General features: G+C 43.2%; 1 protein-coding gene and 2 long non-coding RNA genes across 3 annotated transcripts; all 3 read left to right on the forward strand.

The window, feature by feature from the left end:
* The first annotated feature begins 6,776 nt into the window (after nucleotides 1–6,776).
* On the forward strand, nucleotides 6,777–8,630 carry LOC127059157 (uncharacterized). Its single transcript, XR_007776643.1, has 3 exons — nucleotides 6,777–6,844; nucleotides 7,564–7,646; nucleotides 8,540–8,630. It is a non-coding gene; the product is annotated as an uncharacterized LOC127059157 (long non-coding RNA).
* Nucleotides 8,631–29,918: 21,288 nt separating this feature from the next.
* PDE3A (phosphodiesterase 3A) lies at nucleotides 29,919–240,659 on the forward strand. The gene is made up of 16 exons (XM_050969929.1): nucleotides 29,919–30,038; nucleotides 173,156–173,206; nucleotides 212,318–212,578; nucleotides 215,348–215,502; nucleotides 218,680–218,795; nucleotides 221,765–221,984; nucleotides 224,327–224,412; nucleotides 224,866–225,035; nucleotides 225,957–226,094; nucleotides 229,166–229,277; nucleotides 230,487–230,600; nucleotides 232,039–232,238; nucleotides 234,366–234,569; nucleotides 234,901–235,056; nucleotides 236,912–237,159; nucleotides 240,439–240,659. Exons 1-16 carry the CDS (start codon nucleotides 29,952–29,954, stop codon nucleotides 240,524–240,526), a joined length of 2,406 nt encoding a protein of 801 aa, XP_050825886.1. The 5' UTR covers nucleotides 29,919–29,951; the 3' UTR covers nucleotides 240,527–240,659.
* LOC127059091 (uncharacterized) lies at nucleotides 125,810–126,690 on the forward strand. Its single transcript, XR_007776535.1, has 4 exons — nucleotides 125,810–125,838; nucleotides 125,997–126,028; nucleotides 126,348–126,379; nucleotides 126,635–126,690. It is a non-coding gene; the product is annotated as an uncharacterized LOC127059091 (long non-coding RNA).
* Nucleotides 240,660–253,085: the final 12,426 nt, after the last annotated feature.

The raw sequence follows: 253,085 nt of genomic DNA on the forward strand, positions 1-253,085 counted from the left end.
TTCTCCTTTTCTCCATAAGAGTCAGCCAAGTGACCACTCTAATAATTCAGGCTGAAAGGGAAACAATAAAAACTGATGGACCAGACAGAGATGAGAAGAGACAAGGAATTTTCTTTCACACCACAACCAAGAAAGAGAAGATTTTCTTTCACAGGAAAGAAAATTTTCTTTCACACCACAACCAGGAAAGAGAAGATTGGCTCTTTCCTTCAAATCATTTAAATTCAGCAGGTCGCCTTTAAAGCAATTTCAGGAAAAACACTCTCTGGGCAAAAATCTTGTGTTAATTTTGCACCCAGGTTCTACCAGGTTCAACACAAAGGCTTGGCCTGCTCAGAAGGTGCAGCTCAGACATGATCTGCAGCAGAACAGCAGGAGCTGAACGTTCTCCTGGGCAGGAGGGGAAGGAGAACCCAAGGGAGGACCACGAGGTGAGGGGGTGTGAAGGAGGAAAGTGGATGTGCTCAGCTGGAAGGAATGACAAAAGGCATGTCTTGGCCCAGCTGGAGGGTCATTCAGGGCCATTTTTTTGGGGCATTTTGGAAGAAAAGACCATGGCTGAGAGACATTAAAATCTGTTTGGAGGGTGTGTTTAAAAACAAGGTTGTTTTTGGAACCAAAGCTGAACTTTAGGAATCTAGAATTAAAGGAATAGAGGTGGAGTGCAGGGAGAAGTTAGAGAAATGTTCAGCCCTTGTCCTGTGGTCAGGCTGACTTTGTCAACACCTTGTTTTCAACACAACTACTAGTAATTTGAGTCATTTATACAATTTGCTCTTGATGTGTGCATACTTTGGAAGAGAAAAGCATTTTTGGTGGTTCAACTATTTGGTTAACTTCTATTAATTATTATTAACTATTCTATCAACTATTAACTATTCTATTAGCTAATAATTTTTCCTAGGTATGGCCTGATTCTTTTTTTTTTTTCCTGCATTAGTTACAAATCTCCCCTTAAAATTTAAGTACAAAACCCAATAGAGATCATTGTAGGCATTGCACTGCAATCATCTCCTGTAGCACCAAAACCCTCAATGAAATAGAGGCAGTAAAGGAAGGGAACAGCATAATTATTTTGATCTGTGGTTCCTGTTTCTATGACTGACCAGCAGGACCACAAGAAAATCCTTTAACTTTTCTTGCTGCAGTGACAAGACAATTTTAATACTTTTACTGAATTTCATTTGGCTTAATAAGTTTCTGTAAAGTGCTTTGATCAGTTTGTTTAAATACAAGGCATGACTGAAGCAAGGCCTTCTTTTGATTCTGTATTTTTAGTGCTGAGATAAATGCTGATAGAACACAAAAAAAAAAAGAGAGATATAGGAGAAACCTGGAAAAATGTTTTACACATTCCCTGTATGCTTTATCTTCCTTATTTTTCCCCAAGGGAAGAAAAGTATAATGGCAAAAAGTAGGATATTTAGTCAGTTTTTTTACAGAGGAGAAAAGCAAAATTGCTGACTGAAAAGTAGGACAATTCTACCAAAAGTAGGGCAGCTTACTGCACGTTAAGTACCTTTGGATTATGTGCATTGTATCAGGCTTGCTTTGCACACACAATCAGTTCAAAGTGGGGCTCCCCACATGAGTTCACAGAGGAAGATTTATCTCAGCAGATAAAGCTGCAGCAGCACATCCAACGGGGTCACAGCACACCCGCCAAGAAAAGGATCTGGAGAGCAGCTAGAACTGCCTGAGCTCATGTGGAAAAGGAAAATGTCACTGCTGCTTAGGCTTGAGATCAAATCAGATGGGAAAAGTGGTGCTGGAGCAGGTCACAGAGATTAAAATGCTAAAATTCGTGCTTGGAATGACTGCACAGCCTGTGAAGCTTTAGTGCCTTTAAGGGTGAGATCATTGCAATGTCAGCAAAGGGTGGAAAAGGCAATGGAGAGGTTTTTAAATGGATTTTTCTCATAAAGGGTTAATGGAGAAATGACTTTTGGGGGTTCAGGTGAAATGACTTTTGGGGGTTCAGGTGAAATGACTTTTGGGGGTTCAGGTGGCACTTGGAGGGCAGCACTACCCTTGTCCAGAGGCAATGGCTCTGCAGTGTATGATGTGTGGGCTGGTTTTTACATTCCACCAGGCAGGGAGTGGCAGCCCTTGGGCTGTGTCCTCTCAAAGTACAGGTCCAGGTAAAACATTCCTGGCTGGACCTTTAAAGGAGCCCTGCTCCACAGGACAACCTAGAGCTGAGGTTGGCTTCTTACACTTGGAGGGTTAGCAGGGCACCCTGAGGCTCGAGGCAGAAACCCAGCATGATCTGAAGACTGATTTCCTGACACAACTCCTCAGACATTTTATCCTGTTCCAATTGAAAACTGGCTTACACAGACATATCTGTGATTTTATTCATCTGAAACATGATTTGACAGTCAAAAGGTACGTGGGAGAGTGGAGGTGAGGGCATGCTAGGATGGTGTAACTTGGTGTAACTGCAGTGCACTACTCCTTTCTGTCAAAATAAATGGGTGTATTTGCAAGCAGGGCCTGCTTGGCCTGTCTGTCTGAACCAGTGGCCTTCCAGTTTTGTTTGTGTACAGTCAAAATGATGCTTCTGTTGGCAAGAAGGAGGGGCCAGTGCTCCTTTACAAGGTTAGCTACAGATATCATTTTAAAGGTGAAATTTCCCTCCATCTGTGTCAGAAACAAATGTCAGCACCCAAGGCACATTGTTCCCTTTTTTTCCCACAATGATTATCTGCATCCTTCTGCAAGTGAAAAATTATCACCATGCTATTTGGTTTGGGTTTTTTTAAATTAAGTTGTTCTAACCCTTATCCTGTTCCTTTAGAGTTGATTTCTATCCACAGTACCTCCCTTGTGCAGTAAGTAACTTCCACTTCTTGTGATTTTGCAAACATGAATGCATTCATTAGGTCTTGATTAGGTGCTAGAAGGCCCAGCCACAACTATTTAGTGAGGCAGAATAAACAACTCCATTTCTGTATCTGTGCAGCTTCATCAGTGCTAAGGACTTCTACAGATACATTGAAATCATCTCTGATTTGAGTCAAGGTTACATAAATTAAAGCTTATTTAAGAATAAGGAGTGTTCTTTCTGGCCAGCCCAGATTTCCCAATCCACAGTGATACAAACTGTCAATACATACAATATTTCTTCTGCTGAGTGTGATATAAATTATTGCTGGTCTCTGAGTGATTTTTGCCCAACTGAATTCACTGCAGTGAGCAGAGATTCAGCTTTAAGGGAAGTTGATGGTGTGAGGAAATTAAAGAGCCATGGACAACAGCTCTGGTGAAGATTTGGGATACAGTTATTAAAATAGTCAGAGAAGTAGGAGATTTCTGCAAGCTGAAGTGTCAGGTATATATAAATAAATAAATAAATATTTCAGACTAGACACCTCAGACTTCAAATCAGACAGCATCCTATAATGACTTTGTCTGTTTTGACTTTGGTATGATGAGGATTTTCAGGGAAAAGAGGGAAGCTCATCATGCATTTGCTGAGTAAAGAGCTCCCAACCATCCTTTCACAATCCCAGTATCAGACCCTTCTAACCAAAGAGTTGAGCCATCTTTTCACTGATTGTGATGACCATGGCTGGAGCTGTCTCCCCTGACTGAGGAGTCCCCGAGGCACTGAAGGGGCGCAATCATTTCTCTGGAGCCTCTGGGAATCTTTTCTTCAGCAGGTGCTCCCCACTCTGTCATGAGTGTCCATTAACCTTGTACTTCTCTCCTTCCATGTTTTTGTTCTTAAAGGGGTTCCTTTCTCCAGTTCATGGGAGAGGTGTGCATATTCCCATCCCGGAGGTGTCCAAGGCCAGGCTGGATGGGGCTCTGAGCAGCCTGGTCTGGTGGAAGGTGGCCCTGGCCATGAAAGGGGACTGGAACTCGATGAACCCCTTCAACCCAGACCATTCTATGGTTATGACCTTACTGGTTCTGGTTCTTATTGACCTTACTGGTTCTGGTTCTTATTGACCTTACTGGTTCTGGTTCTTATTGACCTTACTGGTTCTGGTTCCTATTGACCTTACTGGTTATGGTTCTTATTGACCTTACTGGTAATGGTTCTTATTGACCTTACTGGTTCTGGTTCTTATTGACCTTACTGGTTCTGGTTCTTATTGACCTTACTGGTTATGGTTCTTATTGACCTTACTGGTTCTGGTTCTTATTGACCTTACTGGTTCTGGTTCTTATTGACCTTACTGGTTATGGTTCTTATTGATCTTACTGGTTAGGGTTCCTATTGACCTTACGGGTTATGGTTCTTATTGATCTTACTGGTTATGGTTCTTATTGACCTTACTGGTTCTGGTTCTTATTGACCTTACTGGTTATGGTTCTTATTGACCTTACTGGTTATGGCTGATTATGGTTCTTATTTCTAAGAATAAAAACCACTGCCAAACATGAACATCTCAAACAGGTGCAAGGATGCTTTGCTTTTTCTCAGCACAAGGCAGAGGTTGCTAGTACAGTGAGGAAAGCTCATTATACAGAATAAAAGTGGGATCTGTTGACAGGAACTGCAGTTTGAGTGCTAGCAAATGTACCTTTATTCCATTTTCCTCCCAGTCTCTTTGCTTTCACATGACTGTTGTTCAGGATTTCACTTTCAAATAAATATTTGGCACTTATATCCAAAAAGACAAACAAATAGGCAGAGAAAAATTTGCCTGAGTAAGCGAACACTCCTATTCAAAATTCTGTGGCTAGATGAACGGATAAGTGACAACAGTGATGAATAAATAGTGCCTGGGCCTGCCAAAACCCAGCATTAGGAAGTATAAACAAAGCAGCACAGAAAACAGATGGATTCATTTTGAGTTTTATCCTTTTTCAGTCAAGAGATGCTAATGAGGCCACTTCACTTTGTGCCGTGACCCTGGCATGGTGTGTGCCAGCACCAGTGAGGGGATGGACTGGAGCAGCTGCCTTCCCCAGGGCCAAGCCATTACTGCCAAAACTGCAGAAAAACCCAGAGCTTCCTGCTGAATGATGGCTGAAGAGACCAAGCACCATCCCAGCCCCGTCACTCCAGGTATTTGTGAGAATCTGCACTGGGTTCATGGCAGAAACAGAAACCTGGGGATTTGCTTGCTGGAGCTGGGTGGGGGAGAGGAGGGGTTGGTGCTGAGATGAACTGAAATCTGGTGAGGTTTTACAGGCATGGGCTGTAAAACCTCATGGGCTGCTCCCTAAATCAGCCTCGTTTGCTTTGAGGGTGGCCAGGGCTCGGTGGGTACCCGAGGCAGGTGCAGCCTGCTTGGCCATTGGCACCGGTGCCATGTGGCAACTCCTTCCTGAGGAAATCAGCCTTTGTCTGTTCCTCCTGCAGCCCAAGGAACAAGGGCTGCCGTGGAAAATGTAACCTTCAGGGGTTTCAGTTCCAAATTGGTTAAAACAAATTCTGACTATAACAAGGTTATGCCTGAAATAAAACTCCGAATTTGAAAATTATGTCTGTTTGGCAAGCTCTGGTGCACATACCCAAAATATAAAATGTCTGGAGAAAAAGCCAAGAAAAAGCATGTCTTTGTCTGCACATGTGGATTTGGATACTGTTTCTAGAAGGAAATTATAAGAGAAATAACATCTCCCAATGACAATTGCCTATTCTTAAAGTTCTCAGGGGAAATTTCTAGCAGCGAGTGTCAATTTTCCTGTGGTTTCATCCTCCCTGAGCCCGCTGCTCCTCTGCAGATTCTCCTGCCTGTGCTGCACCTCCCTGTCTTTATCTCCTTCTTCCTTGAGCCTTTGACACTGTTTCCTTTTAGGAGAGTTGTTCCCCTCTTTTACCCCACAGCTTTCTCCTTGCTTCATTGGCAGCTCAAACATATTTATTTCTATTTTAAAAAGCCATTATACAACACTGATGTGTCTAACCCGTGCTGCTAACAGATGAAATGGCTTCTGCTAGAACTACTTAAAGTCACTTTTCACCCATATTTTCCTTCCAGGCATTGTGAAAACTGCTTCTGGTCTTTGGTCCTGTTTGGGGAGTTCACAAGTGACCCAGGTGTAATGACAGCACTGGTGGGATCTGTGCTGGGACACCTGGAGCTGGAATGTGTCTCACAGGTTGGAAAAAGTGCTCTATAGCTCCATGAAAGGTAAAGGGAATACAGAATTGTAAGATTATTTTAAAGGGAAGCCAGGAAAAAAAACACAGCTGTGACTTCTCAGCGAGCAGGGAATTTAATTCATAAAGCAAATGTGTTTGAAAACAAAAACTGTGATGCTCCCTGCTTTCTGATTCATTTTTCATGTCATACAACTCACCTTTGGTACACTCCAAAAGGGTTTTCATGAAGTGAGGTATTCATGTGTACACACACATATATATTTGAGGTGTAATTTCCCTGCAGTAACTTTGTATTTATATATATTTGAGGTATAATTTCCCTGCAGGAACTTTGTATTCCTGCATGAAGCTAAATGAAGAATCGACCCCAAATCTTTGCACAAGAGCAGGAAGCCTAATGGCCCTTCTGTGCTTAGATATATTTGCTGGAAGGAGTTTAATAACATAATAATGTTGCTGCCTTCCGCTGGCATTTCTTAGGTTATCTGTCATCTGCTTGATTGGAAAACATTCCCAAAAGAGTTCTGGCATTTTAGTCCATTTCCTAATCCAATAGTTTCATTACTTATGTAATTTTCCTCGTCCTGTGGGGGAAGGCCATGTATATTATTGTTCATTCCATGCAGGTTTGGAAATCAAAATCACATCACAGTCCCATTTCCCATCCTGGCCTGTCCTTGGTTCCCTTTTATCTGGAGATTTGGAGGATGCCAGCATGCCTGGGCTCTCTTACCAAGGAAGTTGTGTTATCAGCATGGAGGGGTGGATAGTTGGCTTGTAAGTAAAGTAAAACTGAGTTAATAGAAGAAATACCAATTGATGATTTTCCAGGGGATTCATAGCAAGGAAGAAGACCAGGCTGTTAGCATGGGAACAGACTGGAAAAGATATATGGACATTTCTGTAAGTTAGACTGTGTGTATAAGTAGGTGTGTTATTAAATTTTCATAAAACTTTCATCAATTATATTGTCATTAACTATTTTGTACTAATGACTATAATAAGTTATTGTGAGGTAGTTAATCACTTAAATACAAGATCACACAATCACTTTTGTTAATCACTTAACAAAAGATCACACTTTGTTAAGAGTATACAAGCTGGAGAACATGCAGAATAAAAACTTTTTTCTTCTTAGACCCTGATCACGTGTGTATGTCACATCCGACCTAACAGTGACATATCAAATAAATCAAATTTTTAATGACCAGTGGAGGCTTTAGGAGGTTGCAGAAGAGCCAAGCACCACGTTCACCACCCCAGCTGCTGAGTTCCCCTGACTGCTGGTATAATTTGGTTGCACTAATCAGCCACAAGATGATAACAGTCATGTAAGGCAAGCAATTCCTAACTTTCCTGGGATAGTCCAACCACAGGGACTATTCCTAATTTAAAGGAGCTGTAACTGCCAGTATATATATGTATTTTTCTTAAACATCCCTAACTACAGTCATGAAGTGAAATAATAAATTGTATTCCCTCTTGTTCTCCTGCAGGGACTGTGCCTAAGCCTGGAATTACTGACATCTGTGTAGCATTTCAGTGGTAAATTACAGCTGGGACATGCTAACCCCAAAGTGTGAGTAAGAGCTGCTCCTAAATGATTGGAAACTTCTTGGCAATTTTCTGTTGAGTTATAATAATTAGCTCAGTCTTCATTCTCTTTTGATAGCTGTGTAAAATTTGTGCTATTTCCTTAGCAGCAGAGTTGATTGTTTAATCAGCAAGAAGAATGGTTTTTCTGGTGAAGATTAGATCTCAGCTAAGCCTCATTTTGTGCTAATTGTCTCATTGACAACTTCCTCTCCTTCTCCCCTTCCCCCATATAAGCAGGGGAGTGGTGGAAACCTGGAATTAATATTTCCATGGAGATGATGTCATTTCCTGAGTTGCTCCAAAATAATCTGAGTTTCAAAACTCCCGTACCTACTAATTTGAGGAAAAGTATAATAAATAATACAAATATATTAATGGCTAAAACATATTATCTCATTTTAGATAGCTTGTGCCCAGTTCTCTAATAATGTATTTGTCCTTGCATAACAACAGGCTAAGCACAAAAATACAATGGTGAAACTCAAAATTTGTGCTATTTATCTCTGCTGCCAGTAAATAAGATTAGAGTAACTGTTTACACATCTGTTTAAAGCTACTGTCCTTGAAACCAATTGATATAAGAATGAATAATGAGTTTTCATTTGTGAGATGGTGGGCAAATTGTAAAGAGGTTAGAAATTAACTTTATTTCTCAAAATGAATGGGGGGTTCCATGTCATAACTATCCAAGGGAAAGTAAAATTAAAGCTTTTTTAGACAAGGGCTGAAAATTTAAGTAGCACTCTAAGACTGACATGCTGCAGTGAATTTGGCCTTTGACTGCCATATTTTGTACTGCTGGAGTAAAAGTAATTATGGGATAGCTCAGTTCACCATGGAAAACACAAGTTTGAATAATTCTGTGCTGCTTTCCAGGAGCAAGATGAAATAAATGGGCCATGGGGCAGATGAACGAGACTTTTATGGCTTTGTTAAGAGTGTCAATTGCTTAATTGAGAAACCATAGTGAAATTCAGAAAAATTCCTACAAATCATCATCCTCCATTGATGACTTCTGAATTCTGGAAGTCTGGAAAGCTTCTGAAACTTGTCAACAAATGCTATTTCGTAAGTGTGAACTAGAATTTGAGGTATAACAGTTAGAAGAAATTGAAAAGAGAAGCTGTTTGTAGGAGATGATCCTTGCTATATGTTTTATATATAAAAGATATATAATTCTATATGTGCAAGGACAGTGCTTAGGGGAGTGGTTGAGTGGTGGATTTGGTGGTTTAAGGTTTGTGGCTGGACTTGATGATCTTAAGGGACTTGTCCAATCTAAAACATTCTGATTCTCTAAAATAAGTCTTGCTGAAATTTAGATGTATTTCCAAAATGCTGGGAGTTTATACAGGCTCCAGTGGTTTAAGATTATGTTATATGCAGGTCAAAAACATTGTTTCTTCTTATTCTGCTTATTCCATTGAGCATTTATGTTCTGCTTTACTCACCTTTAACTCTTTCTAAGTGGTTTTCAATAAGTTGTATTGCAAGTGTCAGCTTCAAAAAGTCTTTGACTCCTAACTGACAAATCTGTGCCCTTTGGGGAATACAGAAGAAATAATATTCTAAAAATGGGAAATATCATTAGCTATGCAATTTTGTTTCATAGTTTTTCTTTACCTTTGTTCAGCTCTTTTCTTGAATTTTTTTTCGCCTATGCTTCCAAATATGTTAGAAGCTAATAATAATAATAATAATAATGTAACATTTCAGCATATGTGGCAGTTTAAGGACACTAATGATGTTGATTCTGTCCAGAAAAATCAACTTTACGTGTGCTTAATTCTCATATTAATTATTTTCTTATTCTGTAAATTTTCTTATTCTGCAAATGCTTAATTCTCATATTAATTAAGTATTTTCTTATTCTATAGATGCCTTTTTAGAAGAGAGAGAATTTAGAGTTAATTCAGTAGGTCTGAGAACACTGATGGAGTCTTGATTTTAGCACTGGTTTCCAGCTACATTATAATTGTAATTGTACATTTGTAGGTATTTTATCTTTCCAAAACACACCAGAAATAACTCCAGTACTTTTCTAGCAGTAGTAATTCTTCTGTGCTTACTTGCTTTTAATTTCAACACTTGCTCCCTCTCTGGGAATAATCACAAACACCAGAATTGTACAAGATTTCTACAATTAGGAGTCCCCTCCCTTCTAGATCATGAGTTTAAATATTAATGGAAGCAGTTTCAAAATCAGCTCCTGGTTGCCTGTTGGAAGATCCCCTATGGAGCTGGTATGAAGGGTGGGCAGAGGAGAAGAGTTGAGTTAAAAGTCTTTGAGGACTTCCCAGAAATTAAATTTACAGAGTCAGCATTGAACTTGGATTTCTCTTATAGAAAACATTGACATTAAAATGCATAGAAAGTGAAATGCAGTTTGATAGATCAGCACGAGAATTGTGTTCTCATTTAGAAGAAAGCAACAGTCCAATGTCTTGGTCTTCTTGAAGCAGCAATAAAGTTCTAAATCTATTATTATCCTCAAATACTCAGAAACTTTGATGGAAGTTTCCCCAGTCATGAAGTCAAATAGCACCAGTTGTGAACAGAAGCCTGAATAATGTGAAAGATTTGGAATAACCAAACCTGATCACAAATCATACAATTATCAGCTCATTCATCCTAAAAAACACCTGGGTTTAAGATCAAAAATATGGATGATGCAAGCCATCAGTGTGGTTTGTTTTGTTTTGTGGAAGTCTTGCAGTCCTTGCTGCTCCATCTCCAATGTGGGAAATGCTTTACTCTCCCTGAAATTGTGGCTGGAATGAGTTTCCATCCTTAATCTCTCAATGCAAATAGATCAACACACATTTCTGTATGTCTGTGTTTACACATCCATCTATCTATCCATCTACAGGTATGTAAATATTTTTATTTTAATCCCTCAAGCATGCAGTTCAGTCAGCCTGCCCATGCATTGAAGTGCTGTATTTGCAAGGCAGGGAACTAAATATGCAGAGAATATGTTCAAAATTGAATGGCCTATATAAGTTTTGTTTTATGCTGAGCTGGATATGAAAAAATATCTCTTTCATATAAAATATTAAGAGACAAAAGAGCAACAGTGGCCATGGAACTGAACAGCTTGTTTTATTTCAAATAGCCTGGAGCAACATCTTTCTCCCCCACTTCTACCCATCCTTTCATTCTCAAAACTGATTCTAAAATAGGCAGTGTCAGTGTTCAAAGTGTTGGACAGTTATTTTTACATAACTGTTGTGTGCAAGATCATTGTTATTATCTCACTAACATGAATTTGTGTGTGTATATTTTTATCAGTTCTCAAATGTGAAAAAAATAATGTTATGATATTCCACTTAAGTGGGAATATATTTCAATTGTTCATGATCAGTGAATGATAACAGCTGATACTATAAGCAAACAGACCATATATTATTTACTTTTTGTCAAAAATTTTCAGAATCACATGTCATATCTTAATTTGAGGGGAAAAAATTAGCCATTGGATGAAAGTTCCTTCACTTTTATTAATAAAGATTCATAAGTAGACTGATTTAAAGCTTGGTGGGCATGTGTGCTCCAAATATTGTGCTTAGAAACATTTTCTCCATGGAAAGTGCAGGACACACAGGTGGGTTTGATCAGCTACAAGTATCTATAATTAGAATATCTAATTATATGCTGCTTAAATGGGAATATATTTCAATTGTTCACGATCAGTGAATGATAACAGCTGATACTATAGGTAAAAGATCATGTATTATTTACTTCTTGTCAAAAATTTTCAGAATCATAACTCTTACCTTAATTTGAGGGAAAAAATTAGCCATTGGATGAAAAATCCTTGAGTTTTATTAATAAATTAAGACTCATACATAGACTGATTTAAAGCTTGGTGGGCATGTGTGCTCCAAATATTGTGCTTAGAAACATTTTCTCCATGCAAAGTGCAGGACACACAGGTGGGTTTGATCAGCTACAAGTATCTATAATTAGAATATCTAATTATATTCCACTTAAGTGGGAATATATTTCAATTGTTCATGATCGTGATACTATAAGTAAACAGATAATTTATTATTTATTCTGTGTCAAACACTTTCAGAATCATAACTCTTATCTTACTTTTAGGGGAAAATGTTAGCCATGGGATGAAAGTTCCTTCACTTTATTAAATTAAGACTCATACATAGACTGATTTAAAGCCTGGTGGGCATGTGTGCTTCAAGTATTGTGCTTAGAAACCTTTTCTGCATGGAAAGTGCAGGACACACAGGTGGGATTGACCAGCTCCAGTTACCTAAAGAGAGAATTTGACTTGAAATCTTCAGATGATTTCTCTTAGAATATTCCCTGCAGTCCCAGTCCAAGAGCAGAAATGTGTGAGCAAGCAGTAACTGTACCTGTGACCACAAATGCAGGATGCAGCTAAATCTCCTTTTCCCTCTGTGCCTCTGCAGTCTGGCATAATAAGGAAACTCAGAAATATTTCATGGAGTGCTGTGATGCAAGAACTATTTTTGTATCCTGAATGGATTTTAATGGCTTTGGAACAGAAGTGCTCCTTGTCTGTCTCCTGTGCACACAAAAATTCTGCATGTTACCAGAGTGAGATAAGAATCCTGAATATTTAATGAGGAGGTGCTACTGGCAACTCAAAAAAAAGCCAAAGAGGCTGCACAGGACTATTCTACACAGAATTTTTTGCCATCTTTCTCCATCCTGTTCAGTATTTCAGCCTTGCTCTCTAACCTCTTTAAAATAGCCTTTCTTATTTTAAAGTGGGCTGAGCATGACTCTGGTGATGTTGGCATTGAACTCATAGTTGGTTTTTCGTGGGATGTTTTATTATTTTGTTTTGGAGTTTTGTTTTTTGGGTTTTTTTTAATCTTGAAAGGCAGGTTTCACTCTGACAGTAAATTCCACCCTGGTGGTTAAAAGAGGGTGAGTTCTTTCACCTTTTAAGACAGAGTTTGCTGGGGCTTTTTCACTTTAGTTGGTGGTTGTTGTTTTTTTTTGGGTTTGTGTTTATTGGGGTTTTTAAATTGTTTTTTGGGAGAAGGGGGTTTGGATGTTTGGGCTTTGTTGTTTTTTTCTTTTTCTTTGCTAATGATATTTCCATATTTTCTGAAAACAGTGCTGCTTTGTAGCCTGGATCTCTATCTGTTCATTTTTATTTTCACAGAGTTTCCTTTTTTTCTTTTGCATTTTTATTAAAATTAAGATCCCAGATACCATCAGGTCTCCAGGAATATCTCCATTTCAGTCTCAGAGGTGATGACATCCAAGCACTGGCTGGGAACCTCTGCTCCCATCAGTATACACCATCAGGTGATTTTTTTTTTTCTTTTGGGGGAAATTTGTTTGTTTGTTTCCCTTCCTTTTTTCACTTCCTGGGTCTTGAACCGAAGTTGATGAAGCACTGTAAATCCCACTTTGTGTTATACAGCACTAAGCCAGACAAAAATTGCAACAATATGAACCAAACCTGTCCCAAAAAAATGAAAGAAAAAAAAAAATAAAGACATTTGAGAAGTTTTGCACTTTGTCTCCTGATCCTGACATCAGCAGCAGAGGTCCTGTTAGAGCACCATAAAGCATTCTCTAAGCCAGAAGTCATTCTCTTTTTTAATTAAAAATCTTTGACCCCATATTATTTTTCCTATAGCAATAATCTGCTATTCTATTGCCTTTATATATCCAAAGTTTGAGTTCTGAAAAACAGAGTGAAGCATAAATTCTATGCAAGCAAAGAAAGCCTGGCCAAAAAGCAGTCTTGGAATGTTTTTTGTAAATGTTTTCTGATGTTTAAGATGACAAACAAGGAAGGCAGCAGGATCTGTCTCGTGAAGGGCACTGAGGTTTAGATGGCATCCTGGGCATTTGTGCATCTTCTTGGCTGAATCCCCTTCTAAAAAGTGAATATTGAGGGGGTTGCTCCTGCCCTTAGAGCCCCTCTGGAGAGGACCATAACTTTGAGCCCTGATTTCAGAAGCTGCACTGCAAGAGCAGCCTGCCCCAGCTGCAGAGTGCTCTGCTCCTTTATGGGGGTGCCTGAGACCCTCTCCCAGCTGCAGGAGGGCAGGGAGAGGGAGCAGGGACTGACACACACAGTGCAGCCTGGCTTCTCACAACCAAGCTCAGCACTGCAGGATTCAAAGTGCTGCCTTAAGTTTTACCTTTTCTATTTTTCAGGTTCTGTGCTGCTTTAGTGTGTGGGTCTGAGCTTCATATCATGGGATGGTGAGCTCTGTGCACAGAGCAGGGAGACAAAACAATTCCTGCTCCAGCTGGGCACCAAGCACAAAGTGTTGTAAATCAAAGGTGACTCTGACAAAGGGGAGAGATGCATCTGATTCCATGGATATCAGAGAGCTAATTAATTACTTTATTATACTGTACTATATGCATTTCATCTAAACTGAATCTGCCAAGCACTCACTCTGCTCACACTGCCCAGAATCCCATGACTGTCAGTGACAGTCCTGACACACACACACCTGGAAATAAAACACAGGCCAAGGAAATAAAACATCCTCACTTTGGGTAAAAAACCTCCATGTTGCATTCTACTTTGGCACAACACAGGCACAGCAAGTGATAAGAATTGTGTTTTCCCTTTCTCTGAGGTTCAGAGAATGTGAATCTAAGAAATCCTTGGGAAGATTTGTGCCTGGCTTTTCTCTATGAAGAGAAATGTGGCAGCAACAAATGAGCCCAATCTCAGCCCAGGAGCACAAACCCCGTGGGCTGGAGAGAGAAAAACAAGCAGGGTGGGAGTGCCTGGGCTAAAGCTGGGCTGGGACAATGAACTGCAAGGTGGGAATGGAGCAGAGCTGATCCCAGGGAGAGACCCCGTGCCCGGCCGGGCATTTTGGGGCCATTTTGGGTCATCTTGGGGGCAGCCCTGGCTGGGCTCTGGTGCTGCCCAAGGTGGGTCCATGGAGGAGATCCTTGGAATCAATCCCTGCTTTATTCTGGACCTCTATTCCCTGTTCTAGGGCAGCCTTCCCAAGGCATCCAGAGGGCCTGAGCTGGTCCCTGCATTGCTGCCTGGAGGAACACTGTGTGCTCTCCCCCAGCTGGTCGAGGATTGACTGGAGATCAACCCCCAGGACCAAGGTACCCTTGGATTCTCTCTCCTGCCATGTCAGCAGTGGGATGCCCGCTGTCCTTCCATGCCTGGCATGTTCCAAGCTGCAGGAGCACCCCGTGGTGCCCAGCCCTGGGTGGGACTGTCTGTGACAGCAGCTGTGCACAGGGACATGCTGTGTCTGAGTTTGGTGACTGTTCCAAATCTGGGTCCAACAATATTTGCTCGGGCACGGAGAAAGTCTGGGAATTTGATCTTGGCATGTGCCTGCAGCCAAAAATACAGTGCAGCAAGTGGGCATGGCTGAAATTCACCCCTGTTATCCCAAATGTCACTCTGAAGGTTCTCAGAGACTTTCAGGCTCCCAGTAGACTCAGTTGTGCCAGTGGTGTCTGAATGTAAGGAGCTGGACCTGTCAGGAGCAAGTCCCAGCCAGCACATTAATTCACTGGCTGCACAGATGGGATTCTTTAAAAGATCTTTGTAATAGAGATTTTTGGGATTTAGACTTTGAGTTACCACCCTCTGCAGTACCTGTTTGTGTCCCATTAAACACATCTGTGAGCATGGCTAGGAATGCAATTAAATTGCTATTTAATTAAATAAATCAATTGTTACTGGAGGGGTGCTTTGTTGTCACTCAGGAAAACCTATTCACGAGTGGGAAACAGTCTCTGGTTTCTCAGTGCTTTAGCAAAAGTCCCCTCAGTTTTTCTGTGAGATAATGAAACAAAGGCATCCAGAGTGTGGGTGTAAACTGACATTTTGTTTGTTCAAGGAACAACTTGCACCCAGGCTGGCCCTCAATCCACAGTTATCTCTTCAAAGATTTCCTTTGTACATTGAAATGATATCAGATGCCAAATTCAGCTTTTTAAACCATACCTAGAGTGAATAGCTAGTAGCTTCCTGATTCACCACTGCTGCCTGCTTTGAGCTTTGCAGGTAACTTCATTTTTGAGACTGAAGTGCCTATTTTCATTTTATTTTATTTATTTTTTAATCAATGGTGTTTAGATCAGTATCTGCTGCCTATGAGACTTGTTTGGGTTAAGATTTCATTACGAATTTGAAATGCCCCAGATTCATTTCGGTGGTTGTCTTAAAATACCTCTGATAGACTTGAGCAATTTATGATTCTATTTCAGAGCCAGCTGCTGACTACAGAGTCAAATCAAAACCACCTCACAATTCACAGCTTTGTTTGGCTTAAGGGTTAAATCCAGTTCACAGAAAGGAAGGGCTGAACTCTCCACCCCAAGATTTGCTCATCTCTTTTGCAGCTGTAAAATACTGGAGTGCAATTATTATTATTAGCAATCTAAATGAAAATGTTGCTTTTCTCCTGTACAGGAACCTGTTTTAACTAGTAAGTCCTTCTGTAACTATTGTGGGGGTGCTGTATTGCTAAAATATTCAAATGTTGATGACATTACCAGGAGCTCTCTGGGAGGGATAAGGAATCATGCTACAATCATAAAAAGATCTCAGTTTAAAGCAACTAAATGCAGATACATGGGAAAAGGGGAACTAAAATGTTTGGGATTTGCCCAGATATTCTTTATTTCGTCAGTCTTTGTGGAGCAACTTCACAGTTGTTTCACATTCCCAAAGAGCAACTTAAATCTGATTCAATATACACCTGTGAAAAGCAGATTTCATTTAATAAAAATGTGCTAATTTATTCTTTTACTCAATCAAAATGCAGCCTTGGTTGTTATTGGCTTTTTTTTCTTATTAATTAAGAGATAAACTTAAAATAAAGAAAGATATCTACGTAATTTTCAGATTTTTAAGTAAGGCTAGACAATCCCCTAAGTTTATTTCAGAAATGATTATCCAGGCAGTGCCAGTTAACAAAGCCTGATCCTGAAAGGACTTCAATCCATGGTGGTTATTGGTTGTTCACTTACTTACAAATCTTCTCTTAATCAATCATTCAGGTTTTTCTGGTCCTTAATCCTTAATGGTCCTTAATGAAATGTTCTTCACTGGCTTTTGCCAACTTCCTGAAACTGAAGAAAACAGCAGAAAGATCCCTCAAATAAACCTTGGTAGTCACTAACAGCACTGGTAGATAGCCCTTGATTAATGAGGCTGTACTAAGCCTGTAAACCATGCAAATGGGGTGTTCAGGGGCTTGTCTCTCTCTCTCTGAGCTCTCCTCTGCCCTTCTGTGCATGGCAGCCTGGCTGAAGGAGCTGCATTTCAGCTCTTGGTGAGAGCAGCTGCCCTCGGGGAATGGTCCCTCCATTTCTCCTTCCTCAGTCAATGGTTCCTCCAAAAAACTCCTCCAGAGTGGCTCATCAGTGAAAGGATCTGGGGGAAGGCACAGGAGACAACAGCTTGTAAGGCCATCCCCAAAACCTTCCTTCCCATCTCTGGGATGAAGGGATGCCTGGACAGGGACGTGGTGCCCCTGAGAGCCCAGCTCTGGGAACCCTCCAGTCCAAACTCAGGGGGCTGCCCCAGTGGGATAGAAGGGATGGATGGTTCCATGGCACAGGCACTTCCACTGGCATTGCCTGGGGACCAGCAGAGACCAGAAAACTCCTTTTCCACATTAGAGTGAAAGGATTGAGCTCTGACAGAGCCCCAACCGCCCAGGCAGGAACAGTCCCTGTGCCTGTCACTGCTGTGTCACCCAGGCACTTTCTTTCATTCTGAGGATTCATTATTTAAATCTCAAAATGCCTCTCTGAAACTCAGCAGAGATATTGCTGCTTTCAATAATACATGTGCAACAATGCTGCCCTCCCTCCTTCAGACCTCTTTGAAATCAAGCACTGCAGCCAGTGACATGGTGACAGTTTTCTACGAATTAATGAAAAAGAAGTTGGAAGTGGTTGACCAAGATTTATTTATTATTCTTAAACTGATGGTGTATCCATGTTGCTCTTTTGAAAGGAAAATTAGGAGGAGGAACTGAAAAAAAAGCTCTTGAAATGTATGATTTAGAATTTATTCTGTACCTCAACCTACAGGGCACAATTGTAAGAATCAAGGTTTCTGGTTTGAGGTGAAAATTCTTGCTCTAAATTGTAAGATTGTTATTCTGGTATTGCTTAACATGCTGAGAGGAAGTGAAAATGGATGTTTCCAGTACTGGGAAAACATTAAGTCCAAAGTTGGTCACCTCGTAGATAAAGGCTAACTATTATTTAGTCCCCTTTGTTTAAAAAGAAAATTATTAATTGTCTTGGCACTGAAACCCTAAGACACAAAACATTAACATTCCTGCTGAATATTGCAACCCCCTTTATGATAAAAATCTGAAATGCAAAATCTTCATGCTCCAAGCACAGAAGTGACACCTAATCTTTCTGAAACACTCTGGAACGTGCTGAGTTGGAAATAGGAGTCCTCTGAGTCTCATACCCCATTTGCATGCACTCCTGTTTCACAACCCTGTTTCCTTCAGCACCTCAGCCTTCCCCAGGAATTCTGTGAGATTTGCCTGTCTGTGGCAACAGCCCCAGGCAAGGAGAGGGCACGGAGCTGCCAGCAGCAGAGGGCTGGCACTGGCCAGCCAAGGGTTGGCATGGCCATGCCAGCTCAAACCCAAGCACTTCCTCTCACTGCCTTCCTGCCCCCTGAGCCAGCCAACCAAAGATGGAATTTCTGCATTCCTGGAACACCTGGTGGAGGCTCTCAATGCTCACAATTATCCCCCCAGCCCTCTGCAGGTGCAGGGCAGGTTCTCTGAGAACACAGCTCTACAGTGGGTAGGTTCATCTATAAATCTCAGTGAAACACATGCCACAGGATTTCAAATGTGTTTATATTTTTATAATTTTTGCTGAGAAAGCAAGAGCAGTTGGAATAATGTTTCATTATAAGGTTGTGAAGCCTCAGGCAAAATCTCCAGCTCTTGGAAAATGCAGGGCTTTCTTTTGCAATAAAAACCTTCATGTCAGCATTCTAAGCTGCAGGATCACTTATGCCTTTTCAATCTACATCACTGTTTGTACCCCTTCTCTCAGCACAGGCTTTCACTTCTCAGGCATTTGTCTTCACCCACTAGTGCTGCTATAGGACACGAAATAAAATGGACACTGGAACTTCTAAGGTAAAAAGAAGAAAGTTTAATTTCTGACTTCAATATTTATAGATTGTGACAGTGGATTGGAGGATGGCAGTGCCACCTCTCCAATGACACTGGACAAACTAACAGCCTATCAAATTTTTCCTCCTCCAGAAAGGAATTCAAAACAACAACTATTTACATAAAACTGCTTGAGAAAGTTTGTTAAAGGATGTAAACATCAGAAGGCTCAGAAGAACAGGGTGACACAGCACCAGCCGACCCCTCGCTGTCCTCACCTGGCAGGGCAGCTCCAGCAGCACCTTGCCCTGTGTGCCCTGGCTGCCAGCTGCTGCTGTGGAGCAGGCTGGCTGTCAGAGAGGCTCTGAGCTGTGGGAGCCACGGGCTGCTCCTCCTTTGGCTCTGCTCGCCTTGCTGCACAGATGGTGAGAAACGGCACGCGCCGCCCACTTGTCTTGCTGTGCCTCCCTCCATATGGTTCTTGTGCTGGACCTGCAAACAAATTGGGGCACTTGGTGGGACTAGGAAATTAATTTCATTAAGCTCAGCAAAGATGCTGTTAAAGTTCCTGTGTTCTTGCCCTGGTGTGAATGGCTGGGTGAGTCAGGTCAGGCTGAGATGGGAATTGGCAGGTCCCTTGATTTTACTGGGCTCAAACCCACCTGTGCTGTGCCTAAAGCTTACTCTGTGGTGTGTCTGTCAGCCACTTCAGCATACAGGTGAGTTCCTCATTTCCCCAGGAAAATCATCTCGTGACAGGTGTGAGAACGTGCAGCATTAATATCTGTACACGTACACTGCAATATATCTGTACATGTACATTCCATAATATCTGTAAATATTCACTGCACAATATCTGTACATGTACATTCCATAATATCTGTAAATATTCACTGCACAATATCTGTACATGTACATTTCATAATATCTGTACATTTCATCACATCTGTACCTGTACACTGCACAATATCTGTACATGTACATTCCATAATATCTGTAAATATTCACTGCATATCTGTACATGTACATTCCATAATATCTGTACCTGTACACTGCACAATATCTGTACATGTACATTTCCTAGTATCTGTATATGTATATTCCATAATATCTGTACATGTGCATTTCATAATAACTGTAAATGTTCACTGCATAATATCTTTACGTGTACATTTCATAATAATTCTACCTGTACATTTCATAATATCTGTACATGTATATTTCATATTATCTGTACATTTCATATTATCTGTACATGTACACTGCGTAATATGTGTACATTTCATAATATCTGTATGTCTACATTCCATAATATCTGTACATTTCATCACATCTGTACCTGTACACTGCACAATATCTGTACATGTACATTCCATAATATCTGTAAATATTCACTGCATAATATCTGTACATGTACATTTCATAGTATCTGTAAATATTCACTGCATAATATCTGTACATGTACATTTCATAGTATCTGTAAATATTCACTGCATAATATCTGTACATGTACATTCCATAATATATGTAAATATTCACTGCACAATATCTGTACATGTACATTCCATAATATATGTAAATATTCACTGCACAATATCTGTACATGTACATTTCATAATATCTGTACATTTCATCACATCTGTACCTGTACACTGCACAATATCTGTACATGTACATTCCATAATATCTGTAAATATTCACTGCATAATATCTGTACATTTACATTTCATAATATCTGTACATGTATATTCCATAATATCTGTACCTGTACACTGCATAATATCTGTACATGTACATTTCATAGCATCTGTAAATATTCACTGCACAATATCTGTACATGTACATTTCATAGTATCTGTACATGTATATTCCATAATATCTGTACATGTACATTCCATATTATCTGTAAATGTTCACTGCATAATATCTGTACATGTATCTCCCATAATATCTGCACATTCCATAATATCTGTCAATGTTCTGATACTGCACAGGATCACACAGCCTTGGAAAAGGATAATGCCACTTGCTGCATTTGGTGGTGGCAGGGGAGGTAGTATTAAAGCAACCTGATATGAAAATGGATGAATGATTTATATTTTGGTGATAGATTTTGTTGTATCCTCTTTGTGCTTAAGAGGAGCTATTAAAAATGTCAAGATTTCAGGATCTAGGATGACATCTCAAAGGGAGCCTGTAAAGGTTCACCAGTCTAATTTTCATTTAAGGTTTAGCTCCCCCTGAGTCTCAGTGCCAAAGGCCAGAATTATTTCACAGATTTTTTTGATATATTTGTTTTTCAGTTAGCCACTTGGGAAATCCCCAAGAAGGAGCTGCAACACGAGGGAATTTCTGTGTGGTGGGGTGGAGCAGGGCTGTCCAGGCTGCTGAAGGTGCTAGAACACTGATTTAGGGCTCAGCTGCATGGCTAAAATGCAGCCCAGTATGGAAATGGGCTGGTGGAATTCCTGAAGAGGCACCACCAGTTCCTGCTGAGAGCTTCTGCTGCCCAGCACACGGGGCAAGAATGTGTATTGTGGCTTCTAGCCATGTGAAGGTCTGGCTGTACAGCTCACAGAGCTGTGGGATCTGGCAACCAGGAAAAGGAGGGATATTCATGATGGAGACACCTGTCCCTGCTCCAGTGGTTACTTTATGTATTTTAAATATTTTTTTAAAATCTTATTTTCAACATTTACACTATAAATCTTCTATGAACCAGCCTCTGGAACAGGGGCTGGGATCCAGGTGTGTCTGCCCCTCACTGAATGTTCCTACCACAAGGCTGTGGTGTCACACTCACTGCTTCTCCCTTTTCACCACAGATATTCTTTATTTATTTATACAAAGTGAAACAGATTCACCAGCAAGGCTGGCAAGATGAACAAAATATTCCATGGGCAGGAGCTGAAAGCCCAGTGGAAGAATGAGAGGAATTTGCCACCCAGCCCTCCATCCTTGGTGAGTGCTGAATTTGGGAAGCTGCTCCATGTGCTCACCACATGCCTCTGGGATTTTTTTTTCCTCAGGTGACACAGGTGGAGGAACTGTGCCTGAGAATCCTTCCAGGCATGACTTAGACACGGAAAATTCAGCTCTGCTGACACTGCATGACTCCTGGAGGAGCCCAGAAGTGAAACTTTAGCACCTGGTTTCTACTAGAAGCAGAGCACTGTAGAGGTGGCTGGAGAATTTTTGGATGCAGGCACATTAAGGTAAACAATCTTTGAAAATCCCACTTATTTCATCTTTGGATGCTTATCTAACTACAATAATTAGATTCCAAATCACATTTGTTTCTTGAATATTAAGGCTTTGTATTCCATTTTTTTTTCACTCTAAAAGAAACTTCCTAACATGGCTCAGAGAGGGATTGTCATTAATAAGTTATTAATGAGCCTGTACTTTTGATTGTGTGCATTGCATGTCAAGTGAGAATTGTTTCAATGAAATTAATTTTTTTTTTGGCTAATCAGTAGAACAAGTATTCATTCTTAGCTTCCCTCTACTCTCAGAGATTTGCCCATTTTCCTTAGAAGACACTAGCTAAAATTCACTTTCAGCCTACATTGCTGTTTCTCAGCTGTTTAAGCAGAACTCATTTTTCAGTCTTACTAGGAAAAGATGCTTTGAAAATATCTGTCCCACTTCCTAGGAAAAAAAGTTACACACTTATACCCATACTAATAAATCTCAAAATCAGAAAGCAGAAAACTGAGTGTGCTTACAGAACTGCTTAAAAATGAGAGTAATTTGCTGACATTTTTGGGTTGGCTCTAGAACACAAGATGAAATGGAACTGAAACCAAAGATATTCAGGTTAGTAAATATCTTCATTTTTGTGCAGTCCCCCAGAACTGTAACAAAGCAGATTATGTGAAAGAGCATTGAAATTCCTGTTGGAGGAACTTGTGACTTCCTTGTATTTCTACAGAATATTTCTAAGAATTAGGGGAAAAAACCCAAAACAACAAAACCACCAGATAAAAAAAAAGAGACTGAGAGAATATTTGGTGTTTAGGGACCAAGGAGCTGGATAGTCCAGTCAAATGGAGACTTATGAGAAACAGGGACCCATCCTGCAGCAATTTATGTATCCACTCAAATTTGTTGAGGGAGAAGTTTTTTAAGTGTATATTCAAAAAAAATAAAAAAGAAAAAAAGGAATAGTGGGAGAGTTAAACTTAACTCAGAGATCAGAAAACTAAATGCCATTTGAAGCACAAAATAACCAGAGGCTTCTGTGCAGATTTGAACCAGCCAGTGTACTTATAATTATTACTTTTACAAGAAGTTGAATATTTGCTTTCAAAGCCAGTACTTCAGGTGGCTTCAAAATTATAACATACAGAATTTCTAGAAGTTATTTTTTCCTGCACCTAAATTTATGAGATAAATTTATGGCATAATTATCGAATGCTAGCAAAAATAAACCAAATTTTGAGACAGTCATCGAAGTATTACAAAAGTTGGAATATTAAAAAAAAACCAAAATCCCAGAGTGCTTGTAATCATGTTGCTATAGGACACTTCTTTCAAAATAAGGTCTCTGCTAAAAGTGTGTTTTGCAACCCAGAGCACAGGTTTTCCCCAGACCAGGATTCACTACTGCAGCAAAAACCTCTGCATAATGTGAATTCTCAGTTGCAATGAAATGGAATCACTCTGCAAATGAGATCCCCTCCATGGGCATCCTCAAAATAATTTCCATTTCTTGTATTTTACAAGAGGCTGGAGAGACAGACCAAGGAGAAATGCCTTCAAACTGACAGAGAGTAGGTTTAGATTGGGAATTAGGAAAGAATCCTTCCCTGTGAGGGTGGGGAGGCCCTGGCACAGAGAAGCTGTGGCTGCCCCAGCCCTGGAAATTTTCCAGACCAGGCTGGATGAGGCTGTGAACAACCTGGAACAGTGGAAAGTGTCCCTGCCCATGGCAGGGGGTTGGAATGGAATGAACTTTAGGATCCCTTCCAACCCAAACTATTCCATGATTCTACTGAGAAAAGACACATAGACAAAAAAAATGTATATAAAAGTTACAAGAGATAAGCTATAAAAGGCTCCAGTCAGACTCTTTCCTCTCCAGAATCAGAATTTTACTCTTTAGCATGATCATTCATACAAGCTAAAAGTAATCAGTTCAGTTGTTAACAATTCTTACTTTGAAATAGAAAGTTTGGACTTTCTTAAATGCCTCTAGTGGAAGTATAACAGACTTACAGAGACTGAAAACTCATTTCTGTGCCTGGAAAAAATCTGAACCAGCCTATTCTTTACAGTGCAGGAGGCTTCTAATTGTTTTCCTAATAGAGTAATTGGAATTCTTTCTATGCACACCACAATGGAAATTTTCATAAATTAATACATTTGGTTTGTCATCAAGTGGATGTTCTCCACAATATAGGACTTAATTTTTATTCATTGCATACCTCAGTAATGTATTTTACATTCTCCTTATGAAGAAAGCCTTGGATTGGTGAGTTAAATGAGACACATGCAGTGTGGGTGTTGTGAGTGTGCCTGCACTCAACTCCAAAATGATATTATTTACTGCTTCTTTGCTGAAAATGGTATAAAAATAAGCTAATTCACATGGTAAGTATGTTTTAATGCCACATTTACTATTAAAATCATTGAATCAGCAAGATAACTCACTTTTTTTTTTACTACCCATTACTCTGGATGCTTAATGAGTTATATGAAAAATTTATAATTTTCAAAACTTTCGACTGACTTTTATGTGATAGTCTGTGAAATGCCACTGAAGTCAGTAAAATGCTCATATTTGTAAATAAGCATATTTTGAAGTGCTCCAGTAAACAGATCTATAAATGTACTGGTCATTACCTAAACTACTGAGGATTTTAATGACTTAGAAATGCTGTAAAATAATTTGAGATCCTAACACGGAAAACCAGCACTAAAGTCCAGAACATTACCACCATGTGTAGGTTTTAATCACAGTACATTTCACAAATTAGGAAATTTAACTTTACTCAGTCAATTAATATTCAGTAGCATTATAAAAATTCATATAGACTTATCCACATGCAAAGTCAGAAGAAGCTGAGGAAAGTTTAATGACAAGGAATGAGAGAAAAGAAATTAAGAAAACATGTAAGAATAAATACCATAAGTATAGACCAAGAGAGGTAAAGCTGAAAATGTATGAGCAGGAGACCTCATGCCACACCCCATGGCACTCTTCAGTAGGACATGGTGCAGAGTTTACTTCATTTTCACTATTGCTCCTTTACCCCCAGAAGAGCAGCTCACTTCAGCTCAGTCCCAGCACCTCTGCAGGATTTGGGACTTTTGTTGTGTTGTCACTGTTTTAGAGGGCACAGAGTGTGGAACCTGTGATGGGAAGTGGCCCCAGATGTTTCTGGTGGTTGCCCAGAGCAGCTGTGACCACAGAGCTGCAGTAGCATGAGAAGAGATTGCAGGGAGGTGTGGAGAAACCAAACACAAAACAAGAGCTGGTTGTGTGATCTGGATAGCTGTGACAGATCTCACATTTCCATTGAGAGATCCCTCCCCTCTCCTCAGTGGTCAGGGAAATCTTTGTTTCTCCCTTTGCATGGAGAATTGTGTTTGGTGTGGATGCCTCATGCAGAGTCCCCTGAGAGGATCAGGTAAAAGTGCTGTTACTAATGACAGGTAAAATTCACTTCATCTTCTTCACCAGGGACTAAGGATGAAGTGATTCTGAGACAGATGATTATGTCCAAAAATTCTTTACACCTTTTTTCCCTATCCATTTCCTGCTCTTTGTTGTCCAGAGCAAATTCCTTTTATTTTTTTTTTTTTTCAGTTAAAGCCAGCTCAGCTTTTTTAACTAGCTTGATGTTCACCTTTATTTTCTGACACTTTTCTGTGACATAACCCATGAAACTTCCTGGGTTTGTTTCCTTTGCAGTCTCCAAGAAGTCTCTACATCACTATGGAAGATTGTGCTGCAAATAGAAAGTAGAAGGGGTAATTTCTGGTTTCCACTGGAGCGTGACCTGCTGCAGTTTCTCTGGTGAATGACTGATACAGTGACCTCATCATATGGAGTGGTTCCTATTTTCTTTGGGTTGTTATAGACACCTATTCATCAAAAGGAGGCTGAGCCTGCAAGTGCCAAAAAAATGCAGCACCAGAACTTCAGGGAAGTCTTGAGCTGTTGACTATTTGCAGGGTAGAGAGTAAGAGAAATCCCCAGAATTTCTCTTCTCTAGAGAAGGAAGACAGAATTTTTAGGTGACTATATGCTCAACATACTGTTTAAGGAGTACCTGTCAGCTCTAGACAGCCTAATCCAGTGCAATCAAATCCTGCAGAATGAAATAACACAAACACCCTCCTGCCTTTCCCCTTCTTCTGTGTGTCCCTGCACAGGGAATCTCCTCCATGGTCATTATTCCTCATCCTTCTGTGTGTCCCTGCACAGGGAATCTCCTCAGTGGTCATTATTCCTCATCTTTCTGTGTGTCCCTGCACAGGGAATCTCCTCCATGGTCATTATTCCTCATCTTTCTGTGTGTCCCTGCACAGGGAATCTCCTCCAGGGTCATTATTCCTCATCTTTCTGTGTGTCCCTGCACAGGGAATCTCCTCCATGGTCATTATTCCTCATCTTTCTGTGTGTCCCTGCACAGGGAATCTCCTCAGTGGTCATTATTCCTCATCTTTCTGTGTGTCCCTGCACAGGGAATCTCCTCAGTGGTCATTATTTCTCATCTTCTGTGCAATTCCTGCTCTCTTTGGTTCATCACCCACCATGCTTTCCCACTTGGTAGTGATTTTGATGAACTGTAAAATTAAATTACTGCTTTTTATGAAAGATCTTTACAACTTAGGTGCCTGAAACACCCTTATGTAGCAGATGAATAACTGACAATTACATTGTTTCATTCAGAAACATGCAGAAGTAGTATTTTTATCAAATCCCACGTGGTAGAGGCCACAGCAAAGTTCATCTTTCCATGCACTGATCAATACATGAGAATAATTTGTGCCTTGACTTCCATCATGCTACCTAATGCAGGATGTGAGAATGGATATACCAAAAAAAGGACTCTTAATGTGACTTTCTTGTGTCAACTTCAGTGCAGAAAGTGACCTTGGGGAAGTCTGGTCTGTTTCATGTGAGACTGGAAAGAACCTAAAATGTGTCCAGCCAAAAAAAAAACCAAAAAAACCCAACCTGCTACTTTTAATCTAAACAGAATAATTAATGTTTTAGCTTAAGGAATTAAAAGAACATAGTCAATTATCTGCTCTGATTTATGTATTATAATTCTAAATGGGGTGGCAGCCAAAAAGTTAAGGTAGGGAGTGTTTATTCCTCTAGTCCTTCTTTTTTTCATTATTTTATTTGAAGTGTCAACATTTCTGGTATCAGGAGGTGTAAGTATAAAGTAACAAAGTGGAGATAAATTAAGTTGTAAGCAAATGCTACTTGGCAGGGAGTATTGGGTCAAAAGTCTGATCTATCTGATTTGCAACTGCTGCAGTGTTGCAATATCCATTTATTTGCATTTTGTTCTGATGCATCTAGACTTAGAAACACCTGAAAGATGCATATTTTTATTAAAAAAAAAAAGTGAAAAAGAGCAGTTATTAATATTTGGGTACTGGTTCTGTCTCTGGGAGGTTGATGTTTAGGGTAGATGGAACCAGCTATGTTTTTCTAGATGTGTATGGCAACCTGCTGATTGCTGTCTCACCAGAATAAACTCCAAACCTTTCCAGCTGTTCTTAATCTGGCCCCTTAACCTTTAAAAAAACCAGAGGCTTTCCATTCCTCGGAGCCAAACTTTGCTAACAATATCTAGGTTGTTTTTAAACCAAGCTTCAAACATAAAAATGACTAATAAATCCATATTCCATAATAGTTAGGCTGGAAAACTATTATTTTAAGACAGGCTCAGTTTTTATGACCCATTTCTAATAAAAATCCCAAGTATGCCTCACTAATGCTACCATTTCAGATACTCAGATCCCGGATGATAGGCATGATATCCAGATAGATGCAGCAATAAATATGTAAAGGCTATAAATCTGTCTCAAATTAGTGATTTGTAGATGTGCAAGGGGGAAGAGGGCTGGGAAATTCTGTTTTCTAATCTGTTCGTTTCCTGACTCTTAATGCCCTGTCACTTCACAGCTGGTGATTGTATTTTTCCGTGGTTTGTATTATTAAGTGCTAAATACATTACTCCGCGCTCCTCGGGGTTTTGCACAGACTTTGTCCGCAGCTGATTCCACTCGTGTGAAGACCGATTCTGGGCAGCCCAGGGGCAGGGTCAGAGTCTGCCCGGAGCAGAGAACGCGGCAGGTTTTGAGGAAGGAAACAGCGGCTTTTGGATGGAGCTACAGCCTGGAAACCCATAACGCATCGGAGCCCGCTGGCTTTGGGATTCCAGCTCGGGCTTCCTATTAAAACAACAACACAACCCGTAATAATCACTCATAAACATCCATCTTCCTGACTCTTTTACGGCCTCGTAATTGCCCCCACCCTGACAGGCGGATTTATGCCCTGGCTGCCAGCGGCCGCTGCCGGGGAGCTCCGCCGGGGCAGGGCCGGGCTGCCCTTCCCCGGGAGCCGCTCCGGCGGCTTCGGAAGCGGCAAAGCCCCCGTTTTTTCCCTCCGCCTCCTCGGGTATCGGCTCCAGCAGCCCGCTCCGCTGCTCGGCTTTGGCCGCTGGCTCGGTGCAGTTTGCTCCGGGGCTTGGGGCAGCCTCCTCTCCCGGCCGGGGGCAGCGCTTTGCCCGGGTAAAGCTCAAGCACTATCCCTGCAGCGCTCAGGAGGGAAATCCTCTCCTTGTCGCTCGTCCTCTTTTACTCTTCCCAAGCAGGCTTACGTTCAAGTTTCTCCCGCAGGTCTCTTTCTCGCCATCTCGGCAGGACTTCGCAACTTCTGCCGCGTTCCGCTGGCCTTTTATTTGCCCGTTTTTTTAAGCCTTGGGCTTTATTCTTTTTTTTTTTCCTCCCTGTCATTTCTCATTCCCCGCAATCCACAACGACCGGGAGGCTCCTTCCCTTTGCCCGCGGGGCACGGGCCGGACTCTGCGGCGGGCAGCGCCGTTCCGCCCCCGCCGGGAGCGCCTGCAAGGCAAAGGATGGCCTAGAAATTAAGCAGAATTTCCGAGGTGGTACATCTGCTTCTCCCCCCTGCCCATTTTCTTACACCGCTTAGGATTTCTCCGTATCTCTCCCAGTCCTGTACTTTCAAAAAGGAATTTTAATTTACCGCCCCAAGCCCGCGGTGTTGGCGGAGAGGCGCGGCGCTCCGCAGCCCCGCGGGGCTCTCGGGAGGGGGCGGCCGGGGGCGAGCGCGGCGCTCCGCAGGAAATGCCGGCGCTGCCGCGGCGGGGAGCGACCCCGGCCCGCCGCCCCCCGGCCAGCGGGCGCTGACCGCAGGGTCGCTCCCGGACTCTGCCCGGCTGCGAATAACCCCGGGGTGCGCAGGGGAGCCCACCGAGGCCATGGAGGAGCGGAGCCCAGCGGCAGCGGCGGAGCGAGGGGCGCCCGCCCCGCCCGCGCCGCTGCCGCCGCCGCGGGAGCCCTGGCGCCGCCGGAAACTTTGCTCGGCGCTGAGCGCCGGCTCCCTCTCGGTGCTGCCGGCCCTGGCGGTGAGGCTGGCGTGGGGGGAGCGGCGCTGGGGCTGGGTGCCGCCCGGCACGGTGCCCCTCTGCCTGGCCGGCGCCTCCTCGGGCGCGGGGCGCTGCCCGGTGCGGGGCGGCGTGCGGCCGCGGGCGGCGGCGCTGCTGCTGCTGCTGCTGCTGGCCGCCTGCTGCGGGGGGGAAGCGGTGGCGCAGACGGCGCTGGCGGCGGGGGAGGAGGAGGAGGAGGAGGAGGATCACTTGCTCTCCCTCGCCGCCACGGGGGTGGTGCTGAGCTGCCTGGCCGCCGTGACATGGCTGGTGCTGAAGCTGAGGCAGGGCGTCCTCATGCTCGCCGTGACTAGCGCGGCCAAGACCACGTCCCTCGTCGCCTTGGAGAGGGTCCCGGCGTCCTGGCGGCCCTACCTGGCCTACCTGCTGGGGCTGCTGGGCATCCTTCTGGCCGGCTACGCCGACCGGCTCTGGCCCCCGCGGCGGGCCGCCCCGCTGGCCGAGCCTCCCGCCGCCCCCCCGGCCGCGGACGAAGCCCCGGTGCTCAGGCGGCGGCGGCGGTCCAGCTCCATGATCTCCCCCGAGATGTCGGGCGGCGGAGGCAGCGCCAACAAGACCCACCGGAGGACCTCGCTGCCCTGCATTCCCCGGGAGCAGGTAGGGTAGGAGCTGCGGGGAGACGGGTCCCAAACTTTGCCGGGGGTCCCGGCGGCGGCGGAGGAGCCGCTCCGGGCCGGAGAGGCCGCGCACGGTGCGGGCTTTCCCCGGCGCTCCGCGGCGCGGACAGCCCCGGGACGCCTCGGGACGGGACCGGGGGGAGCCGGGCTGAAGCCGGGCTCTCTGGACCAGGCAGAGGGCTCGGAGTGTGCTTTTCCCTTACTGCTGTGGCCAGCGCTGGTTTTTCCTAAAGCTGGCAGAGGCAGGGCTGGGGTGGACGGTGCCCGCTCGGCTCTCGGAGCCGGTGGGAACCTGCCCTGAGCGCAGCCCTCGGGTTTCCCAGCATCACTTCGGAACCCCGCTGTTTCAAAGCTGTAGTTTCCTAGAAAGGTATCTCCGCCTTTTAAAACTTGCTTTAAGCTGCAAAGGGGTGTGTGTGCGTGAGCCCAGCGGCTCGTCCGCGGTGGGAGAAGTCCCTTATCGGGGCGGTAGCCGAGGCTCGTCTTTGCACTTTGCCTTCCCAAGGCTGTTCCCGTGCCTGTAATCAATCGCTCCGGCTGTGCCCTGGCTCTGGGAACCGGTGCGAGGCACACGCGATTTATCTCAACTTTGTTTCCTCTGCGAGGCTGTGATTGGAATGGCTGAGTGAGAACTTTATTACCAGAGATGCGTTCATTTCAATGCACACCTCAAAAAAACTGGAGAAAGAAGCGCTCAGGCACCGGTATCTCACTGCACAGCTGTGTAGAGCCCGGACACGGACACAAAGTGGGCTTGGTTCTGCGCTTGAAGTGTTTCTCAGTTGTTTTGAGATTTAAGATTGCCCCACAAAAATATCACTTGACACTTGGGTGTCTTGAAAGTCAGCGCAACCCCTGCTGAGCAGCGGAAAGGGAAACCTGGGGGGAAAATAAGTATCAAAGTGTGTTAAGTTTTCTTTTTCAACTAGTGTTGAAAAGGATTCTGTGCGCTGTGATCAAGTGAAGCGTGTTGTCAAACACCTAAGGTTTTCTTTCAGGCGGCTTTCTGGATAAGCAGCAAAGTATTTTCCAAGTAATGGCTGTATCTGACTATATGGTGTGGGTGGCTGGTTTGTTTCTGGAAATTGTTTGATTACATCCCTTTGTGGTTGGTATTGACATTTCTTAGAAGAGGGCCTGACAACCTTATATACTTGAGACTTGTTTTACAACAAACGTACTTATTTATTTAACAGTTTTGTTTAGGTAAAGTAAATATTTACCACAGACAAATACAGGGTGAAAAAGTACAAAACTGACCGAGTTCTGACTTGAACAGGAACTGAGAGGCAACGGTGTCAGAGTAATTTGTACAATAAGGCACGGAATTAAAGCTGTTTATGCTTACTTGGTTAAGCTAGGCATTTCTGGTGCTTTCTTACAATAATCATTTGTAAGGTCTTAAACGTATTTCCCACTTAGTTTCACACTTCCAATAAATGCAGCCTTTTAGTTAACATCTCTAAATGAAATCATTTGGAGACAGGACCCAGTGACCATGGTCCTTGTCTTCTCTCATGGAGGGACTTCAAATCTCCTGCATGTACCAGGGGGTTGAACTGGTGATGGATAACAGGGTAGACTCCTTTTCCCTCCCTGATGGTGCATTACCTGGGGACAGTGGCCAGCTTTGCCCCGAGTAATTCCCACTTCCAGGCTGTGGAGCTGGGCTGGAGTTATCTGGTGACTGTTCCGTTCACCCGCTGCAGGATTTTGGCAAATTTCTCTTTCTTTGTTTCTCACAGTTAATCAATAGTGAGATCTGGTATTGCTTGTGTCTCTGTGTGATTAGAAATGGGTGATTACTTTGGAGTTTGGGGAGACTTTCTGTATTTAGTTTTTTTTAGCACAATGTGGCTGTGTGTATGTGTACTTCTCTCACTAAAAGCTGTTCTCTTAAATGCTAGCATGAGAGAAAAATGAAAAAGCTGAAACTAAGCTCTGTAAGGACCTCGAAGAAGTGATGACCTCGAGAAGTGATTTTTTGCTATAAACATAAACTATGTTTTGCTACAAACACAGTTTATGCTTATAGCAAAAAATCAGCTCCCTGTAGACTTAAAGAAAGTATAGGTAAATGTTGTTCTTCTGGACAGTTTTAAAATATAACATGTTAAAAATAGACATGAGGGCTTTGAAAGAAAACCAGGCCTTCTCTTTCCCCCCTGTTTTTAAAAAACATGCCCTGAATGTTTCTGGTCTTGTTTGTACATCTGTGAGCTGCCAATAGTTTTCATCAGGAAATAGATCCACTTTATTGCTTTGAAACACGTACTTGAATTTAGTGAGTAACATTAGGCAAAGTTTTAGAGATCTTTCCCATCACCTCCCGTGTAACCCTTCCTATTGCTGAGCACTTAACTGAGCTTTTATTTTTCCAAAATTTGATTCCCTTCATATCTGACTGTTTCTGTTAATATGAGATTTCGTAAAAGTTGGAATTTCTGAATTTTTCTTTTTTAGTCACACACATCTCAATTTTAATCTGAATTCTTCCTTACTAGAATTTGAAGGTGAATCTATGTGGCACTGTAAAGGACAGGAATTGCAAACTGACAAAATGGATATGGTATTAACACACCTTGTGTTAGCATCTTATCGGTTCCAAAGAGAATTTGAAAAGAAAAACTTCCATTAAAAATGCCACCCTCCAGAATTCAAATGGTACCATGATGCAACCCTGTGTTCTTGCTAAAAGTGCTCTTTCCCCATCCTCAGTTGAATTCTGTGCTTTTTGTGGTTGCTTTTTGTATATGTTCTCTCTCTTTGCCAGCTTTGGCAAAGTCTTTGGATTAAAAGCTTCCAGCCTGGTGTGAGTGTGGATCTCACCGAGGAGCGTGTGCCTGATCTTGCTCCCAGCTGTGTTGTCTCCCTGTGATTTCATCAAGGCTGGCTGAGGATGCTCAGCTCCTCCAGGGCTCACTCAGTCAGATTTGAAAGAGGATGCAGAGCAAAATTGTGAATGGATGGATAAGACAGGGAATGAATGAATGAAGAAATGCCTTTTTTTTCCTTTTTTTTTTTCAGTAAATGCAAAAGCGCCACCAAGAAGATGGCTTTTGGAGTTTTTTCTCCAGGTTTTTGGAAACATTTTATCTCTTCCTAAAAGTGCAGAGAGGAGGTTGGTGGGGGTAGGGAGGGGAGCAGAAATGTGTTCTATGTGTTGTTTTTCCCCATTAAAATACTGTAATGCCCATGTGCTCTTGTGCCTCTGGTTGATGTGTTAATCTCGACATACAGCAGTGCAAGGGGATGATTGTGCCTTGGTGGGTAGATTGCTGCAAATTGTAGCTGGGCAAATCTAAACCATGCTGGAGACTCCTGATTTTGCTTTTGAGCTTTGCTTGTTTGTTTTGTTTAGGGCAGCTTTCAGCTACCTTGGATTTATTACAAGTGTGTGTTATTTGCAGCTGCTGCAAACAGTTTGATTTGCTTTTGCAGGATTGTTTTTTTTTTACCTTAGTCAGAAGACTGTAGGGGTTCAGCACACAGTCTGAAGGACTTCCTGGGCCCCTAACTAGAGGGTGACACAGCCCTGTGTGGGAGAAGGTGCTGAGTCCTGGTGGAGGAGCTTCTCCCCTGTCCCCAGCTGCCAGGCCAGCAGCTCCACGCACAAACTCCTGCCCGTGCTCTCTGCCTCCTAGGGCAGACAGCTTTTCTATCCATTTCCTTCTGTATTCCTCTTTTTCTTTGTATTCCTCTTTTCCTTATGTATTTCTGTTTTGCCCTCCTTCTGGGCAGTAGGAGAAGTAGAAAGCTCTTTCCCTTCCCGAGGGACATCTGAGGGTCTGTCACTTATTTTCTCTTGGTTTGAGACTTGTTTTATTCTGCTGCATCTTTCCCATCCCTTTTCTCCTTGTTAAAGAGTTATTTTTTCAGGCTGGTAGCCTTGGTGCCAGACTTGTCTATCCTCCCTCAGCAGCAGCATTGGGGTTTTTTTTGCTCAATTGACTGTTTTTCATGGGGTTCTGGGTGGTAACTCTGCCTGTTCCCAGCCCTGGCCTGGGAAAGTTGTGTGCAGGACTGTCGTTATCACTGCCTGTCTGTGGAGTTGAGAAGACAATCCTGTAACAGTTCACATGGCCAAAGATATCTCTGCAGTGATAAGATCTAAGAAACAGAGGAGAAAAAGAAATATATTTGTCAGTTTTTCCTTTTTTTTTTTTTTCCAAGGGAAAAATTAAGGCTTTATCCCTCCTCATTGTTTGATAGTGACAGCTTTGGTAGTGCCAGGAATATGTTGCTTCTTCCCCTTTGCTGGTTCTTCCTCATTTTACCTTAAAAATTCGAGAAACGTACCCTTATATTATAACAAATTTTTATTAATATGGTTCTTGTGCTCTGGCCTGAAAATGGGAGCGATCTGGGTGCAACATAAGAGAAATTTAAAATTTTAGAGGGGACTGGCAGATTGAATTTAGGTACTGAACTTTGTGTCCAACAGACATGTGAGGTTTTATACACCATATACCTCCTGCTAATAAGGTTTATTGAGCTGTAATTACTCCGATAAGATTTAATGGCATTGCCATTTAAGTCACTAAAAACTAAGGAATACTGAGGAGTTATGTCATCTGGTGACTTGCTGAAACACAACCATGTAAAATATTAAAGAAGGGCTTCAGGAAAAATCACCCAGGGATTCCAGACATAATGCTTTATTTTCTTTTGCATTACTTCATTTATGCAAACCTGCTCCACTTGGGTTTTCTTTGTTTCTCTTTCAGCCTGACAAAAAATGTTAAAACTGCTGCTGAAACTCTCACCAAGGCCTTAGAATCTATTTTTATCAATTGGTTAAATCAAGAAATGTTTATTATGGTATATTGGCAAAAAAAGTAAAGTACAGTAGTGACTTTCTGCTCTTTCTGCCTGAAGTGTGAAAATGCAAAGCTGGGGGACTGAAAGAAATCCTGTGTACTCTGGGTTGTCATGTTAATTAAATAAACAGCCAGAACAGTGACCCTGTGTATGAAATGTGTTTTGAGAAGCTTGTTGGGGGTTGGAGGGGAAAAACAGTGACACATGATGTTTTGGACGTTAACTGTGACATTTGTGTGAATTTCTCCTGATCTGCTGTTGGTATTCTCACATTCCAGCTGTTCTTTGTGGGAGACTGAGGCATGGCTGTGTGTTGCAAATAGAAGGAATGGTGCTTGGGCTTTTTTCTTTAAAAAGTAATAATCTCTTTTCTTTAAAAAGTAATGATAAAGAAATAATCTCAGCCTGGAAGTGAAAAGGTTTGTGGGGTTCTGGTGCCTGCAAACCGCAGGGCTTGGAATGGGGTGAGCTGGCTGCATCCTAAATGATCTGAGAATGAAAAGAACACTGCTGCAATTAAAGCTCTGAGCCAGTTCTGTGATTTACCTGGGCAGTCTGATGGGAGGTGTACACCTTGTAGCGTGTCCCTTGACAGATAAGGAAAGAACTGTACCTGTTCAGATAACAAAGTGGAAGCCTTGCTTTACTTTGTGCAGGCATTTTTAATTATTTTTTTCCTCTGCTTGGTTTTGAAGAAGTTTTTTTCTGAACTACCAAATGCTTTCCTCAAAGTCTCTTCTGTGTTAGTCAGGGTGTCACTCAAAGAAACACCTCTCACTTGGACTATGTAGTTTTTCAGGTTTCAGGAGGAAGGTGGTGGGGTTGGTTTTTCTTTTTTTTCTTTTTTTCCCTTTTTTTTTTTGGTTGGTTTGGTTTTTTTTGTTTGTGTGTGTCTGTGGGGGTTTTTTTGTGTTCAAGTTGTCTCGCTCTAAGTCCTGCTGCGAGTTTTGCTTTAAGCCCTGCTGCAAGTGGTGGCATCAGTTCTTTATATTGTGAGTACTGAAAAGAAATGAAATGCAATATCTGTCTGAGTTTTAAGTTGTGGGTGGAATGTCAGCTCTTTTCATTCCGAGCTGCTTTTGGAGATTCACTGGGGCTGTGAGGAGAGGATGTGCTCTACCCCTTTGTCAAGCTTTGGCTTCTTTTGTTTCTTTATTTATTTTATTTATTTTTAATGAAGGCTTTGAGCTGCTTTTGGAGATACTCTGGGGCTGCAGGGAGAGGATGTGCTCTACCCCTTTGGCAAGCTTTGGCTTCTTTTATCTATTTATCTATTTATCTACTCTATTTATCTATTTATCTATTTATTTATTTTTTTATTCTGAAGGGTTTGAGTCGCTTTGCCTTCTTTTATGTATGTATGTATGTATGTATTTATGTACTTATTTATTTATTTATAATGAAGGGTTTGAGCCGCTTTTCTCCTCCCTCTGTGTGGGTGCCTGTCATTGTCGCGAGTCCCTCGTGGCGGTGATGATGATGATGATGATGGTGATGATGGTGATGGTGATGAAGGCGGCTCCGGTCCCTCCGGCAGCGGGCGGGCGGTGCCGGCGCTGGCGGGCGCGGCCCCCTAGAGGGCACGAGAGCCAAACCGGGCACGGAACATCGTCCACAAAATCTGTCCGTGGTCCTTAACTCTGCCCGAGCCGGATTTGCCCCGCGGCTGCCGCCCCGGGGCTGGCACTGCCCGGGCTGCTCCCCGTGGGTCCCTCCCTGGTGCAGAACATCCTGGCTCTGTGTGAGAATTTATAAATGAAACGGGAAAAATCCTGAAAAGCAGGATGTCCCCCTGTGCTCTGCCCTGCCGAGGCCACAGCTGGAGCTGGCTGTCCCGTTCTGGGCTCCTCAGAGCAAGAAGGACAAGGAACTGCTGGGGAGGGTTCAGCACAGGGCTGTGAGGATGAGGAGGGACTGGAGCATCTCTCCTGGGGGGAAAGGCTGGGAGAGCTGGGCCTGTTTAGCCTGGAGAAAAGATGATGGAGAGGGATCCTATCAGTGCACCCAGTGTCTGAAGGGTGAGTGACAAGAGCACAGGGCCAGGGCAGGGGGCACAAACTGAAACACCCCCAGCTCCCCCTGAGCGTGGGCAACAAGCACTGAGCACTGAACAGGCTGCCCAGAGAGGCTGGGGAAACTCCTCTGGGGAGATTCCAAACCTGCCTGGCCACCAGCTGTGTGTCCTGCTCTAGGTGAGCCTGCTTCAACAGTGTTGGAATAGAACATCTCCAGAGGGGCCTTCCAAGCCCAGCCTTTCTGTGATTCTGTGGGATGTGCTGATGGGACAAATGGTCCTTCAGTGCTGGGATGGATGGAGGGATGGAGGGATGGATGGATGGATGGATGGATGGATGGATGGATGGATGGATGGATGGATGGATGGATGGATGGATGGATGGATGGATGGATGGATGGATGTTTTCATAGTGCCACCTCAAGGGCTGCTGAGCAAAAGAGAAAATATGTAGCACAGGGAAGATGCTGGTGGGTGTAAGAGTTTGGTCAGTGAAATGGCATTGTTCATTTTTGAACCTGTCAAGAACAGGATTTTGTGTCAGCTGGTGACTGGAAATGTGCTGGTCACTGCAAATATTTTGTGTGTGGGAGGTTTTAAAATGAAATTGGGTTAGTGAAGGCATGGTATGGGCTGGTGCATCAAGTTTGGGTCAGACTCACAGAACCATTAGGGTCCACAGGTAGCCCAAACTTCTCAGCCTCATCTAAGAAGGGTCTGAAATTGTACATAAAACCAGATCTGACTGAGGGGTATTGACAACATATTTGCCTAAAAATAAAAGAATAGAAAGGAATTTGGAAGAAACAAACCAAACCCATCCCCAAACCTCCAAACAAACTCCCCACAAACCTTTTATTTTTAAGGTGTTATGAAGAAGTCTGGTTGTGTAAGATAAAAATAGACACTGACCATGGGAAATACGTGCATGTCACAAGGTATGAATGAAGCTCTTCTAGCTCAGACATTTGTATTTATTAGTTATTGAAGTGTAAGTTTCTGATGCCAGACAGTTTGAGGATTGAAAAACTGTTTTGTTTTTTTTTAATCTGATACTAGTTAGGAAAAGTGTTCCTAGTTGCTCACTCTGTGTGCTTTAGTGACTGCACTGCTTTATCTGGACCTCTCACTGCACAACTCTCTGTATTTTTACTGCAATTCACTACTGAAAAAAAATTAGGGAGAAGATATTTATGAGCATCAATACAGTTCAAGGCTCTCCTCCTGCCCCTGCACAAGGCTGGAAAATTACAAAACCTCCACATATCAGAAATAGCTCAGAGCATAGCTGAGGCCTCCTTGGCTAACACCCCCAACCCACCAGTGAAATATGTGGGGTTCAAGTGGTTTATTTGACTTTTGTATTTTGTAGATTGCTGGAGCTGGCTTTGTTTTGTACTAAGATTTATGCTTTGGTTTGAATTTTAAAGTAAAATAAAATTATATTCTGCGTCATTTTGTTGGTTTGGTTTTTTTTTTAAACGGGATTTTTGTCTGCCTAACTCTGTAGGAGTGGTGCTTTTCAAATATTCTCATGATGCTTTTTCTGATGGCTGCTGAAGTCCTGAGGCACTCCCTGCTGACAGTTTAAAAAAAGCAACCCTTCCTCTCAGACTGGTTGGTCCTCTTAGAAAGATCTCAGCTTCATTAAAAGCTGTGTGAAATACAAATATGATGATGCCTGCTGGAAAGCTGTCACTGTGTTTTGAGGATCAAGACACTGAGGGTTGCTGGGTTGATTTTTTCTTTTAAAGAAGCTTCTTGTTCCTGGTTGTCTTAGAGTAAATTGTAATACTGTAGGGGATCAGTTATTACTGAACTTCAAAACTGAGCATTGCTTTATCTGAGCAGCATCCTTCTGACTGATTTCTGAGTAAATTTGTCCAGAAGCACAGCTGTGAAATGAATTCCAGACAGGGAAAGAATTGAGTATTTGAGTGGTGAAGGTTAATTGTTTTTTGAACTTTTGCACTCCCAGCAGGTTGATGATTCCTTGCTGGCATCTCTGTGTGCTGGAGCTGCTGCCAGGCTTCAGTAACTATTGCTTGACTTGTGACTCTTTAGAGTTTAAATATTTCTTCTTTCTTGATTTGCAAGTGTGTGGCAAGTTGTGCAAATTATTTGTTAGCTATTTGTAAACACTTGAGTAGTGATTTTGATCAACAAATAACCATTTATGTCTTACAAATTATACTTTCCAGTGTTAAATTACTCCTCAGCCCTGGACTACTTTGAGTCTCTTCCACTTTTGCTGTATGGTTTTTAATAAACCCATTCGTGTTTAATGCCATAAAGGAGAGGCAGAGCATTCATCTGTTTTGGTACTGATGGTCCATGAAAACACTGATTCTTGGCAAATACATACAGCCCAAATTTGCCTTGAAATGTGGCTGTGGGGCTGCAGAGGCTGGAGTGGGGCTGTGTGCTGCAGAAGCACCCTCAGGAGCCTTTCTGTTTGCTCCTGAGCAGCAGAGGCTCAGGGCTGTGAGAGCCACATCCAGGCAAGTTTTACTCCACTTTGTGGGCAGAAATCCAGCCATGCTCTCCCAAGCTTTCTGTGCCTGCAGAGTAAAACTTGTGACACCTTGTCTGTGCTCGACTACTGACTCTCAGGTGAGATGGCAGCAGTGGAAAGGTGCAGAGCTGTGTGGGAAAGTGCAGATTAAAAAGGGCTGCACAGCCTTAGGTACTGTCTACCCTCACCTCTGTGAAGGCAGTTTCAAGTGCTTTTGAGAGTATTTTTTCTTTTTTTCTTGTTTTTTTTCTTCTCTTTCCCTTCCTGGCTTCTCTTCCCCTTTTCTCCTTTTCTTTCTTTCCTACTGAAGCCTGTTTGAGCTCACCAGCTGACAGATCTAACTGGGAATTCCTTGCAGAGTAGACTCTGCTGCTTCATTTCCTCTACAAACCCACCCCTCAATGCAGCTACCACTATTTCTGTATTGGGAATGCTGAAGTCCTTCCCCCAAAACTCTCTTTTGAAAGGCAAGAACCTGTTGGATGCTGCACTGAATTCTCTGGTGCATTTCTCTTCAGCTGTACTGGGGGTGCTAACCATAGGTTACCCTTGGCAAAGTCTGATCACTGTATTTTGTGTTGATGAGGAGCTTCAATGTGTTTGGGTGCATCTATAATTGCAAGATAACTGGGAAAATATGCTTAATGTGGCTGGAGTTGGAATCTGTCACTGGGATTGTTCCAGGAATGCTTGTGCTGAAATGCAGTCTGCCTCTTGTGAGGCAATGGATACCCTCACCTTCTCACTCAGTGATAGTTGAAAATTCCTGTTGAACAAGTGAAGGTTTGTTAAAAACGCTATTTTTCTTAAATTCTCCTTGTAAAAGTTAGTGATCATCTCCTCCTGCCTCTGCTGTTTTCAGCCCTCCCAGGGTTACAGGGTACTCCTTCCAGTTCAGTCCTTAGTGCAGAAGGAGCTGTGTTCACATCCTAAAATCCAAAGAGAGCTTCTTACTTTATTTTTTTTTTAACAGCTAACGATTCTTTTTCTTATTTTAAAGAAAGAAATTCAAAGCTAACATTTTATTAGTTGTGCTGCTGAAAATGTCACCTGACACCTTGGAGCATGTTTTTATAGATGTGTGCACACACATATAGACATGTATGTATATGTTCATATATGTATGTATATACACAATTGGTATTGTGCAGGTGAGAGGGATGGAATTCTGTGCTTGACTGACAGCACAGTCAGCAAGCCTGAGTTACAAATGACAGGGTTCTTTCTGGAGATTAAATCATATTTCCTGATGTTTCCACAGGCAGGCTCGTTTATCAATATGCCAGCTTTACTAACTATTGCTTGACTTGTGACTCTTCATAGTTGAAATATTTCTTCTTCTTTCTTGATTTGCAAATGTTTGCCAAGTTGTGCAATTATCTGTAAACGCCTGAGTAGTGATTTTGATCAACAAATAACCACTTATGTCTTACAAGTGATACTTGGCAGTGTTAAACTTGGAGATTGGGGCCACAAGTCTGTTCTAGAGGTGAGAGCCATAAAGGTGCTTCCCAGGGTGTCCCTGGGCTGGCTTGCTGGGATGTGGAGCACAGGGCTGGCTGGGCAGGAGGAGCTGTGCAGGTCCCAGTGGAGCCACTCCTGGGGCACAAAGAAGGGTTTGTGTGTAGTCACAGAGTCAGTGGTGGTTGGGATGGGCTGTGCCCAATCATCCCCAATTGGCTCCAGGTGTGCAGGACAGGTGAGCAGCATTGAGGGGAACGAGCCCTGGAGTGCCCAGGGGCACTGACCAAGCCCAGAGGGCACAGAGGGCACACAGGGCACTGCAGCAGCAGCAGGGCATCAAAGGCTGGGCTGGGGGACAAGGAGGGCAGAAGCTGCAGCCTGCTGGAGTGGAGTGATGGTACTGTGTGTGGGATGGAGCCTTCTGATGAGGTAAGATGTTCCTTTGTTTGGTTGAAGCCTTCTGAAGCTCTGTGGTGACACTCTGTGTATTATGGCCATCTCAGCTGTGACATGTGCTGTGACAGTCGTTCAGTGTGGTGCTCTCACTGTATGATAAGAGCAGTTGAAATAAATAGGTGACTTGTATTTTTACAGGTAAGCATGATGAGCTTTACCTGGTAAAACTCTCTTAGGTGTAGTGGATATGTTGTTTTTGCTGTGTGCCTGTTCTGTGTGAAGCTGTGGACTAGTTTATGTTTGTTATTTATTAAAACAGTTCCCTGAAATTTGCTGCATTTCTGTTGATTCTGAATTTTGTACCAGCTGAAATGTTTCAAGATAATTCATATGCCATTACTGAGGGTTTGTTTTATTTTAAGACCAGCTTAATGTGTCTGCAAGTGCCATTCTTAAATGCAGTCCTAATTGTCTACTGATTACCCAAAACTGCGAATGAATAAACATTTTCTAATAAAGGATTTAATGCTGTACTTCATGTGAGGGATGGAACTGTGTGGCTGGTTTGGAAGCTAGGAGGGGGATAAGGGTGCAAAGGGAACCTGAACCTGCAGAGAGTTGCAGAGCATTCATCTTTGCTGTGACTTGTGGAGAAGCAAAACGCCTTTAGGAGCAGGCAGGTGTGTCTGTAGGTGTGAACATTCTCATCATTCTCGGCAGCATGGGCTCTGTTTGTGCCTCATTACAGAGACCTCAGTAAGAAATCTGCTCAGTGACAAAGAGAAATATTGCCTGTGCTTTATTGGGACTGCAAAGTGACTTCTGGGCCATGGAATCCAGATGGTGACCCCTGCCAAGCCTGCTGTGTTTGTGTCAAGCAGGGTCACAGAGGAGCACGGGGTAGCAGTGCCACAATGGGATGGGCTGGGGTGCCAGCACTCAGTCACATATTCCAGCTTCAGTTCCTCTCCAGGATCCAAGCCTGTCGTTTCCTCTTGGCCAGGCACCTTTGGAATCAGGGCCAGCTCCGAGGAAATGCGAGGAACTGGGGCTTAGCTGAAACTGCCCCAGTCTAAAGCTGCCTTTCTGCATCTGCTGTGGTGAGACAGAGATGGCAAACACAAACGCTTCTTGGAGAGCTCCTGAGCATTTTTAAGTGAAGCAGTAAAGACAGATTGTGTATCCCCTTCCTCTCAAAGCTATCCAATCTTTATTTCAGCTTTCTCTTCTGCTGTGTGTGGTGTATAAATCTAATCCTGAAATGTGTGATGTTCTTATTCAGGGCTGATGGATAGGATGAACTTCTGATAATAGTGACTGAGGCACAGTTTCAATGGTTTTTATTCCAACATTTTAGCTGCCATCATCCTCAGATCTAGAATTTTCTTTTCCTTTTGCATTATGCATAGATGAAAAAGAAGCTCCTTAAGATGAACCTTGAGACTTCCTGACTGTGATCTGCCACTTGAGAAGACTTTTTGAAAACCCCAAATTTTAAATTCTGGATATTTATCATATTGGCATGCCTGGACATGGTGTCATGGTTAGACCTTTGGATTTTATTTTTGTTTTGTAAACTGCAGTTTATCTGTGTTTAAAAAATGGTAAAGTTCTTCCAGCTGCAATAATATGTGCTTATTTCATGTTCTGATCTGCTTTATATATATTGTCTTGTCTCAAATGAAAGTGGTAACGTGATGCTGAGAAAAACATTGATTTTTAAGGTGAAGTCACTGTATTGCAAAATTTACTGATAGGCACTTAAAAAACCCCAGCCCAAAAAAATCCTCAGATGTGATGAAACAGCTTCCTTTGCTGTCATTCAGTGCACTCATGAGAACTTGGCCTGGGGGGCTCTGGCTCTTTTATTCAGTTAAGGTTTTTAGGACTGAGATGAAAGTAACAATCAGATTGTCTTAATCATTTATAATAGCAGGTTAAGGAGATGAGAACTTTAGGGAGAAACTTGATAGCCCAGGGAGTATCTTTGCTGTGATCTTAATGCATTGCTATCTAAACCAGTGAGTCAGTGCTTGTCAGCATAATTATGTCATACACTGTCCTTTGGATGCTTGGATCTGCAAGTGCAGATGGTTTTAATGAAATTTTAGCTATCTAACTTCTCAGCTGTATGCAGGTTTGTTTTCTTTTTCCATGTGTTTATTTAATAAAAAGCAAACTTAAAAGAAAGGTCATGGTATTGATGGCTGCATGCTTTGAGTTAACAGCTTCCTCAGTGCCACTCTTCTGAATGGTCAAAAGGGTTTTCTTCATCTAGGAATATTTACATCAATGAGCTGATTTTTCCTGCCTCATTTCCTATCTTCTAGTCCAGCAAATCTGATCCCCCTTTCCTCTCTTATGAAAGACAGGCCAAACAACACAAGGATGGGCTTTGGGCACTTGATTCTGCTTCTACCTGTTAGGAAAAAAGAATTACATTTGTTTGATGCTTGTCTGAGTGACCACCCGAGAATTAGTGCAGTTCTGTCTGGTGAGATTTATTTTTCTTTTCCTCTAGCTCATCTCATGCCTTCCCTTCAACCAGCATCATCTGGAGATTTTTATTCTGTTTCTTTGCTTTTGGTTTTGATTTTTTTTTAGGTGTGTGTATGTTTGAACCAGAGAGATGCACTCATGGGTGTCAGTCTGTGGAGGTGCTACCTCAGATTTTGAGGGATGACAGAGTTACCTGGCTCTAAATGCAGAAGCTTGAATGCAAAAACTCACTGATGCCTTGGGGGAAATTTCCATACATCAGAGGCAGGTTTGCTCTGGTCACAGGATGTGCAATGAGCATGGGAAGGCAGTTTCAGATGGGCACAGGTCAGATTTCCCACTGTGTCTGCCCTAAGAACATTTATGAACTGCAGAAAGATGCTCACTGCTTTTCCATTTAACACCAAATCAAGAAATGCATTTAGGTGATTACTGCTGTTATTTCACCTCCCCCCTCTTAACCCTAATGCTGGATCTATTAATTGTTTAATCCTTTGGCCCTCCACAGGGTTCTGGTGGCCTTTCACCTCCTGGGTCTGTTTGTTCCGAGCCATGGCTGGTGTGGCTCGGGTGACATCACAAACATTTGTGTTGGCAGTCCTTCCTCCTGGAGGGCTCTGAAGTCTGACAGTGGTGAGGATGACTAAGTAGAGACAGATTTATGTGGAAATCTTATTAATACCCATAAAAGAGGGAATGAAGGCATAAGAAATTTGGCTCCAAAAAACCAACCAAAAAATGCTCTGTTCTTAGAAATATTTGGCATAGCTCCATCATGCCTTTTGTGGGAACTGGTTCTTTGTCTGGCCTAATCTAGACTTCTTTGCTTTTTTTCTTTTTTTTTTTTTCAGAAGATTACTGAAGACTTCCACTTTTCCCAAACTTTCTCACAGTAGAAAAAAAAATTAATTTTCACTTTGGTAATGCACAAATCAGTGAATTATTTCAAAGATAATGAAACACAGATGTCTCCCCTTGTTTCTCAGCAAAGATTTAATGGTAGCCTTGCTGTGAGATCTTTCACTGCCTCCAAATGTCCATAGATGTTACACGGTGCTCATAATCAAACTGGTTCACTAAGAAGGGGAAATAATTTTCCTTTACAGTCTGTTAAGGCTGGAAAGGAGCTGTATCAGAGATGTGAAATCATAATTCAGTTTCTTTCATAACATGTTTGATACTAGCCTTGGGAGAGGAGTTTCTGATGCCCAGTGTGTGCCAAGGCTCTTGTCTGTGCAGTAAGATTTCCTGCCTAGAAAACCCATCTTCATTTATGGCATAATCCACAGTATACACAGAGGTGTTTCATAAATAAAATTACCTTTATGTGCTCATTGCATGTGAGTAGAGCTTTTTGTCCTGGGAATAATTTCCGATATATTCCTGTTGAATCTGTAATTGAAAAAAGTTCTGGTTTGCTTTTAGCTCTTACTGTGATGACCCAGGCATTTGGTTCATTGGGATGTTGTGTTTTAGATCTTTAACTGATCCATGCACGTGTCTTGTACTTTTTCCATGTGTGTGTTATTTTTCCCAGCAAGCATGATATTCCAAGCTCACTCCTGATGTGACCACACACTGCTTTGAAATAGGAAGCAATAAATTAGTTTTTAGGGCTGCCTTATGAGCCAGACCTTATTCTTTATTTGTTTACCTCTGCTTTTTGGATGTGTGCAGTTTTTAGGCCTGCTGTTAGCACTGCTACCAAAATTATTAGCATTTCAGAAGATCAAAGCAGCAACAAAGCCAAGAAGAAAATAGGAAAAAATTCTTAGAAAAAAGATGATTTATATCTCCTTATGTTTTCCAAGGTAAAAATCTTCACCAAGAGCTGTTGCTTACATCCTGGAGAGACAGCTCACCTCTACTGTTCTTAGGCTGTCCCTCATCTGGAGGCAGTGGAAAGAATTCTGCATAGAGGGAATTGATATCCTGCAAATGGCTTGTGGGCCAGGAAGGGAAATTGCTGTCTTGGATTTGAATCCCTGGCTGTGCCCCTGTGATGACAGCAGTGTGCTCCTCAGGTTCCTGAGATGGAATAGTTCTTTTTGTGAAGTCTTGGTAAGGTTTCAGAGCTTCCATCCTCACCAGTGCTCGACTTCTGCTCCTGAATTTTTTTGTTATTTGTGAGAGCAGTAGTGCTGCAAGAAGACATTTCCTCAGGCCAGCAGGTTTTATGTGGCTTTGTCAGATGCTTCCACACAGAGCTGCCAGCACTGAAGTCTTTTATTTCTTTGGGGGTTGAACATTAAGTGGCAATTCAGTATCCCCTCTGCTAATCTTGCTTAGCATTTGCATTGGTCTTCTTACTTTTAGGACACCCTGCAGACTGCTGCCTTGGCCTTCTGAGGTGTCATGTATTCAATTTGTGCTGAGCTGGATGGCCACTAAGGGCATTTGGCATCTCCCAGGAATGAAAATGCTGACAGATTAATCCTGTGTTGACTTATATATTAAATAGTGTTGTGGGAGAGCCACAGAAATCACTGTTATCCTTGCTTGGGTCAGAGACATGCACTGAAATTGTTAGCTCTGACCTGCTGCCTTCTGAGTTAGGCTTGTCCTGGATCTCTGTGGGATTCTTGGAAGCTGAGAGGGAGGGAAAGTGAGAGCTTTTTGTGTTTGGTTTAGTATATCTTGTTGACCTTTCTTGAGGTAAATGAAATAGTCAGGAGAGGTGAATTAGCTCCATGTTCTTCTGTCCCTTCTTCTTCTAACCTGAGACCAGCTGGCTTGGGCTGCTGCAAATGATATCCAAATGTGTTTGGATACAATTCTTTTTGAAGGGAAGTGTGGTTCTCAGTGTTCCCCTTTTGCCATCACATCCAGTCTTGGCTGGATGAAGCCTGGAAGTCCAGAGTTCCCCTGGAATTCTCCTCCTCCTTTACAGCTCCTCCCTGCTTTTTATAAGCAAACAACATTCTGTGAGAGGCCTGGAGGGTGGAAATGGCTATGAACAAAACCCATCTATTTTCTGATATGTCAGAAGATATGAGAAAAGAATAGGGTGCTCCATGTCTGCTGGTAGCTGATTTCTTTTCATCCTTTTTACTTTGTAGAGGAAAAAAGCTTGGTTGGGTACTGGGGAAAACTTTTTTATGAATAGTAGTAGTAAAGTTCTACAACAAACTATGTAGGGGGGAATTTGATCTGTGTACATGGAGGGTTCTTTCAGAATAGTGTTTTAGATATTTTTCCAAGTGGGTCTAGATGCTTCTTCTTGGACAAAACCATAGTTGTTGCTGAAAATTTTCCCTGTTTGTTTTGTAGAGGAAAAGAGCTTGGTTGGATATTGGGGTAAAACTTTTTTCTGAATAGTAGTAAGGTTCTGCAACAAGCTATGTAGGGTAATGTAATCTCTGTGCATGGAGGGTTCTTTCAGAATAGTGTTTTAGATATTTTTCCAAGTGGGTCCAGATGCTTCTTCTTAGAGAAAACCTTAGTTGTTGCTGCCAGTTTTTCCTGCACCTGCCTGTGCCCCCAGCTGCTGGCCACGCTCCCTGTGCAGTGCCAGTTGTTCTGTTTGGGGCAGACCCAACCAAAGCCCCGTTTATGTTCCAGTCAGTGCCCAAAGTGGAGTGTTAATCCCACTCCAGAGCCCAGGTGCCTGCCCTCAGAGGGGATTACTGCAGATCAGATCACATTTCTTGTGTCTCTTCTACTGTTGCCCTTCTCTGATTCAGGAGGTGCTGTGTTATTTAGTTTGTATTGCCAAGTCATGATTGGTGGCAGGCTCTTTTTATCCCCCCTCTTTTCTTCCCTGTAAATGATCATGTTCAAGTTCCAGGTAGGCTCCTAATTGCTCTTCATTTTGGCCTGGCTCCAAGCTGATTTATCAAGTCCACTTGTTAACTTAATGCTTTTATGGCTGCCAGGAGAGTGCTACATGGCCTAAGTGAGCTGGAGTGGCTGGGATTTGTTAGAGTTTGTGTGCAGGGAGGTTTCCTAGCAGCCAGATAAGGGACAGCAGCACCCTGTTGTCACCCTGGCTCACGGGAGGGAGCAGCAAAGGGCTCGGGAGAGAGCTCCTGTGGGAGGGAGAGCTTTGGGATGGGGGTGTAGGGTACAGCAAGTTCTGTGCCATGCCCTGTCAGAGCCCAGGACATTGCTCTGGCTGCCCTGGGTGATTCCAGACCCTGGCAGGGGCTCAGAGACCTTGGCACGGAGTCAGAGACACCTGTGCCTTTGATTTTAGCCCATGGAAACAATTCCCAACTTTGCCTGAGGAGTTACAAGCCACAAGGGTTTGAGTAGAATGACAGTGAATTTGTCACAGGGTGAAAAAGTCGAATTTTGGGGATTTAGAATGGGGGTTCAGGAGGCAAGATGGAGGATTCTGGGCATGTCCTGTCTTTCTCCTTCTTGTCCTCCATCTCCTGCTGTGATGGTGGCACTTCTGGATTGGTTTACAGCAGACACAGACTGTCTAACATAGGTGATAGATATTGGGAAATTATTGTGAATAAAGCACAGGTGGTTTTTAGTATAAAAAGCCAACAGCACCCCAAGGGCAGGGACTGTGCCACAGCCCGACCTGCTGGACAGACTCAGCAGGACAGAAATACAATGTATTGGATAAGGGAAAATAACCTTAAAATCCAGAGCTGAGGAATCCTGACTTCTTCTTCAAGCACAGGGCTGGGAAAAAAGACCTTCAATACCTTGGGAGCCATTCCAACAACTCAGAACCCGAGATATGCCCTGCTGCCCAGCTGAGTAGTTCTCATCTGCTTGGGTTTTAATGCTTCCTGTCACTCCATGTTGGTTTGTTGTTGGTTTATTTATTTATTTTTAATTGTCATTTCGCTCTGAACTAACTGGATTGCTGTTTAAAATCTCAGCATGGCAGCTGTAAAATTGCCTAATCAAGTGCAGGAGATAATCTTTGCTAGGGGAGACCTTTGAATGCACTGACTGTCAGCAGGAATAGGGCAGATGTCTCCAGGTGACTTTGTGGGAAGGGAGCCTTCTTTTCAAAACTCTTTCTACCCTGCTTTGTTAAGGACTGAGGAACTGGTTAGTGGGAGCTGTCATAAAAGTCCTCTTTTATGGTTGTGCTAAATCCTCTTAAAGAAAGCAAACAACTCTCTCATTAATGCTGCTCTGCTCAGCATAGAAATAAAGCAGCTGTTGTGACTGTCAGAGGCTTTAAGGAAGACTTGAAATTGGAAAGAATTTCCACTTGATCAGTTGATGAAACTCAGTGGGCTATGGCAGTGCATTCTTATCTCCATTTTTTTCCTTGGAGTCTGAGAAATATGTTGAATTTGGGCCTGAGAACTAGCTCAGAGTTGCATTTTAAGGGGGTAGGTGACACCTGGGGGAGATAATCTTAGTTCTTGTTGCAGCTTTTCATAGTTTTCCTGTAAGTCAAATGATTAAAAATATGTGAGGTTTGGTGTATCAAACTTGAAGAATAAATCCCTTCCTTCCTATGCTGGATTCCAACATTCAGCAGTGGAAATATTGAAAAATGTTAGTTGGAACTGATGCTGACCATATTGGTGGCCTAAAATACTTGGTTAAAACTACTTCCAGAGCCTTTTATAGCTTTGAAATTGCAGAACTGAATAGCTCTGAATTATACTAAAGCTTCTTCAGATGTCTTACCTTCTTTCTCTTGAACTGGGGAAGCAGAAAAGAAAAAAAAAAAACAACAGAATCAAATAAAAAATGCTTTTTTGTTCTGGCATTTCCACTTGTGAGCCTGCAGTGGGTGCAGGCATTGCTTGAGTTACCTCCTGATCATCTCTGTGTTTCTGCAAGCGTGGGGTTTGTGAAGTGCAGGACATCCCTGGGCTCACCTGGGGGAGAGCAGGATCACCCTCTGAGCTCAGCAGTGCCAGTGCAAATGCAAATTTCAGGAGCAGAACAATGTTACAAAGGGAACTTGATGGCAAACCACAAGGGTTTATGTATAGAATAAGTATATATGAGTGGTTTTAATTGATGTGTGGGTACATGCAGGCCTATTAATAGATGGAAATAAGGAGAGGGGAAAGAGGAAATAAAGCAGCACAGCTGTGATTTATCAAGATTGACGTGAAAGCAAATATTATTTTAGTAATCAGAGGAAATTCTTTGTAAAGCATGTACAAGAAAGGTATTTTAACCCACCTCAACGATTTCCTGCCCAGCTACATCCAAAGAAAATCAGACAGACTTCTTCCCCTGCCTCCCACAAAGGGTCACTTGAAAATTATTATTTCTCCCCTCCTCCATTTCTCTTCATGTTGGGCTTTTTGTTTGCTTCAGATGCTTTTCTTTTCCTCTTGTCAAATGGTTCTTTAAGGGATTTTTTACCTGGCATGTAAAACCATGTATAAAAAGTGCAGCTGTGGGGTGGGGAAAGGATTCAGTTTGGTGTTTAACTGTAAGAAGTGCTGAAGCTGAAGGCCATTGATGTTCCCTCAATGTAAGGCTGGGAAAATTTGGTGTTCCTGCTTGGTGTGCTCCATTGGGTAGAGAAGGAGGAGGAGGTGCCCTCAGTCTGGGTTGGCCACAGAATCATGGAATGGTTTGGATTGGAAGGGACCTAAAGATCACCCAGTTCCAATCCCATCACCATGGGCAGGGACACCTTCCACTATCCCAGCTTGGTCAGAGCCCCATCCAGGGGAATCTACAGCCTCTTTAGGGAACCTGTTCAGTGCCTCAGCACCAATTTTTGGGAGAAGTCACAGCTTTTGTGCAGCTGCTCGAAGGAGGCAGAAGGAATTGCCTTGCCCTGTGTGTATCACAACTGTTTCCAGCTCTCAAACATCTGAAATCCTAACAACATCTTGGGAGAAAAATGGTCAAGCACCAGGAGGAACCAGAGACATGGAGATAAGTGGTTTAGGTGAAAGAACCTGGAAATGCTTGGTGAACCCAGGGGTTGAGTTTGTCTCCTAAAATGTTGCAGGTTCATCTTGCCAGACTTCATCTGCCTGAGGGCAGCACTTCACTTAACACTGGGAGTCCTTAAACCTCTCTAGCATTCAATTATTTTTGTCTTTGTTTTTAGAAAGGATTTTTTTTTGAACTCTGTTCAATACCACTCCTGCTTCGGTTGCCTGTCAGAAATGCAGCCAGAAGCCTTTTTGAGGTGGAAATTAAAAGAAAAACAGAAGATTTAAAAAAAGGAAAATGCTACTTAATTGGATGCTGTGCTTTCTGCTACCCAGAGAAGTTTCCCATTTCTCACTGGCAAAAAGACTTTGAATGCCTTGTGCTCATAAGTCTTCCCTCTCGATGTGTATCTCAAACCACAAACACACCATTTGTCTGCAGGGAATTATATTAATAATTTGAAGAGTGACTAGAAATAAAAACAAATCTGGTTAACATCATCCATGACCTGACTTGATTAAAAATAATTTCTCCTTTGAAAAACTATTTCAAATGCTGTTTCTGAATGAAAGTTTAGGTAATAACAGTGGCTGATAATACAGGACAGAAAAGGATTTGCAAGAAGCATAACCTTGAGCTCCCTTCTAGCCTGTACTGAGCACATAGATTGGAAAAGAATGATAGATGAGGACTAAATAAAGGATTTCTGGCTGTGGCTTTTCATATTTTCCTTCTGTGATCTTAATACTTAATGATGAGATTTATGTTTTCAAACATGGCTTTAATATAAATATATTGTAGAAGGCTAAATTGTGGAGGGAAGGGGAAAAAGTGAGGGACTGTTTCTGCAGTGTTGAAATGCAGCTTTAGCATTTCAGGAGCCGGAGGTTTCTGCAGGAGTTTGTGCTTGAGGGGCATTTTCTGCTGTGCCACAGGTGATCTGGTCTGGTGGGGAGCCCAAGGCATTTCTTTGAGCAATTGAAAGCACATTTCAAAGGTGCTGCTGGGCCCCTGGTTTGAGATCCAGCTATCTGTGCATTTCCCTGCCCAGTACTGCTGCATCACTCTGTGCCCACCATCCCCCCTGGGGAGATGTGTGCTGACTGCCCTGCTTCAGGAAACAGCAGAGGGATTTCAGGCTGTATTTATCCCAGGAAGACTGAACAGGTTGTCTTGCTGTCTGTTAGCTCTGAAGCCCTGGAGTGCCCCCCTGCTTGTCTCAGGTTATCAGGTCAGGCAGAGCTGCTGTCTGTCCTGGCAGTGTTGTCCTGCTGGCACTCTCACCCTTCCCTGCAGGAAGGAAATGCCTGTGGGCTCGCTCAAGGTGCTGCACTTGTGCCTGGGGCTCTCACAGAGCACCTTCAGTTGCCTTTTCCTGAGCTGTGTGCCTGAGCTGGTGCTATTCCCACCATTCCCAGAGGATTTAGCAGCTTGGTGTGTGGGTGCTGTGCTCCTCTGGGGTGGCTGGGAGCAGGAATCTCTGCACAAGCAGTGACTGTGGCTGCAGAGGTAACACCTAGTTCACTCACCTCAGTTCACTTGGAAGCACGTGGTAAATAAATTTCGTGAAATTACTGGATTTTACCCAAAACATTGCATACAAAGAAGTGTTTTATATTCCAGGTGTTTTTAATTGCCTCTGTATTTATAAATGTGACATTTAATCAAAGTAATTCTGAATAGATTTTTTGACCAAAACTGAAATTTATTTGGAAGGTTTGCACTGGGGAAAGTACTAGTACAACTTTATACTTCTTGATAGAAATTATTTATTTCAAGAACATTTTATAAGCATATTACTAGATTTTTACAGAGTTGAAATGTAGGAAAAGGAAGAGGAATAAAGTAGCAATGCAAGGTGGTCAATAAAAGAATTGAAATTGATAAAGAAAGCTAGTCTATATCCTGAATTAATCTGTGTTGCTCAAAGAACAAGTGATTTGTAGTTCATGTTTATAAGAACTTCAACATGACTTATTTCATTCAGTTTCTTTGAGATGCAAAAATCAAGCAGCTTCTTTTTTTTTCCCTGCTGGGTTATTGCAAGAGATTCATTAACTCCCATCAGAGATTGATTACTGCTGGTCTTTCTGCCTTGTATTTAAAAGTTAAAAATAAGAGCTTAATTTACGAATTGAAAAAGGGATTTGTGTGATTTCAGTGTCTGCACCTTCTGAAAGACTGTCTTGACTATTCAGTAACGTGCCAAGTGTGTCAAACTCTGTAATCACAAACTGGAGATTGCTGCAACAAAATGGGAAAAGGTCTGTGAAATGAATACAGCTGCTGACGTTTGCTGACAGTGGGAGATCAGCTATATTTTTAAAATACCAAAAAAAAAGAGGTACTTTATCAAGACCAGGCATTGGGAGATGGTCCTGTAGAGTCTGGAAAATGGGCATTGGAGCAGGAGTAGGGATTGTGACTGCCAAAAAAATGAATTAGCAACTCCATCTGCATTCTTCTCAGGGTGGCAGGTTTCTGGGAGCTGGGGGGCCCTGCATGGTTTTATCACAAAGCTGTGATGGGCTCAGGCTCCTGGTTGTGCTTGTTTAATCTCTTTGTGCAGTTAAAGATGCTGGTACATGTATTGTGTCTTTGAACAAAGCTAACTCTTAACTTTTCTTCTTGATTTAATAACTTGGATGTTTTTGGGTATGTATGTGTGCTTGGGAGCTCTGTCTTAAAAATGAGCACTTTGTTAAAGACTGCCACTATGTGGATTCTGTTAGCAGGGGGTGTTGCTGTGTATTGGATGGGTTTTGGATGTGATTTGGATGGGTTTTACTATCAAGGAAAAATAATTGAGCTCGGTCAAACGGACAGTTTGGCCAAAATTTTTTTGAAATCAAGAAAATCCATCTCTGTGTCTCAAAACTTATTCTTGTAATGGTTGCATGTGTGATTTAATTAAAGATGATTCCTGTGCCAGTGCTGTTTGACAGTCCCAAATGGCAGAACCCATAAATCATTGTTTGAGTGGCCACCCCAAATGCCAGAACAGCTACAGGCATTCACTGCCCAGCTTTTGCTGGTCATTGATCCTGCAGCTTTGTGGTTTGCTGTACTTGGTTTCTCCTGGGCTGGCACACCTGGGATAGGACACGTGTTGCTTCTTGGACTGCTCTGTGATAAGGAGGAGTAAATCTGTGTGAGGGCAGTAAATCTGTACATTGTCTTTGAGCACGTGGCTGTTGGTTTTTTTGCTTGCTCTCGCTGCCATGGCAATAAATAAATAAATAAATAAATGCTGCTTTTAACACTGCCTAAACTTGAGGTTGGGGAAGAGCTGTTCACACCTAACTTGTTGTTAGAGTTTGCTGGTTTCTTCAGCACAGCTCTGCCTGACAGCTGTGCACTGCACTGTGCTTTTATTCTGTGTTTCTCTAGTGCAGACCAGCCCATGTCAGCAGCTCCAAAGGCAGAGGAGTCTGTCCAGATGGGTCCAGCAGCCTCGTTAAGCAAGGGGCAATTTGTTGGTAGAGAGCTCCAGGTGAAGTGGACTTAGACCTCATTCCCAGTCTGTACCAGTTTGTTCCAGTGCTGTCCAGCACTGCTTTTGTGTTCATCACCACGGCTTTGCCACTTTGCCCATCTTTGCTGGCACTCCCCAGTGGGGTTGGCAGGGCCCTTTGGGCAGCTTGGCTCCTCTGGCACTCAGACCCCAGGATGTGATAGGTGTGCCTGGGTGAGGCTGGCACATCACTCACTGACTGCTTTCAGCTGAGTGTTTTCATCGGTGTGACTTGTGGTACCTGTTCCTTATTTGTGGGTTTGCAGGACAAAAGAAAACCTGACTTGAGTGTTCAGGTCACAAGCCCAAGGATGCTCTGGCAGGGTTTTATGTTTGGAGCCTTGGGTGGCAGATACAGCCTCCCAAGAGTTCTCACTTTTCTTTCTTTCCTTCTCACTCCTCCTGTTTGGAAGAAGTTTTTCAATAGAAATACATAAAGCAGGGGCTTTTGGTTTTGGGCTTTTTTGTATGAAAACTGTGACTTTCCTTGGTTTGCCAGTGTTTGTCCCTTCCTTGCCACTCGCCGTCATCACCCTCTCTCCCAAAGACAAATGCAGAAGTTTCTTTGAAACAGATGAAACTGAAAAACAGATGAAATAAAAACCTTTCAGCGAGGATTTTCTGTGCACTTGAACTAAGCAGTAACTCTGGTTTTGTGCCTTCCAGAAGGCTTGTTGCTGTGTTGTTTCATGCCTGGGATGGCTGAGGGTGAGGTCTGTGGAGCTGCTGTGAAAGGGCTGTGCGTGATAAGAGTGGGAGGCACAGTGTCATAATTAATGCTGTCAGAAAGTGTTTTTTTTAAATGTGAGTAGTGCTGTATTTCCAGCATATTGTATTCATTTTCCTTTTATTGTGGTCTGACAGTACACCCTGAGCTCAAACCAATTTCTTACCCTGAAAAGGCTCTCAAGTCAAATCTGGCTGTGGGACTTTAGGCCTGAAGGAGTTTAAGGCTGCTTCACAGCTGGAAAAAGTTATTTTTTCCATTAAAACAGGAATTAACTGGCTTTAAGGGACTTATGATCTTTTTTATCTTAAGAAAACTCTTCAGTAATAAGAAGAGCTTAGATTGTGATGGTCTGCTAATCAAAATGAAGATGTTCTGGTTTATGGTGTTTCCATAGCATTTGGGTGTAATGAAATTCAGTGTTAACAGAAACAGGATCAATTTTCCTTAATGATTGTCACGGAAAAAATTCAGAATTAACTGCATATGTGAACACTTTGGAATCCTTTAGTGAGTTTTACTGATTAATGGCATGTTTTAAATTTGATTGCAATAGCAAATTGCTTGGAGGGATCATGAGTACAGGATTTCCTGTCTGCAGCTTTTTGGGAGCAATGTGTATGTTGGCAATCAAACAACCCTGTAACCTTTAGGTTTGTTCGTCCTTATAAAGTTTGTTGTGTGTAACTCCCTTATGTGACATCTCAGCATCTCTCCAGGTGACACCAAATTCAGGTAACAAACACATCCAGTTGGAAACACTTCTGATTTTATAAATACCTGTAAACATGATGTGTGGACATGCATTTTGTACTTTGCAGGTAATAATATTTAATTATTTTGGTGTGCATCCAGACACAGGGCCCTTTCACCTTGTGTGCTTTGATATTTGTGTGCTGTCTTTTCCTCTCTCTTGAGTTTCATTGCATGTTGCATGATAAACACAGCCTCCAGGGGAGCTGCAGGTTGGACATCAGGAGGAATTCTTGATGGAAAGGGTTGGCAAGCATTGAAATGGGCTGTCCAGGGAGGTGATGGAGTCACCAGCCCTGGAGGTGTTCAGGAAATGACAATGGTCATGGTCTCATTCACAGAATGTTTCGTTTTTGGACTCCATGAGCTTGGAGGTGCTGTCCAGCCTAAATGATTCTGTGATTGTTTGGTTAATTGTTTGTATGGGGACAAGGACATTAATATGCAGAACAGACTGAGGTTGGAACCTTTGCACGAGCTATTTTATCACGAGAGGGTGGATTTGTCTGGTGAGAAACATGCACTGGTGAGCCCAGAGCATCTACATGGGCATCCCCAAGTTGAACCACTAGCCTGTTATCCTGGGGAAATTTCCTCTGACTGTGAAGAACCCATGGGTGTTTGAAAGCCCTGACTGGGAACCAGATTTATCCATTTCTGTTACCTCCTCAAGGAAAGCTTTTAGATCCTTACCTTCAAGTGTTCAGTAGCATGGATTTTGAAGCAGCTTGGTGGTTTGTCTGTTTTTAAAGTTGGCAGATTTTCATTCTGTAACCCTAAGATTGTAGTATGTACATGTGCTTGGATGGAAGGATTATTGTTCTTTTTCGTCTTGCTAGCCACCTGTGTATAAATGCAGGCTTAATTTTGGGGGTTTGTGAACATTTTGATACCTGAACTCTGTTTTCAGCTAAAGGAAAATTAGGATCTTTTTAATACTTGATAATTGGGATGCATTCATGTGTTCCCAAACACAAGTACTACATGTTCTTTTTTTCTGATCTTCCTGCTGTTATTTTGATTCATGTGATACAGGTTTTCAGTAGAATGCTGCAGATGTTTATTTCTAGACCCAGTGTTGTAGTGTGAGGTTCTCATTCTCTACACCTGCAAGACCTTTCTTGGGACAGATAGAAATGCTGTTGAAAACAGAAATGTAATTTTTTGGTGCTGAAAGATAACTTGGTTGCAGCTGCTGGACTTGCACGTGTTGAACCATGCAAGTGCAGCACTTGGGAAGGCAGAGGCATGGTAAGGGTGAGTGTGTTCCCATCCCTGCCAGGTTAGCTTGCAGTCAGTTATGTTCAGGTTTGCAGTTCAGCAGGACTTTGTGCCCACTGATGCTTTTTTCAGGCAGTTTTAATGTACACTTTGGTGATGGAGGTATGAGTTTCTGAGGGTTAGTGTGGCTATTGACACCCTGATGGAAATTGTTGTTTGCTCCTTTTCTCCTGGAGGAGATGGGCAAAGGAGGCTTTTATGTGCCACCAAGCCTGTCCCTGAGGCCACAGGAGCTAAGGTCACTCCTGGAACTTTGCCTTGGGTGTTGCAGTTGGTATTTCAGCTGGGAATGGAACCTGTCCCTATTGCTGCTGTTCTCCTGAGGCAGGGACTGAGAGTGTGCAGGTGCACGAACAAATTTCCAAGCAACTCTGGAAGTATAGTTGGGTTGTTACAGGAACTCTGTGAGCCAGAGGAGGAAGAAAATATACACTAGCAGTAGAGGAGAGTTCTGAAAGAACCCAGATTGTACACCCAAACATGGTGGCTGTGATATTTATGAGTTCTCAGACTGAGCCCCTGTGCTGGTTTGGGCTGGCATGTAGAGTTTGAATTCTCTTCTGAGTAGCTGGTGTGATTTGTGTTTGGGATTTGTGCTGGAAGCACAGCTGATAACACAGGGATGCTTTCCTTCTTGCTAAGCAGGATTTACACAAGGCCTTTTCTTCTTCTCATCCCACCCCAGCAGCGAGGAGGCTGAGGGTGCACAAGGAGCTGGGAGGGGACAGAGCCAGGACAGACCTGACCCCAGGGAGGGGACAGAGCCAGGACAGACCTGACCCCAGGGAGGGGACAGAGCCGGGACAGACCTGACCCCAGGGAGGGGACAGAGCCAGGACAGACCTGACCCCAGGGAGGGGACAGAGCCAGGACAGACATGACCCCAGGGAGGGGACAGAGCCGGGACAGACCTGAGCCCAGGGAGGGGACAGAACCAGGACAGACCTGAGCCCAGGGAGGGGACAGAGCCAGGACAGACCTGAGCCCAGGGAGGGGACAGAGCCGGGACAGACCTGAGCCCAGGGAGGGGACATAGCCAGGACAGACCTGAGCCCAGGGAGGGGACAGAGCCGGGACAGACCTGAGCCCAGGGAGGGGACAGAGCCGGGACAGACCTGAGCCCAGGGAGGGGACAGAGCCGGGACAGACCTGAGCCCAGGGAGGGGACAGAGCCGGGACAGACCTGAGCCCAGGAGGGGACAGAGCCAGGACAGACCTGAGCCCAGGAGGGGACAGAGCCAGGACAGACCTGAGCCCAGCTGACCAAAGGGATGTCCCAGACCATATGGATCATGCTCAGCTAGGAGGAAGGAGGGGGATGTTTGCAGTGATGGTTTTTGTCTTCCCAAGACACTGTTACGTGTGATGGAGCCCTGCTGTCCTGGGGGTGTTGAACACCTGCCTGTCACTGATGTGGGGAGTGAGCTCCTTGTTTTGTTTTGTTTGCATGTGTAGTGTTTGCTTTACCTCTTCAAATGTCATTGTCTCAACCCAGGAGTTTTCTCACTTTTCTCATTCACTTGCCCATCTCAGCAGGGGACAGTGAGTGAATGGGGCTGACTGGGCTTAAACCAAACCAGTCCTTTTGAGCACCAAACCTATCCCAGCCAAAACCAGCACAGCCCCTGAGCTGGTTTTCCCAAGGAAAGAGTGGCAGAAGCTGCTTGGAGCCAACCTGCTTGGCTAACTTGCCTGGTGGATGCTTCTCTCCCACACTTTTTTCTCCCCTCCATGGTCTGCTGTCACAGGTTTTCCCACATGAAGAACAGCTCTTGGTTGGAGTCAGGCCTGCTGTAGTGCTGCTCCTTTGATGCCAACAGTGTTGCAGGACTCTGAGACTGGTTCTGGATTTCCCCTGTTGCTCAGCACTCTCCAGAATCCATCCTGTTGTTCACCCAAATCCGTGAACTTGGTGCTGTGAAAGGTCCTGCTCTCTCTGGCTGGTGAATGCACTTTGGTGCTCGGGCCAGATGGAAAGAATAGGGGAATAGAAATGGAGCTCTTTATACCTCTGCCATCATTTTCTTCTCTCCTCTGTAAAGGAAAGACAGAGAATGTGCTGTTTGGTTGTCTAAATTACTTGCTCGAGTTTTATGCTGCTTTGGAATACCAGCACTCCTGGCTTTATGTTAACCCCCTTTGTGGGGTTTACACAAATTTCTGCTCAGCAACTGTCCTGGCTGTGTGCTTTTGCTGCCTTTGCCAAATTACTGTTTTCAGAACAGTTTCCCACACACGTACAGTAGCTGACCAAATGTGAATAGCTGTGTTAGGCATAAAATAGGGTTTGTAAAATGCAAAGTTGTAGGTAAATGTCTTTCTGTTTTCACCCTTCTTTTACTGCCTGACCTGTAAATTCTGACTTGTCAGGTACTCAAAAAGCAAGATTCCACTCAGGTATTGAAATTATAGTGGTAGATAAAATGTAATTGCAAAGAAAACATGCAATTTTCCAGCTATGTTCCTGCTAAAGCAGGCTGCTTTATTTTTCACTGTATTATGTGTTTGACTACAAGACACTAATTTTATGTGCAGTACACTGTAGTGGAAGATTTCATTAGCTGTCATAATTCTTCCTAGCTTAAAAGCATTCTGATCTCAGCTGTTATTAACAGGGAGAGATGGTGTGGGTGTTTCTCAGGGTAGCTGATGCTCTCTGTGCTTGTGAGCTTGCACACAAGAATAATGCTGGACAACCACTGTCTCTTTGCTAAAATCTGTTCCCCTATGCAGATTTGCTCCGTTTTGTGTCTTCTATGAAATATGAGCATTTATATTTTGTTACTTTCTGGGCTCAGAAAGGACATTCCTCCTTTGCTCACTACACGTTCAGCTGTTCATTAATCTCTCCAGGATTCCCTAATGCCTGGTCAACTGTGTTAAGGAATTTCTGGGAAGGGAATTATCAAATATCTTTGTGAACCTATGGTTGCAGTGTTGGAGGTGCCAGCTCTGTAGCAGGCTGTGGTTGGGATAAAAAAGAGTTTAAATATTTCACGTGTTTGGTTTAAAAAAAGTTGACAGATGCAGGGATCTGTTGGTCTAACTCTTAATTCTTGCAAATGCATTAAATAAGAAATTCAAGTAGGAGTAGATCTGCTTAATACATGAGTGTGGCCAGAGTCAGCCACAGTGACATCGGTGCCAACTGATCAAAGGAAGGGGTTTGAGATTCAGTAGGACAGGAGTGTAAGACATAGTGACTCATAAAAATCCTGTAGAGTTTATTATTTTGGGTGTTGCTAAGCATTAAGTTCTAGAGAACGTATGTGTGACTAATATTTGATTTGGGGAAGATTTGCTAAGCCAACCAGAAAGAAGTAAAGCAAATTTATAATCTCACGTGTCTTTAAACAAGGCTTCAAGTGATGACAAAAATAGGATGGATGTTATTGCAAGGAGAATTGGTTACTGTCTTTTTAGATGCATAGTTTCCATAAAAGCTGGTGTTCTGATTGGCCAGACTTGCTCCAGGACCTGTCCTTGAAGTGAAATTTTAAATGAGCTTGCTTGCAGGAAGGAATCAATGAGTGCTCCTCCAGAAATGCTCCAGACTTGCAGTTTGTCTTCACACCTACCTCTCCAAGCAGCAGTGCACACTGGCTGACTTCCAAGTCAGCTGTGCTTTTTTTTATTTTCCTCCTTGGAGTAGCAGTTTCAGGTATCAAGGACTGCTATGGGCCTAAGAGAAAGCCCTGGCATTTCCCACACTTTTCCATCTGGTTTCCTTGCCATTGGCTGTCGCGTGAGAGGTTGATACTGCTACACCCAGCCCTGCACAGTTGTGCTGGTGCTGGATGTATTCCAGCTTGTTGAAGGAAATATTATTCTTTTTATCCCTTCCCTGAGGGCAAAAGTCCTTCCATGGTCCATTTAATTACTGCAGGTTATTGTGATTGAAATTTCCACTATAGCAGCGTGTGCCAGGGACTGTGGTTTGTTCTGAAGCCTGACCCTACACTTGCTGATTCTGCTGGTGTGTTTGGTTGGTCAGGAAGCCATTTCCCCCCATTTCCCCCCCATTTTCCCCCTTCCACTTTTACCAGCATAATTCTGTCAACAGAAGCCCAGGTGCAGCTGTGATTATTCCAAGCATGAAAGTCCTCTTGGTGCTGTTGCTAATCCTCCTGCAGAGCCTCGTGCCAAAGTAAGCTGTGTCTTGGCTAGGTGATGGCATTGACTGGTATGGCAAAAGCAAGGCATCAGATCCTGCCCAAGGCCCCCGAGCAGGCACCCAGCTCTTTCCCAGTGCGTGGATAAGATGACTGCAGAGTGTGCTGACTTTATTATTGGAGCCAGTCCTTGAACAGCCATTCCCAGCTGGCCAAAGTGACACAGGAGGGCTGCAGGACCCCCCCAGCTGATGTAGGAAAGATTGTGGTGGAGATGACTGCAGAGTGTGCTCCAGCCTGACTTTATTATTGGAGCCAGTCCTTGAGCAGCCATTCCCAGCTGGCCAAAGTGACACAGGAGGGCTGCAGGACCCCCCCAGCTGATGTAGGAAAGATTGTGGTGGGCACATCGCAGCTTGTACAAGTTCAGTCTGCGTCTGGCTGTCCCTGGGCAGGTTGGGAGCAGGAGGCCAGCCTGCTGAGGAGGCTGTGGAGGAGAGGTTTGTCCCCCAGAGCTGTGCCTGCTGCAGGGTTGGCAGGACGGGGTGGCTCTGCTGGGCTGGCACTGTCCTGGGCTCACGTTATCGGTTCCTGAGCGAGCGAGTCACGTCTAGACAGGGCTGGAACAATAGACCATAAATCACGCTGGGAGCTTGCCAGCCTTGCCCAGGAAACCTGGGGCTCTGTGCAAGGCAAATGTCCCCCAGCTTAATCACAACAAAGCTGTGTCCCCCAGGGCCTCCCGGTGCCCACGGAATCTCAGCTGGTCACTGCTTGGAAGGAAGTTGAATGTTTTTAATGTTTGCATCAAGTAAATGACTTCTTATTGAATGTTGGGAATTTGAATTTTGCAAGAGTGGATTGATAAAGGAGAGGGATGCATTGAGGGCTCCAGCACCTTCATTTGCTATTGCAATACTGGCATCCCTCCGTTTTTCAGTGCAGTGCCAATAATCTGCACACAGAGGTCAGGTCTGTGGCAGGTAGCTGGTGCATTTCCTTCCTTACTCTTACATGCAATACATGTCACAGGGCTCTTTTCCCCTCTCCTTAATCTAAAATCCAAACCCAAGCTGGTTGTTATTGCCAAGAGTCCTGAAAAATGTTTTGGAAAGAGAATTCACTTTTCTAGCACTTGTATGTAATAAAGCCTTGTTAGTAATGAATAAGAAACAATCTGAAGTTCTGTAAACTGTAATTTATATTTTTTTGTTTTGTTAGTTTGTTTTTAATTTAAAAACCTGTTTAATTTCAAACCTCATTATTGCAGGCCTTACAAATATCTTGTGGGTTAGAAAAGAAGAAAACTTTTAGCCGACTGTTTTTCTAGTTAATAAAAGAATCTTTGTTTTGGGTGATAGTCTAAATAATTTTATAATTATGTTTTTCTGTTGGAGTTGAAAATATGACTTGTGTAGTTCACCTCTGCTGGAAAAATGACAGAGCTCTTTAGGCTCTTCTGCTCTGATTCATCCTTCTTTCACACATCCCTAAAAGGTTTTGAAATCTGATAAGGATTCAGGCCCTCTTTGTACCAGTAAACAATTGCAAATAATAGAGCCATGTGTTTGTGTGGACTTTTTTTTTATTCTTCCCAGCTGTCTTTGATCTCATTGTGGCTTTTGGCAAGAGAAGCATCAGTGCAGTGTGCCCTGGACCCCATGCCATCCCTACAGATTTCTGGAGACCAGCACAGGAGAGGGGAGGAAGGCCATCCCAGCCATCTCTCTCCCAGCACAGCTCTTTGTTACCTCTTTGTGATGTATTCATTTTATCTGCTTTTCTGCTGGTCTCTTTGTAGAAATCTACAGCTTTGAGGAGGATGAGTTTCTTCCCAAGTGCAGAAGGTTTGGATGAGGTGTAGGACCCTGCTGTCCCTTTGATGGGGACTTTAGCTGGAACTTTCAGATTTCTTGTAATCTTGTTGTAAATCCTCCAAACAGAAGTCTCCTCTCCCCACAGACAATTTCTTTTCTTTCTGCTGTACCATTATTGAGTCCATTCAGCTGCTCCAGTGCTGCTGTAGGATTCCCTTATTCCCCCTTCCTTTTTGGGATCCCTGTGCCATACATAATGTTCCCGTGGAAGTGACCTCAAGAAAAAGATGATGTCTCACCTGTAGTCTGTTGTGTGGCAAGTGCTGATTAAGACCTCAAGCTCTAATTACTATTATGTTTGTACATCTGCTTGCTAAAGTGCAATTCTCTCTGTGTATTCAACTTTTTTCCCCCCCAGTTTTTCTGGAAATAAATTATAAATGACTTTCCAAGTTAAAATATCTACATTTTTATAATTTTTCCTCTCATCTCTGTGCCAAGTGTATCTTGGCTCTACCCAGAGACCTGATTAAAAATATTAAAACACACTTACCAGTGTGCAGTGGCTACATTTATAGCATCTGACTTGAATGTTTGTTTCATAGTCTGGGTTGTAACAATCTGATTCTCAGACTGCCATTGACGTCAATTTAATAGGAAAATTCAAATGAACCTCTATTAGATTTTCACTATTAAGTTAACAATAAAAACTTTCTGCAGATGCCTTACGCAGACAAGGCTGCTAACAGAAATATTACATTAATAAAAATCAGACTTCCAGAAACAGAGAATAACTAAAAAACCCAACCATTTTGTTTTCCATTTTCTAGCTCACAAAAATATTTGCTTTTTAATTGCACTAGTGGTTTAGATGTTAAGAATTGGGAGAAGACAGCTCATGACCATTTGTGGTCGTGTTGCAAATCCCTTGGCTTTTACAGAGCTGGGGAGCCCTTCCAAAATTGTGTGTTTGACCAATTTCATTGCTCTCAAATTCATCTTTCCCCCTGGGGTTCCGTGGCACACCACCTTTGCCAGCTCTTTCTTACCTGCCCAGTCCAGCTGCTCACAAGGTGCTGGTAGAACCAGGAAAACTCTGGAGGCACCAGCTTGGGTCAGGAGCACATCTGTCAGGGGTCACAACATCTGCCAAGGCTTGCCCCACCTGGAGCTGTTGGTAGTTCCTGCCTTGAGGGCTCTGCAGTGCCTGGCAGCAGATGATGGAGGGAGGAAATAACACTCTTGTACATCTACAGTGGGTGTTTTCTGGCAGTCCAGGCTGTGCTTAAATTTAAGCCTTGCCTGTGCTTAAATCAGGAAATCCAGGCATGGACTTCCCATGAAGAGCATTTTGCCTCCCCTGCAGCACCAGAAAGGGATAACAGCAGGGAGAACAACATCCCTACAGCCTTGAGCAGGGTTAACAAAGCCTTTGCATGCATGAGCAGTTCTGAGGTGGGGGAAGCAAGGGAGCCAGTCCTGGTCTCAGCAGGGACAGTAGAGGGGTCCCTTCCTGAGCTTTAGGAACATCTGAGCTGCTGTGGAGGGGATGGACCTGGCTGGCACCCCCAGGGTGGCTCCAGACCCTCTGAAGTGCCCCAGATGTGCTCATTCCAGGCTGTTGAGGAGCACATCCAGGGCAGGCAGCTTGGTGCAGCTGCAGGATGAGCTCCAGAGCCCGAGACAAGAGGCTGTGAACTACCAACCCCTTTGGTAATGAAGGGCATGGGGACCTGTGGCACATCCAGGTGGCTGGACACTCACAGCAGGAGCCAGGGACTCCAGAGGAAGATCCCAGAATTCAGCTGTGAGTGGATAAAAGCCCAGCAGTTCCTTTGTTTGGATTCCCTCTCCAAGACACCACCTTGAGCTGTTTCTCTGCTACTGTGCCATGAATAAACTGCTTGAAGGATCCAGAGGTCTGAGCCTCTGCTCTGGGAAACCTGTTCTGCCTGTGTGGAGGTGCAGAGGGGCTTTCATCCCAGCTCAGGGGGCGTGAGGGTGATTCCAGAGTGGCTCCTGGATTCCTGGTCAAGGAATTTTCCCTAACAACCGAGTAGTGCCATGCTGGCACCAGCTGTTTTCATGGTAGGCTTTGATTTTGAATCTTCTCCATCCTGCAACCAAACACGAGCCCAGCCTGTCCTGCCTGTGGAACTGAGGCTCTGTGTTCACCAGTGTATTTCCTTTTTAGTTTCATCTTGTCTCTGGCCAGCTGAAATAACAAGGCTTTTAAGACACAGCCACGTTGTGCTCCCATGGTTTAAGGGTTTGTGTTACTCTAGCAGTGTTTAGCAGGTATGCTGCACAAATGGGCACAAAGAGTTGCATGAAGGGTTTTGTCAGGAACTTTCAGTACATTCTATGGGCAAATGAAGGGTGCTTTCTATTTGCCCTCCCTCCACCCCCCTGGGATTTTGTGAGGTGTGTTTTGGATCAATGTAGACTCACTTAAACACAGTTATTTTACTTGTCTGCCACTGAGATGACAATGTTGCACTGAAATGTTTGACAGGCTGAAGTAGCTGACAATTATTTCCCATGTGCAGTGTTTATCTCCTGGTGCTCGCTGTGACAGCTCAGAAGTGACACCGACATTCAGTGTGTGAATCTCACTGTTCCTCCCATCAGCTGTCCTGCTAGCCTGCAACTTTTTAAAAACACTCTGTGGCTTTTCCACCCCAACAGAGGCCCTCTGTTCCAAGTCATGCTAGGTAACTCTGTGTTTCCTCACCCTCTTCCATCCCCTGGCAGGGCAGTGTCCAAAAGTGCAGAAAAGGGGTGGGGACCAGGGGGTTTTATATCAGTAAAAATTGAAAATACTGTTCTTGATTTCAGCCACATCAGGCTGCTGGTGGGAAAGGTCATACCTATTTCCCAGAGTAGCTGAAAGGACCAACAGCATCTGTTCATGTGACTTGGGGATGCTCTGGGGAGCCCTGCCAGAGAAGCTGTGTGCTCGTTTGTTTGTATTTTGTTTGCAGATTCCCACCAAGAGAATGGCAAGCCATGAAGAACAGTGTCCTAACCTAAAACACCTTGGGCCTTGAAAGAGTTTTAAAGCTTTACAAATGTATAATCATCAATACTTCATCTTCTGATGATTTCTTTAGGTAGTCACGTGGTCATACTCTAATTTGTCCTCTGTTCATGTAAGGATGACTTAGAAAAACTAGCTTTTTTCTAGGAAGCCAATATGTGTGTTGGAGAGGCACTTGGAATATAAACTGGGCACACAATTACTGGGGAGGCTCTGAATGCTTCCTAGGCAAGTGATAAGTCGTGTATTTAAAGATACAAATATCAAAAGGCAGATAGTTTGATGGCAGGTGGGCAGAGTTGCTTTTTGTTTGTTATATTATGCCTTGAAAAAATAAATCCCTAAGACTGAAAGCCTTTTCTCCTGTTTACTGCTTACAGTGAAGTGCAGACTGATCTGTTTCCAAGTGGGTTTGGCTTTCTGATTTCCATGGTTCAGCACAGTGCTTTGCATTACAAAGTCAAAGGCAGCTGTAAGACGTTCAGTATCTCTGTTTCCTCTTACAAAGTTAATTCTTTGAATTTTTGGCAAATTGACTGTTCATTTGTCAGTGTCACCTTAATCTGCAAAACAGATAGTGAGCAGCTCAGTCTACTTTTTCTCCTCTTTGTTTAAAGAAGTAGACAAAATAAAATAAAATTTGCTGAGATCTTTTCTGATTTTCCAGAATACAAATGTTGTTTTCTGTGTCTATAAGATTACATTTCTGCAGTGAAAGGAATTTGTGAAGTCTGTAGGCATTGCCATGGTGAGATTTTCCTTTATACTGATGTTTAGGTAAAGTGCAAAATGCAGGGTCTCTTATTAGTGAGCCAGACGCCTATTTCAGATGTGGCTGTGGATTTAACTTACTGTGCTTGCCCTAACAGCCTCTTCTAGGTCTGAATTATTCCAACTAGAAAAAAAAATATTCTTAAGAAATCCTGCAGCTTTTTGGACTGAAAATTCCCTTCCCTCCTATTAGCAGCTGAGATTTGTTTTTCTGTTTAACTAGCTGGATCTTTTGTTCATGAGAATTGGCATCCTGCAGTGGCATGGTGTGTGTCCAGCAGTGAATTGTGATGTCAGGGCAGAGACAGCAGTGTGATTTATTATCAGACTGGCCAACTGGTGAGCTCTGTGAGGCTCAGGCAGCCCACACAGCAGGTTCAGGGATGGGTGACCTTGGGCTTCCCTCTCCTCCTGCAGAAGTGAAACTTGGGGTAGGGCCAGGCTGGGAGGTCTGGCATGGTCCAAAGCATGTGTGGCCTCGTGGCCCTGTCTGGGTCTGGCCACTGGCCTGCATGGGTGGCTCTGGTCAAGCCCAGCTGATACCATAGGTGTTTTTTATCAGCAAGTGATTTTACTAATGGCTTTTTACTTTTGCAGCCTGGGCAATAATAGAGCTGCAACTTGTTAATATTATTTGCAGTGAGCATAGTGACAACACAGTGTTTCTCTTCTTTTCCTAATGCAGCCAGCTGACTGCACTGCTGCATCAGTTTGGGGCAGAAATGTGGCTTGTGGCTGCCAGAATTGGCCAGTTCAGCCTCCCCAGCTGGGATGGCTGGTGCTGCCTGAGCCCCCTGGGAGCTGGGGGTGAAGGCTGCTGCTGGCAGTGTGCCTGGGCAGGGGTGACCTCTGTCTCTGCAGAAATGGGTCCCCCTTTGCTCTCAGCTCCCTGACAGTCTGGGACTTGTTTTGCCTAAGCAGGGAGCCAGAGTGATGCCAGCTCTGCTGTCAAAACCAGCTGGGTGTGAGGTGATGCTACATGGAAGCTTTGAAGAGCCAAATGCGTAGCACTCAGACTGTTTGAGGTAATCAGCAGCTCTGTTACCCTGGGTAATCCCAGTAAAACAACACCTACCATCACAAAGGTGGTTCTGCTTTTTTTATTCCATGTTTTTCAGGACAGCAGCATGCCTGCAGTAATGCCTAGGTGGTCTCTGTGTGTGTGAGGTGATGTCAGCAGCTTGGGGAATTAGCTCTGCTGAAGTTTACATCTGCTGACTCATCTGTTTAAAGAAGTTGATTCTTGATTTTCAGAGGGTAATAATTTTTCTCCCCTCATGCAACAGCTGAGGAGAAAGAGCTGGTTATGAGGTTTAGCAGGGGCTGCCACAGTCCAGGGTTTCCTTGCAGTCTTTGAACTCACTGCATATTTTAATGGCTGCAATATACAGAAAGCCTCAGTTTCATGGTTCTTCTTGGACCTTGTCCAGCTTCTGCTGTGAAAGTACAATTCAGCAGAAGCCCTTTCAGAATATTTACTTATTTATAGTATCCAAGAGTTCGGCATGTGGTGTCCTGGATCTCCAGAAGAGTCCTAGCAGTGGTGCCTTGGCACTAATGAATGATGATATCTCTCTTTGGGGTTTTTTCCACTGGTTTTTTTTTTTTTTTTCATTGGGTTAAAAGTTAAAGCCCCCTCTGCTTTCCTGCTCTTAAAAATCCAGTTTTGCTGCTCTTCTCTCCCTCCCCTCAAGTCCCCTTTGGGAACAAGAAGGAATGGTGTCTCTGGCAAGGAAACAGGTAAGGTTTGGTTGGTAAGTGGAACTGATTTAATTAAATCTCCTTTTCAGCCTCATAATGGAGTCATTCAAGAAGGCAGAGGAGTAGGAATGTGGCTTCTGAGTCTTTTTTTCTCTCCTTTCTCTTTCCATTTTCCGTCCCTGCAGTCAGTGAAAGAAAAACAGCTTTCTAAACATCCCTTTTTTCTGATGATTTAAAAAATAGGCTATGTTAAAATCAAAATCTAATTTTTATTAACTCATCTTTGCATTCCTGAAAACCCTAGAGCAGCTTTGATGAGTATTTGCTCTAGACACATGCCAGTATAAGAGTGAGAATTCCAGATCTGTCTCACGCCACCTGAAACCTCACAAACATTGAGCAACACAAACTTAATGCCACAGAAGTCTGTTTTCCATCCTAATTAGCTCATGGTCTTGTATGACTAGTTTTACTCTGCCAGCTCACTTTGGTTTTGTTATCTTGACAATTGATGGCAATACTAGCATTGCTCAGAAAAACTGGATTTGGAATTTTGTCGCAATGTGAGTTGTGTTTTTTATTTTTTGTTTTTGGAGCCAAAGTATTTTGCAAGACTCATCAGTTTTGCTATTTTTGTTCAGGGGAAAATGATAGAGAGCTCTGAAGAAACTCAGAGAGAGGGTGTGTGCACGTGAGTGTGCAGATGCATGGAAAGCTGTTCAGGGAATGGCTTCAGATGTGAAGACTTGGTTCAGCTTCCTGGTCTGCATGGTATAGAGCAATGCAGGATGGAAAACTACTCTCTGACCTTTGAATTGGGTGGAGTGAAAATTCAATCAGTGCTTTCTTACTGCTAGGAGATTGCTCTGACTAATGGTTTGCTTGCTTGAGCTGGAAAGCAGGGATTTTTTGATTTTCAGAATGCAGTTGTCACCCCAGGATCAGCTGGAAATGTTGGGCACAAGCCTGGTCTTTCAACAGAAGGGGTGATTTGTGTGAATAAATCTGAAGGAACCAGCAGTGGAGCAGGATGGTTGTTGGTGGTATTTCTGCAGAGCCAAAGGACATCTGTGTGCCCTGAGACATGGGCACACTGAGCTGGCTTCCTTACTAGGAGCAACAATTTTCTCCAGCTGAGCAAAACAAACCCTGGCTGACTCCCTGGCTGTATCCTGGCTATTTGAGCTAGTGGTGTGGCTTTGGAAGAGCAACCCCTGAGTCTGTAAAATTGTGTATTTAGCTGCCTGTTGGTGCATGCCCACCTCCAGAGGAGGAGGATGAATGCCAGTGTCTCATGGTGTCAGGCTTGTTGGGAAACACCCCTTCCCACTTAGTTTGCTGCTGTTGTGGTTGTGCACTGTGGCCCTGGGAAGGCAGAGAGCTGCCCTGCCTGAGTGTGGGAAATGGGTTTGTAGAGAATTTCTAGGGTTTGACAGAAGGTTTATACAGTTCTGTGTGTGTAGGTAAGTTCTGAGATAAGAGATGTCAATTTAGAAATGTTATGGAATAGGGCAGATAACGTTGAGAGAGAAATGGAGTTAGAAAAAAAAAGTTTTAAAGGATGGTTTTGTAAATAAGATTAGGTACTTTGGAGAAATAGAATTATGAAAGATGTATTGTAGTAAGATTTATGAGGGGTAGTTTCAAATGATTGGTTTTAAGATTTTTACAATATGGTGTGGTAAAAAGCTGATAGGTTAAGAAATGTTTGTAGTGTTTTGTAATGAAGAAATAGTTGAGTTTTGATTGTAATAGTGTGAATTATATTTGTAGTGTTTTATTTTTTTATGAGATTGAAAATGGAATAAAAGTTTTTAAAACTTTTTTCTAACTCCATTTCTCTGTACAATATCTATCCTATTCCATAACATTTCTAAATCAACATTTATCTCAAAATTTACATACAAATACATAATTCATAAACCTTCTAAAAAACCCTAAAAACTCTCTACAAATCCATTTCCCACACCTATGGAGTGCTCTGAGTTCCATGGGCTCTCTGACTTGATGCACTTTAAAAAGCTCTTTGGATGTGCTGTGTCTCTGCTCCATCAGCCTGCTCTACCTCATCCTTTTCCTGGATTTGCTGAGAATTTTAGACTTTCTGTGCTGGAAGGCACAGACCCACAAGAAAATACTATATTTGACCTAAAATCATAGAGAAAACTTCCAAATTTAATTAATAATGCTAAAATATGAGGGTATAGTTTCAATAAAAGTATGTAGTATCACTAAGTAAAAAACTTAGAGTTGAAAGTGTTAAACTATAATAATATATATAAAACTAAAATAGAAGTTTTAAAAGTGTCTAAGTATCTAATCCTCTTTCTTTATAAGTTTAAGTAATATTTTATAATTCAACAAAAAAAGTCTGCATTGCAAACTTCAAATAATTAGTTATGAAGTTAAAAGAAAAAATAATTTAAGTGCCATTTCTCAATTAGATAGTTTTACCTTAAAAAACCTTATTAAAGAAAAATAGTATTTTATAGCTTGTTAGTAAAATACTACAAAACTCACTACTTGTAAAACTATAACATAGGTTAAAAATTAAACATCTAAATCAATCTAAACACAAACTATCATCTCAAGTACATTCAATCCCAACCTCAACACAAAAGCAAAACCAAAAACCAACACTGGGCATCTTTTAATGCCAGAATAATTGTCAGTTCACTTGTTGCCTTCCCATGCCCAGAGTGCAGGAATGGGCACAGGCTCCAGGCAGGGATGAGGAGGGCAGAGCAGAGCAGAACAGCTTGTTCTCTGCTCCTGAGCAAGGGCCATGATTTACTCACTGTCTGCACCTCCTAATGGGCTGTGCTCTTACCCACAGAGCTCTTCAAAGAGAACTGCTTGTGTTCAGGTGGGTGTCCAGCACAGGGACAGAGCCCAGGACACTCCTCTGGCTGCCCTGGAGGAGTTGAGACCCTGGCAGGGGGTTCAGAGACCTTGGCACAGAGTCAGAAACACCTGTGCCTTGGATTTTAGCCCATGGAAATAATTCCCTGCTTTGTGCGAGGAGTTACAAGTCCCAAAAGTTGGACTATAATGATAGTGAATTTGTCACAGGGTGAAAAAGTAGAATTTTGGGGTTTTAGAGTGGGAGTTCAGGAAGCAAAATGAAGGAGTCTGGGCGTGTCCTGTCCTCCTTCTTCTTGTCCTCCATCTTCTGCTGTGATGGTGGCACTTTTGGATTGGCTTAGGGTAGAGACAGACTGTCTAACATAAGCATTGGAAAATTATTTATAATAAAGTACACATGATTTTTAGTATAAAAAAATAACACCACCCCGAAGGCAGTCAGTATACCTCAACCTGACCTGCTGAACAGACCTCTGCAAGTCCAAAAAGAATGCATTAGATGAGAAAAAATAAACATTCTTGAAAACCAAAACTGAAGAATCTTGATTTCTTCAGTTGTGAGGCTGAAAAAAAGACTTTTTAATACCTCAGGAGCCATTTCAGCAACACAAACCCCGAAAGCACAGTAGGCTGAATGTTGGCTTTGTAAGAATTTGGACTCCAAGTGTGATCATCTCTGTGCAGGTCCTCTGGCAGCATCAGGTTGGTTGTTTAGAATTGTCGTGGATCGGCGATTTCCTCAAAATCTTTATTTCCTCAGCACCAACGAGTCAATGCATGTTCCCTGTGTGTTCCTGCTCCCATGTTGTGCAATACAGGGCTTTTCTTTCCTTGGGGAAATGGCCCTGACTCTGTAACCAGAGACTCTCTAATTGCTGTAGAACAGCTGTGCTCAACACGGCAAGGACTTTGTTTGCTTCCACATTATTTATTCATGTATTCTTTTTCTTTTTCCAGCCCCCTTGCCCTCAAGTAATGGTGCTTTCTTTTTGTTCTTTTACATTTTTTTTCTTGAGGCTCCTTTGATGGAGAATTCAGCCTTTCCTACAAAACACCACATTCAGGGGTTTTATGACTCATTTGTAGCTGGAATACCTACTGGGGCAGTACAAGAGCCTTGGATGCAATAAAATGAATCACCATGACAAGTTCTACGTAAGAGCTGTTTGGTAAATGTACTGATACAAGAGAAAGCCAAATGAAACAATTCCTTGCTTTCTTCCTTTGACTCGAGCAGTTCTTGCCCTGAAGATGAAAGGAATTGATTGTTAATTCCTTAGACATGTTAAAAAAATTGAGGCTGCATCAAGAGTAGGTGCTGCTTGCATTGTGCTGTGGTGTTGCAATCAATGTAGAAAAGGCTGAGCTTGATCAGTGCCTTTACCAAGGTCTACGTTGACAATAAATTTTTTGGGGAAGTGTTCTTGTGGGTGAAATGAACAGGATATTTTTAATAACTTCTCATTAGTGGGTTTGTACTGGTAGGAGACAGGGAGACAGGGCTCCATTTCATTTCAGATGTCTTTTCCAGCTGTGGTCAGTAGCATTTGATACTGCAGAGGAGGGAGAGGAAACCTCGCAGCAGATTGGGTGGAAAATGGGTGGAATTTGACTTGAAGCAGCTCTGTGAACTGAGCAGCTCCTCTGGAGCCAGCCAGGCTCTCTGGGCTTGCAGCATAGCAGTGAAATGGCAATGCACCTCTCTGCCCTCTTCTCCAGTGCTTAACCCCTTTAGCCAGCACAGTGCTCTGAGGGAATTCTGGTCAATGTCTCCATCACTATTACACAGCTGTAGTTTCCTTTACTCAGCAAGAATTATTTTTTAATTAACTGCATGTAATCTGTGTTTCAGTAGTGGGAGTTTAACTGAAAACTTAATTTGGCCAAGTGTGTTTATGCATAGCTTAATATAATAATACACACACACACACACGTGTGCTCTCTTCCTTGCTCTTCATTCTGTCTCATCTTCTTCACCAATGATCCTGTGTTGCTCACTGGGCTTCAGTCCTGTAACCTGAGAGCCCTGAAGCTGGGAACTGCTTAGGAAAAAATATTTTTCCTTTTCTCCATGAAAGCATAAAAAAGTTAGAGCTGGACAAAGTGTATCTCAGCTTCTTTCATAACATCTATGAAGAAAATGAGTTCTGACAGGTACTTGAGTCTTCTGGTGGAGGGGATACAGGTGGTTGGTGCTGGTGTGGTGCTGGTGTAGTCATCTGGTGCTACTAAAATATACATTTGCATCACAAAGCTGCTCCCCTGCTTCTGCAAAACCAAATAAACCACGTGAACCAGGTGATGAGACTGAAAGCATAGTCTGAAAATAGTTTGAAATCACCATTAAAAAGTAATGGAGCAATTTTTAAGGCAGTGTGTTGGGTGTTTTCTTTCTCCCTTTGCATTAATGGTGTTGATACTGCAGATAAGGCATTCTAGTGAATTCCCAGAAGAATGCCCACGGAGAATGAAGGATATTCTGTGTTTGTCCAGGCTTTCATTTATTGTTGGCATTGATGAGGTACAAAGCTGATGACAGACTGTGGCCTGGTTCCTTTGTTCTGAGGCTGTGTAAATGTTTTGTTACCTTTCCATATTTTATCTAAGAAGTCTTGTAGCAGATCTGTCTCTTCCCTCTCATCTCCTGCACGGTGGTCTAAACTAACCCTTGAAATAATTTTACATCTTATATGCACGGAAGAGGAATGACTTTGGACTCATCAAATATGATCACCTTCAGTAAAGCTACAGGAAGAATGGGCCCTCTAATCTGTCACTTTATTGAGGAATAACTATATTCTGAAAAAAAAAGTCATTGGAGAGAAAGTGCTGCAGAATAAAAACCCAAAGGAGTAAGCAGTTAGGAAACTTTTTCTATCTTTTTTTAAAAGATAGAAAGTATTTTTTTTTCTCCTTTTCTGGTTTCTGAGCCTTTAATAAACCCACAAGTCATGGTTTTAAGCTTTTTCTTTTTATTTATTTTTATTTCTCCACCAGCATGAGAACTTGAGTTATCTTTTAAAATAAACAAAACAAAAATTCTGCAACTGAGATCTCTGGATTCTCTCAGAGTCCTACAGTTCCAGCAGCTGGAGCTTTAGGAAAAATATGAAGCTTGTAATAATAGTCACTCCACCCAAATGGGTTAAAGTTTGGACTTCCATGGGATTGCACATTTCAATTAAATGCAAGTTACAGTAATGGGAGCAAGGTCCTGAGGTGAATTCCCATTGCACATGTTTATTCACATGGACAAAAATTCAGCTGAGGGAGTGCAGAGGAAGTGGGCAGAATTAGGATGTGTGATTTTGAGGAAATTCATTCTTTGGTGGTTGTTCCTTCCTTTCTTCTTAGTGGCTCTGCTTTTACATCTGTCTTGTACCTCTGATTCACCCCATGGCCTTTCCTTGCTTTTAGAAATAGAGAATTTCACAAGTTCCCTAGCTGCTGAACTTCAAGGATCTTTTCTTTCTTTGTATGTTCTACCTTCTGCAAATCAAAGATGTTCTTATGATCTTCAGGGAGTGGGGTGGGACTTGGTGCCCAAAGGGTCGGCAGAGTTGATGGGGTTGGGGAAGGAAATTGGAAAATATTCTCTTGCTGCAGTGGTTCAGGTTCCCTTGTGTGTCTCCTGAGGCAGATGTTTGGTGTGTTTCTCTCAGGGTTTTTGGTTTGTGTCAGGAGCAGCTGGGGAGTTCCAGGATATCTTCTGATGAGCACACTTGTGCAAACAAGTTCCCCTTCAGTCCATAACTCACAGCTCCTCTGTCCCCCTCAGTGTCACCAGGCACTTCCAGAAGGTGGCTCGTCTCTCTTGAACATCTTTTGGAGTAGGAACAACAAAGGCTCAGCACACTTTTCTGTAAGGAGAAGAATTGTTTAGGCCTGTGATACCTTGGGCAACATTTTGGCTAACGGTAGAAAAGCAGGACAAAGCTGGTCCCAAGCACAGTGTAGCATTCCTGCCTCTCTTGCTGGAGTGAGGAGCTGCTGTGCTTCAGGCTCTCCCTTCTTCAGTCCTTAATGTCTCACAGAAACTCAAGGAGGCTGGCACAAACTCTGGGGTGGATGGGGATTGGATCTGTGGCACGAACTGGGCTGGAATTGTGTGATGGAGTTGGTGCATTTAATGTGCTCTGACATGGAGGTGTTGGGACAGACACCTGTAACTTTGCAGTCTTTTTTTCACTTGGAAATTCAGTAGAATTTGTGTACTTGAAGCGAGTTCCTTCCTCCTGCTAATGTGTAGGTGCTCTTCCTAACATCTGAAGAAGCATCATGCTTGTAATGAATACTCCAAATATTAAAAAATCAGACCCAATCAAGAACAACTTTTGTGATTCCAATGTAGATGGGCAAATAGGGTCATTTGCAAGAGTCCTTCTATCCAAACCCTTGTGGAGTTTGTATGGGTTTGTGACTTCCATTTTTTCTTTGCCATCTACCTTTTTGTGTGACAGATGCCTCAGAAGAATTTCCATTCCCTTGAGACAGACTATCTGCATAGTTGCTGAAAAATAATCTTGTCCATAAAGCTGCTTGTCCTTGTGGGAAAAGAATTTTCTATTTGGTTTGTTGTTTTGATTGCATTAATTTTGGTTTTTTGGGGTTTTTTTCATAAGTGTTTCCTTAGCGTGGAAAATGAAAAGTTGTTTTGTAGTTCAGAATTTGTCCATATTCAACCTTTTAAAAGAGATGTCTCAGCTCTTGGCATTTGTACTTTTTAATAAAATGAACGAAAAAAGTCTACATGTTGATATCTTTAAATATTGCATGACTGAACTTGCTGTGGGTTTCCTACAAATCCCAGCAGATATCAGAGCTGTAGATTAATCCAAGGGAGATGCTGATGAGCACAACTTGTTTACCCTCTCTGGTGCTCTGGATTTGGGACTTAAAATACTCAGCAATGCCAGCAAATACCCCACAGTTGCTCTTGAAGCTGCTCCTGCTGCTCTGCCTGTGCTCCTGGCCTTTCCACTTCCCTGTTTCCAAGACCTGCCAGGAATAGCACATTTTATATGATGCCAAATTTATAAATTCCTCAGACCACTCGGTCTGGGAGGAATGCACTAATGGTGTGGCTGAGTTTTAATCTGGGATGTTTTTAATTTTCAGACCACGTTAATTTATTTTGATCTGAAAATTACAAGATTCACTTCAGTTCTCCATTTTATTGCTTCTTTTAATACTTCTTATTTGCCTTTTTTTTTTTTTTCCTTAAACAATCAGGTCTTTCCAGTGTGCAGTCACACCTTCTTTTTCTATCTTTGATAACTGATGGAGGAGCTGTGTGTTTCAGTAGACTGTGAATCCCCTTGAGATGGTAAGATCAATGTGTGTATTCTGCTTGGTTTGTGTTACATATGACTTTTATGCCAGCAGCTGTTTATTAAACATCCAGCTAGGGCTACCCTCCAGATTGTTAGCAGCTATTCAGAAATGCTGTGTTCTGTGGGATGCAGTTTTAGGGCTTTTACTGTTTTATGGCCCCCTACTCACTGGAAAATAAGGTAGACTCCAAGCTGAGGGAGTGATGGAGCACCCTGTGGTATTTTTGTTTTTCTTTGACATAAAGTCTGGTTTTGGAAATTTCCTTTTTGTTTGTTCAAAGACTTTTATTTTACACTAATGCCACAGACACTTGTTATCACTGCTGTACGAGCTTCTCGTGCTGAGCAACTGACTGAAATTGGTGTTTTCAGCCCTAGCTGCTTGCCCAGCCTCAAACTGAATGGGAGATATCAATTGTCTGAGTGCCTCTCCTGAGTTCCCAGGAAAGAATTTCCATTTCTGGATAAGATTTTGGTCACACTGGAGTTCTTCATCCTCCTCTTACAGAGCTGTTGTCTGCATTAACTCGTTTCATACAAATATGTTTCGGATTTAATAATGTAATTATTGGGTTTTAATTATGATTTCTTCCTAGTGGCTGTCTTTTCTTCCCACCTGCTGTAACAGGGAAATCTGTAACTGTGACAGAGCCTCCCTGGCTATGCCAGCCACTCATTACCTGGACTTAGGAGAGGCTTCTTAAAGTAGCTGTAAGTCCAGCAGCTCCACAGAAAGGGCTGTGAACAAATCTTTGCTTCCTGCTGGATTTTTGTGCTGCCTTAGTTTTATCACAGGTGGAGTTGCTGGGGTCTTCCCCCCTCCCCCCAACTCTTTCAATAGGCCCTTTTCCAGCTCTTGATATAGCCTCAGCTCTGTTTAAGTTATTTCTTAGAAGATCTCGTGCTGTTTTTAGCCTCCACAGACTCCTGACTGGTTGTTGATGTAGAGGCTGCCTGCTGGGTGCCAGTCCAGGCTTCCCTTTGGCTGGTGCACAGAGACAAGCCCTGCTTTGTTCAGTCCTTTTCCAAACCTCCCCACCAGTATGGTGGGCAGATGGCAGAAACACCAGCCCTGTGTCAGTGAAACCACTCTGCTTGCTGGGGGGAGCTGGAGGGATGGAGAGCCCGTGGCCTGAGGGCAAAACTCAGATTATTTTCCTCTCTAATCACATATCCTGTTTTGTAATGATTCTGGTGGAGAGGCCACTATAATAGGTGAGCAGAACAATGCTGCCCGTGCTTTTGTCCTGCAGAAACTGCCTGTTTACAATACATGGCAGGTTTAGTACAGCACACTGTGACCTTGCACGTTGGGCAATTATTTCAGTGCCTCCATGGCGCCTGGTAAATGCATTTCTGTTCTCCTTGGGTCCTGTGCATGGGCTCATTCCTTCAAATCTGCATCAGATGACAGCACAAAGCAAGAAACACACCACTGGCAGTGGGGCAGGACAGCCAGGACATTTGGAAAAGCTCTTCAGCCTCATGCTCGTCTCAGTTGCAGTTGTCCATCTGCCAGTTTGTACCTCTGGGAGGTGGGGGAGGTTTCCAGGTCATTTTTCTCCCTGGAGAAGTTTTAGAAGCTTGTCATTGTATATTGGGTTTGTATAGAAATACATAAACATTGCAGCAGAGGTGATAAGAAGGGATATGCAAGTTACAGCCCCTTTTTTCAGAGATTTCAGGCCAATCCCTGGCCTCTGGAGGCTGGGAGCATATGTGTCTCAAGAATTGGCTCAAGCAAGGACTGAATTCCTTGAGTGCTTGCTGGAGAACTCATGAAAATGAGCATCACTCGACAGTGTTAAAGCAATACCAGCCTTAAATGTGCTAGGAAAAAAAACCAGTCAGGTTTTGTGTGGCAGGGCTGCTTCATGACCCCTCTTGGGAGAGGCTGCTGCCCTTCTAAACTGAGAAATTGCAGAAGGGTTTCTTTATCCCAGGACCTCAAATTTCTGGTGCCTAAGTCACAGTCTGCTACCCCAGGGCAAATTCCTGGCCATCCAGAAGCAGGATGATTTGGGTGACACTTTACTGAGACCTGCTGTACAAACAATTGTTTGGACTGTGTGATTCTTTTTCCTCGACTCTTCCTTCTCTTTAGGCATCTAGATATGAAAGGTGAAACTGGATCAAGGCCACAGGGCTAACAAATCCTAAGTCAGTAAATTTCTCTGTTGTACCACTGCCTCTATTATTTTTTTCTCCTTAACTAAGTTAAATGAGGGTGAAATCAAACAGGAAAAGATGCTGTTGTAATTTATTATCTTCCTGAAGACAAGCATGGAATAGTCTTATCCCCCTCTTCCCATGCTCAGGAAAAAAGAAAACAGAGCAGAAAGGTTTGGGTGAAGTCAGCAGAATTGTTTCACCTCCTGCATTGTGTGTGCTCCTCTGTATGGAACTTCATGCTGTATTACAGCAATTTACACTGTGGCAGAAAGCGTTCAGAAGGCCTGTTTGGAGTAAATGTTTAACTTTTGATGAATGCTGTATTGTTCTAGCCAAACAGCAGTACAAACATGTCACCTTTTGGTGCCTTTCCAGCGCGCACACCTCGTTCCTCTGCGCTGCTTTCGTTGAACTTGAACGAAGTCAGGGTACATTAGGTGCTCATCTGAAAGGCACAGGATTCAGCCAGCACTCTGCAGAGCCAGGTCCATCCTTGGTGGAAGATTTCAGTGCCCATGGAGGAATGAACTTGTCCTGTTACACATCTCTTCTTGCTGGCTGTGCTGGAGAATGAGTCCATGTCTCTGGGACCATCTCTTTGTCCGGGATGAGTAGAGATGCCATCATATTGTTTTCTCTTCTGTCCAGAGAGGACCAGAAGCTGGATTGTCTGGGTGATGCTGCTCACTGAAATACAGCTCTGGTGGGCAGAGGCTGAGGTGGGCTGTGTAGAACTGGGAGCATCCCTGAAGGTGTGGGGAAGAGCTCTGCTCGAGTAGGTCAGCAGAACTGAGTTGCAGTTGAGACAGGGAAAGCCAGGATGCTTCAGAGACCATAAAATAGAGCTACTGTTTCAGGGAAGGGAGAATGTTTGGTCTAGCCAGTGGTTGCCTCTAAAAATACTTCAAATATCATTTGAGTCAAAACCAGGGCAGACTATATGCATATTTACCAAAAGGAGAAAATGAACCACCAGGCATCTTGCCTTTCAGAACATTTCACTATAGGTGAAAAACATTGTTATTCTCCATGTCTGTCAAAATTTCCCATGGCAAAACTTGATTGGAATAAGCAACTGTGAGCCCAAAAGTACATCTAGACCTGGAAGCAAATGTGTGAGGGTAGCTCTGATGCAGAGGTTTCTGCTGTCTTCTTTTCCCTTCTGCTGTCAGGCTGTTGCTTCCTGTTTTCTGGAAGGAGATTGAGGAACAAAGCATGTTCACGAGCCATGGGAACTGCCTAGAGCAAACAGCTCGATTGTGAGGCACCAAAATGAGTGTTCATGAAAAAGGACAGGTCTGTGCTTTAAGCCAGAGCTATTTGGTGTGATCAAGCAATGCCCTTGAATAGGGAAAAAAACCATTCCTGACTGAGCACCCTGCACTCATGGCAGAATTGAGCCTGAAAAGAGGGCTTGGATGCGCTGAAAACATGACAGCAAAGATCAGAGCCTTCACCATATTCACCCAGTACAAGGAAGCAATGGAAGGAAAATAATTATGGAATTTCCAGCAAGACCAAATCTTAGTGACTTAGGGATTTTTCTTGTTCTTCGAGCCGATGAAACAGTGCTTCAAGGTGATTGGTTTTTTTCCAAGGTAGTAAGTGTGGTTTTTGTAAAATGACAAATTTCATCAGGACCAAAATAGTTTTTAAACAAAACTGCAAAGTTGTCTAGAAGAGTTTTACCTTTTGGTCAAGAAGTTAAAGCAAGCACAACCTTTTACAGCTCGTGTTTTCCTGGGAATTTGGTGGTGAATAGCCCACGTTAGTAATCCAAACCCTACACTTCTGCAGCAGTGTAAATACCACTAGAACAGGGCACTCTTTTAAGTTGGGACATTTTTATTTTTGGCTTTTCCTCCTCATGAAAGCAAGGCTGTGTAAGCATCAGTAACAGGCATATGATTACAGTAAAATGAGAAATTTCTCATGCTCCTTGCTGTTCTTGAATCAGCTGCTGGAGGATGGAAGGGGGAGTGGATTTATCCAGCTGTTGCATCACCAGCATGTGGCTGCTGCAGGTAGTGTGAGTGCACAGCCTGAAAGCATTCTCCACCTGAATTTGTGTAGGGATTTGCTAAGCTATTGAGGTACTGGAAGCTTTCTTCCTAATGTAATTAATCATTACATTGTTTAGGAATTCTAATTTATGGGTCTCTCTTTCTTAGTCTGTTGTGTCCTTTCTACACTTCATGTTTGCACCACCCACCCTGATATCCTTATTCCTTCTTCTGAACTATTAATGTATTAGCACATTAGCCATTACAGAACTGCTCTTTTCTTTAGAAGCAAAAGAGCAGCACAGCAGATGATGATCCTTCTCAGTATAAAGTTGTTGTAATGCTCTACAGAGTAAACAAAATATATCATAAAATACTTTCTGGGACCATCTGTTCATTTGGGAGGAGATGATCATCTCCATGAAAACTTCAGAACCAGAGGGATTATATACCTGCAAGAAAGGGTGTCAGTAGGAAAAAGGTATTATATGCTGAAGCTACAAGTAATAAACTTGTGTATTTTCTAGTTCAGTATTTTCTAGTCCAGATCAGTACTGGTCTGGCCACAGTCATTGTTTTCCTGGCCAGGGCTGGAGCAGAGTGACCAGGTTCCACTCCTTGGGAATTCCCAGCAGATCAAGCTCCTCGTTTCCATACTGAGTTAATGAAAGCCACTCCTTGTTTTGTAGTGGGAGTGCACCTGTGGTTGTGTAAAAAGGAAGTGTGTACGTGTGAAAGAGTTAGGGCTCAAATCTGGGGAAAGACATCTCCAGGAACCTGGGATGTGCTGCCAGACCTGCTGGTCTACCCCTCACTGCAAATGCCAGATGTCAGTCTTAGATCTTGTCTTTATTAACAAAAAGCTGCCTGCACCTAAACAACAACCCAGACAGCTGACCCTCCCCTCTGCAGTAACCCACCTCAGCAAGGGGAATAAAGTGCTTGTGCCCATCCATCCTCTCCAAGGAGAACTGGGACAAGCAGTGATGGATTTACTTCCTTAACAGACTTATGGGAAGCACTCAGGTGATGTACCTGGTGTAGGAGCCTATTTCTGAAACTTGCCTTTATTCTTAAAAGTACTGATGTTTCTAATTGTTCACCAAATTTCACTGCCTGAAAGTTGCACACTTCTCTAGTGTGCAAGCTGGGAAATGTGTTTTTGGGGAAGCCGGACTGGGCCTTTAATAATTTTTCTAGCTGAAAGAGCAGCAGTGAAACTGCAGCTTGGCCTCACATACGTGGTTTCTGCAATTAAGGGCTGCAGCTGCTCTACTTTTTTTGTCTGTGTGACGCAAATCAAAGCGCAGCAATGGTATTGCCTGAGGGAAGAGAGAAAGCTACTTGCTCGCTTCCCCATGCTGATAACTAAGCAGTGATGACAAGAAACTGGGGCAAAGGAAAGTTCAAAGCAGAATCTGAATATTATAAATGACTGGAGAAACACAGGTGCCTCTTCCTCGGCACAAAGGGGAAAGAGAACTGTGCGAATGTCAGACGAAATAATCAGCTCCCCAAGGGAGGAAAAGATGTTGGGCTGTAAAATTTCTGTGGCTCAAAGGGATTCTGACATGGGAGCAAGCTGGGGTCTGTATGCTATCAAACATGTTAGAGGCAGCCCCATTTTAAATGGGATTAATTTTCACCTGGGCACTTCAACCAACAGAAACCTTGATTGTCTCACCTTCTGATATGAGCCCCCTCTCACATGTGTTCTGATGTCTACCTGGATGGTGAGATCTGATTCACTACCCTCCTTTCATCACAGGAAATTGCAAGGGAACAGAAATATTAAGAGAATGATCAGCATTATTTGTCTGAGGTCGTGCAGCAAGCAGAGGAGAGAGTTTGGATGTCCTGATGTCTGGAATCACAACCTGCTTTCTGCATTAGCTTCTAAAATTATTCGTGTAGCCATCCCTGGTTTGTGTATTTGTTCCCTTTGAATTTCATAAGTGTTTATTAAAGATAAATTTTGCAGGTTTGGTGTGAAACTAACCTGAGACAACAGTTTACTTTAGGTGTAGGCACAGAGTCAGTGTGATTGGGATGGGCTGTGCCCAATCATCCCCAATTGGCTCCAGGTGTGCAGGACAGGTGAGCAGCATTAAGGGAACGAGCCCTGGAGTGCCCAGGGGCACTGACCAACCCCAGAGGGCACAGAGGGCACACAGGAAGCTGCAGCCTGCTGAAGAGGTATGGTGTTGAAGTTCTCTGAAATTGCATATTCTGTGTATGGTGGCTGTCTCAACTTTGATATGTGCTGTTGTGACATTTAGGCATCACCTAGACAGTGAATGCAGAGTTCTGCCAGGTGAGCTGGAGAAGCCCTTTCTGCTGGGTGTTGCTGTCTGTGTGCCCCAGCCCTGGCAGCTTCCTGGCAGGCCAGGAGTGGCAGGGCTTAGGGCATCCAAGGCTCTGCTTTCGTTTTCTTACAGCTTGGCCGTTTTGGGGGAGTTTGTGAGAGGGACACAGAATGACACCTGCAGTCCTGTATCCCCTCCAAACTGTGAAATTCATGATTTGAAATAAGACTCACAAGAAAGCAGGTTTTAGTTTCCTCAGGGGTCGAATAATGTGTTTTTCTGTCATCTGCACATCAAGCATTCAATCCATATCCCTAATCTCAGTAATGCCTAATCTCAGGCACAAAATGAAGAATCAAACATTGCACATGCAAATTTCAGTGAGCTGTGTTATGGAAAGTGTTGGACACCTTAAACTGATGCTTCCAGTCCTGCCTGTGCTACAGTTTGGACTTGTTGCCTGTGAGTCAAGTACAGACTAGAGGATTTGCTTCTTTCTTCTTACCTGCACCAGTAAATCCCACATGCTACCATGGAAAATAAATCCACGTCTATTGCAAGGCTGCAATTTAAGATTTCTCTCTCTTTTTTTTTTTTTTTTCCTTTTATTTTTTCAGCCAAGGCAGAAATAGATTTCAGGATTGAACAATTACCATCAGGCTGACTAGTTTACAACACTTGACTTAAAATAAGGAAATAGTTTAGAAATATGTTTATATGTTTGCTACTAGCAATTTTATTGGTAATAAAGAGGCTTGTTGAGTTCTTTGCTGGAAATGGATTTATTATCTTGGGATTTTTGGCTGGAAGCTAAGGAAGTGCAAGTGCTTCATAATGGTACCTTTTGAGCAAGACCCACAAAATACTCAGGAGCTTTTCAGTCACCTGGACATTATTGGGTAGCCCACAAATGACCGACCCACACTTGGAGTTATTTTTCAGTCCTACAGCATTATAAATTTTGACCTGTGGGGTCCCTTCTCTGTAAATGCAATTCCATCAAGTTGGTGCTCTGGATGCTCCAGTTCCTCATTTTGTTAGGTGTTGGCTAAATGTCTAATATAATACAAGCATATTTTCACAGGTCTTCTAATGGAATTTTTATTTAAAATGACATTTTATCTAATGTCATTTTAGGGTGATAAGGGAACGTTCCTTTCCATTTGACCCAGTTGTAACCATAATGGCAAGGGAAGTTAAGATTGGAGTTCTGCTTTTTTTGGGACTCCATTTCTTCATGAGGACAATGTAGAGCTTCAAAATCTGGTGTATACTGAATATTTATTGATGATTTGTAATATTTGTTTCCCAGTCATTCTGCTGTCTTCAAATTAGTAAGGAAGTGAATGCTCACTTACTTTATTATGTCAAATCAATATTAATATTGATCTAATAGTAATAAACTAATAACTCCTGCTGTAAAATACTTGAATATGAACTTCAAGAGGAATATTAAAATTTATTAGTCATTCCTTAAAGCTGATTGATATGCTAGGGGGTTTCATAGAAATAAAAACCTAGATGGGGATGCATGCAGTGCTAGCCTGATTTCAATAAATTTAAAACTTTTTTCCTGCTGTTAATAGTTAGGATAATTGGGTCTTAAAGACTTTCAACAGAGTCTGATGCTGACTCTCTTTCTTTATTACTTCCTGCTTCTAATCACCCTTGAACTGGATTCATCTCTGCCACAGACATTTCATTTAGCACAAAATTCCTTGCCACTATTTGTAGAATTTTCCTTCATCAGCAAAGAAACTCTTTGTGGTTGTCTTTTTTTGTGCTTGGCCTTGTGAAGTGTGACTGAATGTGCATTTCTGGAAGGACACGTGTGCTTTCCACTCCTCCATGGAGAAAAGGTTGTGTCCCTGTGTCAGCTGCAGCTCCAGGGTGTGATGACCACGTGCAGCTTTAGATTTCAGCTCTGTACAAATATTGGGCTGCTGTTAGATTCTGCAGCTTGTCTTGAGTGACATCTTTTATTTATTTAAAAAAAAAAAAACCAACCTTTTTGAGTTGGTAACTTCCCTATTTTTTAAAGATAAGACCCTGGCTTCTAAGTAATTGAAATTCTACTCCAGAGTGTTTTCTGATGCATGGATGAGAACTTGGACAAACCAGGATTTGGCCACTGGTTGTGAAAATGCTTGAATTACCTGCAGACTGTAATACTGTAATCTTGTCCCCTGGGTCACTCACTGGACAAGGCAAGGTCAGATTTGTAGGAGAAATATTCCCATGCTTGCAGTTCAGACTTGCTTTCAACAAATATAAAGACAATTGAAATGTATTACAAAATTGGTGCTAATTTTATGGGGTTTGAAATAAAGGCCTGTCAAAAGGAAACATTCCTTATCTTCTCCCTCCTCCTCTGACTGAATGACACCTGTAAATAGGAAGTGCAATAAAACTGTTCCTGTAACTTGCAAGGAAAAGGAAGAATCATTTTCTGACTCTGAACATCACTGAAATGAGTCTGGATTAGGCTGTTGAGTGCAGGGATGGGGCCAGGTGCTGCTCTAGGGTGTGGCAATCAGGCAACACTGCCAAAAACTGCTGAGCATCAGCTGCTCCTCAGATGCCATCCTCTGGCAGGGAGGACAACAGCTGGAAAGAAAAATGTTGTAGAAGCTGTCAGTGCAGCCTTGACCTTACCTGGGCCGTGTTTTCATCCAGAGGGTGTGGCTGTGGGGATTTGGGACAGTCCTTAGGGCTTGCAGCAAAGGCAGCTGTTCCTGGCTCTGCTGTGGTGTCCTCAGGTTGGATATCCAAGCAGTTGCACTGGCAGCACAATGGATAGTTGTGTTCTTGTGTCTCATGTAGGATTTTTCCTATATCAGGCATTTCAGTACTCAGCAGCTCTTCAGTTTAAGAGCAGCAGGGAGAATTTGAATGCTAAAATGCCCTGTTTTCTAAATCTAAATCTGTTTCTGTATGTCTTCAAAATAACTTTTCTTTTTCTCTGTTTTTATGTGAACTTCAGCTCAACTTGTTTTTTAAATTACTTTCAATATTTGGCATTTAACTTCCTTTTTTTTTTTTTTTTTTTTTTTTTGTTTTGTTGGTTTGCTTTTCCTTCTTGGATAAACTCATGGGCAAGAGCTTAGAATTCCACTCCATTCTTTTTACCTAATGTTAAAATACTATTACAGAAGTAACTAGCATTATCTTTTGGTCCCATATTTGTTGTTTTACACTTGAAACAGCATTCTTGGCCCTTCAGCCTCTTTACCAAAATGGCTTGGTGGACTGGTTATGGAATAATTGATGAATTTTTACCTGCCTGTGGGAGACTGGGGCTTGGGGTAGCTGGAAAGAAACAGGCAGGATTCCTAACTGCTCTATTCTTTTTAAATTATTAATATATTACATCTTGCATAAGCACTGAGCATGGGAGGAAAGATGTTTCAACTGGAATGTTTTTTGGCTTCTTTTTGTTCCTAGTGACAGCTCTTTATTGGCCTAAGGGGATTTAAAAAATCCTGTTATTCAATTCTATATTGGTATTAACCTAGTTCTGTTTTGTCCTTACAAACTAGTATCAAAAATACCCAGCTGTATTCAGAGAGTGGATTTTGGGAGCCCTTCTTTGCTTGCTTTGCACAGCTCTGGTGCCTTTAGAGGGCCAGGGCCAGTGGGTCTGGGAATGCAGGCTCACCTTGTCTTGGGAAGAGATTGTTTGGGTTTGGGGCAGTGCTTAATGAATTTTGGAAGCAGTTCTGCCATTGTCCATGTCAGTCACACTAGTGTTTGTACTTAGCTGAAAGGAAAGGGGGCTTGGTAAACTATAGATTGAGGTAAACAAGAAATACAAGCCATGCTGCCAGAATCCAACAGCAAGATTTTCACTTTCCTTCAGTACAGCAGGAAAAGTATTCATCTCTGACTTACGTGTCTCTATAAACTCAAAGTGAAGTAGTAGATTTATTAAGCTTAAAATAAGAATTAAAAGGAACTGTGGTGCAGAAAATGTGCTGCAATGTGTTTCTCCCCCCCCACCAGCCCCCCCAAATTTGTTGATTTTAAATGCATCCACAGAGCTATATAGCTTGTTTGCAGTTCCTCATAATTACCAAATGAGCTCTGCAGAGGAGCAGACAAGGGTAATCAGACAGTCAATTATTTACTGCTTCTTCTGCTTGCATTTGCATCTATTTTCATTTCCATTATTACAAGGAGTTTGAGAGGGTTTGCAAAGCGTGGAGGCTGAATGAGAGGTAAGAATTTCATTTGGCTCTCGTTTCTGATTGCCTCCAAAGAAGTTTTTTTTAATGTTTGCTCCCAGCTGTGCATTTGAGTGTGGGACAGAGAGAGGCAGGCAGAATTCCTCCTGCTGGTTCCCACCTCAGCCAGCGCCCAGCTCTGGAGTGCACTGACAGTTTTATTGCCTGTCCCTTTTTTTTGCCTGTCCCATGCCAGCCCCTGTGACACGGTGGCTCACAGGAGTGAGTGAGCACACATGGCTTTTGCAGGATGATGATAAATTGGTGCACAGTTGGGCCGTGATGGCTTCAGAGGTTACGTGTTGCCCATCAGTGCCCCGGGGCTGTTGGTGTTGTGTGTCAGTGGGGTGCAGCTGAATGCCATATGTCACCAAGACCAATGTCCTCACTCTTCCTCCTTCTAATGGGCACGGCAGACACCACACACTTGGAAATTTCCCTGCCTGCCTCCCAGATAAACACTGACAGGGCCAGCTAATTGTGTGTGTTGTTAAACACCAGAGCTGCTCAGCTGAAAGGTGGACCCTGGCAATTAGTGACAGCCATTAAGGGACTGAACAGAACCAAAAAAAAAAAAAAAAAGGCATTTTTTCCTGACATAGGGTTTGGTGGTAAAAAAATTAAGTGGGCTCTTGTCCAGAGCAATTGCTGCTTCAGTGTTAGGAGGGAAGTTAGGAGCAGGTTGGGGTGTCACAGGTTTAAGAGTACCAGATCATAGTTTAGACACTTGTTTGCAGAGACAAGAACACACATGAGAGTATGAAATCCCCCTCTTAACTGGGACTGAAAAACTGAATTCTTAAAAATGTATCATCATCATAATGTACAAAATTCACTCCTGAGAAGAAGTCAGATTGCAAAGTATATAGTTTAAAGATAAGGGGTGCAATATGTTAATGAATAAGCAAAGTGTTCTGGGGCAAAGCTTTGGGATGAGCACATGTGGGTGTATGTGCAGGGTGGAGTTTATTGCAGGGGTGCACTCCAGATTAGGTGAATTTTGGAATTCATTAATCTCTAAACTGACAATAACTTTACCTGCTTCTGCCTACATTTTTACAGTCTTTGCTTCCAGTCTTGTCTGGCTCAATAGATTTAATGGGGTTTGAGGTAAACAGAGCTGTTCCATCTGTTATTCCAAATGCTGGATGTTCTGGGAATGTCTCTGGTCATGGTTGGAGGAGCAGCAGTGTAAATCACAAGAAAATGGCACAAATACAAAAATCAAACAGATTGATTATGGATGCAGAGTCAGGAAAAAAACTATCCTGCAGTGACTGGCTCTGTTCTTTCTTGTTCTCAGAAGCACCAGAATTGCACTGTGGCACAGACAAGTGTTCATCCAGGGATGCTCACCCTTCCATTCACATGTGTGGCTAAAGAAAAGGGGGTGGGAAGGTTTCTGGAGCAGAGAGTTGCTGGGATTCATTCTTTACCCAGAGAAGCTGAAAGCTGGGAAGGCAGGACATCCCCCTGGGAAATGGAAAGAACAGAAACCAGCTGAGAAAGGAGGTGATAATTTCCAAACTGGGTCAAATGTCCAAAAGCCTCAGATTACATTCTCTTATGTGTTTGTTTGTCTGTGCTAACCCCTTTAGGATGTTTAGGGCATATTTGACAGGCAGGAGAGGGGTTCCCATATTCAGCACCTGCCTTGGATGAATGCTTGAGCAAATTACAAAGTAGTAAGAAGGGCCAAAAATGCATGGGCATATTAGAGAAACTGGACTTAAAACCCTATAGAATCTGAAAGATTTGAACACTGTTACAAATGCACATTTTTTGTAAAACTTTGCAGTTTTGGAACGTTTTTCTTTGCATGTGAACTTGCTGTTTAGTGAACTTCCTTTTCAGAGCATCCCAAATACAATCAGATATCTGAGTTCACTTCCTTTGCTGCTTCTTAGAAAATCTGACCTTCAGATTTTATCTTTTTTTTTTTCTTAAAGAAAATATTTTGATTTATAGTAGCTGATTCATTGCTGCATATTTTTGCTTTGTGCTGTTTCTGTTTCCTGCTTATCCTTCAAAGCATCTTTGTTCAAAGAAACCTCTCCAGACTTCAGGTGATGTGGGTCTTCATTGTCCCACTACAGCTGGTTAAAACAAAGGGAGGGAATAAATGTCCTGGGCAGGGTTCTGCATCAGTGCTGCAGTTTGGAATGGGACAGAGGAATTTTATTGGTTTTAACCACGAGGCCAGTGATGGTGAGTTGTGGAATGAGACCCTGCAATCAAAAGTGTGTCCCTGGTAGCTTTGTTTTGGTTTATTTTTGTTTTTTCCTCTCTGCCAGTATCAATGAGTGCTTTTGCATCCCTATTCTGGTCCTTCTCAGCCCCAGATCAGTTTTAGGGAGCTGAGGGAGTTGGTGGGGCACAGGCAGCTCTGAGCCCATGACTTCCTGAGGAGAAGAGAGGCAGAGGAGGGGGTGATATGCCAAAGCTGATTGCAGATCTGGGGAACAAACCCCTCATCCTCCCTGGCTGGTGAGAAACCAGATTTTTACATTGTGTAGTGATTGATGAAGTCAGAGGCTGATACTGAAGGTGGCAGAAATCCCACTCCTTGTCTCCTCTAGGGACTGTGGGAGCTCACTCACAAACCTTCAGGCTCAAACTGGGGAAAAAAGGTGTAAAAAGCTCTGAGCTCTACTCCTGCAGTTATTCTCAGCATCTCATCCCAGACCATGCTTCAGGTTGAAAATACTTCTGTCTGAAAGATACATTGCCTAATTATAATTAGAGTTTTTTGGGGGAGAGTTGGTTTGTGTCCTTGATTCAGTCTAATCCTGCTTCCTGCAATAAATGCCTTTCCATGTAATGGGTGCCCTGAGTACTCCAAGGCACACATCTGCTAAGGGAAGCCTTTCAAAGTCAGCCTAATTTGTTGGCTAAGTGGCAGATTTCTGATTGCAATCTCTTCTCAATACAGGGATCACTTAAGTAAGACAATAATCCTCTCTATTTTTTTTTTTTCCAAGCCTTAGGTTTGGGTTTTTTTTCCAATCTGTGCTTTAATCATTTTACTCCTTAATTCTTCCTTCTCCCTAGGCATGCTTTGGTTTCTCTTTCTTCACAAACAGTCACCAAAGATGATTACAGGGAGTTGTGTTGTAGTAGAGCTGGGATATGGCACTGACACCCTTGTGAACTCAGAAACTGCACTACATGAAATTGCAGGATTGTGTAGGCTACTCTGGCTCCAAAACAAAAACCATCTCTGCTGGATTCTAAAATCCACATGAAAATGGCAATTTTGGGAATAGCTGTCAGAGAATTGCTTAGCTGATTAGGGACTGTGTCAGCTTACCCACAAACCTTGAACTGGGACAACTTCAGCACTTGCTGCAGAGGTAGGAGAGGAGTCTCCTGCTCTCTCTTGGTGTTGTGCCTGCATCTCTGTGCTGATTGTGTGCATGAGGGCACAGAGACCAAGCATGACACAGACCCAGAATGACATTATTGTAGTCTCTAATAAATATCAAATGTTAAACCCTCCCTCTTTTTTTTTTTTCTTGAATAAACAATATTCAAACTGCTTTAACAGCTTTAAGGCTAAACCTGTGCCACGTTTGTTCAGCATTTAGGGCTGGAAATTTATTTTCTTCTTTAGTAACTTTTACAGTCCTCTATGTGTAGTTGTTAAGCTAAAACATGCCTGTGTTTCACAGATGTGTATTTAGCCTGTGTCACTTCACAAACCAGTGCTAAACTTTATCAAAATCACCTTTTTGGTGCCTGGGAGTTGTATTAGGCTTGGCTGGTACAGCTGGAGTGTCAGGTCCAGAAAAGTTCTATCTTAGCATTTTTTCAAGCCTTATTTTCAGAGTGGGTGGGTATGAGGAGTTCCACTTTGGGGATAAGCAAATTGAGAGGGGAAATAAGTTCTATTTCAGTGGATGTTTTTGTTCAGAATGGAAGCTGAGTCTTCCTACAATGCTGTGACAAAGAACCTTCATATATAAATTTATCTGTAATCTTCATATATGCATAAAATAAGTGAAATGCTTCCTCTGAAGATTTGTTTAACCAGGCACAACTGTGTGTGGGGGGAAATAGGATTGACAGTAAAGTGAACTGAAACCTTCCCACCTTTACTTTTGCAAATCTAGAGTAGCCTTTGGGATGTGCTTTCTGCCCTGGTACAGTGTGTGCTCTGCACAAACAGCTGGAGGAGACACCTGAGGATACCTCTTCACTCTTGCTGGTGCTCACATAAAATATCTGAGGGAAATGACTTTTGTGTGAGACATGGGTGTACAGCTGGGTTAAATCCATCTTTTTCTGGCTTCCCGAAAGAGCTGTGGATGGAGAAAACCTGGAGACTTTTTGTAAACCTTTCTTTCTGATGTCTCATGATCTGTTTTTAAAAGCAGAGCTAATTAAAATAATTAGAATAATATAAGAATAAATAGTAGATCAGGTGTTTTCTCACTCCAGGTTGTAAAAAGAACAAATTGAAATCTCTGTAGTGCTCTTTGTACTTTCTTATGAGTTATTTTGAAGGTTTTTTCCATTGTACTTCTATTTTTTTTTCCTTTTTTCCATAATAAAGTTTGAATTTGGAAGTGTGTGTGAATTGGAAGTAGCAGAGTTAGCAGTCCTCTTTTCTGGCTGTCTAAAATAGTGCAAGGCACTGAGTCACTTCTTGCCACTAATAAGTTGCGTCACTTTGCCAGGATCAGAATGTTCCAGTCTCCAAGCAAATAGTTTGAAAAGTGAAAAAGCAGTTGTTACCATATATGTGTGTGTGTGTTCATACCCAGACACACACACACTCTCCAGCATCTCTGCTTATCCTCAGGAGGTGATTGATCCTTCTGTGTGTGGGGCAGTTAAGAAATAATCACCACTTCTTTCCACTTTCCAGTGAGGAAGAGATAAAAGTGAGGGAGGAGATAAAAAATACTCTTATGCTCACAGCATTTTAAAAGCTGAGGTTTATCAGCATAAATAAGGAAAAAAGGTGGAGATTCCATGGGGGGAAAAAAGGAAAAAAGGTGGAGAGAAAGCCAATCTTGTCAGATGAATTTCTTTTTGTGGCTTTATTTTGCACGTTTGGGTTGTTGTATTCGGTTGTCAGGTGATTTCTGTCCTATATGGGAGCACTGTTGCAATGCCCTAAGGTAAATTCCACAAAAAGCCAGGTGTGTTCCTGCTCCTGGTTGTCTGCAGATGTTCCCTATGCTGAGCACTTGATGTGTTGAAAAGCACCATTTTTACGCTGATTATTTTCTGTCCATTTATCTTTGTGCTTTGCCAGCAAGCCTGGTCCATTCTGCCATCACAATTTCATCAGGATAGGTCAATTTTAGTGTTTTAATGGCTTCACTGGTTGAAAATGGTAGGCACAGAGTCAGGGGTGATTGGGGTGGGGCTGTGCCCAATCACCCCAATTGGCTCCAGGTGTGCAGGACAGGTGAGCAGCATTGAGGGGAACGAGCCCTGGAGTGCCCAGGGGCACTGACCAACCCCAGGGGGCACAGAGGGCACACAGGGCACTGCAGCAGCAGCAGGGCATCAAAGGCTGGGCTGGGGGACAAGGAGGGCAGAACTGCAGCCTGCTGGAGTGGAGTGGTGTTACTGTGTGTGGGGTGAAGCTTTCTGAAATTGCATGGGGATATTCTGTGTGTTGTGGCCATCTCAGCTGTGACATGTGCTGGGACAGAAAATTCCCCTCAGGTGAGCAAAAGTGACTCAAGTGTAACTCCACTGGAGAGGTGTGTGTGCAGGGACCCATGGCTGGGGATGCTGGGCTAAGGCAGGGCCAAAGCCCTGGGGATTGCCCAGAGGTAGCTCTGGTTTATTCTGAATTATCATGTTCAACCCCTGGCAGGGGACTGTAAGTGCCAGCACCCTGAATCCCTTCAGGAAGGGATCCCAACATTGCTGGATCTCAGTGCACTGAAGGAGTCAGAGCCCAGCACTTCAGGGCTGGCTGGGCTGCTGAGATAATTGCTGAAAGCAAATGAAGGACTGGCTGTACATTTGCTGTTTGAAATAATCTCACCAAGGGATGGTTTATGATTATTAATGAATAGCAGGGAAGTCTCCAATAGCTGTTATCAGTATGATAAAGCTGGGAAATCAGTGGAGTGACAGGTTACAGAGAGTATTGATGGCTTTGGAGGACAGAAGCTGAGGGCAGAGGCTGACACTGGTGAGGTTACTTCAAGCCATGTAGCATGGAGATCATTTTAGCCTTTGTGCTGACAAGTTTTGTGGCTGCTGTTGCTTTTGCCTTCTTCTTACAGAGAAGTAGAAAACATAAAAAGGCAGATGCCTTTTTGATGGTTCCTGTAGCAGGATCATTGAAGGGTGTCTAGTGACCTGCTCCTTTAAGAAAATAGTCTAAATGCTGGATTTCAAGGGAAGGTGATAATCAGTACAGACATTTAGAATGAAGGGGAGAAGAATCCTTTTCCCATAAGATAAAAATAGCAAACAATGGGTTTAAAAGCCCCTCAGTTTAGATAGAGACTGATCATATGGGTGAGTTCTATGGCCACAGAGGCAGCAGGAGAGAAGTGATGCCTTTATTTCCACATCCTTGCTCTCTTGCAAGATGTGTGGTGTTTGTCTGACACTCAGACAAGCTGCAGCAAGCTCACAAGGAACAATCCCCCCATTTTTTTCCAGCCCAGCACCTATAAACTGTGCATGGAAAAGTAATTTAATGGTGCATTTCTTCACTGTGATGTCTTGAACAGCTGAGCTGCCTGGATCAGCAACAATTTGCAGTGCTTTTGTGGATCAAGGTAAGAGCTCCAGGGGGAACGTGGCCTCTGAGCTGCAGGTCTGGCACGGCTATTTTGGGTCATGAGAGGTCACACATGCCTGGTATCTTCTAGCAGAGCCTCCTCCTGCCACCACAGAGCTTGAAAATGTTTGTTCTGTGCCAGCATGGCTTGTCTTTGTTTACCATTGAAGGGTTTTACGTGACACTTACATGGAGCATCCATGCCAAAGGATTTGGAGGAGGATAAGGCAGTTTGTCATAGCCCAAGCTGTTGAAGCCCCAAAGACTTGACAGATGGGTTCAGGTTAGATATACAATGTATATTGCATGGTTGTTTGATCAGGCCCTGCCTTAGCTGGAAAAAATTGTATGGGAAATTTGAAAACTCAAAAAGTTTTATAGGTAAGAAATACAGCTCCACTCTTTCAGCCAAATATGAGTTATTGTGGCAGCTGCCTGAATGAGCTGCGTCATCCCCAAGTTAGAAAAGTCTTTATGTTAGACTGTATATACCTGTTAATATCAAACTATATATACCTGGTAATATCAAACATTGTTTTCACTTGTCTTGTGAGTTTTTGTTTTGTTTTGTTGTGTTTTTTTTTCCTGGTCTATTTCCCAACCTTTTCGTAGGCTGTTGTCACTGAAAACTTTACTTTAAAATGCAAACAGATATTTCCCCATCGTTCCCTTTCAGTAGGCATCAAAACTTTTAGGGGAAAATATGAAATAGCAGAAGATTTGCAGTAGGTCACAGCTTATCATACCTGCAGTGGTTCCATGCAGAAATAAAGAACCCAAACCATGCTTTGTATTCACTACTACACATTTCTATTTTATTTGATAGCTTTAGCCATTTATGTGAAAATGGATAAAAATTCTACATAATTTCTGTGCATCATGGTGTCTTGCTAGTGATTTTTGGTCATGGGTGTCTTTATATGGCAGAAAGCCATCTTGTGGCTTTTTCACCAAATTTATGGCGGCAGATCATGAAGTATTTTGAGGTTTTTTTTGCTGAGTTTCTTCTGGTCTCACAGATTCCATTTTTTTTGTTTTGTTCCTTGTATAAATAAGTGTTTTGCCCTGGCCTCCAAGACTCTGAGCCTGCTAGAGACCAATTTTTCACAAGATATAGAAAGGTGAAAGGAACTGATTTCCTACAAGTTATGCCAAAAGATGGATGGATGAAGGAAAGAGAAAGGGAATCAGTTCAGCTCCCTCCATTCCACAGCTGAAGGGAAGAGACTTAGATGACTTCACCCTGAATTTCACAGGATAAAATCCGTATGCACTGGGCATGTAGGTGTGTCATGTGGTGATGGAGTCAGGCTTGGCTTTCCCGCTGGCACAAGGACAAGGGACTGCAGACAGGTCTCCCTGGGTAAGCCCTCTCCTCACATCAAGGAGAGCTGCTCCAGCAGGCTGGAATTGTGGTGAGGGAAAGGCAGGTCCTGCTTGTGCAGCAGCAGAGCCCTGGAACAGGGTGCGGCTGTGCAGAGTCCCCCGTGGCTGCTGCTGAGCCACAGGAAGCACTCGCAGTGTTATCATTATCATGGATATACACTCTTGACCCAAAAAATACTTGTTTTCGGAGAGTATCCTTGCAGTGTCTTTGTGGCAAAGTGCAGGAAGTTTTTTATTGTACAGCTGGTTTAAATTGAAACTTTTTGAGTATAATGGGACAGCTCTCCATCCCATCCCAGCCCCCAACGAAAGTTTTCATGCGAGAGCACATTTTCCATGACTCCGTTATTGTTCGAGCATCAGGATATTGCATAAGCCTCTCTTGGGGAAAATGGAATATCCAGAAGCAGAGGATGACCTGTGCCCACCCACAAGGGCTGCTAAATGCAGCTTCACATGTAGTGTCAGTAATGAAGAACATCAGAAGGAAAAAAGGCATGTGGGCATTTGAATGTTTTAATTAGTGATTTAATATTCACATCCAGGTTCTCACGCTGCTTCTGCAGGCTGCAGGATGTGGGTGGATCTCCCAACCTCTCTGTTCCTCTCTCCCCTGGTTTGGCATAGAGCTCTCCTTTTCCCTCATGGTCAAGTGAAATGGGCAGGAGAGATGAAGATAAGGAAGTGCAACACAGGGTTTGGGGTTTTGTTGGTTTTGTTTGGTTTTTTAAAATTTCTTTGCCGATAGAATTTTAGAGACAATCATTAAAGAAGAATGTAAATAAACAGGCTAAGGTGTTAGCTTGTGCGAGTTACAGAGTTTACTTTGGAGAAGTAGCTCTGTGGCAGTGTCGTATGACAGGCTTCATCCTAGACAAGGAAAGATTAATGCCTGGTAAATTCATGTAACTGCTACTGAGGAGGAGCACTCCTGTCAGAATTATCAGGAGTTTTGAGCATTGCACAAATTGAGGAATTCCAGTTCAGTGCTGTGGTTGAAGTCAGTGGCCCAGCTCATTTCAGTGTCGAGGTACCTTAATGTCAAGAACCAAGGGTTCTTCTGAATCCAGGATTCCATTTGTGAGGTCTTTTCCAGACTGTGTGTGCTCGATTTCCCTTTGCTGGCTGAACACCATGAAACAGTGCTTGAAGAGCCTGCAGTAGTGCTGGAAGTGAGCAGGACAGAGAGCAGGTTGTGGCTTCTGATCTCTGTATGGCCAGACCAGTGGAGAAGGTGAATAAAAATGTTCTTTGCCTGTGGATGTGCTCTGAGTCCCTCAGAGTGGAAATGAGCAATTAGTGTCTGTTTGCAACATTATCCTATCAAACCTATTGGAGACTGCCAGTTGAGAAACAGAGGGGAGATTGTCCCTTCCTCTTTTTGGAAGGTATCTCCTCTGCAGAGAATGTCTGACTGTGAGGCAGAAAGAGGAGTAGCCCTGATGGGTGCTATCTGGTACTATAAATCATTTACTTGAGATAAAATTTTGATAAGCATTATAGAGAAATGACCTCAGTGTTTTATTTCAGTTAATGTGAGCTGTCACTCTGTGTTTATTGCCCCTGTAGTTAAAGTTTATGGAAGTTCCTCAAAGGGATGCCCTTGAATCTGGGACTTGATGACTTCTCCCTCTACTGGAATTGGAGCTTCTAATGGGAGCAGCTTGGATTAATGTCACTTTTCTGCATGAGTAATCATATACAGCCTTCATGTGTCAGAACTCAAATCCACAGGGCTACAGGGTTAAAAGCCAAGAAGCTCTAAGCCAGTGACACAGAGCTCGGAGAGGAATTTGAAAATCATGATAATAAATGTTCTGAAGTTATTAGGAGAAGGTTTTTCACCCAGAGGGTGGCTGGGCACTGAACAGGCTCCCCAGGGAAGCAGTCACAGCCTGACAGAGCTCCAGAAGCATTTGGACAGCTCTCTCAGACACATGGGGGGATTCTTGGGGTGTCCTGGCCAGGAGCTGGATTTCAGTGATCCTTAGTGGTCCCCTCCAACTTAGGATGTTCTGTGATTTCATATGAATGAATGCACTTATTAAAAAAACAACCCAAATCTTCAGGGTTTGTGAGTTTCAAGCTCTGTTCCCACATGTCACTCCCAGGTATAATTAGTGGATTTGGTCTGATTTGCTCTATTTTCTTCTCCCAAGTGCAAGGGAAAATCTTGATGTAGTTCTGATATGGTCACTGATGGGTGTTTTCAAGAGAGAACCTCAGCTATTGTAAAACTTATTTAGACTTGCAAGCACTGAAAGTTGAATTAAGAAATGTTCAGCTTGATCTCAGGTGGAATTTCAGGACCAAAAAGATGCAGGTCTGAGTTTCATTGGTAGTTGTTCAAAGAATGGAGAACATCTTCATCAGACTGGTTTGCATTCATTCCATACAAAGCAGAAGGTGCCTCATTTCAAATGGCAGCAGGTCAGGAAATGGAGGGTTTTAAATCAAATTGCATCCTGCTTTATTCAAACTGCAAGGCTAGTAAAACGTGAGGGAACCCTGAACAATCTGAGGCAAATTATTTTACTTTATGAAAAAAATATTTTACATTTCCAAAGGAAATTATTTTACATTATGAAACCACCACAAAAGAAGTGTGAACAGTGACATTTCTGTCCTTAGGCACTGTTTGAATTTTTGAAGGTGTAGAGCCTGTGGCAGTGTCTGTGAAGGTCATACAGAAGTGCCTGTGTGCTGTGTTTCTGCAGAGCACAGTGTTCAGCTGGCACAGTTTGCTTGGAATACTGTGGCTCAAGCCTTGCTTGCTTTTATTCTAGATTTTGTTAAAATTGCCAGTACAAAAAAAATTACAACATATTCTTATATTTCTGCACAGGTATTTAAGTTTTCTGTGATGGAGGGGCTCAAAAAATTGCTAATTTAACTTTTCTGCATTTCCCTTATGGGTTTTTTTTTTTCTTTTTCTTTTTTTAATGTGGCTGCTTTGATGGCAAGCTTTATGGGGCACACCAGGTCTTTATCTCTGCCAAGCACATGCTGTACACCTTGTACACTGGTGAGAATCATTAACTTGCATATATTGTAAAACAGGTTATCCTCAACACAAATAGGTGAGCAGTCAGAGGGATGGAAACCCTGCAAGAGAGCGTGTTAAGGAGGTGGTTGATAATCCTTTTTATCAACATGATGGAATAAAACACTGGATACTTTGGCCTTAAACCAGATGAGCTCTTAAGAGCTCTTGACTGTGTTGAAGTGTTGAGCCCAGCAGTAAAAAGGGAAGGCCTGCAGTGATTGCAGTGAGGTTTGTTTGCCTGGATTTGGGAATGTGGCCCCTCCTGGGAAGAGCCTGTGGAGGGGGAATTGCCAGCCCCACCTCAGCTCTTGGCTCCTTTCACCCTTCTGAGGTTGGCCTGTTTTGCATATCCTAAAAGGATTTCTTGCTTTGTTTTCATGCTGTTTTCACTTGAATTAATCAGTCCTGGAAGTGGTAAAACAGTTGGGTTGCTGCAGACAGGGGACACATTTCTGGTTGTGCTCCTGTGGAATTCCACAGATGGTGAAGTTGAGCCAGATGTTTTCTAGCATGTCCTTCTGGTAGGTCAGGGGATCTTCCCATGTGCTCAATTTGTGCCACAGTTACTCATTCCCAGATGCTTTCTTAAAAGCATTGCTGTGATTTGTGACCTCATCTGTGCCTGTATCAGCCATCTCAGTTTAAAAACACAGGAGGTTGAACATTCAGACTGTGCCACTTAGGCTTCCTTGAAAAATAAATTATTTTGCCATAATGGGTTTGGTTGGCTTGTTGAAAAAAACCCAAACCAAACAACTTAGATTTTCTCTGTGACTTGTCTGTTTGTTTGTTATGACAGCATATGATTTGTAATCCTGTGCATATAACCTAAGGAAAGTCAAGTATGGGGTTTCTTACTCTGGAAATTGTTGGACTGAGAAGTATGCAGAGCATTGGAAATTTAATGGGAGACAAAGAAAATAATACAGTAGGCTACAGCGAAAAAACCTCCTTCCTGTTTTCATAATTTTATTATTTGTTCAGTAATGGAAACATGATGTGGGTAAGTTTCCCAGAAAATCTCCAGTTTCCTCACAGACTTTCTGTGAGGTAACTCGGACTTGTCAAAATCTGACCTATTTTCACGCTGCTGTTTACATGCAGTCCTAAGCTGCTTCTCACTAAAAGGAGTTGTTTGGCTTTGAAAGCTGATGAATAAAAAAAACCCCAAAAAAAAGTAAAGTTGGACTTGCTTACTTTGTTGCTTGAGTAAAGTAACCCTGTGATGAACAGCACGATGCCTGGTTTGGTTTTGTGTGTGTGTAAACCAGATATAAGAAACAATTAAACTTTGTTACCTCTTTTTCAATAAAGGACTCTAGCCAACCCCAGAATGATGTAAAAGAAGGAAAAAATTCCTTAGTGTGGGGTAGTTCTTCATGGCTTGGTGGCAGTAATTAGTAATATGGAGGGAAAGTACAAAGTGTGCTAACTCCAGAGCTGCAGTTTTGTAAGAGAAGACAGAGACACTCAGTGAAAAGGGGGAGAGAAGACCAAACCAGGCAGTGAACAATTGGTGATTTATCCAGGCTTTCTCCTCAGTAACCATTTGGTATTTTTCCACAGCCATGAGCTGGCACTCTCAGGTCTGAGTGTCCCAAACACTTTGCAGCAAGCTGAGCACAGCACGTGGCTGGGTGCAGGGCTGGCAGCCCCAGCTGGGATTGATTCTGCAACCACTCAATATCTTCCACTCAGAAACGCAGGCAGATCAGAGGTGAGGGAAATCCATGGAGAGCAGCTTTTGGTGCTCTTGGAAGCTGAGGAAGTTGGGTCTTTAACTCCTTTGGTCAGGTCTGTGTTCCTTCATTTGGTTGTGAGGGTTGGTTAGGTTACTGAGGATAGGATGAGAGTCAGCTGCTGTAAGACTGCTCTGGTGTTTGTTACAATAAACACTGGGGAGTTGGACAAGGTGCTCTCCCAAGTTCCCTTCCCGAGGCTCTGTGAGCTGTATTAGAAGCTACAGAACCTTTGCAAGTGTTAAGGCAGTCTGGTGATGGCTGCTGAAAAGGGAATATTGCTGTTTAGTGGCATTTTCCTCGTGGTGAGGCACTAGAAGGTCGTGTCCCTTCTCTACTCTGAGAGAGTCACTCCTGTGTGACTGGTCATGTTTCAGCAGGTCCCTTCTGCCCAGAGCTCAGACCTGCTCACTGCTGGGTCAGCTCCATCCTGCCAGGAGAACCTGCTGGGAGCAGGGGGAATGTCTTGCAGTGTCTTGTCAGAAAACTTCTTCCAAACCCCAGGGCAGCTTCCCATTTTATTGCCAATCAGAAGTCCTCTAGGAAAGGCAGGCTGAGGGTGGGTCCCCAGAGCCTGCTGTGGGTCCCTGGGGAGTACAGAGGAGGAAATGCAGAATGGAAGCAGACAAGGTTCTGCTTGTTTTGATGACAGCTGAAATGGCCATCAAAGGGTTTGTTTTTTCCATGACTAAAATACGTACAAGGGCTGTCATATAAACATGGGATGTCAGGGAGTCTGTGAGCTACAGCTGCTAGAACCTCAAAAAAGCAGAACTGGTCATTGACTTTGAGTGTAGTTTTTTTCTTTTTTCTTTTTTTCCTTTCCTTTTTTTTTTCCTTTTTCCTTTCTTATTTTTCTTTTTATTTTTTTCTTTTTTTTTTTTTTCTTGTTTTGTTTTTTTTTAAGTTTTTCTTTTTATCTTTTTTCATTTTTTATTTTTTTTTTCTCTCTCTTTTTTTTTTTTTTTTGTTCTTTTTCCTTTTTTTCTTTTTACTTTTCTGGGTTTTTTTTTTTTTTGGGAGGGGGTTCTCCCTCCCTTCCCTCCCTTCCCTCCCTTCCCTCCCTCCCTTCCCTCCCTTCCCTCCCTTCCCTCCCTTCCCTCCCTTCCCTCCCTTCCCTCCCTTCCCTCCCTTCCCTCCCTTCCCTCCCTTCCCTCCCTTCCCTTCCCTTCTTTTCCTCCCTTTCCTTCTTTTTTTCCCCTTTTCCTTCTTTTTTTTCCCTTTTTCCTTTTTTTTCCCTGTCACTGCTGACATAGCCCCCTCAGCCCTCTGTGTGCAGGTTAAATGTGTTTGTGTGGGTCCCTGAGCTCTCCTGTGCTTCCCATTGATTTCTCAGACTGCTGTGAAAACAAGGGAGGCAATTCCTCAGCTTTTTACTTGTGTGAATTAAGGGTTGGATGCAGAGCAGGATAAGAGAGAGATGCCACTTATGGTGGCAGTTACTTCTTACAGATGGACTCCAGTGATTCCCTCTTGTGATGGATTCAGGGAGCTCCTCCTCTCTCAGTGTTGGTGCTGTGTGATGATCAGACCACAGGAAAAACACCTGAGAGGTTACAGCAGGATTATGGACACTAAAACTGCCCTCCACTGTGATTTCCTGGGAAGGATGGGTCATCCTTTCCTTCCCTCTTGCACTTTAGCTAATCTGAATTGAAATAAAATCACAGGTGTGGCATCTGCATTGCCTTCTGCAAACTCAATTCCATGAAGTGCCTGGGGTGCTGGTTTGGTCTGACACCTGGGTTTGGCAGGGGAGGAAAGAAAATAGATGTTTCTTGAAGAAAAGCTGTAAAAAAAAACCCCTGCATTTCTAAGTGTCTTGTGAAATTGCTGCTAAGAGTTGAACACAATTTTTAAATGGGTTTAAAACTTATAAACCACAGATTTGAAATATTTTTGCTTCGTGTCAGGCGACTGGAGATGTGGCAAACTAAATACACAAGAGAACAAATTGGCCAGGACTGAGATTTGATCATTGTAAATCTGATTATTTTTTTCTTTTTACCACAAGGATGTTAGTCTTTGTGTCTGGGTTTTTTTTTGGTCTTTTGGGTTTTTTTTTTTAAATCTGTTCACGTAAATAAAAATTCCTGCAGTACATGAAGTATTTCATCTTTTTACTGGACTCATTTTTCCTCTGCCTATAGATATAAATAGAATAATGACGTCCCAGTCTCTGGGCTTGGTGCATCATTCATACAGTACATCTCCTTTCTAGGTCACAAAGCTTTCCCACTTACACTTTTTTATTAAACACTGTGACAATGCTCAAGAACAGGGGATTTTTTTTTGCATCTGAAAGCAGTGCCTCATTGCAGGATGGCAGTGGGGTTCAAAATAATGAAAATATGGCATTGGTTCAGAATTGTAAGCTATCCTGATTGCAGTGAAAATGTTCTTACTCTTAGGAGTGACTCACAGATAGACCATGGTGAATTTGAAGGGGCTGTTTCATTTTATTTGTCCTGTGGTTGTTCTTGAGAAGTTTTATGGAAGGGTGTGGTAGATATTACACAAGACCAATGAGTTTATGGTAAAGAAGTCTTCAAAGTGAATTTTCATGAGGAAATCATGATATTAGCTTTTATTTTATGCGCTCAGAACACAAACATGCTCACATGACTGCAGTGTAGCTGATGGGATTTTTGGTATCCCCCTGAGAAGGGGATGGCTGAGATGGCTGGTGGGTACCTGATAGCTGTGTGTCCAGCCCTTCCTGTGCACTGGCTGCTCCAGAATCCAGCAGAAACAGGTTCCCAGTAAATTGTTGGCATTTCTCTGAGCAAGAGGTTAAATCACTCCGAGGCCTCTTTTTGTGAGGACTTCATAATGAAGTTTCAGTAAGAATGCTTTTTGTCTTGTATTTCCCATTGACATCTGTCTGGGTTTGAAAAGCCAGGTGTGTGCTGAGGAAGGCAGGAGCCTCCCCTGAAATGGGAAATATAAACCTTCTCCCTCCAAATTGGTATAATTTTGAAATTAGGGGCTCTCAGGCAGAGATATGGGAGCAGGAATAACAGTTCTTTATTAGGGAAATTAAAAATACAATAAACAATGCAGTAATACAAAACAAATCACTGCCAGATTCAGAATCCAGCCTGTCCCCTTGTGTGTCAGGGTGGTGGCACAGTCCCATCCCAGGGTGGTGGCACAGTCCCATCCCAGGGGGCTCAGGGTGGTGGCACAGTCCCATCCCAGGGGGGCTCAGGGTGGTGGCACAGTCCCATCCCAGGGGGCTCAGGGTGGTGGCACAGTCCCATCCCAGGGGGGCTCAGGGTGGTGGCACAGTCCCATCCCAGGAGGGCTCAGGGTGGTGGCACAGTCCCATCCCAGGGGGGCTCAGGGTGGTGGCACAGTCCCATCCCAGGGGGGCTCAGGGTGGTGGCACAGTCCCATCCCAGGGTGGTGGCACAGTCCCATCCCAGGGGGCTCAGGGTGGTGGCACAGTCCCATCCCAGGGGGCTCAGGGTGGTGGCACAGTCCCATCCCAGGGGGGCTCAGGGTGGTGGCACAGTCCCATCCCAGGGGGGCTCAGGGTGGTGGCACAGTCCCATCCCAGGGGGCTCAGGGTGGTGGCACAGTCCCATCCCAGGGGGGCTCAGGGTGGTGGCACAGTCCCATCCCAGGGGGGCTCAGGGTGGTGGCACAGTCCCATCCCAGGGGGGCTCAGGGTGGTGGCACAGTCCCATCCCAGGGGGGCTCAGGGTGGTGGCACAGTCCCATCCCAGGGGGGCTCAGGGTGGTGGCACAGTCCCATCCCAGGGGGGCTCAGCCCTCCTGCAGTGCCAGCTGTGGCTCTGCTGGAGCAGGGATCCTGCACAAGGGGGGAGTTTTCCTCTGCAGCTCCAGGGCTGCTGGAGATGGGCCTGCTCTCCCTCTGGGAATGCAGGGCAGCAGAAAGCTGCTCCTCTGGGAATGCAGGGGGCAAAGGCTGCTGGGCTGTTCCCAGGGCAGATTGCATCCAGGTAGGAATGCTTGGCTCCTCCCCTGGGCAGAGCATCTCCCCATGGGATGGTGGGATTGGATCAGCCCTGCAGGGACACTCCCTGGCTCATTAACTGAAGTTAATCAATAATTAATGGCCCATGGACAGCAGAGATCTCCTGGAGGGAGGGTTGGCTGTGGGGGAGGTAAAGCAAACTGCCCCATGTCTCACAGACAGGAACAGAATTCACTCCCCCCTTTCCAACCTGAGACCATCTGATTCTTCTCAGAGCAGGGTATTGGACTGGAGGAGCTCTGGAGGTCCCTGCCAATCAGAATTATTCTGTGATGCTTTTGCCTGAGTAGGGTGGGAGCACTGTGTGTCTCTTGAACCTTCAGTATAAAGCACAGTGATGCAAAAGTCCATGATCCAAGACTAAAAGCTGGAAATTTTACTCAGTCATGTCACCCACATCTTTAAGGGAGGCAAACAGGACCTGGTTTTAACAGTGAGTTAGTCCAGGCAGTTCTGCTGAGCACAGATTGAAGCTCTGCTGATATTTCCAAGGCCTCAGTTTTGCATGACAAGTGTTGTTTTGAGTAATGTGGTGCCACTTCAGTGCATGATCTAGACACTGTTTTCATCACAGAGGAGTTTCCTGTGCCACAGTATACTTGAAAAGTGATTTATAACTTGGTAAGGACTTGTAGCCTTGTAATCTTTTAAAAAAAGTTTCCTCTCACTTTCCCAAAGACATTTTTAGCTATCAGCATTTTTAGTAGTTGATTTTTTTTTTTTTTGCCACCACCCCCATGCTAGCTGCACAGTAAAGTAATTTAATTGTGGTTTCTAAACAGATGTACTTGGAAGAAAACCTGGCCAGAAATAACGCATCAAAAGACAATTACCAATTTGTTATATATTTATTATGTAGCATCCTCTTTCTTTTCTTGCCCCTTGCTTGTCAGCTGAAAATTTCTTCAGGTTTTTTTTTTTGTTTTTAGAGGTGTTCCATTTTGGGCAAGAAGCAGAGACAGAAAAGTTGTGTGTGTGTGTGTGTGTGTTGTTTCCTTTTTTAGCAGGAAATCAATGGGAATATACATTACCCTAAGTAAGGTCCTGACACACAAACATGGCAGTGAGGTACAAACACTGATATATGAACACACACTGAAATGTCCAGGGGGTTTTTTACCCCCTGAGGGTCTAGAGGGAATAAAAACCCCTCCTGTTTGTTACCATGGTCTGTCACTGTTTATAGTGACAGCATTTGCCAAAAGTCACCACACTGCATTTCCTTCAGTCTGCTGCTGCAAAGCCCTCTGCCTTTTAGCTGCTGCTAAGGTTCTTGCTCCAGAAGAGATCAGCTACAGAGGATTTGGTGTGTGTATTTTCTAACAGCCATGAAAATCAACAGCAGAGCTTCCCTGTCTCAGTGATGCAGGATCCCAGTCTGAGCCCACACTTTATCCTTCAGAGGAAACCATTGTGGTAATTTGCTGGCAAATGCTCTAAGGCAATCAGCAAAGCACTCCTGTGATTTCTGCTAACCCAAAGGAAACCACAAGCCAGTCTGTCTTGGGTAGTTCCTGTGATTTTTCTCATACCAACAGCTGATGCCTTTTTTGTCCTTTTCCTGTGATGCTCCAGCTCCTTCACTTGCACAGCCTGCAGACCAAGCATTCATGTTGGCTTCTGTGAGAAACCACTTTCTGCAGATACATTTTGCTGTGTTGGAAAGTTAGCTGATCCTTGGCTTCCCATCTCCCTCACTAAACATGCAGGGCAAATTCGTTCCTTTTTTTACTGTCCTTGACTTGCAGACTGGTGGCATTTCCAGAAATTCTGAAGCTGCAGCTTGAATATATATTTTTTTTAAATCTTATCTCTGTGGTTTTTAATATTAGTTCTTTCAGCAATACATAAGCTATTTAATACCAGGGTTCTTAGGCTTGGCCTCACAGATATATATGACCAGTGTAGATGTCTGGACCTTACTGCCTAATATGAAATATTTTCCAGATGGCTTTGAAGGACTGGGCAATTTTCACATTAAGGGATGATCTGAATGCATTTTGGAGAGTTTGCATGTGCAGGCAGTTCTGGCAGTGGTAAAAGATGAGCCATGCATTTTGTTGATGGAGCTGCACTGTGCCAGCTGGAGCTGGAGCACCTGGGACATTCAGCCACTCCTGTGGAACTAAAAAAAGCAGCTCCTGTCTTGTAGCAATGATTGCTGATGTTTTCTTTTTCCTCTTGAGTGCCAGCACCAAGGGTAGCCATGTTCAGCAGGGGGACTTGTTTTAATTCTCAAACTTTGCATGGGCCTCTCTGTGTCTAGAAAGGCCCTTGTTGCCAGGAATGCACAAGTGGCTTGGCCCCTATTCAGTGTTTTTTGTGTCCACTGCACTGGAAGCATGGGTTATTTAACTCTTTTCATTCACCTGTGCTGATTTTGAAGGCAAGCAACATGCCATCATCTTCCTCCTTTGGAAGTGCTTTGGCTGTCCATTTTCTTTTCTCTCCCAGAAGAGAGATTCTTCTACCTCCAAACTGGATTTCGCAATCACAAAATCAATTTTCCAGACATTCCAGTGTAGTCTTTCCTAATGCTTTGAGTGCATGAACAAAATAATGCAGTTTGGAGAGCATCTTAAACAGAGATTCACCTCAACTCATCTATAAATTGTTGTGTCCTTGTTGTAGTAAAAGCAAGCCAGTTTTTCTTGTAAACAGGAATTTATTCATTGCTCAGTCAAGTTCAGATTCTTTTTGCAGCCAATGGAGGAGCTGCATGGCTTCCCTTTAGTTTTGGAGGGTGAAAATAAATTTGAAGGCTGCATGGATTAAAGTGCTGCAGTCAGGGGAAGTGGAATTGCCTTGGAAATGCAGAACTGTGAAGTGTTTTTTGTAATGAGGTAGGGAAGGTATATTCTTTCCTGAATGAACACACCTTGGTTCCTTATTCCCATAGCTGTTTGTGGTGGTTGTACAAAATGCCCTGAACCTGAGTTTCTGAAAATTCAATATTCAAGGTGCCTAGCTGGCTGTGGTTTCATGGTTACTTTATCTTGCTAAGTTCTGTTGACAGAATAATAGTTCTTTCCAACTATTTTATCCCTTTTATCCCAGCAGTGCTGGTGTAAAATGAAATCAGTTGCATGGAAAGCTGTCTTGACTCTGCTGAGCTGTGTGTTTACACCACAAGCCAGGCCTGCATAACCATCCCCATGTTGTGTGTCTGGTGTGCTTCAGAAATGTAAACAATTGAATGGCAGAGATAGGGACAGAGATAAACTCTGAACTGAAAGAAGGTGAGACATTTAGATTGCCTATTTGTAATGTGCTTTTTTATAGTGTTACAGTAAGGCTTTGGTGACAGCACTGGTGTCCTTAAGAAATACAAGGAATTGAATGGAATGAACCTACAGATAGAGACAATGGAATGGAAGGAACCTACAGAGAGAGACAAAGCTAAACACTGGATTGAAAGAAAGTTTTAATTCAGTAGGTTTTGCCTATTTATAATGTGCTTTTTAATATAGTTACAGGTAGGCTTTGGTAAGAGCACTGTGTTCCAGGACTGCTTTCTGACACCCTCAGCACCCCATTACTGGCTTTGGAATTAGCTTGTGTGCCTGTGCTTTTGTCACAGGTGGTTGATGTCTTATCTTGCTACTTTGGAGGGTTAAATTGATTTCTAAACTCGCAGCCATCCATCTGGGTAACTTGTTTTGGATTCTGCAGCCACGGGATGCAGAAGGGAGAGCAGCTTTTCCTCAGAGCTGCTGCTTTCTGTTCTCTTCCTGACAGGGATTTTGGTTGGGATGTTTCTTGGGCATCAGGCTCCTGTTGTGCCCTGAAATCCAGGGCTGCAGAGAGGAGCCAAGGCTGTTTGAAAGGGGCTGGGAAGCTCTGGGAGGGCAGCTCTGAGTGCCTGGCTGTGAAAGGTGCTCCACTCTGACAGCCACAGCAGAGCTCCTCCTGCTTCATCTTTGCTGAATGGAAAGGTTTAGCCTCCTCCTGGTTTCAGGCAGCCTTTGGCAAAGGACTGGTTTTTATTTGTGGTTTTATGCTGGTTCTGACTAGGGCACTCTTTATTGCTGTGTGGTTCTAGCAATCAAATCTCAATTTGTTCTCTTGGCAAATGCGTAAGGCACAAGAGAAATTTTATGTATATGTGAACAGAAATATGTTGTTTTTCTTTATTTCTTAAACCCTTGGCATGATTTTTCTGTATCTCCAAAGCTGAGAGTTTGCCATATATGTATTTGTTGATTGAGTTCATCTTTTTGGTTGCCATAATTATATTTCTGTGTGTCTTGCACCACTTAGCAATGACAAACATTGTTTTCTTTTGGTTTAAGCTCCCTTTGTTCTTAAAAGAGAGGTTATAAAACCTATTTACAAACCCTGAGGTAGAGAAAGATGATTATGAAAGAAAACCTGATATTTTAGAGGTCGATGAGACAGTCTGTATGTCTGTGAGGAAAGGATTGCAGCATATAATATGCACTCCTCTCCTGTGATTTCCACATTCCTGCCAGAACAAAGGGCATCTTCTGGGATGTTCTTTGGTTTTAAGTTAAAAATGTGGCTCTTTACTGCCTGTCTTTTAATACAGAAAGGAATTAATCCTGTTGGTCTTAATGGCTGGGCCCCCTTGACATCCCAAATTTGTAAAAGCCTGTTTCACTCACGTGCAGCACATTGCTGCACTAAGTCAGGAGCTGTTTGCAGTAAGGAGGCATTGTGAAAACATTTGTGGAATGTGGGTATTTTATTTGAGGATCAATAAGGGTCGATATTTTTATAGCTGTTTCTGCAGATTTTTTCAAGCCATACTTTGCAGGATTGGAGGGAGATTGTGAAATGGCTTGGAGAGAATATCCTCAAAGTAAACATCACAACACACTTGGGTTATCCCCATTAATAGAAATATTTAACAGATGGAGGAGACCTCAGCATCATGTACCAGCAATGATATGTTGCATTCCAAGATCCCAAGGCATGTCACAGTCATTAATTAACTGGAAACAATAACTTCCTTTGATGACAAGTAGTGTTTCCTCCTGATGAGGCACAGAGGATTAGATGCCTATCTCAAAACAAAAACATACTGCTCTTGAAAGACACTTTGATGAGTGCTTATTCTTTTCCATTTTCCCTCACTTTCATGTAAGGGTGTACATCACATCACCTCGTTGTGTGTTTAATTGCTTAATTGCATCCTCCTCTTCCTCTGCTTTGATGCTAGAGGAGGAGTAAATCACTTTGCTCAGAGGGCAGACAGATATTCTGCTGGTGTCAGTGAAAATTCAGGTCAATGTTATTTTCACAAAAAATTGAAAGCAGGAGGGAGTGAATGTAAGAAAGTGTATGTAAGGAGTGAATTTGTCAGGAGTGAATTTTCATGGGAAATGCAGCTTTTCTCTTATAAGACCAGTGACAAAGTTCTTTATATATATATATTTATTTATTTATTTATTTATTTATATATATATACACATATACATATATAGTATGTATGTATCTATATATATATATATATTTATCTATTTATATATGTATCTATATAGTAGCTTTTAGCCTAAAGGAAGGATATCAGCTCAAGTGGAAGAAGATAATGTGAACTAAAAAACCCCATCTGATGAAGGTTTTGTTGGGAAGAGGAAGATGATGTTCCTTCCTCCCAGCACACTGGGAGATGCTGTCTTTTGCCCCACGTGACCCCAGGTCTAATTCATCTTGCTTTGCAGCTGAAAGTTGAACCAAACAGAGGAAATGTTGTGTATCAGATGTGGCTCTCAGCAGAACACAGGCAGGAAGGAGCCAGCACCGTGCAGGAGGAGGGAAACCAACTGCAGCTCCCATTCCCTCCTCTCTGCACAGCACAGATGGTTCTCGTGATTTGCTTGTTTTAATAGGCCTTCCTGGGCTGCAGCAGGAATGTTCCAGCTGAGGAAAGCCAGTGTAGTAACAGCACGAAGCAGAGTGCCAGACTGATCTGCTCGCTTCCCAGGAAAAAAAAACAAAATGCAAAAAGGCGCTCAGCGCGGCGCTCTGGTTCGGGCTGGATAAAACAGCGGCTGTGCCAGGGGCTGATAGAGCTTGGAGGCCTCTTGAAAAGGCCTGCTTGAACATTTGTTTTCTCAAATGATGTCCAAATAGTCCCTGTGAGCTCCCAGTCCCACCCTTCAGTCCAGTGCTGTTATGCAATGCAGCCTTTGCAAACCTCACGCTGCTCTGAGCGACACCAACCTGGCTGTCACAGGGCCAGGTGGGCTTGTTGTCCTCTCCTGGTAGCTGTTTGTAAACAAAGCACTCTGAACATCTGAAAATGTTCTGGGGGGGATGACATGAAGGATGAGTTGTTGTTGTTGTTGTTGTTGCTCCCTTGCCTTTTTCTATTTTTTTTTTCCTTCCCCCTAATCAGGAGCACTCATTAAGCTCATTTTTGGTTCAGGTTTTCAGGAGAGCTGGTGTTTGATGTGCTGGCCTCAGTAAGGGCTGCCTTTGCTGAATAGGCTGATGCCAGCTGACTTCTTCATCAGGGTGAAGGGCTACACACACCAAGTGATCCATCTCACATCACAGACAGAGAAATGAAATTCAGAAAGCACAGGCACAAGTCGCTGATGTGCATATTTAACTTAGTGAAAATAAAGACAAAAAGAATCCTTGCTCCATTAAACAAACAAACTTCACTTCTCCTCGCGGCACTCAGGAATTAATTTGGTTGATTGAGATTTCAGGAGGAGGTTCCAAGTCAGGCCCAGAGCCAAGGTGGTGATCTAAAAGGTTGTTACAGAAATTATTTGGCATTTGCAGATCTTGTCAAAGCCATTTGTAGTGAGCAGGCCATTTATTTAGGTCCTGTACACCTCCTCCAGAGAACTGAGAGAAGTGACCCCTTCCTCTCAGAAGTCATTCTCTTTCCTCTCTCTGGTGGTTTTGGTTTGTTAATTTGAGATTTTTTGGTTAATGAATTAATGAGTGTTAATGGGTTTATTGTTGGGTAATTACTGGTGTATTTATTCATGTTCTCTTGTGAGATAGGACTAGGAGAAAAGTAAAGTAGGCTCAAAACTTTAAAAGGGTGTAAAGAAAAATTTATTGATAATAATTAAAAGAGAACAATAAGTGTCAAAACCTTTAGGATACTTTCCTTTTTATATGTTTTTCTTTTTCACTGATAATGTAAGGAAATAAAACCTAAAATTGTAGTTAGTTTACTACTTCTAAAATAGGGGTTTTTAAAATTTATTTTGTGAGATAAGTTTTCTTGTTAATGCTACGGAGACTTCTTTATAAGAAAATAGTTTTTAATTTTTATGAATAGTACTTTTTTGGGGGAATTTGTTATCAGGAAATCTTCCTTATTTTTATAAGCTTTTTTCATAGTTGTGTTTATGGGTTATGTTAATTTATGGGGTATTGCTTTAAAGATGAGTTGTTTAAAGGTAAAGGTTTTCACTATTTATTTCTGAAATTATTTTTATTTTGGGGAGTGTAGAATTTTTATTACTTTTCTCTTTTTGCCAAACCAGCAGAGTCTCCCTTGTGGCACTTCCCATATTTGATGAACCAAGTTCCAGAAGAGTCCAGTTTAGGAAAGAAGATGCAGTCAGAACTAGGTGTGTGTTGTGGTGGCAGGGCAAATAAAGTTATCCTGTCTTTGGGACTCTGAAATGAAGTGTTCCAGCTTCTGCTCTGACCCTGTAAAATCTTTACATCTTATTTGGGATATAAATGGGGAGCTTTTGGCTCTGGAAAGTTTGGTTTGGTTGGGACTGGATTGTTCTGTGTCCTGGAGGGGCATCCTGCATCTCAAGGATGAGAGAGGGGCAATGCCACAGCAGCTCTGCAAGCCTGAGGTTTGCACTTGTCCTCATGGAATGTGTCACCCTAACAAAAACACCAAGTCTTCACTCCCTTTTTCATCACATCTGGCCCAGAACAGCACAGTTCTTTCATTTTCATGGAGAAAAATGTTTTAAAAGCCTCTTGGGTTGAGGCTTTTCAACCCAAGAATGGAGAGAGGCATGAATCCTACAGCAGGAACTAATGATGGGTTATTTACCCTCCAAACTTTGAGGAAAAATGTGTGTCTATCTTCACTCTCAGTTTCTGCAGAACACAGCTGGGGGAAATCAGGTTTGTTCCAGCTTGGGGGGATTTTAATAATTAAATCCATGCTTGATTTTTCTCTTGAGTTCTTGAGAATGGGGAATATATGAACACATAAGTCTAGGAGGTTAAAAAAAGGACAGATGAATTTAAAATCGAGGGCCACTACAAAATGAGAGAGAGCACTGAGAGTGAACATTTAACAGCTCTTTTGCAAATTAACCTCAGTTTACAGACTCAGAAAAAGCCTGTGCAGTGTCCATGTGTGTTTTCTTTGTGGCTGAGGTCTGTTCCCCCTCCTGAAATTTTATGCAGTCCTGGACTTTAATGCGAGGAGTTTGGGTCCTTATTCTTGATTCCCAAATTTTAAACCTAAACGTGGATCATCTTCATGGGTCACAGTCTTGCTTTTCCAGATAATTCTGTAATGTTTTGGGCTCCTTTTTATCCTCTTTTTTGGATGTACACAGACACCTGGTTCTACTGCATTTTGATTCTTTTGAAGTATTCACAGTGAAATTTGTGTAGAGCTGTGGGTTTTAAATTGCTCTGAATTTAATGAATGATTTCCTATACATTTTTGATTGACTTATTGAAGTATTTAGAATCTGTTTAGAAATAAAAGCCTCAGTTATTTATGTGACTGGTGATAAGGTAAAGACAACAGTAAGGCATGAATTTGCTAAAGTTTGTCTGCCCTGATTTCATCTGAAATTGTTATGCTGATGTGGGAGAGCAGACATATATCTAAGAAACAAAGTGTTCCAGAATGGCTTTGGGATTTAATAGAGGGGTTTTGGAAAAGTGTATTTGCTGCTTTGAAGGGAGAAAGAATTGTGCCATCAAATAATGAAAGGAAGAACCTGTCTATCCTCTCCTGGTTTGTTGCTGAAGTCAGTTTCTGAGGTACTTTCATAGAATCTTCTGCAGTGGAAAATTCTTCCATTTCTCTCCATTATGAAGAACAGATCACTTGGAAGGTTATGTGAAAAAAAAATATTTTATGACTAGACTTGTGACATTTCCTTATTCAGTCATTTAAAAAGCATTGCTCCACTTTTGCATGACTGCAGTCTTGATGTAACCTCTTTTCACCTCCTGCTCTCTGCTCATGTTCCAGAACTCCTGTTCACTGGGTTTTCCATAGCATGGAGAAATATTTGGTTGAAGATGCACTCACCTACATTTGTATTTGGTAATGCCTTGCTGGTTGGCTCAGTTTGACTTGAGACTCCAGGTGTTGTGACCAAGGATGTGTTGTCCGACCGGCTGTCTGTCCCTGTCCCTGTCGGACATGCGTGGGGTGGTTCGCGTGGGACGGTTCGCAGGCAGCCCGCGTTGAACAGAAGAGTCTGGACTCCTCTATAGTTCAGTCTTCAGGTTGTTTATTAAAGCTTATCTCTAAGGTTTTTGTTCTGCCCAGCCAAGATCTGACCAGCAAGGCAGCCACAAGCACTCTCTGCCCCTTTAGGGCGGTCGCACATTCTTATACTGATAATTGCGTATGTGATATTTACAATTTTTCTCCAATACCCATCACCTTTATTAAACAGTGCACCTTTAGTATGAACCAATCTAAAATGCACACATCACAGAGAAGATGGATGACAAGAAGAAGGAGAAAAGCCACGAGGTCGGGCCTGAACCCTCCATCTTGCCTCCATTAGACCCCCCTGTACCAAAATCCTAAAACCTATATTCTATTCTACAAAAACACCTGCCCTACACCATTCAAACCTCAGAAACCTCCAGACCCTCATGCTTAGATAGCACGACCCTTGAAGGGTCAAAATCAAGCCACCAGGTGCTTTTGGCTACATTCCAGGACTTCTGAGCCCCTCAAGGGGTCTCCCTGGGACTCAGAGCATCCGAGGTGATGCGCTGAGTTCCCACAATGTGTGATTCCTTTTGTACTCTCAGGAGATAAATCTTTCCTCCTAAAACAAATCAACAGGAGCAACATCAGCTCTCCTCAAGCTGTTTGCTGGCCCCTCTGAGCCTTGCCTTTTGCACTCATGTGCAGTTCTAGCCCTGGATGGGGAGCAGTGACAGATGCTGAGCAAACCAACCAGTGGGACTCCTCTTGCTGCAGCAGCCTGGTGGTGTGTGTTCAAAGGCACTGGGAAATGTGCAGATCTGTGTCAGGGACACCCCTGCAGCTCACTCTGGGCTCCAGCTTCCTGCCAAAGCCCTGCACAGTGATTGCTGTGCTCTTAACCCTTTCTTTTCAGCAGTTGGGGGTAATTCTGCAAAAATCTGAAATGTCTGCTCCTCAATGCTCTGCTTCCCTAGCAGCAGATTTAAAAAAAACACAAAAACAAAGAAGTCCAAACCAAAACAAAAAAACAAACCAACCAAACAAAAACCAAAACCAAAAAACAAACAAATAAAAAAACCCATCCCAAACCACCAAGTTTTACTGGTGATTTATCTACTCAGCTGCATGCTAGAAACATTTAATTATAGAGGAAGTAACAAAATAGATTAAGGAACCTCCATGCAACTTATTTTCCAGAATGTTTTTTCCCGATGTATCCTAACTTAAAGGGGGGAAAAATGACTCAAAGGCAATCTTGGCCTCAGGAGCAAAAGTGCATCTTGCACTGCTGAGAGTTGCTCATAAATTGCTGTATACATGTCACTTGGTCTCTGTCTGCTTGGCTTAATTAAAACCCTGGAATGTTTGCTCAGGAGATAAGGACGTTTCTGGGAGTTATTTAAATTAGCAAGTACTCTGCTTACTGTCATTTCCCCCAGCCCCCTCCCCTCTCCTCCCAGCATGCAGCAATAAGTGATTTATGGCTGAAGAATAAGAGTTCAGTCACAGATGGTCGGAGGTAAAGCCTTTAAGTGGATGCTGAATCTCTTGGCTGTTCATGTTAAAAGTGGTGTGGGGGTGTTTCTTTTGTATTTTTCTTTTTTTAAAAAACTCCACTTCTCTCTCTTTTGTCTGAAACTTTGGGTCTTGACACGAGCAAGACGTTTTTTTGTAGAGGAAAATCAACGTGAAGTTGTAGATTGTCTAAAAAACATGTTTGAATGTAGTGTTAGCAATTGGAATAGGATGAATAATATGAAAATGTTCCATCTAGTATTTGGATTGTTGTTGTTCCCATTTGCTTTCCAGAGTGTATTTAAATTTGTTTTTGTTTTTTTTTCCATTTCCTTTGTTTGGAATATTCAGCGAGTGTTTGTATTTTTCAATTTCTTAGATTTTACTGCTGCAACTGTGGAATTTATTTTGGCCTTTTAGATATGAGTGACTTGATATTTTCCCTGTCCTTGTAAGGCATCCCATTGCTCAACCTCTGTGAAGCAAAACATCTTTTAATGTGTCCTGATCACCACCAAGGGCAATGGGAAAAGACTGCTACATCACTTGCTTTCATTTTGTGAGTTCTTGCAAAAATTTAATTTGAAAGAAAAAAAAAAAAATACAGATTGGAAAGGCTTCCTGCATGCCATAAGGGACCCTTTGTCTCAAGAGGTTTACAGGTTTATGGAAATGTCTGCTGCCTAAAAAATGTGCAGAGCCCAGGCACCAAATATTTAAGGTTTCTGCCATATTTTCCATACCTGGTGGCTTGGAGTAAACCAAAGGCTACAATTTAATTCATTGGTGTGGGTTTTGTGAATTCAAACTTCATTTGTAAAAATCTACTGTTCTCACTAAGGTTGGCTGTATGAAATATTTTCATAATTAGAATAATTATGAAAAGAATAATTAAGAATAATTTTCATAATTAGACATTTTCTGGAAGGCAGGTTCTTATTAACCTGTAATGGTGTGTAGTGAAAAGCACATTGACAGCAGGGAAATACAGATCTTTTCCAAGTAGCCAGAGATGGGGGATATTAATCAGAATTTTTCATTCTTTTTCTGATTGTTATGTACAGGGTCTGATATCTCAGCTGGGCTCTTTTTGCTGAGTTGTCTTTATACCCCTCACTTTTCCAGCTTGTCCTTCCCCGCTGTCAGATGGCAAATGCATTATTTCATGCATTTCAGTGCATTATTTCAGTTCTCCAGGGTTGTTCTCTCCCTTTGGAGGGCAGGCTGCTCTCCATTGCCCATGTGGTGCTCAGAAATTGATCTGCACTCAGTCAGGGAGCAGCAGATGTGGGTGGCAGAGGTGACAGTCCCATCACTTGGGAATGGGGGCAAGGAGCAGCATGGCTTTGTGGCCAGGCTGCCTGCTCAAGCAGCCGGTCACCTCCCAAAAGTCACTTGCTTGAGGTACACAGAAGAGTTTTCTGAGATTTCAGTGGTGTGTCTATCCAGTGAAAGGTTCTGAGGGCCTTTTCTGGAAGAGAGAAGGGCCAAGCAGGAGGACGAGCAGCCAGCAATGTGGATTGGTGCAGTTGATTTGAGCTGGCTCATGGCTCAGCTTTTCCTCATCCTGAAGGTTGCCTTTACCCTGCTTCCATCCTGCTGGGTTTCCTCTTCCATCATCACGTGTGTGGATAACACCACCTTGTTTCCAATGGCTTCATTTTCAAAGTTTTTCTCTTTTTTAGGTTTGAACGGTGTTCCAGCCCTGCTAGGGTCTGTGATGCCAATCCTGCAGTGGAGAGGGGGAGGATGAGGGAGGAGGAAGGCTGTGCAGGTGCAGATGCACAGGGAGAGCAATGTGGATTGGTGCAGTTGATTTGAGCTGGCTCATGGCTCAGCTTTTCCTCATCCTGAAGGTTGCCTTTACCCTGCTTCCATCCTGCTGGGTTTCCTCTTCCATCATCACATATGTGGGTAACACCACCTTGTCTCTAATGCCTTAATTTTCAAAGTTTTTCTCTTTTTTAGGTTTGAATGGTGTTCCAGCCCTGCTAGGGTCTGTGATGCCATTCCTGCAGTGGAGAGGGGGAGGATGAGGGAGGAGGAAGGCTGTGCAGGTGCACAGGGAGAGCAATGTGGATTGGTGCAGTTGATTTGAGCTGGCTCATGGCTCAGCTTTTCCTCATCCTCAAGGTTGCCTTTACCCTGCTTCCATCCTGCTGGGTTTCCTCTTCCATCATCACGTGTGTGGATAACACCACCTTGTTTCCAATGGCTTCATTTTCAAAGTTTTTCTGTTATTTTTGGGTTTGAACGGTGTTCCAGCCCTGCTAGGGTCTGTGATGCCAATCCTGCAGTGGAGAGGGGGAGGATGAGGGAGGAGGAAGGCTGTGCAGGTGCAGATGCACAGGGAGAGCAATGTGGATTGGTGCAGTTGATTTGAGCTGGCTCATGGCTCAGCTTTTCCTCATCCTGAAGGTTGCCTTTACCCTGCTTCCATCCTGCTGGGTTTCCTCTTCCATCATCACATATGTGGGTAACACCACCTTGTCTCTAATGCCTTAATTTTCAAAGTTTTTCTCTTTTTTAGGTTTGAACGGTGTTCCAGCCCTGCTAGGGTCTGTGATGCCATTCCTGCAGTGGAGAGGGGGAGGATGAGGGAGGAGGAAGGCTGTGCAGGTGCAGATGCTCAGGGAGATTACTGCAGAGCAGCTGGCTCAGGCAGCACTGAGGTTGTGCAGAGCTGAGGAGGCAGCCAGCTTGAGAGGAGTGAGTGCAAGGCTGCAGCAGGGAACAGAGAGACAGCAGATCCACAAAGCAGCTTGGATGAAGTCCACAGGGAGCTTTAAGGATATTCCTTCTGCTGGGTCAGGTTTCTTTCCACACAGATGTTGTGTTAGCTCTTGCATTGTCATTGTGTTGGACCCCTTCAGTGTGACTAATGTTGCACAAATTTCAGATCTTTTCGTCCCCATGAATATTCAAATGCAAGGAATAAGCCTTGAAAAGTTTTCTCTATTTCTTGTCCTTCTACTACCCTGAAGTAAAATAACTTTCCCTGCTGGATTTTAAAAGATTGAGTGGGGAGTGAGTGTGCTTTCATGTGCAAATGAAAATTCACTTACGTGCTTTGCATATCCAAGTCCAGAACTGTAAAAAAAAGAAAAAAAATCAAGGGTTTTGTTTTTTATGTTTTTTAAATAATAAGGAGAGAGTCTTCTGAACTTCCTTGCTGTTTTCTGTGATTGCTGCTTTAACTCTTCAGTGAGTTAAAGGGCTGGGAAGAGACTGTGGGCATGACTGTGTAAACTTTATGATAATGCCTCATAAACACCAGCTCTGTGAAAAACCCCCAATGTTTCTGCTTCCTGTGCTTCCCTGTCATTCCCTTCTCCTAGCAACAGCCAATTTGGGCAGTGCCTTTTGGTGTTCCAAGGTGTTTGGACAAGGTGCATCCAATGGCCAGCCCTGGCTCAGTGTAACTAGCCAGAGCTGCGAGCACATGCTGATTTCTGAGAGCAATTAAACCAAAACCCTTCCAGAGGAGCAAGGATCTGTCAGCAGAGCTGTAGCCCGTGTGTAATTCCTACAAATCTGTGAGTGGGAAATGCCAGTGCTTATTAGGCCATGCATTAAATATCATTGAACAGATGTGCAGAGAGCCTTTCATTCACAGAGCTGCTAGCAATGAATGGGGTTTTATGCTCCCATTCTACATTTTTAAGTCAAGTGTAAAGATATGTTTGAAAAGGAGAAAGAGTGTTAAGTGCACCCTGCTGCCATTCATGTTCAAAGACAGTGGGTTTGTTCCTCCAGTATATAAAATTAATTACACTGGGAATGAGGATTTAACAATTTAGTCTCAGGTTGTACAGAATATGAAAATACATGGTGAGTATTGTTTGTTTGTGATGAAATATATGTACATTTTGATGAAATATATGTACATTTCTCATGTGACAGAGAATTTTTCAGAAAGAGCAGTTCTTGAGCTCTAGCCTTGCCATTTCCCAAGGGCTGTGTTATCTTTGCTCCTTCAATATATGTGTTTTAATAGGATTGCTTTTAAAGGGCTGAGAAGGCTGCAAGGTAAATCAGGTGTTGTGCTCTTGTCCTAAATCCCCTTCAGAACCCTTTCATTCCTCTCCTCCACTTCCTTTCCCTCAGTTCTCTCCTTGTTTTACACCAATGTGAATTCCCTTCAGGGGTTCCCTGTCACTCTCTCCTGCCTACAGAAAAGTCCTGTCTGACTTAACCTCATCCTCCTGCTCACTCAGCTCACCTTGTATGAAAGGATTGCACTGGAGATGCCTGTGGAAGGTCACACAGGGGGACTCTGATTTTCTCATGGGTGCCCTGAACAAAGGGTTTGTGCATCTCAGATCTCAGCCTCTTTGTACCTTTGTTGACATTAAAATGTTAAAATGTACAGATAAATTTATCATGTTATGTGTGAGCTTCTTGGCCTCTCTCATGATGGTGGTGGTCTGGGTTTTACAAGAAACAAAAAGTTTGGGATTTGTTGGATTTTGGCGGGGGGGGGTTGTATTTTTTTTTTTTAAGAGAGAGAAAAGCAAAAAGGGTTGGAAATCAGTAAGATACAGCATTCTTGAGAACCACATCCAAATTTTAGGGCTTAGGAAGAGACCTTCCCAAAGACTAAGGAGATCTGGTAATAGCTGCTTGTCAGGGAGCTCTTGGAGCATCCTCTTAGCCATCTGATACCAGCTGGGCAAGGCAGCCTGAACTGAAGCAGCAGTGAGCTCTTCAGGGACTTGCCCATGCCAGAAGTGTGGCTTCACAAAGTCCAACCATGGAGAGACTTAGCCTTTAAAAGCATTTCCCTTTTTGGTTTAATTTATCATTAATTTTTAAAGAATGGTGTTGAGTGCCTGCATTTTGGACACCAGTGGAAAGGAAAAAAATCATTAGGAGAAAAGAGTAATTTTGAGGTGCCTTCATTCATCTGCCACCATGTTGTTCCTGTCTAGGTTTCATATCGTGCCTCCTCTTGGCCTTAAGTGTGTTTTGTAAGGGGGAGTGTTGAATCAATATCACTTTCTGTAACCTAGACAGCACTTAGGGGTGCTTTCATTTTATTCCTTTTTTATTTGGTTTAATTTGGTTGACTTGCACGCTCTGTTTTTATCTAAGTCACAAAGACTTTTGATATCCCTTTCTAAATCATTGTGGTTGTGCTTATTCTTGTTGTCTCTTTGAAAAAGCATGAGAAACATGAAGTTACTAAGTTGGCTGTGCTTTGGGTGGAGTTGGACCAGATGAACTTCAAAGGTTCCTTCCAACCTCAGTTACTGTATGCTTAAAAAATATTTTAATTAAAGATTCATGTGGGGTTTTTTGAGCTTCCCTCTTGGTATCTTCACTGTGCAGCACTTTTGAGACAAATCATTTTGAAACTCAAGATAAACTGTCTTTTCATGTTCCTCTGGGTTTTTTATGTTGGCATCAGCAGCTGTGTGGGCATCATCTGGGAGTGAAGTCTTTTAAGGCTTCAGTGGCATCTGAAGCTGACTTGTGCAAAGAAAAGTTTGGTTAGTGGAGTGCCGTGTCCCTTCTGTCACCCCGTCACAAATGTTTAAGGAAATGAGGAGAACTAACATGATTTGAGCATTTTCAGCCAAGGAATTAAAGACAACAATAGGATGAACTCTAGAAATACCAAATGAGCTAGGTAAAGAATTTCTCAGACCTGATCTCAAAACAGAATTTGTCACTTGTGTTGAAATGTTCAATTACGTTTCACTTTTAAAAGATTCATAGAAATGTATGTTAGCCAAAAATGACATAAAGCTTTATTTTGAGAAGAACCTGCTCTTGGGGTTGCTTTGAAAAGTTGCTGTTTCTTGGCCTAAGACAATTCCTGCTCTCCCCAATTCCCTTCTTCATTTTTACTGAACCACGAAGCCAGAGAATTTCGTTACTCATTTAGCTCAGCCTTCGAGCTCTCAGCATGCCTATGTTAACCACATAATTGGGCATTTCAGAATGCTGGCCAGATTAATTGATCACTTCAAATATTATCCCGTTTCAACTGCACTTTACATCAAACTTATCCCTCTGAAATAATGTACTGTTTCCTGAGACCATGGTTCATTTGAGATTGAGAGTGCTTTGGAAGCTGAGAGGAAGGACACTTGATTGGGAAGGAAGGAGGGACTCACGAGGGCAGGATAATGGGCTAACAAAAAACCATCTGGATCATCCTGCTTTCAGGACCCAGTCATCTTAAAAATCTTAGGTCTGGAAAGGACATGTGGTGTGATCTGTTCCAATTCTTCCCTGTCATGGACAAGTGTGTTATGCATTCCTCTTCATAAAGCAAACAAGTTCCTAATTCCTGACTTAGTGAAAAAGCAGGGAGCTCTGCTAGCATTGCAGTGCTTTTAGTCTTTGCTTGGAACTTTCCTTGGAGCTGGATTACTCTTAGCTCCAAGAGGAATTTTTATTTGGCAATGGCTACTCCTAATCTTTTCATCTGTCTATGGTTGAGCCTTTGGTGGGAGGTACTCATCAGGCTGTGTGTTAAATTCCACTAATTTGTCCTATGCCAACAGAAATTGCTATGGCTTTGTCTGGTTCTTATTATTTCAGATTAATGGCTCTTTTTTTTTTTTTTTAGGGTCTGTTTTATGTTCATTCTGTTGCAAATTCAATGGAAAGAATGTCTCAGGGCCAAGGGAATGCATGTCAAGTAGCAGCAGTAATGGAGAGCAGGGTCTCAAATGGGGACACTGGTGGTCTGAAACGTGACTAACAGCTTCTCACTTGCATTTTGGTAAACCCACTACAGGGTCAGCCCTGCTGAAAAGTGGCACCAAAAAGTAGCAGCAGGGGCTGGGATGATGTCCTTGGGATGCATGAATGGGCTGGGCAGGTTTGAGTGCATGCCTCTCCCCAGGCAGGGACAGTGCTCAGCCACTTGTGCCAGCCTCCACCAAGTGAAGGCTGAATTTAAACAGCAGGGAATGTGACAAAGAGAGCTGGGAAGTCTTCCCTGAGAGTGTTCAAATGGCTCATGGGCTGGTCAAAACGTGCTGTTGATTCAATGTTATTGGAACTGGGAGTTTTAAACCACCAGGGTGTTGCTACCACTGCTTGTAAAGCATGTGTTAGATAAACTGATGATGATAAGAGTCCACAGCCTTTTTATACTGCTAGGGATGACTGATCCCAGTTCTACCTAGGCAGAGCTGTGGTGTAGAAAAGTACTTTTTAAAATGTGGGGTTTCCTTAGATTATTTTATCCTGGAGCTGTTAGAGAAGACAAAAATTTCCTACATAAGCCAGTGACAGTAATGGTTTGTGTCTGTTCACTGACTCAGAGTAAGATGAAGTGGAATGCATTCTACATTTTACTGTTTACTTCTTAACTGCTTTGTTTTGCCTGGCTGTAGGTTCTTCTTTTGAAGAATAAAGTTAGATAACCAGTTGTTGCTGAGTGTACATGCTGCTCATCTCTCCTGCCTCTGTTCTCAGCAGTTCAGTTGTGAGTTGTGGGGTTTGCAGTAGGGAAATGGAGTTCATTTAAATAGCCAAGATAGCAAATTAATTTGGAGTGGATCTGTGTGTGTTTCAAAGAGACCCCAAAGGGGCTGGAGAAGTAGCCATGGCAATCTAAGGATGCACAAGGACTTGGGTGGGCTAAAAGCAGCCCAGTTTGTGTGGTTGCTTGGGGTTTTATTCAACATTTGCACTGCCTCAGATCATCATAAAAAATGTGAGTTCAGCTCCTCCCTCTGTACCTGGAGCACTGTGGAAGTGGTTTGCTTCTCAAGGTGGAGAGTTATGTCTGTTGGAAAAGCAGTTTAGAAACCTCTTCTGCTATGAAGATACTGTAAAATGTAACTAGTTCTTACATTTGCCTGTCTGAATTACTGCCTTAGGTTTTCAAAAAGGAGTGGGAAGGGAAAATGAGACCCATTTCTGAGGGCTGTGGTCTAAATGAGGGGAATATTTGAACAGAGCTCAATAACATGAGCCTTACATTTGCAGCAGCACCTTCTGTCAGTTCAGAATAGGAAAATGTGGAACTGTGCTGTCTGTGCAGTTCAGATGCAGCTGAAAACAAGTTGTTCCCTTCACCTTTGAGTTCAGAAGGAGTAGAAACTCCAATCTGAGTGTGGATGCTGTATAAATCTGAGTGACTCTCTTAGAGCTGGCTGCTGCTGTGGAAATGCTGTAGTCCATTTAATAAAGGAGTGATGTGTGCCTGCACACAGGAGAACAGGGCTGACCTCAGAACTGGCACTGAGCCCTGGTTTTGGTCACCTGTGCTGCCTTCCCCTGCTTATCTTCTCCCTTCCAGGACTGCCCTGAGTGGTGCTTTTGGGTTCCCCTGCTCTGGGACTGCTTCATCCCCTGATTTTTGCAGGCTTATAGGGAATTTAGAATATAATTATTTATATTTATGTGTTTCTGGGTGAGCACCGAAGCGATTTTTGTCCTAGCCTGTGTTCCTTAGAGGTGTTTGGGGGAGGATTGTTTGGAAAGAAGAAGATTGTTTTTACTGATATTCACTAGAACCCATAACAATTTCTAGGCTTTCATTTGGGGCCAGATGTGAGCACATCTTGTATTTCTTTTTTTGGCTAGCAGAGCAAAGTGTGTGTTTGGAAAAGGCTTCAAGTTGCACAGAGGAAGCTGCTTGAGCCACTGGCTTCAGCAGATGGAACTTCTTACCAGATACTCACCCCTGCTCTGTGATCCTCCTTAAAAGGTTTTTGTGCATCAAAGGCCAGCATTTCCATAGCAGTTTTTCAAATCTCTTGTGTAAAGTTGAGAAATGAAGCAGCAGATATGATAAGCTGTGCTGCCTTCCTCCACCCTGCTGCAAGGATGTTGATTTTAAACCCAAAAATCCCTCCATTGATAAAATCTTTCCCGAGCAGGGGTCAGTTGTCCATTTCCTGACCCATGCATGGATCTGTTAAGAACATTTTTCTCAGGACCACTCCTTCCTTTTTGCTGTCCCTGGATTATTTCCAGGGAAGGAGAGAAGCCACCAAAAGGAGCAAACCAAACCCACCAAATCTCACCCTCCTCTGGTGCTGCTGTAGCATCTGCTCTCAGAGCCAGTGTAAGCATCTCTAGGGGTGATTATTGTTCTGTTTCCATACACCAGCATGTTAAAAATTCAGTTTCTCCTCTTGCAAACTGTCTTAGGCCTCCAGCAGCTTTAGGGTCATCTTGCTTGATTAAGGACAGCAAAATTCAGTCTTGGCTTGTGCATCTGTAACTTTTTAATCTGGTAACACATTTTAGTCATTTTAGCATGTAGTCTTGCAAACAAATACTTTCTTACTCCTCTCACTTACAAGGTTTATTTGAACAAAATTCTATTGTACCAAACAAATATAAACAGTACTTCTGCATAATACTCCTATCCTGCATTCCAGGACATTTCACAAACCTCAAATTCTCAAGTTTTTATTTCTTAGAATCACCAGAGGCCAGGAAACAGTGGAGCATGGTTTGAAATCTTTATATAATTCCATGCCAAGCTGGCATCCACGCTGCTCCACTGTCAGCAGGAGAGTCAGCCTGGAGTCTGAGAGAGAGAAGTGCTGCAGAGATAAGTCATGTTCAGGGGAATGGGAGGACTCTGAGAAGCAGGATATGACACAGAGGCCATGGGAAAAAGTGAAACCTCCTCCTTTGCCACAAATCCAGATGCCTGCAGTAAAGCTGGGCCTTGGTGGGTGTAGGAGCAGCTGTAAAGGGCAAGGGGAGCCTTGTAAGAGCACCCTCATGTGTATGGGCAGCACTGGGAGTATGATGAATCCGAGGACAAAAAATTGTTATTAATGCTTGGCAAAAGCAGCTGCTCGTAGAAGCCAGGACAGTCACAAAAAATGAGTAATTTTATGCTGAGAGAAGATCTGGGCCTGGAACAAAACACTGGGGATCTAAGGAGGAGCCCTCAGTGTTGCTAATAAATATCCACTCAGGCAGATTTGTCACTCATGTTTCTGAAAGTTTTGTGGCTGGATGAAAAGAATGTGCTTTTATTTCTTCAGCAGCTGTTCTTTTAAATGGGTGCAGCTGTACCACAGTGTCCATGACACCAATGGCTTTGTGATTTAGGGTATGGCTTGCAATCAACCCAGTAGAAATATATATTTTTTTTTCTTTGTTCAAATGAGGAAAATCTTGTGAAATAGCTCAAGTTTGTCAGACTGGAGGAGGCCCCACTACAGGGTTTGTGTGAAGGCTGTGAGGGCCATGGCAGTGGGTCATCATCAGCTGAGCACAGCTTTGCTGGAGCTGCCTCTGCTCCCATCACCTCCACGTGCAAGGTGGGAATGGTCTGAGAGCCCTCCTGTGCAAGGTGGGAATGGTCTGAGAGCCCCCCTGTGCAAGGTGGGAATGGTCTGAGAGCCCTCCTGTGCAAGGTGGGAATGGTCTGAGAGCCCTCCTGTGCAAGGTGGGAATGATCTGAGAGCCCTCCTGTGCAAGGTGGGAATGGTCTGAGAGCCCTCCTGTGCAAGGTGGGAATGGTCTGAGAGCCCTCCTGTGCAAGGTGGGAATGGTCTGGGAGCCCCCCTGTGCAAGGTGGGAATGGTCTGGGAGCCCTCCTGTGCAAGGTGGGAATGGTCTGGGAGCCCTCCTGTGCAAGGTGGGAATGGTCTGAGAGCCCCCCTGTGCAAGGTGGGAATGATCTGAGAGCCCTCCTGTGCAAGGTGGGAATGGTCTGGGAGCCCCCCTGTGCAAGGTGGGAATGATCTGAGAGCCCTCCTGTGCAAGGTGGGAATGGTCTGAGAGCCCTCCTGTGCAAGGTGGGAATGGTCTGGGAGCCCTCCTGTGCAAGGTGGGAATGGTCTGGGAGCCCTCCTGTGCAAGGTGGGAATGGTCTGAGAGCCCTCCTGTGCAGGTGGGAATGGTCTGAGAGCCCCCTGTGCAAGGTGGGAATGGTCTGAGAGCCCTCCTGTGCAAGGTGGGAATGGTCTGAGAGCCCTCCTGTGCAAGGTGGGAATGGTCTGAGAGCCCCCCTGTGCAAGGTGGGAATGATCTGAGAGCCCCCCTGTGCAAGGTGGGAATGGTCTGGGAGCCCTCCTGTGCAAGGTGGGAATGGTCTGGGAGCCCTCCTGTGCAAGGTGGGAATGGTCTGAGAGCCCTCCTGTGCAAGGTGGGAATGGTCTGAGAGCCCTCCTGTGCAAGGTGGGAATGGTCTGAGAGCCCTCCTGTGCAAGGTGGGAATGGTCTGGGAGCCCTCCTGTGCAGGTGGGAATGGTCTGAGAGCCCTCCTGTGCAAGGTGGGAATGGTCTGAGAGCCCTCCTGTGCAAGGTGGGAATGGTCTGAGAGCCCTCCTGTGCAAGGTGGGAATGGTCTGGGAGCCCTCCTGTGCAAGGTGGGAATGGTCTGGGAGCCCCCCTGTGCAAGGTGGGAATGGTCTGAGAGCCCTCCTGTGCAAGGTGGGAATGGTCTGAGAGCCCCCCTGTGCAAGGTGGGAATGGTCTGAGAGCCCTCCTGTGCAAGGTGGGAATGGTCTGGGAGCCCTCCTGTGCAGGTGGGAATGGTCTGAGAGCCCTCCTGTGCAAGGTGGGAATGGTCTGGGAGCCCTCCTGTGCAAGGTGGGAATGGTCTGAGAGCCCCCCTGTGCAAGGTGGGAATGGTCTGAGAGCCCCCCTGTGCAAGGGCAGCCCTGCACTTATGTAATGCAGTGTTATTGTTAGAGGGATGTGAAAACAGGAGCTGTGAACTTGCAGGCGATTCAGAGCTGAAATTTTTCCATATCCTCACTCCAGAAGGTTTTTTTGGAAAGTTTGTGGAATGCTGTTTGGCACTTTTTGATGGGAGGGAGTGTGCATGTCTTTTTTTTTTTTTTTTTTTTCCCTAAACTATCCCATTCTAAGAGTGAGTTTCCTAAATTCAGAGCATTAGGAGAGGAAGAGTTTAATCTTGGCTTTTTCAGTAGTCCTGGAGAAGGACTTCTCTCTTGGTTGTAGACATAAACTATTAAATGTCTACAAAAATATTTTATGGTATTTCAGTCTTTTACAGGTAATACTGGAGTTTTAAACCATCACCTTAAGGACTTTTTTTCCAAAAATAAAAATCAGGGAGACATTGCTGCTGCTCAGCTTTGGTCAAAACTGAGGTGAAATATCAGGAGGTGCAGGTTGCTGAGGGAGGTTACTTTTTAATGTCAATTACTACAATTTCTTCAAGATAAGTAACTCTATAATTATGGCTGCCAATTATTTTGTCTACTGTTTCTAAATATCTAATTTTTTGAGTAGAGATGATGGCATTGCAAATAAAACCATACCATTGCAATGTTTTCCTTGCAAGAAGATGCCAGATTAAATTCCCTTTCCTCCTCCAGAAAGGGAACACAAGGCTGGGTTTAACCTGTTAAACAGCTTTAGTTGTCCTGGAGAGAAACCTAAAGGTCTTAAATTTATATAAAAGTTTGGTAAATCCAGGTGTCCAGTGAGAGCAGGGAAATCCACATGGGGTTTGGAGTTTGGAGGCAGTGGAGAAGGAGCCCTGGGAGTGCCCTGCTCCTCAGCCAGCAGAGAGTGTTGGGAGCCCTGGCAGAGCCTTCTGAGATTCCACTGGGATTTTTGTGTTGTTCTCTCTTTTTTTTGTAGCACGTTTCTTTGGTTTTTTGGTTGGTTGGGTTTTGTTTTTGGGTTTTTTTTTTTTGGGGAGGAGGGGCAGTGTTCATGTTTATTTTTGTGGCTTTTTAGTTCATGCATTTGAAATTGCCTTTTTTTTTTCTTCCCTTACACTGTGCTTTTGGGAAGTCGTGGGGGATTTTAGTTTGGATTTGTCAGGTTTTGTTTAAACTTTTTGAAGTAGCATGTATAAAATGACTTGTACTGCAGGAGGCCTTGAAAAGATTAATATAGATAGATTGATTAAAAATTCAGTGTAAACCATTGAGGCCAATTGGAGTTTCTTTCATTGGTTACAGGGCAGAGTCTGCCCTACTGTGTCCAGTGGGTAGAAAACACAGCAATTCTTTTTGGAAAAATCTCTTTTTTTCCCTCAGCAGTTTATGCTTAACTTGTCTAAAATTCCCAGGAATTACTCGAGAGTTGATTTGAATTCTACTCATTGTTATAAAAGCTGGGAATTTGGAGGTCTGCTTGCTTTTTTGATTGGATTTATAATAAGGTAGGAACCTTCCCTTTCACAAATATTCCTTTATCCTGAAGAGAACCCCACCAAAGACCAGTGGAAGTCTTTGGAAATTCAAAATGGCAGTGGTTTTTTAATGACTTCAGAAAACATTTGATATTTTTGTGACCAACAAGTGACACTGTTTTGGGGCTCCTCATACTTTGAGTGCAGCACTCGAAGACAGAGGCTTTAAATTAATTTGATATCCCTGACTGATTATTCCAGTTGAAGTCTAATGATGTGATAGTTACCAGGTATCTAGTTCATCTCATTTTTACCCTGGCCATGACTCATGGGGTCTTGTGTCCCACCAAATGCAAGAGCTTCTGGCTCCCAAACCAACATTCAGATATTTCTTCAATTTTTCTATGAAATGATTGAAACAGGTGTCCTCCTTCAACTACTCCCTTGCACCTTTTTATTCTCTCTCTTATTCCAAGGCAGTTTTGACATTTATTACTTACTTTAGTCCTGTATTCTCCTGGATATTTCTCCTTCTGTTGCAATCTCACCCAAAACTTTATATTTTGTTCCAAGTGCCTACTGATGCTCTTTAGCAGTGACTCTATCTGAAGCCCATAATCTTTGGGAACAATGAGGCATTTTGAATTTTTTTCCCTCCTTCTGTGTGTTGAGCAGCTGAGCCAATAAATATTTGGGGTCCAGTGACTTTTGGTGGATTTTAGCAGCCCCCATTCAGCTGGACAGCAGCTCTTGCTCATCTTCGGTTAAAGAGTTAAAGCTGAGTAAAGGCAGAAAAAAACCTGAGTTCACTGTGGATCACAGGGCCTGGCAGTCAGATTTTGGAGGAGTTTCTGCTGTTTCTTTTGGGAATGGATGCACTTGTTTCAGTGCAGTCTGCACAGGAGGCCATGGCTGTCCTTGTTGCACGAGGAAAAACTCCAAGGTTTTGGGGTAGGGTGCCTTGAAACATCCTTGTGCTCTAGTCTTCAGCCAGGAAAAAGCAGTAAATGTCAAATACATTAGATAGCAAAAAAATAAAATTGCTAAGAAAAGAAAACTACTTGTAATTAAAGTCCATCAACTGGTAATAATTCTGAGCATCCCAAATGTTTTAATTCACTGCTCTGACTGTAAATAATTTCATCCACAGCTTGAATCCTTGGAAACTACCTGAGTTGTGACCTAGTGAATATTTGTGACTCAGGGAGAGTATTTTCAGCCTGTTTCTCTTGGGAATATAGAATATTCCTTACTTTGTAGTTGTTGGAACACTGAGGAGACCTGTGTCATAAACAACATGTGCTGCTGTCATTATTATTAATGGTATTTTAGGCAGGAGGCTGTGTTGGAAACTTTTCCCTTCTGAGAGGGGACAGGAGTGGGAGCCTGGAGGAAACACTGCTGGGCCAGTCGTGTGTGGGTTTAAAAATAAAACAATTCCCCCAGTCCAGCCTCTTCCATAGGTTCTGTCACCACGGATCTGTTTATTTCTAATGGCTCTGTTAAATGACAGCTTCATAAACTGAACTATCCAAAACAAAGGCCACGGAGTTTACTTTGGCCATCTCAAGTAAATTTTCCTAATCTAAACATCAGCAGTGCCTTTCATAAATCAGTGCAATGACGTCATCTTTTCAATTAGCCAGGCTGGTGTTTGTGTTCTGGCTCAAAAGCTATTTGACCATTTAATGTTTGCAGGTTTTGTAGTAGTCCAGACTTCTCACCAGTTCTCAGTAACGTGCTTGAAGCGGGAACACATTTATCAATAATTGCCACTTTTTAAGTGCAGATAGCAGACAGTGAGTAATTGCTAACCTTTTCTGTTGTCTCCCAGAAATAACAAGCACAGGCTGTGGAGTTCATAATATATCTCACAGTTCTTACTGGGGGACACAGGCATCTGCAGTTTAATAGGTGGCAGGAAGAGTAGAGAAATAAGAAAAATTATTGGGTGGGTTGTATTTCCAGGAAAGGTAAAATGAGGTAGTGCTAGGAGCTGGGAGTGAATCATCTGTCTGCCTGAGTGGGCTACTTTGTTTTATTTCCCAATAAGTGTTTGAAACTTGACTTAAAAGGTTATTTCAAAGAGATTGAACTTGAGTCTCCCTTTCCTGCAGGTCAGAGGGATCAAGCCCCTGCTGCCAGGGAGGCTGTGTGCAGTGTTGGGATGGGGAGCAGTTCACTTGCAGCATATCTTTTTCTCTATGTGAAAATGCTTCCACTGCACGAAAGAGGTTTATTCTGATAAGGTTTTTAGCAAAATCCACCAAGTGCCAAGAAACAGTCAAGCAAAGCAACAGTATTCTTCCTCTTAATCACACCTTCCTGTCCCTATGTGGAAATAACAATAAGGGCTGACATGAGCTGAAAAAAGCCAGAAAATGCAGAGCCAAGGCTTAGCTCCTATCCTTAGCTCACCCCAGCAACACATTCATACATTGCAACACCGATGATATGTCAGGTCACCTTCTGCCATGGTGCCAGCTGGGACTGAATCCCCTGAAAGAGAACCCAAAAATTATCTGAAACACACAAACTCTTCCATGTGTGTGCACGATGTATGGTTTTGTTTATGCTAATGATGAGACTTGCACCCGTGGTTGTGTCCTTGGCTTGAAATGTGCAAATGCTGTAAGCTGGCTCTGTGAATCTCTTCAGTGTCCTTTGAAACAACCTGGGCTTGGGTTCCCATGATGCTGCTTCTGTTCTTCAGCTTTCTACACAGAGCAGCCTTTCAGCAGAGCTCCTGCTGCTTGTCACTGCCATGGCTTAGAGAGAGCAGGAGTGGGAGCTTTGTCAGCCAAACTCTCCTTTTGCCATTTCATCCTCCCCATCACTTCTGAGGCAAGTTAGGAGCCTGGTATTGGTGAGGCCTTGAGAGGCTGACCTGGAACAGAGGCTGGGCAGAGCTAAAGAATAAAGCAGGGATTGATTCCAAGGATCTCCTCCATGGACCCACCTTGGGCAGCACCAGAGCCCAGCCAGGGCTGCCCCCAAGATGACCCAAAATGGCCCCAAAATGCCCGGCCGGGCACGGGGTCTCTCCCTGGGATCAGCTCTGCTCCATTCCCACCTTGCAGTTCATTGTCCCAGCCCAGCTTGAGCCCAGGCACTCCCACCCTGCTTGTTTTTCTCTCTCCAGCCCACGGGGTTTGTGCTCCTGGGCTGGGATTGGGATCATTTGTCCTTGGTGCCCAGCTGGAGCAGGAATTGTTTTGTCTCCCTGCTCTGTGCACAGAGCTCACCATCCCTGATGTGAAGCTCAGACCTGCACAGCAAAGCAGCACAGAATGTGAAAAATAAAAAACCTGAGGCATCATAACCAGTGTTGCTGGGCTGCAGCAGAGGCTGAAGGAGCAGCATCAGTAGACACTGAAGCCTGTGGGTCATTTTAAGGGAGGTAATACTCTAAGAGAGCTGGAACAAGCTCAGGAAAGGCAGGGAAATGCCATCACCTTTGCTGGTGAGATACTTGCAAGTCTCAGCCCATTTCAGTGCTATGACTTTTACTTCTTGCTTGCTTGCATGAATGTGGGGCCCTCATCACAAAGACCTAGCTCTGAATTGGCCACAGACTTGCTTGAGAATGTGGAAACTTTCCCTTGATGCTCTGTAGGAAATGTTTTAAGGCCTAGGGCTCATGCTTAACAAATTGCTGAGCTGATAATCATCCCCTCTAGTCTGTCTTCAAGCAAGGGAGCAGAGTGTGGGAGTGAGCCTCACATCCATTACTGAAGCTCATGAGTGTGGGTGCCTTTTCTTCAGTGCAGGTTTCCTGTGATCTTGGGGAAGAAGGAGGAATGCATTAGGGCTGGAGATGTCTGTTAGTCGTGTTCAGGCACTTGTGCAGCATCTCTCTGCACTGAGCTTTTTGCCCTCACTCTTTGACAGGAAGATGCTTTAAGTCACAATTTTGCCCTCCAAGATGGGTGTAATGGTCATTCTTCTGTGGGTTGAGCGTTTTTTCTCCATGATTTTTGCAGTCAATTGGGTGAGTTCCTTCTTGGGGCATGAGAGGACATTTTTCTAATACCCAGTCTCAACCTTCCCTTGAAGCCATTCCTTCTTCTCTTATCCTTTGTTACCTGGGAGAAGAGGCCAACCTCCACCTCACTGCAACTTTGACAAGGTCCTCTCTAAGCCTCCTTTCCTCCAGGCTAAACAACCCATAGCTGTTCCTCAAAACACTTGTTCTCCTGACCCTTCCCCTTCTCTGGACACACTCCCAGCACCTCAATGTCCTTCTTGTAGTGAGGGACCAAGCAAACCATCTGAGGTGTGGCAGTGATGATCTCCCTCAAGGGACACTGTTGTGGAAATACCAATTTGGGGGTTTTGGCCCTTGAGGAGATCTTCATTCCTCATATAACTCGTTCAAGATTACTGGGCTGCAGAGGTGCTAAAGTCATCCTGAGAGCAGGCCAGGGGTGGAGTTCTTGCTGATAACCTGATGGCAGCAATCCCTTGTGCAGAGCTTGGTGAGCACTCAGGAGTCTGCAAAGGAAGAGAAGAATGAATGTTCCTGGAGCGTGTTAAATCCAGTGAGCAGAGCTGTGTGCTGTTCTGAGAGGCTGAATGCCTGGATTCATGCTTTATCTGCTAACTGGAGCTGGGTTATCAGTCACACTCTTGGGGATTCTCTCTGACCATGCCCTTATCTCCCAAGTGCTACCGGTTGTGGGGCAAGTGCCTTTTTTTTTGGGTTTTTTTTTTTTTTTTTTCTGCTTTTTGCAGCAGCTTCTCACATGTCTGAAGAGAAAGCTTTCTACTTTCACTGCCATCACTTGGGCATGCCAAGGTCAGCACCTTGGTGGGGGGAGCTGAGGTTTGCTCTGTGCAGATAGAGAGAGGCAGCAAAGGGGAAGCTGTGCCTCTACAGGCCAGCATTAAAAACATTCTAAGAGGGTTTTTTATCTCAAGTTAAAGCAAATAATTGCAAAGAAACGAAAGCAACTTCAGCTCGGGAAGCTGATTTATTGGCATTTGGGGTTTGCTGAGTGAATCTGGGATGGAAGGGGATGAATTGACCCATGTGCAGCCTGGAATGACTGCAGAACAACAGAAAAACAGAACAAGGATGGCTTTCCACCATGGAAGTGCAAATCTAGTGGCAAATTCGTGAGTGGTATGATTTCCTGTGGGCTCTTTTGTTGAGAGGAAAGGACTGACAGCCAGCTCTGATTTCCCAGCCCTACTGTGAATGCTCAATATATCTGTACAGATCAATCCTCTGCTTGTCCCGTGTCCTGCTGGGACCCATTTGAGTTACAGGCTCCAGCTGGAGCTGTAAACCCCAGATGGAATAACCTGGGCCACCTCTAGCTGCTGTGTGTAGGAGGTGACACCATGCAGAAAAGGGGTTTCCTGCAGTCTGAGGCTGAGCCCAAGACCAGAACACAGCACAGGATGTGTAAAAAGTGAAGGCAGGAACAGTCTGGATGATTTTTATGTATATGAGAATCTGCCTTTGTGCTGGGAAAAGTGAAGGAATTGACTTAGAGAGGTCCAGGATGTTGTTATAGGTGGTGAATGTGTTTTTGTAATTGAGCAACAACTACAGACTGAGAAAGCTGAGTGGAGTGGAATGGAAGAGTGTGGGGGTAGCCCCTGGGTAAAAGTTGATAGCATAGGCTGAATCTTCAGGGGAAAATTTCTTTATCATCAGTCTGATTTATACATTTCATTAGATACGGATTTTTTTCAAGAAAGGAATCTGAGCCAATCTTATCATTCAGTTTTTTGATAAAACTGATTTATGAGTGGTGCTCTGGGGTGAATTTTATCGAAATAACCTATGGACTTTTAAAGAAATCCTTTCAAGAGGCTGAAAGACATATAAATCTTATTTTCAATTCCATGCACAGCAGATGGCCTTGGGCTACACATTATGGGTTCAGCAGTTTCTAGGGCCTGTAATTCTGATGAATGGGAATAATTGCTTATTCTTAGGCTCAAGAATGCAAATTTTTAACAGCTACAGAATGAAATGCATTTCTGAGGCTTCTGTGGTACAGAATCACAGAATATCCTGAGTGAAAGGGCCTCACAGGGATCTTTGGCTCGGCACAGGATGGCCCCAGAAATCAGCCCATGTGTCTGAGAGTGTTGTTCAAGCTCTTCTGGAGCTCTTGATGCTGTGACCACTGCCCTGGGGAGCCTGTTGGAATGCACAGGTGAAGGTGCTGTGTTCCCCCTTTCCACAGCAGAATCAGAAGGGTGAATCAGAACTGTAGCAGCACCATGTGGAAAAGTCTCCAGTAGGTCCAGGGGGGTTCAGTGTGTCATAAGTGCAGCTTTTTGGGCAGTCCCTGACCAGTGATAACCACAGCAGCTAGACTGGTTTCTAGTGTCTCTGTTTAATTTAACATCTGGGGGAAAGGTCTGAAAGCTGATTTTATTTAGATATTTATCCTTCTTGAAGCTTTTTCTCCTTTCATAAGCCTGTGCAAGGGCTTTCCCCAGTAGAAGTGACAGTTCATGCATGCAGGAGATGAAATACAAGAATTTCCTCTTTCCTCTGAATTTTTTAGCCTTGTTCTTGCTCAGGAGTCCTTTTAAGTTGCAGCTTGCCTGGTGTGTGCTGTCCAAAGCTGTTTTGCACATACCTGGAGGTTTTTTAAACACTTTGTAGAAGTACCCTGCTGCCTCAGTGCCTGGTGACAGACAGCTGGGAAATCCTGGCTGCTTTTCACTGGCATTGCAGTTGGCAGTGCCACTTTGAGGGCAGGGGATGCTCCCTGCTCTGCCCTTGGAAAGGATGGACTCGGGTGGTTGAGCTGTTTTGGACCCAAGACTTCTCAAGTGCATTTCCTTTGGCACTCAGAATTGTCTTTGTAGTCCAGAGAAAGGAAAAACTGGGTCTGAACAGGTGCAAGAGAGACGTGTGAAAAAGGAGTTGGAAAAGAAACACAGGTATTTCTGTGCACAAGCTCAGGAAGTGTGGCATGCTGTGCCTTTCTGGTGAGAAGACAGTGAGTTCTCCATTGAACTTAGAGGTGAAATGCAGCAGTGTAGCCTTGGCCATGCTTTTGTCACAGAGCCACAAAAGTGAAAGGAGAGGTGTCCAAGGCTTTTAGGACATTATCGATTTGAAACTCATTTTGCATCTTGTGAACACTGACTGTGTGAGTGTAAAGGCTTCTTACATCTCCAGGCTGAATTTTGAAATGATTTTAATCTTTATATGAAATTTGGTGCGATGTGTGCTCTTGTAAGTGTGAACTGAAATAAACCAGATTTTCTGCTGAAGCAGGAAATTTGCAGCTGATACATTTCCTGTCAGCAATCCTCTAGGTGATGCCCTCCCATTTTTACTTTTCAAACTAACAAGAAGTAGGATAGCCTGCCTCTCCCTCCCCAGTCTCTCATTGTTCTGGGAGACAGGATTCAACTCTGTAAGACCAGAGAGCAGCCACACACTGGTCACCAAAGAAAACCTTTATTTCTTGAAAGCAATAGTCCTAAAGAACTTCAGTGCACTCAGTCCAGAGTGTTGGGTATTTATTATGGTAGCTGGCTATCAAGTTTTGGGGATAAAACCTACAGATTCTTCATGTTGTCCCTCCCATGATGATTAAGGCTTCTATTTTTAAAAGATGTTTATGTGGAATTACCATTTTTTTATCTGAAACTTTAAGAGCTTAATTTAATTTCATACTTTTTCTTGGAGTTTTTTTGTGGCTGACCCTTTTCTGTTCAGGAAAGTTGGGATTTGTCTGGATAGCTCTTGATTTATTTGGGTCAGAAGCTATAAGGGGCTGTTAGCATGATTAAACACAAACTGAAATTGCTGTGATAAGAGACTCATGTGCTTAGCTGGTCTTCAGCTTGCTCTGTAGGAGACTTTTAAATATATAATCTAATTTTCTCAGGCATTCATAACATTCTATTTACCCATAATTTAGAGGTCTGTCAGATCTCCAGAATTACCCTGTTAAATTATTGGAGCTAACTTTTAGTGCAGGTTGTAATTAGTTACTTGTTCCAGCAGGGAATTAAAATCAAGCTGTTAGCCTGTACATCTTCACTGAAGAACAGAAAGCTGTGGCTAATTATTCTGATGGTGTGGGACTGCTGCCTGGCTTAGGAGGGGAATTATTTGAAATATAATCTCTTTGGAGCAAAGCTGTGTATTGCATCCATGTTGAGGATTTAATGGTGAACAGTGATGGCTTTCTGGTTTGCAATTATTTGCTAATTCCATTTTAGGTGTAGATACTGCATTGATTTCTGTGCAGCAATTTAAAATCACAGGGCAGGGAATGGGAGGGGAGAAAAACTGGAAAACCTGCTTTGCACATGGAGTGAGAGGGATACCAGAAAAGAAGCCATGAATGAGTAGAAGCAATATTCTCTGGGACAGACTCGACCCAGGAAGTAATTTTAACAGAAGATTAAGTGGTCAGTTGGCTTAAGAAGAGCAAGCAGGGAATAGGGCTACACCCTATTTATGTACTCTGAAATCCTTTATATATGAGGAGGACTTTTACTCAAAATCTTTATGTGGCTGTTGAAAAAGAAAAGACTGTAGAGTTTGTGATGGTGAATGCCAGGTCTGTTTTACCATGGACACACAAACTGTTCAAGGGGCTTTTGCTTCAGAAGGTGAAGAGCACGAATAGAAAAGAAACTTTTCAAATTTGACTCCAGCCAATAGGAAGCAGCAGCTTGAGTGTATCCAGGAGGGAAAGCAACATGAGCTAAGTTAAAATGAGGAAATGTGCTAGAAGTACCCATGGACAAACCAGGGAAGGCTCAGCCAAAACCAGGAGGTGACCTGCAAGATACACACAAAATCAAAGGGAGTTGTCATATGTAAGTACTCAGTGGAAGATTAAAGAGTCAATCCACTTCTTCATGCAGGGGGAGACCAACATTTTTGACATTTCCTCATGGCTGTTGAGCAGCTGTCTTTATGGAAAAGATCAGTTGTGTGGAAGATGCCTGGTACAGTCACTGTGCCCACAGGTGACAGATTTATGTGGGGGAAGGTTAGAGGATATTCACACATTTTAGGGTGACCTTGACTTGATGAGTTCCAGGTTAAGACGTGTAAAGAGGTGGTGGCCAACATCTTGGAGCTGCCGTAAGTGGGAGCACATGTGAGACAGACCTATGGATTAGTGTCCAAATTGATTTTTGAAGAGGGGGAGGTGAGAGAGGGAATTTCAAATGTTCAGTTCTCAGAAAAACACTGAAGCAAAGTAGCCAGAATGTGTTTAAGCACCTAGAAAATAAATGAAAAAAAGCCCTGATTTTGTGGTTTAGTAATTTCACTATCAAGCTGAATGGTGGACCTCAGGGAATGTTCATTAAATACAGAAACCCCAAGGAGCTAAGAGAGACTGTCATTATCTTGCAGAACAGGTTCAAATTCCAAAATTTATCTGAGCAAGTTGCAGTTTCAGTGTGGGAAATGAACTGCAGCTCAGTTTGATGAATGCAGATTAGTGTAGCTAGGCAATCCTGAGGAGGATGGGAAACAACCTGCTTGGAGCAGCTACTTAGAAAAAGAGCTGGGCTTTTTTTGTGGATCACAGCCCACACTTGGAAAAATAACATGATATGGATGTGAAAAAAAGCTAGTGCCATAATGAATACCTTAAACTGAGCTATTGTATCAGCAAGACAAATCACATAACCTTTACTCTGCCCTGCAATTGCAAAGCTCTTTGGCTTCAGACTGGGCTCTTTCTAATTTTGTTCCCCACGGTCCAGGAAAGACATGAACCCAAGTTCAGAGGAGAGCTCTTAAAAAATGACTGGAGATAAAGAAAACACGACCTCTGAAGAAAGACTGGCAGAAATCTGGAGGAGTAACATGACTCTTTAAAAGGCTCTCTCAAGGAGGAAGGAAGTCATCATCTGTTGTGTAAAGGAGCAGAGAGCAGGATGCTGGCACTGGCAGCATCAGGGAAGGGGAGCTGGGTGCCTGCCAGGAATGTCACCACCCTGAGCCACCCTGACAGGGCTGTGACCTGGGCTGATTCACAGATTGCTGCCAGTCCCATTTCACTCAGCCCTGACCACGCTCTGACCCCAGTGTAACAGCACAGCTTCGGCAGATGGGAGTGCTGGCTCTGATTCCAGAGGAGAGTTTGGAGTTCTTGTCTCTTCAGTTCCTACGTGGATCTTGAGTTTTCCTAGAAAAACATAAGGGGAAGGGCAGAGTGGTTCAGAGAAGAAGGATGGCAGTCTTGTGCTTCAAATGAACCTGCTTCTTTCCACTCCTAGATTTACTGGCAATTTGGAGCTTATTTTGGTGTCCTTCAGTAATTACACACATAGATGATGTTTGATGACCAAAATCGGAAATTCTTTATACTGGGATTTCATTCTCCAGATCAAAGCTAATTTGAGAAGAGTAAATTCATAGGTACACATGCAACTCATCAAATTCCTAAATCTACTTTATTTTGTCTTTCTTTTTGGTCACACCAAAGCAAATGATTTCTAGTCTTACCCTTTTGAAGTTTGCTTTAGGGTGAAGTTTGCCTTAACAGTTGTGTTAAGAAGTGTAGAAATGAACCTTTTCATTTTAATTAGAACTTGATGGAAGAAGTAGGAGCCACTCTCTGCAGAAATTGCAAAGAGGGATTAAATCCTTTCAAAAAACACCCCAAAGCAATCAGGTTCACTTTTAGGAACAGCTGTTGGCAAGAAACAAAGGGGGAGAAATACTGAAGGAATACTGGGAGGTGAGAATATAACTAGTTTTTCTCATTTAAACTTCAGAAACACCAGTCCCTCCCAGCTTCCACTGGATCCTTATTTCTTTCTCACTCCTTCTCCCTTTTTTTCCCCTACACCTCATTTACTGCTTTATTTCTGTCACATTCACCATTGGCTGTATATGCATTTCCATTTAGCTGGAATTCTGAAATTGCAAGGGTGAGTTATTTGAGACTGGAGGCCATAAGAATGTGTTTAAAATAACAGCTCCATACCTTAGACCAATGTCAAGGTGTGCTACCATTTTAAGTTCCCTGAAGAAAGCAATCTTTACTAGATGGCTACAATATGTGTTGATTTTTAGGCTTTAGTTTAGGAATTCCCAGGAGATATCATCACAGTTTGATTTGTTATATTCCTCATTTGGAAGAGTGTTGGGGGTTTCACTGGTTTTAACATCAGATGTAAGTTTTTTAATGGCATTAATGTGTGCTTTTTCTTTGAGTGTCTTCTTTTTATTATTTTATATATATAATATTTATAATTTTAAATTAATATTAATATAATATCTATATTATTCTGATCCTTGTTATTAAGAAAAGTGCCACGGGACACTGAGGCATGAGGTTGTCATCTGCTGCTTTCCTTCACAGCTCAGCAGAGCCAGCAGATGTCCTGCACCTTTCTGCAGCTTTTAGGGCTCACGAGTTGAAATGGTTGGTGCTGCACTCGCTGTCACATTTGCTGTACCAAGAGAGACTAGAAAAAAATTGCTTTTTGCCTTGAAATTCAGTATATATCCTGAATTTCAAGGCAAATTGGTCAGAGCACAGGATGGCCAGGGCTCTGCTACCAGTTATGCACCACCAGCACATAACCAGTGTCCAGTTTGGCCCCTGACCAAGTTGTTTTCTCTCACATGGGTGTCACAATGGGTGGGTTAACTGAGGGTGCCTGAGGCACTCCTGTGCACCCACAGAATCACCAACTACTCTGTGTCCTTATCAGTGCACAGGGGAACAATAACTGTCCTTAAAATTTTCAGCAGGAAGGTTAGAAGGCTTTCTTTAAGTGTTCCTTAGAGGGTCTGCCCATCAGAGAGAGCAGCACTCAGCTGCTTGCAATGAGACCAGGGAAGCAGCAGCAAGTTTGGACAGCTGTGTTTCCATCCCTTTCTCCTGAGCCCCTTGGGATGAGAGCATTTTTGGGAATTGCTGTGTGTCCCAGCACCTCAGCTCAGCTCAGGGCTGCCAGGTCCTGCCAGGTCCTGCCAGCAGGAGCACGGTGGTGGCTCTCAGGGATCAGGAATGGGGTGGCCAGGAGGAGCAGGGAGTCATTCTGCCCCTGTCCCTGGGGAGGGCACACCTGGAGTGCTGTGTCCAGCTCTGGCCCCTCAGGTTGGGAAGGACATGGAGATCCTTGAGCACATCCAGAGGGGGCAGCAAGGCTGGAGAGGGGCTGGGAGCACAGACCCTGAGAGGAACCCCTGAGGGAGCTGGGGGTGCTCAGCCTGGAGAAAAGGAGACTCAGGGGTGCCCCCATCACTCTCACAGCTCCTGAAAGGTGCCTGTGCTCAGCTGGGCTGGGCTCTGTCTCCAGGAACTGACAGAGCAGAGCTGCACCAAGGGAAATTCAGGTTGGATATCAGGAAAAAGTTTTTCACTGAAAGAGTGAAAAAGTTCTGGAATGGCTGCCCAGGGAGGTGGTGGAGTCCCCATCCCTGGGTGTGTGTGACAAAGCCTGGATGTGGCACTGGGTGCCAGGGCTGAGTTGAGCTGTTGGGGCTGGGTTGGACTCAGTGGTCTTGGAGGTCTCTTCCACCCTGGTCATTCTGTGATTCTGTGACACCTTTCTGTCCCAAGCAGTGCAGGGCTGGCAGGGAGTGCTGGCTCTGGTGTGTCTAGACAGGGAAGTGCTGTGCAGGAAACAGCTGGACTGTGCCCTGAGCAGCACTAATTCCCCTGGACACTGCAGCTCCTGACGTGGCAGGGCAGCTCCCACACCTGAGCTGGCTCCCAGAGCCTGCAGGGATGCTGCTGGAATTAGTGCTGTGCACTTGCCTGACTTGTTTTCTGGTTTTTTTTTCCTGTTCTGCAGAAGCTGCCAAGCAGTTATCAGGCAGAGAATGGTTTTGGCTGCTCTTGGCCTGGGTTAGATTCCACCTGATACATGGGAGCTGGCAATTCCATATCTCAATCCCAGAGCTTTTGCATTCCTTTGTGTACGGTGTAATAGTTGTTATAGATTGATCTGATTACCAATGCAGTGCCTGAGCCTTTTATTAAAAGTGACAAACCTTTTGAGACTTGTAGGATTTAATGTTCTTGACTGGCTCAGCCTTTCAGGGTAACTGCTTCTTCTGCATTTGTAATAACTGGCAGATCTCCTTATTAAATTCAGTAAGAGCAAAAGCATATTTCCGTTGAAATGAATACCTCAGGAATGAATTCTGTTTTAGTGGGAATTTTTCCAGTCTGTCTGTGCTTTTATTTTGCTCACCATGTGAGTCCTTTCATATATTTTACTGTATTTGCCCTTATTTGCAGAGCCATGTAACAGAGCCATAGGTAGCTATGAGGGCTTTTCTGTTCCTAAACCTCTGCTGGTCCGTGGGTGCTTGTCCATGAATGTCTGTCACAGACAGAGCCCTCCCATCATCTGGGATCAGTGTGCAGTGGGATCAGTAAAATCCCAGTAGGGATTGAAACAATTCTTTATTTTCAAACTTGGTTCTATTAATACAGTTATCTATTTTCTTTTGCTGTAAGACAATTTATTCATCCAACACATCTTTGATACTCCAGTTTGTTGACACCACAGGACAATATTAAAATGTCACCCATTCAGATAAAACCACTTACTAATTTTGTTACTAATTTTTATTTTTTCCTTTGTAGGCTAGACTTCTAGAAATGTTTTGATTTCATTTAGGAGAGTTGCTGTACTTGTGGAAATGTCAGTACTGGAAGTCAGTGAGTCCTTTTTGCTGCCTGTCAGACACATCTGTCTGTCACTGCATATTAAATATCTGCAACAGGTTGTTTAGTTTTGGGACAGCTGTTTGCCTGTTGAACCTTTCTGCAGGAGAAATCGTGTGGATCTGTTGGTATCTAGACTCAGAGGGGAATAAAGTTCTCTGTCAGTGCTGGTCTCTGTGCTTTGCTGGAAGTAGGAAGTATCCTGTATTGCTCCTGCTGTTTCCAGGGTGTTGGGATGCATGTGATGCATTAAAAACAAAACAATTCCTGTGTCAAAACAGAGTGTGTGCCATTGTGGTGCAGTGTGTTGTCTTTATGAACTGCAGTGGCATCACAAAAAAAGACTTTAATTATTTTTGAGGTTCTTCATACAGGGTTTCAATAATGATTTCAGCAGCACCAGTTTATATATCACCTTCAACTGTTCCTCACTTTTCCCTCCACTGAGACTGAAAAGTGTCAGAGAGCTCCCATTTCATTTTGGTATAAAGAAAACCAGATTAATTTGGGCCACTTTCTTAACATGGATTTGACATTAAACTAAAAGGAATTTGTCTTTCCTTTGCCTTGAGCCATGAGAACAATGGCTTGTATCTGCCTGCAAAAGATCATCTGAACTTTTTATGGTCTCCTAGCTGCTGACTGGCCAGTGATTTTATTGGCTGTTGAATGGTCTGTATCTCACTGAGGCTTGGAAAAAAGTCCATACCAAGAAAGCCATGGATGCTCCCTTGGCTTGGAGTCTCTAAGGGAGAGCTCCAGACTGATAAGTTTTTCCTTCTGCTGGTGGGTGGGATTTGAAACATGTATTCCTCATAGCTGATAGCAGGTAACATGAAGTTAAAAACTGTATAAAATGGAGCTATCCAGTAAAAAGCTGGATGAAATGGAGCTGGAATAGATTTTGTCAGTAGAAAATGCCGAGAACAGTAACGTGACAAATGCAAATGTATCTTTATCAAATCTCTGTGTGTAACCCTGTATGGAAAAAGACAGCAGTACTGGGCTGTGGCATGAAGCCTTTGCCATTGAAACCTCCCCAGCAACAACAAACCAACAGTTCTCTTGCTATAAGGTGATCATTTTCTGTTGTCAGGCTGAGGTATCTTCTGTGTAATTACCAGGAGGGGAAAGGAAAACCATCTCTTTAACCCCTTTTGGTGATTTTCCCCCTTCACCACCTTTCTCAGGGAACATTAGTAAAATATTCTTGGCAGAAGCTCAAAAGATTTTTGCATGCTGGGGGGAAAGACTTAAACAGATAATGCTTAAATTAAGATTTAAGTTTAAATTAAGACTTAAATTAAGGCAATGCCTGATGTACTTGCTGTAAGAGAGGCTTTTTGGGGGAGATGCAGAAGTTTTGGTCCCGTTCTCTTGCCTGGGTGCCCCTGAAGCAGCGTGGCTCAGTTCTCAGAGGAAACACCTGGCAGCACAAATGCATCCCAGTTTGCTCTGGAAAGCTGGGAAGGTAGATGGAGCTCTGGTGCCAGCAGATTGAACACTTGCCTTCTTTCTTTAGTGTAATTACATTTGCTTTTCAAATTAAAGTATTTCCTCCCGATTCATGGTGTGACAGGGCCAAAACTGTGATTGAGTGCAGGCTGGAGGGCTGCAGGCTGGAAACCAGGTGTTTGGTTTGACCAGTAGTTGTCTGGTTTTCTTGTTTTGTTGCATGCTGGGAATCAGGGAAAATGAGATTTGTTTTGCTGGTTCTCTTTTGCTTTGTAGCACTGTGAAACTCTTTGATCTCCGAGGACAGATTTCCATAGGGCTGTGGCTTTAGGCCAATACCCCTTAAACAGCTGTCAGCCTTACAGCTATGTATTCTTCCATGCAAAGTCTCTTTTGTTGTGTAGGTGACGTTGTTAAGGTAGACACTGACTCCTTGTTTTGCTTTTTTTTCTAGAAAATTAATCCTTAGACAGCTGCCTCGAGTATGGCATCAATCTGTTCCAGATCACTCTTAGCAGAATCCTGTGAATCACAAAATATCCCAGGGAAAAGCAGCAACCTGGGCTGTCCAGCAGCCCATTAGCACTCCTGAGTGATGAACTCCTCGTTTCCAGGGAAATGAGTCAGCAGGGAGGCAGGCCAGGCCCTGAGTCATCCTTGTGCCCATGGGGCTCCCCAGGAGCCCGCTGCCCTGGCAGGAGTGGGGCTGGCCAGCTGGTGGAGGGCATCCTTCCTTCCTTCCCTCCAGGCACCCCAGGACCTGCTGGGGCTGGCTCTGTGTGATTTCCTCTCGCTGGGGCTGGGACAAGAGCCTGAGGAGCAGGTTCTGATCTCTTTGCTCTCTCCAGTCTGCCTAAAAAGAGGTCAGAGAGGAGATGGAGCCAGGATTTTCTCCAAGGTGCATACTGTAACATCCAGGGCCAATCAGCAGGGCAAGAGAAAGTCAGATTAGGTGGAATTTTTCACAGCAAGAATTTTTCAATTTTTCTGCTTGTTTTTTCAAGCAGAACAGTGAGCAGTATGAGGCTGGGGCACATCTGTCCTGGGGGTGGACAACTCACCTCAACCAACTGTCACCATGATAGTTTATGAAAAAACTCCTTAACCAGGATTCCTCCTCCTGGGAAGCTTCAGCTTCTCCCTGTTTTGGTGCTTTGGAATGTGATTTGGAGAATTGTTTACCCAGCATTGAATTGTTTTACTTTAATGACCAATCCCAGCCAGTTGTGTTGGACTCTCTGAGTCTGTCACAGGTTTTTATTGTCATTCTTATCTAGCCTTCCAATGTATCCTTTCTCTTTCTTTGATATAGTTTTAATACAGCATTTCTTTTAATATAATATCATAAATAATAAATCAGCCTTCTAAGAATATGGAGTCAAATTCTCATCTCTCACCTCGTCCTGGGGACTGCACAGCACAACAACCAACACCCTGAACTAACCTGCCTTGAACAGGCACCTGAGCTAGGTGACCTTGAGAGGTCATTTGCAACCTGAATTATTCATGATTCAGAAATCTGCATGTTTAACTGTGCAGATTTAACTCTCAATCAGAGTTTTCTAACCTGACTTCAGTCCAAATCTCAGGTTTTAATCCAAACTGAGGTTTACCCAGAACATTTGTGTTGTACTGGTTTCCTGAAGAACTTTGGGCGTTCTAAACTTGATGGGGTTTTTTTAGCATTGCTGTTCAAGAGGTTTTTTGGGTTTTTTTGGTTGTTTTTTTTTTTTTTTTTTGCATTCATGGCAAATAAAACTTTTCAGGAAATGAGATTGTGGAAGTAAGGATGGTGCAGGTTTGGGCTTTGGCTGCAGTGTGTGACCAAATCCTGTGCTGTTTGTCCCTCTGGGAGTGCATCTCCTCTCTGTTGTGGCAGTGATGGTGTGCCAGCTTCTCTTTGGCCTTCATCATTGTATGTGGTAGCCCCAGATTTGTACCTAGGTAGCCCAGGGGACCTTTGTGCCTGCACCTTTTTTTTTTTGCAGTGGTGAAAAAGTACTCTCTGGAAGGCCAGCGTGGCAAGGGAGCAGCACTGTGTCTCCCCAGGAAGTTTATTGTTGCAATAGCACAGATAAAAAGGATTAGACAATGTGTGGAGTGTCTCAGGCTCTCTGAAACTAAAAATAAAATCTCTGGTTTTTCTAGTTACTTGTATGTCAGGTGCCAGTTTGTACTCCCAGGCTTTTTCTCATGGATCCTTGATGCTGTTCCTGTTGAAAAAAAAATATTGAAAACTGCATTTAATAATTTAAAAATATCATACTGCTTTGACAGTTCTTTTTTTCATTTTTTGATACTCAGTTCCCTAGCAAGTAATTTTTAAAAGCAGTGCTTAAGTAACCTAGAAGTTTGCAGATTTATTTGCTTGCTTGCAAGAAAGACAACACTGTCATTGGTTTGTCCTCTTTCAGGGGAGTTTTTTGGTAGTTTTGCTGCTCCCAACTTTCCCCTTCACTTTTCTCTCAGGGACTTCATTCTTTTACGCCTGACCCTTCTTGAAGTGAATATTGAGTTTTTGTTTTTCCTGTCATTAGGCTGGCCTACCTCAAGGAAAAGTTCAGACCCTTCCAGAGAGAGGATCAAAGAGGTCAGTTATAAATGAAAGGTAGGGGAAGGAGGGATATTTTCCTGTCTTGCTTCATCATTTTCACGGATGGAGTCTGCAGAAGCAGAACAGTCTGGTGCTTGTAATATCTGGGGATGGCTCTGTGTTTTCTGAGCTCATGATGGAAAGGAGCCAGGCAGAGAGCTGGAGCAGTGTACAGCCTGCCCACATGTTTGGAATGGGCTGGGAAGCTGCCTCAGGTTCTGATTTCCCAATCACTGCCTGCAAAAAGGAGGGATGGGGGTGAGGGGGAGGAGATTTCTCCTATTCATTGGTGGGGGGAAAAGAGAAAGGAATGAAGAATGAAAAATGAGAGAGAGAGAGGAAGAATCTGTTGTCCTCCTGCTCCTTGGGTGCTGTTGCTAGACAGACTATTTGATGGAGAAAATGCCATGTTTGGGTTTTCAAATACTTGAATTTCAACTGTGCCGTTGGCCTCTGAAGCTTGTGAGTGAGTCCAAGAGAAACAATCTTCCTCTCCAGAGAGGTTTAGCTTGCATCATGTAGGCTCCTCAGCCTCTCCAGTCATTTGAAGTGATGTAATGACAAAAAAGTGGAAGTGGCATCTTTCAGATCTTCCTCTCAACCAACCTCAGGCCTGGGCAGGGGAAAGGAAGGGCTCCTCAGAGTCCCTATTTGTCACCGTGTAGATGAAGGTAAAAAACACTCAGCTTTATCTTGGTTCCATTTGTAAACCCTTGATAAATTCCAGCTTCCCTCCCCACCCCCCAAAGCAGAGAGGGAAGGAAAATGTTGACTTTGGAAGGGATGAGCTCTCTGCACAGGAGAGGCACTGACGTGCGGTCGGCTGCTTCGGATTCTTTTCTGGGGTTTTTGTGGCTCTTCTTTTTCCCCCCCAGCAGTACAAGGCAGGTCATTGAGAAAACCTTAAACCAGCCTGTAGAACATGACTGCAGTGGCAGCTCTGCAGCCCATCCTCTGGGTCAGCACAGGAAAATAAAATGCTACATCTGTACAGCATGGAGAGCTTGTCCTGCCTTGAAGAACTTCCACGTTTCTCCAGCAAATTTGTAATTATCATCAGTCAAGAGCTTTGCATTTTTTTACACATTGCCCCACACAAGGAGATAATTCTGGGTGATCTCTCATAAGCAGTGAGCAGTTTTCTCAAATTGGCTGCAATTTACACTAAAATCTACAAGATTACTGTGGTGACCCAGAGGTGGCTTCTGTGCCATCAGCCCATCCGAGGCAGTTGTCAAAAGTTACTGCTTAATTGATTTGTACTGTTCAGAGTGGAGAGAAATGTGGAGCTTTAAACAGCATTGAAATGGAAGGTGAGCCATTCATTCACCATCCCCATCCTCTGCTTCTTGCCAGAATTTGGGAGCAGGGGAGGTGGGACAGGTTTCTCCCTGCTCTCTCCACTGCCTCTTTTTTTCAAAACTCAAAAGCTTTGTCCTCCCCTGAGCTTTTGGTGCTTGCCAAACCTGAACACAATGGTTCTACCACCCCAAGATGTCACAGGGGAGCTGAGGGCTCAAGCAACTCAGGAGGGAATTTACAGCCTTGATTAAACTCTATGGGATTTATTTTAGCTGTCTTGTTCTGGAGTGAGAAGAGGGAGTAGAAAAAAACCAAAACCAAAAGAGCTTCATTTTTTGATAGAACTTACATTCTAAGGCATAGGTAATTCTGGCCAGAGGAGCACATGAAGCCAAGGAGCTGTATGTTTTTGAAGAAGCCTAGTGGGTTTTTTGAAATATGCTCAAAGTAAGCATATGCTTTTAGCTAAATATGCAGTGCTATATACAATTAGTCTTTGAAACCCAGTACAAAGTAACAGCTGGTTTGAACTCAACTCCAGGAGCTTTTTATGGCTAAAAAATAAAAATAAAAAAATCTTATATGAGATATAAAAATGTTAATGTTTCAATAAAAGGTATTTTTTAATGTTGACCAGGTCACTAGAGCTACTGTAAGCAGTTGGGCTGTTGCAGGGAGGTTTTCTGTTTCGATATAAAGATCCTCTTTGTAATTAGTTATTTTGATATTTTGCAGCTTTCCTTCTTGGAACTCAGAATATGTAAATATTCAGCCTTAGAAACTTGTTTGCTAAAGGAAAAGAAAAAAATTAACTCTGTGAATGAAGGGGCAAAAGTCACTTGTCTGAGGGCTTAAAAACCAGATTGGTTTTGAGATCTGTCTTGTTTTTTACAGTCCCTACAAACCCAGCTGATTGCTACTGTACCAGCTGGACTTCAAATGGTCATTCCTTCTGCCCTTCTGTCCTTCCCCTGAGCACAGACACCAACATCCTGCATTAAATTAGACATCTGATAAAGCAGAAGCCTCAAGTGCAAGTGCTCATCATTGAGCTGGTTTTCAGGTTTTTTTTCCTTTCCTCCAAAATGAGGTAAATGACATAAAAGTACCAATAACTAAATACCAGTGCATGTCAAAAAAACCCATCTGGAAAAACACTAATGAGGTTTAGGAATTGTTGGGATCCCAGGAAAAATAGATTGTTAGCAAAGCAATATTGGTCTTCAATGAAGAAAAGATTTAGAAACTGTGAGAGATGTTTAACCTTATTTTTTTTCTTCATTAATACATGATGTGGTTACCCAAACTTATGATTGAAGGGCTGCTTTGTTCCTTCTGTTAGAGATTAATGTTTTGACTGAATCAGGTAAATGGAGCTTGTCTTACATAACTAAAAAAAAATAAAAATCTGAACCTAAAATGATTTTTGATTATACTTTAACGAGACACAGCTTCTGAGCTTGTTCACACTGGATGATTTCACTTGCTGCATCCTTTAAATATTCATGAAACTTGAAACTGAAATGAAGGCAGGTCTCACTTTTCTGACTGTATAGCTCACAAAACTCCACTGACAAACATTGGAGAAGGATTTATGGAGCTTTCAGAAATAAGGAGAAGGCTAAAATTATGGTAGCCTGCATCCCATCATCCTCTTCATGTCCACCTCATTCCCTAAACCTTTAAAATTCTATACATCTACACACCTCTGCATGTTTCTTTTTCCTGTAGTTTCCTTGATCCTCTCATTGCACACAAACTTGTGCTGGAAGTAAATCCTGCTCTCCACTGAGGGCAGCAGCGTTTTCTCAGATCACATCTTTGAGGGTGCCAGAATATGTTTGGAGAATGAGTCAGGAGACTGCAGAAGGAAAAATTTCAGGGTGAAGGTAGGTGAGTGATGCCTTCTTGTGCAGTTTGTTTAAAATCCAGGTTCTTACAAGTGAGTTCCAGTTTTTATGATGTCTTGACTCCTTATCTTATTTCCTGAATTCTTCCAGAGATCAATGGGTTCTCTTTTGAATATGGAAAGAATTACATAATAAGAAAAGTTCTCAGAAATAAGCCTTGGACTTCTCATGCTGTACCTTTCAAATCAGTAGACAGATTTGACCTGACACTCTTTGTCTTAGCTCTCTCTTCCTTAAGGAAGCTTTATTCAAATAAATATTTCTGAAGCTCTCAGATACTGTGGTGATGAATGTTAAAAGCTCCCAGAAAATAAAGGAACAGACAGGAGAATTTCCATGGCTTGGAGTTAAGTTTCAGTGCTAAATATTCTGGAGAAAATGCAGTGCTCATTCAAACACATGTGTGGGCAGCACCCATTCTGTTTGCCAAATCAGAGTATTTCACCCTGCAGTGAAACACCTCATGGCCCCTTCATTAAGCTCTGTGCTGTGCTGTAGAGGAAAGAGTGAAGTAAAACTGGATTGTTGAGTTAAAAAGTGGGGCTCTTTGTTTACTTGCAGCCTTTTTTTTTTCCTTTTTTGTTCATGATTCAGGTGAATCAGTCATTCAGAGAGATCAGGTTTCTGCCTGCCTCTGGCCATGGGTCTCAGCCCAAGGGTTGCAAAGTTCCAGTGCCCTGCTGAGTGAATTTCTCCCAACTCTCACTGCTCTTACTCATCTGACAAGAGTTTTATCTTTAACCTGTGGTCAGGGTGCCCAGCCTGTTCCCACTGCTGAGGAGCTCTCAGGTGGGATGCTGTGTTGAGGGTCCCAGTCTGTGTGTCCCTGCCACAGTGACTCCCCTGCGGAGTGTGTGTCCCTCCTCTGGGAAGTGACTGATCCTGGACAAGGGGGAATGGCTTCACAATGGGAGCAGGTTTAGTTTAGATCCTGGGGGGGAATTCTGGGACAGGCTGGTGAGAGCAGCTGTGGCTGGCCCTGGATCCCTGGCAGTGTCCCAGGCCAGGCTGGATGGGCTCTGAGCAGCCTGGACAGTGCAAGGTGTCTTAAGTGAACCTTAAAGATGGTCTTTAAGGTTCCTTCCAACCCAGGCTTCTCTCTGGTCCTGTGATTTTGGTTTTGCCAAGTCCCACTATGAATCCCTACCTGCCCAATGCCCCTTTCATTGCTACTGCAGTTTTACCCCAGGATTGTCCCACCTCACCTCCAGCTCCTCACAACCCTGACCCTTTGCAGTCCCTTGCTGTGACTCTGAGCCACTCCAGCTTTTTTCCTAGCAGTGACTCTCAGCTTTCACAGCAGAACACAGGGAGACTTGTTACCCCTCTGATTCCTTTTTCTACCTAGGAGATAAGATAAGCTTAGTCTCCTTCTCCAAAGTGTTTAAAAATCTGGGTAAGCAGCAGTTCAGCAGTCTGCAAGCACAGAGCACCACTGTTAATGAATGAAATGAGATAAAAGTGGGGTTGGTGATGGTGCATTGAGACAAACACTCAGGCACTGCTCTGCCAAGCTGCAGGGAGCCTGCCCAGGCATTTTAGAGCTGCAGAAACCCAGCAGTTCTTTCCTTTCAAGTTTCAGCCCCTGAAAACAAACAGCAGAGGCTCTGAGGCAGTCGGTCCACCTCAGTTTGGTGTCTCCCAACATTTGTTTTCCCCACTGGAAGTTGCCAGCACTGAGTGCTCTGAGCCCTGCAGAACCTGTGTGCTCTGCCATCTGCCTCTGCTGCCATCTGCTCCCCCGAGCTGGCTGCAGCCACGGACAGCAAAGCCCTTTTGACAGCAGCAGGGAGAGTATCTGTCCCAAACCAGGGAGGCATTTCTCCAGAAGAGCAGGGGAGGGTGGAGGTTTGCTGGTTTAGCATGCCTGTATTTCTGTTTGGCACTCACAGCATTTAAAGTGACCTTCCTGCAGTTTGGGTGCCTTGCAGCCCTGTGGAAAAGGCCTTTAGCAGAGACAGGAGGTGCTGCTGATGCAGAGTCCCAGAATAAAGCAGGGATTTATTCTCCTCCATGGATCCACCTTGGGCAGCACCAGAGCCCAGCCAGGGCTGCACCCAAGATGACCCAAAATGGCCCCAAAATGCCCGGCCGGGCACGGGGTCTCTCCCTGGGATCAGCTCTGCTCCATTCCCACCTTGCAGTTCATTGTCCCAGCCCAGCTTTAGCCCAGGCACTCCCACCCTGCTTGTTTTTCTCTCTCCAGCCCACGGGGTTTGTGCTCCTGGGCTGGGATTGGGATCATTTGTCCTTGGTGCCCAGCTGGAGCAGGAATTGTTTTGTCTCCCTGCTCTGTGCACAGAGCTCACCATCCCATGATGTGGAGCCCAGACCCACACACTAAAGCAGCACAGAACCTGAAAAGTAGAAAACCTAACCCTGAGGCATCATTGCATAGGCCAGGTGATTCATGGTATTTCTTACTGACATATATTTTATTTTAAATTTAATCCTTCTTTCCCAGAGTGTTAGAAGGATTCTTTTACACCCAGCTGTGGAACCTTGCTTGATGACACTGCAGTGATTCTTCAAAGGAATGGGGCTTTTGCTTCACTTTTTGCTTTTTCTTTTTTTGAGCTTCATATCTGTTGGAGGTCATGCCCACATTTTCTTCATGTCTTTGTTTTTATCTTTATAAATAATACAGAAATGAACTTGAGAGATAAAACATAAATAGGCAGCAGAGTGTATCCACAATTTCTTAGGGTTATCATTCCCTCATCATGTGTTCATCTACATATAAAATATATCCTTCACCCCCACATTGGAAAACCCTTGAAGAATCTCTTTATAAACAGTGCTGGGCTGGTTTTTTTTGGTTTCTTTTTTGCCAGAGTTAAACATCTGAAGAGCAAAGTCTTGTGCGTGGTTCTCATGGGCCTATTTTTAGTTGCTTGTATGGGAAGAATGGCAAAAAATAGCTCAGGACTGAGTCTGGATTTAGTGCCCAGACGTTTCTAGGTTAGCTGACAGGAGTGTGTGTGTGTCTGTGACACAGGACTTCAGTACCACACGTCTGTACCCTCATTACCAGGACTCCCAGCAGAGCTGCTGTACTTTCAGCACTCCAGACACCAATTTAAACCTGCTGGAGAGTGCACCATAGCTCTGAAGTGCTATTTTCAGCCTTGATTAGGGATTGGTGACCTGAAAGATCCGTATTTCTCCATGGAGAGGCTTTCTTGCATTCATAAATCTCTGGGTTTGGTTCTCCATCTCTCCCTCCCTTCAGAAGCTGTGCATGGGTGGGATGCACAGAGGTTTGCTGCACTTTTGCAGGGGATGCATCTTTTAGATGTGCATCGTTTTGAACCAATTCACATATTTAAAAGCATCAGGATGTTTGGTTATTGCTTTCACTTTCTGTGCTGGATGATTTTTAGGTGTTTTGTGGTACTTTGGGCTCAGGGTGGAAGGCTGGTATTTCAAAAGGGCAAAGTGCAGTTCTCCTCTGGCTGTGTGACTCCAAGACAAGGAGCTCTCAGAGCAGACTTATTTTGATGCATATTTTCAAATGACTTGACAGGAATCAGGTAAAAGAAAGGAACATAGACATTTGATGTGCTTTCTCTTTAAAAAAACTCCAAAACTAAGTCGAAAACTTAAAACTTTTAAACTTTAAAAACTTTTTTAAACTTAAACTTTTTTTTTTAAACTTTCAAAATTTTAGCAAAATAACTCTTGTGGCTATGAAACTTTCCATGGAAATACCTGCCTCATATTTTCCAAGTCACTTTCCATTGCAGCTGTTTCCTAACTGAATAAAATGTCCTCCCTTGTGATTGACCTGCTAGCATTTAAAAAAAGAAAATTAAAAAGGTGAGCATCTGACTGGGCAGGGCTTTGAAACCTTTAAAAGGAGGGGTAATACTGAAGCAAAAAGCTTTCTATCCCCTGAGACAGACAGAAAGGAAAACAAGAGCCCCAAGTTCCCCAAAGTGGAGCAAGAATTGAAAATGTTTCAGGAGTGTCCCCTCCCTGTCCTGTTTGACACTTACAGAATATCTGCACTTTCAAAAAACTCTTGAAATATTGGAATGATATGGAAAAGACTGGAAATGAACAATTAAAAGCTCTGGCCTTTGTTGTTCATCACTTATTGAGCAATTGCATGGCAGCTTTGTATGATTTTCTTGGCATGGCTCTGAATTTGGTGTGCAAGACTGAAGTGTTCAACACTCACTTCACTGGCCATTAAATGAGCAAATTATTCCAGTAGCAAAAAGGGCAGATTTTTACCTTGCCCTGATGTTTCCACCCATCTCTGTTGATGTGAGAGGGAATGAGGAGGAAAGGCAAATACTTCCCTGCCTCCAGGAGAGCAGACAGTTGGAAGAGATGCTCTGGTCACTCCAGATTTGGTCCTTTGCTTTTCAGATGTGGCTGTAGTGGGAGTATAATATCTCTTCTTTATAATAGCACACAGATTTGAAAAGCCATTTTCCTACAACTTGTGGATGCTGACTAAAAAACAAACCAAAACCTCTGCAGAGAGCCAGGTTAGGCTGATAAACTGTGAGGGTGGGGTAGCAGTTTTTCTTTTAAAAACTGACTGCATCAGACAGCTCCATTTTGGCTTGCATGAAGGCTGCATCACACGTGTGGCATTTTGGATTTTATAAATGCACAGGATTCTCCAAGCAGGTTACCAAAACTGATGGCTGGCCTGCCAGAACTGCAGAGTTACTGCAAATACCGAGGCATGGAACAAGAGCAGAGGGAATAAAGCCTTTCAGCAGCCTTCCTCTAAGTATGTGTACTTAATTTCCCCTGCTCTCCTGAGTGTGAAAGCAGCAGGAAGGTCCCAGAGCAGCAGTTGGGCAGCCAGGGTTTCAGAGAGGAGCTGGAATCACAGAGCTCCCAGTGTGATGTTTCCCCTCCTCTCTCCTCCTGCAGTTCTTGGCTCCCCTCGCTCCCAGGCTGGTGGGGGGTGACGTGAGTGACTCCCAGCCAGTGACCCCCGTGGCAAAGCTGTAAAACATCTCACAGCTTGAATAAGAAGTCTCTTCTTAGGCCTGCAGCTGGCTGGATGCAGACCCATGGCAGCAGGGATGTTTGGGAAGGAAGGCACGGCTTGACAGAGAACCCAGTCTCCTGATAAAGGTTTATACTGGCACTTTCCTGTGTTTGTAATACCATCTGCCAGGGCCATGGCCTCTTTTTTCATCATACTGTTGTTTAAATTTTTTTTCTAAACCTAATCAGCCCTTAGGTTGAGGAGTCTGAGCAGCAGAAACTTGATATCGATGTAAGTTTTTCCTTAGAGTTCTTTGACAGGAGTTGTAACTGCCTGAGCTCAAATCTGCTTCATGTATAAATTGTCAGGACCAATTGTTATGAAAAGAAAGTTGGGTTTTTTTAAATATTCTCGAAATAGATTCAATATTGCCCTCTTTTTTTAGTTGTTTTTTTTTTCCTCTTGTTGATATTCAATCTTGTTTGCTTGCTTGCTTTTTCGCCGTGTTAGTTTAGTATTACAGGATAGAATAAATCTGGTTGTTTTCAAGGAGGGTTGCTATTTGAGTGTGCTTTTAAAACCTCTTTTCCCCCTCAGCCTCACAATCTCAATAATAAGCTTTTCTCAGCTCTAGGCATCTGGTCTCTGGTTTAGGGGCTGCACAGTCCTGCTGTTCCTCTGTCAGTGATGGGATAACTGATACTTTAAATAATCACCCTTGACCTTTTTGAAGTCTTGCAGGCTGATTGATTGGTTAAAACCATATTCACAGTGGTGGCCAGAGAGGTTTTTCAAGTCTGTCTGCTGGTTTGGGGTTTGTTATTTCCAGCAGCCCTTGGGATTTCCCTTGGGTACCTGGCCCCGTTGTTCTGGAAGCAGCACAGAACCAGGACAGAGCCACACTTCCCTCTGCCCCAGAGAATTTCCAAACTGAGTTTTGGCTGGAGGAAAGTTCTGCCTTGAACTGATTCAGCACCACCTGGCCCCCATGTGTTATGCCCAGTATAAGAATTTCTCTCACAATATGAAATTAATGTTTTAAAATGCAGTAAATTGTTTTTCTGGCTTTTTCTGCAGCTGCATTCAATGACGAAGCAATTTTTGGCTGTTGAGGTCTTGGAACTGTACTGGCTGTGACCTCTTAGGGCAAAAAACGTTCTCCAGCAGTAGATAGTTACCCACTTTTTAGTAGTCAGGAATTTGTTGGGCATTTTGTGAGGTAAAAATTGAAAAGAATTGGTTATAGCATAGGAGAGATGCTAATGAACTTGAAAAAGAAGAGCTAGAAAGGAGCCTGGGCTCTTCTTTTTCACTTTTTTCTTGACTGCTCCAGATACAAATGAACTTTGTCTCATACCTCTTCCATATCTTGGGTGTTTTCTTCTGGTTTGGCCAGAACCTGACAAGAATCATCAATTAACTCTACCCTGGTACAGCTAATCCCATGGGCCTTTTCTCTTAGGGAAGTTACTGCTTCCTGTTGTTCCCACAGGGACTTGGGAGCAATTAGTGGAGGTGAGTAAAGAAGATTGGAGCAGTTAAATTGGCCAATTCTCCACTGTCTCTTGCTTGTTTTCCTGATTTAGGGGTGGATTTTGCATCCCTTTGTAGAAGGCAGCACTGACAGAACCAGGAGACACTGGTCAGGCTGTGCCAAGGGAAATACAGGTTGGATACCAGGAAAAAGATTTTACAGCAAGGGTGATAAAGTTCTGGAATGTTCTGCCTGGGGAGGTGGTGGAGTCACCAGCCCTGGATATGTTTAAAAAAAACCTAGATGTGGCACTGGGTGCCAGGGTTTAGTTTGAGGTGTTGGGGCTGGGTTGGACTCGATGGATCTTGAAAGTCTCTTCCAACCTGGTCATTCTGTGAATTCTGTGAGTTCTGTGAAAGTGTGGCTTTAAAAAAAAAAAAAAAAACAAAAACCAAAAGCCTAAAACAGCCAATAAAAGACCCAGTGGGCACTTGTCTGCCCACTGAGCAGTCAGGTGTATCACCTAGACAAAAGGATGAGTTAGTTCTATGTCCTGTCCTGCCAGAGTGAAACTCCTCCCTGGTGTGGAATCCTGGACAGCAAAACAAACCCAGCCATCTGCCTGCCATGTTCCTGGCACATTTCTGGTCTGGGTTCTGTGTTTGGTTACCTGGTGGTTGTGTGAGCTTGGTGGATTTTCCTTCTTCTTCCTCTGCCCCCCATTCAATAACAGGATTTAATAAATGGTTGGCCTTGTAGCTTGGTTGTGGCTCTGGCCTCATTCTGTCTCTGCTCTCTGGTGGCCACATGCTGTTAGATCTCCTTGGTCCTCACAGCTTGGCTCTTCCTCTTCTCAAGGAAGCACAAGGGAAGTTATTGAAATAATTCCACATCACACTGCTGCAGGAGGTGTTCCCTTGCTGCCTGCCCCAGGGACAGGCTGTGCTGGGCACCAGCAGTGGGGCTGCAGCTGCTCCTGTGCCACCAGCATCCCTGCCCTGCCCTGCCCTGGGCTGATCCACGCCTAGGAACAGGGAGAGAGGGACACCAGGCTGCAGTGCTGTGATTTTCGGGAGCACAGCACTGCAGGGCCCTCTCCAGCTGGGTCCCAGGCTGCTGTGAGCTGCTGCCAGCCCCTGCTCTCCCTGCCCCTCTCCCAGGTGTGCAGCTCCTGCATCCTTGGAAAGACTGACCAGCCTGGAAGTTGTGAGAATCTGGCCACTCCTTGTGCTCCTTGGGAACAAGCAGGTTCCCAGCCCAGTGCCCAGATTTGCTGGAAGGACTCTGGAAGCATCTCAGGAAATGCAGCCTGAATATCTTGAGAAGCTCTGTGAGCAAAGTTTAACAGCAGAAAAGCTCATTACAGTCAGTAAACCCTTTATAACTTAAAACAATTGTGTGGGGTTTTCCCTGGGTTTGGGCCTTTTTTCCTTTCAGACTTTAAATTCAATGTTCTGTAGTAAAACAAAACTGAAATGCTGTTGTCCTAGAGATTAAAATATTGAAAGAGGATGTTCTGATGTCTGATAAATATCCTCTTTCTCCATTCAAATACTTGTATCAAAACCAAAATCTTTAGCTGATTCAATTTGGGAAGCAGTTGAGTTTTGGGGAAACCCAGCTTTAATTCTTCCAGTCAAGTCAGCTGGTTGTGTTATTTGCTTATATGCAGGTGCTCTTTGCATTCTGGAGACAAGGAATTAATCTGTATCTCTAAAAGATGCTTCACATTAAACACAAATCAGTTTTTTATTAAATAACCAGAAGGCTGTTTCATTGAAGGAAAAAAAAAACCCAAAAGTCTTGTGTATTAGGATGGGAGGACCATAAATCTGTAGTATCCAAAGAGCATTTTTAACTCATGCTCTTCAAATAAAGACTTGGCATGTATTTGTGCTGGAGGAGTTTTTGTGCCACTCTGTGTTGTTGCAGTAGCAGATATTTAGGCAGTGGAAAAGCTACTGGGTAAATTTTCACATGCTTTCTGACCTTCCTGATGCTGGCATTGCCCAGTCTTCTCAAGTAGAACTGAGATAATTTGGCCCTTGAGATAAAGAAGGAGAGATAAAGTTATTTTTAGCATTGGCTTGCTTTAGTTCTGGCATTTTGTTCTGTCCTGCCCATGCTCCTGAGTGGAAGGATGCAGCTTGTTTATGATGTTTATTATGTTTTACATATCTACTCTTCTGGCCTTGGATACCAGGCAGAGCTGAGCTGTACCCTGCAGCAGGGTTCCCACCAGTGCTGGGGCAGCAGGCCACACATCAGCCCTGAAAACTCAGTTGGCAGTGCTTGCATTCATTTTTGTTCTTCTCTTTGCAGTCCTGGTAGTTAAAACCCTTCTTTCTCTCTTACAGAAAATGTAATTTCCTTCTCTTCTCTCCTTCTCCTCTCTCCTTCTCTCCCTCCTTCTCTTCTCTCCCTCTTTCTCTTCTCTCCCTCCTTCTCTTCTCTCCCTCCTTCTCTCCCCCTCCTTCTCTTTCTCTCCTCCCTCTTCTCTCTCTCCCCTCCTTCTCTTCTCTCCCCCTTCTCCTTCTCTCCCTCCTTCTCCTCTCTTCCTCCTTCTCCTTCTCCTCCTCCTTCTCTTCTCTCCCCTTCCCTCTTTCTCCCTCCTTCCCTCTCTCTCCCTCCCTTCTCTTCTCTTCCCTCCTTCTCCTTCTCTCCTCCTTCTCTCCTCCCCTTCTCCTTCCTCTTCTCTTCCCTCCTTCTCCTTCTCTCCTCCTTCTCTCCTCCCCTTTCTCCTTCTCCTTCCTTCTCCTCTCCCCTTCTCTCCTTCCCCTTTCTCCTTCCCCTTTCTCCTTCCCCTTTCTCCTTCCCCTTTCTCCTTCCCCTTTCTCCTTCCCCTTTCTCCTTCCCCTTTCTCCTTCCCCTTTCTCCTTCCCTTGTCTCCTTCCCCTTTCTCCTTCCCCTTTCTCCTTCCCCTTTCTCTCCTTCCCCTTTCTCTTCCCCTTTCTCTCTTTTCCCCTTTCTCCTTCCCCTTCTCTCCTTCCCCTTTCTCCTTCCCTTTTCTCCTTCCCCTTCTTCTCCTTCCCCTTTCCTTTCGCCTTCCCTTTCTCCTTCCCCTTTTCTCCCTTCCCTTTCTCCTTCCCCTTTCTCCTTCCCCTTTCTCTCCTTCCCTTTTCTCCTTCCCTTTCTGCCTTCCCTTTCTCCTTCCCCTTTCTCCTTCCCCCTTTCTCCTTCCCCTTTCTCCTTCCCCTTTCTCCTTCCCCTTTCTCTCCCCTTTTCTCCTTCCCTTTCTCCTTCCCTTTCTCCTTCCCCTTTTTCTCTTCCCTTTTCTCCTTCCCTTTTTCTCCTTCCCTTTTCTCCTTCCCTTTTCTCTTCCCTTTTCTCCTTCCCTTTCTCCTTCCCTTTCTCTCCTTCCCTTTTCTCCTTTCCCTTTTCTCCTTCCCTTTTCTCCTTCCCTTTTCTCCTTCCCTTTTCTCCTTCTCTCTTCTTCTCTCCCCTTCCTCCATCCCTTAAAAATTTTGAAGAGTTTTTTCTATGACTCAGACTCCAGAAAGTGCAATTTCTAAGCAAATAAAACACCATGATGTAACACTTGAAATGCTGTCCTTTTTTACAGCAGCAGAAAATAACCCAGCTGTGTCTTCTGTAAGTGACAGTACAAGTAGTTAGTTGTCAGTAGTTATCAGTGTGGGCACTGCCTGTATTTTATTTCCACACACCTTTTTCTCCATCCTCTGTATTTAATACATAATAATCCTCTGTATTTAATGTATTTAATTTTATACTGTGGAAAATGTTGGGAGCATTATGCATGTGGAGGCTGGATGCCACTTTTTAGTCCTAGGGCCAACAAAAAGTGGCATTAGAAGGAACTGGGAACGCTTTCCCCCCTCTTTGACCATGTCCTTCAATGTCACACTCCAGCCTGGCACTGGGAATATTCACCTTTGTGTGGCTCCTTGGGAGCTGAGCCCACCTCAGACTTCTTGACTTTCTCTTAAACCCCTGCAGGTGTTTTACCATGCACTGTCTTTCCCTAAAAACAAATGAAGTGCTGGTTCCACTGTGTGTGGTGTGGGGAACAGGGTGGATGTGTGGGAGGAGAAGTCTGAGGTCAGCAAAACTATTTCTGTTACATACATTTTTATTTATGTTCTGTATTTAGGTATGAGAAGGGAAGTTATTTTTTTCATTTTCTGTAGTTCTCCCAAGCTCATAAAGCATCTGTTCTCAGCTCTGTCACCTTGGCCTGAACCAAAGTTGTTGGTGGCCCTGGTTCTCCTTCAAGAAGTCTTTGTCCCTATAGAGGGACCCATGGAGAGGGCCCCAGGCACACAGGCACTCAATATTCAGAATGCAGCTTGTGGAATTTGGGTCTTTGTGCTGATAAAGTGGGCAAACTGCAATTCTCTGATTTCCCTTCCTGAAAAAAAGGAATTGCATGGGAAAATTGAAAGTGGAGGAGAAGAAAATGGAGCTCTTGTTTGGTTTCATGTCAGAGATGTTTCACACACCTCAGTGGGTCAGAGGGGTTTGTGAGAATGATTTCTCTCCTGGCATTTTGGCTCTTTATCTCTTCCTGTCCCTTCTCATCTCTGCACCCATGGCCAGAGCTGGAGTGGATTCCATTTCCTGAAAGCCTGGGGAAGGTTCAGCCCAGGTCTGGGCACAGCTGTAAAGTTTTTCACTTTGCTCAAGTCACCTTCTCCAGCTGAAGTCCTTCTAGCTGAGGAAGGAGGATTGCAAGATGCCTGAGTTCAGCCCAGGTACAGGGGATAAACATTATTTTTTTATCCTTTTTTTCATCTTTCCTGTTTCACTTTCTAAAAAGGAAGGATGCTGGTATATGAAGCCTCTCCTCCTTCTGATACTTAGAGGGCTGAACAGTTCATTTCAGAAGGAGTGATAAAATCTCCTGGCAGCCCAAAAGAAGAATAACTCTGTTCCCTGGTGTATACCCTTGATTGCCCCTCAAAAAAAGAACTTAGATATAAATATTTGATCAAAACAAAGCCTATGGTCTGATCCCATGAACTGAAGAGATTTAGTTTCTAGTCCCAGTTTTGCAGTCCTGTGCTGGGTAAATGCCTCAGTTCTCCCTCTGTGAAATAAATAATTTTCATTTTTTCCTCAGGGAGGTTCTGAGTTAACAAGTTTGTATGGTGGCTTGGAAATGCCTTAGAAGTGGAGAATCTACCAAGATGTCTCTGATCTGCAGCTGACAGATAACAGCAAAAACTCAAACCACCTTACAAGACCCAGACTAAGTAGAGCAGAGTACCTGAGTGACCACATGGAATGAAATGTTGGCAGTGTTGCAGGAGGGTGTGTTTTGTGATACCCCTCTAAGAGAACATACATGGTTTTATTTAAAAAGAAAACCTGAGAAGCAAAGCTGGTTAAGGGTCAGGCTGGTTTGAAGGGCAATATTTCAGATCATGGGAAAACCTTGCAGCCATTGTGAAAAATCTGTCTTTACTCTGATTTCTAGAAACCTCCAGTGAAATCTCTCTGTTAGGGTGGATGGAATCTCTCCTCTTGGGGTGGATGGAATCTCTCCTCTTGGGGTGGATGGAATCTCTCCTCTTGGGGTGGATGGAATCTCTCCTCTTGGGGTGGATGGAATCTCTCCTCTTGGGGTGGATGGAATCTCTCCTCTTGGGGTGGATGGAATCTCTCCTCTTGGGGTGGATGGAATCTCTCCTCTTGGGGTGGATGGAATCTCTCCTCTTGGGGTGGATGGAATCTCTCCTCTTGGGGTGGATGGAATCTCTCCTCTTGGGGTGGATGACATCTCTCCTCTTGGGGTGGATGGAATCTCTCCTCTTGGGGTGGATGGAATCTCTCCTCTTAGGCTTGTGAAGAATCAGACTGGTTTGAATATTTCAAATAATGGGAAAACCTTGCAGCCATTGTGAGAAGTCTGTCTTTACTCTGGCTTGTAAAAGCCTCCATGAAATCTCTCTTGTTGGGGTGGATGAAGGTGCCTGACAGTTCCCCCTTGTTCAGCACGAGCCCAGTGTGCATCCTGCTGGCTTTTGCCTCTTCCTGCCCAGCATCTCTGCCCTCCAGATGGGGAAGGGCCATGTGACAGTGTGTGTGTGTGTGTGTGGTTTGGAGCAGCAGATGGGTGAGAATGACAAACTGTTGCTGTGTAGGCACCTGCCTAGAGATGACTCAGAGTCCTGCCTCTGTGTGTTGCTGTGCTGTTCCTGCTCTCCTTTGTGGGCTCCTGCATCCTGACCCCACAGGGCCCCAGGTTTCAGTGCTGATGTCTGTTTGGGATGTCTAAGAAAGCACAGAGTGTGTTAAAAACCATTAAGGGGGAAAAGCAAGGTGGGATTGACTTGATATTCCAGCTCTGTCGTAAAGGGAGGTCTCACTTCAGTGTGGAGCTGTCACCTGGCATTTCATGCCCTGTTTAAGTTGCCTTGCCCTGTTCTGATCTTGCTCTGGATGTGTTCTGCAGAAGGAGGTGGGTGGTGGGGGCTGAAGTGCACTGAGACAGGAGAGGCTGATGTTTCTGCCCTGGTCCTACAGCTTTGGATGTTCCCACTGCTCAGGTGTGATGGGATCAGCTGGCACAGGCTGTGCCTGGCAGTGTGACCCCAAGGGAATTGGTGCCAGTTCCTGCAGCAGGGAAATTTACAGCCCAAAGGTGTTTTTGCATGCATTTCAACAGGACTGTCACTTAAAATTGTCTGGTGGGAGAAGCTAAAATGTGAGTATTTCCTTGAGGGTCAGCAGGGTCACAAATGCTGTGGCCAGGCATGCACATGGCCTTGCTAGGCTGGGAATGCACTTAGCACAAGGTTTGGTGTCTGACCCATGGCATTGATCTAGAGCCCACAAACTCTGCACTTCCTCTGTGTGTTTGTCCTGACAGCTCTGCTTGACTTGGGGTGTCTAAAGCAAAGCCCTGCTCTGAGCTCTGCTCATTCCACAGAACCAGCAGAGCACCAAAGTTTAGGTGCCTGTGATCCCATAAATCTGAGGTAGGTAATCAAATGCTACTGCTGTCTTGCTGAAACACATATTCTGTGGCCAGGAATCTGCATGTAAATGTCAGTGGGAGATTCTCTTTGTGAATCTGCTGTGTGAGTTGGCTTTTTTCCCCTTTATTTTAAATCGTGCAGCTGCAAGGATGAGCAGAGGAGTTCCCTGGTTTGCTGCTGGAGAGGGATCTGAGCCCCATGTGAGCTCCCTGCAGAGGACAGCTGGAGGAGATGGGAGAGCTGGGCTGCTGGGGGATGCAGTGGGTGAAATGTGTCCTGCTGGAAGGAGATCACTGAGCTGATTGAATTAGTTCCGTTTCACAGGATCCATTTCTGCTCGGGTCACTGCTACGTTCATCTATTTGCTTTTTTCCCCCCTCTTAGCAATAGCCAAATGCAGGGTGATAATTAATTTGGCAGGTTGATTGAGATTGGGTGGCAGAGAGGGGAGTTTTCCTGGATGAGTGATGAAGCATCACTGGTTGAACTCAAAGTGAATAGTCTGAAATAGAAAGTAGTTAGTAGAAAATCCCCCCAAGGGTGTGTTTAAACTGAATGTACTTTGAGTTTTGACATTGAGGTTTTTTAGTAAGCTACCAGACTCTACAGTGTAATTTTAGGACATGATCTAGCTGTTTGAAATATCAGTGCTGTTCTGCTCTGTGAAGCCTCAGAAGCAGAAAATGGGGTGTTAGTGAAAGAAGTGGCTCGTTTGTCAGGCTGAAACAAGCCTTGGCAGAGCAAAGCTTTTTTCTTTTCCAGGCCAACCCTGGAAGCTGAGGTTGGTTCACCTGCCCAGACTCAGGGATGCTCTCAGAGTGGGAGAAGGCTGTGTGGGTCAGTCTGCTTTGTGGGAGGCCAAATTCTCCTTATCTTGAAATGCTCATGACTTCATGGCAGCTATCCCTCAGTGCTGCCATGAAAGTTAAAGTGTCTCAGTAAAAGGAGCTGCTGGAGCTGTGTTACATGGCTGGCTTTCTGCCTCTCTCTATTTTGGCCTCTCCAGGGACCAATTCCTGCAGTCCCCATGTTTTGTGTTTCACACCAGATGGACACTGAGTTGCCATATAACAATCAGCAAAGTTTGGTTTTTTTTCTTTTTGGGAAGTGCTCATGGTATCACAAGAGATCTGCTTTGGTCAGGCTGCTGGATTTGCTGCTCACAGAATTCCCACTTTTGGGGCACATGGGCACTGCCACCTTTGGTATCTCTGATGTTTTCTCTCTCAGTCTCTGCCCCCTTCCTCTTTGGGAGTGACTCTGCTCTGCTCAGAGGTTTGAGCTGGCAGCTGTGACAAAATGCCATCCTGTGTGCACAGGGAAGAGGTGACACCAACGAGTCACACGTGTCCCTGTCCCTGCTGCAGTGGCTCCTTCCCTTGCTGGAATTGAACAACTTCCAAAGGTTAAATAAATGTCTGGTGAAATCTCCATGCTTACTCAGTCCTAAGGGCTTCTTTCTGCTGAGACTGCCAGGAAGGATGCCAGTTTGTGATGGCTTGGGTTGGATTATTTTCCTGTGAGGTAGACACTTATCCCCTGGGAGTCTAATTGGAAAATTCCCATTTTTATGCAAACTACCAGAGAATGGTCAGCTATTTGATGAGTGCACTTGCTAAACTCATAAAACTTGCTCAGCTCACCTGCCTTCCATAGGAGCTGTCTGTGTTCATATTGAGGGTGATCCACCTGAAATCAGAGCTTGACTGAAAAATCCCTGAAAACCTTTACCTGCTTTTCCAGAGGGTTTTTAATTGCTGTGCAAAAAGGCATTTCTGTGGCAGCAGGGACCCTGCTGTGCACTGGTAACCAGCCTAAAAGGTGAAAAGGTTTGCTAACACAAACTCACCTTGGAGCTTTGTGTTAGCAACACCAAGTGCAGATGAAGCCTGTGTGACACCAGGACCTCTGAAAAGATGGCAAGTGAGAGAAAAGCTATGCACTAAAGAGAAAGTAGCATCGGGAACATACATTTCAGAGCAGATTGTTTTGTAGAAATCTTTAGTCTCTTTAACAAAAGAAAAAATTATTTTAGATACCTCCCCATGATTTCAGACTTTGCTAACTCTGCTGCAGTAGCTGTGTAATTATTGAGTTTGTGTCAGGCTTGGGACTGTGAATGGGATTCTTAATGCACAGTGAATGGTTCCCAATGGGGGAAAAAAAAACCAAAGTAAATAAGATTTCTGACTTTTCTAGGAACTTAATTGCACCAGAATGGACTTGACTGCATAGCTGTGAGTTCCAGGAACTTCATGTGTGTACTGTGAATAGCAAGCAGCATTTAAATAGTCATTTTTCTCCTTTTTATCAACATACTTTTGTTCTTTTGTTAACTTGCTGCTATGTTTAGCACTCTTGACGTTGCTGTGTTGCCCTGGCATTCCCATACCAGGAATCTTCTTCTCTAAGAGACTGTTGGTAAATTATCTCTGTGGCTAAGCTGGGAGGGTGTCAGAGTAGCTGTGCCCACAGCTGTTATCTCATCACTGTAGATATTTTTCTCCAAGGCTTTGGTTTTCATGACTATGCTCAGAATGGGAAGGTGGGAAAATTTTTCATATATGAAAAATAAATGGAAAATTTGGTGAACATTTTTACTTGTAGATTACTAGTCCACCAGATGAATATGCCTATTATTTACCTACCAGATCAGTTCAAGGGGATAAGAAATGTATTCATGATCATTTTAATTGTTTTAATAGTTTATTCTGAAATGAAATTTCCAGATTAAGATCATGAATTTAGGAAGCCTTTGTTAAAAAATCTGCAAGTAACTCTTTGAGTGGAATCCATCATTGAGGATTACTGAAGAACAAGAATTGCTTCCAAGAACCCAAAATAAAAAAGGGGCAAAAACCACCACCACCTCCTCCCTTGCACCCCCCACTCCCCTCAAAATCAGGTCTTTTCTCTATTTTACTACAGCTCTGCCTCCCAAACCTGTTGTTTAAAATCCTCCTTGATGTGTGAAGGATTAATAGGGACCTGAGAAATTCAGTGGTAGGAGTGAAAATAATAGAAACACGCACGGATTTGTTTTACTACTGTCATCTGTTTAAGTAGTTGTGACAAAAATTTGTATAAAACCAGATACAGGGTGTGGAGGTGGATATTCCTGTGCCTTTTCTTTTTCCCACCTACGTTTGGTTTGGCTTTTTTTTCTTTCCCCCCAACTCCCCAGCAGCTTCACATTCTCTGCAGTGAGAGCTGCTCATTTTCAGGGGTGCTGTGGAGCAAAAGGGGCACAGCAGCTGTGTCCCTTGGAAGGACAGCAGCATCCCTGCATCCTCCTGCCCTGCAGAAGTCAGCTGCAGTTTATTGGCTGGAAATAAGGAGGTTGTTTGCTGCCAGGAGAGCCTCCCCCAGCATGCAGGCTCCTGCTGTGTCTCCAGTGCCAGGGATGAGCTCATTCCCCCGGAGCTGCTGCAGCGCTGGGGCGGTGTGCTGGCCATGCCTTGGGGACAGTCCCTGCTGCTGCCTTGGGGTTGTCCCCTGTGCTGCTGTGCCCCTGGGGCTCCCCTCAGCCTTGCTCCTTCTCCAAGGCCTTGGTTTCTCCAGCCCCTGCTGCTCGGTGGCTCAGCACGGTGCCTGCCTGACGTGCAGGGCTCTCTGCAGCCCTGGCAGCGCTCTGGCTCCTGGCTGCACCTCCCAGCCAGGTTCTCCTCCCAGCAGCTCCTTCCAGGACTTCCAACTTCCCCAGGGCAGCAGCTTTAGGGGGCTTAACTCCATCCCCACATGGGGCTCAGCCTGCAGGGAAGATCTTGACTGCAGCTCCTCCTCAAACCCATCCTTGTACCTCGCTGGTACAAGGCACCAACGTTGGTGCCCTGCCTCCAGTTCAAAGCAATGCCAAGCTCCAAGTTCCGTTTCTGTGGTTTGAAAAGCTTAATCTCTGCTTCCAGCTGTTGTCCAGCAGCCCAGAAACCTTTGAAAACAAGTCTTTGATTAGGAAGCACCTGAATGGCTCTTAAATGTTCGCCCTCAGTTTATTACTTTGGTTGGTTTGTTGTGGGGAATTATTTTGTTTGGGGTTTTTGTTGGGGTTTTTTTTTTGTTTTATTTTTTTAACCAGTCTTGGAACTGAGTCTGGCGCTGGTGGTTTGCAGGGCTAGAAGATGTTGGAAGCATTTGGGTGGAGAGTTTCCTCTCCACAGTGGCTGTGATGACACGAGCATGCAGCTCACACATCTGGCTGAACAGCACAGCTCTGACATCTTGTGCTTTGTGCTGGCCCTGGGAGCTGGCCAGGGGTTGTGGAAAAGGAATTGTTTTTCCAAATACTGGAGCCCTTTGCTGTCTGTGTGTCATGGCCTGCACATGCCTGTGTGTGATCACTCTCAGCATCTCTGACACCTGGAGGAGGTGGTCAGAGCAGCCAGCTGTGCTCCCCTTTTATGTTATCAGGTGCTGGCAGTGAATCTCAGCAGCTCCAGCCTGCTTAGCTACTCCTGCTGAGGGTGTCCACACCAAAATTCCCTCCCTAAATCAATCAGATCAGTAAATCATCTCATTTATCTTGATTACCATGAAAATGCAGGGAACAGTCTATTGGATAGAAGGAATCCTACTCAAAATAGCATGTGCAAAAACACCCTGTTAGCTTCTGTGTGACCTGACTCCTGCATGTTTGTAAAAATAAATGTTTCCTCTAATATGTAATCAAGGAAATAATTTGTGCTTTTTTTTTTGTTACCCAAAAAAGAACTTATCGAGAACATTTTGTGCCTACATGCTGGTAACAAACAGTTTCTTATTTCCAGTGGAAATATGATCCTGACTGGAGCATGGCTAATACCCATATTCAGAGAATATGGATCATACTGTGCCCCATTCAGCACAGGCTGTAAGGAGGCAGTGTCAGAGAGCTCAACAGTGAGACACTGTTTCACATCCTCAACATGCCCATTCAGATCTCTCCCAAAGAGGGGAAGATGTTATCCTCATGTTTAAATAGAAGCTCTGCTGTTTTGGTGAAGGTTGAAACCAGGTGCTGGTTGGGTACTCCTATCTTGCTCTTCTGGATGCTGATTCCCAAATATAAACAGCTCTTAAAGCTGCTGGCTACCACCCAGCCAAAACTTCTCATCATCTCATTGGTAATTCATTTTTACCACTACTAAAGGTGCTAAATCCTTGTAGGAGTGGCAAAAAGGCATTTTTACAGGTTCTCAGCTGTTTGGGAGAGCTCAGGCTGCCCTGTTCACGTACCACAGCCAGTTCAGTGGGAAATGCTGGATGCAAGTGCTTGGCTCCCAATCCCAGATGGAGCAGAGGAGCAATCTCTCTGACATTCCTGGGCTTTGCCTTGTGCCCACCTTCCACTAGAGAGAGCAGGAGATTTTTGTGTTCACTGTCATGGCAATGAGGTATCCAGCCACAGGCTAAATCTTTGAAATCCAGGGGAAGGAGGCAGTGAGCTGGGGCCAGGCTCTCCAGTGCCTTTGGACTATGAGATCCTGTTTCAGTCTTCTCGACTCCCATTTATTGTCTTTGGTTTCTCCATTGGCTGATTCAGCTCACTTTTGTCCTCACCATCTGGTTGTTTTTAGAGCAGTAAAAGTGTTATGTACGTGTAAATATGTGTCACAACAAAATTCCAGAGTAATAGACTATAATCTGAAGAGAATTAGAATAGACTTTGAATGGGTTTAAAGGGTTTTATTAAATACTAAATGTAATTAATTCATTGATCCTCGTTAATGCTTACAAGGAAAGGATCTGCTCATTCCCTCTAATGAAACTGTGCTGAGTTTAAACAATGCTTTAATAAGTCCATATGGTTTCAAAATGCTGCTGCATTCTGCTGCTGAGGATTCCCTCCCCTTTCAAAGAATATCCATGGGACTGCTTGCATTTTAAATATTGGGGTTTTTTCCTGACTTGTGCTCAATTGGGGAGGTCCTTATAATAAGATTATGCCTTTTCTATTACTCTGACTCATTTTTGGGGTTGTTTTTTTCTGCTTGGCTTTGTTGGAGGTTTTTTTAATCTCATTTTTTTCCCAGCCATTGCATAGTTAGCAGTGTTGCTGTTTCAAGATGCAAAAATTAAAACCCTGGTCCAGAAAAGATTGACTAAGGGAAAAACAGGACTTAGAAACAGCTGAAAAGGTTTAAATTGTCATACTTTACTTTCTGTCTTTTTTAGATTTACTTAGATCTTCCACAATCTGTGTGGGTCACATTTTCCTGCAGTTCTCTAATACTAAGGAGGCTAAGAATTACGGTTTATGAATTTTAATGAAAGTTGAAATCCTTATGTAATCATTTGCTGGGGCTTTAATTAAATAACCATATAGGAGAAGAACTGCATTTAGAGAGGCGAGGGCTGAAGATGCCAATTTTTTAAGGGCTTTGTTCTGCTTCAATATGGGTATCTCAGAAATCTGATGGAATGTAGACAGTCCTTCACACCATTCCCTACTCCTTTGAAGGTATTGCTGCATTAGTGAACCTAAGTTTTAACACCACCAACTGAGAAACTTCATGGTGTTTATGGCAAAAACCTGAAATTCAGAGCTCAGGCCCCCACCCTAGGTCTCTAAAAGGAGATGAGCCCTTTCACTTCTCCTCTTCTGTGTGTGACTGGGATCTTGGTGTTGGGGTCTTTCCCTCTGGCTGGAATAGGGGAGTGTTTTCCCTGTCAGTCTGTCCTTAGGGTAGCACCAAGCAGTGGTTTTAGCACAGGCCATGTTTTTGTGCATTCCTGAGCATGCAAGGCTCGTTCTTGTTGCTAAAAGCTCCTTTCATGTGTGATGTGAGCATTAAAACTGCCAGAGATGGGTTTCCAGGACAGTTTCAGATGTAAAGTAGCTCCTTTTCTTCTAACAGGGACTGCATGCATGGAAGCTGTGTGGGAGTTTGATTTCAGTTTTATCCCTCCTTTTCTGCTGCTGGTACACGTAGCCTTGGTTGCCTGGTCAGTAAGAATAATAAATTTGATGTTCTGAGGCTGTTTATCATCACTCTGGACCAAATAGATTCCAGAGAACTTTCAGAGGAGGTGGTGGGGTCTGGAGCAAACCCATCTGTGAGTGATAAACATAAATCCCCCTACTTCCAAATGCATTTTTATGTCAGTGTCTCTGTTTGCATGCATGCACCAATTAAGCAGTATATTATTTTCTTTTTCCATGATTTCAGAAGGTTGACTCACTCAAGTGGATTTATGCACAGGCTCTGTTTTTTCTGAGTATAGTTATTTTGTTGTTTGGTTAGTTTGGTTGTTTTTTTTATTTTTGTGGAGGGTTTTTGTTTGTTTTAGGGCTTTGGTTTTGCTTTTAATTCTGTTTTCTTTCATCTTTTGATTTCTATTCAGCCTGTGGAAATCATGATTTCTACCTAGCCCAATAATTCAGGCATACTTTCCTCCTTTTCTGAGTATCCTGCTCCAGCCCTTACTGTTTGTCCATGAAAAGAAAATCAGGTTCAGAAGGAATTGAGCAGAGTGTGGCTTGTTGAGCTAAAGGGTGTCACACTGAGGCAATTGTCCCTCTGCAGAATGCTGACCTGGCAGGGATTTTGTCATTCACTCTGGGGTTTTTCTTCTTTCTGAGGCAGTTTTGTGTGGTATCCATTTCATTTTTCATTCCATTTCATTTTTCATTCCATTTCATTTTTCATTCCTCCACTCCTGTGTTAGTAGGGACCACCACATGCCAAGAACATTCTAGCATGAGATGAGCTCAGCTTTTTAGATAACGAGGGAGAAATGCATTTTAAAGCCAAGGAAGATTTTATAACAACAGCAGGAAAAGCTTGGTTTCATAGGTCATGGATTAGATAGAATGCTTAAAAACAGCCTCACTGTTTTAGCTGGGAACAGCCTTGTTGAGTTTGTGAGGGGTCCCCAGGACGAGGTGAGAGATGGGAATCTGACTCCATGTTCTCAGAAGGCTGATAGATCATGTTATATCAATCAATCATCATATCAATCATATAATCATCATATCATATCTATAATATCATCATATCATCATATCATATAATCATATCATATCATCATATCATATCATATCTATAATATCATATCATATCAATCATATAATATCATATCATATCATATCATCATATCATCATATCAATAAATCATCATATCATATCCATCATATCATATCATCATATCATATCATATCATATCATCATCAATCATATCATCATACAATCATCATATCATATCATATCATCATATCATATCAATCATATCATATCATATCAATCATATAATATCATCATATCAATCATATCATAGCATAGCATATCATCATATCATATCATCATATCATATCATATCATCATATCATATCATATCATCATATCATATCATATCATCATATCATATCATCATATCATATCATCATATCATATCATATCATATCATCATATCATATCATATCATCATATCATATCAATCATATCATATCATATCAATCATATCATATCATCATATCATCATATCAATCATATCATATCAATCATATCATATCAATCATATCATATCATCATATCATATCATATCATCATATCATATCAATCATATCATATCATCATATCATATCATATCATCATATATCATATCATATCATCATTATCATATCATATATCTTTGATATCATCCTATCATATCTATCATATCATATCTATCATATCATCTAAAGAAAGAGAAAGGGGACATCAGAAGGCTTAACAAGAGTGACAATAAAAACCCATGACAGACCAGAGTCCTGACACAGCTGGACTGGGATTGGTCATTAATTAAAGTAATTCACATGGAACCCATCAAAGGTGCCCCTGTTGGTGAGCAGCCTCCAGCCCACGTTGCATGCAATCAGATAATTACTGGTTACATTTGTTTAGTGAGGCTTCTCAGCTTCTCAGGAGAAAAACCCTGGCCAAGGGATTTTTCAGAAAACAGGACAGAGACCACAGGTTACCACCCTGGCACACTTCAGTGCTTTCCTGGGACTGGCTGCACTGGGAGCATCCCACTTATGGGAGCAGTGATTCCAGGCCTGGCTTGTGAGTGCACCTCTCATTTTTGGTGGCAGTAAGAAAGCAACCTTTCACTTTTCAGTGAGCTGTTGTGAGAAATGATAGCTGCTTTCAAAAAATTTTAAAAGGTTTATTAAAACCTCATCAAAAATTACAACAGAATTCTGAATAGAGAAAATAAACCCAGTGCTGGGAGCAGAGGATTTTCTCTGCTATGTGCTCATCTACACCATGCATGTTCTGCTTTTTAACTCTGTGGCCTCTCCTAAAGTTTTGTCTGTTGGCTCTTTCTTTGCTGATAGTGGTGGAGATTTCTGTCTGGCTTCTTGGCTGGAGATCAGGTGTTGCTGTAGTAATGAGCTGAATTTCTTAAATGCCCTGGCTTCCCTGGAACAGTGTAAAAGGGGGGGAACATAAAATAAATTTATAAATTTAATATATATTTATAAAATAGATTTAAATAAAATAAAATAAATAAAATAAATTTATACATTTAATATAAAATTATAAAAATAAATTTATAAAATGAATTTAAATAAAATAAAATAAATAAAATAAAATTATAAATTTAATATAAATTTATAAAATTTATCGTACTGTATACATAATATTTGTTCTTTAACCGTGAGAGCCAGCTGTTTCATTGCTCATTTATTACACTCTGGGTTCAGTGAGGACAAAAGCAGCAAGAACCTGGCAGGGGGGTCTTAGGCTGCCCTTGGGCTTTAAGGTGTGGAGTGTCTGCCAGGTGGGCCTGGAGAAGCCCAGTGGAAACAGGGAAACAGAGAGCAAACAGGGAAACCCAGCAGAGCCACCAAGAGTACATGGAAAATAGGAAAAAATTGCAGTAAAATGAGGGGGCCAGTCACAAGGCTGTGTCAGGTAAAAAATGAGGTGACATTTCTGATTTTTGGTGCCTGTCTGCATGTGTGATTTATCTCCAGCTATGGAGGTAGGTAGTTGTGAGTAATAACTTAAAAAGAAAGAGCCCTTGGGAAAGAAAAGGGGAAAGAAAAGGATAAGGAGGATCAGTTCATGGAGAAGATAAAAAAAAAATCTCCTCATAGGGAATGGATGTGGCTTTCCTGATTTGCAGAGTGGTTTTAACCTCTTGGCCTGGGATGAGTGCTTTGAAAAGATGTTCTGCAGCAATTGTGGGTTGTAAATATCCCTGCCTGCCTCTGAACTGGGGGGAGGCATTTCCTGTGGGAAAGAATGTTGGGAAAAATGAGCAAGAAAATGCTGATGGCTGGAAGTCAGCACATGTCACATTAACCCTCCTGTCTTTCATTCCCATATTTTTATATTTGAATCAAGCAATTCTTCTCTGTGTAGGAGCAAACAATGCCCAGAAGAAACCCCTGAGCAGATGCACAAAAAACCCCCATAATTCAATGGAGAAACAGATTTAAAGCTGTTGCTAATTATCATGGCTGATATAAAATGTCCCTGGCTGATTAATCAGGTGTGCCCTGGTTTTGGTAATCTCCTTGTTGATGTATCAGCTCTCCTTTTGCCAGATCAGCATTCCACATTTGGCTCAAGCTGAGTCTGTGGCAGTGGGGATTTCACTGAGCAGAGCTGTGATGCCAGATGTGTTTGGGCTCTGAATGCAAAGGTGCAGTGTTCCATGGCTTCATTACTAAGCTAAAAGCTGTGGGAGATAAATCATAAAAGCAAACCTGTTTATTTCCAGGAAAAATGAGTGGTGGATATAAAAGCATGAGTGTCTCAATTAAAACTAATGAGTGCCATTTATCACTCAGCTCTGCTTTCCTTTGTTTTGCAGCTGGTGGGGCATTCTGAATGGGATCACAAACGAGGACCCAGAGGCTCACAGGTCAGTTGCTCAGTGTTTTGTGTTTGATTTTGGCTTTTTTTGTACGTTTGAGGCATTCAAGCAAGTTTTCCATCAGAGTTTGGCAAAAGTTGTTAATTTTGTTAATATTTGCAGGGTTTGGAGCAATGGAAGAAGGCATAAAACCATGGCAGCTTTCACTAATATAATTTTTGAGCTGTAATTCAAACAGTTGATCCAGACAGAGCTGAGTCATCCAACAGAAAGGTTTTTTTCAGTAGCAGAAGGATGGATTGGATGTATGGAGAAAGCATTTCTTACTCAGCTGTCTCCATCAGGACATCAAAGCAATTTCAAACAGCCTGGGTCTGTTCTGTTTGGTGGTTTGATTTTTGGTTTTTTTAAGCTGACAAATTTAAAACTTGGATGGCTCTCTCACCATGAATCCTTTCATCCCTGACCCAGCTGTTAAAACTGTGTGGGGAGGTGCAGAAAAGCCACAAGTAGCCACTGGAAAGAAATTATGCCAGCAGTGTTAATGGTATCACAGTCCATTTCAAAATGATCTGTAGTTACTATCTCTTGTAATTCTCTATTACAATTGCTGCAAACAAGGCATCATTGCCAGCACTGATGCTCAGGAATTTTCCTGCTTGGGTAAAACAGCCTTTCCCACCTCGTGTTGGAAGAACAGAAATTCATTATTAGAGCTCCACCTTTTGTACTGGGTTTTACTTCAGTGGAGGGTTTTCACTTGGATGCTTTGTACAAATGGCAGTCCAGAGGTGCCACAAAAGCATTAAAGGATCTATAATAAGGTGGGAGAAGAACACTGTGGAATCACAGGACAGTTTGGGTTGGGAGGGACCTTAAAGATCACCCAGATCCAACCCCCTGCCATGGCAGGGACACCTCCCACTGTGCCAGGTGCTCCAGCCCTGTCCAGCCTGGTCTTGGGTACTGCCAGGGATGCTCTGGGCACCTGTGCCAGGGCCTGCTCACCCTCACAAAAAATAATTTCTAACATCTCATTTAACCCACCCTCTGGCAGTCTGAAAGCATTCCCCCCTTGTTCTCTCACTACAGTTCCTGATGGAGAGTCCCAAAATGACCCAGCCTTTCTGATTCCTGTGTGCTATCCAGTGCCCAGACACAAAAAACAAGGAAGAAAAGTTTCATTAGAGAGAAAAAAATATGCCTTTATTCCACTGTGGCTTTAGGTTCTCTCTTTTACATGACTCTGAAAATCTTCTAGGTAGGAACAGCATTAAACTTGATTTAATTAAGTTCCTTGAAAGGTTAGGAGAAATTAAGGAGGTTCTGATTTTTGCAGAATAGAAAAGACTTTTTTATCCTTTGTGATTCAGTTACATTGTTGCCAGTTTGTGTCCTTTAAAAAACGCACCTGTTGTAAAAAACAAGATCTTGCTGAAAAATTAAGGTGAGTGATGTGTTAGCTATACTTAATACCTTGAAAACCAGGAAGGAAAAAAAGGGAAGTGGAATCACTGCTTTCCCATCATGTGAAACTAAAATCCACGTATGAACTCCTGAAGTTACTCCATCAAGACTCGTTAAAAAAAGCTCTGACTCAGTGAAGGGGATTTTTTTTTTTTTGTAAGAGCTCGTAGGTTTTCTATGGCATGTGTTGGAACAGGAGGGGAAGCTGCTACGGTGCATGTCACACTCCTTAATGGCCCACTTGGAAAACATGTTCCTTTTCTGTTCCCTTCCTGCACGTAGGGGTGAACTGCAAAGTGCTGCAGCTCCAGGTGGGGATGGATCTCAAATGAAATTCACTGGGGCCCACGGGAATTTCTGTTTGCAGCAGTTTTGTCTCGTGATAAGCATCTGCAATTCAATAGAATGTTAATGGCACAAGTGCAGAGCTGTCTTTACAATGTTTAACTCGCTCGAGGTTTCTGCCATGACCTCCCCTTTTGAGGCTGCCCACATGTATGTGTATGTATGTTGTAGGATTCCTTTTCTTTCAGAGTAATTATACTATTAAGGCTGCTCTAATTAGAGTGAATTATAGGTTGCCTTACAAAGAGCAGGGAGTTCCTGGCTACATACTTGTTCTTTCTTTTTTTCCCTTTCTTTTTTCATCCCTGAAGACAGCACTGCCTGCTGTAAGAGCTTTGTGCTGGGAATTTTCTCTGTGGATTTGAAATGAAGCAGGAACTGCAAAATGAATTTCATTGCATTTTGGGCTTAATTTTAAAGATTACTACATGTTAGAATTAAGAATTTAGGCGTGAAACTTCAAAACTGAGTTCCAAATTAAAGGAATTCCCAAGTGCCTAGGAATATTTAATCCATCTAAGGAAATGCCTCTCAAAGATATACGTGCAATCTGTAGAACCACATCATGTGAGGGGAAAATATCCCTGCATGTTTGTGATGCTGGCACGTGCCACAGGAAAGTGTGACTAGCAGAATTCATCCTTGGAATATTGCTGCTCTGCAGAAAAAAAGATGCCAATTGTCCTTTAATCACTCTGCTAGAACACAGTACTCTGTACTAGTACTTGATGCTGCCAGGATCTTTCAGGTGGGCCCCAGGGCACGCTCTGTGCACACGTTTTTTGTGTTTTTACCAGAGCTCCTGGCTGTGTGGGAGTAATTTGTTGCTCTGTCATCAAGGCTTGTTTGGCTTGCTGGAGATGTAGGCGTAGCCCCAGAGTCAGTGCAGTCGAGCAATCCAGCATTGGAGAAGCAGGATGATGGAGAGAGGAGCACAGGTCCAGCCTTTTTAATTCTCTTGAACCACACAAGCTCTCCATTCTCCACCCGAGGTGCTGCGTTTTACCCCTCCAGTTCCTAAGCAACAGCTATTTTCAGAGTGAGTGCGTCTGGTGTTTCTACCTACTCCAGGCTCCTTCCTGGGAGGTGGCTGGGAGCTGAGCTGCTCACTGCCTCAGCTGTGCCACTGCAAGGACACAGATGCTGTAGAGGAGCAGCACAAGCTGGGCTCAGATGCTGTAGAGGAGCAGCACAAGCTGGGCTCTGACCAGTCTCCACCTTGCAGCTCACCAAAACTTGCGTGCTTCTGGGAGCTCTGCCACCTACCATGAAGAGCAGCAGTCAGAATTGAGGTTCTTGCCACTGGTTTGGGACAGAAGCCTTTTTTTTTAGTCAAGTCTGCAAAGCCTCTAGAGCAGATTGAGGAGGATGAGCCGGAAATCTCTGTCCTTGCTGAAGCGCAGGTGGGAGTCCATTCCCGCTGGGGACCAGGTACTGTGCTCTGGGAATCTGTCTGGGGAGTCTGTCTGTCCTCAGTGCCACTGTAAAGGGAATCACAGTGCCCTGCTGGGGCTCCAGGGCTCTCTGAACACAGGCAGAGCCAGCTGCTCGTTATTTGTCATGCCCAAGATGAATGCTGCCAAACGCTGGCAAAGCTGATTTTGCCAGGGCATGTGCTTGGGAAGGTGGAGGTGCCAGGGCAGCCCCACTAATCCAGATGTATTTAACCAAAAAAGTCTCTCTGTCTCAAAAAGGAGACTTTTCTAAAGGCTTCAGGAGTATTTTAAATGGAATATTGAAAACTATTTTAAACTGAGTGGCTTAGGGAATTTGTGGTCTAGTGTTGAGGGGTTGGTGCATGACTTTTTTGTGTTTCACATCTCACATACATGTGTGCGTGTGTGAAGTCACTGAGGCATTGGCAGAACCTTGGTGTTTTCAGAGTCCTCTTGGCTGGTGTGTCATTCCAAGTGTGCTAACCAAGAGGAGAGTACAGCAGATGCAAACAGAACATATGTAAACATCTGCTGGGAAAAGCAAATACTGTCACCAGAAGCAGGACTGAGATGTGATGAATGGCACTGTGATTTGTGTTATTTCCTACTTCTTCCTCCAGGCACTCCAAGATTCTCTGATTTTTTTTTTTTAATACTTTTCTTGGGATGTACAGATAATAAAAGAAATATTTGCAGAAAGAATATTGCTGAGCTAACAGCTCCACTCTCTTCTCCATCCTAATTCCATCTCAGTTTTCCATTTATAAAACAGTTGACTATGAATGATAGCTTTTATCTGTGGTAAAGAGACAATTGTTTGACAGGAAGAAGGACAGAAATGCATCCCACTTTTTGAGAAGCATCCCCCTTTGCATTTTTATTAAGAGGGAGAAGGGCAGGGAAGAATTCATACCATATTTTATGTTTAAAGATAAATCATGGCACTTGGAACTTCTAGAGATCTCAGACGTATTAGTTGTCAAAAAAAAAAAAAAATCCCATGCTGTCCCATTATTATGGTCAATAAAATAATAAGCATTGTTGATTAGTACAATTTTATTGCACTGAAAGGAATTTAATTGATCCAGATCAGTCCAGCATTCCTAAATTTCCTAGGAAAAAAAGGATAAATAAATGCTCTGTTAGGAAGTGAATCATCTGTGATCTTGTTTCTGTTAAGATGCAGAGGCACTGATGTTATTTCAAAGGAAAGCTGGTTTTCAGCCTTACTTTTCCAGCATTTCCTTTCAATCCCTCTAGCCTTAATGTTGCATTGCATCATGTATCCTATTGTAGCACAGAATGGGGGAAAAATCAATATTCCTCACCTGGTGTGAGGTGTGCTGGTCTGCACTGAGCTGGGCATCACTTCCACCATCAGTCCCTCTGCAGGGTTTTAAAAGAGCAAAGGGAATTTCCCTGCCCCTCTGGGAGAGCGAGGCCCAGAAAGTGATGCACATAAATGGAGTTTACATGGCAGAGGGTGAGTCTGTGAGGGCTGGCTGAAGGAAAATGCAGTTACTGTGCAAGATCACAACCCCAGAGATGCAACTTCTGAGTGTTTTAGGCTGATCCTGCTCACAAAATGTTGTATAAAAATAATATCTCTGCCTTTTGGTGCAAACCCATTCTTCAGTCCTCGAAGGGATGCAGTCTCTTACTGTGTTCTAGGCTGACCTTGGCAAAATGAATTTATTTTGACAGGTAAGCAGTGACATTGTAGGTTACTTCTCTACTCAGAGTAGATAAAAGATGTTTGTGTTAACAAATAACAAAACCTCCCCAAATGGGCTTATTGCCACCTGAAACGAAAACAAAAACCAAACAAAAAAACTAAAGGGAGGAAATAAAATCAAACTGCAAAAGTGGGGTATTTGGCTTGATCTTGTTCCTAGTGTAAAACAATGTGGCAGGTGTGACTTTTAAGCAAGTGGAAGCTGTAAGTCCACAGTGAAGTTTGCTCCTCTATTTGAACATACTTTGTGGGGTTTTATTTTAAGTCATAAAGTGATTTTTATTCCTCATCTTGCCTGCTCTGCATGAAATCCAGTGACACCCAGAACTGTTTAGGCAAGGCTGAGCAGCCTGAGAAGTAAAGGTGGAGTAAAACCAAGAGTAGCTATGATGGCCATAGACAATACAGTTGGAGGTTGTTGATTTGGGGGGGTTTTTTTGGAGCTAGGTTGTTATATAATTTTATTTTTGATCTTTTGAGCATTGTTTATGCTCTCAGACACTACATCACAGAGGTCTCCATGGTTTCCAGGCTCTGGTATGACAAAGGAATTTTCCTCTCATTGTTTTGTGCTTTATGGGTGTGAAAGAGTGAGGAAAGTAGATTTAACTGGAAACCCTGAATTAAATCTTTTTGGGTTTGGTTGATGAAAAATGGCTCATCTTCCTGTTCATTTTTCTATGTGGAAGAGACATCTTTATCCTGGGGGTGTTTTGCATGGGTAAATTTAAGCTAAGTAGTGATTAATAAATGCCATATATTGGCCTCTATTTACCAAACCCTAATATTTCCTAGTTCTTTAATCTTGAATGGCTTTGTCAATAATTTCAGAAGGAATTTCCTTTATATAATTAAGGACAGAATTTGTGAGTGTTTTTCTTTCTTGCCCATCCAGCTGTTCAGATTGTTTGAAAGCTCTCCCTGAAGTTTCAGTGCAGGGGTTTGGGGAATAATTCTCTGTTGGTTTAATGTGTTGTATGTGCCTGAGGATCTTGTTTTTAGGAATAAAAAATGCTAATGCTTTGCTCCTGAGAACTTGAAGTGAGAATGCTTTCACTGAATGGCTATGGATTTAAAATGTTGGGGTAACCAGATGAGCCAGAGGTGTCAAATATTTGCTGTGATGCTGTTGAGTATTTCCACCTACCTGAAATTCCATGAGCTGTAACCTTTGAGCATAAGGTCCTAAGACAGGAAAAATCTTCCCACATTATCCCATGATGGAAACTTCTGATTGTTTCATTGGTGGCTGCGAACTTAAAAACACAAACTAGATTTCCACAGTGATGTAAGAAGAACATGGGCAGGAGTTGCTGTAGGGATTTATATACTTGATATTTTTTAAAATATATTTATGTATATATTTTTATAGCTGTGGGTAGTTGAAAGGAAGGTACTGTGCAGTTCAATAGAAGCAGTAATATTTATTTTTAGGTAGGAATTCCTGCTGAGAGCAGTGTGAGCAGTGGTAATGCTTTCTGTAGGGCTGGATTGTGATGGGTTAGTGTGAAACCCGTGAAGGGAAGCTTCCCTCACCTGCCAGTGATTTACAGAGATTTATTGCCTGGGGCAGTTTGCATTCACACTGCAATATCCTGTTCCTTGCCATGGATGGGGTGGATGGGACAAACTTCCATAGGGTTTGTGAAGGGGGCTCAGCAGCAAATGAACTCATCCTGACTGAGTCATAACTGCAGAATGATAGACCAAGGGATTTTCTGGGTTTCCTATAACATTACATCATGCATCTCCCATGTATTCACTGTGTGTTCAGAACAAAGCAGGCTCCTGCTGGAGGTCTGGGGGATTGTTGTTGTTGTTGTTTTGGGGTTTGGGGGGGCTTGTTTGGTTGCTTTGGATTTTTTGGGTTTTGTTTTCTAGTTGCAAACTTAGGAAAAATTTGTTTGTTGGATTTAAGGGGATGGGAAATGTGTTGGCATCTGATGGTGAAAGTTGCTGGCTACCTTTAAAACCCATAAACTTTCAGACTTTCAGAGAGTTTAATCCCCTGAAATTGAAGTTCTCTGCTTTAGCACAAGCTAGAATTCTCTGCAGGTTTTCAGGTTGCAAATTCTCTAATTGCCCAAAGAGAGGCATCTGTGTGCCAGCCTCTGAAAGAAAAGCTACACTGAGAATGTTCTGGGACCAGAGTGGGGCACCTCAAAAGAGGTGAGGAGTTAAAAAGGAGTAAAAGTGTCCCTTAGTCTCCTGGAAATGTGCTGGGTAGGATTTTCCAAATACAGGCTGACTGTTGCAAGGGGAAATGTCAAGGCCAAAGTTCAGTTCTGAAAAAGTTTTAAGCAGCTGCCAACAGGGTCTTAGGAAGGGAGGGATGGCCAAATTAATAATGACTGATGCAGTCAGATGCTTTGTAATGAAATAAAACCACATCCCACATTGAAATCAGGTTGCACTGGGGCTTTGGTGATGATAGAAAACTGCATTTTAGTTCCTGACAACTGCAAAGCTGACAGCAGTGCCACAAGGTGTTCTTTTCATTTCCAACAACACCTTGAACTTCACTTCCCTCAGATGTGCATCCCAGGTATTTGTCACCTTCCCAAGCACATTTTTTAACACCATCATTGCAAAATTTTAGCTTTCTCTGTTCAGAGATGAGCCCAGTTACGGAATGAGTGTGATTAATGTATTTAATTTGTACTGAGCAGGGCTTATTCCCAGTTTTCAGCCAGGGTGCTTCCACTGGCATGTTCACAGTAGCATCTCTGGGGGATGTGGGCTGCCCAAACCTTCCTCACTGAGTTTCCACAATGCCATTGTTGTTGGAAGATGTCTTCATTAATGAGGACAAAATGAACTGGCTGATTTGCCTCTGTATGGAAACTTCCTTTTAAAGGCATTTTTATTGATGCTGGTTTGTTTTAGGTTTTTTTCCCTGAGTTTTGTGTCCATACTGGGGCAGATGAATGCTTTAACTGCTGCTCTCTGGGATAGTTTTAAAGAATAAGTGAAAGTATTTCCTATTGTTCCTTCCTTAGAGGAAAACCTGCTGAATTCTCTAGTAGCTCCTTTTATGAGTTCCTCAGTGGAAAGGCTCACAGCTGATCAGCTCTGCTCTCAACAGCAGATGTTCTTTTGCTTGACTTCAGCAGTAAGCTGTAATTTTGTTCTATGTCTGAGGGATCAGTGTTCAAAATTTCAAAATGAGTTATTGGAGCAGCCTCCTGAGATTTTTGAATAAGCTAGAGCTGGAGTAAATCTTCAAGTCAAGTCATAAAAAAGAAAATTTCATGTGGGGTTGGATTTTAGAGATCAAAGGTTCGTTGTGTAATGGTTCAGCATTGCTCCATTTTCAATTCCTGAATAACCTTGAATGTGACAAGAGCACAGGAATCCTTACAGTCCATAAAGGAAGGCTGGAGATTAAAAAGTGTTGAATCTGGAGTTCATAATTATGAAGCTGCTGGTCTTATGCAGGGCTAGAAAAGCTACTGGTTATGGTGAATAGAGGGGAGAGAGGCATCAATTACTGAAGTGAAAAAAGATAAAAAAACCCAGCATTTAGCCTGGGAAAGGTGTTTTTGTTAATACCCTGGGTGCTGATCAGACTGCACCCTTGGGACATGTGCAGGTGATGCAGAACCAGGGGGTGGTGGTGCTGCCTTTCAGAGGGACAGTGGAGGAGGGGGCCAGCAGGAACCTCACTAATTAATGGGGACACAAGGGGAGAAATCCTCCCCACCTCAGGAGACACAAAGGGGCTGGCTGGCTGGGGAACAGCTTGGCACAGAAGGTCCCTGGGGGTCCTGCTGGGCACCAAGCGTGTCCTTATGGCAAAGGAAGCCACCAGCTGCACGCTGGGCTGCACTGGGAGTTCCAGCAGGCTGAGGGAGGGGATCCTTTGGTCCAGCTCAGCACCAGGGAGGCACATCTGGAGTGCTGGGCACAGCTGTGTGCTCTGAGAACAGAAAACTGCAGAGTGTCCAAAACAGGGCACAGAGGTGGTTAAGGGGCTGGAGCATCTTTTGAGGAGAGGCTGAGAGAGCTGGGGCTGGTCAGCCTTGAAAAGAGAAAGAAGGCTCAAGAGGATCTTGTGAATGTGTATGAATTCCTGGTGTGAGAGTGAAGGGGATGGAGCCAGACTCTTTTCAGGGGTGCCACTGGATAAGAACCAATGGGTACAAGCTAAAATACAGGAAATCCTGTTTAAAACTAGGCAGGAACTGGTTTAATCTAAGGGTGACCAAGTGCTGGTCATGGGGAGAGGTTATGGAGCCTTCATCCTTGGAGATATTCTTTGTTTCCCCCTTGCACCTCCCCCCCACAAACACACAACTCATCAGGAGGCAAAAAAAGCTGTAGATGGAAAATGAAGCCAGGAAAAAAATCTCTCCAAACAGAGCTGGGGCTATATTAAAAACCAGCTACCAAGGTAGTGATTTAAAACATGGAATCCCTTTTCAGACTACATGGATAGTGCCTTGGTAGCAATCCAGATAAGCTCTCTGTTTCCAGTAACTTTGCTTCTGAAGCACAAGAGCTCACTTCTCTAAAAATGAGGAAAATACTGTCTTCTATATATACTTCTCTAAAAATGAGGAAAATTGTTAATACTGTCTATTCTGGTATCTGAGAAAAAAATTAGAGATTTTCTGTCATGTACAGTTGTGAAAGTTTTTATTCTGGTCTCATGTACATGCCCTTGGCTTCAGAGCAAGCCCCACTCATTCAGCATTTTCAGTTTTCCAGGATAAGGGGGACCTGAATCTTCAGAGCTAGGTGATGGATAGGAACAGAAGTGTGGAATGGCAATAAGCTTTTGTGTCATATTACCATGGACAAATTTTTATAGGTGTCTAAAAATAATAACTCTGTGCATATTGAGATTGTGTTTTAGGACTCCTGGAGGGCTTCATGTGCTTGCTTCTTTTAAATTAACAGTTGGAGTTGAGTGAACAATCTGCAAATAATTATTTTAGATTAAATTCTTCATTAAAATGCAGAATGGGAGGGGGGCATAGCTGACAAGAGAAGCTGCAGTACTGCTTTCTATTCCTTACAGCTCTGTGGGATGTGCAAGTGATGAACAGCTGAAGTCATTGATTGGAATCTTCAAGGATCAATGCTGCCTTTGAGACAGCTCTGTCTCAGATTGGGATTTTGCTGGGATTGTGCTGTGGCTGCATTTTCATCACAGAAACAGCCCCTGGACAAAATCACCCTGTAGGTTTTGACTCCTTTCCATCCAGACAGGAGTTGTTAAAAGGCAGGATTGTACCTGTGGCTCCTGCTTGTAGCTGCCACCTCCTGTCTTACAAGCAGACCCCAGGTTTGGGTTTTGAGGTGCTGTAAAGCAGTAAGTGAGGATGGAGGCTGCTTGGTGTTGGTGGGGGAGCAGCACAAGGCACGGGGTGTCCTTCACCAGAGGACACAGAGGATCAGCAGCTCACTGGTGCTGAGCTCCCCCAGCATGTCTGGGCTCAGGCTGAGCAGGGCACATTTCCTCCTGAGGTTCAAGTGGAGCATGGAAGAGGAGGAAAAGTAGAAGCTGAAATGGAAGTGCTTTGAGTGGTGTGAGCATGTAAGGCACACGGATTTATCCTGCACCACTCACAGAGTAAATCCCTTCATCTCTTGCTGTGGGGTGTCCCTTTGCCTTTGGGGCTCCACAGACACCACCTTTCTTTCAAGATTCTGGTGCTCTTTCTCCAACCCTCTTCACCCCCCAACACTGAGCCCTAAAGTTGGGAAGAAGAGAGTGGAAAAGTTATGCAACTGGGCACTGGATTCCTGAGATGCTCAAGGTTCTATTTTTGTTGCTACAGGCATCTGAAAAAATGTACTTCCAATATTTTGTTTTGGAATTATTGCTGGAGTTCTGAAGTCCAGGAATTTTTAGCAAGTCCTCACCATAGGAGCAGAAAGAAACAAATCCAAGATATTTTCATATGGCACACGTAGTTCTGTTGTTGCCAAAGGGAAGTGCTCCACTTAAATGTCAAGACAATGTTAGCAACAACTGACCCAAGAGAAATGAGCTGGGGATCCCAGTCCAGTTCCTAATGGTCGAGTGTCTTTCACTGAAAATTCTACTCAGTGTTTCAGTGTTTGTGGATGTGGAATCTGCACTCTGCTTGTTTCTTCAAGGCTTTTCAGAGTCCTTGTAGATGAACCTTTCTTGGTCAGGATGTCCTGTGTGTGCTCTGGAAGGAACCACTGGAGGTGGCAGTCACATAAAGGCACAGAACAATTTCTGGGGCAGCCTTTTCTCCTGGTGGTATTTCAAAGTGCACCTCCTATTTCTCTTTAATTAGACATTGGTGTCTCTTGATATCAGCTGCCTTTACTAGGGAAATAATTAGGCAGCACTATTTTCACTGATGTGATTCTTCCCATCATCTCATTTCATCTCCCCTGGAGGAAGGTTCTCTGTGTTTCCCTCACTTGCCTGATCACCCCTCCTACTCTGAAGCCAATCTGTCCCATTCATACTCCCTGCCATGTTGGAGTAACATGTCCAAAAGACTTTTTTGGCCATTGCCATGAAATTGGAATTTAACTTAGCCCTGCCTGTAAGTTTCTCATACTGCCATAACATTTTCTGTGAGTGTTGATGGTGGGTCTGGTTTAGATGCAATTTTTTCAGCTCAGTCATATGATTGTTATTTTTCAGATAATTCTTTGGGATCCCCAGCTTGACTGCTTACTTCATTTCAGTTGTACTGCCTGCCTAGTCCTTTATGGATATTGCTGGGCTCTCTATCCAGGCTGGCATTCCTGACATGTTTTCAGCTGGCCAGAGTGCACATCAGCATTTACCAACTGATCTTCACCTCCACATTTGATGATATTTCTTCTGTATTAGGGCCTGTGTCCCCTTTTTTTGTTTTCCTTAAGAAAAGCTGAAACACCTCTTTATTTTTCAGTAATTAGAGGCCTAATTAGTGTGTGGTGTGTGCCTGGCTGAATACTGACAGGTGAGGATCAGGGGCTCTACCAGGGCAGGAAGCTTTTGCTTCCCACCTTTGCCCTGGACACCAGGGAGGCAGCAGACTTCTCCTCTAAGGGTGTCTGCTCTGCATTTTGTGCCTTCTGTTCCTTCTCCTATGACAGTAACACATCTTTTCTTCTTGGAAGAGAAGAAGAATTTTGCTATGGAAGCAATTTTGACGAAGGGCCACCTTAGCCTTGGTGCCATCACTCCTGCTGCACCTGCATCACTGCCTGCTCTGTGGTCACTCACTGACTGGTGAACCTGATCCTGACCATCTGAAATGCAGAATCTTTGAATTTGGGATGGTTCTTGTTGCTGGTCTCCAACCTTTAGCTGCTTTATTGAACTTTTCCTGTTTCCAAAGACCAACCTGGTCAAAAACTGATCCCTGCACACTGATCTATCCTCCTGGTGGATTGCCCAGAATCTTTGTCACTAATGTCCTCAGTGGCAGCAGCAGCCAGATTAACATCTGGTGCAGGTAACAGAAACACCAAAAGTATAGAAAAGCAGCCTGTGGGTGGCAGTGGGTGAGAGGATGAGGGGACTCTGAGTCTGTCTCTAGTGACAGAAGTGTCTTTGAGCTGCACAGAGGGGACATTCTGGAGGGTCTAGTGACAGAAATGTGCACTCTGGACTGGCAGGTGAACCTGCAGTGTCTGGTGTGTTTGAGGAACAAACAGCAAGGCAGAGGTTGAGCAAAATATATTTAGTGAGAAATCTGCATCATGTATGGATGGTGAAAAACTGTAACATTCTTGGAAAACTGCAGAGCAAGAATTCCTAAATTGGGCTCACAGTGCTCTCTATAGATGTTCCATATAGAATATATATAATGATGATATGTACATATATAGATTCTAGCTAGCAAATAGAAATTGAGTGTAAAAATGGCAAAACTGAAAAAGACAGAGGCATTATGCTTACCATATTTGTGCTTTATGATTGAATTTAGGAGAAAAAGGGAGGAGGAAGAATTCCTCCAGTTTTAGAGAACAAGAGCTGAGTTTCCATGACCTTTTTCCCTCCTGAAGTTGTATTTAATTCAGCTATTTGGAAAAGTAGTTGAAGAAGAAGACAGGAGGAATATTCCATCTTGCACAAACATGGACAGAAAACAGAAGCCTCCTCCAGGCAAACAGTCTCAGGAGATGGAGTAAACTGCCAGTCATCCATCTCTCTTTCCTGGATTACCTGATGTGTTGGAGCAGTTAGAGAGGAATCTACTGCTTAAGTGCAATCAATAATTTGCTTTTATTGCTTTATTTTTCTTATTACAATTGGGAGGTGGTGGTTGTAGTCAGGAGCTTACCCCCACACTTTGCTGAGATGTGCTTTCTTTTCAAAATCTGGTGTTTAAAGGGAGGGCAAGGAGCCCTTTCAGGTGTCAGCTGAATGGCAGAAGGGATGACTGAGCTCCAGTAACTGAAATGCCTTTTTACCCAAAGCAGAACCTGCTTTAGGAAGTGTTTCCCCAAACTGTGTTTGCTGATGGGGGAGCTGGTGGTGCTGACACAAAGTCCTGCTTTTGGCAGAGGTTCTCCAAGGCATTTCTGCCAGGGGCTCAGCTCAGAGTGGCAGCATTTGAGGCTTCTGATGTGGAATAACTTAACATTGGGACAGCCCATAATATACACTTTAAGTGTTAGCAGAGGGATGGGATCTCCCATCCTTTCTCAGATGCAAAGGTTATCACATTCTGTGGGACAAATCTAGCAGTTGGCTGCAGCTTTTTTTCCCTGTTCTTCTCTCAAGATGTAATTTCTTTATATGTGCATTTTTTTCTGAGTAATGTTTAAATAATATATTTTTCATAGGTATATGGACAGACTGTATGGGGAGGTAGGAGGGAGGTGGGTGTCTGCTGCATTTATAAAGCTGTCTTATATAATGCAAAAAAAAAATTAAAGCATGAGGAAATGTATCATGTCTTTGTTAGAAAAATTTTAGCTGCTGTTATTTGGATCTGATGTATCAGGAAAATGTGCTCTGGAGAACAAATTAGAGGCTTGGTGTATGTGCTGGGCTGGTTTGTTCCAGCACTGGCCTTGGAGAAAGCAGCACCACTGCAGAGCCTGTATTTTCAGCTTTGGAAATGACTTCCTGAGCATGAAACATGTCTGCACTATTGGATTTTGAAACCAGCTCTTTTTTTTTTGCTTGCTCCCTGTTAATCAGTCTTGTGGAGAAGTGCATGTAGGTCTGCAGCTCCAGCTCTCCTGGCTCTTCAGCAGCCTGCAGGACTTCTGTCCAAGTTTGAGGAGTTTTCAGAGGAGTAATGATTTCTGGGATTTCTTTCTTTAAGTGATTTATTTTCTGTGGATTGAATAACGTTATTATCTTTTAAAAGGAAAGGTAGAAAGTATAAATCCTAGGAGAGAGCAGCTGCTCCCCTCTGGGGCACAAAGTACTGATGAAGGAGATCAGCTAGGAGTGCTCCTCAGGTAAATGCCATCATTTAGCTTCCCATGGCTCACAGTTACAGCTTAAATGGGCTGCTCTACAGACAGAACTCTAATTAAACCTAATTAGTCAGTAATTTGTGCTTCACATCCTACATCCACCCCCGTTCCCTAATCCCTGTCCCCACTGGAGATCCACAAGGATCAGGACAGCAGAGGGGGTGACCACTGACCTCATAGGGAAGCCATTCCCTCTCTGCTTCTGAGGCCATGGCAAGCATCCCCCCCCATGAAAACTGATGGTCATCTGAAGAAGTTTGGCCAGAGTTTAAACATTTTTGGCTTTCATTTTGCTCTCAGCCTTGGCTGAGAGTGGCCAAGAAGCTTCAGCTGTTTCAGGAGAAGGTATCAGGGGTGGTAGGAAGGCAGGTACCACATGATGAACTTTATTTTGCTAAAATGCTGCCAGTTCAAAAGCAGAGAAGTTGAGATGCCAGATATTTTGTATTTATTGCTCTGTCATAAGTAACTGGTATTTCCAGCCAAGGATACCTAGTTGACATGTGAGTAATTTTTTTAGTAGTTTGGCATATGTGGGAGCATACAGTACTTGAAGGGTGCTCACTAATTGTGGATTAGCACATATTTGTAATTATTGTCCTAATTGCTTCCTTGATTGAATGTAAAATGAATAACATACACAGTAGCATTCATGTAAAATGCATGAATTAAAGAACAGGATCTTTGGGAAGAAGTTAAGCACTTCCCAGCAGGAAGACAACTAAAAGAATAAATTTCTTTCCTTTGATACAGACATATCATTATTTGCTGCTCCAGTAGGCACAAATTTCCTTTGACATTCCCACTGAAATTAGATCACCTTCCCTCCCTCTGTTTTCTGATAAAATTTGTAAAATTACATTACATTAAAAAGAACAAAAGGAACATGTGACCCCAGCAAAGAGACAAAGCAGATAATATCTTTTGTGCTGCTTAAATGCTGCTGGACTCCATGGGAGTCCATTATTGGATACAGTCTAAGTCTTCTTATCTAAATTATTTTATTAGAAATAGGAGCAAAATATTTTTTTAACTGCTTTCAAAGAGAAGTTGTGGTCTGATGGAGGTTCTGAATTCTTAGACATACTCTGTTGTTGTGGGGTCTGCTGGTTTTTTGGGGGGAGGTAGCAGGGGACATTTGAAAGGTTTTCTGAATGGAATAGATGCAGTATAGAAGGATCCTTTTCTTTGCCTCCGTTTTAACCTCTTCACTTCTGGTTTGCTCAGCTTAAAAATGACCATGACTAATCACTACTTGAGTTTTGGGGTGTGGGTTGATGGAGTTTTAGGGTTATTTTTTTATTGAAGAGCTCCAAACAGCGTAAAGTTTACAGTGAATGCAGCTAAAGAATGTAGGCAGAGGGTGCAAAACAAATGGTTTTGGACTGAGCTGGCACACTGTTAATTTTAAGATTAAAGGGTTCTTGTAGTGTGGCACTGTTGTTTCCCTCCTGACTTAGCAAACTCACCCAGTTTTGGGAAGTATTGGTTTTGACAGTACACTTGTGCAGACACAAGTGAATTGGCTTTGGAGCTGGGAGCAGTTCAGCCTCAATCAGATCTCCTCAATACCATATCCAATTTCTCAGCTCACCTGGCTTCCCCCCTTCCAGCAATGAAGAGCTCTTCCCTGCTTAGCTTTGGTGTCCCTGTCCTTCATCACTCCACAAGCATCACTGTTGAGGCATTCAGCATCTCTTTTATGCCAGGTGTCAGTGGAGTTGATGATCTCTACCTGCTCAGCTATTTACTTGCCTTTTGTGTTTTCATTTTCCCCCCTCCACGTACAAGACACCTGGAAAAGGATTAGCAGCACACATGTGAGGAATACGTGGATGGTGGATATAGTTCAGAAAAGACAGACCGAGTTGTGTCTCAAAAGCAAACAAAGCACCCATCCCAACACAGCTGTGGGGAAACTGCACATCCCTAAATACCCTGTGTAGGAAAGGGCAGGGGGCAGATTGCTTCCCTGCTCTGCTGTGGGGTCAGCTGCTGCCTGAGCACCCCCAAACATCCAGCTCAGCTCACACACAGATTTAACAAGAAAGGAGTGATGCTTTCTTCCAAAGTGCTCCTGGCCCAGCTCTGCCTTCTCCTTCTGCTCTCCTGCATGCATACAAAAAGCCTTCTGAAGGAGGGAGCCAGATTTAATCCTACCCATCAACTCTTCCCAGCACTGCCCCCATAGCCAGCTGCAGGGTGTTCAGCAGGGATGAAGCTGTGGGAGCAGAAAGAAAGCTGCCTTTCATTTACCAGCCTCAGATGATGTAGCAAGATGTCAGGAAAATCATTCCAAGATCTGCTAACTGACCAGAGCTGCTGAGTTTTTAGCAAAGTAGGAATGGTATGATGTTCTGGCACTGCTCCTTTCCCCCGTGGTAGATGTGCTGCAACCCTTTTTGGAAAGTGTCTGTGTTTTGCATGTCAATGTGCTAATCAAGTTTTGGGTAAATGGAGACACAAAGGACTCAGTCATGGCTGCAGTACCTGTCTCCAAAAGCTCACTTCCAGCTGCACACACAAACTCTTTGCTTGTCCATAAATCCCCTTCCTGTAACAGAATTTGTGAAGCACAAAATCATTTTCCCTGGGATAGTTGTTTGGATTCTTTTTTCCCTGTATTATTACAGAGGGGGACAAGTGCCAAATTTGAGTCTGTGTGCCTGGATGTGAGTCAGTGACTGAATGCATGTTTTATTCAAGCCTTCACTCTGACTGGGGATACTGTGGCACCCTCAGGCAGGACCCAGGTGAATCTGTGCCACCCTCCAAGTACTCTGTGCTTCATACCAAACCTTTTGTTCCATCTGACTGACTGCACTTCTTTTTGAAGCTGCTGTTTAGCTTGGGTTTTTAGAACTTTTAAGCTTTTTGCTGACCTTCCCAGATACAAAAAACTTAAAAAAAAAAAAAATCCCAGAAAACAACCAAATCCCTCTCCCACCCCTCCCACGGAATTAGAAAGGAACCAAGACTGAGGAGATCATGCTGAGAGGGGACACGCTGCTTTGCAGAGGAAACTGTATAGAAAGGGAAGAGCAACATTTGGAAAAAAAGGATGGTACCTCCCTGTCTGTTCTTTCTGCCGGCTCAGGATTGATCTGTGTGGGCTCTCCTGTGTCACTCTCCAGGCAGACAGCAGTGGAAGTGAGCGCTGCTGCTGGCAGATGTCTTCCACCCCCTTCTTATTCTCTTAGGTTGAATTTAAATATTTTGAAAGTTAATGCACTTAAATTCACACTCATAGATTTTAAGAAACTCAGGGTTGTGGGTTTCAGTGTAAACCATCAGAATGCCAAGTAACTGAGGTTAAGTTTTTGAATGGCTGTTTATGCCAACAATTTATAAGAGTGGAGGAAATAAACCTTTCTGAGCAGCTTTCTTAACAGAAAGTGTGACTTAAGCCAAGAGAAATGTGCAAATACATAGCTTAGTGCCAAACCTGCCTGTCGTGAATTGGATTTATTATACACCAGACAGAAAGAAATTCAAACACTCACTTCAGGCAGCATTCTGTGCTGGGATTTGGGTGGGGGGCTGTTGTGTGCAGTCTGTGTGAGATAACCTGCTTGGGAAATGGAACTTTGGAAGAACCCCCCACCTGTGACAGTTTTTGCTGTCAGGCTGATGTGCTCGCCTGCCTTTGGAGTGGGTGAACTCTGTGACCCCTGACATGGCACCTCTGCTCAGTGTCACAGCTACAGGACCTCAGGCTCATAACAAAATAAACCTCCCACCGGAAACAACTTCACTTTGAAGTTCACAAGCTCGCTCTAGTCTTGGTTTTAAAAGAGCAGTATCATATATCAAATACACTGCAGAGTTATTTCAAGCTACTTTCCTATGATAAAGCACTATGGTTTGGCCACTGCTGTAAGTGCAGATGAATTCACTGCATTCCAGGCTTTGCCAGCACTTTATTTTATTTATGGCTTGCTCCATTCTGCTTTATTTTTAATAAGTGTTGGTTAAATCTGTCACATTGCTCCGTGCTAAAGACTTCAACACACTAGTAAATTAAATTTAAAACTTTTCACAATGATGTATGTGCTAGATTGGATGGCACAGGGTGAGGAATTTCAGAAAGAATTTGAGATGGGGCTTCTGAATTGGTTTTGATGATGCAGTTTATTTTTTTTATCTTTTGCACAAGCAAAAAGGGTGAGTTCAGCTCACATCGTAGCAGTATAGCTCAGAAGGTTTTAAAATCCTTAGCTATAAGAGTTTTTAAAGATTTATTAATTAATAAAACATTGTGAACAAGGATATTTATGTTTTTTTACTTGATCTTAAATATTTTGTCTTACAGACATACTACACTGTAAGATTTCTTAATTAATCATGTTGTGGCACACAAACCTACAGTACTACATTCTAAACTCCTTGTTTACCTCTGTAACTACTTGTGTTTTATATCTTAAACTCTAAAACTCTAAACTTTCTCCTACTTAACGTGTCTCTGCTTTAAACTATAAATCCACTGCTAACACTGAAGTTTAGAAGCCTTTTCCAAAGTCTCATATCAAATCCTGTGTTTAATTCTAAGCTTTAGCTCACAAGCCCAAAGTTCTGAGAATTCCTCTCATTTCAGATTCCAGCAGCACAGCAGAGAACTCAGGGGTGAGCAAAAAGGCAGGTTCACAAATGTGAATCAGCTGCCCTTTGTCAGAATTCTCCTGATGAAATCAGGAAGTAAAAGCAGCAAATGGCAAAGCTCAGCTGCAAGTCCTACATTTTCCTCCATCAGCTGGCCCTGGATGCACTGACAGAGCTCCACTTGCCATGGCCCCACTTGGTGAGATGCCTGGCTGCAGACACAGCTGCAGTTTGTAGTCTGCTCGTGGCTTCTTGTGGTTCCCCATTTCCCTTGAAATCCTTTCTGTCTTCTTGTGGTGAGAGTGGGAATGTGGCTAAAGTGCATTCTCCTGGCGTAATTATCATTGTACACACTCTGCTCAGGTTCTGAAGGCTGCTGTAATGGTAGTAAAGCACCCTGGTGTGGGACACAAACTTGGTCATGCCATTATGAAGTAACAGTACTGCAGTAAACACCTGCTTGACTTGCTTGATGGGAACCTAAAAAACCTATTTCTGGTTTTTTCTCTTTTTTGAGAGAGTAAGATCGTGCTGTCTCAGAGATCCACAACTTTGCAAGGCTGTCATGTAATCAGTGGTAATTTCTTACCACTGCTGATCCTAGTATGGAGATTTTATCTGGAGCCTTTGTCATTTCTGTTCTTCCCAGGACATTAATATCTTTGCACTTTCAGCCTGGTGGAAATATTTAATTCTCTTGTTCCATAATGGGCTGTAAAAATGTGAGCATAGCACCTGCACTGTAAACCTTTCCTTGGGCTCCTGACTGTGATTTGTGCTGCTGGGGTAAAACCTGTGGAAGTGTCCCCAGGTGAGGACACTCATCCTTTAGAGGAAGGCAGTGAGGGCTCCACAGGTCCCTTCCACAGCCTTGGTGGGCACTCTGCTCTCAGCTCCACCCGTGGGATGGATAAAAGGGCACCTTGTAAGGGCTGTAGCCCTCATTGTGTGGGGCAGTGGGGCATTCACATTCTCTGGAAAAATCCCTTCACCCAGGATTTTTCTGCTGGGAAGCTGACAAGCCTCAGAGAAAAGGAAAACAATTCTTATCTCATTTGTTTCTCCTGTGTTGTGCTCATGTGGAATGTGTTTGGAGATTGTTTCATTGGATTCTAGAGTGAGTTGTTTTCACTCTTTGGCCAATCTGTGTTGGGACTCTGGAAAGAGTAACGAGTTTTCATTATTCTTTTGTTAACATTTATTAAATATCCTTTCTATACTCCTTAGTATAGTAGAGCATTCTTTAATATAACATACTATTATAAAGTAGTAAATTAGCCTTCTAAGAACATGGAGTCAGATCATCATTCCTGCCTCTGCTGGGACATTTCCCTGCAAATACAATAGGGCTGGGATTTCCTTTTTCTGCCTTCCCTGGCTGGCTCTGCAGTGGCTGCCAGGATTGTGTCAAGGGCACATTCTTTCCACTGCCAGAGGTGTTTACTGCACTATCAGCTGTGAATGGGGGATCCAGAGCCCTCAGCCAGGGGCTGGCACACAAACAGGGACAGAGGAGTCATCTCCAGTGGGCTGGCCACATACATGGCCCTGGGTTTATATTGGTTTTTCTGGGGCTGGATTGAAGGCACTGAGACAGCAGTTCATGTTCACACTCAGGTGTTTATTATTTCTTATCAGTGAAACAGTCTCACTGCTGGGAGTTCTGCAGCTTTCATTAGAGGGCACAAAATGCCCAACAATCTCTTGTTCCAAGGGCTTTTAAAGCTAAACTATCCAATTAAGAGCTGACACCTGGATTATTTTCCATTTTAACCCAATAATGATCCCACAGAGCTGCAATGGGGACTTTCCTGCCCAATTACAAAATGCCACCCAAACCCATGGAGAAGGAGGAAGAAGCAGCATGAAGAAGCAGCCCAGGATGGAAGCAGGATGCCCTCCATCCTGCTTCCATCCACAACTAAAAATCCCAAACCCTTAATTTCTCACCCAGTGACACACCCACACTGATCTCTATAATGTATTTATCACTTTTGTGGGTTCCAGTCTATCTTGAAGTCCAGGAAACTTTCTCCATGAGTGAGGGTCAGAGTCAGAGCTGCCCTGGGGGTCAGGGCACCCCAGAGCAGACACAGAAATATTCCCTGTGTGCCCTGGGTTTGCACAGGTTTGTATTAATTGTTTGGATTAACAACTCAATATTGAATTCAGGAGACTGTAATATTTTTAGAAGCCTTTCAGCTCAGCTTAACTTCAGTTGAGAGAAGTCCTTCAGTGCAGGCAGTCACCTGCCAGCCTGCTGTGCTGGTTTAGCTTGCTCAGCTCTAGTCTCCAAACTGAACTATGGAATGTTCTCCAAAAGAAAAGAGGGCAGTGAAGGGGCAAGGCACTTCCCTGAGCCCTGAGTATTGACTACAAGTGGGAGCTCCACAAGTAGCTGGAACAGCAGAGGAATTGGCCCAAAGAAATGTTCAGAGGTACCTAGCAGGGGAAGAGGCAGCAATGATTAGAGAGAGAGAGAGATGACTGGCTTGGAGAGCAGAAGAAAGCAGCTGGAAAACAGGAAATAGCATCAGGAAATGCTCCCCGTGCAAGAACAAACAAATATTTGTACAGGAGGATCTGCAAGTGGCACTGCTTTCCTCCCACACCAGGTGCAGTTGCCAAAGCAATGGGCTCCCTCTGAGTAAGGCACATTTAATGCATGCACAGTGGGTGGCAGTGTGTGAATAACCCCCACAAACCTTGAAAAGCAGATAAATTTGACAATCCTGAGTTTTTGGCTATCTGTCTGGACACAATGTGAAGGAGAAGCTGAAAGTTCATTGGAGTGGAGGTGGTAAGCCTTTCTGGGAAGATCTCTACAGCCATTTCTTTTCTTGGCTGAGGAGCTCTGGGCTGTGCAGCAGCTTCAGGAAGCAAAACACACACTTGTCATAGAGACACAGGGAGGAGAGCTTTCTTTGAGTGAGTGACTGGAATGGATGAAGAGGCATCTTGCTGATTCTGGAGCTAACACAGTCCCCACGATGACCACTTAGGTGTAGGGGCTGTATTTGCCATGAGTTCGTTGAAATATTACCCTGGGACCAGGGAAAGAAGGCATGAGAAATTATTATTTATTGCTGAACTTTGCTGGAGAGTCCTCTAAGCAGAATCACTGGGTGGGACTCAGTTGTGAACTCTGAAAATTGTTTAGATTGAAAACAGACATGACGTGATGCAGACCTGAGAGATAGGAGGAGAATTCAGAAAATCTCTCTTGCCTGTCATGTTTGTAGCTTTACGTTTACTCTCCTACATTTTCAAGTGGAGTCCTAATACCTATAAAATTATGGGAAGGTGCTTCTGTTGTTGATGCATTTGATGGAGTCAATAAATAAACCTTAAGCAGAAGTGATTAAACCTGAAATGGCAGCAGGGAATAGCTGCATCTCTTCTCCATCCTCTGATTCATTCCTAAGTCAGGATTTACGACTAACTCAATTAAATACACACTTTCTGCATAATTGCCCATGTGCTAGCAGAAAGTAGTCAGTTGTCAGGGATTTTGTTCATTTCTGGGTTGGCTGCCTGAGAACATAAGGAATTGGGAAGAAACTGTGGAATTACCCATAAATTTTGCTAATTGAATTGAGCATAAGCTTTCAAGCTTAAGATGTGAGCAAGGAGAACTTTCCAGTTTCCAGGCAGAGCTGTCTCCTTGCAGTTATTTACACAGGGCTGCTTTGACTTGCTGTAAGAAATTACACTGGGGCAGAGATTAGGAATTCAAAGAGCAGTTTTGTAAAGAAAATGCCTGTTTCATTCAGTAAGAGGAGATGTGTTAAAGGAGGGGGAGAAGGGGGGCAGTGAGCAGGGCAAAGAAAAAGAACTGTTACTTCAGGCAGGTTTGAATACTCAGTCAGGGAAAACTTATTGTAAAATGTGCATTTTTACAATATTTTGGTGAGACAACTGAGAGCATGTGGCCCTAGAAGACAGGGCAGCCTCCTCCCTCCCTCCTGCTCTCCTCATCATCACCCATCCTGTGTGGTTCTCATTTTTTTGAGGAATGCTGTTAAAGGGATTGTGTTTCTGTCACAAAGCTACTGTAAAATTTCTAGTCCCTTGTTAGAAGTGACTCCTGAGCTCCTTTTTTCAGGGTTTTAATGGGCCTCATGCAGGAGACTTCCATCCTTTTCAAGTTTGTGGTAAAGCAGTGCTCTGCTGCCCTTTCCTGCATTTGGATGTGAATTGTTAACTGGGATCAGAAGTAACTGAAGAGATCTCTGATAACAGGAAAATGTACTTTAATACAAAAAGATGCCTGCTTCCTTTGCATGCATGTTTGTTGTATTATTTTAGCTCATTACAGATAAGGTAACTTATATTACTGACTTTAAGTATTGGTATTCTTCATGAAAATGCAGCAAATTTTCTGTTCCAAATAGCAATAGTAACTTAGGAGCAATAACGTGCCTTCTATTAAATATAATTTAAAATCAGTACCTGCAGCTTATAATATTATCCCCAAAGGATCTGGAAATCTGTCCTTTAGGATGTTGAATTGTAATTTTATTTATTTATTTAGTCTAAAAATAAGTTTTAAGACTAATTTTAAGTATAAAGAAAGGAAAATAAGTGTAGTTTGTTGCTGTGCATCTTTGGTTTTTTCTCCCTTGCCATCATGAAATGTTGCTGTGAGGTTTTATTTAAACTAGCCCAGAGTTTCTTTCAGTGGGTTCCAGACCAGGGTGCAGGAAGTGCAGCCAAAGCAGCCACATGAGTGGTGCATCTTCCCCAGCCTGCAGTGCTGGAAGTTTTGTGCCTTTCCCTGCAGTGCATGCTGAGAAATCAACTCCTCCCATTCCACCTTCCAGCACCTGGCAGTGAGCAGGCAGAGGGGGAGAGGAGGATGCTCTGCTCCTTGTGTGGTGCTTGGCAGCATCTCTGAGCCCTGCCTGCCAGGGCTGCTCCCAGGGTGACACACAGGCAAGGGGGGAATTTTGCTGCAGTGCTGGTGCAGAATTCCTGGCTCTGGGCTGGGGTTTGCAGCAGCACCAGCCTGAAAAACACACACACACACACCATGGAGCTCTGCATTCCTCCCCCTCCTGCCCAAGGCTTTTGCTTTTTTGGGGGAGGTGGTGGTTGTTTTTCTGTGCCTGCTGACGTCAACAAAATTGCCAGATGGCATTTCAATGCTTTGCAAAGAGACAGGAGCCTTTTATTCCCGGGGTCACGTGGATCCCATTCATTTGCAGTCCCAGAAGTGGTCTAAAGCTTTTGCTCAGTCTGTAGGCAAAGAGTGCTCTGCACCTTCCAGGGATTCCCAGAGGGCCTTCTGTGGGATGCTGCTGCCCTGGGAATCCTGAAAGGGATGCAGAGATGGAGGCTTCACTTCATGTTCATTTGGCTCATGTGGAAATATGAAAGTCTCTAGACAGTTGTGCTTTGCAGAGGCTTTGTGGGGTTTTTTGGAATGACAAAGGAATACCTGTGTGAATTTAGGGTAATAAACAGAGTTAGGGTTTAGCTCTAAGAGGGTTCCCTACAGTCTCTCAGGCACAGGTGACTCAGTGGCTTGTGGGACAAACATGCAAGTCCATCATGCTGATAAATATCAGCAGAGAAGGGCTGTCAGGGTTTAGGGTTTGAAGTTTTCAGTCACTCGAGCTGGGCTGTGACGTGATGGATGCATTGAGATGGAACACAGTCCCTGTATACCCCTGAGCAGATGACTGGGAGCTCAGTACCAGATGCACAAGATTAAACCAATTTACTTTGCTGTGCCTGAGCCATCTCCACAGCAGCTGGGCAGGGGACATGGCAGAGTTTGAAGGCCAGAACAATCTCTCAGTGACACTGTGACTCCAATACCAGCCCTTGTCTGGCAGCTAACCCAGGAGAGAGGGAGCTGATGATTGGATTTCAGTGGACCTTGGAGAAGTGAACCTGGAGGAACCTGCAGGGCTCTCAAGGAACATGGGACTGTTGGAGAAGAGAAAGCCACACTTAATTTTGGGTATTGATTGGATTTTTAGTGGACCTTGGAGAAGTGAACCTGGAGGAACCTGCAGGGCTCACAGGGGAACATGGGAATGATGGAGAAGAGAAAGCCACATTTAATTTTGGGTATTGATTGGATTTCAGTGGACCTTGGAGAAGTGAACCTGGAGGAACCTGCAGGGCTCTCAAGGAACATGGGACTGTTGGAGAAGAGAAAGCCACATTTAATTTTGGGTATTGATTGGATTTTTAGTGGACCTTGGAGAAGTGAACCTGGAGGAACCTGCAGGGCTCACAGGGGAACATGGGAATGATGGAGAAGAGAAAGCCACACTTAATTTTGGGTAGCATGAAGACTTCTGCTTCTTGTAGATTAATGATCTTTAGAGTAGTTTCCAGGTTAAATGTATTTCTGTCTGAGAAGGAAAGATGGGAGCACCTTTATTTTTCTTTGAAGCAAACACAAACTACCTTTGTTGGAGCCCATGGACTCGGGTGATGCAGAAAGGAGACTAAATAATCTGGTTTTGACATCTACATCACAATTTGAAACTGAAACTCCCCTGAACCAGTCTGAGATTACCATAGGCTCCAGAATGAGCAATAATCTGAGCTCACAGACCAGGTTTTAATATATTACTGTTTTATTTTCTGAACGTTTCAGCTTTCAGCTGTGCCCCTGTGGTGCCTCCCTGCTCAGAGTACACTGCAGTGACAAAGATGTGTGCAAGTTCCCAAGAGCCACATGTATGGGAAAAAAAAAAAAATATGGGGCAACATAACCCTAAGATCTTTCCAAGTGTGAATATTTTATTCACACTGTTGAAAGGCACTTTGAAATGCAGCATCACAAACTCCCCTTGCCTGCTTGATAAGCCATGTGTGAATATTGCTTACCCTTGTCCTACCAAATTCCCAGCTGTATGACATGGCTGAGGGCTGGTGATTTACCATGGTATCTGTGCATGTGAAGCATTGCTGCAATTCACATGCTCTGAAGTGGTCACAGAAGAACACACAAATAAATATAGTTAGAATTATTGGACTCTTCAAATCTGGTGCCATTAGATTCTTGACTAGGAAGTGGAGAAATAATTTTAAACTGGCTCAGACTGGGTGATGTTGCAGAGTCTGGAGAGTAATAACCAACTTGACCCTGCCTTCATAACTCCATTCTTCAACTGGGGGAAGAAAATGTGGAGTTTCTTTAGGGCTGGCATCTCAGGGAAAGTGATTGCTCGTGCTGTGCTCCCATCCCTAATTTATTTTAACCGGGGAGCAGCGAGCAGGTCGTGATTCACAGATCATGGAGCAGGAAACAGCCTGTCAGCTTCCAGGGAGGAGAGTTGCTCAGAGAAAAACAAAAAATCTGTTTTGTGAGGGAATTCAGCTCGTGAGCACAGCAGGCAGGCTTCAGTTCTGCTGTGACTCCTGGTGAAGTCAGAGGAGTCACTCTGCAAGATTAATTTGCCCCTCTGTTTTTCAATTTGTAAGGTCTTGAGTGCAGAGGAGTCCTGTGGTGGATTAAACACAAAGCAAACCAGAAAAAAAAGAAATATCGCTCTCATCAAGAATCAGAGGCTTCTGAGACTTCAGTTTGAACGTGTCCCTTCCATCCCAAATGAGCTGTATTCCACAGCCTGACATCAGCTTGTGCCCAGCTGAGGACACGCAAATGTGAATACTTTGCATCTTTTTGCAATTCACATCAAAAAGAAAGAAAGCTGTTTACACTAACATGCACATGGAAACATTGTTTTTTGTGTGTATGTGAGTTGATGTTTCTTTATTAGCATTTTAATGTGCTTTCATTTTCCTTCTTCCATTATCATTTGTACGTGGATACTCTCAGGAGTTCTTTTTTGGGGGGGAAAAAGTGCAGTAAACTTCAACCAAATTTAGAAAATAGTTCACAATTGCAGGTTGAGTTCAGCATCTTCAGCAGCTCTGATAACAGAAACAGAACATGGGGAGAAGAGAAGGGCGTGTGGATGTAAACCTTATGTGTCTGACTTACTCTCTGAAAGGAATTCTGCTTTCTTAACACAAACACTGCATGTGTTGCTGGGGAGTTTTGTGTTCCTAGAGAAACTTCTGCAATCCTTCTGCTATGGGATATTTTAGTATGAGAGTTCATAATGTTATGAGGCTCCCTCCACCTCCCCCAGATGCAGTAATTTCTTTGTTGTTTGTACAAGATTTGCAAGATCGTTGGAAAGAATGTGAGCAGTGAGAGATTGCTGGGCTAGTATATAAAAAACATGGATTAAGATCTTTTTCCTCCCAAATCGATGATGGCATTCCGTGGGCACAGCAGAGCTGCAGTCCTGATCTGAAGGAAGAGCAGTGCCATCTGGTGATGCCTGGGAAAGGCTTTTCTGCCCCTAAAGCTGCAGGGTTGTAAAGAATGACGCCTGTGTGAAGAGTTCTGCTCAGTTGTGCCGTGGCTGTGCCTCACACCCTTCCTGAGAGAGGCTCTGACTCTCCTGGAGGGGCCACCTGGCACAAGGGGTCTGCTCATTTTTGGGAGTGTTTGTGCTGTTCAGACTAGGTGTGAATGTTGTGTTCTCACTGCCATCCCCTTCTCCTGCTCTGGTTTTCATGGTGCTCACACCTGTGCTGCCTGACAGGGAGTCAGTCTTTACAGACAGTCTTTGATTTGCATTTTCCTCTCTGTTTAAAAAAAGGCCAGCTAAATGTTAATTCATTTCTTTCCAATCAGTTCCTCTTCCCTTGTTTAAGCAGAGCTATTAACATGTGTGTGAGGAATATTACTGTGGCTCTGTATGGAATGAGATCATTATATACTTAGTTATGGCTTAAAGACATGTTTGTATCATGCCAGAAAAATGCCATCCTAATGGAAGGCATCTTTCCTAGAGGGCAGAACAAGGTGGGTCCTCATCATGTTGCCTTCTTGTGCCACCTTGATTTTATTGATGGCAAACCAGACATGTTTCTTTGATCTGTCAGTGCATAAAAGTATTGTGCAAAATTAATTTGGTTGGGTATTTCATTTTGCTGTAGCATCACACAGAATGCTTCAGCTTTACTCTCCACAGGAGTTGTTTGCATTAAAAGAGGAAATGGATACAAATAAATTTTTAGATTAAGGGTAGTCTTCAGATTCCTGGAAAAATGCCAACCTGTTGCACAGTGAGCATTATTGATATGCATTTTCTGCTCTGTGTTAGCTAGGAATGACAGTAATTAAAAGAACAAATCATTTAAATGAAGTGATTCTTCTTTCTAGAGAAGGTTGTTTCCTAATCTTGTTGCCAAAAGTCTCTCAAATGCATTAGGGGAAGAAGGAGGGTGTACAGAGAGAATTGATCAGCAATTTATGTCTTTGGTTTTTTTACTTAAATGGGATAAATAGGATATCTGGGGCCACTGGTGACACTCAGATGGGAGCAGTCAGGAAGATCCTGGAGCATCAGGAAGACACAATCCATATGCTCCATCAGCTGATCAGCCAGAGCACCGTATGGCAAACAATGCAGCACGGGCTCTGTTCCAGTCTGTTCCCAAATGTGTCACACAAAGCATTGTGATGGCAGCTGCACCTGACTGCTCCATCACCAAGGCCAGGGCTGTGCAGTCAAGTGGTTTCTTGTGATTAAACTGCTCTCTTATCTTTGTTGTTCTGAGCTTAACCCCTCAAACGTAAACTGACTTTGGGGAGGATGTTTTGCTTCAATACCCTGCCTTAGGTCACCAGTGTTAATAACCCTGAATATTGGAATTATCTTGGAGCAGAATTAAGTGGCATCCATAGAGGATTAAACTGTGAGCCTCTGACCACAAGAGACACACTAAGCTTCTGCAGAAGTCTAATGCAGAAAACAATGCAAATATGGGCACCAGGCTGTTCTTCACAAAGAGATGCCATAACCTTTTTGTAAAAAAAAAATAACTAAAGGACTTCATTTCATCATTTTCAAACTAAAGATTTAAGTTTTGAGAAGTTGACGCAGTTTCTTGTTCCTATCTTTTAATAAAACTGTCCCAAAATTGCTGAAGCAAAGCCAAAATAAGCCCTTTCTGTCGCCAGTGATTCCAAAGCCAGTAATTTTTCTGTCAGTACAAAATACTTTTTGTGTTTTCCTGAAGTTGTCAGTGCACTCTGAATCCTTGAGCTGCTGTTTTTCGTTTGGGAGGACATCACACTGTGCTCTGGGGCAGAATCATGTGATGATAAATCTCATCAGCAGCAAATAGCCCAATTCACAGCATCAGTTCTGAGCTGAAATGTCAAGTCTTTGTATGGATGTATCTTCCCAGGTCTTGGATTTTAGAGGGTAAAACAGATTTGTGTGTTGACACTTCTTTTCTATACCTCCTTATATAAAAATTCAATTAAGACTTTTAATTTCTTTTTTTTTTTTTTCAAAAATTCAGACTCCTCACAAAAATTCCATTAAGGTTTTTAAGCTGTCTGCCAGGTCCTGAGCAGTGTACCTACTCAGTGGTAGTAAGTGCTTCTGTTGCACTTTCTGGTGCATCATCACTGATTTATTACTGCAGTAGATTCAGATGAACTACTGAAGTTCAGCCTCACAAGGATATTTAACATTTAAAAAAGCCCCATGTGCAACCCACAGTTTATTTTTTTTTCCTTAATATCCACATCCAAGCAGAAAACATAACTCACAGTGGAGATAGAAATCATTGTCTAGTGTGGTTGCCAGCATAAGCACCAGTGCTTCATGGTCTGTGTCTGTTTTCTGGTCTCTATGGCTCTGTTGCCTTTTGGAAATGAGAAGCTGGTGCTGTTATATTTAGATGTGAGCTTGAATCCAAGCTTTCCAAAAACACAGAAGTGTTTGGCCCTCATAAAACAGTGCAGACCCTGAGCCAGAAAGTCAGAGTTCAGGATGGTGAGATATTAATGATGCAGAAGTACAGCTTGGGTCTATCTCTAATTAGAACTGAGAAGCAGCCAGGGTGTCATAATTAGGAATATTACATGCATTTTACTTTTTTCTTTTTCTAAAGTGCATGTCAAGCGCTGCTCACAACCCAAAAGACACCAGTTGAAAGTAAGACTTTTCTTAGATTAAAACTGGGCACAAGACAAATGTGTCACCAGCTGCATGGAAGAAATTAGAGATTGCTGAAATGACCTAGAAAATCCTAGAGCCCTTAGCATCCAGTGTGTAGGTTAAAGGCAGAGCAGCAGTGACTGAAAATGACCATCTGATGCAGGCATTGACCTGTGCTTATCAGCTGTCTACCTTGAATCTCAGCAGGCAATTTTATTTTTTTTTTTTTTTGGTTCATTTGTGACAGCAAAGGCAAAATGAGCCCAGAGTATAAACTGACCTTGTGTGTCTTAGAGTTGGTCCTTGCAGGTCAAGGATGAAGTAGGTTGAAAGCAGACCTCAGGGCTTGCTGCTCTGTCAGTTTATATCTGTGGAAAGTGAAAAAAATTGTTTTAATATCACAGAAGGCCTGTAGAGGATAGAGTTTTGTATTTCTTGTATATGAGTTACTGGTTCTCTCTGTTCTGATCTTCACTGAAGAGTCTGCCAATAAATAATCCAGGAGAGGTGGGGGATTTTTGCATCCAGTGACTTCTGCAGGTCATGGCTGTGGATGTTAGTAGCTTGTACTTTGGAGAAGTCACAGCTCTGCAGCAGCTCTGATGAAAGATTTGGGGGCTGCAAGTCCCTGGGGCTACAGCTGGGTTTGGGTTTTTTTTTTTAATGAGTCATAATGAAAGAATCCAAAGCCAAGTGTTACAGAAAAATGATTAATTCTTTTCACAGAGGAGTTCATTAGTGACATAAAGTCATGAGAAAGAGGAGGAGGCAGCTCTAGCACTCAGTGGCTATTAACTGGTATCAGTGTGAGTGCTTAAAGTCAGGAGAACTGAAATAATGCAAACCACAAGGTGTGGTGGAGAAGAAAAAAATGTTGAAATTGGACCAATTTGTCAGCAGTGAGGCTCTCACTGGAGTTTGATGTGCAGAGGTTTTATCCTTTTCAAAAGGGGCAGAATATCACTGCCTGCCTTTGCCTTCAGGGAAAGCCTGTTCTTAAAAATGAACCACTAAATATCAGGAGTGTTCATGGTCACTGGAGAATTTCATGGCTTCCTTCTGCTCTGTGGCTGCAGCATATGGGAAACATGGCCCAAGATTTACATCTGGCTCCTGCTGTCATTTCCAAATCCCTGCTGGAATTCCAGAAGGAACAGACTGAACATTAAAGGCTCTTTATCTACAGCTCAACTGATAATTACTTCCTAGTTTCTAATTTTTTCTTATTCTGGTTTTCAACACTCATTCTTAAAACCTTATGAGGTTTTCTTTTTCTAGTTTATTCTCCTATGACAGCTCCTTTTTAGTAATTGAAAATATATTTGACATCCTGTGTAGCAACTCTTCACTCCACCCCCCCAATCTTTTGTCTTCATTTAGAGACTGCATTTATTTGCATTAAATTTTTAATGATATTTGATAATTCCCTTCCTCATACTCTTCAACGTTCTTAGTGAAGGACTGAGATGGATGTGAATCTTTAGCTGGGTTTATTTGCATACATATTTGCTGCTAATTGTGAGGTTGCTTCTCAAGTTGTATCCCAAAAGAGCCTGAAGTGCTTTGAAAGGGAGAAAATATGGCAGAACGTGGCTCCTTTGGCTTTGCTCTGGTGTAACTGAGACTGTCAAGTCGAAAATGGGGGAGGATTAGTTAGTACACAGAAGGCAGAGCAGTGATTATTGCTTTCAATGGATCTTTTTTTAACTCATGCTGTGAATTTGGCTGCTCTGTTTTGGTTCACCGTGGAATTAAAATAGCTCTCCATGCTGAGCAGGCGTGTTGGAGCTGTAAACTCAAACGGGGAGGATCACCAGGTATTAATAGATGGTTCATCCTCCCTGTGTGTGCACCCAGCACCCCACTCCTGCTGGGTCCCACTGGTGTTGCTGCAGCTCAAGTTGAAGACAGTTGTCACTGTTTTCTGCAGATGAACACAAACTATCAGCTTCCAGCTGCCAATTTGTGACCATCTGATGTACAAATTGGAGAACAATAATGTAAGACAATTGAGGACAGCCTCTGAAGCCCAGAATTGTTCTCCTCAGTCTGCGTTACTCAAAGCAGATTTGAGTCCCATTTGGAATTTGATTTTTCCCATCTGCTGTGCTTTAATTAAAAGCAATAATTGTTAAAGTTCCTGGTTTGGTTGGAGGGCCATCCACTTTGGAAGTAATCAACCCTGACTGCGACTGACTCTGTGATCTGCTCTACATCATCAAGTAGTTCTTTGGGCTGGAGAGTCGTGATGTTTTAATGTTTTTAGGCAGCCAAATAGCACGGAAAGTCCCTTGGAACTGGGTGACTGTGTCCCCAGGGCTCTGCTGAGAACATCAAATACCAGCGTCAGAGTTTCCACGAGGTTCGCAAGCTGTGACCGGCGGCTCCCAGCCAGGGAAGCTCAGCCTGTGCTCTCGCCTCCTTCCAGGAGCTGCTTTCCCTGGATCCTCCTCGTGGCATGCCTGTTGCAGGAGCTCATCCCAACTGGCTGAGTGTCTTCACTTGGGCTGGGATTCCCCGAGGAGCCCAGGGCAGAGCGCACGGATGGCCACTGCCCCTTGCCACGCCGTGCCACCCAGCGTGCCCTCTGTCCCTTTTCCCTCTGCCTTCCAGGCTTCCCAGCTGTGCTCTACAGCTGTGGCAGGAGGAAATGTGGAAAATTAAGCACCACTTGATGTCAGTACCAGTGGAGTTAGTTCATGTGAGGTCCTTTCTGTCAGATATAAATGGCAGGGATTTAATTACGTTGCGTTGGGCTGTGTCCAGTACTTGCATCCACACGGGTTCAGACTTTCCTACTCTGTTGGTCTTGAGTCTGGACAAATCCAGTCCTCCCACTCCTGGAGATTATTTCTGCATCTATCTTTTTATTGCTGCTCTGTTGCTAGTGACCACAAGGATATTTTCCTTCTGTGTGTGTGTACCAAATCTGGAAAAGCCAGCTAGGTGACCTGAAATCAAGAACCCACAGCCTCCCTCGAAAGTTACAGATGGCACCAAAACTGCCAAACAGCTCAGATGTGTTCTCTGTTCCTTGAGTGTGATCCTGTGCCCTTTGGAATGTTGTGCACTCGTGCAGTGAGTGGGGGTGAGCACACTCAGGCCACTTCCATGGTGGGTTTCTGACAGCCCACAGAGGTCGTGCAGGGCCAGCGTTGGTTTCATTTTTTCCAGGGACTTCACAACCAAATCTGGACATATCAGGGCAGGGAAAGCAAAAGGCCTTACTGCACCTCCAGTGCCTGCTGCAGATTAAGTGGTATCAGTTTAAAAAGAGTTTTTAGGATGGATAAAAGACTCCAGCAGTCTCCTTGTAAATGTCTGAGCAATTTTTCTCAAACACTGAAATAATTCACCCCAGACAAATACCTGGCAGTGTGTGTTTCAGTCTGAGCTCTTTGGCTGACAAAGCTGTCACGAACTGAAAGATCCTGTAATGGAAGAAAGTTAGTCAGCTGTAACTGTGAGCTGGGTGAGTGGTGTCACCTAAGGTGGAGATGCAGGATGTGGGGATTGCAGCTGCCTCCCCAGACAAAGCCTGCTACAGACAGTGATACATTCCACAGGTTTTATAAGAAGGGGGGAAAAGTATTTCCTTCTCAAACCAGTGCCTCTTTCCTAAAGAATGGTGGTGTTGTCATCCTGGTGCTCTGAAGAAAGTAGTCATGCTCCTCTGTGGCAGATTCAAACAAACGTGGCAGATGGGAGCAGGGTTCAGAGATTATTTTCTTCCTAGAAATTTTATGTTAGCCAGTGGTGGGATACAGGAGAAAGGTCCAAATCAGTGGCCTTGCCTGGTAGTAGTAGGAGAGTGGTAGTTGAATATAGTGTGAGATGACAGAGCCAGCCCTGCAGGAGGCTGCTCAGTCCATGCCCAGCCAGCCCCAGGCTGGGCTGCTGAGGAAAGGGCTCACTGCAATACAGGGAGGGGACAGAAAATTCAACTCTTTAATCAGACCCATTTCATCAGATCCTGCCATTGCAGAACTACTTTAAACAGTTCCTCTGGCTGCTCTGTGATCCTTGGACTCTGGCATCTCTGTGGCCTCAGAGACATGCCACACTTCATGTGGCAGTCATGGCACTTTGTGCCCTGCAGATCAGGGTTCAGGGTAAGTGCTCTCAGGTAGCTCTGCCTTGCTGTGCTGGTGCCATCCCCAGCACCTTGGAACCAGTGTCACTGACATGTTTTATGAAAAATCCTTTCCTTGAGATTTTTCCCTCCTGAGTTGCTGAGAGGCCTCAGGAACAAAATGCAAACAATTCTTATCTGCTGCTGTGGGATGCAGCAGGTGGATCTGGGATTGGTCTCTGTGGTTGTTTCTAATCAATGGCCAATCCCAGTCCAGCTGTCCAGACTGTCTTGGTCACAGACAAACCTTTGTTATTCATTCCTTTTCTATTCTTAGCCAGCCTTCTGCTGGAATCCTTTCTTCTATTCTTTTAGTATAGTTTTAACATAATATATATCATAAAATAATAAACCAAGCCTTCTGAAATATGGAGTCAACTTTCTCATCTCTTCCCCCATCCTGGGACCCCTGTGAACAATGTCACAGAACCAGGATTAAAACTCAAAGCATTGTGGCTGGAGCAAGGTTTAGAGTTTCCTTCATTGTGGGCTCACCTTCTGTGCCTCAGTGTCTGGTTTATGGTTCTGTGGCCCTGGGTGCTTTAAAGACTCACCAGCAAAGCCAGGGACTACAGAGATGCCTTGGGAAGGTTTTCTTTGATCAATGTGATGAGACAAGAGAAGATGCTATTTCCAGCCCTACCAAAGAGTGTGCCTTGCAGAGCCTGTGGCTGGTTGACCTCCAGAGAGCAGTGGGAATGTTGTGCTTCATTAAGCTGGAGAAAAGAGTCTCATAAACATCTTCTTTGCTCACCAAAGAAGAGAAAATCTGAAAACTTGTGCTAGCACAAAATAAGAGAGAAATAAAAATAAAAATACTCCGTTTCTAGAGCTCTAAATAGAGGAAAGTGAAATGTGAAAGAATTGCATGCACGCTTTTTCCCTTAGTCATTCAGTGGAAGGTGGAGCAGTTAAGTCTGTGGCGCCTTTAAAATGATTCATTATTTCCATAGAAGCCAATTGATGTTTATCCTTCAAATTGCTCTGTGGACATTAAAATAATGGAGAATTATATTTGCTTTTAATTTTCTTTCCAGACAGCTTGGCCTGAACATTTATGATGTGACTTGGAAACCATATCAAATAGTGATTTATAGCTGCTGGTAATTGTGTGAAGATTGGAGATAGGCTGGATGCTGCTTTCCTTTGCTTTTTTTTTTTTTTCCTCTTTGCCTCCCCCATTCTTTTGCTTACAGAGTGCTCTTGAGTGCAACGTGGTGAAAGGCCAACATCTCTGCCTTCACTGCTTTTCCTTGTACAAGCCACAGCAAATGAAGATTTTATTTCTCCCTAAGACAAGGCTGTGTGAAATGAATTGTGGTTTGTGTTTGATAATTGGTTTGGGTTTGTTGGTTTTTTTTTTTCCCCTTGCATAAGTTTTGACTGGTTTTGTGTTGTCATGATAATCACCCCCTTTGTAGGGTGCAGAGAGTGGTGGTTTTTAGTCAAGCTGGATGAGAATCATATGCAAAACATGAATGGGGAGGGGGAAGACTTTTCTTTGTGGTAAGGCATCTTTTGAGTGTGTGGATCTTAAATCTGCTCCCCAGGTGAGCCAACACAAGTAGTTCATACCTAAATTTATCCATCTGGTCTTATGGCTCAAGGAATTTGATATCCCTGTTTTCCTAAATTCATTTTTCCTGCACAGTTTAATCTGCCTTTTCCTCCTACTGAGTAAAAAGCTATTCTTAAAGTTTTGTGCATAATAGAATTTAACAGAAGAAAACAAAGAGGATTTTGTGGACTGTAATAGAAAAGCCCAGTGAAGGTTATGCAAATTTAGAGAACTCTTCTATTCATGTTGCAAACTGCAAAAAAAATTATTTAAACTTAAAAATTATTAACATTTTCCAGGATACTGTTTCCATATTGAATGAATATTAAAGTTTCCTGCCCTGACTAAAATCATCTGTGTGATACTGGGACATGCTACTTTTGTGGTTTGGTCCTGCACATGCAGCAGTGTGTTTTAGGTTTGTTTGTTTGTTTAATTTCTGTACATAAAAGGAAGCCTCAAAACATGCAGCAAGTGCATTTGGGCCAAATTAGGAATTCCAGATGGCACTGTGGCCTAAACCAGCTGTTTTTCAGCATTGTAAGGAATTATTTTTTCTTCTTATCTTAGTTAAAAATGAGCCTGTTTGGTTTTGCTTTTGTTCCCAGCCTGTTTGCTTTCTCATTCTCATGCCCCAGAGCATTTCAGTTTTAGTCACTGCATGACATTGCTGAAATCAGGGCTGGAATGAAGTCACAAAATGAACAGCAAGCCAGTCTCATCCAAAAGTCATGGCAGGGAACTGCATTCACAGTTATTGGCATAGATGAGCAAATGAACACTGACCATTGTGAAATAAAGTTCCCCTTATCTTAGCTCCTCGTTGTTTTGTTTTGTTTTATCAAATTAGCTGTTTGTTAGTGTTTGCAAACGTTGTTCATGCCACAATTCCCCAGTATCCGACCTTGGAGCTTCAATGAGTAAAGTGCTTTGGAAAGAATCCAGATCCAAAGAATCCACATCAGTTCATGCAGAGGTTGTGCACTTAGTGGAAAACAACTTAGAGGCTGAGCATGAGTTTTGTGTGCACTTTTACCCTAAAAGAAGGCTCCCTGCATATATGTCTGTGTGCATGTGCATATACACAGTACATATGCATGGATGTGATTGCATTAATCTCTAATTTTCAGCAGTTTCCTCTCTTGTTTTCACATCATCACAGTGATTTACCCTAAATTCCAGGTTTCCTTGCCCTTTGGGGAAACACATTGCCATCTACTTTCTGAGTAATGGTCTGCAAAGCATATGCAGTTCTTCACTGTTTTCAGAGTACAGACTCTGAAAAGTAAAATATTTTTAAATGTTCTCATGCATTCAGTTTGTAATTATTTTTAGAAAACAATATTTTAAAAACCTGTAATTTTACCTAGTCAGACTAGTCTGATCATGCTCTAAATTGACCCTGAGACAGATGAACCACTCCTACCTCTGGACTCACAGGACTCATCACAGCCTGGCATTTGCCTGGGACAAATCTGCTGGGTCTCAGAGCTAAGGCAGGGGTCACCAGCACACATGACAGCACGGGGAGCTGGAGGCCCTGTGGCACAAATCCCCCATGGAGAAGGGCTCTCCCTCTCCCCACTTGGTCCTAATCATGGAGAACAATGCTGGCTGCTTTGCAAAATATCAGTACTGCTGTACAGAACTCTGCTTACAGCCACTGAGTCAGGCTTGTTTACTTCATGGAAGTGTACATCTCTGCCTCTGATTGTCAGCTACTCCAGGCTTAATAGAATTTCAAGCAGTGGATGACACAGTTTTGTTGAAAATATGAGGCTTCTATCACATTTTAAGTGATGTATTCTGCCTCACTCCCCTCTGGCCCATTTGCCATAGCTGAGGTTAAAATAGATAATTAATTACTCCCATCCCAAGCCTTGTCCTTTAATTTAAGAATCTTCTTTAGCATCTGCCAGAATCTTCTCCATGCACTCCTGAGATGTAAAGCAATGAAAGAGCCATTAGGTTAAATTCAGGCATTAATGTTTTTTTTTTCAGTAGGATGAAATAGCTCTCCAGTAGATTGAGCAGTTTCTGGTTTATGTTATTTCATAGCATGGCAAGGAAATGTGGGAAGAGGCTGGTTGGTTTCCTGGCTGCAGGAGAGGGTGGTGAGTGAGGAAGCCTATCTTCTGGTCCTGCAGGACATGAGCAGGGATCAGTGGAGTGAAACATCTGTTGGCCAAGGGCCTGATGTCCACGTTATGCAACTGGGAAGACAGAGGGAAGGGGTTTAGCTATGCTTAACTAATATATCACTTTCCTCAGAAATGCTTTTTTATTGCCTGTAAAGCCTTTTCTGAGAACGAAGCAGTGTCAAGTTGTGTTACTCTGTTCTTTGTGCTTTGGGGTCCATCAATGCTGCCATGAGTCATTCCTGGCTGGGGTTTAAGCACTCTATTCCTCAGTCTGACCAATTCTCCATGCTCTTTGCTTGCCACTCCAAGTAACTTCTGCATTCTTTTCACAGACATAACTTCCTCATTTAGCAAACTATGTATTTTAGCTTTTTCTAAGAAATACATGAAAGCAAATTAGCACAAAATCTGCTGCAGTGGTCTCTCTGGGAAACTGCACGTACACCTGCCAAGCCTCCAACACTAGCAGCAGGACTGAGCTGTTGTGTCAGAGACACAGCAAAGGGAAAATGGTCACTCTTGGAGTGCCCTGAAACTGCAATTCCATGCAGAATTTATGGAGGGCTTCAGTGCACCAGCTAGTGGGACTGCAATGTCACTTCTGCATTGGAATTCCATGTGCCTTCTGCCTGTTTAGGTGTTTTACTTTTGTGTGCATCCAAGTCTCTCTGTTCTTTATTAGAATTTAAATATCCTCAGACCTTTGCAATTGTACTGTATAGCTGTCAATTCACAGATTGACAATTTTAAGTTTTAAAGAAATCCACTTTTTACTCCATTTCAGTTCTGGTATAGCTGCCCAATTGCAATTGCTGGAAAAGAATGTTGTTACTACCATACCAGAATACTATAATTTAGTTGCATGGAGATATTTTACAAATCTCAGTATATTCCTGGGATTAATTTCATTCATCTAGGCCTAAGCACTGACCATTAATTGTTCTAGGTGAGTTGTTCTGTAGTTAGCACTCAGGCATCCCTCAGGAGAGTCTCCTCCCATCCCAAGCCATGTCTCCAAAACTGTTTGTGCAAACAGACCCTGGCTATTGACCACGTCTCCACAGGAGCCTGAACAATTTATTCAGATGGGCTGAGTCAGCTGCAGATGGTGGAAGCTGTGAAATCAGATGTGATGGAATTCCAAAGTCTTTGCAGACCGATGATCGATCTATTCAGCGTTCCTCTCTGTATTTCAAGAATTAATTCATGTTACTATTTTTCCACCTGCAGATGCTTTAGCAGAAGCTGTGAAGAGTTCACCCCAGCTTGAGGCAGTGCCCAGCAGGCTGTTCAGTGCTGCTGTCTCACCTGTATTAATTCTCTCTTCTTCAGTCTTCTGGCACCAGCATCACGGTGGACATCGCTGTCATGGGCGAGGCACACGGGCTCATCACAGACCTCCTGGCTGATCCTTCGCTGCCCCCCAACGTCTGCACGTCCCTGAGGACAGTGAGCAACCTGCTCAACACTCAGCTGACCTTCCAGGCCATCCACAAGCCCAGGGTGAATCCCTTGGTGTCCTTCAGTGAGAACTACACCTGCTCCGACTCGGAGGAATGTCCGGAGAAGGGAGAGAAACTGGCAATTCCCAAGGTGAGTGCTGGAGCCTGCCTCTCCCTAAAGGGATGGGCTGTCAGTGTCACTGGGCTTTTTGTGTGAATTGCCATCTCTTCTTCCTTCCCTTAATTAGAAAGGTGAAACCTACAGAATCCCAGAATCATGAGGTTGGAAGAGACCTCTGAGATCAAGGTCTGAGTCCAACCTGTGCCTCACACACATTAACACCTCACCTAGACCATAGCCCCAAGTGCCATGTCCAGGCTTTTTATAACCCATCTAGAGATGGTGATTCCACCACCTCCCTGGGAAGAGCATTCCAGTACTTTATTATTCTTTAGGTGAAAAATTTCTTCCTAATATCCAACCTATACCTTGAGACTGTCCTCTACAGAAGTCAATTAAAAAGTTTCTATTGATGACCTTCAGGTGTTTTGGCTCAAGTCTAAGCTGTTGTACACCCCACAAACTAACAAAAACATCACAGTCATGAGTATGACAAATACTGTGAGCTCATAGAAGTTGTCTTGAGAAGAAAAAGAAGACAGAACCATAAATATAAATGTAATACTGCCTTGAAAAATGGCTTTGTGAATGCTCAGGGATCAGGCAGGAAACAACCGGTGTTAACCACCCACACTTAGCAAGTGAACAGCTAGAAAGAGCACATCACTTTGGAAGCAGTGTGAATTGTAGGTTTGTTGCTAATTAGCTGTCCTGCAAGGCTTACATTTCATTTCTGAAACGAAACCAAAACGCTTTTGTACTGCAGCCTCCCTTGTAAAATTAAATATAGGCAGAGTACATTGCACAGGCAAATGCTTTTATGTTTTTACAGTTTAAATGGCACAGCCAGTCATTCATTCCAGCATTTCCAGGCATCTGAATTGCAACGCTCGTGATTCTTTTATTACAGCTCAGTGTGATGATAATTGCCACCCTATTTGCCTGTTTAGCAGCTGTATGTACAAAATGGATGTTCACAGGTTTTTAAGCACATTTCCCAGTTTATTTTAGTGACCATATCTATAAGGGCTGTAGCCCAGGCTCTGAGGGGAAGAGTTAAGTGGAAGAGCACTGCTATCACTTGAGCACACACAGGGAGCAGATACAAGTTTGCTGTTGCATAATATCCCAAGAGGAGAAGAGAAATGAAGGATGAAAAAATGAGTTTATGCTTCAGAGAACTAATTTGATTGAAGAATTCATTGACCTAAATGTATCATGGTTCACAAAATAAATAGTTTGCCTGTCTTTGTTTAAAGTGTCTAAAAGCAGATTTAGGACCTTCACCTTAACCATCTGACAATGAGCATTTTGTGTAAGGAGATAATGTGTTAACATATTTATCTGCAACTTTGAGCTTCAGGACCACAGATGGCTTCCATCTCATGTCTCTTAACCTTCTGGCAAAGTCCAAGCTCTCCATTGCAGATATATTTATTTTAGTTCTTAACTATAAACACTTCACAAGAGAAACAGCTTACAAAATTATAGGATCTGCAACAGCAAATCTAGCTCCAGAAAAGATCCTTTATTATCTTTGCCTTCAAAAAATTTGAAAAAAAACATGTGAATCCTGTTATTTGCAGAAATGGAGGAGTCAGGTGAAAAAAGTGCAGGATGGTCAAGAAAAATCTCCTGTAAACAGTGATGTTTCCTCTAAGCTTTTTGAGACATCATATCCCAGAGCATGGAAGTTTTATTCTAGTGAGTTGGGTAGATATGGCAGGGAAAAAACTTGGAGCTGCCCTGCCTTATTTTTCTTACAGCCTTTCTTGGCCTGAATCTCTGATTCTAGATGGATAGATAGATAGATAGATAGATAGATAGATAGATAGATAGATAGATAGATAGATAGATAGATAGATAGATAGATAGATAGATAGATAGATAGATAGATAGATAGATAGATAGATAGATAGATAGATAGATAGATAGATAGATAGATAGATAGATAGATCAACATACATACATGCATACCTTTTTTTAAATTGAGATAGGGAGTATGGTCCAGACTGTCCAAACATTGAAGGCATTGGTTGTGTTGAAATGAATAATCCCTGTTTGAAATGATAAGTCCCTGGGAGATGGATGATGGATGGATGGATGATGGATGGATGGATGGATGGATGGATGGATGGCTGGATGGATGGATGGATGGATGGATGGCTGATGGATGGATGGATGGATGGATGGATGGATGGATGGATGGATGGGGGATGGATGGATGGATGGATGGATGGATGGATGGATAGATGGATAGATAGATAGATAGATAGATAGACAGACAGACAGACAGACATACATACCTTTTTTTGAATTGAGATAGGGAGGATGGTCCAGACTGTCCAAGCATTGAAGGCATTGGCTGTGTTTGAAATGAATAATCCCTGTTTGAAATGATAAATCCCTGGGAGATAGATAGATAGATAGATAGATAGATAGATAGATAGATGGATAGATAGATATACATATCTTTTTTTTAGATTTGAGATAGGGAGGATGGTCCAGACTATCCAAGCATTTAAAGCATTGGCTGTGTTTGTAATGAATAATCCCTGGGAGATAGACAGACAGACAGACAGACATACATACATACATACATATCTTTTTTTAAATTGAGATGGGGAGGATGGTCCAGACTGCCCAAGCACTGAAGGCATTGGCTGTGTTTGAAATGAATAATCCCTGGGAGAGCCCGGATTGAAAGGTGCTGTCAGACAGGACGAAGCCAGTGGAAATGTTTGTGCATGTGCAGAGGTTTTGCAGCCTGTACCAACTGTCAGACCTGTTTCCCCGCAGCGCTTACGGAGGAGTTTGCCTCCAGGACTGCTGAGACGAGTGTCCTCAACCTGGACCACCACCACATCAGCCACAGGACTGCCCACCCTGGAGCCAGCTCCAGTGAGGAGGGACCGCAGTGCCAGCATCAAACCTCACGAATCTTCTTCATCCAGGTTACAAATGGCCTCCTCTCTCTTTCACCTTTCTCTTCGGGGAGATTTCTTTGGTTCTGTGTGCAAAATGCATTCAGAAATGCTGGCTGTGAACTCTGTTAGAATTACTTCTTCCTGTTTCTCTAAACTGATTTGACAAAGAAGCAGCATTTCCATTTTTTGTCAGATCATGCCAAAATTATTCATATTATTGGGTAGAAAAATAAAATTTTAAAAAAACCTATTTATGCTAAAGAAGTGCAGAACTGCCCAATAAAATTGGAAGAAAGGCAAAAAATATCTGGTTAAATTTTTCATGATATGCAAGGGTTGCCTATGTGGTTATTGCCCAGCCAAGAAAAACTGCAGCAATTAACCCAGCCATTTCTAAGAACACACCTAATGATGTGGTCCTGTCATTAAAGCAGTTCCTAAAGAACTTCTCCATCTCCCATTCTTCTCAGGGTCTGATCCCTGAGCTGGGATCACGGAGCACATGGTCCCCCTATGAAATGGAGAAAGAGTTGTGTCTGCTCAGCTGCTTTAGCCAGCAGCCAGCTTGTTTGGGGAATGTGCAGAGGTTGTAGTAAAAGTTGTACCAGCTCCACATCGTGTCATTACAACAGGATTTCCTCCCTTCTGGCAACGTGAATACTTTTCTGTTCTAGTCAGAGAGGAGCAGAGCCTTCAAAGGAAGGTGGAGAGCAGCCAGTTGTGGTACCACCTTGTGAGAATCAAGTTCAGGTCCCCTCCCTACCTCAGCAAGGGAGCTGTGGATGAAGAAGGAGTGTGGATACACTGAGGAAAGGAAGATCAGAATGAAAGCACTTCGTTCAAGAAGAGAATTCAGAGCTGGGACATCAGAAGACTCATGAGCTTTTCTGAAATTCCAGACTTGGTGCTGGTAGTGGGGAAGAGGACAGGACCTTGGAAGGCCCAACATCACCAGTGCTGGCTGTGGGATAGACTGGGGGAATGCAGCCCCAAAGAGCAGCTTCCTTCCAAGGCTGGCCTTTCTTCAGATACCCAAATCTGTCCTGTGGGTGAGGCTGCCATGCAGGGTGTGGAGGTGCTCAAGGCAGCCTGCAGAGACACTGAAAACCTCCTGCAAGACAAACACGTGCTTTGCCAAAGTTCCCTTTGTGAGAAGTCCCATCTGCCTCAGTAGAAGTAAATAAAAGGAAGCTGTAAGCAAATGCAAACGTTCTCCTCTCACAGACCTGTGGTTCCTGGGGTGCATTTGATTTATGGTGTTGATCCCACTCTCACGTAGAGTGTCAGTGTCCCAAGATGGGAATCACAGGGAGAGGGAGAGCAATTAAATATTATTGTTGGTCCTTTCCTGTGGTTGTTATATAACTCTGCACGAGGAGCCAGCTAAGCAGGCTATCAATTCTTCCTATGTTTAATGTCATAGCCAGGGGTGTAATTACAGCTCTGTCAAGCTCCCAGCCTACTGTTTGCACTGCTTCTTTCACAGCAGGAGAAACAATGTGTATTCCAGAAATGGGGAAAAGGCATCCTATAAGTCTAGCTTTAAAAATTTTGGCAGACCAAGAGAGATCTGCTTTCAAGGAGAAGAATTTTGAACTGAAGAGAAAAAAAATATATCTTGGTTATCTGCCACTTCCCCTGTACCAAATTCAAGCGCTCCACTGGTCACAGAGAAAGAAACATTTCATAAGTTGAACAGTAGGAGAGAGGCTGACACTGGAATTGCCCCCTGGCAGATTCTCTAGTTACAAAACATGCAACTTGTTCCTCACACTGTGGGACATGACTTCTGGATTTCTGTAGTCACATATTTGTAGTGACTGTCAGTTTGAGATTAGTAATTCTGTATTCTTCCAACGTGTCATTGAACTGGGTAGACATTACCCTGGAAAAACAATAGAGCTCCCACATTCTTTCCCTCACCCACTTTTGTATCAAGTGATTCTTCTGTAGGAACTCAAAGAATGTGGGTCAGAGATATTTGGTTTGGTTTGGTTCATTTGGGTTATTTTACTCTGCAGTGGGCCAGTGTGTTATATTCTTCACAACAATGAAAAAACAAAGCAAAACCTTTTTTTTTTAAAAAAACATCTGTATTCTTTCTTTGCTTCACTTCATCACAGATTTTAAGAATTTGGGCCCATGAAGACAGCCAGCAAGTCCTTTTGTAGGTAGTATTTACTATTCCAAAACAAGATGTTTGCAGAGGTAGCACAGCACCACATGCTTTTTTTCTTTCAGAATGTTTTTTTTTTTCCTTCAAGCTGATTTTTTTTCAAGCTCAGCTGGAGCTATGCTACTTTAAAAGTCTGTCTTCAGCACTGAGTGTCATCTCATCACTTGAATGTGAGGAGAACTGTGGAGCCTGGCAGACCTGTCCAGAGAGCTCACAGCTGGATAGGAGCCAGTGCTGCATCCCTGCAAGAAGCTGGCATTTGATAGGTGTCATTCAGGACAGTGATTATAAATACAGTTTTCTTGCTGTGCAGAAGATTTTGGTCTCTTCTGGCATACAATTTCCTCCCAAAGGCTAAAAGCATGGACCCATGCTGCTGCAGGGGACTCCCTTCTGCTCCCCACACCCAAGGACACGTGCCCCTGGATTCCTTCAGCACAATTCTCTGGCACTGATGGGTCTGAGAGGGCATTTCTGGGGGGTGCAGCAGGCATTTCACCTGGCTAGGGCATGAAGGGACACAGCACTACTCACAGCCATGCAGGATGCTCCCAGTCCTCCCCAGCCTCCTGAAGAGCTCCTCCAGTGCCCCAAGGGCTGCTGTGTGCCTGCTGTGACACCAGCAGCAGAGGACACTGGGTTTCCAGTTCTGCTTGTGTCACTTCTGGCTCTCTTAAGGAGGTGTTAAAGGAGAACATAAATTTAAATTATTTCAAGCCAGCTTTTGAGGCTCTTTGTGCTGTCAGAGCAATACAATGAAGGCATCTTTGTACAAATAAAGCAAATAGGTCTCAGCACTGAGGGAAGTCCAGCTCTGGACTGGCTGCACTGTGAATATTTTTGCTGAAGGTGGTACTGAGTGCCTCACAAGCACCACTTCAGCCAGCCCATGGATGTCAGTTCCCTCAGCAGATTTGAGCTCTCTCAGTGTCAGGTCCCCCTTGCTGCAGCTCCCACGTGATAACATCTGCCACGAAGGAACCTTTTCCCTGCATTGAACATGGCTTGTTTGTGCTCTGGTTTGGCAGCTCTGACTCCTGGAACAGCTCCATTCTGATGACAATCACCAAGAGCAGGTCCTTCTCCACCTCCTACGCCGTGTCCTCCGCCAACCACCTGAATGCCAAACGGCAGAGCCGCCAAGGTGAGTGGCACCCAGCTCTGCCAGCCTGCCCGGGCTCTGCCAGCCTGCCCGGGCTCTGCCAGCCTGCCCGGGCTCTGCCAGCCTGCCCAGGCTCTGCTTGCTTCATGGGGGAAACAGCCCCGTGCTTTATTCTCTTTTTTGTGCAGTTTTACAGGCTCCCATTGGTCAGGAGCTTTCTTGCCAATCACTTTATTGGTTATTAACAAGGTGTTATTCTGTATTGATTGGTCATTTTAACCTGGAAAATAATGGAGACAGAGTAACAAGAATGCAGGAATTTGCTTTAGATCAAAATAAACATTTGACTTGTGGCTTTCAGAGATGATCCCAGTGAAGTGAGAGGAAGAGGAGTGGGTGTATAATATCTTGTACTTGTAAAACAGCAATTATCAAGCCCATCAGTCAGTTTTACATTGTGCAATTTCTGCTTTCAGAAAGTGTTAATAATCATCTCTTGTCCAAAAACAAGAGCTCCCCCATGGTGGAGGGAAAACTCCATTCCATCATGAGCAAGATTTCCATTCCATCATGAGCAAAAAAAAAAAAAAGGGGGTACAAATAGAAATTTTGCATCAGTGTTTTGTGTAGCAGGTTGATATTGCAATACTTCAGACTATTTGTAGTCATGTTTTTTTAGTTATGGTTTGTTTTCGTGTTCCAGCTAAATAATTCTCTCAATTTGCACCAGTTAATACAATTTAGACTTTTATGTATTAGCTCCATTGGCAAAATACAATTATCATTAGTACAGTTATTAATACAATTGCAATATACAATTATCATTATTCGAAGTTGATCTAGCTAAATCTTTAAATACATTAATTTATAAAATGTGTCTTTAATTATGCATGAAAACATTCACATTTTAAAATACTGCTAGGTCTTCCTATTTTGGAAAAAACTCAAGTGTTTTCATATGTAGTTTTGCATCACATTGAAGTCATTGGTTTATATCTGTTTATATCTTCAACACTGCACATTTGAAGTTCTGAAGGACCTAAGTGCATGGATGTACTTAAATAACTCTCTTTGTATTTTTATGTTTCTCTTACCTTGATTGTGAAAAAACCTTTACTGTAGCAAGACACATTTTCTCTCACTTTTGCCAGTAAATGGTTAAATGTTGTCTTGTTTAAAAAAATTTTGCTTTTTTCTGGTAATTTTATTTGTGTTTACCTTCCCTGGTAAATTACTTTCTTAAAAAAAAAAAAACCAAAGTACACACCACAAAAAATATTTCAGGAGATTGGATCCCTACTAGCAGGAGAAAGCTTGCTGTGATTGGAGACATTACTGGGAGAAGTTTAAATTCTCAGGACTTGTTTCAAATTGTTAAAGGAAGACCACGTGTATTGCATCCTCTACAAGTTATGAATGTTACTTGGTAATATATCTCAAAGATAGACAATAATCCAATATATCTCAATGTTACTTGGTAATATATCTCAAAGATAGACAATAATCCAGCTCCATCCCCTGTGCAACTAACAGGCTGCGAAATGTTTCTAAATACACATTTTTGTTGGATGGAGAGCTGATATCTCCATGAATTCATAGATGTGCAGCAGAGGTTTCCTGTGTTTTAAAGCCATTTCCCTCTGTCCTGGCCATCTGATAACATTTCAATTGCTCTGAAGGCTGTAGTGTTCTGATCTCCAGACTGGCATTGTATCCTGCTTGCAATCATTGAATTAAGACACTAAATAAGTACCACATTTGCTGGAGAAATATCCTTAATCAAAACAGAGATGCTGGAGATCTCCAAATTACAGCACAGTAACTATCAGATTTTTTTTATTTTTTTAAACTCTTGGCTTGTCAGCAGTAAATCATATTTTAGCCTCCTATCACAGTAAGTTTCTATCAGGGAAAAAACACTGGAACTGGTACATGTATATCCTGCAAGGTTAATATTTCAAAAATTTAGATCAGCACATTGCCTTGTTTTAAGGTAATTTTTGTGTGTGGAATGCATTTAGATAGAGGGCAAAATTCAAACATAAAACCCCTTCAAGTTCCTAAGGCCTTGCTGTCCTTTGGCTTTGAGGATGAAGGTGGTAAATTACCTGGGGCTGAGCTCCTGCAAACTTCAGAACAGGAGCTCACTCAATTTCCATGCATTTCCTTTCAAGACAGATGAAGTTTGCTCCTCTGCACTTTGAATCTTGTTTTGTCTGAGAGTAGGAATTGTCAAGTGGATTCCAGGAGAAGGCAGCACTTTGTTTAAGCCCTGGATGTTTTCTCCTTGGCAGTGGTGCTCAGGTGGAGTAAGGGACAGAGAGAGCTTCACCTTGCTGCTGTTGCACAGGTGGATATTGGCAGTTTCTGTGCTCTAGCTCAGGTGTACAGAACCAGGTGCTGCAGAAATTCTTGCAGTTCTCCCTCAGTGAGCAACAGAAACAGAAGAATAAACTCAAGCTGAAGATGAAGGCCAAAATTTTTAAGAAATGGCCCCAAAGTGCAGTATTGCATAATGTATGACTACTAAAAAATTGCTCTTTTTGGTTTATTTCTAGTCTTCAAACATGTAAAAATCCAAATTTTGTGGGAATGTGTGTGAGCCTTCCTTGACCCTGCTTTAGAGGTGGTGAGAGAGAAGCTGCAGGTGGCTCTGGGAGCTGCCAGTTTGGGCTGTGTCTCTGTCACCAGCACGTGCTGACACCAGCAGTGGTGCCTCAAACTCCTCTTTCATTTCATGCCTGCCCACTCAGTGCATCCTGCTCACCAGGGAAAATTCACTTTGTGTTTTGGGCCAGATCTGCAGCAGGTAAAAGTGGCTGACAGCAGTGCAAGGTCCCCACTCTGTGACAGCCCTGGGCTTGGCTCAGACTGGAGGAGGGAATTCTTTTATCTAGTTTGCTTTTGGAAACTCTGCTGGTGCATCTCAAGAGGAGGATTTCTGCACAGTGAGCTAATAAAAGCATCTGCCACTTCTTCTAATTGACTCAACTCCTCTTGTCCTTGGCCAGGTATCCCTCCAAATATTTCACCTCTCACCTCCCCGTGCCATTCGCCGATTCAGGGGACGCCTGCCACGAGTCCTACTGGCAAAACATCTTCTGTGTCATTTCCAGAGCCCACAGACACTGACACCAAGCAGGGCCTAAAGCCACACAAAGTCTTAACTTCTACTCAGAGTGCACCTAGCCTGTCAGACCCTGTCATCAGCCCCTCCATCATCTGCAGCAGGTAAGATGATCATTTGACACGCCTTGCAATCACTTCACACTGTTCTCATGAGCATGTTCTACTGGCCCACATACAAGTTTTTTGTGATTTACTGCAGTGTTTATATTGATTTTTCAGGTTTGTAGTACCTCAGTAAATGTGTAGATCAATGCTACAAAATGCTTTTAAAGTGGGAGACTGTTGGCTGTGTTTATTGCTGTGTTTGCTGCTTTTACAGCTGTCAGGTGGACAGCCTGATTCCTAAATAAATTCTCTGTCAATGACCTGCAGATGCCTAAGTTGGATTTCATGTTTACAGCTTGTGTTTCTGGAGTCATGCCCTTGACATGAGCAGTCACCTTTAGGTCCCAGGCCAGGGCTTGCACAGCAGCACCTGATGTTGTATAGAAAAATCTGACTGCCAGGGCCAGCAGTGCCTGAAGAATCTGAGATTTTGAGCCTTCTCTCAGGAGGAGGGGGTCCTGTCTTCCCTAGGCAGAGTCAGATTAGGTACTGTGGGGATTTATCTTCATTTTTTATTTAGAAACCAACTGCAGATGAGTTCTTTCTACTGCGAAGAGCCCCAGTAACACAGTTTAATTTCTTACTTCAAAGTAGCCCTTTATTAGGTAACACAGACCACACCTGCTTTGCAAAATCAGCATTTTGGAAAGAAAGCTGTTCTGCCTGTCTTCACAGAAAGGGATCAGCTGCTAAATCAAATGACTGGAGTTTGCAGTGTGTGTCCAGCTCAGAGCAGTGGAAAGCACTGGTACTGCCAGGCCTGTTCCAGGGCAGTTTCAGGGCTGCTTTGCTCACCAGGTGTTACTTGTGGCCACAGCACGAGTGGCCAGCCAGCAGAGAGCATGGCTGTTATCACTTTGACTGTCTTTGGAAATAGTTTTTAGTTTCTGCCTTCAGTCACATGATTTTGGATGTGTCTCTCAGTGTGCTGGGTGCAAGGCTGGGAAGTGGCTGTGAGAAAGTCAAAATTGAGACTCCAGCTTTGCCCTGGGGAGTCATCCTCACTGCAGTCTGGAGCAGGATCCAAACAGGCTTTTGAGATGGATTTAGATTACTAAGTAGAAACTTAAAGTGCTTTTAAGAGTTTTCCAAAGGTATACCAAAATTGGGATTTGGAGAGGTTCATTTGAAATTAAAACTGCATTACACAACAGAAATAGAGCATAAGGTGCTGCAGTCTTATTAAGCTGTGCCTTTATCACCACTTCAACAAAACACTGTTATTTCACAGGTGGCATTAATTTCTGGAATCCTTCTATTAAAGGGAACTAAGAACAGCATTTAAAACATCAGAAAATAATCAATGTAAGGTTGTTGTAGGTAGTAATGAAATTAATACCTTTTTCATCTTGTTTATCAACCTGACTGGTACCAGATTTATTTGCTTGGCTATGCACCACAGGTATCATTGAATACACTTTAGCATTTTAATCTGGAAGTCTTTCAGGAGCTCATGATGTTTGCAGGGCATACCCAGCTCCAGGATGTGTTTGGATGACCCAGCCAAAAGCTAGCTGGCCCAGGAGTTAAGCCATTTTTATATGTTGAATTTCAAATGGTGCAAAGGTTCTGGTAAAATGTTTGACCAATCCAAATAATTCTGTAATAGTTGCTTTGTGAAGACAGTTATATATAAGATATGCCACAAAATGCTGACTTAAACCAGAGAAAATGTTAAAATGTCAGGTTGTAATTAGGGTTTAAAGGGAACTATACACAGGGAATAAAGCTTTTTAGTGGAAGGGAAGAGCCAGTCATTTTAAGAGGTCATAATATTGTGGTCTGTCCCAAAATGTGTTTATGTTCTGGAAATGGTGAAGCAAACTCTGCCCTCTTAATTCTTATGTACTTCATATGCTGTCACTGAAGTAATGATAAAATAGAATTTTCCTCCTAAAAAGGGACATATTTAGGTTTTAGGCAAGAAGAGTGCAGCAAGATCATGACTCTTCAAAGTGAATTCTGCAAGATTGGATGAAACTCTGGCACAGTTTCATAATTTTAATTCATCTTCATAGGGCAGCTGTAGTATAGAACTAGGGGGTTTATTTTGTGCTGGTATTCTTACAGAATAATAAAAAAATTATTTAAAGAAATCACAAGGTTCGGGTTTAGTGCTGAAAACACAAATTCACAAATTTAATGGTGGTGGGCAGTTAATCCAAGATCTTTCTGTATTTTTGTCCTGAGATGCAATAAAACTTTATCACTCTCTTGTGATTTTGTCTGGAGAACATACCCTGGAGCATGACTTATGCTGTATGACATAATCTCACACTGCCAGTGGGAAATCCTTCACACAGGACTTCATATTGAGTGTGTTTCTTGCTGCATTTCAGCTGTGGCAGACCCTACAACCAAATAGAAGCTGGTGATGGGACACTAAATAGAAATGATGCTACTACACACACCCTGAACAGAACAGGTAATTCTTTGTCAAAAACGCCTCGTTCCCTCAAATTAAGTAATTACCCACTAAAAGGGCAGATGAGCTTGTCTGTCATAAAAGGAGAGCACACCCAGGTGAGTCCATACAAATTGTCTTTGATAATTATTATGTCCAAATGTTCCTTTTTCATATGCACAACATGTACAAAATGCTTATGGAGTTAAATTATAAAGGAGATACTGTTCCCCTCAATTTACTTAAATAATGGTCCTCGGAATTCTTTCTCTCTTCATTCCCTGCTGCCATTTCTTACACTCTGCAGGGTAAATCTTTAATGCCCTTGGACAGATTGTCTGACTTCAGAGCCAGCCAAGCAGCACATGTGTATTGTGAGTCAGAGCTCCTATTGCTGTCACTCAGAAGGTCCCAGGCTGACTTCCATGGAGCCCTTGCTGTTGTCAGCACAAGCTTTGTGATCTGTGTTTGCAGATGACCCTGCCCAAGCCACCTCTGACTACGAGACCAACAACAGTGACAGCAGTGACATCGTGCAGAACGACGACGACGCGGATTGCTCCAAGGAGCAGCCACGGAAGGGATCTGGCTGTAGGTCCTACACACCTGAGACCATCATCCTGCATCCCTTGACACCACCTGAGGTAGCTCCTCTAAGTTCCCCCAGCACAACACAATGAGTGTATGATGCACTGAGGGGGAAAAAAAAACAACAAAATGAAAACCAAACTAACAAAAAACCCAAATCCCCACAGAAAAAATGTGGTCTAAGGGTGCTGCGAGGTATTGTTGTCTTAAAGAACAAATGTTGGAGTGTGATGAACAAGTGATGATTGTCTCACAGCATTCAGCTGTGAGAGCTTGGTTGAGATGCAGAGGGAAAGCTCTGTTTGGTTAAGTTTTCCACAGTCTGTTGTACAACTGAATTAATAATCTGCAGTTGGCAGGAGCTCTTGAAAAATTTATTGTAATCTGCTGGAGTTGGACATGCTGAGAGAAGGCATTTTGCTTGAAATGTTCTGGCATTTCCTCATCTCCAGTTTCTAAGTAAATGAAATTCCAGGGAGCATACTGGGGGAAATGTGAAAGGGAGGGCACAACCCAACTTTTATTTGCAGACCTTGGAAAACAGGTAGGTTTCAGTTTAAGGACTACAAATCTTCCCTTGGACTGAGCTCTGTTAGCCATGTTTGAGTGTAGTGAATGGGTCCTGATGCAGAAGCTGGGAGCTTTTCTCTCTGTTTGCCACAGAGAATTTCACAATGAAGGCAGCCTCCCCTGGAGATGAATGAATGATCCCAGGAGTGAATGAGTGAGTGAGTCTCAGTGCTAAGTGCAGGCACTGCTGTTTCATCAACAGAATTTCCTGTCCATTCAAGCGAAACACATTACAAAGGAGAGTGAGTAGCTGCAGGGCTGCAAGAAATGAGGACATTTATGCTGAGCTGGGTGAAGTACTACTGACTTACACAGTGCTAATGTGACTTTAGCTTTTAAGAGCATCAGTTTTTGCTTGAGATGCTTCACTGAACTAACAATCCTTCTTATTCTGATTTCTGGCACAGGACAAGCCTGTACTGGCTCCTGAGCCCCTGGTTATGGACAACTTGGATCCCCTGATGGAGCAGCTCAATAGTTGGAACTTCCCAATCTTTGATTTGGTGGAAAAAATCGGGAAGAAATGCGGTCGGATTCTCAGTCAGGTGAGAGGTGCTCCTTGTCTGCAGGGTCTGAATGTTGACAGACTTAGACACAGACATGTTAAAAGGCATTGTCCTTACAAGCTGATGATCCCTGACTCCTAATTCAAAGCTGACAACATGAACTCTGCCTCGTTATATTCCTGACTTTTGAATGTCTTTATTTTTAAATTTACAAATGTGCAAGATAAAAATCATGTACCTGTTTTGCTTTCTGCTCTCTGCTTTTCTGAATATTCTCTAGAGGTGCTTCCAGCCCTTACTGAGTTCTTTGGGAAAGGATTCCTCATGGGGTTTAGCATGGGAGGGCTGAACAGTAAATATATTCAGTGGATGCAAGATATACAGAGTTTCATCCTCTTTTATACTGAACATTTCAGTAAAAGATCCCAGAAATAAAAGGTTGCAGATTTCAGGCTGGGCAGGAAAGCGAGGTTTGAGGAAGTGGGGGCAGAAAGAATTCCCTTGTTTTTAAAGAATCAGAACTTTGAGAGAAAATTCATATAATATTATGTAGGGAAGACAGATTTGCTGTGAGTTGGGATGGGAGAGCTTACTAGTCTTTCTTTCAGCTCTCAGGTTTTTATTCCTTCCTGTGGGTTTAATTCAGTTACTGACACAGCCTGTGCCTACCCAGCACAATTGGTGTCACCTCCCAAAATCACTTTCTTGGCTGAACTTTCTCCTCTGTTATGCCCCTTCTCCTGGCACACTGACAAATTAGTCATTTTTTCCTTAAAGAAGTGTTGAAGATTATTAAAGGGGAAAAACAAGTAAATATTTTTATTATTATTTAGGGATGAAAGGGAAAAAAAGCCTTAGAGAATCAGACTGAAGGAGGATCACTTTACAAGGCATTGTGTAGTGATGAGTGCTGGAAAGAAGAGATCAAGTTAATTGGTACAGTGTGGTACAATTATCACCCCCCAGAAACACAGAGGTCAGTGTGTCAGGCAGATTTCAGTGTAACAAGCTCCAGAGAGTGCTGGATCAATTCACAGTCCCTTGGTGGTTACCTATTATTCAGCTAGAGTCAATTATCTGGTGGTCAACAGGGAGAGCCATGGCATGAATTCAGATTTATTCTGTGCTCTCCCTTTTTGTGTTGTGCAGCTTGGCAAGCAGCATCTGAGTTTGACCAGCCTGCCAAGTGCCTAGGTTCATTTCAGAGAAGTAGGCAAACTGTGATATTGGATATATTTATTGGATAAACTCAGTGATGCTCACTGAGGCACTTTGGTGGGATTGAAATGCTCTTCTAGGTCATACTGCTCATTTTTCTAATAGCATGGAATGATAATGGAATGATGGATGAAGCATAAGGAAAACCAGAACTTTCTTTTAGAGGCACAAAGAAGAGTTTGGATGAGCCAGAATTTGTTCTGGGTTTACAAGGGTCCCTCTGTAGGCTTTAAGCACCATGCAGGTGCAGCTGCATGGGCTGCTGGACCTCTGGACACAAACCCTCTGTGCTTCCCTCACATTGCATTAAAGCTCCTCACTCTACCTCCCAAAATCTGATTTTTACACAGCTTCTCAGCATGTTATCCACTTCACAGTTCCACAAAATGAGGCTTGAGAAATAAAATAGAGAAGCTTTAATATTTGTGATGAAAACTGAACATTTTCTGTAACAGCTGTTTATAATAACTCCTTCTCCCTAACAGCAGAATGTGGCAAGTTCTACCTTGGTCACAAAATAGAGATCCTTCTTACCCCCACCTACTCAGATGTTGCTAATGAAATTCTTTTCAGAAATCAGTAAACTAAAGTATATAATTCTTTTTCTCCAGCCAAAAGCACTATTTTTTTTCCTGGTTTGATTTTTAAATCCTGGGATAATATTAACAAAGTTAAACAAAAGAACCAATGATTTATTCTCAGTATTTTGCTATCAAATGGACTAACCCATTAAAAAAAAAAAGGCAAATTAAAAAGCTGAATTAACTATGTTTGCCATGCTGGGTTAAATTTATGAGATGGAACAAAGCAGAGTTGACACATGGCTCCAGGGAAGCATTCAGTTTAGAAAGCAAATGCTGGCTTAGCAGCTTTGAAGCTGCTTGAGGTATCTGTTCCTTCTTTGTGGAATGTTAAATTCGTTCAGACATATAAAAAGACCCCCAAACCAGTCAGGAACCATGAAAGCATCTGTGCAAACTGGAGTGGCAAGCCCAGTCAATGTGGCAGGGACAAACGGGCATGAAAGGGCTCAGAGAGGAGCAGAAATTCAGTCTCATTTCAGCAACAGAGCTGAGCTCTCAGAACTCAGCTGCTGCTTCATAGGAGGCCATAAAATCCAATCATGTCTTCAGTCACACTTAACACTTTTCTTACAGCTCCTGGAAGACTAAAACCTGTGGTTTAGCTTTTATTGTTGGGCCAGTATATGTGGGGGTACCAGCTGTGGGTTTCTCTGGGTCTGGACTGACACAGCAGTTCAGGTTCACACTCAGGTGTTTGTTATCTCTTATCACTAAAACAGTCTCACTGCTGGGAGTTCTGCAGCTTCTCATTAGAGGGCACAAAATGCCCAACAATCTCTTGGTACAAGGGCTTTTAAAGCTAAACTCTCCAATTAAGAGCTGGGTTATTTTCCCTTTTAACCCAATAACTTCAGAAGTGCCCATTTTGTGTCAGCTGCTGCTTACATTTCTGAGCATTCATCTCTCCTGAGCACCTCCTCCCTCACCCATGGCATTCTCCTGCCCAGTGCATCCTCTCCTGGGTGCTCACACTCACCTTGGGTGCAGGAGTGCTGGGAGCAGCTCTGCCTCCTGAGCTCTTTGCTGCCCCTGATATCCTTTGGAGTCATTGTTATCATTTCACCACCAAAACTGGAAAGAAAGCAAGGACTCAGTGCATTGGAGCCATGTGGTTCCCCCTTCTGACAGTCCTTTGCTGCTTCTTCCTTTTCTGGGAATTGATTTGAATCAAGGATTTGGGAAAATACTCCCAGAAAAGCAGATTTTCACAGGGTAATTCAACCTAAGGAGTTTTATGTCCAATTTGCAGAGTTTTTCTCATCTACTTAGCAACATAGATTTTTTTTTTTTTTTGCTTTTTTCTTTCAGGTATCATACAGACTTTTTGATGACATGGGGCTGTTTGAAACCTTTAAAATACCAGTGAGGGAATTTATGAACTACTTTCATGCCTTGGAGTGTGGATACAGAGAGATCCCTTGTAAGTAAAAATTCCTGGCACCTGATGATGCTTCCCTCGAGTTTGGGGGATTTTGTATTGAAGCCTTTCTTCTTGCATTATAAAGCTATTTTCTTTTCTTCCAGTACATCATGACCAAGTGGATGGCAAGGCTGAGGCTGGTGCTGAACCACAGCCTGTCCTCTTTTTTACTTTGTATTTCATCTTTTACATTGTTTCCTAATTCATGGCAAAATCTGCACAAGCCAGAAATCATATAAAACTATTATAAATAAAAACTGTTTCCTGATAATGCAAGTGTACCCCAGTGCCCCAGCTGGAGGTTCTGGAAACATTGAACCCCCTAAAGGCAACTTGGACTTTTGCACAGTAGCAATGCTGTGCAAACCAAGGAAATGAGCTTTATAAGCAGAAAAAATATGCCCCAAAAAATGAGTGAACCCTGTTCTGTCACTACAGCTTAGCTGAAGTTTTTCAGTAGGAAACATGTATTCCCTGAAAAACCTGTTTTCAGTCATCCCCAAAGTATTTCCTAATTCAAATCCAATTTATCAAAGTGCTTCAGCTGCAAAAGACTCTTGTTTTCCCAAGAGGAAAGAGTTCTTACCCATTTTAGTGGCAGCTAAACCCAGCACTGGGGAACACAGGACACCCTGTGTTCTCTACACTCACAGAAAAATGTGGGTGACACAATTCTGAGAAGTCATGTAGTCTCTCAGTTGGAGCAGTGGGAAGGATTTAAGTAAAGCTACCTCCAAATGCCTTCAGCCAGGTGGTTTGGAGTCTGTTCTGGGAAAGTGAGACCCAGTTTTGATCCTTTCCTTGTGTTTGAGCTGGATCAGGGATCCAAAGCAGCAGGTCACAGCCTGAGGAGGTCAGAGATGGCAGTCCCACAGCCTGTTCTGCTGAAACCATTCCCTTCTGTTTGCAACATTTATTCACAGAGTCTCTGGGGTTTCTGTGAACCTAGCACTCTATTTCCTTGGTTTTTTTCTTAATTGTTTTTTTTTTGTTGTTGTTGTTTTAATAAAGAGGAATCTTCTTCTAATGCCAAATCAATTAATCTTCCTGTTTTCATTTCTGTGGAAAAGGTGGAGCCAGCTCTGCTGCAGGTGCTGGTGTTGGTTTTGTCCCTGCTGGGCTGGCACACGGTACCCACTAGATGGTGCTGGCAGCCCTCTGTCAGCACCCCCGGTGTTTCACAGCCTCCTGCTTTTCTCCCCATCACAGATCACAACCGCATCCATGCCACGGATGTGCTGCACGCCGTGTGGTACCTCACCACCCAGCCCATCCCGGGACTGCCCACCGTCATCAACGACCACGGCTCAGCCAGTGATTCAGGTACCTTGGGATGGTTTGCATCCTGAAGTTCCCCTCCTCAGGTTTGCTGTCAGAAAGGCAACAGCTGGGGAGTGCATGCAGGATTTTTTGCAGTCTGTGGCACAGTGGTGAAGGTCAGCAGCACAGTGGGTGTTGGAGGTGTGCAGGTGTGTGTGTGTAACTTTGAAGGGAATGGAATTGTTCCTCCAAAACTTAATACTTGACATTTAATGATGTGTGAGTGCAAGGCTTTGTGGTCACCTTTAATGACAGATCTTTGCTACCATTTGATTTTTGCAAAAGGTTTTTATTTTTGCAAAAGGTTTTTTCCCAGGCAAACTGTATTATTAATGCTTTTCAGGGCTGTACAAGACTTAAATCCTTAAACCCTTCATTAAATCCTTAAACCCTTCATTGTTTTGCTCTTTTACAATTTCTGGGGCATGCAGGCAGTGCTGTGCACTTGCCACTGTTTGGCTATGATGAACTGTTCTTTGCTTTTCCTCTCTAGCTCTAAATAAAAAGACTTGTTGCCATCTGGCAATTGCTTTACAAGCCACTCTTCTTCTGTTTTATGGCTGCTCACTACAGGAAGCTGTTCTTGCATTTTTATATTAATTTCTTCATGTTCACCTGTGGTAACTAGAAGACCTGTCTGTGTTTTGTGGGAGTTCTCAGAGAGTTGCTGGGAAAGCAGCAGTTTATTCAATTTCTGCTTATTTCTTTTTTTCTTTTCTTTCCTTTTTTTTTTTTTTTTTTTTTTGGTGGTGTTAAAGGGTTTTATTCCTGGAAATATTTATTAGCAAGGGATTTCAGTGGCTTTGTAGGTGAGGTGGAATGAAAGGGGTTGAGTTCTGGGGCTTTTTGATGTTTGTCATTTGAGAGACATCATTCACCTGTGTGCAAGATCCATTTGAGGTCGTTCAGATTAAATTAGCAAAGCATCTCAGTACCTGTCTCTGACAGGTGTGCTCAGGAGGCTTCAGAAGGAGGATGATAAGAGGATTATCAGCAAAGATACCAAGTCTAGACATTTGTATTGGAAAACACACACCGGAATTTAATTATTGAATTTTAGTCCATTGCTTTAAGGACTATCAGTGTCTCATGGACTTGTGTGCATGATGAAAGAAATTACAGAAGGAGTGAGAAGATCAGGGATCCCCACAGAGCTCCAGCATGGCTGTGAATCCATGTCTCACTGCTGTAAATTACAGAGTTGGAGAGCAGGTTTTGCTGGAGGGCTGGAAAATCCCCAGGTGGGATCAGAATTTGTTCCTTTCCAATTGTTTCCCTTATTGTACTGGATCACAGGCACAGGAAGCACTGAGGTCAGGCTGCATTTATCCTCACTGTAAATGTGCTCCTTCTCTCCTTGCTTTATTGCTTCTCTTACAGTAGATCACTGAAAGAGTGGCCCTGGATTTTTTACTGTTTCCATGTCTTTCTTTCTGCTCAGATTCTGACAGTGGGATCACCCATGGCCACATGGGGTACGTGTTTTCCAAGACATACACACCCACAGACGACAGCTACGGATGCCTGGCTGGCAACATCCCTGCCCTGGAGCTGATGGCTCTCTATGTGGCTGCAGCCATGCATGACTATGATCACCCAGGGAGGACCAATGCCTTCTTGGTAGCAACCAGTGCTCCTCAGGTAAACACACCTCAGGCAGTTTGGAAGGTCTCCAGGACAGCTTTTCCTTGCTGGTGGTGCCTGTGGCTTCCATTAAGCACAAGGCTCCCAAATATTTAGAAATAGCTTCTGTCAAAGTGGCAGAAATAATCACTTCACTTGGGGATTGCTGGTAAGAGACTCCCTACACAGATGCAGAGCTGCTGAGAAAGTTGCTGATAAGCTGTGTCAGTGGGCAAGGTAAAGCTCTGCTGACTGATGGAGAACCTGCAGCTGTGCAAGAATGGAAAAATTATGCTACCAAGTAATGCACAGAAAGATTAAATAAAATAAAACATCCCAGTTGTGTAGCTGACTGTGCTTTGCAAGTTAATTGTGCATGACCATAACACATTTTCTGTTGCTTCTATAGAATATGAGCAGCTTCAGTCTCTTTATGAAAGTATTGGGAAGCAGGGAGTGGAAAATAATCTCAGTGTTATAAATGTAGAATTGAGCCTTGCCTAAGGTTACACAGAAGTTGCTGCCAGTCCTGAGAGTTGAATTCAGCAATTCTGAGTCACTCTTTATTGGCCTAATTATGAAATCATCTTGCTTTACATAGCTGACCTGCCTGGCTTCAGCACACTGTGCTGAAAAATACTCTATTGATGAGGAAATTAAAATATATATATATATATATCTATATATATATATCTTAATGGGTGGCAGGTCAGGTAGGGATACAGAAATTCTGGATTTACTCCCCAGCTTGCAACCAAAATTCCTCTGTCACCAAGAGCAAGTCACCTGAACTCACTCTGGTGTCACTTTATGTCTATGAATTGATAGAAATGCTTCTCATCCTTGTATTTCCTTCTCATCCAATGTATTTCTGTGATCAAGAGCTTTGATCCTTTGGCCAGGTAAATAGACTGAGAGAAGTCATGTGCTATTTTAAATCTATTTGTACGTAAGAAACAAGTGCTATAGCTCTGTACTTGTAAAAATCAGAAAAGGGAGTTAGATTATTAGCCTTTTGTATTTACTCTAGTTTGAAAATGAATTAATAGGAAAAAATAATGTTCTTGTTATTTTCTGAATGGAATTACCATCCCTATGAGAGTTCAGCATCTTGTTTTGATAAAGATTTGACCCATTTTGGATTTTAGCCCTGAGATATCTGTCAGTGTTTTCAGGTTGCACACTGGAATTTCACCTGTTTCTGACTTTGGAATCAGTCCTACCTGGACACCTGCCTGGTGCAATTACCAAAGAGCAGTAATTAAGAGAGGTTTATTCTGACAATCAGACACCTATGTTATATCAGCCATCAACCTATGGCCTGAAACAGGATGATCCATTGCTGTGATTTTGCTAGGATGGTTTTTCCAAGATGGTTTTGCTAAGAAGGTTTTGCTGAGATGATTTTGCTAAGATGGCTTTGCTGAGATGATTTTGCTAAGATGGTATTGTGAAGATCATTCTGCTGAGATGGTTTTGCTAAGATGATTTTGCTAGGATGGTTCTGCCAAGATAGTTTTGCCAAGATGGTTTTGCTAAGATGGTTTTGTGTAGATGATTTACTAGGATGGTTTTGCCAAGATGATTTTGCTAGGATGGTTCTGCTAAGATAGTTTTGCCAAGATGGTTTTGTGTAGATGGTTTTTGTGTAGATGATTTGCTAGGATGGTTTTGCCGAGATGATTTTGCTAAATGGTTTTGTGTAGATGATTTTGCTAAGATGGTTTTGTGTAGATGATTTTGCCAAGGTGGTTTTGCCGAGATGGTTTTGCCGAGATGGTTTTGCCGAGATCGTTTTGCCGAGATGGTTTTGCTGAGATGATTTTGCTAGGATGGTTCTGCTAAGATAGTTTTGCCCAGATGGTTTTGTGTAGATGGTTTTTGTGTAGATGATTTGCTAGGATGGTTTTGCCAAGATGATTTTGCTAGATGGTTTTGTGTAGATGGTTTTGCCGAGATGGTTTTGCCGAGATGGTTTTGCCGAGATGGTTTTGCCGAGATGGTTTTGCCGAGATGGTTTTGCCAAGATGGTTTTGCCAAGATGGTTTTGCTAGGATGGTTCTGCTATGATGGTTTTGCTAGGATGGTTTTGCCAAGATGGTTTTACCGAGATGTTCCTCAGTGCCCCTTGTGCTGCTTCCACAGGCGGTGCTGTACAACGACCGCTCCGTGCTGGAGAACCACCACGCTGCTGCTGCCTGGAACCTCTTCATGTCCAGGCCAGAGTACAACTTCCTGGTCAACCTGGACCACGTGGAGTTCAAGCATTTCCGCTTCCTCGTCATCGAGGCCATCCTTGCTACGGACCTGAAGAAGCACTTTGATTTCGTGGCCAAGTTCAACGCCAAGGTGAGATCAGTTTGGGTTTCTGGGGGACAGAAAAGACTGTGGGCTTTGGGAGCATCCAGCAAAAAGGGTTTCAGTTTGCTCTGAATGTTCTTTTGGCTGCTGTATTATAATATATTTATATATTATAAATACTATATGTACATATAATAATACATTATATTCCTTTTCACTTTTTTTTCCCTTTCCATATTGTTAATTCCAGCCTGGGCTCAGCTCACCTGCTTATGCTAGTGATTTTGTTGAACAGCTAAATATATTTTGCTATAGCCCAGGTCAGATTTTCCTCTTTTGCCGGGCATCACCATCCTGGTTTCCCTTTTCCCTGTCACAGGTGAACGATGACGTTGGCATCGACTGGACCAACGAGAACGACCGCCTGCTGGTCTGCCAGATGTGCATCAAGCTGGCTGACATCAACGGGCCTGCCAAGTGCAAGGACCTGCACCTGCAGTGGACAGAGGGCATCGTCAACGAGTTCTACGAGCAGGTAAAGGCACTCCAAAGCTGCCTGCCTGTTGTGCTGGGGCACGGCAGGGCTGCTGGCCAGTGAAAAGTCACAGAGAGTAGGGCTGAAGAGGTTGGCTAGAGCCACATTAATCCATTTTTTTGCTGGACCAGTCAAAGTCCATTTGTCACTGAAGTTTCTGATGTGTCCTCAAAGAGCTCTGGTGGTGGTGTTTCTACAGGCTGAACTGTTCATGTCTGGCACTGTGGACAAGCACTGGCATGGTGAACAAGTGTTCCTTTCCTCTTTCTTTTTCCTGTTGTTTTCCTGTTTTTCCTCTTTCTTTTTCCTGTTGTTTTTCTCCTGTTTTTTCCTTTCCATCATGGCTGTCATTTCCCTCTCCTTTAGTGCAAACCCTGTTTTCACCCTTCCTCCTGTGTTCTTTCAGCTGCTTCTCATGGCTCTCTTCTGCAGTCTCACACTTTTATTGACATGTAGTCTCACAGCATCCTTGTTCAGATGGTCTAAACAGAGCAGTGGGATTGTTTCAGCTTCTCTGCAGGCCACACCTGCCTCTGTTCACACAACCAGGACCTTTGTGTGCTGAGCAGGACTGCAGCACTGGCTTTCAGCTCCTCACAGGCCAGCCACAGCTGCTCCCTGGCCCATACTGCAGTTTCAGGCCAGCCCTTGCAGCTCTCAGAGGTTGGTCAGTACAGCTGCTGTCATTATGCAAGGTGATACCAGGAAGGAGCAGAGGGACAGATGGATTTAGAAGCCCTGGGAATACAGCCAGGCACTGCTCCTCTCTTCCTAGGTGTAAGGGAGCCCTTAAGTGAACCTCATTTTCTCATTTTCACCTATTTAGCCCTGCTGAGTGCAGGGTCAGGGCTGTTCCCACACTGTTCCTCTGCTTCCTGAGTGGGAACATTTTGAATGTTCTGGTCAGATTGAACTTCACATCCTTTCTTTTCCAGACAAGGCAAGCAGGCCAAATCACTGAATAGGACACCCCACAGACTTCTCAGGGAGGCTGTGCAGTGACTTGGAGTCACAGACTGATCCCTTTTAAAGCTTTTTCTACTTCCCTAAATTTACTGCACTGACAGTTCGGGGAAAAAAAATCCATCCAGGATTTGCTGCTGCCTTCTGGAGAATGTAAAGAGACAGGGAAAAGGACATAATTCAGACACTGACCTGAAACTTCCCCATTCCTTTCAAATCTCCCAAGAAAAAGAAAGTTCAATGAACCTTACCAATAGTAGGAATATAGCTGGTTCCATTTTTGCTTTCATTTTTTTCCTTAACAAAGAGAGTGTGTCCCAGAACAACCTTCATGCCCCAAATTTTCTCTGAGGAAATGCTTTTGTTCTTCATTACCACTCAGTTTCTCCTGGGAAGCTGAGAAGCCTCAGAGAAGAAGTAAAACAAGAATTATCTCATTTGCTTGTCCTGTGTTTCGCTGCTTTGGGATGTGTTTGGAGATTGTTTCATTGATTTCATGTGAATTGTTTTAACTCAATGGCCAGTCAGGGCCAAGCTGTGTCAGGGCTCTGGAAAGAGTCAGGAGTTTTCATTATTATCATTTTAGCCTTCTGTCTGTATCCTGCCTGTATTCTTTAGTATAGTTTAGTTTATAATATTGTATAGTATCTTATATATAGTATCTCTTATAATATACTGTAATATAATATAGTATCTTAAAAGAATAAATTAGCCCTCTAAGAACATGGAGTCAGATCCATCACTCCTTCCTGCCACAGGACACCCTGCAAACACAACAGGCTGCCCTCTAGGTGTTGTCCTTTCAGCATTTTTAGTTGGCTGGATAAGCTTTACTCCTTTTTGTGGCATGGTTGTGTTTCACTGAGCTCTGAGGAATGTTTTCCCTCTGCAGGGGGATGAAGAGGCCAGCCTGGGCCTGCCCATCAGCCCTTTCATGGACCGCTCTGCCCCCCAGCTGGCACACCTCCAGGAGTCCTTCATCACTCACATCGTGGGACCGCTCTGCAACTCCTATGACTCTGCAGGGCTGATGCCAGGCAAATGGATAGAGGAGAGTGATGAGTCAGGGGACACCGATGAGCAGGAGGAGGAGGAAACAGCAGGAATGGAAACTTGTGAAAACGCCGAATCCAGTAAGTGGTTGTCACTTCCCTTTTGCAGCAAAACAAGTTCCACGTAGTGACCAAAGCACTAAGCAGAGGCTGTGAGCTGGCCAGGTTCAACATGGGCCTCCTCCAGAGTGACAGTGAGTCCTTGGTGTCCTTGGAGGAGCTGGAGCCACTTACATTGTGCATGGATGCTCCGTGGTTTGAGCACCAACGTGGTTCACCTCCAGCACTTATCTCTACCTTAGCTGGGGTTTCTGGTGGGGGATCATCTGTGCTTGAGGGCTTTCTAGACTCTTTCAGGCCTGGTGTTGATAGACTGCAGGAATTTCAGTTGAAAGAAGGATGTTTGGGAGAAGATTTTTCAGGGAAAACACTCATCATTTCCATGAGTTAACCTGACAAACAGGAATAATGGAATGAGGATCTGAAATGCTGATGGAGTACAGGAGTTTTTAACAATGGAATCATTTTAATGCACATCTCTTCAAGGTAACATTTGTGAAGAGGGGGAGGAGAATTGGCACTGAGCATTGCTGTGCTGAGTGCTGGGAGCTGCTTCACTTGGTACCTAAAGCTCATATTCTCCTCTAAAAAGGCAACACTGCCAATATTTGCTGCACTGAGATGAAAGGTTTTTACCTTGAAAGGAGATTTCAGGCATTTGTGGGAAGTGATTTTTAAGAGAAAATACTGCAGCTGTAGACCTCTTCCTTTTATCCTTTAATCCTGCATTACCTTTTTCTTTCTTTCATGTTCTTTCTCCCTCTGAATTTTCTACTGCTGTTCCTTTATTTCCATCCTCTGAGTCATCTTTCTCTCTCTCCCCTGTATCCAGAAGTTTTAGGAAACAGCAGCCTAAGAAAAGAAAAACCAATACTTTTTCCTCAACAGCCTCACTTTTTCTGCTCTTTCCCACACATGGTTTTCATGCCCTGCCTGGGTTTCATCCCTGTTTTCGGTTGGGAAGGCTGAGAAGGATTTGAAGAGTGCAGTAAGTCCCATATGGATGTGGAACTAAAATCTGTGTCTCCTGATGTGCAGAATTAACCTTTTAGCTCTAGTAAGATCCAGAGGTAAACAGTTTGTATTTAAGAAATCATTGCTATTTTTCACACACACACACATCCTTGCACATATTTTAGGTTTAGCACGTTTATGTGCACAAAAAAAATGTCAGAGAGTACACATCGAGTAATGTAACACCCAGGGGTGAATTTAGCACTTGATGATCTGTCAGTTCTGTAACAGGCAGAGCCACATGTTTGTGGCAGACTGGCCTTTCTGGAAGTGCCTGCTAGGAGGAAATGTATTAAACTGGTAATTAAAACACACCCCAAAGCCTGAAACTGATACTCCTGTATTAAAAAAAAAAAAAATTAAGGATGTTCTCAAATATCCATAGTGTCTCTAACCTGACTCTGAAATCCTTGGTTTCCTTTCATTTATTATCTATATTCACTTCTCTTCTGTATCACCATGAGTGGAGTCAAATCCTGCTGTTTTCAGGTTAAAAGCACTGATCATTATTAACCTTTTCACATTGCAAACAGACTGATTTTAGTGATCTATTGTTTTCTTCTTTACCCTGTTATAGTACCTTAATATTCCGCCTGGTGGTTTTAGACTATGGTTTTCAAAGCTTTAAAAATTAATGTATCAGGAGTTTTGAAATATTCCACAAGTGCTTTCTACTTCCTTCATACCAAATGGGGGATGCTCCTCTTCTCCATCATACTGATGTGTGGCAAATTGCTGTCTTCAGGTCCCCCAAATTCTCTATGGCTGTGTGGACCTTACTCAGGAGTCTGTGCCATCTTTTGTGTCAATATCAGGGCCTCAGAGTTCCCTAGAGGTGTGTGCCTGTGATCAACCCAATTTTGGACTTTTTAAACTTTCTCAATGAAACAATACAAGGTTGAGATGTCAGATGCACAGACTTTAAGACTGGTAAAGATCTTTTGATGACAGTGCCTTTTAGGCAGATAGAAATATATTTGTAGCAGAAAACACTTCATCTAGCTCCTGATAATTCACTGAGGAAGTTGAGATAAATGTAAGGGTTATAACCTTGAAGTAGCCTTAAGTAATTGTTTTACTATACAGGAGCATGCCCTGAAGGTCTTATGCAATATAAGATTTAAACAGACTCAGTCTTTAGTGGTTCAGACAAATTTTAACTCCACAGCAAGTATCTGCAGAGAGCAGCAAGATGTGGGGTCACCTGGGAAACCCAGGAGAGAATGTCCTGCTGGAGCACTGGCAGCAGAGGAGCTTCTTATTAGTGCTAAACCTGAAGGTTTCCTACAGGGAACCAAGGGCTTTCTAACGAAGGATTGAATTGGATTTGGTCTGTGCTCAGTGAAAAGCTCTTTGTTTCCAGTTCAAAAGCTTCAAGGGCTGAACATTTTGGATCCTGACACAGACATACTTCAGGCAACCTGCAAATACTAATCCAAGCAAATTTATCTGGTACAAAACATTCCTCTGCGTCACCTCCTTTAAAGAAAAACCAGCAGTTGTCTTTGGAGGGGTTCTTATTTCAGTTCTGTGATGGCCATGGTCACTGCTAATGACCAGGAGAATTTTTCAAACTTGGTACTGCTGAGGAGTTAAGAATCTGTGTTGGACAGGAAAAATACCCCTTCAGACAGCAGAGCACTTGTAGTGTGTGTCAGGAGCTGTGGGAACCACCAGGGACAAAAACACTTCACAGGCTGAGAGCAGGGGCCTGGTGCTTCAAGAGCAAAGAGAAGCAAGCTCCCTGTGGTAGTTTTTGCTATATGGGTGCTTCTTTAGTGCTCAGGATGCTGCCAGAGCAATGTTGTGCTTAAGCTTTAAGGTCACCTCCACTGCGGTAGGGGAGCGATGGATGACTGTGAAAATGAAATACAGGAAAAAAAAAATCAGGGTTTTTTTTCCTAGGAAAATCAGCAGGGATCTGTTGGGGGTGAGGAGGGCATAGAATTGAATGTGTTTTGATCAGAGTCTTTAAGATCTTGATGTAAAATGAGCAGAAACAGCTCAGGAACGTGTTTTCTCCATAACCATTCAAAGAATAGATACCTCTGTCAGCAGCTGAGTCAGGCACAACATGCAGCCTTGGGACAGGGTGAAGCTGGGGCTCAAACTGTGCAGGAAACCAGTTTGCTTTCCCCAGGATCTGGAGAGGCACAGCCTTCTGAATTTTAACACTGTTCAAATGTTGGGGTTTACAAATCTGCCATAGGACACTCTGCTGCTTCCTGTGCCTTCAGTCGCTTTCCCTTCTCCGGTAGAAACCAGCACATTAATGTCACGTGGTGTTTTACAGGAAAGAAGAAGTTCAAGAGGAGGAAAATCTACTGTCAGATCACTCAGCACCTGCTTCAGAACCACAAGATGTGGCAGAAGGTGATTGAGGATGAGGAGAGGTTAGCTGGGTCAGAGAAGCAAGGCACGGAGCAATCCCCACTGCACCAATCTTCAGAACAAATCCAGGCCATCAGGGAAGAGGAGGAGGAGAAAGGCAAGGCCAAGAAGGATGAAGAGGAGAACACAACTGTAGAACCAAACCAATGACAATATTTACAGCAGTATTTTAAGACAGATTGACTCGTGCACAGACTCTTTCTCAAGCCAGCACAGCATTTAGACACAACACTGTAGAAGTATGGGATAATGCGCCTACAGCTGTTTCATTTGTTTCTCTTTCCTTTTCATGGTGAGGTACATTGTTTAAACTCCGATGCTCAAGGAAGCTTTCACACTGCAACGCCGGCTTTACAGACTTTCTTTGAAGAGATTTGGGGGTGGGTGGCATTATATATATATATATATATATATATATATATAGCCAGGGTTATTGGCTGCACACTTCAGCAAATTACATTTAATGATATATTATGGTCACTGTGATATTTACAGGAGAAAGTTATCTGAAGAAATGCTGCTTCTGAAGCACATTTGCAGTTAACAGTAAGGTACCAGTTAAGTGGCTTTTTGGTCTTAATGCTGAGGGATAAAAGTTCCAAAGCTTTATACGAATGCTGATGTATCCTGCCAACACAAACGTGTGAGTGAGGGGGTGTTTGCAAGTGTGAGTGGATGTGAGGAAATACAGCGTGCTCTGAGTTCTTACACTAGCTGTAGCACATGTCCCAGCATACCACAACAAACAGAAGGCCAGAATTTCAGAGAATTCGTGCCTGCAAGGGAACAATTTTGAGGAGCTTTGCTTTTCCTGCAGTCCCAGTTTGCACTCCAGCTGCGGGCAGCCTCCGTTCAGCAGCAGCCCAGGCGCTGCTCTGGCCCTACCAGCTGTGCTGGCATCACCTCCTCCTCCTCCTCCTCCTCCTGGGCACCTCGCAGGGATGTGCCAGGAGGGCTGTTTGCAGAGGGGGCAGTGCATGGCACAGCAGCCTGTGTCCCTGCAGAAGGCTGGCCCTGCCCCGGCTCTGCGGGGCCACCCGCGTGCTTGGGCACGCTGTGCCCTCCTGCCCTCAGCCCTGCCTCTGGCATCCAGCACCAAACGTGGCGTTGAGAACAAAGCTGAACTGCTGGGAGACAAAGGGAGGGGAGCTGGGGGCCAGGGGAAGAAGGGAAAGGGAGCATGAGGAGCTGTTTGGGCACAGGTGCCAGTCCTGCGTGGGCTGGGCACTCGGTGCCCCAGGATCTGCTCCCATGGGCTTCACACACCTTGGGTTTTCAGAGCCAGTTTGTTGCTGGCATTCTGCTTAGGAGCAGCATGTTCGATCCCACCAATATATTTTTCTTTTCTTCTTTTTTTTTTTTTTAACAGAAGGAAAAAGATCAGGCCTGTAAGAACAGCCGATCTTTTTGTTGTTGTTGTTGTTCTGTTCATTTGTTTTCTCTGTTGTTTATGCTGTGAGCCAAATGTCTATTTAAAAGGTTGGATATTCACTTTCAATATTTTATTTCACGATATATTTGTCAATGATTAGCTATCTAGATGTAAATATGGAAAAATTTTTATGGGTTCCTGTAGATAATGATATCTTTAAGAAAAAAAAAAAAAGAAAAAGAAAAAAAGGGAAAAGTTGTTTTGTAAAGATAATTTTTTTAAAAATAAATACAAAAACATTTTTATACAGTGTAGCCATTTCCAAACCCCACAATTAAAGTCTTGAGTAATCTGTATAGACCCTTCTGGGAAACCAGCAGTCTGCAGGATCAAGGCTTTAAAATATTAATGCTCTTGGGGACTGGCAGCACCAAGCAGTACCCCACAATTTAGAGACTTGCTCCCACAGAAAGAGTTATATATATATATAAGCTGCAGTATCTCTCAGAACTCCTTTGACTGTGTGTGCTTTTTCTAGTTTGATTCTGCAGCCCATCAGCAGGAAGGGGGTTGCAGTGAGGGTAAGATTCCTTGTGAAAGGCAGAGTTTGTAGAAGTCCCTTCTGTATTAAATTTCTGGCACTGCACCCATCACTTTTTGCTATTGTTACACGTTCACCAAATTTCGTGGTCCTGTTGGCACCTCCCCAAAATGTTGGAACCATTCTCTGACAAAGCCAATCACAGGTGTGTTGTCACTTCAGGGCTCCTCTTTGCTTTGTGTTTCTGTCTGCTCAAAAGAGGATTTGGGGTTTTGCTGGTTGCATTTGCCTGATATTGCCCTGTCCTACTCTTAGCAGTAGGAAATGTGTTTGCCTTTCAGCAGAGTGACTGGGGCAGGTTCTGAATCCTCTTAGCAGCAGGAATATTTAGGAAGTGTTTTCCAGTGAAATCAGGAAAGCACAGATCCAAATTGCCCTGCTGTTTTAAAGGGAAAGGACATAGAAGTTATTCAAAAGAAAAAAGTTGTCTCCAAGATCTCAGCAAGTCTCCACCGATTCCAGCTTGTGTTGTTTTCATATCTTTTCAGTCACTTTGATAATTTTATTTGGGCTTTTCTGGTACAAGTGATATGCATACCTTAGAGTATGAGAAGGTTTTATTGTGCCTCCTTCTGTCCTTTAAAAATTCAATTTACATAGATGCTTTAAAATGTCACATCTCCAAGCACTTCTTTCTCAATTTTCAGTGCATAATCACTGCAATTGGATTTTAATACTGGGATTTATATTGCTCTTGCTAGAAGAGGAAAAAATTCTATTGCAGCAAGTGGGCTCTAAAATGGCACACCCAGGGTTGGAAAGAACTAAGAGTAGCTAAGAAAAGTGATCTAAAAATGTGCTGAAATGAAACCATTCTATTTTTCTAGTCATCATTTTTGCCATTAAGTAAAATTAGTGGCAGCCTCTAATTTGTTTTTCTGCACTGCCAGGGCAGCTGTTGAAGTTGATAGACCATTGCTACCCCAGCCTGTTCAAGGGAGCAGCCACTGAGCTGCACCTCTATGGTGAAGAAATTGCTGACAGACTGAAAATGAGAATGATTGTTGTTTTTATCCAAACTAGAAAGGAATTCCAGTGGAGAGGCTGAAGTGGCTGCGAGTGCTCAGCTTGGTAAGAAGTGACTTTTTTTTTCCCCACTTCAAATAGTTCCAATTTCTGCAGGTGGTCCTTCCTTATGCATCTGATTCTCAGTCTTTGAAGTGCTTGTCTGGCAGGAATGATCAGGAGATCTCCAGGCTGTCTGAGATAGAACACAAAATACCAGAGAGATTTTATGTCAAGACTGTGAAAAAGATTTTTTTTTTTTTCTGTTGTTCTTCGAGGTTCATAGATAATGAAGCAGGTAATTTAGGGGGATTTTTAATATTTTCTGTCCAAAGGAGGCAAAACTTTTCTCCTGCAGTCACAGCAGCCTTTTGAAGGCAGAAGGTTTTCACTTTGTGTTGTCCTTTGGTGTTGCAAGCACCAAATAATCCACAGCCTAAGAAATATTTTAAGAAGAAAAAATAAATAAAATTAAATTAATTCTATTCAATCAGTAAAAAGCTTTTGTTTTAGGTGGGATGTTTGCAATGTTGGTATGAGTTCCTGCTACACACCATATGTAAAACAGTGTGGTAGACACTAAAGAAAGGAACCCCAATTTAAATGGTGTTTTGCAGTGGCAAAACCAAAGTACTTTAGTTTTCTGTTCTTTAAAAACAAGAGGAGAAGGACTAGCTGATTTTTTTCCATTTGGATATTGCTTTAATGGCACTTGGTGTCTGCTCTGCTCCCTTCCAGTCTAGAAGTGTGCCTGAAATGCTTGTGCAGTGCTTGCAGCTCCCAGTGCAGTGACAAAAGGACTCTGTGTGTCATGTAGCAATCACATGAAAACACTTTTGTCCCCATATTGGCCCCTTTGTTGATGGCCACGTGGTGTTTACCATGGAATATAACTTCTCCTTACACTTGTGTTGCAGAGGGAACACGTGGAAGTGGAGAGTGTGAAAGCCCCAAAGAATTAAATTGATTTTTAGGAGGAGTGGAAGACATTAGCTTTTAAGAAAGCAAAAATGCTGTGTCTAAAAACAATAATTTCCACCATGCTCAAAGTTTACTATGCTCTATATTTATGCTCTAATTCTAAAATCTTGGCTTGTTTTTAGCTTATTTAATGTGCAGAGCATTTTGACACTTGTCTCTGAAAATCATCTACTCCCTGCAGCAGGAAAATGGTGTTTGATGAAATGTTGCATCAGTCTAGGGGAAAGGGATTTTGCTGTGCTTTTGGCAGGATTTTGGGTGGCCTTCATGTGTGGATGGAATCTTGCACACAGAGCTGTGTGTCACCAACTGTGACATCATTCAGGGTGCTGGTTCTCATAGCAAACATGGTCATGGTATGGCAGGAAATGGTTCTCAGGGAAGATGTCATTTGGGAATGCTTTTGGTAATTATTCAAGGATAGTTTTCATCAGTTTTTATTCTGGCATCATGTGTGAACTTCTCTCTGCATCATCATCAGCCATAAGATGGAATTAGGGATTTACCATTAGTGTAGCACTGTTAGAATTCCTTAAGATCCTGGTGGTCTGAATCTGGAAGAAGGTTAAAGCTACAGAGGTTCAAACAGATGCTTTTAAAGGTCCAATCTGGCATCTAAGCAAATTTCTCTCCCAAGTCCCATTCTATGCATTCCACTTGACATAAAGTTCATTTTTTTTTCTTTAAAAATTCTAAATTTCTGTCTCCTTTTTCACTAGATTTTTTTTTTCCTTTCTGAAATTCTGGCCCCATCCTTCTTCAGGAATGCCCTGGGAAGGGGAATGCAATGAGAAGAAGGCAAGGATCTTGCCAAATTGAGCATCAGAGCCTGTAAGGACTCTGTGTGGGCATCCACACAGGTCTGTGAGCTGAGAAGGTGTGGGGGAGCTGCCTGGACTTGGAACTCTGGAGAATTTTGTCAGTTCTCAAAACAAACCCTTGGCATTTTTGGAAGCTCAGCCATGAGTCCAATGCAGCAAAAGCTTTGTGGTTGGTGCTGGTTGTTAATGAAGTTCTTGTGTAAGTCCTGCCACCACTGAGGTGTTCCAACATCCCATGGAAGGAAGGAAGGAAGGGTTCAATTTAAGGAGGAGAAGTTGCTGAGCATCCCAGGGCCTCGTGGGCAGAAGATCAGACAGAAACCCATTCCCAGAGTGAAGGATTCTCCTCTCTGTTGGCCTCAGAACATGGAGTTCCTCCCTGGCAGCTCAGAGCTGGGGAGATCAGGGTTGTACACAGGCAGGAGGGAAGGGAAACCTGCATTCTGTGGGAAGGAGGAAAGGAAATCATAGTCCATCCTCAACCAGACTTCATAAAACAAAACTTATTTTCCTTTTCTTCTGAAAGCAAATGTAATCCTGCTGAAATGGAGTAAACACAGAGTTTCTGGGAGGTTAATTGCAGCTTGATGTTGCAGTATTAGTCAAAATGATGGCAGTGTTCAAGAGAAGATAATTATTCCCATTAATTAGAGCAGGAGAGTCTTCTTTTTTTTCCTGTTTTTCAGTGAATCAACAGGTAAGAGCATCCAGAGAACAATGCATGTTAAGTGATTTTGAACTGATGAAAGAATCATAGAAATTAGGTGAGAGCTGTCTGAAACATTGGAAGAGCTTGCAAAATTATTGATTATTGGAGTAAAACTTTAATTTAGAGCAAAAATAGCACCAGTACTTTTGAGAGCATTTTAGTGTGATAGATCTTTCTTTGAATTTCATCACTTTCCTTTAGCAAAACAACATTTCTCTGCAGGTCAATCAAAGCAAGGTTTAGCCCCTGCTGTGGTAGATATTGAGTCCCACTGTTGGGGGGAGCAGTGTGAGAATTATTCTCCATTTACAACCTCATTATGATTTATTCAGAGGCCATTAGTGGGATTTTCCTGGCAGGCAGGTGTTCTTTTGGTGAAAAATGCATCTCACCAGCTCAGCAGGGTGCAGATGTCACCTGGGTGAGCTCCTGGGGAGCCTGGGGGCAGAGCAGTGCTGGTGTATTTCTGCAGAGTTCATTTTCACAGGGACAGAAGGCACAAAAGGCAGGAGCTGGAGCTAGCTAACAATGCTTCTTTGATAAAAATGAGATGGTAGGCACTGTGCAGTCTGAAACCCTGCCAGTGTCACTGGGGTATGCACAGACATGCTCCTGTAAAACTGCTGAGTTCAGGTAAAACCAGCTGGCCTTGGGTGGGTCTGTCAAGCTGAAGGGTGTAGGAAATCAAGAAGAAATTTGGACTGAAGTTATTTAATTCTCCTTCATCAAGGAAAACTTTGCTTGGTGCAAGAGGAGGAAAAAAAAAAAAAAAAGAACATTTCATTTGAGCTTTTGAGGTTGCCAGTCTGTGCCAGTGGTCTCTTGCTCCAAAGCTGTGTGTGCAGGATGTCTGAGATGTGGGAATGGGGCAGCAGAGGAGAATTGTTCTGCCCTGGATGCCACAGGGAGTCTCTGAGCCCTGGGGAGCACCACTGACACCTGCAGCTGTGCAAAGAGCAGTGAATTAGCTGGGGAAACCCAAATATTCCTGTTTGCTGTGTGGGAGCATAGAGCAGGTACACAGGAGCTTGCCACAGCTGCAAGCCATGTGTCCTCTTATGGCTGAATTCTCTTGTCCTGGGGCAAACCCACAGAAATCAGATCAAATAATAGCTCAGTTTTCAATGCTGTCTTCCTGTACTGCAGCAAATGCTTAGAAACAATTGATGTGAATTAGCAACTGCTCTTTGCTTTCAAATATTTATTTAAAGGAGTTGGGAGGTTTTGGTGGTGCTTTTCACTTTTCTCCCCTGACCCCAGTCATTTCCCCCCCATGCTTTCCTAAAAAAGAATAAAATATTAAAATCTCTGAGATGTGGTCAGAGAGAAAGCAGGGAGGGGTTTGCCCTGTGTGTCCATTCTGCTTCAGGCAGAAAGGCTGCTGGAGTCTCTTAGAGCTGACTGTCCTTCCCAAAATTCCTGCCTGATCCTGAAACACGACCAAAACCTGTGTTTGAGTGCAAAATGTTGATTTGTAGGTGTTTGTAAACCTGGGTGGAGTGCTGCAGGTGGTGTCCCAAGAGATCAAAGCCAGGTTAATTAATGACTGCTCTGTGCTGTTGGTGATGTCTTTAATATTCAACCATGCCAGTGTACTTTTGATCATTGCTTTCCTAAAGTTAAGTCTTCTTCTCTTGGATATCAATATCAGATGTTTGCATGATGGAAAGTCATTTAAGTTCACTTTTCAAAAGCAGTGATTCATGCTGTGGGTTATGTTTGTTTAACAGAGTCACATTTTCACTGATGGGTGGCAGGTTTTTTTTCTTTTTAGTGCTTTTGATAGAAGAACATCCAGGATATTTTCCAACTAAAACTCTTTTTTTCACCTTTGCCTCCAGTTCTGGAAGAAATACCTCCCAAAAATAATCCTTTTCCAGTGCAGTTTGGCCTGTCTGGGTAACCATATGCAAGTATGTACATCACGTAGAAGATGTGATAGAAACAGTTTAAAATCCCATTTTGGTAAAAGAATCAAGAAATTAACCTAACAAGATTACAACCCTTTCTAAATTCAAATCTTGGGTGTGCCAATATAATTGAAGCACTTGACCCCCACCAGATTTGAGGGCCAAATTATACAAATTTTTTATTTTAAAATTTACAACAGGCCGGACAATTTTTTTTTTTCACTTCAGGAAACACTGAGAAATTTGGTGATCTTACATCCTGTGAGGGTTGGCTCCTGGTCTGGGACCTTGGGGCAGAATTATTTTCATGATGTTTATTCAGACTCAGCTATAGTAGCAGGTTTCCACAAATCACTCCTGTCCTACAAATTCAATCCCTCCTTGACTATTTTTTTCCACTTCAAAAGGTGAGAAAAAGATGGGGGGGGGCTGCAATTTTATATGGCTCTATTTGACCAAGGGTTTTGTGTACCTTTATAATTCTTTTGAAGCAATATTTTAAAAAATAACTGCCAGCCCAAGTGGCAATGCAGAGAAGTGCCATCTTGTCAGGATTTGTACACGCCAGTTTTTAACACAGTGTTCTTTTCACTAAGTACTACATGCTTTAATTTATATTTATATATTGTCAATATTGTTGTAACCAAGCTTCTCCTTTCTAAACACTTCAGGAACAAGGCCTTGTATTTTTAGGTGATTTTCATAAACAGAATAATTCTTTTCCTTTCACTAGTATCTTGCACTCGATACATGTAGCAATACTTAATATATTCTCTTCACAAGTATTTGTTAAGTGATTTAGTTAATGGCTGATAAATGTTTTGTACAAAATAGATTCTGTACAGGAAAAAAAATCTTTTAGATAAACATTATTTATTTTTACTGTTTTGTAAGTTAGACACTATAATGAAGCTCCTTTTTGCCAGAATTACTGGAAGTGCCTCTTGGTAAAATGTATTATACAGTAAATATGTATTCAAAATTATTAGAAATACTTGTCACAAAATGAACAATGTGGATGTTGCAATGTGAAGACAAATGTACAACATAAATATAATTCTGTGGTATCCTGTTGGCTGTGTTTCTTTTTCCTTTATTGAACAAAGTTGCCTTCGGTGCCCAGCTTTAAGTGTCAGACTACAAATGACTTGTACCCTCTTTAGACTGATTCAAATCCAGTGAAAGCTTGTATATATTGAATTATCACTTCAGCTGCCAGCCCTGCTTGGTGTGTGTTAGTGACCCAAGCTCATGTTTATTGGTATCTGATTTCCTGACACTTTTACCTGCAGAATTCTTCCCTTTGCTCCAGATTACTAATAAATCCCGTGTTAAATCCTTTGTGATTCAGCCAATCTGTGGAAAGCCTGATTATAACCATTCTTCTTTAATGCTAACCAGTATTTCAGCATCCATCATCAGTGTTCCACTCCAAGCAGTTAATCTGGGTTGGATGTGGTCAGTATTACAGGGCACATTCAGCAGTGCAGAGTGACTAAAGCTTCCAGAGAAAATGAAATGTGTTACCTGAACAGTTTCCCACATTAATCACAGCAGTAATCTGTTCAAGTGGGACATCAGGGAGTGAAATCCATTTTCTTGCCATTATGTTGATAAGAGTGCTGTCATTTCTCAGTGTAAAATTTTACTAGGCTTTTATGTGGGCTAGAATTGACATCTAGCTGCTGTCTTTGCTCACTGTTTGTAATTTCAGAAAGGTATCTCACAGCTGTCAAAAATGTTACCCATTTTTAAAGTTTTATTACCTACTTTCATCAAAGACCTGGAAGCTCTTCAGCTAATTGATTTGAAATGGTTGCATAAAAATTATCCAGATCAACCATGTGTTCAAAGCCTCTCTTCCTATAAGTGACAAATTAACTGATTTCAAAATCCTCAAGAGTATCAGCCACGTATCTGGCTGTCAGCTTTCAAATGCCCCCAGTTTATTTGTCCTCTGGCTGAAATTCTGAATGGAAAAAATGTAAGGAAATTTGCACCAGGCACTGATTAGGAAGATACAAATCAGAATCATTGCCAGGAGGAAAGGAAAATTTGTTTTTACCTATTCCAAGGGAACTGCTTCTAAGCCAGCAGCTGGTCTGTCCCAAACATTTGATATCTCAAGAGCATGTAATTACTTGATGCTAAAATTCACAGGGAGAATGCACCTGGAGCAGCAAAGAAAAACCCTGGCCTCGCTACTTCTCCCCACAAAGAGCAGAGGCTACCAAGGTAAGGAATGCACTTGTCTGAAATCCCCAAACTCTCTCTGGAGCTCTTCAAACAGGGAGAGGTTCCCATGGGAAGAGCTGAGCAATACAACAGGGCAGGAGCAGTGAATCTGCTAATGAGACCACACATGAGCCTGCCTCTCCTGGGGTGCTGCTAAAGCACAAAGGAGACCATGAGCACAGCCCCTCGCAGCTCAATTAAATGTTGCATTTTCCAGGTGTTCAACTTGCCTTAATTGCCGGGCAAATCCAGTTCCCTAAAAGCACTTGAAGTGTTTCACTGCAAACACAACTCTCAGAGAACTATTGGGGCTTTGTTTGGCAATGCTTTCTTTCAGTGGGTCTCCAATGATCTCATCAGAATCCTGTGGAAATCAGCCTGATGGCCCCAGGGCTCCCCAGGTATTGTCAGTGGTTACTGCAGGATGGAAGAGCAAACAGCTTGGACAGGAGGGAAACCTGCTGGGGTTTGTACCTGGGGTCTGTGGGTTTGTACCCTGGCTGCTGGGTCTGTAGCTCTGGGCTTGCCATCTCACACCATCCACAGGAGAATTTGTAACCACACTGGATTCCTGAGACCTGGCATGCTGCAGTGGAAGCTGTCAAAAACTCTTTTGTTGAGCAGCTTCAGTGCCCAGAAGTGACAGAAACCTTGCATTAATTCATGAGGAAAGGTGCAAGTTTCATGGTAAACTGAAAGCTCTGATGGCTTGTGTCACACCCGGTGTGGATTGCCAGCTACAATCACTGCACAACCTGGGATACAGAATGGTTTGGAAGTCTGCTACAGATTAAAGGCTGCTGCAGCACCTGCTTGTCTTCAGCCAGGAAATACTCAGCAGAAGGTTCCTGTTTCATCTGCAAACAGGAATAATGCCTTACAGTGGCTTCATTTAACGTGCCTTTTGCTGCTGTTGCTGATAAATTACTTCCCTTCCCCATCATTTGCAGGTGATGATTGTTTCTTACTGTTCTTGCTAAAGGCATCATATCCTTCAAATTCAACACCTGCAGTTGTGATCAGCTCGTCTGCTCAGTTCCTGGTGCCTTCTCTTTCTGCATTGGTACCTTGCTCAATTCCTGGTACCTTCTCTCTCTACTTTGGTACATTGTTCAGTTCTTGGTACCTCCTCTCTCTACATTGGTACCTTGTTCAATTGTTGGTACCTTCTCCCTCTACATTGATACCTTGCTCAATTCTTGGTACTCTCTCTCATGGTACCTCTCTGTACCTCTCTCTCTACTTGGTACATTGTCGTCTTGGTACCTCCTCCTCTACATTGGTACCTGTCATGTGGTACCTCCTCAGATGAACTCCTCTCTCTACATTGGTACCTTGCTCAATTCTTGGTACCTTCTCTCTCTACTTTGGTACATTGTTCAGTTCTTGGTACCTCCTCTCTCTACATTGGTACCTTGTTCAATTGTTGGTACCTTCTCCCTCTACATTGATACCTTGCTCCATTCTTGGTACCTTGTTCAATTCTTGGTACCTCCTCTCTCTGCATTGGTACCTTGCTCAGTTCTTGGTACCTTGCTCAGTTCTTGGTACCTCCTCTCCCTACATTTCTGGTAGGTGATGTACTGCATTGCCTTTCCATGGGACATCCATGGCCTGCAAGGCCTGGAATCCAAGAAATTCCTACTTGGATAAGACTTTCTGTCAGACTAACCTACTGAATTTTAGGGAGGATCTGGTGTTCATTTACTCTGAGCATCTTGAAAAGCACTGTAGAGGGCATAAGAATGGTCATTTCTGAGGAACTGCTGTAATTAGTTCATAAAGGAAGGGGGACACTCTTCTGGAGGTGTATGAAAACTTTCCATAATGGAGAATTCCTCCCCCAAGTGGTTTTGGGGAAGTTCCAGTTAAGGTCCCACCACCTATAAAACAGTAAGAGACAACTCTGTTACAAAATTTCAATAAAAGAGCAGCTGTGGTAAAAGCCTGGCACTGCAGTTTTACAATGAACTAAAAATCCAGGAAAGATGAGAGAATTGCACTAAATCTTGTGGGCCCTGTTCTCCAAAGCACTTCTGCTTTCTAAAGGACATAAAACCAGTCTGTAGGTATTTTTCTGGGAGTGTGGAAGACAAGGCTCTGGTGCTTATCAGTACAATTTGTAGCATAATTTAGGAGGATTAGAGGATTATGGGATTTTTATAACAAATTTAGGAATCTGATAATGAAACTTCACCTATTTTAAAGGACAGTGTGGTAAAGGTTACCAGTGGCAGAATAACTGGAATGTGTGTCAGAAATCTTTGAAATCAGCAAGGTCAGCAATGAAGATTAAAGGTCAGCAATGAAGATTAAAGGTCATGCAAAACCAGCACAGGTCCTGGACTGTGTAAATTGAGTTTTCCTCATAATGGAAGGAAATGGCCTGGAAGCTGTTCTCTTAAAGGGGCTGAAAGAGCTCATAATCACTAAGTCTCCTAATCACTAATTACTGGGGACTACTAGGCACCCTGATATCTCTTAGAAAAGGGGAAAACAGATTTCCAAGTTTCCAAAGCAAAGAAGGATACAAGACACTTGAAAGTACAAAATGTGAAGTAGGTGTAGTGTAATAAAATTCCAGCCACATTAAGAGCCCAAAATGGAGAAGTGATGAAGGGAAGGATGATAATTTGTATTAATTCTAGGAAAGCAGAAGCCTGCTCTGTGTTTGGCTGTGTGAGTGAGCTTTTAGCTGCCATGGGAACCTGCTGTACTGCAGAGGGTGGGAGGGAATAGGAAGGGAAAAGGAAGAATTTTTTACTTTAATACCTTTTCTGTTTATATAATCAAAGCTTACAAGGTAGCAGAAGACAGGATTTACAGCCTCTCTTAGCTCAACAAACTACAGAGGGAGCTAGTCACTTTCCTCACATTTACCCAAACTTTAAAAAAAGTTTCAGCAGCTGTGACCT

The sequence above is a fragment of the Serinus canaria genome, chromosome 1A (assembly GCF_022539315.1).
Source record: "Serinus canaria isolate serCan28SL12 chromosome 1A, serCan2020, whole genome shotgun sequence".
Taxonomy (NCBI): Eukaryota; Metazoa; Chordata; class Aves; order Passeriformes; family Fringillidae; genus Serinus; species Serinus canaria.

What these genes read in the sequence shown, in the direction of transcription:
- PDE3A (XM_050969929.1), top strand. Translation starts at nt 29,952, where the DNA reads ATGATCTCCCCCGAGATGTCGGGCGGCGGAGGCAGCGCCAACAAGACC. An exon ending in CCCTCCATCATCTGCAGCAG is followed by an intron (nt 221,985 to 224,326) that starts GTAAGATGATCA and finishes GCTGCATTTCAG; the next exon opens with CTGTGGCAGACCCTACAACC. An exon ending in CGGCTCAGCCAGTGATTCAG is followed by an intron (nt 230,601 to 232,038) that starts GTACCTTGGGAT and finishes CTTTCTGCTCAG; the next exon opens with ATTCTGACAGTGGGATCACC.